The 288358-nt window shown below is 36.2% G+C and overlaps 2 protein-coding genes, 2 long non-coding RNA genes and 1 pseudogene across 7 annotated transcripts in view; 3 read left to right on the forward strand and 2 right to left on the reverse strand.

Moving 5' to 3' along the window:
• Positions 1-5014: 5014 nt before the first annotated feature.
• Positions 5015-175033, reverse strand: LOC102524652 (sodium channel protein type 1 subunit alpha). Its single transcript, XM_072961100.1, has 29 exons — positions 174873-175033; positions 155748-155903; positions 144046-144162; positions 80670-80979; positions 68178-68296; positions 66005-66094; positions 64350-64478; positions 62545-62636; positions 61388-61657; positions 58456-58519; positions 57761-57902; positions 57068-57274; positions 55184-55468; positions 53864-54211; positions 52457-52589; positions 50866-51104; positions 49383-49556; positions 47474-47830; positions 45821-46303; positions 33167-33287; positions 31339-31493; positions 29340-29513; positions 25940-26062; positions 18318-18599; positions 15826-15879; positions 14109-14246; positions 12192-12296; positions 10390-10660; positions 5015-8271 (listed from the first exon to the last, which is right to left on the reverse strand). The coding sequence occupies exons 4-29, from the start codon at positions 80928-80930 to the stop codon at positions 7094-7096; spliced, it is 5994 nt and encodes a 1997-aa protein (XP_072817201.1). The 5' UTR covers positions 80931-80979; positions 144046-144162; positions 155748-155903; positions 174873-175033; the 3' UTR covers positions 5015-7093.
• On the forward strand, positions 125309-126794 carry LOC140696609 (uncharacterized). Its single transcript, XR_012073111.1, has 3 exons — positions 125309-125414; positions 125687-125889; positions 126239-126794. It is a non-coding gene; the product is annotated as an uncharacterized lncRNA (long non-coding RNA).
• LOC140696386 (uncharacterized) lies at positions 131150-144221 on the forward strand. Of its 4 annotated transcripts, none has more exons than XR_012072643.1 (6): positions 131150-131592; positions 132627-132753; positions 133470-133563; positions 133845-133917; positions 140306-140545; positions 144145-144221. It is a non-coding gene; the product is annotated as an uncharacterized lncRNA (long non-coding RNA). The 4 variants fall into 4 exon arrangements; XR_012072640.1 differs by lacking the exon at positions 144145-144221 and adding an exon at positions 143230-143748; XR_012072642.1 differs by lacking the exon at positions 144145-144221 and adding an exon at positions 143230-143748 and having other exon boundaries at positions 140353-140545.
• A 12707-nt stretch (positions 175034-187740) lies between the features above and the next one.
• Positions 187741-288358, reverse strand: part of SCN9A (sodium voltage-gated channel alpha subunit 9) — a 121693-nt gene continuing 21075 nt past the window's right edge. The window contains exons 2-27 of the mRNA XM_072961101.1: positions 263819-264125; positions 261014-261132; positions 260575-260664; positions 259886-260014; positions 258362-258453; positions 257176-257385; positions 252702-252765; positions 251318-251459; positions 248925-249131; positions 247018-247305; positions 244740-245078; positions 241576-241705; positions 240131-240369; positions 237943-238116; positions 236822-237178; positions 233754-234227; positions 216864-216978; positions 209540-209694; positions 206001-206174; positions 203029-203151; positions 199180-199461; positions 198338-198391; positions 197296-197433; positions 194104-194208; positions 191979-192249; positions 187741-189812 (exon numbers count right to left, since the gene is read on the reverse strand). Coding sequence (XP_072817202.1) covers positions 188620-189812; positions 191979-192249; positions 194104-194208; positions 197296-197433; positions 198338-198391; positions 199180-199461; positions 203029-203151; positions 206001-206174; positions 209540-209694; positions 216864-216978; positions 233754-234227; positions 236822-237178; positions 237943-238116; positions 240131-240369; positions 241576-241705; positions 244740-245078; positions 247018-247305; positions 248925-249131; positions 251318-251459; positions 252702-252765; positions 257176-257385; positions 258362-258453; positions 259886-260014; positions 260575-260664; positions 261014-261132; positions 263819-264076 — 5922 coding nt within the window. The 5' untranslated portion in view covers positions 264077-264125 and the 3' untranslated portion in view covers positions 187741-188619. The remainder of the gene's footprint in view (positions 189813-191978; positions 192250-194103; positions 194209-197295; positions 197434-198337; positions 198392-199179; positions 199462-203028; positions 203152-206000; positions 206175-209539; positions 209695-216863; positions 216979-233753; positions 234228-236821; positions 237179-237942; positions 238117-240130; positions 240370-241575; positions 241706-244739; positions 245079-247017; positions 247306-248924; positions 249132-251317; positions 251460-252701; positions 252766-257175; positions 257386-258361; positions 258454-259885; positions 260015-260574; positions 260665-261013; positions 261133-263818; positions 264126-288358) is intronic.
• On the forward strand, positions 194318-194417 carry LOC116280748 (U6 spliceosomal RNA; annotated as a pseudogene).

Raw genomic sequence — 288358 nt, forward strand, 5'->3', positions numbered from 1 at the left:
TGCTTTAGAGTAGTGGTTCTCAAACTTGAGCCAACATCACATCATATGGAGGGCTTGTTAAAACAGACTACTGGACTGCCCTGTGCAGAGATTCTAGCTCAGTGAGGAGAGGGAGGCAAAAATACGAATTTCTAACACGTTCTCAAGTGATGTGATGCTCTTGTTCTGAAGACCATGCTTTGAAAAACCACTGCTTTGACAATCATTTTAAAATATGATATTAAGACTATTTATTGACTACACTTTCTTCATCATTAAGGTATTTAATGGACACAGAGAAAAATCTGGATGGTGTACTAATAGTTAGCCTTAGCCTAGCATAAAAAGGTTTTATGTGATTTTAGGGTGTCAATAGTCGGTAAGAACACTTTAGAAAGTCGTCGTTTCTATGTAGTTGAAGTTCGTCATTTTATATAGTGTGGTGCAAGGGGATCCGCAATGAAGTTTAAGACCAAAACACTAAAGGGATTCCGAGATGAACTTAGCTTAGGTCCAGGCAGAGCTTGGTCCTCAAACCATTGGTTTAGGAGATGCTGTCAAGATGAGTGCCTGATTATAAAAGGCTCTAAAATCCATTAACTTGTTTCCAAATTGTAATTCAGACAATATCAAGCCGACTGAACTTGTCAGGGTAAGCCAGAGCTAGGTTTTACTTCAGAGCTGCATTAGAGACTGGGACTTGGGCTCCCTGATGAAAGACAGCCTCTCAAAGCAGAAAGAAATTTATCTTCCCCAGATTGCTAAGAACCGGGTGACCTTCTGTAATGTGGACATCTTTTTCCCCCAGACAACTATTATACCAAAATCAGTGGGTAGACAGAAGCTATCCCTTCTTATGAGAAATCCTTTGCCTGTTGTCTTAAAAGCCTAGAAAACTAATGCGAGGTTTACTTGATTCACCTTGTTAATTATGATCGTTTGTTTTATGCTACCAGAAATTGGTTTTATTCTCAGAAAAATAATGTTTTGAAAGTAGAGTGAACCTTGAAACTTCATGCCTTCCAAACCTTTTATTTTATGAGTGAAAAACCTAATGTTCAGGAAAGTTAAATGATGAGCTTAAGGTGTTGCAGTTTTTAAACAACAGCATTTCTGATCTTCTGGAAGAGGGACTAGGAACCTGTAGCTTAGGAAGTTTGAACGGTTAAGTAAATGTTTTTATTTAATGTTACATGTAATAACACATGAAAAAATATACACCAAGTTTTAGCAACATTTGTCTTCGGGCTTCTTATTTCCTACTGTATAAATTTTGTGGCTTTGACTTTGGTGCGTAATCATGTTTTGCTACTGTCATAAAAAACTGAGATAATTTCTACCTTAGAAATGAATGTTGCATTCTTCAGTATTATAAAATAAGAACTTTATTGCTGAATGAGGTCACTTCTTTTAAGTATAATTGTTCATGGATGATTTAAATTACATTATTTATCATTCACAGGATATGTAGTAATTGAATATATTCCTGTTTATAGCCTACGAATGGGCTAATAGTATTTGCCATACCTTCTCATTTCCATTCTCAAGTAGGCATTTTTTTTTAATAATAATATTACATCCCATGTTTCAGATGGTCAGTCATGCAGCTCCCACCATCTGAAATACAACATTGTTGTGCATGCTGCTTTGTGCTAGGTTCACTGGGGAAAAAAAGTATTATTGGCTTTATGTACTTAGTCATAAATTTCAAGATATTATAAAGGATGGATTCAGTGTAGTTTGTAATATCTATTCAAGTTGGTAAGTTGTTCATTTATTCAACTTTTTAAAAAGTGCAATGCAGGCACTGTCTTATACCACATAAGAAGGGCATGGTTCCTGCCCTTAAGAGATGTTATAGTTGTAGAATTATTTGTTCTAGAAGATGCTGGGAGATGAAAAAATTAAAGAGCATCCTATGATGGCCCCTGCTTCGGAGAGAAGCACCTCACTTAATCCAACTGTCTATCATAAAAATGGAAAATGTGAATACCTTTGACCTAGAAAATCCAGTTTCAGGAACTTATCCAACAGAAATATTTATAGAGTTCACAAAAATACAGGAACAGAGATACTCATCACAGCCTTGCTAGCTATACAGCGAAATTGGAGACATGTAAACATCCATCAGTAAGTGACTTTAATTGAATTTATAGACTGGAATGCTATGCATCATTTACAGAGAATGAGGTAGATTTGTAAGTGTGAGGTAGAAATATACTGAGATGTATTAATTGTAAGGTCAAGTGTAAAACAACATAAAATATTATATTATTTATAGTAACAAATAAAGAATATGTTTGCATATATATAAAACATTGCCTGGGCAGTTAGTCAAGAAGCTGTTCTGGGAGGAGAGTAGGACAATAGTACTTTATACCTTTCTGTACTACGTTAGTTTTTTTTCCCTTAAGTAAGAGGCATGCATTATTTTTACAACCTAACCAAAAAACACCAGCAAACTTCTATAAAATTTGCAAAGACCAATGAGTACTTGTCCCATTCCCTATCGTAACTTTTTAATACTCATGTGACTCGTAAGATACCATTAGGGGGGTTAAAAGGGTTCTATAGCCTTAAAATATTAGAATGGTTACTGGCCTAGAAGTTAATCTTTACCTCCGTGATCTCTCCTGGTATTTGTTGTTTGTATGAATAAACGACCACCTGTTGTTCAGATTCTCTGCCCAAAGCAGAAGTCCATTTACCGAATCCTTTGTCCCAGCGCAGAGCTGTTTTCCCCAGAGAAGAAAGGGGGACTTCAATTTTTACAAAGGTCTGTATGAGCTAATTGTTTCCCTGATATTAGAACTCATTTTCTTTTAGTAACTCCCATCACGTAGGCTGAAGATAAGCTGTTTTATTCTCTTTATTCAGCCCATATTGCTGGGAAATCTTTGGGTTCATAACAGGATCATACTGAACCTAACGCTGTAACTCAGGGGGCCACCTGGTGACGTGCACATTCTGACATTTGAGTATTTTATTAAGGACTATACTCAACTATTGATGAGTTCCTGAAGGCCTTGCACCTTACCAGGCTACCAACCACTAAGACAGGCTTTTCAAGACTTGCTTATTGTAAGACTCTCCTGGGGAGCTTTGTATTGATTTCTTCTACCTCATTTTAACAGTTCAACTCACTAGACATTTTTAGGCTCTTTTCTGGTGAGTCTGATTTAAATTGAGGTGAGACTTGGAACTATATTTTAAACTATTGCCCTGGTTGGCTTTTAGAATTCTGTCAGTAGTTTTTGTTTTGTTTTGTTTTGTTTTTTTAATGCACTTAGATTGCTGAAAGGTAAAAGAGGTTTATATAATAGGCCCAGAGACTTGGAATCCACCATATTGAAGTTACCGTTGGATTGATTTGGATACTTAAGGCATAGTCTGAAGAGAATGCCATGGAAATGCTAGGATTGTGGTGTGGTGGGGCGGGGAGAGGAGAATCATAAAGTTCTAAGATGAACTACTATATATAAAATAGATAAACAACAAGGTCCCACTGTATAGCACAGGGAACTATATTCAATATCTTGTAGTAACCTATAAGGAAAAAGAGTATGAAAAGGAATAAATGTATATATATGTATATATATGACAGAGACATGCTGTACACCAGAAATTGACACAACATTGTAAACTGACTATACTTCAATTTAAAAAAAAATAAATGAAATTCTAAGACATACCTAGCTAGTTTCATACTAAATTTCATGCAGTTAACTGCTGAATGAGTTTTATTTTAGCAAATTATAACATATTACATATAGAACAACCTCTGCTGTGTTTGAATGAATTCCCTCCTCACTCTCCTTGTCCTTGAGAGAAATACGTCTACATAATTTAACCATTCTCCAGAAATCCTATCATCCACCTCCTTACATGTTTATAGGATCACAATCTTATAGTTTCTGTGATCTGCTCGAGTGCTGCCCCTATTTGAGGTTATCAGTCTGTATAAGTCAATAGATACTTCTCCTGGGTGGGGCAAATGGCTGCCCTTAGGGCTGAGGTGGATTAAAGGCACAATCTGTTCGCCTTTAGAAATCTGTTTTCTGAGACTGCAAGAAATACAGCTGAACAAGACATTTCTTCACCACCTTAGACGAATGACGGACATTAATAATGCAGGTAAGGATCAGGCCAAGTGATCCTGAAGAGAAAACAAAGTCCAGAAGCCCTAATTCCTTTTAGAGGAATACATTTAAATGGGAAGCTCAATAGTTCCATCATAGCAAAGAATGAGGTGAGTATTCAGTTCTAAAAAGTCAAAACTCAATTTCTGGACTCTCACACCTTGAAAATATTTATGCATATACACAACTATACATATACTCACACTTGTCTCTGTGTCTATTTCTTTGTAGATAACAGAGAGGTACTATACATGTGCTGATGGATGTGATGTATATCCATTTAAATATTTATTACATATATTCAATGTTACTACACTGTACCGAGGCCAATTTTCATTTGTAACTTTTGTGATATTTTATTATTTTATATATCTTTATAAAGACAGCCCTCTGATAAAGTGTGTTAAGTAAAGGGGAAAAGACCTTAGAGGGGTAAACAACTCTTTTTACAAATAGAACTATTTAGAGCAATGCTAAAAATTCATTAACTTGCTCATTTACTAAATACCTAGTGACTACCTTCTCTGTACAAAGTACTCTAATACAGAGTATTCTCTCTTTGTACCCCAAGTGGTCATCCACCATTGCTCCATTTCCCACATCTTTCTTTCCCCCCTGGGGTCCCGGGCTTAGGGTCTGGCACCAGTCCTTTCTCCTAACAGAGACCACACCCTACTGCTTGTAGCCCCTGGGCGGTCACTCCCCTCAGTCCCATTTCTACCCTAGGTTTTCTACCCCAGGTTTTCTTGCCGTCAGCTGGGTAGACCTATGTGTGCACGTGCGCACTTGAGTGTGTGTGTGTGTTTAGCTCCCCTTCTCCCACACTTTGGAGAAGAAAAATAGCCTCATTTTGTAATAAAACACTGTTAATTAACCAAAAGTAACTGGGCAAACAATAAAATAAAAAATGTAATCTTTATTAGTTTTGCACATTTTTAATGTTGGTTAGCATCATTTAGGGTAATAGTAGCATTTTCCAGCATGCAGTTCACGAATACAATTTATCTAAGTAGTTTTAAGAAAAAGGGTGCCTATGGTTTGCTTCTGTAAGAAACACAAAATATCCTGATGTAATTGACTACGTAAGTTCACTACTCTGTTCTTGTGGGAAAAAAATTGCAAAACTCACATATTTAGAGCAGTCTAGAGCAGCCTGACTCCAAAGAAATGAAAACATAAACAGAAGTTACGAAAAAAGGACAAAAATGAAAAAATAAGAACTACCTTCAATCAGTTAGTGTAGGCACTACCAAAAATATAATAAAAATTTGTACCTTTATCCAATTGCAAAGCATAATTTGGATGAAAGTTGTGAACCTATTTTTGCCCCTTAAAATTATGAAATAATCTAAAATTAGCAAATGTAATAAAAAAGCAGAAATGTACAACTACCCAGTCTTGTTTTCATTTCTTATTTAGCAAATTTCTTCCATGAAAAAGTACTATGGACAGAAAGTAAGAAAGTGATTGTGGTATCAATCTTAACATATTTCCTCTTCATATTTATGTACATAATGCTGAAAAATAAAATAAAATGACTTTTTTTTTTTACAGTATTTATATTTGCTTAGAAAATTCTAAACACATTTTAACAGGTTAAGCAGTGGTTTTGTTTTTTTTTAACATGTCTGTACAGTCGGGCTATACACCATATGTTATCCACTTAAAATTTAAAAACAACCGAAAAGCTGTTAAAGTGCTGCAAACTATTGCTTAATGAGTTAAAGAAATGAGATCTGTTGAACAATTTCCTTGACTTTACCATTGACATATGGTTTCTCATATGAGATTCTGAGCAGTGGGAGAAACCTGATACAGCAGCATGGTAATAGAAACATGCATTGATAGCATCCAAACTACCTATAATGGTACAGAATACATTATATTACCTGTGTAAAGCTTGCACTCTACATTTCTTGTGGTACATATTTGATGCAATAAATACTGTGCTTAGGTCATTATTTGTTTGCTCAAACGTGCACCACAGGGTAAAATGACTATTTACATAATAAATAGCATTTCATTAGCATATACGTTGTCAACCTTGCTGAGCTGAAGATGGCTAAACAAAGTGCAGGACTAAGCAGAAATTTATAAAGGGTTCTTTTGGTCATTTCCGTCTTTCAGGGGGGAGCAATGCTCATTCTTCAGTTTTTTAAATACAATAAACAGAAACATAACACTTACGACTCCAGACATTTGAGCAAAGTTTGCACCTGCTAAGATTTAATGGGCTACCCACCCAAAATGATGGACTTGGCCTAGGGGCTGGATTTGACAAAACAAGATCAGCAAAGCACCTCCAATCATCACCTAATTACCCTCCCAGAAACATGGATGGAATTTCAGAACTCATTTGTTTTCCTTGTGACTTTTTTTCATGCATGATCTCTAGTGTAGCATGCCCTCATGCAAACCATGTCTTTATGCAGATGGGAGGGCCGTGTGTTTGCCATAACCCCCGTGGCATACCTGTTAAAGAGGTCCTTTTGCCTATTTCCCAGCAGAAACCCCATTTACAAAAATAGTCACATACAATAGACAACATATGGACTAAAAAAAAGATGAATCCACTAACAGATTTTGTAAAAATGTGACAAATGTGGCAGTTGAAATGCAAAGAGTGGATACAATTACTACACTAAAGTGTTTCATGTTTGACAACCCCCAGATTCTAGGTTTGCACCCCTTTGAACTGGTCCCTACAATCTGAGTAGCCATTTTGTCTCTCGTCTTCAGCAGTGTCAGCTGGTAGTGAGAACAGTAACCTCCTGTCAAGGTCGTCTCCCCTTTACACAGAGTCACAGTTTTCCAACAAGGGGTCACTGTCTGATTGTAGGCACTGACCTTAAGTAGACATGTGTAAAAACAGTCAGTTTGGCATTGACCTCCTAAAGGAGTCCTGTTGACAAAAATACATCACCTTCACAGGCTGTAAACAATTTGTCACCTGGTGATTTTTATTTATTTATTGTTTATTTCCCTTTGGCTTTTTCATCTTTGCCTTCCTGCTCGTGTTTCTCCACGATTGGCTTTGTTACTCGATCATAGGAGGGTGGACAAGCTGCTGTGGACATGGTCAGATCAGTTTTTTCTGTAATAGAGTTTTCATTTATTCGGTCAATTATCATGTCTTCTTTTACAAGAAGATTAGCCCCACTTTTGATTTTATTTTTATTATATGTAAATGAAGCTTGTTTTACAGTTCGTTTTAAAAGGTGGCGCCTGTAAGCACGCTGAATAATAACAGCGGACACCTCCTCTTGTTTTCTTTTTAAAGTTGTAGTTATTGGCTGATAGGAGACCTTTGATGGGTTGGAAGCCATGAATCGATCTTCCATCTGTATTCGAAGAGCGTCCATCTCTCCACTCTCCCCCAGAACCCGCTTCGTAAAAGCAAATAAGATGTCAAGACAGTGGATTCGGTCACCACTTACCATGGGCAAATCCATGGCAATAAGCTGGAGTTTGTTCGGTTGTGGCAGATTGAGGGGAGGTTCAAGAGCAGCTGCAAACTGAGACAGTTTTTCAAATTCCATGAACTGGGTGGCATCCGGATCAAACTTCTCCCAAACCTCGTAGAACATCTCAAAGTCATCCTCACTCAGGGGCTCTGCACTTTCTTCAGTAGCAACACTGAAGTTCTCCAGGATGACAGCGATGTACATGTTCACCACAACCAGAAACGATATGATGATGTAACTGACAAAAAAGAAAATCCCTACAGAGGGGTTCCCACAGTCTCCCTTAACTGAGCTGCCAGGGTTAACTTTATTAGGGTCACAGTCGGGTGGTTTACTGTTGAGAATAGGTGCTAGCAACCCATCCCAGCCAGCAGAGGTCGTGATCTGGAACAGGCAGATCATGCTGTTGCCGAAGGTCTCAAAGTTGAACATATCATCAATTCCAACTTCCCTCTTAACATAGGCGAAGTTGGACATGCCAAAGATGGCATAGATGAACATGACCAGGAAGAGCAAGAGGCCGATGTTAAACAACGCAGGAAGGGACATCATCAAAGCAAAGAGCAGCGTGCGGATCCCCTTCGCCCCTTTGATCAGACGCAGGATTCGGCCAATCCTGGCGAGACGGATCACTCGGAACAGGGTAGGGGACACAAAATATTTCTCTATCAGCTCAGCCAGAAACATACCTATGGATAAAAAATGAGAGCATCAACCAGTGAAGAAGTTATCCATTAAAATAATACTCAAATTTATGTTAAAGCTCCAAGGTAAAGTTCAGAGTACTAAAATTGAGTTACCTAATCTAAAATGTGACAAACATATTACATATATATATATATATACATATATATATATATATATGTATATATATATATACACACACACACATATATATTACATTTTATAAATAAACCTTAATTTTGACATTCAGCATTAAATTTGACTCAGTATTTGCTATGGACTAAATTGTGTCTTCCCCCTAAGTTCATACGTTAAAGCCCTAACTCCTTAAGGTGGTGGTATTTGGAGATAGGGCTTTGGGAGATAATTAAATTTCGATGAGGTCATGAGGCTGGAGCTCTCGATAGGATTAGTGCTCTTAGGAGAGAAGACACTAGAGAGCTTGCTCTCTCTTTCTCCCTGGCCTGGAGGGCATAGTGAGAAGACAGCCATCTACCAGCTAGGAAGACGGCTCTCGTTGGAAACCAATCACACTGGCACCTTGACTTGGACTTCTGGCCTCCAGAACTGTGAGAAGATACGTTTCTCTTGTTTAAGTCACCCAGTCTGTGGTAATTTATTATGGCAATCTGAGGTGACTAAGACAATGTTCAATTCAATAAGGATTTTATAGTACCTTTTTAATTTGAGGGAATAGCTCTAGACTATTTTTAGCTTACACAAAATCCCAAGACTGAATCTAACAAAATAAGTAAAAAATTCTCACGTCTGTCTGAAGAGCAGTAGCCAACAGTATAAATACGTGTTTATATGAATATAATGAATATAATTTTTTTCTGAACCTGCTAAATCATATACCCTCTATTCAGTCCTTATGTATCTAAAAGTATCTGTAGCTTTTAATGCTATTGTCGTCTCTCCATGAACGTGATGCTTCCCTAAGCTTCGACTATAATATTCTTATATATTTTTATATGTGCTCTGGTGCATTTCTAAAAGGTTTTAAGCTGATGCTCCTTCTGGTTTCCTGTGTCTGGCATTGGTCTCTCAGTTATCTTCTTTAAAGCTTCTTTCTCCAGATGCCTTTTAAATAATGAAATAATAATTGAGATGAAGAGGAGCTCAAGAAACCAAGTATCTCTGAGTTACACTAACTCATTCTGTAAAAAGTGTGTGTACGTGTGTGGTGGGGAGGAGACAGTGAGAGAAACAGAGGTGAATGCAGCTAAGTATCCTATTCACGACTGATTACACCACAGATTAGTGTGGGAATTAATGACAACACATGAGTTGAATATAAGATTAACTTTTTGGAGGGGCAAATGGCATAAAAAGCTGCCCAACAGAGATGGCCCATATTAGATGGTAAAATATTGACCCACTCATATCATCTGGTTTAGGAAGAATGAATATCTTAGGCTCACAAGCAGACTTCTTTACTGGAGCTAGAGTTGTATCTTTAATGAGATGAGCTATATTGCTCATGTGACCTGTTTAACACTCCAGGCTTTGAAGGGAATAAATGCTAAAATGATGTTCCACGCCACATCACTTCTTCTCTGCATCATTATTACAAACCCATTTCAAGATAATTTAGAAAATCTCTGATATGCTGCATTAAAGAACCTACCACCTGCATTTGCTGACATTTTGTTCTGAGCCTTATTCTCTTTTCACTCTATCCTCTTCCTTATTTGCCACGAGCTTCCACTCCTTTCTGCATACTAATGACTCTATGTCTGATGCACTGCCTCTCTTGAGTACCAGATTAAATTCCTAGTCCTCTTTTCAAGAGAGCTGTCTGGATATTTTAGAGACTATTCCATCTCAACATGTCAAAAGCATTTTTATCTTAGTTCATAGCACATTTCTAGTTCAAATGAATGAGACTCTACTATATTGACAAATAATATATCTAGTCTAAAATGGGTAGAATAAGATACAATACTCTAGGTAGAGCAAGAGCCTCATTTTGTAAGAAAGACAGACACACTTGAGTGAAATACAACAAAAATTTTTACAGTGGTTTTCTCTGAGTGGTGGGATGACCTCTAATTTAAACTTAATTGTTCCAACTTTTACTTTTATTGAGTGGAACTTAAAAGATATGAAATACTTCTTACCTACAATGGAGAGAATGACAACCACAAAATCAAAAATATTCCAGCCTATGGTAAAATAATAATGTCGGAGGGAGATGAGCTTCAACACACACTCTCCAGTGAACAGCACAATGAACACCAGGTTGATGCGTGACAAAATGCTCGTCACATATTCACTCTGGTCATCAGTTTCCACCATCATTGTGACCATGTTGAGACAGATGAGAATCATGATGCTTATGTCAAAGACTTGTCTGGTTACAAAGTCAAAGACCATTCCTTGAAATTTGTTCTGTAGAGAAACAGAAATGCTTTTAGCAACACAGAAGTTTTCTTGTACATATTATCTTCTGCATAAGTACTTTTTGCACTGATTGTCTAGTATTGTACATAGGAACCACTGGCCCTGAGTTTTGTAAAAGATGACTTATAGTCCATTAATTTTAGTTATCTAAATTGTATTTACCAGTATGTAGTCCACAGAATAACAATCCTTTGTGAAAAGGGGATTTCTGATAAGAAACATTGTGTACTATATACTTCTCTGAGAGGCACAAAATGCTTATTAATGTATTAAAATTGCAAGAAGTTAAAAAACCTGCTCAATTTTGTTTTATCAAAATTTCCAATGATCAGTTGGACCATAAAGCAGTTTCAAAATAAAGTATCTATTAACATTCCATTTGCCTTCTTGTCAAAGAATTGTCATGACACACCTAGAACATTATGCATTTAAAGTCCATGTGTGCCAGTACTGATGTTCTTCCATCAAACAGTCTTTGCTGACATTGCCACATACAGAATGCTGAGTCTACACGGGGATAATCAGACCAGAATGACATCCCTTACACTTGGATGTCAAAAACGCATGTCCCTTGTCACTATCTGTGGTTTTGCCCATCCCAGTTCTGCCACCATCATTCACTGCAGGCCACTACCTGGCCCATTTCCCTTGGCCCCTCATAAACTTTGAGGATATCTTCTATCTTACATTTTTCCTATACACATTCCTACTTTCAATGTTAAGGATTAACAGAGCCTTAACATTCTCAAGAAGGCAACTTTTGGCTAGCACGATATGAGTATGAATGAACAGAGTGTTCATTAATATTTTATTCCTCAGTACACCCCAGAAATTATTTTAACCTCACAGATCATCATCATAAACATCAACACAGCGTGGGATAAGGCTTCTCCATTTCACAGTGGTTGTTTGGTTGGTTCCTCATGGAAACATGACGTTTGTTATTTATCATCATGAATTGTATTTATTAACTCTGACTTCTGTAGACATTTGTAATTTCTAACTTTGTAGTCATATATATGAATAGTAGAGACTGGAACACCTTCCTTTTCTGAAATACCCAATACCTCCAATGACAAATAAAATAGAACTAAGGTGTTATTTCACTCAATACTTCATCAACTTGTTAACCTAGCAGAAAAGTACATGTTTTTTTAACCCCATCCAAGATTTACCCTCCTCCCTAACATCATTCAACAACCACCCTTGAGTTATAAGATCAAATTTCTTGTGCATATCACACTGTCTATGTGAACTTCGCCATGCTGTTTGGATACCAGTTGTGACATTCTAAATGCCTTGAAGATAAGGGTGCATTTTCTGTTTCTTTGTTTTCTTTTTGGCCTCTCCCTTTTTAAAAAATTTTACCATTACCATAAGAGACATAAATTAATGATGCTCTAAAAGCGGAAGAAATCTTTGCTGCTGAAAATGTTAGCTGCTATCTCTTCTGTGAGAAAACCCATGCAAGTTTTTGTTTTTGTGTATTTTTCCCCCCACATCATTTGGTATTTCTTACTCCTGGTCGAGGTATAGGCTTTTGTGGCTTTTTTGATCCTAGTTTTTTCATTGCATTATAGTATTTCTTCTGTTCTTCTGTCATAAAGATGTCTTGACCTCCAAAGTATAGAAAAGAAAAATCAAAATTGATTAAAACTGTGTCCCTTTGCACATAGTTTTTCAATGTTAAACTTAAAATAGGAAAGGGACAGTTAAAAAAGGCAATGCAAAATTCAACCAATTAGTATAATTATGCCTGGAATTTTAAATTTGAAACATTAAAACCAGTTTTTAGGTACTATAACCTGATTCATTTCTCACAACCATCCAAAATTGACTTTCTTATTTTCATTATTATTTAACACAGGAAAAAAAAATCCCAGAAACTAGGGGTTAAGTATTTTAACCAAGTCCATACACTCAGTGAGTGGTAAAATTTGGTTCACTGAGACACTAAACACTTGGTTCCTTGCACTATACATACTGCCTTTCTGAAGTTAAAGACAACGATTCTCTTATTCATATATAGTAAAAAATCAGAGTAAGTATTGCATGACAGTTTTGAGTTACTCATAGAAATCCACTTTCACTCTGCCAAGAATTAGAGCAAAAGAATAGAATGGAAACTGGACAAGTTGGTAGATAAGTTAAAGGAAAAGTCAGATGTCATATGTACAGAAGGTATGTGATAGGCCAGTAGGTACAGAGGACTGGAACTCAGGTTCATAAGTGAAATGAAAGAGCTTGATAGTGACAACAGAATAATGTTGATAATAATAAAAGGGGATGGGGCAGAGATGTTCTCTAGAGAAAGCGTCCCCTACAACGCAAACATTCATTGTATAAGAAGAAAACATACTGAGCAAATGAGATGAAGGATCAGTACACAGAGGAAAAAAAGAAATGGCCAAAAAAGCCCTTGAAAATGTATTCAAACCTACTAGTAATAAAAGACATAAAAATTAAAATTAAATACAATTTTCATTTATCAAATATCAAGTATTAAAAAACAGAACGTTTAATGCTAGTGAAGCAGCAGTGACATGAGCACATCCACACATCATTATTGGGAGTATGAGTAGGCATGTTATTTTGGGAAAACAAAATATCTTCCTCTAGGAATTTATCTTAAGGAAATAATTAAAGGCTTAATTTTTTTTTTTGGCACAGACTTTTGACCAGGCACTGATAATGAATATATGAAGACTTAACAAAATAGGAAAATATTTAAGTAAAAAAGAATTCATAATTATAGGTAACATAATTCAATAATAAGGATATGTGTAGAAAAAGTCTGAACAGAAAAACATAAAATGCAAATAGTGGTTACTTCCAAGCAATGGTATTTCTTTACTGTCTGTGGTTTTGATCATGTGCATATATGATCAGGATGATAAAGTGGGTTTAATAATGATAATAATTAATAAAATAAAGAGCTATTCAATTCAACACTGGAACTGATCATTTATAATTACATATCATGGAGAAGTGTGAATAAATAAAAGAAACCAATAAGGGACAAAAATTATAAAAAGAAACACTAGAAGAAGCTCAGACATCCTGCCTGATTTATTGCAAAGATTCTAAGAGTTTTCACTAGAAAATACATTTTAAGGAGGGAAGTTGTAGGAATAAAATAACAAGTTGACTTTGGGAAAGAGGCATATGCCTGAGTTCTTTTCTAGTTCTTTTTTAATTATTCTCTTTCAAAAGAGAAAATGTGGTTCCGTGATTTTTTTGAAGAGGAAGAGGTTTGGAACCCATGCAAAGGAATACGGGACACAGTCATTCCTGGCTTTCTATCTCCTGAAAGAGATGGGTAGTGAATGGCAAAGGGGAAGGATAAAAAAATAGATTCTAAAATATTCACTTGGTAGAGAAAATGTTTCAAATCATTTACTATTTTAGTGGGAGAGAAAATATTAGAAATACTTATCTTCTTTTTTTGCTGGTTGAAATTATCTATGATGACACCAATAAACAGGTTCAGGGTGAAGAAGGACCCAAAGATGATGAAAATAACAAAGTAAAGATACATGTATAGACTTTCCTCATACTTCGGCTGGAGTTCCACCTACCAAAGGAAGATATTTTGTAAAATATTACAGTACATTTTGATGCTGGAAGTCATTGGTGCTTTTCCACGAGAATAAAAAAGAAAAACTTCTGGTAATACTTAAGCAGTACTTTTCCTTTTTTCCTCTCTAAATCAGCTACCTCTAAAAAAAAAGTCTCTGAAATTAGTCTTTAGGATGATTTTTCATATGAAAAATGGGGTATTTTCATGTGAAAAGTACAATTATTATGACTGAAATGTATTTTTTCTAACTATAAATACAACTAATATCTTGCCATTTAGACAGCAGTGTGCTAAATTTCACAATTTTTAAGGTACTACATTTTAATAGTTTAAAAATTACTAGTGAAAAAATTTTACATCAACAAATGTGTATAGATTATGTTTGGAAACAATCATTTGTACATGCATGAATTTATTTAAGCAAACAATAATTGAGTTACTTATTTAGGTGTTTAGCATCCTGCCTTCAACATTATAACACTGAATTTTTCAAATTGAGTAGATATAACTATACACTGCATCTTCTAAATCCTCAACTGATAATTTAATCTCTAGGTGGTACTTATGGTAAGTAAGCACACTTATTTACCACTGATTAAAGAGGTAAAGGAGTCATTATAGATAGTGAGTGCCTTAATAGATTCATGTCCTTCTAAAGACAGCAGAATTTAATATCAACCAAACACACAACTAAATAGTAAGTAACAAAGAGAAATAACTCAACTCTGGGGGACATTAGAAAGGAACCCAACATAAAACTAAAGCCATTTATGGGAAATGCACATTAAGAAAGAGAAAAGTGAGCTCTTTCAGGTCAATTTGAAGATGACAGGACAAAGGTCATTCCTTATAACGATAGACCAAACAGATGCGATTTCAGAATGAAAAGATAAAGAGAAAATACTAAATTTTACAAAGTTTTGAAGAGCAGAGTTGGAAGGAGCATGGATTTCAATTCTCATCTTTTGAAGCCTGAAAGAGGCTGTTGTAGGAGAGATCAAAAAAGTGGGTCTTAGGTGGTATAAACTTTAAGGAAACTGCTGATCATGGAAGTGATAATAGTATCAGTAAAGACTCCAGTAAATTTACGGATGGTTTAATCATACAAAAGAATGAATTTTAAAGTACAAAAGTATAAGGCTGTTAGAAAAATACAAGGCTGTCTAGACAAATTCTCTAACTTGTCAAATATGGAGGGTAAATATACATTCAACTACTGATGACAATCATGTATCTCTTCACATTTGCTCCAGCTTGCCAAAATAATTATTGATTATATAATTGGTGAATAAAAAGGAAACAAAATAGAAAAATATTTAATAGAAGGATATTTGTTAGTTATTAAATATATGCATGTGTTACTTTACTTAGACTTTCAACATAATTTATGTTTTGATATATCTTAGTAAGATCTTTCTGATAAATATTGCTCTATTGAATATTAATCTGAGTCATATTTTTACTTTAAAATAAATCATTGTAGAATCATTCCATTCAGTTGCTATGCTCTGTTAAATTAATTTTAACACCTAATCAACATTATGAAAAGACTTTGGATATAAAGAATACTTACATTTCGTGAATCAACAGCTGCGTACATTATATCCATCCATCCCTTAAAGGTGGCCTATTAAAAAGGACATGCATGTTTTACTTGGAGTAAAAATAATTCAGACTTGATGTTTAATAAATATCCATATTTCTTAAAAAGGAACATTTTGGAAAGATATCTTAAAACAAAGTTTACATGGATTTTGGACCAACACTATCTCAATAAATCTTTTCATTTCTAGATCATATAATGAGCGAAATCATCCTCTGGTATATCCTCCTGCTTGATAACCAATTCACAAGTACTTCTCAATTCTTCAGAGTTAAAGGAATCATGCAATGTAAAGTGCTATCAAAATTTGGTGGAATAGTTTTAGAAAGATTTACAAATGCCAACACACTCGGCAATGTTTGCAGCAGCAAAACAATTACAACTTAGACCTGATGATCATCCACTGAAATCTACCTGCAAGGTGATCAAAGTGACTGAAAGTGTAAGATTCCTCTTCATTGTAATACTGTAAGGATCATACAGGTATACAAAAAGTCAGAGTTGTAACTAACATTTTAAGAATTCTGAAGCGTAATACCAATAATCCTATGTTCCACTTTCTCCTCTGTAGTTTTTGATGAAAGTGAGTTCATTTGGGTAATAAAAGTAGAAAATAGCACAGTAAACATTTGGTATTCTCAAGTCTAATAACTTATAATAACTTGTTATTTGTTCTACGACACGAGTTTTGAGCCCTGTGGGCCTGTGAGGATTCATTGCTTAGTGAGCAAGTCTAGCAAAACTTTCAGCATCTGTATTTCAACACATCTTTGTTTCTATTACACTAGCTCTTGTGACGAGGAAGAAAGCCAAGTTAAGGGTGCTTGTGATGGCAGTGAAGAGAAAGTAATGATTCTTAGCTAGGAAACAGAACCTATTTGTATATCAAAGAGGGAAATGTTGAATGTGTCAGTGGCTGAGGTCAATGATAGAACAAGTTCATTACATACTAGGTACAGGAACAGAACAAAGTGATTCAAGGAACCATTTCAATGAATTGCTAATCAACAGAGACATGATTCTGTATAATACCAAGTATAAATCGGTACTTTAGAGTTTCTTTAAGTAGCAAGATTATTTAATGGCTTCGCACAGGATCTTTACCCTATCTTTTCAGAATTGTTTAGCCTTTTAAGAGGTTGCTTGAAATTTTCAATTTTTCTTTCCCAGTTTTATGGAGGAAGTGATATACATTAGTGATATTTACAACTGTGACTATTAGTTAAGGGTGAGGATAAGCGCCCAAGGAAATAATATCATGTATCTACTATATTTATATCATACTCGCCAGATTATTTTAAATCTCTATTTTAACTGCATGAGCATTCAGCATAAGTCAGAAACATCTATGAGAGAAATAAGAATTTCTAACAAGAAGGTGGAAAAACTTTAAAGGAATCACAGTACCGACATCTCCGATAGAGATGCAAGAGAGTTTTGACCAGTGCAAGTTTCTGTGCTGGCTTAGTCTCCTGGTTGAACAATGGAAAACGTAACCCCAGTGAAACGAAATCGATTTCTGCCCTAAAGACTCTATAGAACCACAGAAAAGAACTTATACAGCTTTTTCTTTTTAAAGCTGTGTTTTCAGTGGCCAAAATAGAACAGTATTCTTATAATGTTTTCTAAACGATCTGAACTCTTTTTATCCACTGCTTTGCTGTGATGCAGCTGCAGCCAGAAGCAACATCAAATGGAAATGTTTAAGAGGCCACCATCTTTGGCGTTTTTATAAACTGTAAACTATTTTCTTTTGCATAAATCAGTCTTAGAGACCCAGTAGTGAAAACATTAATATTTAGGGGAAAAAAAAGACTTTAAGTAATTATACTGCAAAGTCATTGGGGGTGAGACAAGTGCTTGGATTTCATTTCTGTGTCTCAGTGTCACCTGGTATTATTTCCATCTCACTATGAGGACTTAACCCTAAAACCTAAATAGCCTTCCCCAATCTTCAATCCAAATGACACAACTCACTAGCAGTTAATACTGCCAGTTAGTTGCAATCCAATCAGGTGTGTTAAGTGTGTGTGTGCATGTGTGTGTGTGTGTGTGTGTGTGTGTTTGGTGGGGGGTGATCCATCAGTGAAACAAGCTTTCCAATTGCAACAGGAAAAAATAATAGCAAATGTATTGATTTATTAATCTAGTTCATGTGGGAAGAGAGAGAAATATGAGAAGAAAGAGAAGAAGTTTGGAAAGAACTAAAATACCTGGCCACTATTAACTGTCTGCACTGCTTACATATACTGACATTTTTACCCACTGGGCTCATCAACTTGCACTAATGAATCAAAATTAGAAAAAAGGAAATAAATTATAAACTTTCTTCTAAGTAACTAAATAATAGCTGTATGTCATTACTTTTTGGGGGGGGGTATTGATAACATTTATTTTGCACTCATTACTTTGCTATTACTCCAAACAATAAACACAATTCAGAGAAAAGAGTGTTCACTTACAACTTGAAGCAAAGAGAGATACCCAAATCCTACATTATCAAAGTTTACTTTCACATTTTTCCATCGGGCAGTCTCATTTCTTTCTATCAGTATTAGGCAATCAGAATGATTATTCACTTCTTCGATGTCAAACATGTCACCAGTTGTGGTGTTAACACAGTGGTAGAATTTGCCAGCAAACAAATTTACGCCCATGATGCTGAAAATTAGCCAGAATATAAGACAAACCAGAAGCACATTCATGATGGATGGAATTGCTCCTAAAAGGGCATTCACAACCACCTAATACACAAATGGAAAAAAAGAAAAGTCAGAATTCTTATTGATTAAAATTAAAAAAAAAAATTCCCCTAGTAATCTTTAGCCTTTCTAATTTTTTTTTACTATCAAGACTATTGTAGGATATTTAAAAGCAAAATAAAAAAGTCTTAAGATGAAATACATTCTTTCTTAAGCAATACATTTACAGAAATAAATATAGACAATATAACAAAAAAAAGTTTTAAAACTGAGAAGAGGAAGTACGAAAAGTTTAAAGGAAAAGCAAAATCAGAGGAATTTGCTGCCAGATGAAGACAGAAAATTTGTTTATTAGAAAAGGAGAAGTAAGAAATCCTAACAGAGAAGATTAACTCATTAAAAAGGGCAATTTATTAAAGAATGAAACTAAAATATTGGCATAGGGGTTGATTTGACCAGTATATTTTAATAAACTAAAAATTTAGATGTATAAAGATAAAAATATAATTAAATACCTAATATAATTTTGTCCTTACTTATTCATGCATTGCTATGACTAATAATTTTTGCATAAGAAGCAAGACAATTTAGCATTATGTATTTCATTAGATCATCACATCGTTTATTTCAAGCTCCAGTCATATCAGTTGTTTCATTTACTGAGTTTAATTTGATAAACTTATTTTAAATGAAACATAATTGAAATCAGTTTCTTAGGAAAAGAAGAAAAGAAGAGATGTCATATTTGGGATGACAGTTCCCAAATCTGATGTGATTACATCAAGTTATGGGTCAAATAATTATCTACTCTTCTTCTTCTTTTTTTTTTTTTGTTTTAATGGAAGCATCCCCCCCCTTATCTTTATTTCTGGATCACAAATTAAAAATCTGAATTTTTCTATTTAGCAACCCTGTGGGGATGCCTGTCCTTGCCTCCACCTCTACAGTTCCCACTGGAGCTGCATATGAGTAGCTGAGAGAGAGATAAAGACAGGCCCTAAAATGCTGCTAAGTAGCAGAGGATGCCTAAGACTTGAACATTCATCACTAAGTTGAATTCTACCTATGAACTTCTATGATTCTTGTCAATGTGATCTCAAATAAACAACAGGCATCGAAGTATCTCCTCTCTGCCATTTGATACCGATGTATTTTTTTGGCACATAGTCGATTTACAATGTTGTGTTTATTTCTGGTATACACCATAGTGATTCAGTATTGATTCATAATCTTTTTTAATGGAGCTACTGGGGATTGAACCTAGACCTCATGCATGCTAAGCATGTGCTCTACCACTGAGATATACCCACCTGCCCCGCCATAACAATGAATTTTTAGAACAAATTTTTTGACTGCTTGTCTGAATAAAAGAATAGATGAAGCCATTCCTTATGCTTCTGAGCCCTTTTAAAATCTGTAAAGAACTCTAGGCCTCCTGGGGTTACAGTACAGTGTCGTAAGTGGGCCAAGGGAAATAATTAATCCATTAATGACAGAGGGGAATGATAATGAAAAAACCAAGCCAGCTGAATATTCTAGGCAGATCCTTGCAATATGGGTGATGCAGCCTACCAAGTGGACACATGGTTCCTCACTTTATCTCATTTGGCTGTCTGCATTCACACAACGGAATGAATAAATCTTTGTTTTTTACTTCACTTCAAATGTGTGGATACACTTAGATTTCCTTTGGATGCAAGATTTAAAAAAGTTATTATTTATTTTCCTCCTTTTCCAAATATTTTGCCTGCTATCCAGATTAAAAAGCTGTTTCTACTGTGTATACACAAAGTATACGTTAAAATGCATGTTTTTACCTGTAACAGCCAAGTTGGGGCATGAGCAGAACACTGGTAACCTATGCCTATTTCTTGAATTCTGGTTACTTCAATCTGTAGGTTTCACATTTGTTTCTTCAGAACCATTCTCACCTCTGTCACTTCTCCACTTTCACAGGTCATCATTCCAGTTTTGACCCCTATTAGTACATACTTGTACTATTTTCAGAGTCTAACTTTCTCCTTCCTTTAATTCATGTAAGATGAATTAATCTTCTTCAAGTCTCATTTAAAATTATTTAATGGCTTCCCACTGATTAGAAAGTATTTTTCTTACCTTGATGTTCAAATCACTCCTCAATCTACATTTCTAGTTTTAACTTCCTGAGCCACCAAGCCTTCATACCATCCAACTAATATAATTACCCCTGCTAATAACAGTACCAGAGAACTGAGAAGCCTTTTCCTTTGTAATTCATCATCCAATATCTCCCCTTCTGACACACTCATTCTTCTCACAAGCTGTAGACCAAGCAACACTTCTGTCATGGAGTCCCGTCCCATCCCTCAGGTTAGCCTCCAAATTAGAGATGTTTCCTCTTTTGAACTCTTTTGAATTTGAAGAATCAGAATTCCAGCACCGGACAGGACTATGGAGATAATTTACTATTGTGTTTTCATCTGAGGCTCAGGCGGGTTAAGTTCAGAACACAGACTAGTGGTGGCCTCTAGTTCCTTCTCCTCTTCCTCACTAATTCTCCTCAGAGTTGCTCCCATTTATCTGGTACCCCTATTGCTCTACGTTAGAGTTAACTGCATTCCCGTAATCTTGACAAATGGTAGGATCGTTCTTTTTTTAATTTAAGATGAAAAAATGTATTTGTGAATTTTCCAAGGCCTTGAAGGCCTTGAATATAGGAATGTAGCAGAGTGCTCTGAATGCAGGACAACAAAAATGGTGATGGAAGGAATGAATGAAGTCAAGATCAGCTTCGCATTTACTGATCAAAATGTAATTTTAAATGACATTTCTGGAAATGGGATGAGAATAAAGAGCTGGACACAACAAAAAAATTAGGGTTAGCTCATAAATCTGTGGTGTTTCCTTTGAAACTGGGGATTAGGCTGCACTAAAGTCAACTCTGTAATTCATGACATAAGCAAGCGCTCTGCTGCAGTGCCTTTCAAGATGCAGCTTACAAGGTCAGCATATATTTGGCCCAGGAAAAAACGTTTATTTTTACGAAGAGAAAAGAATTTACTATCTACAAAGGTCCATTCATATTTAAAATTACAATAAATTAGGCAATGAAGGATCAGAGGAAGGACTGTGTTTTCCCAAGAGCCTCAAGCCATTCCTTGGTTCAGCACAGAGGGAGGTGCATTAACTGTGTTCAGGCCCTAGGGAACTGCAGTAATTGCTTCCCCTGTGGTAAATGCACTAGGCAGAACTGGACTAAACAAATTGGGAAGAACAGATTGAGGTTTCAGGCTGCATGAAAGGAGATATCTACAAAAGAAATTATCTTATTGAATTAATACTAGAGGTTGCTTCTCACAATGTTTTGCAAAATGTCATCAAATAGAATTTCTGTATTTTAGCACAACTTGTTCTTAGAGAAACTCTTCCTGACTCCGGTCCATTTAATATGAAATGAGGGTTTGACAATTAAATATGCAAATTAATGTTGGGAATTTTGTAACACACAGAAATGTTCTCTTGTCTGAATGAATTGTCTTTGAACTTCAAATCAATACTACTCATAGATTCTAATGCTTCTCTAATTGAAATACTGAAAAAACTATGTGAATAAAACTCAAAAGTAGGCAAAGGATAAATCACACATTTTAAAGCATGAAGAAGGGTAATAAAATCTTTCTCAACCTAGTATCTCCATTTGTGTTGTGGGGATTTAATTAGGGTAATTATGTTTGAAAGATATGATACATCAATTATCGGAACACAAATTGCAACTTTTTCCTCCCCCTTAAAAATAAAAACTGCCCTCCTTGCACATTATTCCTAAGTTTCAAGAATAAACAAGATGTAGAATCATTTTTGTTTTCACTTTGATAACTTCTAAGATACCAAGAAGTTGGTTGTGAGTGATGTATTCTATGAGGTGAGTTTATGCATTAAATTCTATCTTAATACACACGATGAGATGTTTTGTTTTATTTCTAGGTGGGTTTCTAGTCTGTATAGTTCAAATAAGTGGACCCTTTCATATTTACTTTTTTCCATTTAAGACACAAATCACACATGCTTATTACTCAACTCTATCTAAATATATCTTTGTTACATTTTGAAAATAACCCCTATAAACTTAAAAATGAGAACAATCATACAGTCAATACCAGTCTTATGAAGCCTGGAATATTGCACCCTAGCATCTGCTCACACATATCGACAAGGCAAGGAAGCTACTGCTGGTTTCTCAAAGTCAATTTTAAGGACCCAGACCAGTGTAGAAAATAACAAGGTGGTTTTTGTTTGTTTGTTTGTTTGTTTTTAATGCCTCAAAGAGCATCATTAACTTGACAAGTTAAAAATTTCACCAACCGTTCTAAACCAGGGTCCCCCACCCTCACCAATGAGATGATATCCCCATACATGGATAACTCAGTATACAAACAACTAAATCATATTCAGTGAAACTTAATCAAGGTATCAGCAGTCGGGGTTCAAATCTACAGAAGGTAAATTCACAAAAGATATTTTGCTCAAAAGAAAATTTAAGACAATTGAAAACAGGGGATTAGAATGTAAATACTGTATTTCCCCTACCGTGGTGCAGTCGGACCCTTCCCGATCCCACCCTCATCCCACTACACAGTCACAGTGAAAGGATGAAAGGAAGCAAAAGGGGTAATACAGTACCCATAATAAAGGGCTGAGGGGCGGAACCAGCGCTCCACCCCATCCAAGTTGGAGCAAGATTATCCTATATAAAATAGAAATATATAGTTTGTTATTAGTTAGAAATCTGATATGACAGAACATTTGGTGTTACTTTTTGTATATGATGCTCTCTGTCTGTTTCCCTATCAATCAAGACTTGAGTTCTTTTGAAAACGAAGGTATTTAAGATTTCCCAGATTAGGAAATTAAAAATACAAATTTCATTTTACTCAAGTTATTCATGACATCAGTTCACTCAGTTCAATTTTACAGGTTGAAAAAATTTGGACTGGAAATTTGAAATACAATAAATGTTTAAAAGCTGTCAGCCAGAAATGTGCATAAAACATGCAAAACATAAAGTGCAAAGTGATGATAATTTATTTCTTACTTTCTAACTTCTTATCAAGCACTGTACAACATGCTTTCTCTGGTAATGTTGCATAAAAGCACATGCTTTGAAAAAGTGACAAAACAATACAAATAAAATGAGCCTGATTTATGCTTTAACATAGCTATTGTGATTTTATGCTGCTAGGGAAAAGAATAAAATGAGAGTTTCTGAATATATTCAAAGCTCACTTCCTGATTATAATCATCGTGATTATTTCCATCCTCCCCATTACCCATGATTATGTTTTGTACAAAGTCAACAATTCCCAACACCAGAAACAAATAAAAATAGAATCAATAATCAGATTATTTTGTCTCTACAATGCCAAATATCTTGTTGAGATAATCAGCCACTTCAGGGTTGTGTAGATGCTGTCATTATGAGGCAAGGACCACATTCATAAATCTGAGATTTGAATGGGTTCATCTCTTGTCAGCATCTATAAGGAGTTTATGTTTTTAAAACTCCAAATTTCAGCAGGGGAGGGTATAGTTCAGTGGTAGAGTGTGTGGTTAGCATGCATGAGGCCATGGGTTCAATTCCCAGTACCTCAGCTAAATAAAAAATAATAAATAAAAAAATAAACCTAATTACCCTCAAAACTCCAAGTTCCAAAAATCAGCCCCTTCTTATAAAATAAAAAGAATTATTGATCGAAATTACATATAAGGTTATTTCTGTAAAAATTAAAGATAGGCCTACAGGGCTAACACCATTATAGAAATGAGGTGTTAAATACGAACATATCTGGCTACTTGACTCATGGGTTTAATAAACTTCTGAAGGGTCAAATTTGAAATAATTATAACAAGTTCAAATGCTTAGCATTGTTCAGATTTCAGAAAAGTTTTCAAATTTATTACTTTGATTCAGAAGACATGTTTTCAAGTAGAATGTAGAAAAAATAACGTTTTTCTTCAAAACTGAAACTACCAGTCTAAAACAAAAGTGACATTTTAATTGGAAAATAAAAGTAATTTTCACATATCCTGGAGAGAATGGCCAATAACATTTTAGTAAAAATGTGAGCATCTCTGTGAGAAATAAGACTGTGCTATATAGTGTTAAATTGCTTCTAGGTAGGAAACATTTTTTATATATGTTAGGGAAATTGAAGAAGTCGTCAACTGAAGACTTCATTAAAAAGTCTTATGTTCTTAAAAAGTGACATCATTAAAAAGTCTTATGTTCTTAAAAAGTGACATTTATAATAAACTTTATTTTAGAAGAACTCATAAGGCTATGAACAACCTAGAACATGCAAATAAAAATCTACAATACAGTTTGGTTTCTTAAAACATAGCTAAACCTTAGGCAGCAAAAGAGCAATGCTTTTCCTGCTGAAATCATAGTTCAGAAGCTTTGTATTGGTAAAATTTGAAAATTTGAATTTAAAAAACCCTGATTTTTTTATGTTATACATCTTATATATTAATGCTTCATATTTCTAAAAAGGCTTAGAAAATAACAAGTCAGCAATGGCAAAATTTTTAACTTGTTATGAATGATTTAATACTTCCTTAAAAGGAGTAATATAAAATTTTATGTGACTCTGATAAATGACATTTAAATTATGATTACTTCATGAATCATCTAAGTAATGAGTGAAGATGATATTTTCTGTTCATTATGTTATAAAGGTTTTACTTCATTTTCATGAAAAATTGTGTAGATGTATATAATCTTTAAGTTAGTATTATCATTTATATAAATTAAGAAGGTTAATACAGCTACAAATTGAGGCTATAGTAACATAACTCTTTTTAAAAGTTTAAAATTCAGTTAATATTTAATGTCTACCCTTGAACACATTCAAATAATGCAAAATTTGGCATTGTACAGACAAAATTTCAGCATTAATTAAAGATTGTTTTCCCTTATGTTTATATTTAGGCCCAAGTATGATTCATATTAGTTTCAATAAAACTCATTAAGTACAGTTTAGATCACCACAAATGAGAAGCACATGATGGAGAATTCATTTAGTTGATTATCAGCGTTATCATTACACATAGTACTTCAATAGCACATCTGCTTTTTTGTGTACAGGTTTGTAAGGAAACTCCCAAAATGGGTTAGGAAATAAAGTCCTTTTAATGAGCATAGCAGATAAATGATATTCTATCATTTCAAAGGAGGCCTAAGTTCTCTTGCATATCACCTAGAAGTAAATATGCAACAGATAAAAGGATAAGGTAGCAATTTTGCAAGGATTTGCCATTCCTTTTGCATGCATGAGTTTTCCTTTTTTAAAATTTAATTTAATTTTGGCTATATGCACTACTTTAGGTTCTTTCATTTTCCTTACCCTCATCCCTTCAAATCGTGATAAGGCTCTCAGAGGTCTCAGAGCTCTTAGTGTCCTGAGAGATTTGATGGCACCAAGTTCTGAGTAACCCAAGGCATTTGCTGTTAAACTGACAAGTGAAACCTGCACATGCACAAAAATAAATAAATTAAATAAATACAGAGAATCAATGTCATCCAATTTGTAGTTACTGTATAATACAACAATTACAGTTTTTGTTTATAATTACTCAGAAGGTGAATGCTTACATATTTTCAGTAAACCTTTTCAAATTTTAAGGAAATATTTTTAGTTTGATGCAAAGAAAGTGGCTTTCATGATGTTAAAAGCTGGCGGAAAGAAAAACACTAAATGTCATGTGATTTATCAATTCCTCAATTAGTTAGAAAAACTAAATAAAAATTGATCTTAAAAAAGAAGAAATCCAACTGTAAGAAAATGTCATTGATTATCTTTATTTTATTAAGTCGCTGCTGAATTTAGGGCTTTGTCAATGGCTAGTAATAAAATGTAAAAACTGCTACTATACCAAATAAAGCAAGAAATCTCTATCTTGTGTTAGAATTTTCAACTAATTATAATTGATACTCTCAGAAATGAATGTGCTAAGTCACATTCATTTTTAAGGTGATTTTTTGTTTGTCTTGCTAATACTTTGCACTTTCACTTGTCTAGAGCTTATTCCTATGTAAATAATATAACTTAAAAGTAATTCCATCATGAAACTTACTCAAATTTTTTATACTAATTTAGAGCTTCTGTCATGGTACCTGGCCCAAATTGGACAGTCAATAAATATTTATGAAATAAATAAATAAATAAACTAACTTCTTTGGCATGAAATATGCAATAACTAAAAAAATAAAAATTTTAGATGTCTACTTCTCTAAATAAAGACCAAAACTTTATATCCAGAGTTAGAATTACTTTGGTTTGAGAATAGCTAGTATTGGACAGTTCCAAATACACTGGCTACTGTTTTTGCAAAATTTTCTATCCTTAAGTGTACTAAGTGGCTTGTATTTAGTATGCTTTTTATATTATTTGAGATTTGCTATCATTCCCTTTGTCTTGTTTTAGAGCAAAACACTGATCCTTATGAAATGATTAAAATAGAACCTTGAAAAATAAAAGTATTAGTATTACAAAACCACGAAATTCTCTATAGACTTATTCTCCTAAAATATTTCAGAAATGGCTATTAAAAACCAGCTTGTAATGATAAATAAAATCATCATTCTTCTACTAAAAAGTTCAGACATGTAACGAGCATAACAGAAAAGCAAAGCTCAGGAATTTTCTAAAGGGCCAAAGTATATTTAGGTTTAAGGCCTAGTGTGAAAAATTATAACGAACTGAAATATAACATCTAATGCTTGAAACCTCGACATTAACATTTTTTTTCTTTTTGTGATATGCTGAATTAATTATTCTTTTGAGGTTTCTTTCTTTTTTATTGAAATATAGTTGATTTACAATATTATATTAGTTTCAGGTGTACAACATAGTGGTTCAAGATTTGTATACAATATACTCCATTTAAGGTTATTATGAAACATTGGCTATATTCTCTGTGCTGTATAATATTGTAGCTTATTTATTTTATACATACTAGTTGTACCTCTTAATCCACTACCCCTCTTCCCTCTCCCTCCTCATAATCACTAGTTTGTTCTCTATATTTGTGAGTCTGTTTCTGTTTCATTATAGTCATTAGTTTGCTTTATTTTTTAGATTCCACATATAAGTGATAGCATATAGTATTTATCGTTTTCTGTCTGACTTATTTCACTAAGTATGCTACCCCCCCAAGCCCATCTGTGCTGTTGCATATGGCAAAATTTCATTTTTTAATGGCTGAATAGTATTCTATTGTATATATACTACATCTTCTTTATCCATTCACTTGTTGATGGACATTTAGGTTGCTCTGTATCTTGGTAATTGTAAATAATACTGTTACGAACATTGGGGTGCGTGTACCTTTTGGAATTAGTGTTTTCCTTTTCTTTGGATATGTACCCAGGAGTGGAACTGCTGGATCATATGGTAGTTCTATTTTTTTTGTTTTTTGAGGAATCTCCATACTATTTTCCCACAGTGGCTGCACCAATTTATATTCCCACAAACAGTATATAAGGATTCCCTTTTCTCCACATCCTTGCCAACATTTGTTATTTGTGGTGTTTTTGATGATAGCTATTCAGACAGTTGTGAGGTGACAGCTCACTGTGGTCTTGATTTGCATTTCTCTGATGATTAGCGATGCTGAACAAGTTTTCATGTGCCTGTTGGCCAACTACAACTTCTTTGGAAAAATGTCTATTCAGGTCTTCTGCCCATTTTTAAAGATGTTTTCTTTATACTGAGTTGTTTATATATTTTGGATATAAACCCCTTATCAGTCTTTCAATTTTTCTTCAGTTCACTCATTTCATAGTAACATTATTAAGCTTTTCAAATAGCTCTGGGTTTGCCCTTGTTCAGAATTAAGGAGATATAATGCATGCATGACTCTTAGATCTAGAAATAGTTCCCATAAGAAATCTGCATAGCTCTGCTGGATTATCACCATTTTTGGGGAATAAAACTGCTATCTATGAAGTTTGTGATATCTGGACAGACTTTTTAGAGCTGAATTTATGCCAAACTGATAACATAAAACATGATGTTTATCTTTAACAAATCTCAAAAGCAGGCACTTGTTTTACGTAGATGAAGTATTAATCATTGGGTATACAAATTTGGTGAAGGGCTGTTGGTACATTATGGGCATGCCACAAATCTAGTGTACATTCTAGGGGAACCCTTGTCACTGCATGTAGTAGAGTTTTTCACTACACTCTGTACAACTTACTTCCTATAATGGAATTATAATCCATATAATCTACTCTTGAAACATATTCTTTAAAAACCTTGAGAAGATCGAAGAGAGTTTTTAAAATTGAAAGCAGCTCCCACCATCATCACTGTTTATTGAGTGTCTTTAACCTTCTATGTACAAATACCATTATTTTACAGTCAGGAGTCAAATAACTTATTCAGTGGCACACAACCAGTCAGTGGTGGGGCTGGGATTCAAACTTGAGTCTGTCTGATTCACAAATAATGTAAGCAACGTACCCTATTTCACCACTCTCCCTACAAACTTTTGATATGTTCTTTTTTTCCCAGCTTTTTATCCCACAATCACAAATCCCATCCCCCCAGTGCTAAATCAGTACTAAGTTAGCTTATTTCTTACAAAAACTACACTATCATTCCATGAATTAGTTGAGTGTCTGTCAAGTAGCATATCCTGTCAACACAACATAGTGGCCAAAGATTCACTATTTCAGAATTAGTCTATAGATAAGACAAACTACCTTGGATGGAAGACAAAGATATGGACGATACTTACATCAACAATTAAGAAGTCCAGCCAACACCAGGCATTGGTGAAATACGTTTGATAGCCATATGCCACCCATTTTAGAAGCATTTCCAGAATGAAAATGTAAGTGAAAACCTTGTCAGCATATTCCAACATTGTCTTGATCGTCTTTCGTTGATCAATATAGATATCCTCAAATGCCTATAAAGAAAAGTTATCCATTTTAGCTTTCTGAAACTAGTATAGTATTACAACCATTATAAGCTATTTTTTCTGATCACATGTATCTATCTATTCATGTATGTGTATATATATATATATATATGACATTTCATTGGAATAGGAGGGCAGAGGAACAGTAACTACTGATGGTTTTTTTTTCCCTCTCAAAGATCTTTTAGTGAATCAGGAAAAAAACTTATATTCTCTGTTGATAGTATAGAAGGAAGGGGTAAAAGCATAACTTTAATGAATTAATTTGACTTGTTCAGGAAATAGTTCTTGATGTCACATTCTGCTGCTGCTACCCCAATTTGAAGTTATTTATTCCTTTTGTTTCATTTCTTTGGCTTCCTCTTGTTGGCTTTTTTTTTTAACCATAGAAAGGAGGTTGACAAAATAAAACCTGAAGGTTTATATTTTTCATAAAGCAGAAATTGTAATTGATCATCACATTGCCTAACCTTACTACACAGTTGTATTCATTTGTCCCTTTTTTGTTCCTTTCATTTTGTTGATAGTTTATATTTCTCAGCAGAGGCGTGACAAGGATGGCAAGATGAAATTACTTCTCATTTAGATCATAGTATGTATTCTACTTCTAATATGAACTTGACTTTTTATATCTAAGTATATAATATTCATTTAAATGATGAAAAACTATTTCTTGTCTGAAGTGGCATGTAGTGAAAATTTATTTCATCAGAGAAATATGCAGAAAAATATATATGTTTGAAATATAAACTTAAAGAAACCTACTGGGTTCATTCCCCAATACCTCCATTAAAATAAACAAACAAACAAACCTGATTACGTCCTTCCCAATTAAAAAAAGAAAAAGAAACCTAAGTAATTGTGTTTCAATCAGTAATTGTGTCTCTACCATCTTTTCATCCCGATCTGTCTGTCTACATCTACCTTATGGTTTAAGTAGTCTATTTGTTTCAGTGTTTTCCTACAATGCTATCTATATGCTATACTTTATATTTTTGTAAATGATTTTCACATAAATATAAATTGATTCTGATAAAATGAACACTCTCATATAAAGAGAAGCCAATCCTTAAATGATCACTTAGGCACGCTGCCCAATATTTATTGTTACCAATATTCATTGTTTTCTGAAGAGCACAGGAATAGTGTACACAATTCAAAAGGGTCACAGAAGTGGTCCCTAAGGACTTATTGACTGTCCAGAAAGAGATAATAATAATCTCTTTCCTAGACAAAATTCATGAGAACTTAGAAGCTGTATATTCCCAACCACAGGGCTTCCATTAACTGCACAGTGTTGCCATGCTTGCTTTCTTGTTAAAATATGAGTAATTAAATATTCATATTCTTCGGCTGTAATGAATAAGCTAGAGGGACAAATTTTCTAGGTTACTTAATAATAAACAAAAATTAATAAATAGTTGATTACAAATGTGTTCATACATGTTAAAAGTAAATCCAGAACTGCATAGTTATACACTAAGTCTGTATTCTATAAGGTATGAAGTAGGGTAATTAAAAATGCATTGAAGGTGGGTAGGATGGTGGGTGGGTATATGGGTGGATGGATGGATGCACGGATGGATACAGCGATGTATTCATGTTTAAGGAAGAAGTCATAATTAGAGAGAACAGTTTGGTGGCTATCAAACAGAGGTGATAGCTGATGCCATGGAAATGGATGTAGAATGAGGGTTCAGGAAAAGTGATGCACTGGATAGTAAAGGGATGCAGCAGAAAGGATTAGTAAGTCATCAGCATTAGGTGATTATAAAACCTAGTTTTATAGCAATTTTGCTTAATATTCACTCACCAGAGCACCACTACTAAGGAGAATCATGAAAACAATGAAGGTCTCAAACCAGTTATGCTCAACTATTCGGAAACACGTTCTTCTCAGGTTCCACCATTGTTTTCCTCTCCCTTCTTCCACACTGATTTGACAACACTTGAATCTTTGTACACAGCCTGCAAGTATAATGTTCAAACAGGAGCAGGTAAAAAACTTCTGCTGCTTCAATAATACCCTTTGGCGAGTCTGGGATTCACCTTCCTATTACTGTTGCCATCTGTCTTGCTAGGGTAACTCTCTAAGCCCGGGATAGAAAGAGCACATCCATTTGCTGTGTAAAGTTGTGACCATTATTTGGCCTCTGTAAACAGTTCCCTGGCTAACACCTGATTTTTTTCTGCATCAGCTGTTACTGTCCAAGAAAGAACATTGCAAAGTACAAATAAATGTAAAGTAGCCTTGCTTTGTACTGTGCCATCCTGCCACACTCTGCTGAAGTCACTCTAGAAAAGGACTTTAAAATGAAAATTAATAATAAACAGAAAACTTGCCTTTTCAAGAGGAAGCAGAGTAACAACATAGCCCTTTCCCAACAATGCTGAGTTAACTACTGTTTAGGTTCTCTTGTGGTGCTCCTAGGAGAGCTTATGTGATTTCCAAGATGAATTTAGTCCACTAGAATGTGCTTTGCATGGCTCTGCTTTGATTTGACATTGCCTTCCTTATGCTGCTTTCACGCACTCTAACATAAGAATTAAATCAACAGATACCTGTGTGTACCGTTATAATCACCACAGACAATACAAAAAAAAAAAAGAAAAAAAGAGAGAGAAAAAAGGTAAAAAGGTACAGAACATGGACTTGCCCCTGAGAACCTTACATTCTGGTTTTTAAGAAAAGACAGAAATACAGGAACCCTGCCTCCAGGCAAAAAAAAAAAAAAAAAAAAAAGTCAAGTATGCTGTAAGAACAGGGAGAAAGGAGAGGGAAGGGAAGGGAAGGAAAGAAGGAAAGGAGGAAGGGGGGAAGAAAGCCAGTAAGGATGCATGGATACATAAACAGTTCAACAGAGCAAGAGAAAAGCTCTCTTAAGATGATACATGATCAGTCATCAGGTACATTAAGTGAATACATTTATGTATAGCTGTTCAGAAGAATAAGTTCTTTTCCACCATCGTCGGAGGAAGGTAGTTTTGAGCAGTTTGAGTGACGTGTACAATTTATACAAGAAAAGAGGGAGAACAAGATATCAGACCCGTGAGGAAGAAATCACAAAATTTCAGAGAATATGCAAATATATTCATATCTGAAAAACTCAAATTTCCAAGAAAATAATGGGAAATACTAATTAGGGAGAAAACAGAGTTTTTAGACTTATTAAACAGGCTCAACTAGATACTGTTCAGGGATCATGTATCAGGCAGTGTTTATTTTCTACCCAATGAACATTGGAAAATGATGATTTCATTAAAAAATACATTTCAGCATTTGTAACTAATTGGATTTTAATAGGGAGAAAATTATTTTTCCAGTAAATTTTGTGTATAAGAATTTTGACTAGTGTTTAAGATGCCAACTTATAAAATCACCACTTTATTTGAAAAAGTTATAAATTAGTCATTAATTTTAATTACATTAAAGCATCTCTTTTCCATGCCCTATCGTCCTTTATGCGTAATGGACAGATATAACCAAAACATAACAGGTAATTCTAAATCTGTTACCATATTAAAGGTAATTGAAATAGACTGACTACAAATTTCTATTCTGAGTGGTCCATTTTGGATCGACAGCCAAAAAATACTGCACTCTATAAATGGAAGGTTAACATGAAGGGCATTTTCTTTACCTTCAGTGAAACAGGCTTCAGGTTCAAGGGTTTCCTCAGGTTCCACCACAGGCTGTTCCTCTGCAGGCGCTCCAATGTCCACGGTGCTGCCTTCAGAGGAGCTACTGCTTTCATTAAGTTTCTGAGCATGAGACAGACATAAAAGGTAAATCGCTTTAATTTTGGTAAACAATAAATAGCCTAGCAAGAAAGGATTAGTACTATGAACTGATTTTGGATTCTCCTTGAAATTAAGAGATCTGAAGTTTAGAGCAAAAGAACGATTGAATAAGAGGCGGAAACAAGGAAATCATCTACATTAACTCCCTTACCATAATTTTCAATGTAAACATGAAATCAGATTGCTATGCTGCAAAGTTATAAATGGCCATCAGAAACAGGTGCTAGGGAAATCACTGTACTAGGCATTAGAGAAGCCGCAGAGGGAGGGGCTGGGGAGGAGAAGTTAGTACAATTATTATCATTTTACAGAAAAGGAAATTAAGGTTCAGACAGGTTAAGGCACTTGTCTAACGTCATATAACCAGTAAGCGAGAAAGCCAAGATTTGAGAGAATTGAATTCCCCTTGTCTTCTGTATAACCACACTGTTTCTGGGAATAAAAAGAAACAGTGTATTCACATGCTTATAATTCTTCCATCACTTTTAAAGAGATAATCATCCACAGAAAAAATATCAAGATGAGTCTAAAAGATGAAGAGAATCAACAATTCAATCTTAAAGTGAGAAACAAAAACAGAGACAGCTGTTCAAAACATAAACTGATATGGAAATTTAATCCAAGTGTTCAGTATCTTCCTGGAAATTATTTCATCAGTGCAACAAACTAACTTTTGGGTAGCTGTAGACATGAGTTCTATTCAATTTTTGTTTACATTAATTCTGCCAAACTAATTAGAAACTTGTTATAAAGCAAATGTCATAAGAATAACTTAAGCACAAGCAATAACAACTCACAGGGAAATTTTTCTAAAGTACTACTTAAAAAGTCCTTAACATTTTTGGACAAATCCAGCTTTTGCTTATCTCAGTCCTATGTTCCTAAGTATATTTTCTTTTTAAGGCAAACAGTTGGGAATCAATCTATATTTTAGAAAAATTTTAAATGACATAAATGATGATTAAACATCCAATATTAGTACTCAAATGGAAGATCTGCACTTGGAAAGTTCCCAGGTATAGACAAGTGTCCTCTAGATGTTTACAAATTCATTTCCAAACACAACTTAAGCAATATAATTATATCCCACTCTGTCTGAACTCTTGTAGGGAAGCAGAAGTGTCCCTAATGTCACTTAAATTCAACATGCTCTCAATTAAAGTCATGACTTTTCTTTCTATCCTAAATCAACTTTTGAAACCAAGTTCCTGATTCTGATTGTTTGCAATATCATTCTTTTAGCACCTAGACTCAAAATCTCCTTGTTTACTCTTATTTCAAATATTGACAGTAAAGTCAGATATAATTCTACCTATGAAATAATTCTTCTCTCAGTCTTATCTTCCAAATTCCTATGAACTTTTCTGCTCACTCTTGTCACCTCCTTTTTGGACAGCTGTAAATAATAAGTTCACCCTTATTCTAGCCTCACCTAATTCTAGATCTTAGTGGACCACAAAGCCTGACTTTTGTTAGATGCCCAAAAAATATTTGGTGAAAAAGAATTCCTCTATTTTGGATATTACTACCAAATGAAGCTTTTGTCTCCAACTTAGCCTTCCAACCAAATTCCCCAAATCCATCTTTCACAGAAGCCGTGCTTTAGTCAAGGTGAATTTCTTAATGTTCTCTGGCTTTTGCCTGTAGTGGTTTTTATCCATCACTGTGGAAGAAGAAGAATTAATCTCTCATCTAAACCTCCTCACCACTTTTTCTGCACAACTCTTTGGGTACATATTGCTTTTTATCTAACCTACCTCCATTCTAATTGACTTACCAAATTAACAATGCTTGGAATTTTCTCAGTAAAACACAATGACTGATGCTGGTGGCATGCTGAAATTGCTCAGGTGGTTGGTTACACTCTAGTACACCTGTGCATTCCTGCTCCCACCAGGAGACTTGTAAGCTTATCAAGAATAAGCTATGTTTGTTTCCAAATCAATTATATTATTTTAGATTAATGTAATTATGCAATTTATTCTTGCATAATTTGATAAAATGAGTTTAAAAAGAAAATTAGTTGCTGAATCCATAAAAACTAAGTTGAAGCATGACATAAAACTTAATAAAGGCAAACCACTCACACATCATACAAGCAAAAAACTTTTTGTAGAATTAGGTGTGAACATTATTTTTAAAAAGGCAGATTTGGGATGTAAATTTCTGGAAGGATGCCAAATTCGTGCTGCTTTATAAGTTTCTTTAAAATCTTTGTCCTCTTTGAAAAACCCTAGACTGGAATCATAAAGGATGAATTACAGGTGTGACTCATGCTAAAGCAAGGAAAGAGAACTAAAGAGACATTTTAATTTAAGTATGTATCATTGTTCAACATGAAGCAGTATAATGTTTGGGATCCAGAAAGAGTCTGTATACTTTCCAGGAATAGGATATGATTATAATTTAAGGTTCTTAAATTTGGTATTCATATCTAGTTTAAATAACTTACTAAACCAACATTTTGTAAAGGAAGCTTAGTAAGCCACAACCTGGCTGACCCCTTTGATAGACCCCAATTCTCATACTAGTGAGAGGAACTTGTCCAACATTAAGTCATACTGACATCAGATAAAGTGACAGGTGAAAGTCAGAAAGACCAAACCACAGGCAAGTGGGCTCAGGCTAGTTAATCAACCCTAGACAAATAAAGTTAATCAGAAAGAAACTTGACTGCTAAGTTCACACATAATATAAATAAGTGAGCATTAGTGTGGAAAAGAAAAGAGAAACAAACACAATAAAACAGGTACAGAAGTGACTGGTCTGAAATGTGCCTAGACAGTACATGTGAGGCAACAAGAGTTTTGACTGACAAGCTAAATGAAGAGCATTAATAAGTAAATTTCAAATTAATTAAATACTAAATGTATTAAATCAAAATAGATTAAAATACATGAAAATATTAATAAATTGAACCCTAGCTTATTGAGTGATTGGGGTCATCTTAGGATTCTGACGACCACACTAAAGTTTGTGTGTTTTATTAATTTTTTTCCTAAGGACCACTTGTTATGCTAATATCACCTGCTACATCGATTCATTACTTTTTCTTTATGCTCCCTTTGTTTTGTTGTCCTTTTTCTGATTTCTCAAACTAAGTTAGTTGTCATGTTCTTTCATCTTTTCTTGATCATCCCTGTTTTTTAAGACATTCAATGACTGGTTCAATTTCATAGATTTCGAAAGAAAAAGTTCTTATTTTCTAAACAGCTACTTATATATTTTATTTTTTGCTTAACCCAGTATTTTTTTGGAAGAAAACTTTTAAATGCTCAAGTAGTTATAATTTTTGCTATTATTTCATTATTAATTTATTTTTTAGCTGCATTGTGATTAGATAATAACCCTATATGATGTCTTCTATCTTGAATTTATTGGGACAATAACCTATACAATGTCTGCTTGTTTTGAATGTATTGAGATTTACTGTGAGATCCAGCAGTTTATGTAAGTATACCAAAAGCAGTTGAAAATAAGCATTTTTCTGTACATACAATTTTTTGAGATAACATACATTCATATTTACTTTTATTATTTATATTATTTAAATTATCAATGTCTTTATTCACTTTTTCTTTCTTTCATCACAGACTAAAAAAACATGGTATTTAAATTCTCACAACCAGTATACGCCTATCAATATATTCTTACACTTCTCACTGTTGAAATCAAAGATGATGTGGCTGTGAGTTCTTTATCTGGTTGGAGGAATAACACTATTACTCAAAAAAGGAAGGAAAAGATTTTTTGATGTGTGGAAAGAATCCATCTCTACATTAGCACATGAGATATGAATTCAGATAAACTACTGAAGAAATTGGATAACAGCAAAACTAAAACATTCTCAAAAAAGTACTTGTATTGATTTGAAAACCAATAAGGCAATTAATTTCTTCTCTTTTGTTCTTACATTGAAATTTAATTTTATTTTGAGATACACCATTCAAATAATAAAGCAATTTGTTCTCAGAGTCTTTGAGATTAATAGATTACTTAAAATATCCATTTTAATTTTTAGTAAGTCATTAACCAACTCTTAATTTACTAATATCCAAATAAGCCAGTTCATTTTAAAATATGTATATTTTTACACATGATTCTCAGTGGCTTGATTCTATACTGACTTATACTGTCCGTGTATTTTTGGCAGGCTGACTTCATAAGCGAGCCGAGAGAATGCAGGAACCACATCGTATCTGAAAGCAGTCACTTTGCCTTGTACACCAGGGCATTCAATAACCACTTAATACCTACAGCCCTGATGGTAAGAGCATTTTTCCTCTTCAACGGATTTATGCAACTTTTCTTGCTTTTTAAAAATGTTCTCTACTGTAGCAAATGATTTCGACCTTGAGGGTGAAGCAAAACAAAGCAAAGCACATAATATGGTCCAAAATATTTCTTTGAGTAGGTGATTAAATGTTTTTTGTTGTTGTTCTTGGACTTAATCTTAGGATGTTTATGCTTTTATTTTAGTCTTAGTTTGTTACAGGGAGCTTATTTATAGGGTTTAATAGAAGTTCAATCTATAATAAGTGATAAAAATACATTAAAAATAAGTCTGGAATGTAAGGGTCAAAATGATACAGAATATGTGTGTGTATATTTAAAATACTTAATTTAAAAGCTAGGCATATACTATTTTAAAGGTGGGAATTTTACTGTTGTTATACATATAAACGTATATATATACAAGATGTTTATCTTAAATCATACATAGATGATGCTCAACAACCTCAAAAATATTACTATTAATATTTAATTGTGTACATTGTGCATTAGTAAATATTTCTCATGTACACTAAGCATATTAAAAATTAAAATAACTTCTATTAAAAACTCACAGCAGAGCAACAATATAATATCAAAATAACAGACACTACTGAGGCTTAGCATTTCCAAGAGCAACTAGAAAAGTCCAATATTAACTCATTAATTCTCATGTCACCCATAAAACTCAGGTGATTTCTTCATCATGCTTTAAGTTGGAAGGACAATCTTCAGTGGATTATTCATATTTAATAAATATTAAATTTTTCTTATTAATTGTGGAATCTACTGATAGTCCAACAATTCCTAAGGTAGGGGTGAAGGCAAAAGAATACGGCTCTAGTATACTCTGAATTCTGCTTTAAAGTATGTCAAACATGAATTTTTGTGTACATGATTAGCTATAAAGGAACAAAGGAAACAAATCTCATCACATATCAAGTCAAGAGAAAATTATTGTGATGCAAATAAATGAGAAACAAACAAAAAATTGTCAAATTGCATTTATAATTCCCAAGCTAGAAACCAAAATTGACCAAATAAACAATTACCATTGTTAAATTTATTTTACCCAATTGAGCACTGTCTCTCTAATATTTTGGTATTAAATTTTAGTGTTAAGTGATGACATATTTAACAAATAATCTTACAGTGTCTACTGCTTAGGGGACTATAACTATAGTGAAAGAGCGAAGAGTTCTATTTTGAGTCAGACAAGCTTGGGTTTAAATCACAATTACTGGTTTTATGAACTTTGGGCAATTATCTTGACCTCCATAAGCTATAGCTTCTAATTTGTAAAATGACCCCCGCTTTGCAAAGTTGTTATAAGGATTGAACAAGATAACACATGGAATATGTTTGGCATTTGCTTACTGGATAGGTGGTAACAATTTTAATAACAGTTTAATAACAGTTATAGTTTGTAATATGTGTAATTGCTAATATTTGGTCTTTTCACTCAAAGTATTAGTATAGGCTAAATATCAAAGTTAGGACCTGAAAAATGAGTGAATATAATAGACTTTGTACCTGCCCTCAGGGGTTCAACATAAGAGAGGATAAGCAACAACTGGCATACACGATGGGGTTAGTGTTGGTAATTCTGAGAGCACCACCTAACCCAGTGTAAGAGTAGGGTAGGAAAAAGTGACATGAGGGTCCAAAAGGATAAGCTGGCTGGGGGTGAGTCAGGTGAAACAGTATAGGGTAAAAAAAGTATTAGAGGCAGAGAGAAGGTGCAGCCACTGTGGAAAACAGTATGGAGATTCCTCAAAAGACTAGGAATAGATTTACCATATGACCCAGGAATCCCGCTCCTGGGCATATATCCCAAAGGAACCCTACTTCAAAATGACACCTGCACCCCAATGTTCTTAACAGCACTATTTACAATACCCAAGACATGGAAACAGCCTAAATGTCCATCAACAGGTGACTGGATAAAGAAGATGTGGTATATTTATACAATGGAATACTATTCAGCCATAAAAACAGACAACGTAACGCCATTTGCAGCAACATGGATGTTACTGGAGAACCTCATTCTAAGTGAAGTAAGCCAGAATGAGAAAGAAAAATACCATGTGAGATTGCTCATATGCGGAATCTTAAAAAAAAAAGCATAAATACAAAACAGAAACAGACTCATAGACATAGAATACAAACTTGTGGTTGCTAGGGGGGCGGGGGGTGGGAAGGGACTGGGATTTTAAAATGTAGAATAAACAAGATTGTACTGTGTAGCACAGGGAAATATATACAGGATCTTGTGGTGGCTCACAGCAAAAGAGAATGTGACAATGAATGTACGTATGTTCACATTTAACTGAAAAATTGTGCTCTACACTGGCATTTGACACAACATTGTAAAATGACCATAACTCAATTTAAAAATGTTAAAAAAAAAAAGATCAGAACCTAGTAAAGCATAGGGGGTTTCAGGAAACCAAAGATCAGTGTAGTTGGCTGGGGAGAGGTGGGAAGTTCTCTTACATGAGGCTGGAAAGCTCAGGAACGGCCACTTTTTGCAGGGACTTGTAAGCCATATTAAGAAGTATAGACTGGGAGCAATGGGCATCTCCTGAAAGGTTAGAAAGTGGAGAGAGCTATGACCAGATTTGCATTTTACAAAGACCACTTATCATTATGGGGGAACTAAATTAAGGAGAAGAATATTATTGGAGGGGGCCTGTTTGGAGGCTGCAACAGTAAAACTGAGAGATGACAGAGTTCTGACAACGGGTGGAGGTAGTGGGGATGCAGAGAAGTAGACAAAGATTGGCAGAGTTGATGAAATCCAGTAATCAATTAGGTGTAATAAGGGAGAGGGAGTTTGGGTATCCACTGGCCGGATGGTAGTACTCTTCATGGAGAGTAGCTGCCATTGCATAGGGATCACGGCCCTGAGGGATACATAGCTCAGGACAAGGAAACAGGCAAAAGCTGGAAGGACACTCCCAGTCAGTGCCCAGATGGGACTCCACAAAGTGTTCCCTAAGCATCTGTCTGGTATGATACAAAAATTCTGAGTGTTTTCTCTTCCATCTTCTTTCCTCCCTGCCCTCTCCCCAGAGAGAGAAGCTGCATCCAAGAGCAAACTGCTTACTTAATTTGTCTTTGGAATAATCTTGCTTAGCTTATTCTGTCAGAGAATATAACTGATTAAAATGTAGGTATTTATGAAAGGCATGATTAACTTACATGATGCCAATCAACATGGATCAAGCACCTTATTGATATCAGGTATGTTGGGAACACTATGAGTAATAATAATAATTTATTAAATACTTAAAATTTGCCACACACTGTATTAAGTACTTTACATTTATTATCTCATTTAATAATACTCCCCTCAAAGTATGAAGTAGGTGATTTTATCCCCATTTTTGAGATGAGGAAATTGACAACTGGATGGCCAGGTAAGGTCACACAGTATGTGGCTGAAATTGAATTAAATAACCCAGTATTTGGCTTCAGAGAATAATCTATTAACCAAAATCATTATCATTGTGGCCTCACATGTCTAAAAACAAATGCTTCAAAAAAGTGTAATAAATGATGAGCACTGATAATTTCCCAAGGCATTAATATAATTTCAACAGTGACTGGTTGTACATAAGACTTATTATTGAAATTCAGGAATGGAAGCATTAACATATTCAAATGGATTAGGTCTAATAGAGCTCATGAAAGGTAACATTTTGAGTCAAAAAGTTATGTCCTAGCATGGAAATTCATATTTAAAGGTTGAAAGTCATCCTTCTAAAATGCAAATGATGTATGTGTGTATGTATATATATATATACACAAATATATATATGTATATTTGCATATATATGTATATATTTATAAAAAAGAGTCATCTTTCTAAAAATGCATATATATTTATATATAAGTAGAATCATGGCTCATTTGTGTCTTCCATTATCTAATACACTCCTTAGCATACGGTAACTGTGGAATACTTGGAGGTAGGTAGGCAAAAGAATAAAGTCTAAAACTGAAAGAACCAAGATGGTAAGGTTACTTTAATATATTTTAGGCTGCATTCCTAATATCAAATAAAGAATCATCCTCTTTGGGGGTATCTGTTTTCAATTTAATTCCACTAAAGGCAGAGTATCTCATGAATTGTGCCTTGCTTTGATGAAGAAAGTACAATATAAGACTAGGGAAGCAATGGAGAGAAACAATTTTGTATGGCTTTATTTCTGACCCAGAAGGAAGACATGGTGAAGAAAAGTACCAAGAAATGTGGGACAATATGGTAACCTATAAAAGAATATTTGCAGAAAGCCAGGTTTAAAAATGAATAAAAGAAATTGAAATGTAATGGGGATGAATAGAAGGTTTTAATGTTTAATATAATAATATCAATTGGATGAGAAACAACTGCATTTCAACAGAAATTCCTGGGGAAAAGATAAGGGATTGTTACTTTCTTAGAAGCCCAATAAAAACTGACAGGTGAAACGTCTACCAGAGATAAAAAAATAGCAAGAGAAAAATGGAGTCTGGATCATGGGAAATGAAAGTATATTTTCAAGTATGCTCTCATCAGAGCAAGTGTAATGAATACCATATTTATCCAGTTCTATTAAACTGGTTCTTTGAACTGGTGCTATTAAAAAGAGTTAAATGAGCTGGAAAATTTTGATCTGAGTTTCTACTTTTTACCAAATATGTACAAATACACACGTCACAACATAAAATGAGAGAAAAGCACACATATAAGTAGTTACTATAAAATATTATGACACTTTGTAAGATGTATCATGAATTGTTTATTATCCAAACCCTGTGCCTGGGAAACTGGAAGAAGCCATCCTTTCTGCCTAAGGTCAGGAAGGCTCCATGATCACTGCCTTCAAAGAGCTAAAGTGGTGTTTCTCTCACTTGAGAACGCCTGAACTTCAGGCACTGCTCCTGTGGACCTAGTGGCTGCACTCTAATTAAAAAAGCAATGCCTTAGGAGCAAAAAACAGGCAGCAAAAGCTTCATTCACCAGTACTCCCTCAACCTGCAATGTGCTCTGATATCCTCTATTCTACTTAATTAAAAAATTAAATTACAGGTACAATAAATTGGTTTATCAACTCCTACTGGCTCATGACTCATAATTTGAGAATTATTGCACTAATTATCTCTAAAGTTTCTACTAACCCAACATTTGAATTTTCAATTAATGCAGTGTTCCGAGATACAAAATGACAGAGAGTATGAAGAAACAGAACTGCCTCCAGTGTTCCAGTGGGTGGTCACTTGTTTATAAAGAAGTCAGAGTTCCTGTCAGTCCAGACCGATACAAACAAAAACGGTGTGAGTATACATCAGGTACAATTTTTACAGAAAAACATTTACTATGAATGATCTTCATAATAAAATAGTTTTCTTTTAAATACATAGTATTTACATAGATAGTATGTAGTAGCTATCAGTCTTCATTCAATATTAAATAAAGGCCTGAAGAGTCAAGACAAAGAAAATCAGATTGGGAAGAATATAGGCAGAAAGAATACAAACCGAGGTTTACATGAAGAGACAAAAGACCTAGAATAGCTAACACAATATTGAAGGAAAAGAACAAAGTCAGGATTGCCACCACCTCAGTAAACAAGACAGTGAGGTACTGGTGAAAGAATAGACAAATAGATAATAGGACAGAAAGCACAGAAATAGACCCACATGAATACAGTCAACTTATCTTTGATAAAGGAGCGAAGGCAGTATTATGAAGTAAAGACAGTCTTTTCCAACAAATGATCCTGGAGCAAGTGAACAATTATATGTAATAAATGAATCTAAAAACAGACCTTACACCATTCACAAAAAATAACCTAAAATGGATCATAGACCTAAATGTAAAATGCAAAACTATAAAACTCCTAGAATATAACGGAAGAAAATGTAGATGATCTTGGGCAAGGTGATGACTTTTTAGATACAATACCAAAAGCCCAATTCATGAAAGAGAGAATTGATCAACTGGACTTCATTAAAATTGAAGATTCCTGCTCTGTGAAAAACATTGTAAAGAGAGTCAGAGATGGAGAAGACTGGGAGACTAGGAGCAAATATTTGCAAAAGCAAAGCTGGTAAAGGACTATTACACAAAATATACAAAGAATTCCTAAGACTCAACAGTAAGAAAACAAACATCTTGATCAAAAAAACAGAGCAAAGCCCTTAACAGACACCTCACCAAAGACATACAAGTGACAAAGAAGCATATGAAAAGATGCTCCACATCATATGGCATCAGGAAAATGCAAATTAAAAAACAATATGATACCACTGCACACCTATTAGAACGGCCCAAATCCAGAACACTGACAGTACCAAATGTTGTGAAGTAACAGGAGCTCTTACTTATTGCTGGTGAGAATGCAAACTGTGTAACGACTTTGGAGATGGTTTGGCAAAGTCTTACAAAATAAAACTTACACTTTGCATACTATCCAACAATTGCCCTCCTTGGTATTTACTCAAATGAGTTGAAAACTTATATTTACATAGAAACCTATACATGGATGATTATAGCAGCTTTATTCATAACTGCCAAAACTTGGAAGCAATCAAGATGTCCTTCAGCAGGTGAATGGATAAATCAACTGTAGAACATCCAGACAAAGAAATATTATTTAGTACTAAAAATAAACTATCAAGCCATGAAAAGACATGGAAGAAACTTAAGTGCATATTACTAAGTAAAAGAAGCCAGTCTGAAAAGGCTACATACTATATGACTCCAACTATATGACATTCTGGAAAAGGCAAAACTATAGAGATGGTTAAAGATCAGTGGTTGCCAGGGGTTAATGGAGAGGGAAGGATGAACAGGCAGAGCACAGAGGATTTTTAGGGCCATGAAACTGCTCTGAGTGATACCATGATGGTGGATACATGTCTTAACACATCTGTCCAAACCCATAAAATGTGCAATACCAAGAAAGAACCCTAATGTAAACTATGGACTTTGGGTGATAACGATGCATCAAGTAGATTCAGCAACTGCCACAAATGCCACTCTGGTGGGTGATAACAGGGGCAGGGGGGGTGGATCATGCATGTGTAGGGGCAGAGGATATGTAGGAAATTTCTCTGCCTTCCTGTCAGTTTTCCCATGAAACTAAAACTTTTCTAAAAAAATAAAGTCTTTAAATAAATTTTTTAAAAAATTAGATTATTAACTTAAGGCACCTGACCATTTCTTAGACTTTCACACAGTAAGTAGGAAGTGAAGGTATCTTTTCTAGAAATCTTTGGAATTATATTTTATATCCATTAGAATTTTAGCTTAATATTTCTAAATCAGTTGCTACAGACTGAATTGTGTTACCCTCAAATTAATATGTTGAAGCTCTAAGTCCCAATGTGACTGTATTTGGAGATAGGGTAGTGATAAAGGTTAAATGAGGTCATAAGGGTGTGGCCCAAATCCAACAGGGTTGGTGCACTTACATGAAGAGTAGGAGAGGCCAGAGCTCTCTCTCTCTCCACACACACATTGAGTAAAGGCTATGTGAGGACACAATAAGAAGGCAGCTATTTGCAACCCAAAGGAGAGAGATCTCACCAGACACTGACCCACCTAGAAACTTGATCTTGGACTTTGCAGTCTCCAGAAATGTGAGAAAATAAATTTTGGTTGTTTGAGCCCCCCAGTGTGTGATATATTCGTATGGCAGCCTGGAAGAGTAACACGCAGGTCAACGTGATTTTAATTGGAAGAAATACACAGAGTATTTCTTGTTGTTAAATTCTCTTCCATGTAAGTGAGCCGGTGTGATGCAATGTAAGATGTACAGAATTTATAAACAAAGACTGTAAGTGCAGTTCTCAGCTATACTCCTTTATTAGTTATATGACCTTAAGATTCTTAAGCTAGTTTTCTTATCTGAAAAGTTAGACTAATAACACATCCTTTTGACATTATTAAAAGGATTAAGTCAGATGATGCACTTTCATATCTTGGATCATTCATTCATTCATCATCTAACAAATATCCAACCTGGGATGAGAAAACTTACATATACAATATATTATTCTTCAATTTACTAATCATCTCTCTGGATTTAAATTTTTGGTTCCTCAATGAACTTACATTATATATGATGGCAAAAATATTCTACATGGAGAATATACAATCATAAATACAGGCAATATAATACATGTATATACATATATCTTTATACCCACTCGCATCTATAAAATCTTACCTCTTTGCTTTCTTCCAGATCTGATTCACTACTGAAGTCCTCTGTGTTTAAATTTTCAAAGTCAGACTCTCCTACAGCAATTGGTACAGTCACTGTAAGACTGGGATTGTTTATGAACGACATGTAGTCACTTTCATCAATGATGTATTTTTCAACACTGCTGCCAGTTCCTATTCCACTTGTGGTACCATTTACATCTTTAAGATAGTCAAGATCTTTCCCAATTTCTGTTGTATGATTGGACATACAACTGTCTTTCTTGTTGTTTAGATCATCAAGTGGCTTAATTTCATCTAAAATCTTTTGTTTTCTAACGAAGGACTGCTGAATAAATTCATATATCTTTCTCTTCACAAAAGCTATTCCCTTGTGCATCCTATCCACGGCAATTTGGAGATTGTTCATTTCATTATCATCATCAGTGGCTGCAAGGTTGTCTGCACTAAATGAGCTCAGAAGCAAGGCCAAAAAGAGGTTCAGGACCTTAAAAAATAACACAAACAGGATTACAATTTCACCTCAGTGTAAAGAAGAGCTGATTTGAGATCACTTATTCCTCAAAGCATAGAAGAAACTGTAAGTTCCAACAACTAGATGAGAAAGAAACACCACAGCATAGTGATTAGAAGTTGGGTGATCTGAATTTGTTGTCTACCTCAATAGATACTTCACGATTCATCCATGGGCAAGACATGATTTCTGCTGGTCTCAAGTTCTCCTACTTATAAAATGAAGATACTGAATGAACTGACCTAAGATTTAACTAAGATAAAAATTGTATGATTGTAAGAAGCAAGATTCATACATGGACAAATTCATTAGTGTTTAAAATTATGCATTGACATGGATTTCATAGTTTCTTTTTTGATAAACAGAGATATTAAATTGAATATTAATTGAAAAATAACCATTATAACCCGGGATGAGAATTATGGGCTTACCACAGGCATCAACACTTGTTTTCTTGATCTACTGTACTTCTCATACCCTACTGTTGACTAATTAGCACAACTATTTATAAACAATTGCTAATATTTCCATTAGACTGGCACATTAATGCCTTTGAAATATATATTTCTATCCTATAAACAGTCATATTCCAGACTTAGAGAAGGATTGATTAGTTATTCTAGTTGGGACATATCAGGCATCATTAGCTAACTTTTGTTTTGATGTAGAGTCACTAGAAAATTGACTAACCTAGGTTGGCTCATGCATCTGCCATATGACATAGAGTGACTGAATGCAAATGTACAAGGAAATAGGGTAAAAACTAGGAACATTTAAAGGCACCACTTTTTTGTCCTATACTGTCAAGTAAGATTGGGCTTTTTCTGAATTTCTTTTCTGGATGTCTCTCTTCCTTGAATTTGAACTTGTAAAATGTTCCCAGTGTATCCTAGGCCTGATTTCAATATGATATTCTTTTGGAATTCACATAATAAATAAGATAAAATGACTGGCAAGATGGAGGTGAGTATGAAAACTGTAGTCACTATTACATCGCTGTGTTGTCAAAGTGAGACTATAAGCATAGCCAAGGTAAGAGACTTTTAAAATTAATAATCGTAGTCTTTGTTTTGGACAAAATGGTTATCATTTCATTATGCTCTTAACTCATTTCTGAAATACATATCTTAAATGGGTACATACCACTAGGTTTCCAATCACCATGACCATCATGAAGACAGTGAGGCACATGGCTTGACCAGCAACCTCCATGCAGTCCCACATGGTCTCTATCCACTCTCCACACAGAACCCGGAACACAATCAGGAAGGAGTGGAAGAAGTCATGCATGTGCCAGCGTGGGAGTGTACACTCGCTGTTGATCTTGCAGACACAATCTTTGTAGCTTTTACCAAAAAGCTGCATGCCAACCACGGCGAAAATGAAGACGATGATGGCCAACACCAAGGTTAGATTTCCCAGAGCTCCCACCGAATTGCCAATGATCTTTATTAGCATATTTAATGTTGGCCAAGATTTTGCCAACTTGAAAACTCGAAGCTGGAAAATAAAACAAAAATATATATTATTATGATCCATCTTTAAAAGCATTACATATATCGAGGTTTACCAAGAAATGATGATTAAAATTGAATCTCTTACAACATCTGCTCTGCAGATGTTACAGCTATGTATGGTGATGGATACTAACTGGACTTATTATGGTGATTATTTTGCAGTATATACAATATGAATTATTATGTTATATGCCAGAAACTAATATAATGTTATATCAATTATACCTCAACAAGAAAAATATATATAACAAAAGACACTTAATAAAACAAAAAGCTAGTGAATATCCTGGACCACTACTGACTGCAGAATTTATATTCTACCAATCTTGGTTGGGGAAATATGCTAAAAAAGTCAACTTCTATTCTTGTACTTTGTCTTCCAGACTTTTAAATCCCTCTTTCTCTGGACCTTCACTAATTAGAAATGACTTGGGGCCATCGCTTGGTCATAGCACACACTCCTAAGCAAAAGGCACAGAAAGCAGGCTGTCTGGATGTCTTTGGGTCAGTGCTTGGCTCTTCTCCAAGATACAATTCCTGATTTATTTATCAGAGGCAGAGAGCTATGAGCAAATGCTGCACTTCACCAAACAAGAAGTAAAGGTCTTCCCTTCAGGAGTGTCTGATCTAAAAAACCTTTCTTCTTTCTTTCTTTCTTTTTTTTTTAAAAGAGAATCTCTTACATCTGCTCTGCCCTTGAACACTTTCAGGGTCATGGCTCATTTTTGCACCCCCAGGAAGAATCTGATTCTTCCATATTTTAACCATGTAGATCAATGTCCCTGAGAGTGAATTTTAATGATATACTTGGGGACCAACTGTCCTTAATTTGTTTTGTGACAGAGGTTCTAATGCATACCAGGGTTGATACTAATATTAACATCTGAATCTCAAAGATCTCTGCTCAAAGATATTAATTTGTCAACAGCATGCAAAGCAACATCATATTGAGCCCTGCTCTAAGTAGAGAAAAGTGTCTGCTATTCATAGTGCTCCTCTGGAGCACTGGCATAGCTAGATGCATCTACAGTTATTTAAAAATGTGGAATACTTCCCATGACTTTGTAATATTCCCTGATTTGCAAGGACATATATGTGAATCAATGGAGATGTTAAGTAACCCTAAAGATTTCTCTCCTCTGATGTTGGGAAGGAGAATGTTTTACAGAGCTATAATTAGAGTTTCTACATGCATGTCTTGTATCTGATTGTCATTCACTGCTATAAAGGGGTGTTTATAATTTCAAGTTACCATTAAAATGTGACACATTTCCATTAAAAATATTTTCTTAGGATCAGAAATATTTACTGTAGTCATCTGTAGAACAAGAATTAGAATGGCACCTGAGTAATATATTAAACTTTACTTGCCTATGCTCTTTGCAATAGTTTTTTCTAAATAAGTTTTTGACAATGCAAATGCTACACAAAAACTTAAAATGTTGATGGATGTGTGGTAAAACCTCTGATACAAGAACCCTGAGTATTGGATAGGTTTGTGTCTTTGCTGCTGTTTTGTTTTGTTTTTTTTTTACCAATCGGAATGAACGGAGAACAGATAATCCTTCCACGTTGGCCAGACCAAGTTCTACCAGGCTAAGCGTTACAATAAAACCATCAAAGATATTCCAGCCTTCTTGGAAATAATAGTAAGGATCCATGGCAATAATTTTCAGAAACATTTCTGCTGTAAAGATCCCAGTGAAAACCTAAGATCAAAACAAAATTATTCTAATTCCATCAGATAACGATAAAGGAGAATGACGTAATATTTGCTCTTAGAACAAAATATACTAGTAATGATTCTATTACTGGCTTACATTTGCATAGTAATTTATAGTTGATGAAAAACTTTCACATACATTGTTTCATTTTATCCTCACAGAAATTCTACTAAGCACATAATGCAGGTATTATAACTATTACTTTACTGATGAGGAACTTGGTCTCCAGATAGGTGCAATGGCTTGCCTGATGTCACACAACTAGAAAATGGCAAAACTAGGATTTGAGAGTGAATCTATTTTTACCCAGTGTTCTTTCCATTACATCAAACTGTATTTTCCTCCAGACTTTACACCGCACAGGTACTAACAAGATTTGCCCATAAACAGTTTTATTCACCTATAAGCGTACTCACATTTCCTTCAAATCAAATAGTTATCACTACACATGTGTATCTATTATTATAATATGTGCATTACTATTATCATTATTTGTTAAACACATGTAAAAATAATTTACTCCCATAGCACAAATACTAGAAATACTATAATTCAGGGTGTTTTACATGTTTTGCTTTCCATCATCAAAAACCTTAAACCTCAAAACAAGTATTATGGAAAATGCATACATGCCTTTAGAGTCCTCTTTCTTTCTGAAAATAAAAGCTAATATTCCTAAGTTGCGTCAACAAACACTTTAATAACTTATGTTTTTTAGGCACAGCAGAGAAAACGAATTAAGTAGCAACCTGCACCAAAAAATGCCCTTGCTAATCGTATAACACACAAAATGTACTAAAGATTTTCAATATTTTATGGTTTGATACAGAATAGATGGACTAAACAATACATGTCCTACCTAGATCCTGGAAGTGGAAAAGCTGGAGACATTTTTGAGTTGTTAAATTATTGCTTATAATGATGATGACTAAGCAAGATAAAAAGATCTATAATTTTATTTTAGCCTTCTACAGGTGGAGAAATGTGATAACATCATTTTAAAAAGTGTGTCCTTAAACTATGAACTGCTTCTGCATCTTGAAATAGTTACAAATATCAATAATGACTTTTCAAGTAGTACTGCAGGCCTGTGCCTAGTGCTCTTTTTTCCTGTTTTTGCTTTACTATTATTTTTGGCAAAAAGTAGGGTATAGCCAGCTGGATGTAATTTCCATTTTGGGGGAGCCAGTGGGTAGAAAGAGTGGTGGAAAGATTGCTATCAGCTGCTAAATGTAAACAGTTTGTCAAACAGAAAACTTGAAGACTGAACACATTTACCTTCCAATATGCTTACCAAGTTTCCTACTGTAAGCACATTATTAAAATGGTCCGTCATGGGATAGTGCTCCATGGCCATGAAGAGGGTATTTAAGACAATGCAGATGGTGATGGCCAGGTCAACAAATGGGTCCATCACGACCAGGTTGACAATATGTTTCACTTTTAACCAATATGGTGAACAGTCCCAGATTAAGAATATGTTGGAAAACTTATACCAACAGGGTGGGCATTTCTGCCTGGATTCTTCAAGCTCTAGATTAAAAAAAAATCATCAAAAGATATTTTTCCCCATGTATATTTCTTACAGATCCACTAGCCTTCTTTTCAGTAATCAATCCATTTCCATTTGCTATAGTCAACCTCTTTTGAACTTGATTTAAAAAACACTATAGAATTTAATCTTTAGACCCCCCCCCCAAATATATCTTCAGACATAAATACAGAACAGAGATAGCAAAGAATGGTTTGTTTCTCTTATACATTGATACTGTGGTTCCACACTTGGCCTTAAGTTAAGGGAATGGTCCTTTTAAGGAAGTCTCAATAGGAACATGGGTTGGGGTAGTGTAGATACTGTGTGTAATCCTATGTTGATGTTTGGGGTGCTGTCATCCTCAGGCTATAAGACATAGGGCAGAGATCGATGTGAGCCAAGAATCTTCTTTTTCATTCATTTTTATTTTGTGAGAATGACCCACTTCTCCCCTCCAATCTTGAGAGTATTTAGGAAGATAGAGGTCCTAAGCTGTGGTATATATAAACACAGCCATAAAAAAGAATGAAATCTTGCCATTGGGGACAATGTGGATTGCCAAGTAAAATAAGTCAGAGAAAGACAAATACCATATGATTTCACTTATATGTGGAATCCAATAAATAAAATAAACAAACAAAGCAAAATTCATACATACAGAGAACAGCTTGGTGGTTGCCAGAGGGAAGTGGTGTTGGGAAGTGGGCAAAATGGGTGGAGGAGATCAAGAGATACAAATTTCTAGTTATAAAATAAAGTCATGGAGATAGAATGTACAGCATAGGGACTATTGTCAGTAATGTTGTATTGCAGATTTGAAAGTTATTAAGGAAGTAAATCTTAAAAGTTGTCATCACACACACACAAATTGTAATTCCATATGGTGACAGATGATAACCAGACTGACTGTGGTAATCATTTTGCAAAGTATACAAATGTTGATGAATCATTATGTTGTATACCTGAAATTAATACTGTGTTGTGTATCAATTATACTTCAATAAAAAAAATTTGTTTCCCTAAAATAAAGAGAAATCCTAATCTAAGTGGAACAGAAGAGAGGGGCACTATGAATAATGGGATTCGAAACCCCTAACAAAACAATTTATTCTGCATTTCCAAGGAACTCTGCCACACAAAGGATGCATTCTTTAGCATTCCAGTATTTCAGAGTTGAAGTAACTTTTTTAAAGCTTCTAGACTATAGGGGTAGGTATAACAAGTAACTCTAAAAAACCTATCATATTCTCTTTACAATATACTCCTTCTAACCCACAGAGACATTTGTTTCAAATGAGACAATGTAAGTTCAGTGAAAATAACTGAGATGGACAAGAAATTTGTTACAAACCTTCTACTGTATTTGTTAAAATGCTGGCTATACTCATTGCTCTTTGCCTTTGGGAAGGATCTTCTAGAAAGTCCATGGAAACATGAAACGAACTTGACCTTCTCTTTCTCATTTCAGTTTCGGTGGTTGTTCCCTATAAAGAAAATGCTAATATATTAAAGGATTAACTTGAGCAGTATGATAAGCAAACAACCAATGTGACACAATGAATTTCATGAGACGCATGCATCATGCACGTTCATATTTAATTTGTGATGGCAGATATTTTTGCTGACTTATTGTATCATTAACCTGGAATGTCCAAACTGTTAACCATTTACTCATACAGCAAAAACTGAGGGATATTTTTCACTGAATACTTAATTTTCTGAGACATAATATAATTTGGATATAGTTGATAAATCTCTTGAGAGACATATTTTAACAATTATACACTAATAGTAAAAATGAATAACTTGAAAAGTCATCTAAGTGACCAAGGCATTTTATTTTGAGAAGGTAGCCCTTTATTTAAAAAATTATACAAATAATTATAACACATGTAGCTGCCATCTCATTTTCTGGACACAAGACATAGATGGTCACTGACAACACAGACTGTATGTTACAAAAAGACAACACATGCTGCATGGACAACAGTTTCATCCAGGGTACCAAAGCAATAAGTCATCTAATTCTGACTTAGTCATGCCTCATCATGCTGATATATTTCCAAGTCTCATCAGAGGCAGCATGTGTTTAAGAAATTCCTCATCTAGGTATACATTCACAAACACATAACATACCTTTGCACACAGGCAATTCTTTTATCTGTCTGTATTAATAATTGATTTGTGTATCTTCATTTAGATTAGTTTTGATAAGACCTATATCAGCATTTTTTGTAATAAGACAGATATGAGTACTAGAAATTTTAAGATAATAAAGAAGCTATCTATATAGGCACAGTGTTCTTGAAAATCTTCTAAACTAAAGCAGAGCTATATTGAAGAATCTGTTGGAAAGATTTATTATACACCCTTTACACTTAAACATAGGAAGCACTCATTTACTCTTATATCAGGGCTTTGGAGAATGTCCTGTATCTTAGTTCAGCATGGGTATATAGCAAATCCTCCAACTGGAGGCAGCCACTTATTATTGTCTCTAATTTATCCTTAGCATGTTTAATAAGTAAAGGCATTCAGGTGATATGCAAGAGAGTGTTGAGGCGTTGTTTTAGTTGGTTAGTCTATTAAAGATATTACAAGATGCAGGTGCATTCACAGCCTGACCAACCAGGAGTCATTCTCAAGGGGTTCCATTCTGTAGAAACACTGGCTGGTTGCAACAATAATGGGCCAGCCATGCCTGAACTATTTAAAACTTCCTTACATTGTCATCAGTAGCTGGCTTATCTATTATCACCTCTGGCAGAAGCTGTCCAACAGGCGACGTAGGCACTGAAGGTCCACCAACCAAGGAAACCACACCGTTGCAGTCCACAGTGCTGTGCATCTTCCCATTCGCTGGAAGCACGGCCAGCATCCGGGACGACCTACTGGTCTGGCTTAGGTTGCTGTTGCGTCGCTCTCCGTGTCGTCTGGGCACAAACAAGGAGTCTCTGCGGCTCTCGTTGTCCTCAAAGGTGCTGTGCTCATCATCGGCAAAGTCATTCTCTGAGCCCACATCCTTTGCCCGCCCTCTGAAGCTGAATAGGCTTGTTCGGCTGTTTCGTCTTGGAGAAAATAAGGAGCCACGGATGCTCAACAAAGACTAAAAGTTTGAAACCAAAAACATAAAGAAATAAAATCCTATTAATATGGCCATTGGCAATGTGCTTTTATTTTTGCAAGACTAAGTTGAAGGAGATTTCGGCATTCAAAACAGAATGTGACTCACCCCTTTAAACATTCTCGTTTTATGTGCATCCAGATTAAATTAGACTAGTTTTAAAGGAGAAGGTTTCTAGCCCTTGAGATTAGTGACTGGGGAGATAGATTTCAACTTAAAGACGTTGAAAAACAAAACCCCGAACCACCATTTTTCAAGTTCAAAAGCTAACATCTTTAGTACCTTACTAGAGATATTGTAAACACTCGATAAACACCGGCAGCACGACCTTAACAAGCGCAGATTTCTGTCTGCTCTTTCCCTTCAAGAAATTTCAACACTTTTCACAAATTGTTTCAGTCCATCTTTCTAAAATCATTTTAAATTAATTATTATTCCTGTTTTATCTATAAGGCACCACGCTGTTGAAATTGAAGTTAAACCTGAAATTCAGAGTGATGTGCTTTTAGACAAAGGATACCACGACTAACATTTTTGGAAGCATGCATAATGGTTTATAAAGAAGTCAGGGGTAGAAAACATAAATAACATAAAATAACCCAAAAGATATTACTGATCAGTTAGCCCCATATCCATATATTTTTTTCTTGTTAAAAAGGCTGTGGACCAGAAAGATGAAACGTTGTTAGTTACAGTAAATACCAGCAGACAGTGTCAGGTGAGAATCCAGGTCTCCTGACTTGCAAACTAGTGTTATCTCAACTATACCAAGCTGTAGATTACATACATGTAGAGTAAAATGTTCTCATAACTATGGGCAGAAAGGATCAGTTTAAGTATCATAAACTTGGCAGTCAAGTCAGGTGATAAAAATTCACAAGTTGTGTTTAATTCTCTCCCTTTCTTCGTGTTCTAATTTTCATCCACGCATCATTCAACTCAGCAGCGCCATACCTGGTGTGGGGAGGAGTACCTCTTTTCATATGTCAACCGATTCCCTTCGATGGAGAAGCGAAACCCTTTCCTCCGGATGCTGTCTTCAGATTCAGATTTATGGAATTCATCATCATCCTTCTCTTCTCCACCCGACTGCTCCTTCTGTTTTCTTTTCTTTCTCCGATTTCGTCTTTCCTTAGCACTCTTGGAACTCAATTTGGAGGCTTCAGATGAGCTGTCTGAGAGCCCGCCTGCTGCGCTAGGTTCTCTGGAATGCTCTGAGGCAGTTACAACTGCTGCCTGCTACATGGGGGAGACATGGTTTTAGCATGGCACCAGAGAAGACTACCTTTAAAAAAAAGAAATAGCCAAAGTATTTGCACGGCATTTAACAAATACATTTAGCTGACTCCAGCCAATCTTACACAGAAGAAACTTTAAGTAGAAGAGGGATTTTTTTTTCCTTTCCACCTAATAAAGGCTTTTAGAGTTAATTTAGTTTTCTCTGTGCTAACATTTATTATGTTTGTATTATGCTTGGCAAACTGCATATTCAAAAGGATCAATCAGACATCAACAAGAGCATAGATTGATAGTACTTAGGAGGATTTGATTTACTCTAAAAATTGGTATTTAATTAGCATTGCCTTGTTTTTCATTGAAAAAGAAACTGGAGCATGAAAGAAAAACTGAGGAGTTACTTTGGGGTCGTATCCAAAGATAGGAGGACTGAGATAAAGAGCTAAGGGCCTCTTTCCAGTTATTGAAACTGGGTTGTCCAATACCTGCAAAATATCATCATTCAAATTTATGGAAGGTGATAAAATCTCTTCCTCAGCCCTCCACAATGCTCTCTCCAGAAGACTGGAAAAGGGAGGGTCAATAGTTTCCACTAAGCAAGACAAGACATTCAGTTCTCCAAATACCATCCCCCACTTCTTCAAGTCAACACTGGTTCCTCCTGGCCATGTGGTCATGGAATGAAAACAATGCTTTTTGATTGCAACTCATACTAGCACTAGGTTGGCACTTCTGGATTATTATCACTGTTCCAAGAGTACCCTCAATACACTTGCAAATAAATTAATATTCCCCAAACAACTTTCTTCTATAGTAAAGACAACGAGTTTTGACGCTAAATAGAACGAGTGAGAATTGTATGGTGAGTGTTAACACACTACAAGAACAAATAACTCTTAGGTTACCTGATCTCCATAAAACTGATGACTTTCATATACTGGATACTGCTATATCAGAGAACATTACACTATGTGATCACTTCCTTATGTATGTAAGAAAGGCAATTAAGCAACCACATTAAAAGGCAATATATTTTTGGTTAAAGGAAGTAATAGAATATGTAAACAAATATGTATGTATATGCATGACTGGCACATTGTGCTCTACACCAGAAATTGACACATTGTAACTGACTGTACGTCAATAAAAAATTTTTAAAAAGAAAGTAATAGACAATCTTCTATGAACCAGATGAACACCTTTCATATAATAACCAATACATTTTTCCTAAGAAAATATGATTTCTTGGGATTTTCTCCTAATGCCAGTATACTCCTTCAGGAAAAGCTTCTCACTAAGAAGATCCTAAAAATCACACTGTCCTTTATATTCTAAAAATTTTAAGATGATTAAAATAGCATAAGCAAGTTCTCTTGGGGTGAATATTGTAAAAATCAGAATAATTAAACTAAATGATCTATAGATGATCAAAATGTAGAAATCTTTACTAATCTCCCATGTTACCAGCTTTTCTTAAGTACAATTATCTCTCACTTTCTCTCCAGTATTTTAGTAACCACCTAAACAATATAAAAGGCTCATACCGCGAAACAGAACGTATTTGATTTTGTGAATTTATCTGAGCTGATTTGGTGAATTTACCTGAGCTGCCTCCTGTTGCTTTTTCAGCTGTTCGAGCATCTGCTGAAATTCAGCCTCTTTCTGTTCTGCCTCTTCCAAGGTGGCCTGATTCTGTTCCTCATAGGCCATGGCCACCACAGCCAGGATCAAATTTATTAGATAGAATGAGCCCAAGAAAATGACCAGCACAAAAAATATCATGTATGTTTTCCCAGCAGCACGTAATGTCTGAAAACAAGAACATCAGAATTTTTTTTCCAATATTATTTCACTAACTGGTGGCTTCAACTGTCACCTTACTGTGTATCTTATAGGACTCTGATGTAAATAATAATTATGATAGTCACATCCCCTTCTACCTCGTTGACTGTCTTTCTTTAACCTCATCCTCTTCCTTCTCCCCTAACTCATGCATTCACATTCTGATCTGTAGGAGGGAATTCTTGGATTTACCAGGAATAGAACAGAGTCAAATAAAATACCATGGAGATCTCCATCAACTTGCTGAGCCTTTGAATAAAGTCAAGGAAGAGACCAAAATCATCGTTTTACATCTGCTTTATTCATTTTTATCACCTGTCACCTGAATGCTAATACTTGAGGGAGTAAATGGAGTTGAGGGGAAGACATGCCTTCTGTTTGAAAGTATATAAGAAAGTTAGTTTTCTTATATACTTCCAATTAAACGCAATATGTGTCTCTTCAGGTTCTCACCAATTGGTAAAGATTTTCCCAGAAGTCCTGAGTCATGAGTCGAAACAGAGACAAAAAAGCCCAACTGAAGGTATCGAAGCTTGTGTAGCCATAATTGGGATTTCTACCAGCTTTCACACACATGTAGCCTTCTGGACATTGGCTGTAAATGGGGCAAAAGGAAGTATTACAAGAAGTTCTGCTGTCTATTTATTCTGGTAGCATGCTATAGTTATAATATTATCTAGCTAGGAAGATTCACTATTTCAAAGGATAGAAGTATAATCAATAATTGATACATTTCCCAACTTTTGATTTAATATAATTTTACTAGCCACTTGATGTCATCATTAAAATATTACATAACATTTCTAATATTTTACAAAACTATTTTCTTTGATAATTAGTGTGTGAACATATCTCTAGTTCATTTTCCCTACTAGGGACACTCCAGAGTTGACCCATAGCTCCTATGTACCCATCTAAGGGAAACGACATTAGGGCTTCTTGTTTTATGAAAAGAGAAAGCTTGTCTAATATTTAAATAATCCATCACCTTATAAATAACCTTAATTATAGAAAATTAGTATGAACACAGTTAGTTGGCTGTTATCGGTCAGTTTCTACAAAAAAGAGAGAAAATACATGTGCGTGTGTTTATAAACACACACACACATGCACACAAACACATACAAATTATTGGATCAGACGCTTACCCTGCATCAGAGCTATTTCCACATAGAAGTGCATCTGAAAAACCCTCCAGAAAATAATGATATCCTGTTTAGGAAAAAAAAAGGTCATATGACAAACATCTACATTATATTGCAAAATGAGAATAAGATCAGGCCCTGGTTTTAGGGTTCAGTGAATAATTTTAAATACATTATATAATTCATGCAAAGACACAGGTATTTGCCCCTTCTCTTTCCAAATCCCTAGCTATTATATTAAAAGATTTGGATACTTACTTAATAGTTCAATGCATTTGTTCTTTATGATTGTAAAATTAATGATAATCACAGGTACTAACATAATATTTTAAAAGGTATCAATGTTTTTCCACCACCCTCATGAAAAATAAAAATTGCATTCTGTAAAAATAGATAAGAACGACAGGGATTTTTTCTTTGGTTTCTCAAAGCAGCCACATGTTTCAAAATAAAGGGATTTTATCTTTTTTGAACAGTCTTCTGTATTTTGTAACACTTTGTAAGTGATTAATAATTAATTATAATTTACATCCTACCAACTTATAGGATATATCATAGGCAGCTTATAGTAAAGGATGCATAAATCATGTCAACTACTAAAATAAATGAAATAAAAAATGATCTTAAATACTAAAACTAAAATAATTACTATAGGCAAAGATTACACTATCTCAAAGTTTTCTGTCTCTGGCAAATTCCTTAGATTCTTTCAAGATCCTGTTAAAGTGCTACTTCTTCCATGAATCAGTCTTTGATATTTTCTTCTTTCTTCCCACTAAAGACTGGCCTAATTAAGAAGTCTTCTTACTGTGCTACCAGTAACATGTATATACTTCCATTATTATTATATTCACCGTCTTATAATTATTTGTTTACAAATACTGTTCCTCCTTGAAAAAAAGTTTAAATATTAATTATTTCCATATTCTAGTGTTTGGAACCTAGTAACCTTTCAATAAAGTTTACTGAATAAATAAGTAAAAAGGATGACAAAAAGAGAAACACATGAATTAAAGAATCATTAAAAAGGACAATTTTGGATTTTGTAAGAAGAAATATTTTCTAGATGCTAAATTTTCTGAGAAATTTATTCTATGCATACATAGTTCTGTAAGAGATACAAAAATATCTGATGGTAAATATCATTTTAATTTTCAATGTCTTTATTTCTTTGAACACAGGAAGACTAAGATACGATTTCTTAAGTTTTTTTTTAACATTTTTTATTGATTTTAAATCACTTGATTTCTTAAGTTTTAATTAAAATTAAACAATGTGAAAGGAATGTGATAATTTCTGGATAAATTTTTGATACAAACTATTGCTAAGTAAAGTTTTGTCCATTAAATCCAGTCATCTAGAAGTTTAATCTGAAGAAAATGTAACTTTCTGTCATAATGTTTATCTTTAATTTTAATCATTTTAATTTTCTATTACTTTCAAAGATGAACCATTTTATTTATATATTTGCATTTAGTTGAAAATAATCTTTTTTAAACAAATGGAATATTGTTAGGGAAAATGCTAACAGATTTTTAGAGCTGAAAATAGCCTCAGATATTCTTGATTTCTTTTACTTTGGAGTCCAATAAATTTTCCCTAGAGTGAAGAAATCCTATGACATCCTCATAATAGTTTCTTGATCTTAGATACAAAATAAATAAACAGATTTCAGGGAGTTGGCGACAGCAGTGACTTACAGGCATCATATGAAGTGAATAAAGGACATTATATGTATTTCTCTGACATGTATTTTTCTTAATAAGGCATTTTTCTTAATCTAGCAATTAACTATTTGCAAATTATGTGTTGGTATGCCACTAACATCATGGAAGAGTTCATCTGTATCAACCAAGGTACAACTATAAAAAGACACTGAGTAGTTCTTTTATGATTCTATCATTACTTTAAGAATTATCAAACCATCAGTAACCTTAATGACTAATTCTACTTGTTCCACATAACCAGTCACTAAGGTTTTCTCTCTCCTTTGACTTTTTCCTGAGTATTACTCATCCCCTCGAAATAATATATAGCTATATTTAAGCACATCTAGAGTCTGTCTTACATATTTAACATTTTTCTTTAAAAGGACGTTCCCTTTCCCCTTGAATCATGTTCTAACTCTCTCTCTGCTTTCCGAATATTGCTACTAGCAAATACTAAAATTATATAATAGAGAGAGAAATTTTTACTTACTTTTATTGTCACTTTAAAAAAAGAAGAGGTATTAGGCCAATTATTTTTTCATTCTTCTAGAATAGACTACTTAAACGTCTGATTGATTTCATCTAAACTCTTGTAAAGATAAAGTGATTCTCATAACTTCACAGATCTATAACATTTTTTATTTCTCTTTCCTAAAGCTTAAGTGACTCTAATTTCCTTCTCTTGATGTAATACTACTTTCAATTCTTATTCCACAAATAGAAGAATAATGTTTATCTTTGGGTCTCACTTAATTTCCATAAAAAACAATCAACATAACCTATTAAACTATAAGCACCTGAAACTGTGTGCCATGACCATTAGTTTCCTAGCATCCTGTGCAGTTTCTGGTACATAAAACACATTCTGCAACTAGTGTTTAATGGGTTACATTTGCATAATACTTTATAAAGTACTTTCAAATATTTTATGTCATTTGATTGTCTCAATCACCATGAAAAGAATTTACAGAAACTCAATATCCTAAGAAAATTTCTTTCTAGCTGAATTTTTCAGCCTCCCGTATGATGATGCAACAGAAAATGGCATTTAAGAATCGTAATTAGAATAGTTATAGATAAAATAATTAAGTGTATATGCAAACCATTACAGGTGATGAAGAGATCACCACTTGTTATTAAATCATTAAAAAAATTTTTTTCCATACCTAGATGGTAAGCAGATCCACAATGAAACAAATAAATCTATATTAACAGTAAATTCTTACTTGAATCTTGAATGTATGACTTCCAGTCAAACTCAATGAACGTTTCGTTTACAAGCGTGCCATTGTAATTCATAGTTACATTCTTCTCTACACTATGTTCCTCCAGGGAAGCATTGGTGGGAGGCCACTGTACACACTTATTCCGCAGGTTGCCCATGAAGAGCTGCAGCCCTATCAGAGCAAACACGCTCAGACAGAACACAGTCAGGATCATGACATCCGAGAGCTTCTTCACTGACTGGATCAGGGCCCCCACGATGGTCTTCAGGCCTGAAAGAAAGAAGGTTATTACTCTGGAGACACAGAACATCTGAAACAACAAGAGCATTACACAAATATCTTGAAAACACAGGGTCCATGCATATGCCTTAAAATGACTGCACTGCTAGTGGGAGAGCAACACTTCATGGAAGGCTAAGTGCTTACGGAAGTAAACCATGGAAATGTTATGATCCAAACAATGAAGTGAAGATCTTTATCCCATCAGGTTGGGAGAAAATAGCTGGAAGGTCATGGCCTTCACAAAGCCTGTATTAAGGAACAGGTCTCATATTTCTCCTTCTTGCTAATGAAACTTGCCCCACACTTTCATTACGGTCAGTTGTCACTTTTATAACAAATCACTTGAATGAAAATATTTAAAAATTCCTACTTATAAGTATGAAGGATTTTGGTATAAAATTAGTGTTGGTTTGGAGTACATTGTACTTTAAGATAATAAACGCTCCATGCAGACCCTTGCTACTCCTTATTATCTTTTCCCTGTCTTTTTAACCAATATTAAAATTTGCATTGTATATACATACTCATCAATGCCTAAAATGAACAAAAAATTACAATAGGGAACAAATCCTTAGTACAAATGATAAGGAACAAAAAACCCAGGACATCTCTTAAGTGCAAAGCACACAGACTGTATTACAGAGTCTCACGCAGGAAATCGTTAAACTCCAAGGCTGATGAAAAATGTGAAAACATAAAAATTTATGTTCAGATAATAAGAGTCATTTTCTGAATAACACCCAATTTTAATGATTATGATGGTGATGATTTTAATGATTATGATCCCCGATTTTCTGTGATGCTGAGTGTCAAGCAAAGAGACTGCTGCTGAAAAAACATGATGGATGAGCCTCAGTGTTTAACCTGGCTCTCACCTGGAATGACTGAAATGGTTTTCAGTGCTCGGAGAACTCTGAATGTTCTCAATGCAGAGACATTGCCCAGGTCCACAAACTCTGTCACATATCTGTAATGGGGAGTTCACACACAAACACAATAACAGGATACAAAGAAAGAGCTGCAGGCACAAGGAGCCTATGCTTTACACTGATCACATCTTACCTGGAATTACAGAAATAGTTTTCAAAGCTCTCAAGACTCTGAAAGTGCGAAGAGCTGAAAAACTGCCTAGGCTTACAAATTCTGTTACATACCTGTAGAATTAAATCAGAGTTATTCCAGATTTAAGCAGGATTTATATTACTTGCCTGGATCTTTTATCAAGACCTCCTTGGTGATTCTGAATGATAATATTGTAAGTGACAATTTAGAAATCAGGGTCTATCACTGTGGTTTTCTTTACTTACATAATTTAAGGCCATTCACTAGATGGAAACTTCATAAGGTATACAATCCTGTTGCCATTTCAGAAAGCAATACAATCAATATCGCATGTAATTTGGGAGAATTAAGTAAAATGAAAATAATTCTTGGTTATTGTTTCAGGGTTTCAATTTTTAAAAAATGCATGAAACCATCCAAGAGAAATTTAGACAGATTGCCTGATCGCCTATCTGTATGTGGTCAGGTTTTGCTAGTGTAACCATTAAGAGAAAGTTGGGCAAATTCAGAGCAATATTTTATGGGGGCCCAATGCTGGCTCCTGCTGTTACAGCTATTTTATTCTCAAGAAACAGCAGTCCCAGTATGCCTTCTTTTGAGCTGTGGCCAGAGGGAATGGTGAGGCATTGGCTTATCCTGACTAGATATGGAATTAAGACGAGACAGGCAGCATCATAGCCCTGAGAATATCCGTGCCATTTCTCCTCCACCCATCCACCTGCCTCCTGACACCTGTCAGAGGCCAAGAAGGTCAACTCCTACAGGATGAGGGTGATGCTACTGGTCCGCCTTCCTCCACACTCTAATTTCACCTACTCCTGGGCGGCCTTCTATTACTTTTCTGAGTCTCTTCTTCCTTAAGGAAGTCTATCACTAGAAAAAAAAGAAAAACCCCTGAACTGCAGAAATTGTGCATAGTACTGATTGTATCTGGATAGGAGGTAAGGATAAAAGGTTTATGTTGAGAGTAAAGAAAGAGATCAAGAATATCACAAAGGGAAAGAGGGAAAGAAAGGAAAAGAATCATCTGAGAAATAGGAAGAGGCAGAGAGAGTGTTTATAAGTCTTAAAAATCAATTTGCTGATGAAATAAGTTTAATACTAAATACATAACATACTAAGTACCTTATTTTTCCTATTAGTTTGATTTGTTACAATGTTTTGATGTTTATTTTCTATTATTCTACCAAAGAACCTGGGGAGAGTGCACAATATGTGTAAGGTCAACAGAAATTTGTAGGGCCAGCAGAATTGTTTGTGGCTGTAATTTTAAATAGCCATTTTCACAGATGTATTATGAATACATTTGTGCTTTCATATTGGGGGTGTGTGTGTGTGTGTGCATGTGCACGCGCACCCATTTGTTGAAAAAGCAGCATGTGAAATTTGCTGACAGATGTTTGCTACATGTGAAAATTGTAATTTCAATTACTGCAAAGCCTTAATGCCAAAGTGAAATGCCACTTTGACCTCTGTTACGCTAAATCAAAATCCGGAGCTTAAATATGTAAGTCACACCAAAATATCTATGGTTGAAGCAAGCTTATTCTTTAAAAGCACGGGCCCTTATAGAAGCCAAACTCTATTCTCTTTTGAAGCTTTCAAAAAAGGCACTTACGCAAATGTAATGACAGTGAAGTCGAGCCAGTTCCATGGGTCCCGAAGGAAAGTAAAATCTTCTAAACAGAAGCCCCTTGCAATAATTTTTATAAGTGATTCAAAAGTATATATTCCTGTGAAGGTGTACCTGGAGACAAGTGTCCAAAAAGAGTAGACATACTAATCATTTTCTTCAACAGCACATCAATTTCTTGTCACTCTGTTAGTGGAATGGACGAATATTTAACAAGGAATCTAAGCAGGTTAACACTATTTTCATGGAAGTGAAACATAGCCCTAAATTTAAATTCAACTCCCTAACACACAAAGAGTTGTTTTTAAAGTGTCCTAATAGCAGAGTGAGAAATACATACTACATCAAGTCTATCGAGCTACTGTCTGAAATGTCTTGCTATTGACATAAATGAATAGAGCCTCTGGAGAATTACCCAGGACATTTACACGATGGAGTAGCCAATCAATAATACTGCAGAAGCATAAAATGATTTTCCTTTAGAAAATTAAAAAACTCAACTTCAAGCCTGTGTTTTGAGTGAGGGAACACTGACAAATTAATCAGTCTTAAGTTTTTTTCTTTCTTCAAGATAAGATAGGTTAACTTGCTTGGAAAAAGACTTGTTACTATCAAAGTGGATGATTCTAGGGTCATAAGAGGTGAAAATTTAATTTAGAATAAAATATTGAGACTTAGATTGGAAACTGAGATGTTTCCAAAATTTAAATCTTCTACTCAGCTTACAGGAGTAGAAATTAAATATTTCCAAGTAGAAACTTTGATGTTTCCAAAGTTTTAATCTCCTTAGAGGATGAAATCACAGAAACGAGGGCGACTGAATACCCGTGGGTCTCACATGTTAGCTTTAATACTTTAGAAATCCTTTGTATATAAATTTTTTATTTCCTTCGGAATCTTTATCTCTTTTTTGATTGGCTCTGACCTAGAAGTGTCCAAGAAGGGAAAAAGCACTTGGGAATACCCCCGTGGTTGTTGTTTTAAGGCTCAGCAGCCACAGGGCAACAGTGATCACTGTGAACGGCCCCAGCAACACTTATCACAGGTCTGGCCTCTCTGCCCTCAAAGCTGTCCCAGAGCAACACCCATCAACACAAGGAGCAATGCATCTGGTTTCTGAAAATGGTATCCCAGCTTTCATTTCAGTTAGCTTAGTCCTCAGTCTATTGAATTTTCAAGTTTGAAAATCTCAAATTTGGGGATTTTTTCCCCGCATTGTTTGGTGACCACATTTGAAAATGATATAGGCCTGACATCGAGTGAATGTGCCTGATGGAAGTGAAAGCTCTGTGAGGCTCAACATTATCTTTGCACGGTGTGTGTGAGACTCACTGAATTCATCTGGGAATTATCTGGAACCAAGGTTTACCATATTGGCTCCTTTCTGCAATTACTTTGATCACATTTGCTTTGGCCACTGCAGATCCTAAAGGAAAAGTGATGAGTGTCCATGAATGATGGGCTTCTGGTAACCAGCAAGTACAGGTGAAGGAGAGATATTAAATCTTAACTACATATATTATATGTATAGATAGATACAAATATATATGTCTATATATCTAAACACACACACACACACACACACACACACACACAAATACATACTCACGTATGTGGTTTCAAACATAGGTTGAACTTACTCTACATTCTTTGTCCAGTCAGGAGGATTACTCATTGTCATAAACACACAGTTCGTCAAAATAGTGCACATAATTAGCATGCTGAATAATGTAGGTTATTGTTAAGGAACATACAAAAGAAAACCCAAATCCATGTATTATATAAAATCAACACTGAGAAGCTCAAACTGCAGATTAGTCAAGACTCAGTGACAAATACACTGTCAGCAAGTCTCTTTAAATTTCAGTTTTGTCATCTGTAAAGTGTGGGTAATAACATCACCCTCACAGAGCAGTTGTATAGATTAAGAGAGATAATGTATGAGAAAGCTTTCTGTAAGTATAAAGTGTGGCTTTTGCTACCATTATTAAATCAGTCTCTTTCCATCCCAGAGCATGTTAGTGGGGAAACTGTGGGTACTCTGTGAGTTGCAGTTTTTAAGCAGAGAGCACTGACATGAACTAATTCAGGTGATTAAAATAGTAAACTGTTGAGGAAGGCACATCCCTATAGCACTGTAATTTCTTAAATACATGCGATACAGTATTACTCAATACATCTTAAAAATTATGTAAATTACTGCATGGTGTTAGGTGCCAGGTTGCTCTATTTTAACTGAGTTTGTACATGTGTAGCAGCATTGGATAAGATTAAAAGTGAGTATTCTTCAAGGCCATGACTTAACGTGAGGTGAATGTAATTAAAATTCAACATAAGAGTGATCTTAGCAACATAAAAGTGCTTGGGCAAGTCACTCAGCCTCTGTGCCACTGAACATTCTCGTGTGTACACTGACTTTTATGAAGTGGAGCTAACAAGTGTAGAGCTCATCAGTTTGCAGTACTGATTAAATGGGTTAACACGTGTGAATTACTTGGAACGGTCTGCATGTTAGCAGATCTGATCTAAGTGTTTGCCTAAACAAATGACTGACATAACAAAATTATGGAGCTAAGAGGGAGCTTGAAAAACTAGTTTCATCCCTGTATTTTAGAAATCAGAAAAATAAGGCCTAAGATCTAGAGAAATTAGATAACCTGGCTGAGGACTAAAACACAGGTTTCCTGCTTTCACATCCAATATTCTTTCCACTACAGTTTACTGCCAAAGCAAAAATTTTCCATAGTGAAACAGAAAGTTTTCATCAAATGACCACATGATGGCACTAGGAACACAAACTCAGATAAGGAAAACTCCATAACGTAAAAATCCCAAATGTATGAGTTTTATGTCTCGAATCTTTGAACTTTAATAATAACATATTTATACCACTAGGGAATCTCTAGCTATCAGCTTAATAATAGAATGGCTTCTTAAGTTTTAGAATCTTTTTTTTAAAAATCAGATAGCATAGATTCATGATAATTCCAACAGTACTTCTCTATTTACTATTCCCAAAGCCATCAAATGAGACCCAATCAGAAGTGAATGTTTTGCCAGTGAAAATGAACAGATGAATTTAGCTGCAGAGTCCTTTTTTTTTTTTTAACACCAATAAGAATTACGAAGCCAAATCCCCAAAGACTATTCGGAAATACAATCTCAGCTTCTTTTATTAACTTCCAGAGTCTTTCCTAAGCCATCAGTTTTGCACGGCTGAGTCACAATTCAATGACTTAAATTTGAAATTCAGCCAATAGTCCAGTACTTCCTTCACAGACTTCATTAGGTAAGTTCAAAAACTAGCTAAATATTGGCCAGAGCCCCCTGACAGTCTCCTGTGGAAAATATGCTTGAAGGTTTATTCTAAGGTACACTAAAATGCTTTATATTATAGATATGTCTATACTTAGCTCTGGATATAGTTTTGTTTTTGTTATTATATCATTATTCACTGCAAATTCTAGATAATCACAAACTTTGTACAATATTATAAAAATAAATACAGCTATTTTACACTAGATTTTGTAGGACTTGATACATATAAGTATTTTTAGAAAGATATATAATGTTAAAGACTTTGATATATGAAAGATATATATATAGCATATATAATGTTAAAGACTGCAAGTTTCAATGACATCTACGTGACTAATAAATTTTAAGATGAAGGCTTATGTGACAAAAGAAAATACAACATGAGAGTGATAAAACCACAGAATACTGACATTTCCCAACTTAATGTTATATTTAGCTACAAAGCACTTATACATTATATACAAATAGTTAATGTTGATCACTTGAAAAGGATATGAATGTACCAAAATCTTAATAGCTATTTTCCTAAGAGGATTGAAGGGAGTTAAAATGTACAGGGCAGAGGTGGCACTGAACCGGAAGATGGCCTTCCCTTTATTCAATACTATAAAAGTCTGTAAGATAGGAACACAACATAGAAGTATAAAAGTATAAAGCATTTAGACTCTACTGCCCACCTTCTGTTATTTGTCACAATGAATTATTTCAATGTTACAACTTTTGATGTGCACCGTGAGGAGTTCACTGGATCTCTTCTCAACTGGAGAGAATACCCAATGGTATCACTTACCTTTGACCAGATACTTACCTATAATTTTACCATACGTAAGACAATTAGGCAAGAGAACTCCTTAATTTTCTTGATATTTTAAATATCTCAGTTAAATGAAAGTCTTAAATGGGTACACATTTCATTTTGTTCTACAAATCTTAGGACACCGTATTTTTTTCATAGCCATTTTAGCTTTCCCAAATATCTTGAAAATTAATGCTGTGGATTGCAAAATCATTCAATACAACAATACTATTTTTTAAATATTCTTTTATCATTTCTGCTTATAAAATGAACATTATCACTCTATTTGTAATAGGAAATAAAAACAGCCACCATCAAACAAACCCTTGTGTTAGATGGATATAATCCAATAATTGATTTCTGGAGGCCAACCTCCCTCAAGAGTATCCGTTGACCAGGAGTGCTAAATTCTGTATTGGGATTTCTGAGTTAGCTGACACACTGAATTCTAATCCTAATTGACTGCCTATTTTATGTAGTGTTTTCTTAGCACAGAGGCAAAGCTCAAAGCCTCTGCAGCATCTAGGATCCATGAATGTGAATAGAATTAGCATTCCAAAAATTAGACATACTTGAGCACAATTAGCAGTGTGTAGACAAAAACAACAATAAAAATAACAACCACACTTACCACCACCAAAAAAACAAACCAGCCACATACAATCCTGTATCAAGGATTTTGACTCTCTTCTTCCTAGGACTTTTATATATATTCAGATAGCCAGGAGGTAGGGAGAGGAAGCCTATTTCTCTATGAAGAACATATCCTGGAAAGGGAACTTCAAATCTTTTACATTTAAATTCACCCATTCTTCAAAAATTCTATTCTTTCTGCCTTAGGATGAATATCTCTATAGGTCACATTAGGACATAGCAAGCATTAACCACATGTTTAACTTTCTACGAAGACTCTTTGACAAGGATTTATTCTCTCTATTTAGTCTTCAGATCATTCACAGATTTCTCATTTCTTTTCCCCTCTACCTTCAGGGTTTTCTAAATGTTTCTCCAAAACATTTACTGAGATGCTGTTTGAAAACAGCGCTTCCTGGCTGGTATGTGCAGAAGTGCCCCAAATCAGGGCTGTGAAAATGCTCTTCCAGCCAGTGCTGGTCTCCAGTTTGTTCCTTGTCTGTGACAAGACATTGAGAGCAAGTGTTTAGAACCTTGTAAGACAATTTGGCAAACTAATTTTAAATCTGTTGAATGTGTTAATTAAAAAAAAAAAAGGAGAGTGTACTTTGTGGGTCTGTTTTTCATTTCAATTTTCTGGAAATTAGTTTCATTGTAAAGGGACCTCACTTTCACAACAGAGAGTCTGAGAAGCATTGCTCTGCATTTAACTTTGATTCTGTATTTTCCCCCTTCATCTCTTAAGGACTGTGGTCCGGAATACAGAGAGAACTGTATCACCAGGTTTATCTGTAGGAGGGCAGAGTTTCACCTATGCTTATTGGAGGAGCCATCAATCACCTGTGTCTATAATACTTGGTGCCCTTCTTTGATTCATTCAGTGCTCCTGTCCCTAAATGACACTGTGAGATCATCATAAAATGTGAACAGACTTGTGCAATGGAAATGCCTTTGCCCCAGAGAGTACACACATGCAAGGACACCAAAAGACCGGAGTGAGCTCATTCAGGACTGAATATGGTCCACTTTGCAAACCTACTGCATATTCCCCAAAATTATGCTGAGTGAAGCCTGACAGAAATACTGTGGGCTAGGAGTAGGAAAGCCAGTGAAAACATAATGGAGAATATATATTTTAAAAATTAGAATTCCCTTACTTCAAATAATATTACAAACCTAATTTTGGAATAGAAGAAGGAGTTACAAGTTATAGTCCATATGGGACTTAAATCATGGGCTTGAGGGAGAGGAATGAAGATGGTACTGGTTGTAGCTCAGTGGATAAGAATAATAATCCAGCAATTCCTGAGGAGATGGGACCACATGCAGAAGAGGTCACCTGTGACTCTGGCTGGGTGGCCACCCTCTAGCCCAAACCAGGAGCAGACGTAATAAAGGAAGAATAAAGTAGAAAAGATGGAAGAAGGGGGTGATGAAGCAAAAGGCAAAGCTGCAGAGGCCAAAAGAAAGTATGGAAGAGAGAAGGAAATTCTGTCCTGAGGACCACTAGGAAAAAGAAACAAGACTCAAACTGTAAGAAGCCAGACATTTAGTTTATAAAAGTTAAGGATTAATGAAAGGACACTTGCCCCTGAAGACTCAAATACAAGTTTCCCCCAGATAATGGTATTGGTGGTACTGAAGGATGAAGAGAGTCAGAAGGGAACAGTTTACTTAAAAGTTGTCAAGTAACTCCAGAAGTTTCAAACATACAGATATTTGCCCTCCTCACTTCCCAGATAAGAAAGTAGTCAAAATGGAGAGACTTAAAAGACTAGGCAAGATGTCGCTGAACTTCAAACTGTATAAATAAATATTATGCAGCTTTAAGCAAATCAAGATTTAAGAGCTGTTCAACTGAGTGCCATTTTTTACCTTTTCCCCCCAGTTTGGGTTTTTTTTTTGTGGTTAAATATATGTAAAACTTACCATCTTGGCCATTCTAATTGTACAAGTTCAGTGTTGACTTTTTAAAAGAATGTACTGGATGGCTTATTAAAGTATCTTATCATCCTTTATTAGTTCAATAAAAATTTCATTAACGTAACTACTCAGGATAATTTTTATTGCATTGAGTCACTTCAATAGAGAAGAAAAAGTTCAAAATTGGTGGTGGAAGAGAAAAGGCAGATACAGCAGTTATCTAGCTTGAAACAGTCTTCTTTTTTATAGCTCAAGGCTATAGGAAATTCATGAAATCATTTTAACATGTGAATAATATTGTGCCTCAGAGCAAATTTTAAACAGCGTTTTGACTGAATTAGAAATGAGATTCTATATGTAAAATATCACTTTAAAGATACAGCTGCAGGACTGTTAACTCTTTATATACTAGATATTGATCAGACTTGTCACTTACCTCTTCACATATAGTTACCAAACTCAAGTAGCATCTATTGAGTCCTTAAATGCTAAACTGTTAATGTGTATGAGTGTTGCAGACATCTGGAAAGCAGCCTGGACCTAGTTCTCAGCCCAATTGTTAACTCAGTTGATTTCAATGCAAAAGATGTGTGCTAACTGTTTAGTACAATATTTCCAAAGCTCTGTGCTAAAATTTATAGGAAAAGCAAAGATGTGTAAGTTAAGACCCCAAGAAGCTTGAAAATTAGTAAATGTTTAACTATCTACACTAATAGAAGAAAATCCAGAAGGGTAAGTGAAAGTTTCTTAGATTGGAAGTAGAATAGAAATATTATGTGAACTACAAATCTGAGCCACATATGTGATTTTAGATATTTGAAAAAAGAAAAAGAAGCAGATGAAATTAATTTTAATAATATTTTATTTAACCCAATATACCCAGTATATCATCACTGGGGGATGAAATCAGTGTTAAAAATGATTGAGATAGTTTACATACTCTTTTCATACCAATTCTAAGTCTTCAAAGTCTGACCTCGCCGTATTTCAAGTACATTTCAAGTACAGCAGCCGCACATGACTAATGTCTACCGTAATACTGGACGGCACGGACCTCCGCGTAAACCATTCACTGTTCTGCCAGGTCACAATCTCGCCAGCAAGCCTTGCCGGCTAAAAATCACTTCTGGCTCCAAAGAAAACAGCAGCAACAACAACAACAAAACCCAAACAGGCAAACATGCCTGGGAATCAAAGCTCAATCACCTAGAAAGCAACATCAGGAAAACACAAGTAGGATTTGTTTTAACTTCTGTAGTTAAGAGTGCACACTCTGGAGTTGGATGCCTGGCTCAAAACCTGGCTGTGCTGCCTTCCAGCAGTGAGATCCCGGGCAAGTTACTAACTTGCCTGTGACTCATTTGCCTCTTTTGAAAAATGGGAATAAATACACTGAGCTCACAGAGGTATTGTGATTCCAATCCAGTAGGTCAGATTCTGATGCCTAGTATCCTGTACTTTCAACAAGTAACTCAGTGAGTCTGTAATAGGAGGGCTGAGGATCTGTTTTCATTCTCAATGCTCATGTTGTACGCCTGGATTAAAACCCTTTCCCTTTATCCGGGTGCACAGTCAATAAGGAAACAATTACAATAGTGTGCCAGGATTGCCTTTTATGAATCTGTACTTGTTACTATTTAGTAATCTTCTCTTGTCTCTGGGTTTTTAGAAAGTGATGTGTTTATTTGTATTCCTCAGGATGGACACTGACTTTAACAAGCTACAGTTTTCCAGCTCCCTTTTAAAAATATGTCCGTTATCTCAACTTTTCTTTCAGTCTGGGGGTCTTGCTCCTTTAAATAATTGTTTAAACCTAAGGCCCAGCTTTGTGTTTATCTAAAAATTATTGAAAAATCGCCAAATAACAGGACTGACTCCAAAGGTACTATATTTGCCTGCTCTTAAAGTAAATGTACTGGCAAGAAATAACAGAGGAAGGTAAGCAATGATCATGAACAATAGAAAAATGCAGAATATGCTATTGGTGGATTATATTTATGCCATAGCCTCAAAATTTAAACAGGCAATTTTCAACTTGTACTTACACTGTGATCCATAAATGTGTTTGAAGGTGAATTGTTTGGAACTTTGAACATCTTTTCCCAAAGAAAGGATATAACCATACATACATATATATATATGTATATATATGTATGAATATTTTTGTTTCTAACTGAACATTTTTTTAATTTTATTTTTTATTGAAGTGTAGTTAATTTACAATATTAGTTTTGTGTGTACAAAAAAGAAATTCAGTTATGTATATAAATATATACATACATACATAAATGTATTCATATATAGGTTTTTTCATATATATGAATTTTTTAACACACAGATTCAAAAGCCTATGTAATTTCTAATGAAATAGAATTCTGTATAATGACACTGTGGAACTTTATCACTGTGTATAAGAAAGTGTGACTCTGAAAACGAGAACAGACTTCTAAGTCTGGCTGCAGGGTACACCTCTCTCTCTTTGATACTGCCCTGGCATTCAAACTAGGGAAATCCCTTGGCTCTATCTTCTGCCAGAAGTGGGGTCAACTTTTTTCTAGCTCTAAGCTGCTGGCTCTTAAGAAAAGGTTCCAGAAGGAAGGGGCAGAATGAGAGTGCGGGGCAGGAGCAGAGATGCTTCAGAGGTTTGGGTATAAAAACTGCATAGAAAGTGAAGAGATTCCTATTAGTACCCATCTCTGGGGACATTTTTCATTCTGGGCCAATTCCATGGCATCTAATTTTATTTTATTTTTTTCCTTTGAGCTCTCTAAATGGCCTCACTACTTCCCTGCCTATTTTGTACAACCTGTGGATTCAGGCCAAGATTCCCCTCCTTTTCTGGCCCCCTGGGATGGAAAGCTTCCTTACAGGTTCTTTATCTGACTCTGAAGTAAGCATGCAATATTTAAAAAAAAAATGTTTTCTCTGCCAGTCTCTGTTTTATTTTCCCCCTTAGATGAGGGATAATCAGCCTGAAGAACAACCCGTGAACGCGTGCCTGCCCGTGGTCCACCGCACTTTAATATCCAGCCCTTATCGAATTGCACAGTGATCTTGACACCAGGGAATCACAAACCAAAACACTCACAGAGGCTAGGCAGTGCGAGGTTCCTGTCAATTTGGGGTATGCAAATCAGTGACGCCAGATCTGATATTGTATGAGAAATCCTAAATATGCATGATTATATATGTGCGTGTGCAATCTTCTGATTTATACATGTCAGAAACTAATTCAAAATTTTAAACAAGATTGTATGAGTCAAACGAAATGTGTCTGTAGGCTCAATGTCTCACAGTCAGGATTTTTTATCTTTGCTTTAAGCTCATGCAAAAGAGAAGGATTTATACCCGGAGAAGAGTCTGTGAGATTGCTTGTCCCTAGGCTTTAGCTGGGTGAATAGTTGCAGTGCGGCCAGGGTAGGAGATGACCCCATCACAGGTGCCCAGCTGGGCTCCCATCAGCCAGGGTTACAGATGCCTCTGCCTCTATCACAGACAGAGAGGAAAGATTATATAGGTGAAATGATAAAATCTGGGGGGGGGGTGTCAAATATTTCTCAACCCTGTATCTCCAGCCCATGTCATGTGTGTGGGATGCTATTATAAGATCAGTTAGTTTTTCATCAACTGGAAAGGACCAGTTGGACGCCTAGTTTTAGGCAAATTATTCTGGGTCGATTTCCACATCCAAATGGAAAAGATGATTATAGCAATACTAACCTCAGGGCTGTTTTAAGGATGAAATGAAATGAAACATGTGAATTCCCTTAATGAATTCCAAAGTGCCATATAAGCACAATTAAAAGATTAAAAATGTGTATCTCTCTGGTCCTCAAATACATACACAAACACTTATGTATTTCAAAGCGGTACCAAATTTCACAAGGGAACTTTGCCGCTTAAAATCTTCCCTCTCAGATTTTATATTCAGACAACAAGGCCATCCACTTGCTCCCATCTGATACCTAAACATCACACTCCAAAACAGATTCTGATCCCACCCATCATTCTTTGTCTTCATTGTCAAAAATCTAGACCAAGCCTCCATAAAGACTCTCAACTAGATCTTTTAAAATGTAAAGTGGACATTATCACTTCTCTACCCAAAGCCTTCAGGGAATTCATTTTGCCTTTAAACTTCAAACTCTTCACAATGTACTAAAAGGTGCCTTTATCTGGCCCCAGGCTCACTTTTCCAACCACATCTAATTCTCCTACTTACCACAGTCCCACTATATTATATCTTCTTGTCGTCTGTTCCCTCTCCCTTTTTCTACCCTTGAGATCTCAACTTGAATGCCATTTCTCTACAGAGGCACACAATTTAAATTTTCTGAATCTGTCCTCTTTGGAAAAAAAAAGGTGCTTATCATTCTATTAGAATCTTATGGGAAATGTAATTTTCTAATGATTTTAGAAACTGACCCAGACCCACTGAGTCTCAAAGATTTTAGTTTTTAACAAAGGCAGAGGATGTCCCTGATTGAGCAAAAGCAGTGAAGCAACCCGTCAGGTTTGGGAAATAATGCCAGCCTAGGAGATGAGGAGTATAGCTAGCAAAGTGGCATGAGTAGAGGGGCAGGAAGAGCAGCGACAGGCTTACTTAGATCCTACCGCTGACTTCTCTTTTCCACCAGTAACATTGGTGGGATGAGAGCAAACCCAAAGTAGCACAGCACTGAGCCATGGATGCTGACAGATCTGGTTTTAAATCTAGTCTCTATTACTTAAGAGCTTTGTGATCTTACGCAAATTACTTCACCTCAGTTTCATCATTTTAAGTAAAGATAAGAATTACCTTGGAAGGACATGTGAGTTAAATGAGAACTGTAAATTTCCTGACACATAATGCATAGGACAGAGCTATTGTTTTTGCTTGCCTAGCATCTCTCCTTCGACAGTCTCCATCTCTTCCTTCTAGAGAAAACCTCTGGCTCTCGTCTGGCCATATGGCTTGCGTGAAGCTGATCCACCCCTAGTCAACACTGGTCAACATGTGACACCGATCTGGCCAACGAGATTATCACAAACCCTTGGCTACAGTGATTGGTTCCAAAGAGGCCATGTGACCTAATTAGAACAAATTCCAGGACTTTTGTTAGAACTTTTGAAGAAAAAGTGAGCCCTTTTTCTTGGAGTTCCTAGTCTGTAGGATATTACTTTAGTGCTACTGATGGCTATTTCTGTCATCTTGTGGTAAGAGCCAGTCTGCAAATGCAGTCAGCACAGATGAAAGGAGAACCAAAAATAGAAGAGGACTGTGTCCTGACGATGTTGTTTTAGGTACTGGATCCTTCGCTATTAAGACCAGATTTACCCCACACATACAGTTATTTGTTTTCAGAAACTAGCTTCTGTTGCCTTTTGGTCACTTTCATTTGAAGGGAATCTTGCTAATATGGCAGGTCCTTAATAAACGCTAACCATTATTTTACTACCATCCTCATCATTTTGGGATTATTTCTGAGGCAGAGACTGTGAGGTGACAAAGAAGGAAGGGACATGAGGATGAAATAACTGGTGGGTAGGAGAAAGATTTGGAAATGAACTATGGCGCCTTGGATGTAAGGGAGAGCCTGAGTGACTGGTAATTCTAGAGGAGCTAATAATATGCAAAGAAATATTGTAAATTGGGGACTCCATATGCACTTCATAGAATCGTGAGCTTTTTCATCTATTTTTCTGATTTTTCTCTTAAGTTACTTTTGCAAGAAAAACTCCCTAATCCCAACTGAAAACAAAAGAAATGACTCTCCTTCCCCAATATAATAATTAAAAACTCCTGTGACAATGATACCCAGGCATGAATTTAAAATCACAAGTTCATATGTGATTCTTCACACAGCCTGAATAAGGAAGGAGTATGCATTTCTTAGAAGAGCTGATAAAAAGGGAGAATAAATTGTTTTTAAATGGTCGACGAGACAACCAAGGAAAGAGTACATCTTTAAAAGGATACATATCTACATTTCTTAATTAATGAACATCCATTTTCACCACAGATCTAAAATACTTCATTCTATTTCCAGTATGCTATTACACTGTGAAAAGCACATTTCCTTCCATAGTACTACTGAGTCATCTGTAATTTTAAGAAGAACATGAGAAAGAAGAAGTTTTCTGTAATAAGAGTGGGTGAAGAATTTGAATGTATAGCCAAATGGTGCAAAATCAACCAAACCTATGAAAGGAAACTATGAAAAAAGAAGAAAAAATGAGGAAATAAAGGTGGGTTCACAAGCTAAAATCTTCCTCACCACACAGCTTAAGTAAATAAACAAACAAAAGGAACCCAACCTGGGATCATGTTCTGAAGACCACGGGACCAGAGCTAACATGGTATGTAAAATTCTGTGACTCTATTCTGCAGCCCTGTTATTTTATTCCTTAGTGCTTACCTTGGACTTCTGAAGGCTTACAAAAATCTGAAGGTCTGGAAAGGCTTCCATGCATCACAAGTGTTCATGAGATGGTTGCTACTATTTCTCCAGTTACTACTACAATATCACTGACTGTGGATTAAACTACTTCAACAAAATTTGAACATTATATAACTTGAACATTTTAAACTGGGACAAAGAAGATAAAAATATGTGGGCATATGCCATCTGAAAATACACCATCAGCAGTGACATTTCCACAAGCTCACTGACACCTTTGTAGAAGATCACAGAGGATTTCACTGTGGTTTGTGCTCTTTCTATTCCTTACACATAAATCTCTTATATGTATGTATGACTGTACTTTAATCTAAAACATAACACAGATTCTGCAACCATGTTCATAATAGGCTTGCTTTGTTTATTCTCTATACTTTAAAGAAAGAAATTAGAGACTTGATATATAGATACAGATGATACATTAAGTATTGTATTTGAGTTAAACCTTAGGGAGTCACCAGCCTGAATGATATTCGTATATTCCAACTCACTCAGGCAATAAAACCCACATGCCCAGTAACAGTAATGGTGGGAAATCTCATTCTAAGAAGCATTTTCACCAGAGACATTTCCACCATTAGACCCTTTACCCATGCCAGGAGCCCTGTGCATGTGTACTGCATTGCTTCATGAAGATCACCTTGCCAATCTTAGATACTCAAGTCACTAAAATGAAATTGGTCATTAAATATCAAAAGAAATATTTATGATTTTTAAAAGGTTATTATTTTCTAAGCATTCCAACTTCAATCAGAGGAAATGAGTTCAGAATTTAAGACGATTCCTCAATACCAAAATAATCCAATTATGAAAGAAAATTTAAAACTAGAAAAGAGTGGACAGGCAACTACAAAAAGGTTTAAAACATGAGGTTGCAAAAAAAGGAAATTTCAAACACAAAGCTCACTCATGTGTCCTAAGTCTGCCATGTTAGTTTTTAAGGATTTCAGTCCTACAAAAAGTTTCATTTGTATTTCTGATGAATGACTTACATTTGGAGGCTTGCTTGATGTCAGCTCAATGTGAAAGCAACAGCTGCTCCTTACCTTGGGGAAAACTCCTTCCTGATAACAATATTTCTCTTATCAGGTTGTGCTATGTGCACACTGCAATTTGTTCCAAAATGCCAAAATGTTTTTCCTTCCCGCACAATGTGCATTTGAAGATAAGGATAGAAGATGTTAAAGGCAAGTTTGAATGTGGACCTCAAAAAGTTCACAAGGGTTACTTCAGCACAAGAATCTGGCCATTCCTCCTGAGCTGGTCTTTCACCCTTAGTTTTAAGACCTTTCTTTTAACTATTTGGAAGGGTTTGCATAATTTTGTTTTCCATCTGCCTTTATATCCTTTGTTCTGTCTCATTCATTATAAACCAATTGTGAACTGTTTTGTTTGGGGACATCCCCTCAAGACAACATCTTTTATCAGTCTGCAAACTCTTTAATCTAAAGGAAAAGATTGATTGGATGATCTGATTTCTGCAGAAAGAATAGCTACCCTTGTCAACAGGCATTAGTTCAATCTTTCTCAATGTATTCATTTATTGTTTTACAAATATGGACACAGCATGAGCTGGATGCTAGATTTCAGCCTTGTTTGGTAAAGAGGTAGACTCAGGCTGGCTTTTTATCATTTTTAGATGGTGATTACTACCAGAGCGGTGAGGGCTGGATGTCTAGGGGTAGCAAAATGCCTGCTGAGATACAGCTCAGCATCCCATGGTAAGAAGAGCTCTGAACAGACTGATTATGTCCAATGGTTATAAATAAAGTAACATACTCTAGTGTTAATGAATTTCTGTCTAGAACACATCAGAGTCATTACTTCAAATAATAATTTTAAATAAGTTAAATGTTTGAATAATTGGATTACCCACATTTTTACTTTTTATACAAATAAACCCCTCATAGTCTTCTTAATTTGGGTTTGAGCTTTTCAGATGCCATATTAAATTAATTTCCAAGGGACTGATTTGATGATAAAATGCAATTTTTTTGGAATTTAAATGGCAGTTATGAAACAGATAATCACTTACCTACTAAGATTTCATAACACTATGTTAAAAAGCAAAGCTAAATAAAAGATAATTAATCTATGGAAAGTGATTAATCTCTTCCTTTACTGTAAAATGGGCAAATCCGTTTGTAAAAGGGAGAAGTGTGTTCCACTTAAACCGGCTATATCCTGAAAAGTTAAAAAAAAAATCTGAACATAATGAAGTTTTTACCTCTGAAAGCTGTAGTAGTCAATAAGTGATTCATAAAAGTGTCTCAAATCCACATACTTATGCACTCCATAAGGACTAACTTGACACAGAACTGTGTCAGCACCCAGGAGCATCCCTAAAACTTTCGGGGGTATTTTTCAGGCCCATGTCCAACTACAAAATTTCATTTGCTTCATTACAATCTTTGTGCCTACCCTCCCACCAAGATTTCACAAATATATTGTGTTAGGCGAAAAAAGATAAGATTAAAAATTAACTAGTTATAAATTTATAGTTATAAATTTAATCTAAAATCAATATAATAATTTTTTTATTGTACCTTTTTCTATAGTTTTCTTCTTGGTTTGGTGAAATCACAGTCATAATGAAAGGTTGGGTGCTTAATATAAAGTATTCACTTCAAGCATGGATATTCAAATATCATAATAGCTTCTTCAGAATACTACATTTTTGTTCATTCTTACCAATATCAATATTTTTCTACCAAAATATTAAATAATTTTTTAACTGTAGTTTGTATAGGAATGTTTCTTTCCAAGTGAAAAAAACTTTCTTCAGAAGGTGAGTTGATGTATAATATATAATATGATACAGAAATTGAAAATCCTGTGGCATCAAATTTTGTTCCATGAGAAATTAATACTACTATTTTTGGAGCCTTTAAAACTTGTGATAATTTCAGGATTTTCAAGTACAGAAAACTGATAAACAGTAAATACGATCTCTGGGAAGATTTTTTAATTTGTTAAATTAGCTGCCTACAACTTAACATTTATTTTTAGGTATCTGTGGTGGTACATTTGGAGTAGCTCCATCTGTTATGATATAATCAATTTACTTCTCATGTATATGCATAAAGCAGAAGGGTACTTAGACTTTGTGCTAATTTAGCATGTGCTGGTGCTATAACAGTCCAAGGTATATTGCGGCAGTTAGCGGCAAAATATGCCTGATTAAAAAACACTCACTTTCTTATTGACATAGTACGGGTCCAGGTCCTCCAGCGGCTCTGACACCATCTCTGGAGGGATGTCTCCATAAATAAATGGAAGGTTCTTTCCGGCTTCCAAGTCACTGTTTGGCTTTGGGCCATTCTCATCATCATTCTTGTCTGGTTTGGGGTTCTTAGCCTTTTCTTCTGCAATGCGTCTTTCAATAGCCGCAAGAGATTCTCTGGTGAAGAAGTTGAAGCTGTCAGGTCCTGGTGGTACAAGCACTGTTTGCTCCATCTTGTCATCCTGCACATTTTAATCACCATTTACTCTGCATATGAAAGTCCTTAAAAAAAGAATGCAGATATTTTAAGATTAAGAGATCTTAGTATCAACAAACTCCTGTCTTGAAATATGAAGTAGATGATTGAAATGTCCGTTTCCAATGAAACCAAAATGGAATTACTAAATATAAGTTCTTCTTTTTTTGTAGTAAGAACATTTAACTTGACATCTTTAACATGACCCTTTTAACAAATTTTTATGTATTCAAGACAGTACTGTTAACTGTAGGCGCGAAGTCGTACAGCAGCTCTCTAGAACGTATTGATCTTACGTAACTGACGCTTCCTGCCCAAGGATAGCAACTCCTCATTTCCTCCTCCTCCAGTTTCTGGAAACCACCATTCTACTTTCTGCTTCTGTGAGTTTGGCTTAACAGACATGTTTTCTATCTCAGGTTTTATTAAATGTCCCATGTTTATTAATTCTTGTGCTTTGCCGAGACAGGAACTGTGCCATAACTTAAGTAGTTCAAGTATAGCCTTAATTAGAGTACATTAGCTAAATGCCACCATGTCCCAAATGGGCTGTTCACTCTGCGAGCCACCCAGAAGATGAAGATGTATCCCCACAGAGATGATGGTTAGCTTATCAACAGGATGAAGTGGAAAGGGAGTTGTCTCGGGAGGATATAAAATCCAAATCTCTAATCCTGACAAGTGGCTACTGGCCAAGCTGGTCAGAACAGTTGGCTGCAGCCAAGCCTTAAGGACCAGTCAAACAGCCACTACTGTCCGGATTGAACCTTCATCTCTTCTGAGACAGAGACACTGCATCTGTGACCTCTCATGTCATCAGCCATGCTAGGGTCGGCTTACTCAACACATACTGAAAGAGATCGTCCAAGGTCATGACAGTTGTATAAGCACGAATGAGAGAAAGACTAGGCTGGAAAGAAATAACTAGATCAGGCTGTGGGTGGGAAAAGAGAGCATTAGATTCAGGCGACACCAGGATTCTCTTATTTCAGGAAGAAAATGAAGAAGAAGGCAGTACCACAAGCTCAGTAGGAACTGAGGTGTTTTTCTTCACTAAAGTAATAATGATATTCTGCTGATTCCATAGTCCTGCAGTGCGAGACATATCCTGAGGATCCGAGGCAAAACTCTTGATTCTGTGTTGCTGTCAGACCTGATCTGATGCCAGAGGCCAAATCCCAAATGTATTGCTTTAAGGAATATTTAATATCAGCTCAAATTTCACAGATATGACTGAGCCAAAACTTCCCAGAGCCTAAACTACTGTCTGGCTACCAGTTTTATGTGGACATTGCATTAACTCATTAAGGTCAGCAAGCTATGACACAGTTAATTGCAGCTTTGGTGTAAATGAACTGCAATAATAAAATTGCAGCCCTAACTATCTTTTGAGAGGTAATACAGGAACCTCACATTTCACTGAAGGAGGTTCCCACTGCTATGAGGTTTGTGATCATATTTTTTAGGGGGGACCAGAAACAAGGGAGGGGGATGTAAGTCTAAATTTGCACTCTGTCCATTAAGTGAACCAATGAAACTTTCTGAGGTTCTTACAATCTAGCTGCAATCAGCTTAGGGCCTAGAAAAATAGAAACATTGAATCAGTAAATTTAAATCAAGGGAAAATGAATGTTTTGCCTTAAAACTCTACTTCTCCCATAAGGCAACAGGAAAATACTGGCATTTATTTATCTGGAAATAAAGGTTTAGAGATAACAAGTATGGTGCATTTTCTAAGGGAAGTATTGTAACACGTATGTATGGTTTTATTTTTAACTAATTGGCTTTTTGATTAAAAAACATGTAAATGATATAAATTCAAAACATTTAAAAAATACAGTGCAAATTGTCCCTTCCATCTTGTTCTCCAACAATTAGTTTCTGTTCCCAAAGGTAATCACTGTTATGTGTTTACATGTATTTTTCAGATACGTCCTAGGTAAACTCTAATCACAAGGGTGTATGTATACTAACACATTTTCTGTTTAAAAACACATACACACAGTATCTGCTATACAAACTGTTCTGCACCCTGCATTTTTCACTTAAAAATATATATTAGAGTTCATTCCTTATCTGCTTTATAGATTCAACTTTTTTTTATCAACTACATAGTTTTCCATTGTTTGTACATACCATAATTTCTTGAATCAATTCCCTAGTTATGGGTATCCAAGTTGTTTTCAATCTTTTGTTATTATAAAGTTGCAATTAATCTATTTTACACACATACTTTCACATACCTGTGGATATATTTATAGTATCAATTTCTAAAATTGGACTTACTATGCAAAAAGTGAATCTTTAATTTTGTTATTATCACAAAATTACTCTCTATGAAGGCTGCACCAAATGATTCCTTTGATGACAATGTAACAAGATGCTTGCTCATCTACATCCTCACCACAGTGTGTTATTATATTTTCAATATGTTCAACCTGACTGGGGCAAAAATGGGGTCATATTACAGTTTAAATTTGCATTTGTCTTAACTACAAAAAAAGTTGAAGTTTTTCTTCATACGTTTAAGAGAGTATTTTCTTTTCTGGGACTGCTTATTTAAATAACAGTTCATGTTTTTATTTTCTTTTCCTTTTTAGTTTATAGCACCTTTTTAGATACAACATGAACCATTTAATTTTGGGATGTAAGGGCTTTTAGAAAAACATACAGTGTATGTGCTTTGACTTCATGATGTTTTTGTGCTAGAGACTAAAATAAATAAATTAAAAATTTTAAATGTTATATGATGATCAAACTATAACTCTACTTTGGTGTCTAGATTTTGTGTCATGCCCTGAAAAGTATCCATGTTCCTGGGGGTGTGGAGGGACATACCATATATCATGTTTTCTTCTTGCATTTTTAGCATTTTATGCTTTAATTTTATAAATTTATATCTTTGATCTGTTTGGAATTTGTTTTCTATATGGAGTGAGGTAGAGATCCACTTGTTTCCAGCTGTTCCAACATTAATTACTGACTAAGCTAACTCTTCTCCATCAGTGAAATATACATATATATATATATAAAACCCCAAAAGTCAGCAACAAACTTTACAAATCCTAGATGTATTTTCATTAAGGCCAAAACAAAAAGCAACACTATTATTTAACAATTTTCTGGAGGTACAAACCGATCCAATTAGGAAGTAAAATACAGTTATTTGCATAGTATAAGATTGCATGCCTAGAAAACTCAACAGAAACATCTGAAAAATTCCTGAGAGTGGTCAAAGAATTGAGGTGTCTGAGTTCAACTATAACATAAAAAATGTCAACAGATTTCCTTTATAAGAATAGCAAAAGATTAAAAATAGAAAGAAGAAACCAGAAGCTTTCCCACTAAGATTAGAAACAAGGCATGGATGTCTCCTCTCACCACATCTTTTCAGCATCAACATGGAAGTCCTAGCTGATGCAGTAAGACAGGAAAGGAAATAGAAGGTATACAGATTGAGAAGGAAGAAATAAAAATGTCCTTGTTTGCTAGAGACATGATTGTTTGTAATAAAATACCCAAAAAAATTAACAAAAGAACTCCTGGAACTAATAAACAGTTATAGTAAGTTTGTAGGCTACAAGGTTAATATACAAAAGTAAATTGCTTTCTTACATACCAGCAATGAACAAGTGAAATTTGAAATAAAAAACAAAAAATCATTTATATTAGCACCACCCTCAACACAAAAATACTTAGGTATCAATTTAACAGACTAGTGCAAGGTCTATATGGAGAAAATTATAAAATTGATCAAAGAAATCAAAGTACTAAATAAATGGAGGTATTCCCTGTTCGTGAATGGGAAGATTCAATATTATCAAGACATCAATTCTTCCCAAATTGATCTCTATCGATCTACTGATCCATGAAATCTTAATCAAATGATTTTGTGGATATTGAAAAACCAATTCTAAAATTTATATGGAGAAGAAAAACACCCAAAATAGAAAACAAGTATTGAAAGAGAGCAAAAAAGTTGGATAATTGACAGTACCTGAGTTCAAGACTTACTATAAAGCTACAGTCATCAGGACAGCATGGTATTGGCAAAAGAAATAGGCAAACAGATCAACAGAACAGAATGGAGAGCCTAAAATAGACTTACATAAATATAGTCAACTGATCTTTGATAAAGGAGCAAAGGCAATACAATGTAGCAAAGACAGTTATTTCCAACAAATGGTGCTCAAACTGGATATTCACATGCAAAAAAATGAATCTAGACACAGATTTTATACTTGTCACAAAAATTAACATAAATGAATCACAGACCTAAATGTAAAATGCAAAACTATAAAATGCGTAGAAAGTAATATAGGAGAGAATGTAGATGGTCTTGGGGAGGTGATGACTTTTTAAATAAACACAAAAAGCATGATCCATGAAAGAAGTAACTGTTAAGCTGGACTTCATTAAAATTAAAAACTTCTGCTTTGAGAAAGACAGTATCAAGAAAATGAATAGACAAGCTACAGACTAGGAGGAAATATTTGCAAAAGGCAAAAGCTGATAAAGGACTGTTATCCAAAATATACAAAGAATACCTAAAACTCAACAATAAGAAAACAAACAACTTAATTTTAAAAATGGGCCAAAGACCTTAACAAATATCTCACCAAAGAAGATAAATGGATGGCAAATAGGCACATGAAAAGATGATTCACATCCTATGTCATCAGGGAAGTGCAAGTTAAAACAACACTGAGATACCACTATATACCTATTAGAATGGCCAAAATCCAGAACACTGACAATACAAAATGCTGGCAAGGATGTGGAGCAACAGGAACTCTCATGCATTTCTATTTGGAATGCCAAATGGTATAGCCACTTTAGAATAAATTTTAGTAATTTCTGGCAAAACAAAATTTACTCTTAGCATATGATCCAGCAGTTGTTCTCCCTGGTATTTACCCAAATGAGTTAAAAATGTATGTCCACACAGAAGCTTGTACATGGATGTTTATGGCAGCTTTATTCATAAATGACAAAATTGGACATGAGCAAGATGTCCTTCAGTAGGTAAATGGATCAAAAAACTTTGGTGCATCTAGACAAACGAATATTATTTAGCACTGAAAAGAAATGAACTACTGAGCCATAAAAGTGCATGGAAGAAACTTAAATGCATGTATTAGTTACTAAGTGGAAAAGGCTAGTCTGAAAAGGCTATATACTGTATGATTCCAACTATATGACATTTTGGAAAACGCAAAACTGTGGAGACAATAAAAAGCTCAGTGGCTTCCAGGGGTTAGAGGGAAGGGAAAGATGAATAAGCAGAGCACAGAGGATTTTTAGGGCAGTGAAAACTGCTATGTATGATACTATACTGATGGATACATGTCATTATATATTTATCCAAACCCATAGAATGTTCAACACCCAGAGTGAACTATGGACATTGAGTGACAGTGGTGTGTCAGTGTAGGTTCATCAGCTGTAACAAAGGTACCACTCTGGCATGGAAGGTTGATGGTGGACAGTGCTTGTGTGAGAGCTGGGCATATACAGAAACTCTACTTCCTGCTTAGTTTTTCTATGAAGCTAAAAAATTCACCTATTTAAAATGGGGAAAATACAATTGATGAAAATTTCCTGAATACCATGTAAGAATTTTCTAAAAGCTTTGAATAAACCTAAAAAGAACTGTAAATGGATAGAAAAGCACATTGTATTCTTAGATAGGAATACTTTATAGATATGAAATTTCCCTAAATTAATTAATAAGTTAAACGCAACCCCCACAAAAATGAGAAAAATCTTAGAACTATTCAAGTTCTTTGAAAGTTTATACGGAAAAATAAACAAAAATAACCAGAAAATTCTTGAAGTGAACTTCAGTTTCAAATTCCTCTTTATTGTAAGAGCTGTGTAAGATAAAGTGTTTAAAATTTCCAAATGATCATTTTTCCACTAATTTATTTATGTGTAGCTTCATTACATTATAATCCATTAATATGGCTTATACTATTTCTATTTCTTGGAATTTACTGAGATTTCCTTTTTGCCCTAATAAAAGTTTTTTATTTCCAGTGTCAGTTTTTTCTTAAATTTTATTTTATTGAGTTATAGTCAGTTTACAATGTTGTGTCAACTTCCAGTGTAGAACACAATTTTTCAGTCATACATGAACATACGTATATTCACTGTTGCATACCCTTTCACCGTGAGCTACCACAAGATCTTGTATATATTTCCCTGTGCTATACAGTACAATCTTGTTCATCTATTCTACATATATCTGTCAGTATCTACAAATTTTGAACTCCCAGTCCATCAATAAAAGTTATTTTTAAATGACTTCATCAAGAACACAGAAAAGAAGCTTATTCTTTGTTTTAAAGCTATGGAGTTAAGTATATCTCAATTAAATTTACCTTTGTTCTTATTTATTTAGACTTTCTATATCTGTACATATTTTTGTTCTAGTTGATCCATTATGAATTGTGAAAGGTGAACTAATGTCTATTTTTAATGTATTTCTATTTTTGTTGTACTTCCTGTAAATTTGGTTCTATGAATTTTAATGCTGTACTATTTGATGTGTAGATATTGCTTATAATGAGATCTATGCAGTGGATTGAAGCCTTTATTACCTTAAGTAGCCCTCATCTTACTTTAATTTCTTTTCCTCTGAAGATATCTTTGTCTGATATTACGTAATGACTCCCACTTTCTTCTCATTTGCATTTATCTGGTATGTCTTTGCCCATCCATTTTGTTTCATCCTTTTTATTTCACTGCTTTAATGCTTTCCTTAATGTATATATCTAGATTTTGTCCATAGATTTTTTTTTGAAGTATAGTCAGTTACATTGTGCCAATTTCTGGTATACAGCATAATGTCCCAGTCATGTATGTATGTGTGTGTGTGTGTGTGTGTGTGTGTGTATATAAAATACATGTATATATACACATATATTTGTTTTCATATTTTTTCATTAAAGGTTATTACAAGATTCTTTTACAAGTGTTTCTCAGGTTGTAGCTTTTACGTTTTTCCTTACAGACAGGTATAGATATATAATCCTTAATATAAACATATTTTAATGTTGTGGAAGAGGTCATGTCATTAAAATTTATGAGACAGGCTTCCAGGCAGAGAAGACTTAGTTTGCCTCAATATCTGAACTTCTAAGAAGTTAAATAAGTTACTTTAAGAGAATCAGACAAATAAGTAAATCATAAAATTAAGAAATAGTAAATGATGAAAGAAAAATTAGAAATCATCTAATCCATCCTTCTCATTTAATAGAAAACAAACAAATCAAAACAAAATTGACATTTCTTTGTTTAGAATTTGTTTCCAAAATAAATATGTGATTTGTCCAGGGTCACAAGCTTATTAATGAACGGGAATCAGAACTTTATTTCCTGACTCCCAAACTAGTGCCTGCCCATTTCTGATAGTTATGAAATAACCTTCAAGTTCTTACATGATTTTAAACTTAAATAAAATGTATGCAAATATAACACAAGTGTCCAGGTTAAACTAGTATTCATTCAATGATTTACATTTCCTGGAAAAACTCAAAGCAAATCTAGTATTTTGGCAGAAATGGAAATTATCTTTAAAAACCTGAAAAACAGGAGACACCAAAAAGAAAAAAGAGATGATCATAATATTTAAATTTAGAAACTGTATTTTGCAGGTTTGAAATCTGATGATTTATCTTTTCACAGTCAATTTATATTTAACTTGTGTAACTGTTTTGTGTTTTGCTAAACCTGGTTATTTCTATTTGCCACTGCGTAGATCACTTTGTATAATTCATCAGCCCCACTCAATCTCCCTAAAGGTTTTCTAACCAAAGTTGTAATTATTACAACATTGATGTGTCTTGACCACCTTGTACTGTATAATTTGAAGTGGGGAAAATTCATATATCTGTAATTCTGTCTTTAAAATGGTGTGATTTTCAAACTAAGGAGAAACAAAACAGATTTCTGCCAAGATGACTGCCAGCCACTTGAGTGTCCCATTCCTACTCTGGGGAAAACCATCTGGGCATGGCAGTTGGTGAAGAAGTATTTCAGCTGATTTGTGGTGTTTCTGCTGCCCACTTTACAAAAGAATGTTACTGCCAACAATAATAAAAATAACTAGGCAAAATGTTACTCTTACAGTTCTGATCTCACATCATTTTTTTAATACCCAAGAAAGAAACTGCTTTTACATAATCTTTCACAAGTGTAGGAAATATTGTTTTATGAATTTTTCTAGAAATAATTGGATTTGATGTTTGCAATAAAAGCCTTTATTTCATGTGGTTATTAATAATACCTTTTTTTAGTATTATAATTGGGATTAGCAAAACAACATATTTCATCTATGTGTTTAAAACATTTACATTCTTTAAAAACTTTGTTACCCACCCCTAAATTTTCACACTACATGCAAATTACACTTAAAATAAGGTTACATATGTAATATATGTCTACATGTACATGGGTTCATTTCAAGAGTATTTTTCAGGACATCGTAATAATAAACTACCAACTACAAATCTCAGTCAATCCCCTAGTGCCTTTATTGATCCAACATTAATAAGCTTCTTTGTTCAAACTGACAACATCATTTATTACTCTGTTGAATAAATGGTCTATATTTACTTCAGATGCTAATGCAAAGCTAACATAAAGAATGCAATTAAAAAGTACTGTATGTTGAACTAAAATAAAACACTGCATTCTAGGAGTGTGTGGTTTCAAGAAATATACAACCATCACTTTATTATTAATAAAACTGTGCAATTATTGGGCATCTTTTGCCTCACTGTAATTATTGAATTAAATGTTGAGAAAAACAAAATATCAGTCCTAATGCTCCAATCATATCAATTGGAGTTGACTTTGAAGATAATCCCATTTGGCAATATATTTCCAAACATATTTGCTGAATTAAAAAAAATACACAGACTCATTAATATCAGTTCCCAAGATGTATTTGACCATGTAGCCCACAGTCTTGTACTCTTGCCCCACAGAGAACTCACCCACTCAAATATAGCTCTAGTAGAAATTTTCCGTCTTTAATCTTGTTTTTCTTTGTTCAATGGAAAATTTTATTTGGCAAAATAATTAATTGGGTCCAGTTTTATGGGCAATTGCTATTTCCAGACTATGCCTTTACACCATTAATTCGTTTACTAAACTCCAGAAACTACTTGACCACGACCTAGTATGAGACATAACTTGAACTTAGTGGATTCCTGAATTAAAAGATGCTATCACAGTGTAAATGCTGAAATGTATGTGTCCGACTTGGACTGAGAGCCTTAGCCATTAGAAAATTCATTCTGTGGTGGCACAGTTAAGTGAAATACAAGTTTGTGTGTTCTGTTTATATATTTTTCTTTCTCTATCATGTCAAGCAAATTGAATTGTGGGATCTTTATTACATCAGGCATTTTAGTAGAGCAGTAAATAGGAGCTGCTTGAAGTCCATGCTTTCTTCTCTCTCTTGGTAAAATCTGTTTTTTTGTTTGTTTGTTTGTTTGTTTCTTCTTTTAAAAATTTTTTAATGGGGGGAGGTAATTTTAGGTTTATTTACTTGTTTAAACAGAGGTTCTAGAAATTGAATCCAGGACCTTGTGCATTCTAGGCATGCACTCTGCCACTGAACTACACCCTCCCCCTTGGTAAAATCTTTAATACAGTGTAGACAAGAGGCTAGAGTCCCAGAACAGGGGACAGAGGGGAGAGGGTTGCATAGGTGAGTAGTGAGAGTCTCTAGGCAAGGAAGGGGATAGCGGTGCCCTAGGTATGTGATAAAAATCTCAGAGAGGACAGCTTGGAGGTTAGATCCTTGACAGAGAAGATCTTAGTCTTGCCAAAAACTCCTGTATATCAAGCATGGCACAGAGTAGCAGATCTTATGGACTTAAAGAGGTGAATTAGGCACCATGCTGGCATTGAAGTGGTAAGAGGATTATACATCTCCACCTACTGCCATGTTGACTTGCAGGCCCTCCCAGTAGGTGGGGTTCCTGGAATGTACTTCGTTGCCCCATTGTCCATTTGACCATGTGACTTGCTTGGGTTGATGGAATGTGAGACAGAAAGATAGCCTTCAATCAAACAGAAGCTTTCAAGGCAATGTTGTGGCCAAGCTAGACTCTTACTCTTTTCCCTCTTCCCTGAGACTGGTGTGCCTGATATAGGGGCTGTTCCCTTAGCCTGGGTCCTGGGATAGGAAGACACATGGAACAGAGCCGCCAGGGCCAAACAGCAGCCACTTACATACCTGTAAATCACTGAGACTTCGGGGTTGTTTAACAGAGCAAAGTTGACTTATCCTGTCTGGGAAAGCCATTCATCAGTGGCCAGATCGCTGAACTGATCAAACAAATAATAAGGAAACATATCTCTCAAACAACTTTTGACTGAGATTTGGTCCTGCTATAGTTTTTCAGGCCCTGCCTGTACTTCTGTCATGAAGAACCTAAGTATTGTTAGGATTTTTTTTTCCCTTAGAAGCCAGCTATAGAAAGTCAGATGGTGGAAAGTTCACATTATAAACCTTGTGAAATTCAGGTTCTTGATAGTCATACTTGGAGTAAAGTGAAGGAGGCTCTTGGCAACAGCTTTGATTCATTCATATTAAGAATACTGATGGCCAGGGTGGGGAGGGTGTAGCTCAGTAGCAGAGCACCTGCTTGGCATGTGTGAGGTCCTGGGTTCAATCCCCAGGACCCCCATTCACAGAGGTAAAATAAAATAATAAACTTAATTACCTCCCACCCTCCCCCAAAAAGTAAAATTAAAAAAAAAATACTAATGGCCTTAATTACAAACAAATTATTTAAGTTAAACTCTTAATTATAAATAAATCATTTACATTAAACTTAATTATAAACAAATTATAATCAAATTATTTAAGTTAAAATATTTTAGTAAAAGAAGACTTCCATGTTAGAAATAGTCTTATTTTGTGGGTGAGTCACAGAGATCTGGGAGGTAAGAGAGTAGAAGACTGCGCTCACGGCTGTGTCTGTGGCTACAGATCTGGAGAGACTGCGTATGCGGTGAAGGGCACTACAAGCTTCACGGGTGTGGGTCTCCGATGCCTGCTTAACCCGGCGGAGGGAGGCGCATCCAAGTCAAGGATACTGCACGCAGCAGTTTGAGCGCAGTGGATTAGCCGGACAGCAGAAGTGCAGAAGCCAGTCCTGCTCACCTTCCCTTCCTGGTTGTTCCACTTTTCTGTCCCAACTCTCCCTGATTCTCCATTTCCTCCCTTTCCTCGGCCTCCGTCTCACATCCGTGGCTCATCTTCCCCCCACTATCTGCTCCTTTGCAGGAATGTCAGTAGTCCATGTAATATATATATTTTTTGAAAACCACTGTCAAAAAGTAATTTCACATAAACCCCACAAAGATACAGGGAACGAATGCCGTTTTCTTGCTGCCCTCTCTCAGGCAATGCAAGTCGTTTGTGCCGAGGGCACTGGTCAAGGTGGGGCTTACGTAGCTATAAGCAGTAGCTGGGGAAATAGTGCTAGAGTCAGCATGTGTCCTTTTATTGCTGTGGGACAATAATGGGAGGGAAAAAGTCAGGCTTACTTGGTACAATTCCCATTGAAGAAAAACATAAGCCAGCATGGTAATTTTTCACATAAGATGTCAGGGCTGGAGGGGCTGGGGGGAGACGATAACATTTCCTCCTTGCAAATATCTATCTTGATAATCATTTCAGTGAAACAATGCAATATTTTCAATCAGGTGAGGGGCTTCTCTTTGGCATAAACAACTTGAAGTTACTTTCTGCTCAAAGAAATTTCTGTGACACCATCTCTTCACAAAGCAAAACTTCCCAGGGGAATATTACAGAGAAGCGAGGGGCAGCTGGGTAGAACTACAGGGGAAAGAAAGAGAGAAAGAGATGGAGGAGGAGGGGGGAGAGGAGTGCTGCACACAAATCACCCACCCTGGGGGAGGAGTAGCTGCTGTCCGACACTTTCACCTTTCAGACTGGCCTGAAGACAATGGGAACCTTCCTGAGTTACAAGGAACTGAGACCTGAAGTATCAGAGCTGCAGACATTCAGTTGAAAAATATGAACACTAAACAATTATAGGCAAAACAATAATATAGTTTTTTGCAATTAGTACTATAGACATTTGTTCAAAGAGAAACTGTACCTGCACTGGGTAAGCTGAAAGAACTTACAGAAAACAGATCTAGAAAGATTAAAGATGGAGATAATTTCCTGACAAAAATTCACTAGATTATGTTTTCTTTATATGTTATTTATCACCTATGACATACAATTATGATTAATTTGTTATATATGATTTACACTTATATTAGCTGCTTTATCTTTCAGCCTACAGTGTGAACCCAGTCATTCTCATTATATTCCTTTTCTGGTGTACTGGTCTGGGTTAAAGTGACCCTCTAGCTATCGCTATAGTTTTTTCTAGATTGAGTGCCCACCAGCTAATGATAATCACAGATTTGTTTGGAGCGGCCACGACCAGATGTCCAGCACATCTGTCACAGCAGACAGAGCCTTAGCCAGGACTATTCCTGTCTCTCTGTGCGGCACATGGTGTGTGCAATCAGTTTTGTTTGTTCTTCAAATGTTTGTGCAATATATACCATATACAAGGCTCTGGGCAGGGCTGTGAAGGATATAAGTTAGTAAGTGGAAAAGAGCAATATTGGGGATACCGGAAGGTAAGCAAATTCTTTTTATAACCTACTTTATAAAATAGACTTTAGGCCACTTGGACCTTGACTGGAGAATTAGGTATTTTCTGATCTTAATGGATTCATTATTTTTAGTCCCAGAGAGGAGGGAAGTGAATGTTGAACACTGAAACTGAAAACTGAGTATCTCCCTCAATCCCACAAGTCAAGAGAATGTTTGTGTGGTTGGGGCGGGGGGTGGGGGGTGGGCAGTGAGCTGCAACACTGTTCTGAATTATTACCAATAAACCAGGTTTTAATAATGGGCAACCACTGTGCCATCTGTATTCACAGTCTCACACAAAATTATCAGGCAACAGTGATTTTTCTCTAATCTAGATGCACATTTTAACACTCATCTCATTTAAAGATATTTTTAGTACATCAAACTGTATGTTAATGAATATGTGAGACAAGAAAACACAAAGTTCAAGGCATGTCCTGCATTCCTTCCACCTCACCATATTTGCGGTGCCAATGCCTTTTATTTTTCAGGTGTCAGTGAAGCACTGGAAAGAGAGAGTTAAAACAAAAACTCCAAATGAAAAAAAAAAAGCATGCTTTTTGGATCCATTTCTGTTCTTCCATCTCAATGTAGTTTCTAACATTTAAATGCTGAGAAAAGTTTCCCTTTTTGTTATCCTCCATAGCAGGTGGCAGCTGAAGTTGTTCAACTATATGCTTTGTTAAATTAAACCTTATAAATAATTTAAATACTATTATCACACTCAACTGATTTTTCCTTCTGCTTAAATTCCCCAGTAGTTTTCACCTACTACTTCATCCCTAACCCCCAATAAAGTCCCACAGCCCTTGAGCTAGGCAGGGTTTGATGGTTTTTAAAATGTAATGGAGTTGGTTTAGAAGAGTGCTTGACGTGTTGAGATGATTGCTGTTCTTTTCTGGGTGGCGTATCGGGTAGTGGAAACATCATGGTGTCCAAAGGCCAACTCATCAATGGGACTGGGCTGGTAGACTGGAATAGGAAGAGCCAGGCCCACCAGGGCCTTGAAGGATGCTAGTAGCCACCATGATGATTTAAGGAATCTGAATAGGGTTGCCAGAAAGAGTACATGACACGCAGTTAAATCTGAACCCCAGATAAAAAAACAGATTCTCTTTTTCAGTGTAATAAGCATATCCCATACAATACTGGGGTAGACTTATACTAAAGAACAAGTTTATCTGAAATTCAAATTTAACTGGGTAGCCTGTATTTTTATTTACTAAATCTGGCAACCCAAATCTGAGGAAAGGCTTCTCTGCTAAAAAAATTATTTTCGCATTGCCTAAGATTCAATTAATATTTGACATGAACATTTTTAGCTCGGTTAACCAGCATTCTCTTTTAAAAGACAAATATCTCTAGGAATTACATGTTGTTCCTATGCCAGTGTGAATTAATTTAAAGAGACTGCTTACTTCTCAATGTCTAGCTCATTTCTCAGAATCAAAGGGGTCAATCAGTCAGACTGAGGGCCCGGGAGCTCCTTCTTTTTGGCGGGAAGAGGACAAGTGTGTGGTTGGGCAGAAACTTAACTTCAGTGAGAGGATACTTACGGATGAACTAATCTTAATGGGGACTTTGTGACAGAATCATCAAATGCCAGGATGGAATGGAGCTAAGAGTATAAGGTAGTAGTGCCAGAGAAAATGTACTTATTCTAGAAATTTTCTTGAAGAGAGTGCTTAATTCATGAGGGGAATCAGGAGTGAGCTCTATTTTTCAGAAGTGGATAATGGTAAATGCTAACATCAGTAGCAAGGAGATTTTCACAAATGGTGGAGAGATGGCAATAAAAGTAAAATTTTAAGACAGATCAAGTTATCTAATTTCATGGCGCCTCAGTTATGTCTAAACAGCAGTGGTTATGTTCATCATACTGGCTTCCACTTCCAACGGACATCTCAAAGTGAAGGTTCTGAGAGTCCAGCTCTTGGCCTGGATGATACCTGCCTCCTCACATGCTATAAAGTCAGATCACTGAGGATGAAACTGGCAAAGCCGAACAGCCACAATCATGAGGAGAAAAATGTTGTCACGCATTTGTGTGAGTCACAAACTATTAACTTTTCAGAGATAAAGCAATTATATATTCCCTTCCATCTTAGATGTGAAAAGGACAAGTGAAAGCGAAAGGACAAGATCAATTTGGCGACATTACCTCCTCTTAAACATAGTCTAGGCCACTAGGCTTTCCCGTCACCAGAGGCCCCCAGTCTATGTTATCTTCACCACTCACTGGGCAGAAGACAGATACTTTCTTATAAAATGTAGCTAATATGTTATATATTTACCATAGTGACAAACCCCTTTTCACCTCCCATAACACCCAGAAGAGTAAATATGTACTTAACAGACCTCCAAAATTTTTGATTAATTAAACAATTGTTCTTTAAAATTCACATTTTAACACAAAAGCCCCCATACATAGTCTAAATTTCAAAATCTAATATTTAGTTATCTATTAATTTATTCATATTGCTGTTACTCTTAACCAAATAATCTGTTCAAAATTTCATTTTCCTAAGATTTGTGTTTTAAAAAATACAATTTACCAAAATTCATTCGGACTACAATTACATTCTATATCAATTACTAGCATGTTATTGCACCACAATCTGCATGAAACAGATGTCAGAACATAATGATCTAAGAGATACCCACTACTATACATAAAATAGATAAACGACAAGGACCTACTGTATAGCACAGGGAACTATATTCAATTTCGTGTAATAAGCTATATTGGAAAGGAATCTGAAACTATCCTGCACTGTATTTTAATTTTTTTACTCCTTTTAAACAATGACTTTTGTGGTAAGAAAACTAAACAGCTGTCTGACTGATGGGGGAAAGTTATACAAGCACAGCTTCGCAGCAATGTACTAATGCAGCACAGAGATGCTGCAGAGAGGCTGGAATTAAAATCATTTCTTTCCAGAGCAGCACTGCTTGCTCTAGGCTGAGATAAAAAAGCGATTTTCTTTTCCCTTCTTTCCTTTTTAAAATTCACATAACTAATCTAACATTAATTCCTAAACACTAGCTACAAGGAAAGAATACTGCTTAACAATTTTTAAAAACTAGAGACATAGCACTTTTAAATATTTCTATTTCTCTAGTAACCAGCAGAGGGTCTTTAGATGCTACTGATTTGAATAAAGGAAAACACTGATGAATGTATTGTATGTTTTATTTAGTTTAAGCTTCATTTTGAGCCTAGAAGCAGGGTTATAAAACATCAGGGGTTCAACAGCACTGGGAGAAGACATTAACCCAGCTGGAGGGGTGGGGCTGACAGGCCTGCTGCATGTGCGGGCATTACTCAGCACCCTGGGCATTTTTATAACCTGACAAATATTGCTGGCTAAACAGACAAGTCAAGAACCTTTACACTACCGCTCAATTGGTTTTTTGAGGTTTCTTTCCCCTACCAAAGAGGAAGACACAGACGATAACTTCAGCATTAAGGAAAAAGGCAAATTACACAAATATCGAACAAGAACTAAATCCACTAAATCTCTTGGATCCTATGTTCTCTCTCAACTCTCCTAGAAGTATACGCAAAATCATTCTGTCTGATACACTGGAGAACCAAAATGTGTGCTCTACACTGCGTTCAGTAAAAGTTTCCTTGAATGAATGAATAAATGAACAAATTTATATTCAGTGACACACCCCAGGCCATCTGCTCAGTGCACAGGTCGTAAGAAGGGCAACGCCTGTCATTCTCCCACATCTCATTCTCACATGCATGTTATCACCAAACTAAGGGGATTCAAACACAGAGCAATAATAACAATTTTCAGAGATTCATTCAGATGAAAATTCTTCTTTCTATGAAATCTAAGAATGTAATGTGAAATTTCAATTACGTGAAGAGTTTTTACTTTGCAGAGAACTAAAATAATATAGCACATTGCTTGTTTACCCATTTAATAGACACAGAACTTCAAAGGTATAAACCATTTTATTAACAAAAATCACTTGGGGAGCTTTTTGAAGACATAAATCCAAGGCTCACTCAAAGATTTTGTTTCAGAGGCCTAAAGCGGGGCCCGGAGTCTTTTTAGACTAGCTGTTCAGTTGATTAAGATGAAGGACTTGTACTTAATCAATGGGCAAGTGTTGAGAAACACTGGTACAGATGCATGGACCAGGTAAGGCATCCTTTACAAATACCAAAAGCAAGCATTTGATACCTAAGAAATGATTCATGCAAGTATTCATGCAAGTATCAGTTTACTGATTAGAGATGAATCCATCATTCAGTAACATAAATGATAGAAGGGTCAATTCTGACCTAGAGGTTTATTTTCTCAACAATGGAAGTTTTGTGGTGAGATCACTGGATTTCAAATGAGGATATCTTGGCTCGAATTTTAGTTCTAATCCTTAATAAAATTGTGACATTAAAAATAGTTTCCTGACCTTTCTCAGTTCAATTCCATCATTTATAAAATGTGAATAATTCCTGTAACAACACATTTGGGGTGCTTCCTAGTCCCACGTGTAACCCATGCTAAGAGATGGACCTAGACAACCACGCTTCTATCACCTGACTTCCCTATCCCTTTTCACAGCCATAGCCTGGTAGGTGAAATGAGGACACTTGATCACAGGGGAACCAATCCATAAGCTTAACTGAGCTGATAGGATTCTCTTTCTGGAGAACGATTAGACTGGAACAAGACTGAGTGAGTCAGAACGTTATGGGAGCCTGGACTGAGTGATCCAAAGTGGAGACTGGAAAGCAATACCTGGCCATGAGCAAGCAGAGGATAGCAGCCAAAGCAGCAAGAGCGAGAGCAGCAGAGACAAGAGGTAAGTGTGCAGACACTGAGACAGAGGGAGCTGCTGGATGTGGCTCCTGACTTCCCAGTTCCAGTTCAGTCTCTTCATGGCTTAGCTGTGTTTTGGTCTATGGGATTTCCAACAAATAACCCATTTTACTTACACTACCTTCAGTGTATTTTTATTCCTTGAAAACAAGCATTCCCTGGCCCCCTAAAATTGTAAAACCACTTGGCATGTAACAGATTCTTTAATTTTTATATTAACTGCCCACCTTATAGAGGAGAAAATGGAGGTTCAACAAAGTTATATATCACAGATAACAGAGTGACCAGCTCCAGTCAGATAGTTTGTAGGAAGTTTGGGATTCAAATCTGGGTCTACTGTTTCAGAGTTCAATGCTCTTGTTATAAAACCAGAAATTTAGGCAGCAGGGCTGATATCTTCTTAGAAATATTTATTGTCCCAGTATGTTTTCTCACTGAGAAATTGAACCATTCTAATTTTTCTTAACAGTAGACTAAAAGAAAACTTCCAGGCCAAATCTTCCTTGAAAAGTTGTCCAACAGTTTCAAGCACTTGGACAAATACCTATATACCTATTTGGGACATCTCTGTTAAAAAGAACAGATAAAAGTCTTGACCAGAAAAAAATAAATGGCAGTCATTATTACCATATCATAAACATTGAAAAAGAAAGAAAAGAATGAGTCTTGGAGAATGACTGATTTGAGGAGATTTGTATCCTGTTAGTTCTAGTAGAATGGGTTACCTGCAAATGGAATCTCTGGGCCACTTAATGAGTCGAGTGGTCCTTTTAAATGATCAATTTAGACCTTGCAGAACATCTGCCAGAAAGGATAAGTTTTAGTGCATGTGACGCAAAGTTCAGCCCAGTATATTAAACTGAGCCAAATTTATTTTCTATATAAAGTCACAGTTTTATATGTTATTATGTAATCTTTTGGCAGAAATAAGGACTAACATTCAGAATGTTGTGCTTTAAAATGCAAAGAATCCTAGCAGAAAAACATCTAGTGTTTTACATGTTTCAAAGTAGAGCCAAATGCAGAAAATAAGTTTGATATGATAAAAATACCAGGAATTTCTGTTTAGCTGGCATAGATGTACAATTGCTAGGCATAGAGTAGAATGGAATTCAACAAAAAAAGATAACAAAATACTGATTAATTAATGAATCACCAAAGAAACATTTAAACTATAGCCATGCTCATTACATGCTAGACAATGCAGGACCATTAGAGATTTCCAGTGTGCTCCCCTTCATTAACTTTCCCATGTAAACAATGGGGTCCATCTCGTTAACGCCTCGGGTCCCTTCACCCTTCCACTTTAGCTATTAGAAGCACAAAGCTAAATTCGGAACCAAGTAAAAATCATTATAACACTTCCAGGTTTGGCAACATCTAATTCACCACTCCTTTTAGCTTGTTTGGTCTTTACTGTTCTGATTTAAACTGTATTTGATTTTGCAAGTCAGATGAAGTCACTTTTGGAAGTAGAAAAGAAATAAACAAATGAAGCTCTCCCCTACTACAGTTTATGCCCATTTCCAGTGATTTATCTTTCTTCATAGATTTAAAGAATTCAATTACATACCCTCCTTGTGACAAACCTAAAGCCATTTGAAGACAGTTATCATGTCTCCCCTTAGTTTTCGCTTTTCCGAACTGAAAATTTTTCAATCTTCCAAGCCTCTATCGTGAGTACTATATATAATTATTTGCATTGTTCACTTGCTCCTTTCCAATTTCTGCCCAACTTCACTGATGTTCTTAGAGACTCTCATGGAATAATAGTAATAATAACAGCATGAAGATGATGCCTGACTTTTGCATACATTTTCCTTAATACAAATTTACTGGGTCAAGTGTTTCAGTAATAGGGTATCTTTATTCATTTAGCCTGCATCTTTGCACAAGTCAAGTTGACATTAAAAAAAAAGGGATTGGAACAATAAAATTGATCTTTACATATAAAAATGTCCTGTGACTGTCTTCCTACTATCAATCAGAAACAACAAACATTTACTGACTTCCTGTTAACCCAAGGGTCTTGACTGCAGCAACTTGTGACTAATTAGTTTTTCCACCCATTCTGCGATTTGTATAGTTTGTTCTTATTCAAAATATACTACACCTTGGTTGTACTTTACACTAGAGTCTGTCTTGTTTTAATGAAACAGTTTCTAAAAGTTTCAAGGTTATTATGTGTCCTAATCCTATATCCCTCAGAGCTATTAATATCATTTATTATACACCATGTAAATTTTTATTCTCAATTTCAACATCGAAGTCAGAGAAATGTTATTTAACAGTAATAGTCTGTGGATTGATTTCTCATGGAATCATTGTTAACCATCTTGAATTACTTGAACATTACCCTAACAGTGATATGATATAAGCCAATAATTGCAGGAAATCAGGTTCAGAGTTATTCTAAAAGGTTCTAAGAATCTATAATGCCCACTCTGGCCTTTGGTCATGCTGAATACATGCCTTGCAAACATTCATACCATAAGCTCTTTTAAAATGATATATATGGTAGTATTTAATAAAACACATACATTCTTTCATGGATGTCTTTTTTTGACAGTCCATGTGTATTGTTACCATCCACAGATACTGAAAGTTCAGATTCTTTCATGTGGTGGTTCTTCTTAATTCTGACATAAAAGTTGGGAATTAATGATGAAAGATCATGTACAGATATGCAGAAGCCTCCCTGAAGCACAGATAAGTGATATCTATTATTTCTGTCTTGATTAACATGACTTTTTACTTTGTCACAGAGAGAAATTAAATTGGTATGACACAATTTCTATTCACAGGGCATTAGTTGTTTTTATCTCTATTATTCTGGTTGACTATCCATTTCAATATATGTGTGATGCTTGTTGTTCTGTTTTCTTGTTTTTTAAAAAAATCTCTCAAGATACTAAGTTAAGATGAAGGTCCTAAAGTTCTTTAATCACTTTTCTCAAAGACCCTCAAATTTGCCTTTTCATGGAGTTTACAAAATACTCTATGTACTTACCACTAATGATAGAAATCTTCTAAAAATATTATATACTTTTTCTCTTTTTAATTTAAGAGTTTACAAATACACAGTAATCATACTTTGTTTCTACTTTTAAGATCTTCTCTCCCCGTCTTCCCTAGAAGAGAATGCCCAGTTCTGGACATCTCCATCTCTATGTTAGCCTCTAGTCCCTATTAATATGCTTTTTCCAAATGCTGGGGTTAAAAGAACTATTTTAAATAGGAATTAATTTAAAAAATTATATGTGGAGAAAAGGGAACCCTCCTACACTGGTGGTGGGAATATAGTTTAGTGCAGCTGTTATGGAAAATAGTATGGAGATTCTTCAAAATCTAAAAGTAGACTTACCATACAATCCTGCAATCCCACTCCTAGGCATATATCTGGAGGGAACTCTAATTTAAAAAGATACATGCACCCCAATGTTCACAGCAACATTATATACAATAGCCAAGACATGGAATCAACCTAAATGTCTATTGACAGATGACTAGATAAAGAAGTTGTGGTATATTTATACAATGGACTACTCAGCCATAAAAAAGAATAAAATAATGCCATTTGCAGCAACATGGATGGACCTAGAGATCATTTTTCTAAGTGAAGTAAGCCAGAAAGAGAAAGAAAAATGCCATATCACTCATATGTGGAATCTAAAAAAAAGAAGAAAAAGGATACTATGAACTCATCTGCAAAACAGAAACAGACTTGCAGACATAGTAAACAATCTTATGGTTACTGGGGAAAGGGTGTGGGAAAGGATAAATCTGGGAGTATGAGATTTATAAATGTTATCCACTACATATAAAAATAGATTTTAAAAAGTTCGTGCTGTATAGCACAGGGAACTATGTTCAATACCTTGTAATAACTTTTAATGAAAAATAATATGAAAACTAGTATGTGTATGTATATGCATGACTGGGACATTGTGCTGTACACCAGAAATTGACACACTGTAACTGACAGTACTTCAATTAAAAAAAATAAATTATATGTGAGGCCATCTAGACTTCAGTTTGAAGCAAAGATACGAAAAGATATTTGGGATGTTCAGAAGCCTTTGTATTCAATTCTTTTTTGTTGTTTTTTTGGGGGGTGGTAACTAGGTTTACTTATTAATTTTTTTTTAGAGGAGGTACTGGGGATTGAACCCAGGACCCTGTATATGCTAAGCATGCCTTCTACCACTTGAACTACATCCTCCCCCTTCAATTCTTGATTGGAGGTTGAGTTCTAGCAGTTTGAAGAACTAGAAAACTTACATCCAGATAAATGGAGTTAATTGTAGATACTTATGTGCAATCTGCATTGTTTAGATTGTTTTCTCAAATGCATAAACAACAATTCAGAAGAAATACATATACGTAGACATATATATCTGTGTGTATGTGTGTGTATACTGAGATTAATATTAAAGTAGAGAATTGTATCCTTTGAGTTAGTAATATGAATGTGAGTAAGGCTTTTACTCAATAAAGTTACATGAAGATAAATCTTATTTTACCTTCCTCATTTATAGCTACAAGAGCTAGTAAGTAAATTTATATGTTTGAATATTAAGACTGCTTGCCAACAAAACATCTTTTCCATTTCTGTATTTTAGAATACTGACATTTCAAAAGTTTTATATTGTCACAGTACATAAAATAATAAGAAAAACGTATTACATTAATATCAAAAAGGAGAACGACTACATGTCTAAACAGCACTCTGGCTGGTCAGTCCTTAACTCGGCATATCTATTCAAAGCTAAGAAAATACTGCCTAAGATCTAAAACAATGATATAAATAAGAAATACTTGAGTTTTTAAAAGTATAACAAATGACGAAATAATCTTATTGTATTTATCCAAATCAATGCTTTTGAAAAAAATAACCCCACTTTAAGACTGAAGAGTTACATTATACTTTTGCATATCTTTGTTAATTTAAAGACAAAGTTTGAACACTTTAATATGGTAGTTATCTCTAAGAAAAGATTGTAAAACACTTATTCAGACTGCAAAACACCTATATTAGCATTCAGAAGACATTGAAATAAAGATACAAATTTTGCTTGCTAAATATATGCAGAATTATTTAGACAATGTAATAATGATGAATGCGTTGTATCTCATTGTTATTCAGATAGATATTCAGGTATAGAGAAAATGTATTCAACAAATAAAGCTTTAGTAATTTTTGATGCTATTTTTATAAAGCAAGACTTTTGAACCTTAAGGTGTAGTTCAATTCTATTTAAGAGTAATTACTTCCTGAGTTGCCTAACAAGTTCCAACTCTGATTTCGAGTTTGGGAGACACTCACGAAAGCCATGGTTTCTGTTTGAGAGGAGCAGTCTACTAGGAGAGACACACTTGAATGCCAACAGATGACAATATTGTGTACGTGTAGTAGTACATTATCTATGGGACACAGAAGAAGCCATAATCAGCTCTTTCAGGATAGGGGTAGGAGTAAGAACATTGCTCAGACCAGTTCTCAAAGTAGGTGAGAGCTGAGATGGGTTTCTAAAGTAAGAGAAAATTCACCAGGAAGACAAAGGAAAGGGGCTAAGAACATGTAAGGCATTTAAAATTAACATGATCTTTTTGATCGCTTAGAAAAAAGCAAAAATAGATGTTAACAGTGATTAAAAGCGTCTACTCAATGCCAAGCACTGTGCTATGTACTTATTAAATGTGAACTTTACACTTCAGCCACACAATTTGCAAATATGTATTAATATCACTACTTTATACAAGAGAAAACAAAAATCAGAAAAATAAACCTTAACCATAGGTACACGGGGCACAGCTGGAGCTGGGACATGAATACTGATTTGTCTGCCTCCAGCCCCTCAGCTCCTTCCACTGCATCATATTTGCTGGAAATATCTCTCTGCTTGTGGCACAGTGCCTGGCACTATGCTTAGAAATATCTGCTGACTGAAGGGATGAGCGAATGATTTGATAACAAACTCAATTTAGTCAGTTAATTTGATCAGTGGTACTTATGGTTAGCAGAGGGAAGAAATGAGAACAGAGAGGAGAGACATGAATAGATTTGTTGTAACTTTCTAAGGAAAATGATGAAACTAGACATTAGTTTTTTTTTTTTAAAGAAGGAATGCTTGCATTCTTAAAACTCAACAGTTAATTTTTGCAGAAAGCAAAAAGAGTAATCCTCATTTTCTAGAAGAGAAGACTGGGGAAGAAGAGTGTAAGAGACAATGATGAATATCGTTTAATGTTACAGCATAATTTAGTAAGGTAAGAACAGAAAAGAGCGCACAGAATTATCCACATGGCTGTCCTTATGCACCTTAATAAACATGTAAAAGTTCTAGAGTGCTAGAAATATAAAAATGAACGTGGTGGTTTAAAAAGTAAATGTGCAATGAGAAATGGAGACACTTAAGTCTCTTTTCAAGAAGTCCAACTGTTAGTAGGACAAGATGTTACTGGAGCAAGAGGGAGAAGGTGCATTTTGATAAGAAGGGAAATACATGTCATACGCTAGAGGAAAAGGGCTAACTAGAGGATCAAGATCTTCGAGAACATGGGTGTGGAGAAGACAGAGGAACTGGGAAGTTTATATAGAAGACGGAGAAGCAGTTCACAGTTCAGCTCTTTATTTTGGTAAGCAGGGAAACATCACGCCATCTCCCCTCATCTCTTCTTCATCTGCCAAATGTGGGGTTGGACCTCGTTTCATAAAAGGAAGGGCTGGATTACATTATCTCTCAAGATTCTATTTAGCACCCAAATCCTTTTAACATTTTATATTTCTCCCCTCAGAATAATCCCTCTTAAAAGTAAATTGAGGTGCATTTTATATTTGGATCTTCAACTGGTATTTCTTGGTCAACAGCCCTTAAAGGAAGAGTTTCTTCATCTTTTAAATGTCTTGCCAGGCTGATCTTTATAAGAAAGCTCAGGGCTGCTTGTAAGAAAGGAGACAACTAATATCACAGTTCTGAGAAAGTACTTCCTCAGGGGTTAAAAATAACAGAAAATACTTGATCTTTGGGTGATCACTTCTAAAAGGAAATGAAACAACTTCTCAATATATTTCTGATAAGTTTCAAAGAACCTCAGTTAAGTCCTAAGCAGAGTAGCTTATATCTTCTATCTTATTTTTTAAGATTTTTGCTATAGAAGAAAGAATGTGAAAGTTTCTTAATTTAATGTTTTGTACATATTTGCTTGATGTACCTCGCCCCTAACCAGTGGGCATTCTCTAGAAAATGGTAAATACCTTTATTTTTAAAGATACCAGAGTTAATGAAATTGTAATCTAGCTATTATTGCTTTTGGTCTTTTTTGTTTCTTTGTTTTTATCTTTGAGCTAAAATTGTCACTTGTGAGTTAAAAGAAATCAATCATAAAAGTTTAAAGACTGTTTCATTCAGGGCTACCCTCTTTTGCCAAAGGACCATAAGGTTAAGAACGAGGGAGTGACTTTAATTATTAACATGGCTGACATCAGACCTGAATGTAAATCAAGGCTCTGGCAATTAACAAATGATTTTGTGAACTACAGACCTCATATATCTTAAAACTTCTACCTATATAGTTATGCACTATTGAAACCCTTTACATTAAAATAATCATTGTATATATGACCATATGAAAAGTTTAAATATATCTCATTTGGTTTACTTTGACCAAAACAATCAATTCCTACAAAATCTATTATATAGATAACTCAATATGAAACCAAGCATTTGAATTGGAAATAGAGTCAACAACACTTTATTTGGTCAACGAATGCCTAATATTTATTGACAAATAGGAATGCCACACCATATCCAATATTCACTAATGAAAAAGCCATCTTCCAGGAAGCCATGTGAGGAAATATGTCACACCTGCCTGATTCTTTTCCAGGGATAGTGATATGAAATTAAGCCTTTAACACTATAGACTGAGGAACTGGAAAATCAGTAATATTAACTGAGCATAAGAACTTACAGCAGCAGGGACCAGTCAGGGATCCAATCAAGAGACAGAAATCACATCTTAAGTTAAACAGGAAAAGTTTAATACAAAGGATTATTAAGTTATGATAGAGTAACTATAAAGACGTAGGAAGAGTATAAAGGAATAGAAGGAAAAAAAAGTTCTAGGGCTGAGGTAGAGCACCCAAAGGAAGATAAAGAGGGAAGGATTCTCCAAGTAAGGCTGTGGTTCAGACCTCATTGGAAAAGGTGTGGCTGAAGCCCCTCTCTGAATGGCAGCATAGTTTGCTGGGGTGTTCTGGTCAGAGCTGGGCTATGCCGTCAGGCAAGCAGGAAAAACCTTCTAGAACACAGGTTAGCCAAGGCTGGTGGATGGGACTTTAGGAGAAGTAGGGCACTGCTGTAAGTGTGAACCCAGGAGTAAGTGGCTTCCTTGTTGGGGGTGCTGTGGCAAAGAGGTCACTGAGCCCTTATCTGTGCTGTGAAGCCACCAGGGGCTGCCCCAACTGGGCTGTGGCTAGGGAGGAACATCACTACATGTCACCCTACCTGCACATCTCCAAGGGCCCATGTACCAGGAGCAAGTCAAGTCAAAATGGAGCATGGAGAGCAGCCCCTTGCTCCTGCAATGTCCCTTTAGTGCCCTCTACTGACAAAGCTTAACATCCTGCTCAAGGTGCAGGACATAAGGAGCCCAATGCACTATGGCGGGCTAGGTTCCTAAGGGTGAATTTGGAGCTGAGAGACAATAAATTGGTAACTGGCATGTCATGTACAAGGATGATTATTATTCATAATTACTTCTGTCACAAGCCATACTTCTTGATAGTTACGTATATTTTTTATATTCATCAGTCAGATACTTACTGCTTATTCTTTGTGATCTCAACTACTTATAAAGGCCAATGTAGAGCCAAATTCGCTGTCACATAGACAGGCGCTTCTCCAAAATAAACAGCAAGTCATCTCTAAGTTCCCATGAGCATTATTCTGCAATTCTCACATCACTTGCCAACTTCTACCTTCTATTATATTTACTTGTGAATTGTCTAATCTTCTGTTTTAATCTATAAACACCTTGAGAACAGCATCCATTTCTCACTCTTTACTATACCATGCCAAATGCCTTACTTGTGACAGGTACACAATAAATAGTTTCTGAATTAATCAATAAAGTAATTGGAAAAACAATGCCATTTCCCAAGACTGAGAAGCACAAAGCACAATAGGTAAACATTCAAAACCTATAACAAAAATCAAAACCTAAAATGACATTTGACGTATGTAAATAAGCAGCAATGATTTTTATTCTGATCCATTCTTGAATAAATGAGAAGAGAATACAACTTTGATAAGAATTTTGATCAATTCAGTTTTTGATTAGCAACTAATAGGACATCAGTCAACTGAGTTTTGAAAAAGACACCAAGGCAATTTGATTGGGAAAGAATAATGTTTCAACAATTGGTGTTGGAAAAACTAGATGTCCACATGCAAAAGGAAGAATTTGGAACTGTGTATAGCACCATATAAAAAGTAGTTCAAAATGAATCATAGAGATAGATGTTAGAGCTAAAACTATAAAATTATTTGAGAAATACAGGTAATTCTTCCTAACCTTAGATGAGGTAATGATTTCTTACATATAACACCAAAAGCACAAGCAATCAAGGAAAAAAACTGATAACTTGGACTACATAAAAAATAGTTCAAAAGACAACATCAAGAAAGTAAAGACAGCCCAAAGAATGGCAGAAATTATTTCAAATCATATATCTGATAAGGAATTATATATAGAATATACTCTTAAAAGCCTTTTACAAGTCAATAATAAAAAGACAAAAGCCCCAGTATAAAAATAGGCACAGGATTTGGATTGACATTTGTTCAAAGAAGATATATAAACCAGTAAGCACATCAAAAGATGCATCATTAGCCATAAGGTAAATGCAAATCAAAACCACAATGAGGTACCACATCACACCCACTAGAATGGCTATAATCAAAAAGACAGATAAGAACAAGTGTTGCTGAGGATGCAGAAACACTGGACCTCATATATTGGTGGTGGGAATGTAAAATGGTACAGCCATCTGGGAAACACTTTGGCAGTTTCTCACTGGGTGTTATATTATATGGCCCAGTAATTTTACCCCAAGGTATCTAACCAAGGGAAATGGAAACATATATGCATACAAAAACTTGTATGGAAATATTCACAGCAGCCTTAATTATCATAATAGCCCAAAAGTAGAAACTTCCCAAATGTCCATTAACTGGTGACTGTATAGACAAAATGTGGCATATATGCATACAATGAAATATTATTGGGCAATTAAAAATAACACAGTATTGATACACATGCTGCAACATGGATGAACCTCAAAGATAATATGTTAAGTAAAAGAAGCAAGACGTAAAAGGTGACATATTGTATTATCCCATTCACGTGAAATGTCTAAAAAAGGCAAAGGTACAGAGACAGAAGGTAAATGGTGGTTGTCTAGGACTAAGAATGGAAGTGGGGAGTGAATTCAAATGGGATGCATTTAGTTTCTTTACGCATTAAGTTTCTTTTCAGCTCAATGGAAATGTTTTAAAATTAAGTTGTAGTGGTGGTTGTACAACTCTGTAAATATACTAAAAACACTGAATTATAAAAGAAGCTTGTACCACAACAATAATCATGTAATAAGCAGTGATAATTATTAATTTCCTTTCTTTTTCGTTTATGGATCAGAATGTCCTGATCATTTCTCTATCCTTAACTCCTCTAAAGGAGGACAAGAAGAATTTTATAGACACATGAACTATAATATTTGAATGATTAATGTATTTCTTTAAACAATTTTCTTTTCGTCTAATGTCAAAAATGATAGTTCCTCATAGTGTCCATTAATTACCTTTGGTGTTATGTTGGGCATTACGAGAGAGAAAAATCTTTGTTCTAAATTCAAGTTGAAATTTTGAATCCCGTTATGACCATTCAAGGCACAATACTGAATTTGCATTAAAAGACTAGTATATGTAAATAAGAATATTGATTTTCCTAAGGTCAGTAATATTGAGGCTTAGAGACAGTAGGCTTAGACATTGAGACAATGAATTCTATTTTTTTAAATATTTTTTTATATATCCAGCTTATGTTTTTTTTTATTTAGAATCCAGTAGTTAAAAGATGGTATCATGCAATCTCATGTTATACATAGCAGGTTCTAAATACGTATTTGTTAAGTGAGTGAATAAATAATGAGAATGAATGATGGAGAAAATTATTTCTTGCTCTAACTTCCCAACTGTTCTACTCTAAAGCCCAAAAATTATGAATGCTAAAGCTAAGACAGTGTTATTGGTCGAAGTTTCCTCTCATTTGTCTATCAGACTGAACTAACCTGTCAGTTTATATGCTAATCATAAATGTAATATGGAATACATTTACTACAATTTTAAATAATTTCAGACAGTACTATATAACATTACATTTTATACGCAAACCAGTCCACTGTTCTATTGGTTAGGGAGTTTTTGGCTTCAAGATGCTTTATACTAAGGAAGCCTAGAAGAAGAGTAGGCTTCAGGGTTGGTTCATTCAATAATTTCACCACAGATCCAACCTCTGTTCAAGCCTCTATTCCACCATCCTCAGTAATGGCTGAGTAAGGAGGTCTGCAGCAGCTAAAGAGTGTCACATCTGAAGAGGGAACACCCAGAGGAAGAAGAAAGACCATCTTGTGGCTTTTTCATAGGTGAGAAATGAGTTTTCCCAGAAGCCCCACGGTAGCCAGCCCTCATATTTCATTAGTTAGTATGAGGTAATGAACCATTGCCCAACCTATCATTTGCAATGGGGGTCACCCCTAGGTCACTCAGCCCATCCCTCAAGTTGGGTGGAGAATTGGGAGAAATCAGTTTCCTCTCACCCTTAAAGGTTCTGGGGAGGATGGCACCTGCACAAAATTAGAGAGATGCTAAAAAGAAAGAAGGTGACTACTTGTCTATTAACACTACCAAATCCAAGAGAAGAAAATTTTTTCTCAGGTCTTTCTGAGTGACCCTAAAAAATAACAACTGTTCTCAGAGCTCTAATATGTGGATTATGCTCTGAGAGCTAGATACACACACTGAGGTTTATTACTAGAGAATATAAATTACTAGGCTTTAAGACAAAGTGATAAATGGAAGTGTTTTTAACACTGTAATGTTAGCCTAATTTGGGGACATAATGTGATTCTTCCGTATCATGGAGGATATTAATGATTCTTTTTTAACTTATAAGTTATAAGTTATAGTTATAAGCTTGATATTATATTTGAAAAATAAATGAGAACTATAAAGCTGTCACTGCTTCTTTACCTCCCTTCCAAATCTCATCATATTCAATATGCTCATTAAAGATAAATTTCAATAGACATTTTAAATCTCTTAAAACTGTATCTGAATGTCTAAGAAGAGTGTTATTTGCTACTGGAAAGGGGTAGAAAAATCAGAAACCAGTTGGACAATGCAGTGGGTTTTGGATAGTTGTTCAATGTTAATATTTAAATTATTTTGTCTCTATTTATAAAGGGAAGACAGACTTGAAAAAATTAACAAACTAACACAAAAGGATGTATTTTGAACGAATGGTGAGAGGAAGAGTGACTAATAGTAGTAAGCCAAGCCCTCGACTTGATCTCGACTCTTAGTGGGGACCAGGAAGAAGCAAAAGTGAAGCTAAGACCCCCACCGTAGGAAGCTACCCACCTGGTATTGTTTGTCCCAGATGTTACGGGACTATATCTTCTTGTGTGCACTACATGGACATTGTGGGAGTTCCGTGTTCTTATCAAGAAAAGCCTAAGTTTGAGGCTCTGTTTTATACAACCAAAGATCTTATGACTATTAGTAGAAATGTAAAATACTTGGTATTTTTAATGTGTTATTTAAGTTTACCTCAAAAGTAATTACCCAACTTGAAAGAAACTAAATTTTTACCACTATTGGAATAATTAAATAAATGTAAAACTATGCTGGAATATTATGGACCCATTAAAATTATCTTCTTAAATTATTTCCGACGACACAAAAAGATGTTTAAGATATAACACCTGATAGAGAAGAAATTGAAAACATCATAAGCATCCCTACAAATGATCCCCCAAATCTCCAAAGACAGCAAAAATAAAAATAATCTAGAGGAGAATATTAAAATATCAATAGCAATACCTTATTATTCTCAGGAAAAATCACACAAAAGATTATGAGATTGTCAATATTATATTCTTCTTTACACTTTTAAAAATATTCTAAGTTTTCTGTAATAACCATTAAATCATTTTTATAACTATAAAAAGATAATACCTGGATAGTTTTTAAAAAATTTGACTCAAGCAAAAACCAAAGCATGACTCCAGATAAGGGAAGTAACAGAATTTCTCAGAATTGAATCAAGTCATAAAAGCTAAAATAAAAAATAAGAAAAAAAACACATTCCAAAATGCTTTGAAAAGCAGTGTTAAATCATAGCATATATGGGCTTTATGACAGGACTTCGGAATTCATATAAAATATTAAAATTATTATACACTTCTTATGTATATTTTTACAAAAATGGTATTTGCAAAAACATTATTTAAAGTATAGAACTGTCAGGTATTGAAGGTTACCCTGAAATGTTTTTGTTTCATTTCCATTTAACAAACATCCATCGAGCACCTCTGTGCCCCCAAACTGAACAAGGCAGTGGTGATGATACTTCGTCACATCGGAAAATAGACTGCAGCATATTGCAGAGAAGGGATAGCGAAGGGAGGCTGAGAGACAAGCACAAGAAAGTGCAGGTGGTGCTCTGATGGAAGTCTGCCCCGGGCACAGCCATAGCTCGGAAGGAAATGAATCATTCTCGGGGGAAGAAGAGATCATGGCTTTTTCAAGGCAGAGAAAGAAGCAGTAGCAAAGGCTTGGAGACAGAGGCAGCTTCAGACATTCACAATGCAATGCAATGATTTCTGCAGGACTAGTGGTAGAGTAGATAAGCCATGGGGAAGAGAGAAACCTAGACAGCTCGCAGAAGCCAGCCATCCTGAAGAAACTGGGCGTTTACCCCTGGACATCACTGACTGTTTTACACAGTGGAGAGTTGATGTACCTACTAGAAAGGTCACTGTGACTGTGAGAGAGCAGATTCTAAGTAGGGAAAGGTGGGTGTTTGAAAACAGACAATAGAAAAATTTTACATTGTTTTAGCAGAGGGATGATGAAAATCCAAACAAGAGTATTAGACCATTTATCTTTCATAACCTCTGATTCACTTTGTAACACTTTTTACTCACTTTTAGAATTTACTGGATTAAACTGATGATATGTGCAGCTCATATTACAGCAATGGAAAACATACAGGTATAATGTGATAAATATTTTCCTTATTCAGCATAACTTCAAGGGACTCAGTTACCTGCATTATAATAATTTCAATGAAGACAATGTCTACAGTGTAACAGATAGATATAAATATACTATAGAATCAGATGAGTTATCAAATTTATCCATGTCAAACAAATTTTTGGTCTCAGGACTTCTTTAAATTGTTAATATTATTGAGGACCCCCAAAAGCTTTTGTTTATGCAGCTTACATTTATTAACATTTACTCTATCAGAAATTAAAATAAAGAAATCATGAAAATATTTATTAATTTATAAATAACAATAACAAACTAATAACATGCTAAAATAATATTTGAGGTGAAAAAATCATAGCCCTAAAAAATCTAGAGTGGCATTATTTCATATATTTTTAAATCTCTTTAATATTTGGCTTAATGTCTAGATTATTAAACTGCTTCTGCATTCAATCTGTTATAATTTACATTTGGATGAAGAAAAGCTGGCCTCTCATAGATACATAGTTAAAATTTTTTATAGCATTTTTAATATATGTTCAATATGTTGAATATATTTAATATAGATTTCAATATATATTCAATAATAGCCTTTTGAATAGTGTTCTTTGATAGCTTACCAAGACTAGACAAATGGGATCTCAGACCATATCACTGAACTTATATTTTGCTACAATAAAATCTGTTGCTTTATCTTATACTTTGAATGGATCTATTATGCATTTATAGTTTTGTATCATTATCCATTGCTCATTTCTAAGATATTGGTTGGCTGAGTTCTGCAGATCTTTGAAATGTTAACATCACCACTAATTGCATCAGAAAATCCTTGAACTTTTGAGAAGTTCTTGAGCTCACAGTGGCAGATTCAAGTTTTCCAAAATTCTGATTTTTCTCTTGAATTTTCAACTGTAGTCATTGGTAACAATAGTGTCAGCTATTTTTCTTGAAATGACAGGCTCACTTTACTTAATTTCAGAAAGTCATCTGCCAAATATCCAAGTCTGAATAATGACAATCTGTCTGTCAGTCATACTTTCAAGTCAAAATTGTGTCCATAGAAAAGCAGCTACTTCAGCTTGCAACTCAATGGCGTGAGTGCTGTTTTTCAATCAACCATCATCACAGTTTGGTTTGTGGCAGCTGTTCTTTATGTTTACATTCCATTTCAGCACACAGAATGTTAAAATATGTGTACCTTTGTGTCTAGATGAAATAGAATTAATACTTTTTACTGCTTCATCAAAAGTAATTTCTTTAGTAAAACTGGCTTTTAATTTTACTTACATATTTACTTACTGATTTTTCCTGGGGGTGAAAGATAGGGAAGAATACAGTGACTATGAGGACAGTTTGGTGCCACCATCTTGGTAAAGGTTACGGCCAAGAGTTTTAATTGCTCGTGCACCGTAAGTACAAATGCCAATACAGTGAAAAAGGCAAAAAAAAAGGTTTTTTTTATTATGAAAATATTTTTGCCCTGAGGGACTCCCTAAAAGTTTTCATGAGAACTTAAGGTCTGTGGACCACACTTTGAAGCTAACTACTGAAATCATGTTAATAATTTTTCTATTTTTTAAACTACATTCTATATTCATCAAAGGCTATGAATGTACTGAGGATATGACTATGGAAGTATTTTTACATAACTCACTGAGTGGAGGGAGGGTTAGAAATGAAATGCAAAAACAGAAGGTAAAACAAAATGCCTAATAATGAAAAAAAAAAAAAAAAAAAGAAGAGAGAGAGAGAGTAAAGGTAAGTAAGATAAGATTTGGCTCCAGAGACGAGAGAGCCCAGATTCCATCCTTTGTCATCTTATAGTTTTATGGAGATCACCTTCTTATTTTCTTTTCTTTGCTTACAGATGTCTATTTAACTCCTTAACTATGTTCAAACGTCTTTTTTGGAATTTCTTCATTCATCCAAGTTGATCGATAATCCTCTAAATGCTTTAAATATTGGTGTGCAAACTCCTAGACTTCTCAAATCACCCGAAACCTGAAACGCCAAGGCCCTGGCAGCACAGAAAGTATGGTATTCTACACCTGAAATCAGTCTGCTGCCTCTCTGGTTTTGTGCCAACACACTGACATACAAAGCCCCAAATACCTGGCCTTTATAAATGGCATATCACATTCCAGGGTAATATCAAAACTGCTGCCTGGTAGCATTTGTCAAGTCTCAAAGTAACTCCTTCTAGGATTTTCAAATCCACTGAATTTCTTACACTGAAACATTTTGTTACAGAATTCTCTTAGTTTTCCTTCCTCTTTGAATATAAACTTAGAAACACTGAACTCTTGTTTCTTTTCTTTATTCAATATTTCTCGTTAATTTTAAATGATTAATATTTGCTTTAAAATAATCTAGACATTGTTACCTAAGGCTTGAAATCAACCATCTGTTCCTCTTCACACAGATTCCTCCCATGACACCTTCGACACAAATAATTTCACATCTCCAAATGCAACACAGATTATAAACCCCCCTCAATGCTCCACCCCACCACCTCTGACTCAATGGTATAATCTGCTCATTTACTCTCGTCATCCTTTCATTTGGTAATTTTGATGATACTCTTACTGGAATTTTCCCAATTTGATGAGTATTTTTCTAAATAGTTTTTTTTAAGTATGTGCATACTTGTCAGTATTTATAGGGCTTTTTTGTTTGTTTTTTAGTTCTCAGTCTGAGGTCAATTTTTACTAAAAACATTCCATTGCAAACAGTAAATGCTCCATGAATATATAAGATAACTTTGCTCAAATTTTGCTGAATTCTAAAGGAAGGAGTTAGATTACCAGATTACACAGTTTTTAGGGCAATACCATTTTGACATTTCAAAAGTAACCTTCTATGAGATCCTTTCCCAAAGGTCATCTATTGTTACCAATTTTTAAAAGATATTATAATAATATTATAGAGGGGTGGGTTTGGGGCTGATAAAATATTCAAATATTTAATGTTTTCTCAGTAACTTTGAGTTTACTATGTTGATTAGAGATACAATAAATCTTTATACAAAATAGACTTACCTAATTCCATTTGAAAAATAATGTATGCTAACTTTTATGTTGATTTTTAAAACAATACATGCTTATTTTGGAGAATTTGTACAAAAAATATTTTGGTATGTAATGTAAATTATTAATTGCTAACTTTGCATATGTAGAATTATAGGTGTCATTATGTTTATTCTTCAATAGTTTCTTTTTTGCTTTATGTAATTAGCATATATTAATTTTGTTATTAGAAAAATAAAATGTAATACTCTATTTTTTAAAAAGTTGATTTATAAAAAAGAAAATTGAAATTGCAATCCCATAAATTAGAGATAATTATCACATTATTTCCAAGGTTTTTTTTCTTAAGCAAATACATTTTTTTTTTGTTTTCTGTTTTTCACTGAGATCATATGAGATAGCTATGCTTGTGTGGCACTTTTTAATGTATCATTATATCCTGAACAATTCTGCATAGAAGTAAATATTTCTGAAATACTACGTTTAATGGCTCTAGAGCATCTCATCATTTGCACAGACCATGATTTATTTAACCATTCTTCTAACATTGTGTATGTAGACAGTTTTCAATTTTGTTTGGTGGAATTACCCTTCCTAAATGGGGAATAGTTTTGTGGGACTGTGAGGCAAGGGGCCCAGTTCACCCTTAACTAAAGGGATCAGATTCACAATCCAAAGGTGACCAATCAGATGCTCACTTCCTGAATTTTAATCTTACACCTGAATGTCCAAAAAAAGCCTGAAAACAGTTGAACTGATTCATCCCAGGAGATAACAGCACATTGCAGAAACCACGAAAAAAGTCCAAAATCTGGGCTACCTGACTGTCACAGTTTTCCCTATTCTTGTCACTTCCAGTGACTAGATTTTAGCTGCCTCTCAAGTCTGTGAGCTGTGATAGCTTTCCAAGACATTTTTTGTATATTTAAATTAACCTCAGTCTCAGGTGCATATTTGTACTGAAACACTTTGAAATTCATTATTTTATTTATAAGTTTCTCATGAATACCCAATATTTTATATCCCTTTTAATCACTTTTCTCACTGAAACAAATAAGAGCCTTAGCTTCATAACCTTATCACAGATTATGAAATGAACATGACATCACAGGCATACAAGTGGGATCAAGGTCACTGCTATTTTGCTTCTGTGGACTTTTGTTATTCATCATGCCTCTTTAAATGCAAACCTAATTAAGTGTCTTTATTTGACTACTAACAAATACACAGACAACTCCTTATTAACCAGTGGGAAGAACGCACGAATGATGAAAGACTATTATTAATATAACAACAACAATCATCTCTGCTCATTATTTTAGCAGTTATAAATGTAGCCAACAACAACTGCTATGGGCTGAACTGTGACCCCTTCAGAATTCACATGTTGAAGCCCCAAACTCTGGAAACTCAGAATGTGACTGTCTTTGGAGACAGGCCCTTTAATGAGAGGACTAAATTAAAGTGAGGCCATTTGAGTGGCCTCTATTACAACCTGACTGGTGTCCTTATAAGAAATGTGAACACAAAAAGACACACCCACACACAAGAACACACACACACAATATGAAGACACAGTGAGAAGGCTGCCACCCACAAGTCAAGGAGAGAGGCTTCAGGAAAAGCACAAACCTGCAGAGACCCTGATCTTAACCTCCCAGCCACCAGAACTGTGAGAAATAAATATCTGTTGTTTAAGATATCAGGTCTGCGGTATTCCATTTGGAAGCTTCAGCAAACTAACACAACAACCAACACTTTTGAAAGGCACAACTTTATCTCGGCTTCAACATTTTCCCATCAGTGGTGTTTATGAAGCAAAAGCAGACTAGCAGTATGTATCCTACAGATAATGGCTGTGTAAGTTTGGGAGCATGTGCAATACAGTAGAGATGTTTCTTAGCAATAACAAGTAATCCTTCTCCAAAAATGTTAGCTCATTACTGAACCGTAGTCTCCTTAAATTTCCAGTAGAGTCACAAACAAGTATGCTTTCAATTATATAATAAAAACTTGACATGAAGTTAGGTCAAAACAGTGTTTAACAGCTGAGGGCATATGGGCCAATTTTCTTGTTCTTTAAAGTTGAGATTCTCCAGAAGGGGTGATCTTACTGCTTTTTTCTTAAAGAAAAAATTCACTCCTGGTACCCAGCGTATGAAATTATTGCTCACAGTATTATGCTAAAAATACAGATGCACTTAAACATGGCATGGCAACAAGATTAACAAGACAATTCAATAGGGAAAGAAGAGTCTTTTCAACAAATGATGCTGGGACAATTGGATGTCAACATACAAAAGAATGAAGTTGGACCCCCCCCCACTTCATATTATATCCAAAATATGACTCGAAATGGATCACAGTCCTAAATGTAAGGGATAAAACTAAAAAACTCAGAGAGAGAAAAGAGAAGTAACTTTTCAAGACCTTGGATGAGGCAATGGTTTCTTAGACATGATATCAAAACCACAAGTGACAGAAGAAAAAATTAAAGCCAAAGAGCACAAACCCTCAAAGCCAAGGTTGTAGATGGAGCATCAGAGGAGGAAGAGGGCACAAGAGAGGTCAAGGACTTTTTACCACTTAGAGGGATACACTAAGAAGCAAGGATTATTCTAAGCTAGAAGAGAAACACATTTGCTCAAGAGGAACTACAATGTTAGCAGTGACTGAGAGGGAGTGGGAGCAAATAATCAGAAAATATAAAAAGATAAACCATTAGGATGTGAATTTTGAAATGGAAAAATAACAACAAAAGGTTTAATACAGATACAAAGGAAAGTTGATCCTTATGTCTAATCATATTATTTAAAAATTACATTACTGTTAGTTCATTTGGAAAAAAATGATTTGTTCAAACACCTCTGAACACCGACTGTGTCCTAACCACTTTCCGGGATGTACACTCTGGTCTCCATCTTTGATGTCTGCTCCCAGCCCACAGCGCCTCCATTTGTTCATTTTGGGGGGAAAGTCCTTAAGTGCAAGCAAGACTGACTCATGATAGGGGATGCTTTTTATAGTTTATAGATTGCTGATAGTTTATAGCAATCTAACCAATAATCTCATTCAAACAGGTTTTTTTCCCCATCAATTCTCTTTTAAAGATTTCTGAGCCAATTTCACCACATAATGGATACTATCACATTTTTCATAGAACTTTACAAACTGTTAAAACTTTGTGTGTTTGTGAAAATGACTTGGTTTCATGTTTTTTTGTTTTAAACCTAGTAACTGGTTGCCATTACATACGGGACTTAAACTGACTCAGCACTATTCCTTGATTTGTTTTTCACAAAGGCCCGGGACAATGAGAGCCCTAAGCACACTTGCTGAGACTCCACAGATCATGCTGGTCACCTGTGGGGCCCCATTTCCTTCCATGTCTTCTGCTATCATGATTGCTCACCAGGCAGGTGCCACTCCTCAGACCTGCCAGGCGCTGTGCCCTGTGGGGCTTGTGTTTTCTCCCTTCCCTCTTCCCAGAATGCTCTTCTCTCACCTCACTCAGATAAAAATTACTCTCTGCACCTCCTGAACATCGTGTTCTCTCTGCATGCCCATCTCATCCTCACTATTGCTTTATGCTGCCTTCGTTTTCTTCAGAGAAGAAGAAACTGTGTTCAGTTATTTCCTTATACATTGATTTGTCTACTGTCCAACTTCATCTTCAGACTGAAAGCACCTTGCAGGCAGGAATTTTGTTTTATTTACCATATTCTGGCACCTGGAGGAGGGATTCTCCAATAATATAGAAAGGCACATTTTTTAAAAAATGAATAAATGAAGTAGATTTAGAGAATCATTCTAAATCAAAGTACTTTGAAATTTTGGCATGTAAGAAAGCAGACGAATTATAGCTACCATGTACAGCTTCTACCAGCCTGAGTCTTGACTATCCGGGCTAACGCAGAGTTCCACCATCACACAGGTGACAAGGAAGAGTCAAGAGCGCAGACTCTGCAGCCGGGCAGCCTGGGTTCAGGTTTGGGCTCTGCCGCCCACACACTGTCTAACTAAGGACAGGCTAACCTCCCTGTGCCTCCTTGGTCTCCTCAGCCATAAACTGGTGGTTAATAATCATACCCACCTCACAGAATTCAATGAGAAAATATTTGTGAGGTGCTACTTAGAATAACGGCTGGCCCCGAATAAATGCTATACATCTTTGTTAAATAAAATAATCACTGGGAACCTGGACGAAAGAAAAAGTTGGGAAAGCACAGTTTGGGGCAGTTTGGAGGACATCTGGCTTAATTTTTTTTCTGACCACAGTTGCTCTGAGAATGAATCTCTTCCCCACCCCTACCTTAAAGTGATATAATCTAAACTCCTTGTGACATGCTTGAGTAATCAGAATTTCAAAGGGAAGTGGCGACTTCACAGATCACAGCCCCACTGACCTTGAGGTTGAAGACTGCCAGAGCTCTCTCCCCACCTTCCCTAGAACTTCTTCCTCCTCCCCTCCCCCTTCCTCCTCCCCTCCTCCTCCAGCTATCACTTCTTCCAGGTAGCTGGGAGACTGGCCTTGTGCTCCTGGTATTTACAGGGGGGAAGTGATAGGTTCAGCCTCTCCAACTACCCAGGAGCAAACTAATACCTTGTGTGGGAGCCTCGGCTAAATTTCACAGGGATGCTCTGTGCCAAGCTCAGACCAGTATCAACCTGGGAGGACTGCGTGGTCTGTAACATACTTAGCTCTAAACAGAGCCCCAGCTTCTCCGTCCCTTATCTGCAATACCCAGAGAAGATGCTCTTCCGTTTTCCCCCTCTGAATCTCTGGGTTCCCTGACAGTGCCCTCTACACAATGAACCAGAATGTTTCTTGCTGGATTCCTCTGCGAGATTCCAGAGTTTTCATTCCCTGTGTTGGTGGCAGTAGTTTACTTCCGGGTCTGTAGCCTGTCCCTTTGCCCCTGGTATCTCTGGTTGGTAAAACAGAATCCTGGCTGTGAGCCCCAGTGCCTTCGTGGATACTGTATAATTAATTAGGCCTCAAACTGTGCCCTCTCCGCCCCTCCCATAGATGGAGAAAACCTCTCCACCATACCTTAAAGGGAAATTGCCCTAGTAAGTCTCCAGATACCAAATTTCCCAGCAAGAGGGGGCCATGTAAATGAAGACTACTAGAATTGGACAGCAAAATCCAACATGTTATTTTTGCCAATCTGAGCATTCTAGGTGTACTGGCTACCTAAAGAGATATTTGAAAAAACAGACCAACAATGTGAAGAGAAGGGGAAAAAAGACATACAAATGAGCTGCAATGAGTTTCATGTAAATTAATTCCCTTGCTGGGTTCATGTGATATAACCAGCCACTGGAGCTCTGCTCTGGTGGTTTGTGATGTTACCTCACCCTCTCCACGAAACTGTTTCCCGTAAATCTCTGTGGCCATCCATTCCTGTCTACATATTATGTTCCTAAAATAGACACCATCTAAAAATCTCTTCAAGGAGCTTTGAGGAGGAAGGCCTGCTTTGCAACACTGCCCCTGCAAGAGGGATGCAAGCGCTTGACAGCAGTTGCACAAGCAGCGACCACAAAGGAGAGGCTTCAAGGAGTCCCCCCGCGCCGTAGTTATTCGGCTTCCCAAATACACAGGTGAGGGGAAGGAAGAGTGTCAGACGCCGCCGGGGCAGGAGCTCCAGGTTGCATCACCCTGGCGTGCAGGTATTGCAGCAAATGGGCAAGATAAGCGACCAGCTGCTCTGGACGGGAGAAATAAAAGCAGTGATCACCAACCTCAGCATGGAATTTTCCTGTTTCAGTTTGGTATCAGCCTCTCGGGATGATTTAAAATGCTTAGTGGAGAAATATGTTCTGTTACTACACTGGCGCATCAGAAATACGTGAACTTGTAAATCCATAGAAAAAAGCAGCCACATTGTACAGGTGTGAGAGCAACAGCGTTTGGCAATTTGCAAGTTTGCTACTGCACCTCAGAAATATTTAGTCACACGCACAGACGGAGAGAATGTTACCCTGCTTCGGCTTTAATCATTTCATGGGACATGTGAAAAGCACCTACCTGCCACCCTCTTTGGACTGACTTGTTAAGGAGAAGTGACAACTGTCAGTGAGTAACTGAGGGAAACAAAAAGAAATTTGAGAAGTAAAGGTGGCGGCAGGGTTGGGGGGGTGTCTTTAAACACACACCTCAAACAGGTAGGAGAGGGGGAATCCAGGATAACAAAGACGTCTGAAAAAGCCTCATGTCCACCCAAAGACATTTTTTGCACTCTTTGGAAAAGGAAGCTAGTTCACACTGGGAACCAAACAGCAACTATCTGCAGTATCACTGCTGACAGTGACCTCTATCTAATTAAAAGTAACTCAACCTTTCCCAGTTGGCATTCCAGGAAGAAGGGAATCTTTCCCACTGCCCTCCAGCTCCTTTTTTAGCCTGCTCAGTCAGAATTACAGGGAATAAGTCATTGTCCCCTTCTTGCCCAAGGCATGAGGCATCTCTCCTCAAAAGCCCAGCCTTCCAAGGAGGCTCAAACCCCTGCAGTGCTGGGCTCCAGCCGTCCTGCTGCCGCCTTTCTTCCTGTGGGGCTAACGCTGAGCTCTAATTTTTGCTCCAATCTTAGGAACAATATGACCTCTATTCACAGCGAAGCTAGTCCAGTTCTAAAGCACCAGTGAAGCAGGGGGCTTCAAAAGGAGGCGAGCAAAGGCAAGAAGAACTGGCCAGGTTCCAAGCTATTTCAGGCCAAAGCAGCCCATCTTATATCAAAATGCTGGACTGCAAAACAAACCAGATTTCAGTTCGTGGAAGGTTGAGAGAGGAGGGGGGAGGGGGCGGGGAGGAGAAGGGGAGGAGAAGAGAGGGAGGAGGGGTACCCGTAGGTCCGAATTCACAGACAAAAACGGACTTCCTGCTCTGTCCAAACTGTATTTCCACAGGCTCTTTTTTTTTTCTTCCGAAAAGAATAACTAGAACGAATATGCCTAAGATCGCGACGAAACAACCAGATGGCTTACCTGATAAAAAGGAAAATTACCCATCTGCAATGAGGAACAGCATCTCCCAAAGACCAGATGATAACAACGTGGCTTCAGTTGCAATTGTTCAGATTCCTTCTTGCAAAAGGTGATCAAGTATTTACAAGGGCTGCAGTCTCACTGGGGCAGGACACACATACACAAGCACACACACACGCACACATACACACATGCACCAGAGACCTCTGCAGTATCCTCTCGGCTTCATCCTCGCCTCACTCTATGGTACCTAATACAAATCAGCAAATAGCTTGTTTTAAAAAAAAAAAAAAAAAAAAGTCGAGGTAGCACCTTACATTACATCGCCATCTAGTGGTCAAACATTAAATATCTTCTCATCGGCCAGATTTATGTGTTTCTCAACCTCTTTTCTCTCTTAGCCCCATTTCCCTCTTCCCTGTGTCTCTCTCACTATTGCGTCCTCAGTTTCCTCATCCTTTTTAGTTGCTCTATCATGTCAAACACCTAATGACTCAAAGATGAAAAAGTTTAAAACTAAATAAAGCTGTTTTCAAGTATAGCAAGTAACTTGAGCGTTGTTTTTGCATTTTAATTTTATTTAAAAGTGTTACTTTATTCCTACTATGAATCATCGTTATCTTTACAAATTATAGAATTTGCAAATAAAGCTTTGTCTTTTTTATTCCACCAAAAGTAAATTGGGTGTGCCTTTACTATAGATTGATGGCTTTACATTGGGGATCTACTTGAAATTTTTTTCTCATTTTTCATGTTGTATTTTAATAGTAGGTTCTGTATTACAATGAGCAGCTCAGAGTGAGAAGATTTGAGTTTTACGTCAGGTTCAACACTAATGAGCATTTGCCCTTGAGCAAGTCACTGAACTCTTCTATGAGAACTTACATTTCCCCATCTTCATCTGTGATTAGAGTTTAAACAAGATTATCTTCCCATTCTAAAAGTCTATGGTTTTGTTATCTTTTACTGCAATATATTTCCCCATTTTGTGGACATGATCTAAAGCTTAATTATAATAACATGTTTTAGTAAGCAAATACATATTTTGACTCAAATTAAATATTACCTACTGGTAGAATTATGAAAGTCATGTATATCAGGTTTTCCTGAGACAATGAAGAATTCATGCTAAACTATTTTTAACTCCAGGAACTGAGGGTGCAAATTTCTGTGTTATAAACTGTTAACATCTGGTCATGTGTAAGCTCACAATTAATCATGTGTGGATTAGTCATTTGCAGTAATTTGCAATAAATGTTTCATCCTGATTGTCTTTCATCTAACTCATTTATTATTGGTAACTAGCTGCATGGGCTTTATCGTTTATGAACATGACATCACCTTCAACACTTAATTGTTCTATTCCTTACTGCAGGACAATGTGATAAATACTATTAATATTATAATTATTGCCATTGTACAGCTGGGAATACTAAGGGCTTTCTATGCCTTACTGAGAACTATTCAAGGCCACATATAGCTTGAAAAGTAATAAAACTAAGGCTCTTGGTCCCAAAGTCCACTGATTCTTGGCAACATACTCAAAAATCCTCCCTTCTTTCCCTGTTCTAGATTCACAGGAATGTAATTTGTATTTCTGTGTTTCCAAAATACTTACTAATACTTCTTTATAAATTACTGGCCCATCTTCTCATCTATCAAAGAAAGAAACTGAGTGAGATCAGTCTCTGTTCCAACTCAAAAATCCTATACTTTCATGAAAGCCAGTCAAGGTAGCATGAACACATTAATTATAGTTATTCAGTGTCAGGGAAATGGTGTTCTTCAGTCCCTGGTCAAATCTGGGCAATGTGGAAAGGAGCTGGAGAGACAATGTTTGCTAAATAATTACCAGGATGCAATCGATAAAGAGGAAGCAGGAAATATGTGAACTAAGATGCAGTATTTAAAAAAAAATGTTAGACTAACCTGTTCCATATGAATGGTGCTTATAGTTTAGAGAAAATAAGAACACCCCTGGCCACAAACTTTAATGCCTTCCAATTGCTTGTTATAGAGGTCAATTTTTTGAGTGGCTGCTCCTAACATTCCTCTTAATAGCTCTCCATCCCTGGTCCCCAGAGGTGAGCCTGTGTTCCTGGCTTCAGAGGACCAGAGCAGGGGAGGGTGCGCCATGTGATTCCACCAGCTGTGGGGGCCAGCCTTCCCTTATGATACAGATTCAAGACCAAGGGGACCAGGGTGCTGAGAGCAAAGAATCCTGCAAGTGTAGAAGAAACAGTAACGAACGACAGAGCCAGAAAACTCCCAATGACTTCCTATTTCTGGCTCTAGTCTCTCCTCAAATCGAGATACTTTCCTGATTTGAGGTTCCATGAGAGTCACAAACTCCATTGTTACTGAGTGGAACATGGTTTCTGTTCCTCTCAGAAGTCCTTATGAGCCCACTCACTGCAGGAATCCAGATGCCCCAGCCCCGGGGAACTCTCAAGCACTGCTCATAGTCTGGGCATCTGACGCATCATTTATTCACTTCTTCAAGCCCCTGCTGTAAGCCAGGCACTTGTCCACATACAGCAGTTACATCAGTGAACAAACCAGGTCAGAATCCCCCCACTAGGGGGGTTCGCTTACTCTGACAGATCAGACAAACGGGAAGGCGCGCTGTTTTCCATGCACGTTTCACCCTCCCACCTCTGCACAGGTGTTCACGATCTTCACTTGACGGACCTTCCTTGCAGCTGTCCGTGGAGAATTCTACCAATGTGTTAGGTCACATAGTCTTTCTCCTCCAGTGCCTTTCTCGTTTTCTCAGTAGGGAGAATCTCTTTTCTTTTGTTAACTACAGAACAACTTCATGTTTTATTTTGCAGACTGCAGTTATTTGTTAAACTGAAGGCATTGGGGGTCAGAGAACAAATGGCTAGAACAGACTCTGGAAAAGAGAAAAGGCCAACACCGACCTCATTGCACAACCGGGATGCCTAACGAGTAGCCTGTCCTTCTGCACGCAAGACATTTCATCTGTCAGAGTTGAACCAGCTTAAGAAGACTGGTCACTTTGAATGTTCCTTAGGTGAGGCCTGGCCTAAAGGCAAAACATGAGATTCTTCTCAGTGTGGTGTACACTTAAACTCACATATTCATAAAAGTTGGCAAAAGATAATTTAAGAGGAATCTTTCTCCGTGTTACCTTATACGGAAAGGGACTTGCCCCTTTTGGCTTTGTGCTGAGAGTTTTACGGACATATCTTATTTGCCCTCCAGATTATAAACTCCCTGTGGAATCAGTTCTGCATTTTATTTTTTTTTGCATAGCAAGTTAATTTACGGAGATAGAATGTTTCTCTTTTCCACTGTTACGTTTCCAGTTTCAAAGAATGAGAAGGTAATTTCCCCCCTTTCCTTCCCACCCTGAATGTTAGTCATTCCAGGAGATCCTCTGTACCCTTGTCTCAGAAGGTGGGAAGACCGCACCGGCCACTTCCTTCCTCTGTGACGACACTTCTTCTAACTTTGAAGACACAGACTTATCAAACTGGCTGAGAGGCTCAGGCTGGGCCTATCCTGTGAGGGGGTTTCTAACAAGGCGAAGGGAATGAAAGCATAAGATGTCCTTTAGTCTTTGAAGACTTCTCTCTGTCCTGAGGATGGGACTGTTCTTTTGGCAGAGCTTTGTTGGGGGCTAGCGGCTGCAAGTCACTGCTCAGTGCCCAGCAGAGCAAGGGAAGAATGTAATGGGAACTCATCACCGTCAATAAATCTCTGGCATTAAAGAGGGAGAGAAGTCACTCGGACGGAAGATTCTGTGCCACATCCTTCTGCCTGTCAGTTCCAGGACAGCCTGGAGAACCTCCTGCTGCGATTAGAACTTTGAAAGGGTTCAAGGAGACAGCACAACATCAGGAGGCTGAAGAGCCAGTGCGATTAATAACTAAATATCACTTAATATTTTGTTGCATAGAAAATAAAGGGAATTGTTATCGAAACATTCTGCCTGATGTCCAGCTCTTGGAGTTTTTAAACCCTTTAGGTAGCTGTCTTATGAAAAAAGTTAATTAACTCTTAATTAACTGGGAGCTTGGCAGGGAGAAGGGGATCACCCTTGGTCTTTGGCCAAAAATTTCCCAAACTAATGGTAAAATCTTTATGTTTGAATCTTAGATTTCCTTGGTCAGGGTTATAAATGGCAATCGAGTTTAAAAGCAGAAAATGTTTCTAGATTCTCCTTTAATTTGGGAATCTAGGCTTAGAGAGCAGCGCCCTGACCTTGGGATGATGACCTGGAGGATATAATGATGATGCCACACAGGCCTTGGGTGTGACAGACCTTCTGATGGAGTGAGTGATTCCAAGATGGACAGAAAAATGCCAGAGTCAGAATATGAACCCAGACTTTATGATTCTAAATCCACAGGACCACTGTATCATTCATCACCTGGCTTCCAGTGTTGGCTTTGCCCCTTGTGACTGAAAAAATGGAACTCAGCTAAAGCACAGAACTGATGTGGTCTCAGGGTAAACATAATTTACCACTCCAGGCCTTTGTTTTTGTAGCTGTGAGTTTCCAGTCGTGTGTGTGTGTGTGTGTGTGTGTGTGTGTGAACATGCAGCATTCTGCAAATACTTACTACCAATTCCTTGCTCTCCCCAAGTGTTCAGGAACACAGTGCCTTTAGCAGCCACTATTTTTGAAATGGAAATCATTCCTCAGTAGAAAATAATGAACTCTTTTAACTTTAGCTTTCAGGTTAATTTATCCTTTTGAAAATGAGCCAGAAATGACTATTAGATAAATAAATAAACTGCAATTAAGAACTCTCTTTTAGGAGGATTTGAGCCAGCTAGCTTTTCAGCAAGGTTACAGTTACAATTTCTTAACAGCCCCAAATTGGCCTTTTGGTTTCATAATATTTTGTAGGCGCTAAAAGTAAACGTTTAAACTGCAGTGAAGTCCATACATCTCACCAGAAAGAAAATCGGCTGTTTTTTCAAACATAATACCAAAATACTTGAGGCTCCCCGACTTGAATTACTGAAATAAAGCTGTATAGACGTGATTTTTCCACCCAGAGACTGCCATTTTTTAAATCTCCTACAATGTATTGAGCTTATATAACTGGAATTGTGTCTATAGAATCAACACGTCTGCGGGGCACACAAAATTTTACTAAAGACTTCTTAAAAGTCATTAAAATTAATCCTGACTCTCCCTCTGGTAGTGGAGGAGAATGAACGGTAAGAGTTATGTTTTAAAATGAGAAAGAGACGGGGGAAGGCTGTGGGATCATGACAGAGATCATCAGATTCCCCCAGATCTCCACGCCTTCCCTGCCATTTCATCTGAAGCAATGAAAGCCAGAATTTCATTATAAATCCACAGACGATCATTCTGGTTTGCAGCTACTTCTTGTTGGAAGAGTCACTGCAATTTCCTCTCAATTACGCAGGTAGCCATTGGTGTTGGAGAAAGAAATCATGGTGTTTGTATACCAAATAAATAGGCTTTATGGGCAAGACATAGGAATGCACAAACCTGATTTCTCAAAGGGTAATTGAATGTATAAATGTAAAGCATGTGATGAGGTCAGCATTGTGAGACTGGTTCGAGATGGGTATTAAATTACCAAACTATTTTTCATCATTTCATATAAAAAAGGTATTATTCTTCTATTATCAACCATCCAAGAAACATTTTTAAAAATCACTCCATCATTTCACAGAGTCTATCCATATATCAAACAATTATGTTGTATACCTAAAACGAACACAGTGTTATATGTCTATTATATTTTAATTTAAAAATCACTTTAGTGTTCTGTATAAATTTCTATTTTAAAGCCTTTATTATTTGGGGGCGTGGTTTACTTTTGGTCTTTTCTCTTCAGCTGAAGTGGATAAGAATGCTATCAATATTTATTGAGGACGACCTCAATGTCATTTTTCATAACAACAAACTCTTTGCCTTTCCCTAAATAAACCAGGAGCCATCACACCTTCGAGACTTTGCTTCCTTTGTTTCATCTGCTTGAAGACCTCCCTCTTTTATCTGAGCATCTCTTCATTGTCTGACCCTACCCCATAATCTCTTTGACAGTGAGAACTATGTCTTATTTATTATTTTATTTCCCAAACATATCCCAGTGTCTGTGGTGGAATGAAGGTATTTTCTGAAGATGAACTGAAGGTATCTGCTGTGAACTGATAAATCAAAATTCCAGAATGAAATTCCACTACAGTTTACAGGCAGGATACAATACCACATTAAACCTCATAAACTGATATAAATCTTCACCACTGCTCTACAGAGATGATCATCATTGAGGAAGTGCAGTGCTGGAAAGTTCTCAGAGGTCACCCAGACAAGGATTTTTATTTTAGATATGAGGAATGATGTCAAGAGAAGTGGCATGACTTGTCCAAGATCACATAGCTAGTTTTTTACCCCAAATGTCCATTCAATTTTTCTCCACAGTCTAACTATGAAGGAAATTAATATTGAGTAGGTATATCAGCACATAAGAAGCTAAATGGAAGTGACTGAAGTATTTCTAGATACGCCAAGATTGATTTTCACTCATGTTTTGACAGAGAGATGAGTGCGATGGAGTGAGTGACCCACAGTTACTGTTTAAGAAGGTACTGGCCCAACCAGCACTGGTTTTAGCAATGTATAAAAAGTCACTGTCCTTCAGTCTAGCTCCACATACAGATCTTAAACACTAACCACAAAGTGTTCAAGCTCAAAGGCTTGAGTCTCAGGTACTCAGAGTGTTATGCTGACAGCTTTCAGAAATGCAGCCCCAAAAAGAGCCCCAGGAAATATCCAGGAAGCAGATGGTCTTGAAGTTGTATTTTTTTTTTGAAAGGCCAAAATGTAATCTAAAAATATATTGTCTGTTTCTTTAGGCTGATAAACCATATATATATGGTTGTTATATCTCATATAGGGAAACAAAATTTAATGTTCCACATGCCTGAGTTTATGCCTCTTTCTTGAGTTATATAAGGGCTTCATAAAGCTTTGGCTCTTGAAATAAGATCAAAGCATATCACAATAGTTAAAGCGTTATGCCCAGATCTACTGCCATAGGAGGATAAAGAGAGAAAAGAAACATCAATGTAAATAAAGCAAATGCATGGACAGTTATAAAAACAAAAATTAAGTTACTTTGCTGGGTCCTATTCTGTGCTCTTTCCCATCCTTTTAAGTCAATTATGCTTGGTTTTTGCCTGATCTATTCCGTGCAGTAATTTCCCCCTTTGCAAATATCAGTCAGTTAATGCTACTGCTAAGAAAAATATGCTTGATTACTTATTGGAACCAAAACACCAGTTTGCCATTTTAATGTATCTTTAAATCAACCACATCACTTGTCTATATATTGAAGAGGTTTAATTAGATTTTTTTTATGAAGAGGACTTTCTTTAAACTAAAGGAAATAGCTGAAATTTATAAAGATAACTCTTTATTTACAGAATAAAACTGAACTTTGCTATAACTTAGCATAAGCAAACATGTAGTTCCTGTTCCCCTAAAGGATTCTTATCAACATCTTTTTCCTTTCATGTTCAAAGGCAAAAAGCCACTGACTGTACCAAGAATATAAGAAAGCTATCCATAATGTATGCATGTCACTAGGACTAAATGCTGCCGTGTTTCTCTGGGAGAGTAACACCTTTCACATATTCCTAAGCAGTTCTAAGCTTCAGAAATCTATTCACTAACTCCCCCAAATCTCATACAGTTACATCTATCTTCTCCTCTCTCTCCTTGGGAAAAACAAGAATTCCTCTGTAGGCCAAATAATGCACAGAGGTCCTTCAGGGCCCACTTCAGGGCTTTAAACTCTTTAGAATAGACTGGTGAGTGATTAGGGGAGAAGGCACATGGAAGGTCAGATGATAATTACATTTAGCCTGATTCTCCCAGAATGCCTTGGAAATTTTGTGGCTTGTAAACTGAGTTACTACTTCTGGGATGGCTCTTATTCATTTTGGATAACAGAGTGCGGGGGTATAATACCACCCCGGGATCCTGTGGTCTGGGTGTGGGAGAGAGGTGCTGGACAACTGCATGCCCATGGCTACGTGCAGTCTCCTATACCTGGTTGTCTACAGACCGATGAAAGACAAGCACATTTGTGATGGAACCACTTGGTCTCAATGTTTTTCATGGCACTTGGTACGTCAGGAAGCTCAAAGACCGATACACTCGTTTCCATGTTACACTCAGTCTCCTTCAAAGTCTTTTACATTCTGGTTGTTATTATGACATCAGAATAACCTGTATTCCTCTTTTCTGTGGTGAAGACCAGGCTGAATAAACAGGAAAGGGCCCCCTTCTGTGTCAGCACCTCTGTAAGGATATCTATGGGATGTGACCATTTATATTTCTGCTCTCCTTACTCTTTGTGCAACTAAGCAAAGAGTGGATTTTTCCATGACTTCAGCAATGATGAAACTCAGAAATCATCGGCCCTACTTCACACAGGAGTTGCTGCCCCACAAGGCAGCGGTAACTTTATCCATATCTTCATCTGCCCAGAGCCTCCTCTCTTAGGCTTCACAACAGAGCCACCCTTCCATGAAACATCTATTGCTTAAAAATTTCACCTGATTTTGTCAGGATCCTGGCAGGAAATAGAAGCTACATACAAGATGGGTTGAATGAAAACAGTTTAATGGAGAAACTATTTGCTAAGTAGGTTCAGATGGTGGATGAAGCATGCAGGTACTAGCAATGGAGAGAGCCAGGGCCACCCCTGGGTCTTAAAAGGTAAGGAAGGAACAGAAGTCCCAGTTCCCATTGAAAACTCAGCTGGAGGTTTACTAGAGGAGAATGCAGCCACCTAGACCAGAAAGTACGACGTGGTGATGGAGATCCTCCAACTGGGCTAAACTCAAAAAACCCCAGAAGACAAGGGCTCCCAGATTATGTCAAACCACAGAAAGTGGCCTTTGGGGACTGAGTCTTTCCTGGGAATTGCCCCTTGTTCCACAGCTACCAGATGTTTCACCACTCTCCCACTTCCTCCTCTGGACAGAATGCAAGGTCCAGAAAAGGGAGTACAAAGAATGTGATATTTCAGAGAATATCACACTACCAGAATCCTGGGGGTGAGTCTCTGGGGCAAACAAGTGGACAATGACACAGCTGCTCCTCAGGGGGCTGGATTATGTCACATTAGGCTCACAGAGGACACAAGGGAGGAAAGGCAGTTGTACATGTGGTCAGCCCAGGCCAGCTTGCAGGTTTATGGTAGATCTACAGCCTAGACTCCTGCCAGACATCTTGGGGTGGGGCAGCTTATGGCAGATGACAGTTCTCCCTTCCTTCTTGTTTCAGAGTCTTCAGTCTTCCACAGAAGGCGAAAGAATGTCTCTACGTTCTCCCCAAGTCAACAAATAAACCAAACCCATAAGGAGTGGAGGGGAGAAGCTTGCCTCCACCTGGCAATGCTCTAGTTTCCAGGAGTCTACATTTGTCAAACATGGAGGGGCGAAAAAAGCAGATGAGCGGACTGTGAACCTTTGCCAGTTAGATCGCTTTGGCAAAAGCTCTGTGTGCCAAACGTCATGTCAACGAGCTGTTTTGTCTCAGCTCATTTTCTAAAAAGTGTTTTCTGGCTCTGCTTGATATTTGTGAAGGCGCAAGCCACACACATACACAACAGTCTCTTAAGTTTTAGGATCTTGCTTCTCAAAGTGGGGCGGTGAACCCGCTGCCTAGGTAACCCTTGGGAGCTTGTGGAAACGCAGAATTTCAGGCTCCCCGGCCCCCTGCTAAAGACAAATTTGTGTTTTAACAAGGTCCCCAGGTGATTCCTGGGCACATTCAAGTTGGAGAAGCAGTGCTGTAGAAAATTACTGTTGGTGATCTCCTCCACAGGCACCTTAGTGCCTTAAGCCTCCCCACTTCTCTCTGCAGCCAGAATAGGTAAATATACACCTTGCTCAATGTATGTAATTAATCTCACATCTTTTCCCCTGAGATTATGTAAAGAGGACTATTTTGGTATGCATGTAGATGGATATACCAAAATTTATTTAATCAGCCCTCAAATGATAAATACATTTATTTCCAGTTTTTGTTTTGTTGCTACTTCAGTGCTGGCGTAAACATCACTTTACAAACACTTTCCCTACTCGTACATGTTTTCCTGTAGCGTACGTTCCCAAAAAATGGAGAGCCATGAAGAGGAAGGGCATGTGCCTCTTAACTTTGGTAGATATCACTAGACTTCTATCCAAGGGTGTGGCACCATTTCATACTCCAGCCCACAGCAGAAGAGAGACCCACACCTTTGCCAGCACTAGGAATTCTCAAACTTCTTTGTTGACCAGGAAGTGAAATCTAGGCCGTATCTTGACTTTACCTGGGAGTTTCCTATGGGACTTTACTAGGAGAAATACAAAGACGTGTGGAGGAGGAAGAGAAGCTGTGTTCTAAGAAGAAGGGATACTGTGTATGGAGAGATGTTAGGTTGGGTCTGTGGGAATGGTTAGTGTTTGGACATGTGGGCAGATGCCTGGTCACACAGGGTCCAGTATACCTGCTACATAAGGAAAGATGGAGCCCTTGTTCACAAGGAAACCAGGGGAATATGATACTGAGAAGCTAAAACCAAGTATTTTGTTTTTTCTTCCCACCAGTTTGAGGGAGCCACCTACTTCCTGTCAGGGCACTGACAGCACCAGTAGTGTCCTTATAATGGGCTTATTTGCCCCTAAAACTACTCAAGTCAAGGTGGGTGTGGGTATGAGAGGGCTGGCTAATTGTTGGGAGGACAATGTTTAGTAAATCTGGAGACTAAAACATTTCTTTTCCTTCTGATGTCTTGATCGTGCTGACTAATACAAAGTTTTCTCTAGTGCTTTTCCTAGGAACTGCACATTTGAAACCAAAACACTCTTACTATTATTGCCACTTTCCCTTATCCCAGTGTTATATAATCACAATAATATTCTTTAGAAAATTTCGTACAGAAGATTAACACCTGTTCTATTTTCCTTCCATCCCCAAATGAGACAATCCCAGAGAAACATTTAACAGCTCTTTTAGATAATCCTGTTTCACCGCTGCAGTTGTTGGACATAAAAAGTAAGTATAATTATCAGAGAACTAAAATTTCATTTTAAAAAAACCCAAGAAGGATTAATTTTTCACGAATCAGCATATTTATCAATCAAATTCCAGATCATGGGACCTATATGATTAACCATGCACTGTAGGATAAGTGACTAAAATGGCAAAATCGAGTCACTTATGCTTCTTTAATTACCAATGGATACATGAAATGGGTCTATTAAATCTAATCATCTTGGTTTGGTTGAAGTTTGGATGATCATATTCCAGAGTCAAACTCATTGGCACAGAATATTAGAATTAAGAAAAAAAATTCAAGGAATGATTTAATTTAGGCTTTCAGTTGTCAGAGAATTTAATCTAGCTTGGTAGAAATTTATTTGGCTTTATCTTTAGGTCCAAATTGTTTCTCAAAATAAATTAATCAGTATAATTTTAAATTTATTTTTGAGTAATAGGTACTTTCTCCCCCAACAGATGTTTCTTCTACTCTGAAGAAAAATTTCTACATTTCCAAGGTTTTTCAAATCTCTCAAAGGATTATAATCCTGATAGTATAATTATATAATTATTATATAATTAAGTTATATGTAATTATATATAATGATTATAATATTGATCATAATGATCATAATCCTGATAATATAATTTGTAAAGAATAGGAGGTAACATTTTAGGAAAAACAAGTAAAAATACTAGACATATGGTTGGCTAGTTATCTCGGGATACTGCATTTTAAAATCTATTTCTAAGGAAGGGTGAGAGTCAGGTGATTGTCCGTCCTCGATTAGCCTTGTCCCACCTAATCTTCAGTTTCTGACTCTTCAATTCTTTGAACACTGGTCCTTGAATTCAGCATCTTTTGAGTCCCAGACCCTGATATTGACATATGTGTCCTAATTGCCCAGAAGATACTAGGAGGATTCCCTGAGACAGCCTGATATATTTAGGAGTATATTATTACAAACTATTATTTTTTGAACATGTTTAATATGTAGAAGACATTGTAATCAACCACTTGACATACTTTATCACGTTTACATTCTAACAAGGGGATGGTATCATTCTCACTTGGCAGCTGAAGAAACTGAGATTTTTCAGAGAGATTAAATAAATTGCCTGTGGTCACGGAGCTAACCAGTGGTAAGGAAAAGGGCTGACAATAAACTTGCACCCCTAACTCTGCTAGGGTAGGATGTAGATTGAGAAGTTCCACTCTCAACAGAAAACTCTAATATTGAACTGTAGTCACAGCTTCTGAAAAATGAACCCACATATAATACCAGCTCATTTGAAGTTCACTGTATTTAATATGTGTTTAAATTATCTTCCATTGTTGAATAATTTTTTTCCTGAATTAATAGTCTAAAAAGATCTTTTAAGTTCTTCTCAAGTATTTAAGATCAAATAAAATTGGAAGTGACTGTGTGATCCTGGTGTTGGAAAACTGGTAATTTAAAGGAAGAATTTCTATTTGATAGTGGGAATAATTTTTCATGTTGTAAGTCTGAGAAACTCCTATATCAAACTCAAGGTAAATATAGAACGTAGCATGAATAATTGAGAGTTGCAAAGAGTTTCAAATGTATTGCAGTCATAAATGAATTCACCACTTCCTTTTTTGGAATTTGATTTTTCCTTCTAGATCTTATTTGGAAGTTGCTATTTAATTGACTTGAGTGAATAGTGTGACATAAAGTCTAAAATACAAAGGGACTAGATAGTAATACTAATTATTCAATATACATTCAACAAACATTTCCTGAGACTTTGTATATGCTCAGTGCCATGCTGTGCACTGGAAAGTAGCAGTGAAAAGAGATGGTCTGTTGCTATGGCTTCCCTTTGTCCCACGAAGACAGAGCAGACAGCTGAGTGTGAGCAATAACTCTGCTAAAACTCAAGTTTAGGTTAAACTGAATTCAGTGTCATCACTTAAAGGTGCTCTTGGAGATTTTGAGAGCATTAAGTGACACAGTTCATGTGACTATGACTGGAATAATAAATGGTGTGTTGAAATCATTCCATAAGCACTTTAGTAATACATATGAAGAACAATAAATTAAGCATATTATACAAATCAATGTATGGTAAGTTGGGGAAAACGTATTACTCCTAGAAGTCAAAGCAAAGAATTGGTAACACATATCAGCCCTTATATTCTCTGAATGCCTTTGGAGCAGGAAGACTCTTGAAATAGGTCTTTATCAAAAAACACTTGGAAATTATACTCACCAGTACTATGGAGTCTTGCCTTGTAAAATAACAGAAAGAGAAACAGATTTGCCATTTGGAGATACTGAGCTTTTATTTTCTGATGTGTAAAATGGGACCTGTCTTATAGGGTTGCTGTGAGTCTCAGAAAAGGTCATGTCTACAAAATTACTTGGAAATATAGATATAATCATTTAAACATAAGCTATTATTATTTTTATGAATCAAAATATAGCTACCTACTACATTTTTTATACCTACATTTTAGATTAAGTCCCTTAATTCACAGATATCTTAGAATAACACAATTTGAATTTGTATAATGTTCTACTGAAAAGAATTTCTAACTCTTGGGGGAAAATGTGTGTGTGTGTGTGTGTGTGTGTGTGTGTGTATGTGTCTTATCTACTTTTATCATGTATATCAGCTCCAGAAAATAGCTGGACTAAACTGCTGAACTGTTTGAGGTAACAATTCACAGGCAGATATAAAATTCTGAAACTCTAGCATGCAAATGTGTAATTTTGTGGGCCAAGAACTATCATTCAGTATGACTTCTAAAGACATGTAAATGAATTTAAGTTCAATACCTATTCCAGCCCCATGACTTTATGATTTTATGATGATAGAATATGACCTCAACTGCCTTCCAGGAAGGCAAGATGGTCCTAAACTGAAGACCCTTGATCTTCTAAACTCTTTGATGAGCTTGGGCATTTATATCTGGATATAAGAGCAGTAGAAAGCTAGACTACCATGCCTACTAGAAAGAGAAGAATTTGGAGCTCTCAGAATATAATGCAGGGAGGGGTGAGAAGCAGAGATGGTAGAGAAAGGAAAGAGAATGAGGGGAAGAGCCCAAATACTTAGTGAAATTTATTAAACCCAAAAGATGACTGGTATGCATAAATCCCTGGTAGAAATGAGTGACAGATGGAATCTTGGTCACTTGTTCAGAGTGATGAGTTTACATGGAACCTGGACTCAGGACTTAAGAGGGTGATATAAGTTTTTAAGTCCCTAAGGAGTTGCAGAAGGTTCTGGACTTCTACAGACTATGAAATTGGTAAGTTTTTGTGCAAATTATGCGTAGATCTTCAAGAGGACAAAGAGGCCCTGGCTTATAACTGGTTTACCCAAGTAAGACACATATTTATTCATTTATTTATAATTTCCAAACTGCCTGCTTCCCAAAGGAGAAGTAACACATGTGTTGTATTATGTAGTATCATATAACTTTCTGTGGAGGGGTTAACAGTGGTTCTCAAACATGGGGAGGGGATGACTAGGCTGTGAGGAGGTAGGAGGGGAAATTTTGCCCTCAGGAGAGATATGCTCATGTCCAAAAATATTGTTGACTGTCAGAGCTGGGGGCTGCTCCTGGCACCTAGTGGTTGGGACCAGGGAAGCTGCTTCACATTATGTGATGTCCAGGACAGACCCCACAACAAAGGATATTTGACCCAAGATGTCAGTTGTGCAGAGCTGAGAAGCCTTGACTTGCTCCAACCTATCATTTTACAAGTAAAAAACTGAACGTCAGAGAGGGTCAGTGACATATGCCAAGTCACACAGTGAGCCAATAGAAGAGATAGATTCTAGTGTTTTTCCCATCACACTAGGTAACTTCTAAAAGCTAAAAATGGAACTGTTGGAAAATAAAGCTCCTTATGAACAAATTTAGGCTTAAGATGTACTAAATAACTGCATAAATCTTTAAAACATTGTACTGCTTAACGCTGGGAAATCTGGGCCACCAGGAAGATACAAAACGTCATTATGTAACATAGCTTTGAAATATATTCAATAATATAAAAAGGACCTATTTGAAATCTATTAGCGTAAAAACTATTTTTACGATACTTAACCAAAGTCCTGCCCAGCATAGTGGTTCTCAACCATTAGCTGCTTCACAATCACCTGGAGGGTTTGGTAAAAGACCAGCTGCCCCGCCCCAACCCTCCGAGGTCCTGACTCAGAAGTCTGGAGTGAGGCCTGAGGACCTGCATTCTGAACAAGTTCCCAGCTGATGCTCTGCTCAGGAGATAACACTTTGAAATAACACTAGCCTAGCATTTGGTAGGTACTCAATAAATGCCAGCCTAGTATTGTAGGTATTTAAAAAACACAATCTCATCAAAATATGTAAACTCACTTTAGCATAGATTAATTAATAATGCTAATTCACATTCAGAAGAATATGCTCTAGAGAGGGCAGAACCAAAACTAAGTTTAGACCTCATTTAACTCAAACCCCTTACTTTAGAAATGAAGAAATTAATATAGCCTTTAAGCTTCATTACCAGCAAGAAGAATCCCTTTTAACAATAGCCAATAGAAACAGTATTCACTGAAAATCATTTATAGACAATACTGGCAGATTTTTCCTAAAGATACGTAAACTCAAAGATTGTAAATCCAACTAAATATGTATACATTATTTGTAACATTATGTTTATGAGGAATATTCTATATGCATAACTGAATAAACCCTGTTCTGATGGGGCTCTTATGCCAAGCTAAGTCTATGGGGAAAATGCCTATTGAACATTAGTAATACAAAATCAGGCCCTGAGGGACCATAACTGTCTCTTTAAATTATTTGGGAAAACATGTACATGTTTAATCAATTAAATATATCATAAGAAGATAAGCAGTATATTCCCATCATAAACAATCAACGTGCTATTGTTAGTCATGATTAACAGAGGGAAAAGTACCCTCAAAGAAATTCATTTCAGTAACACTCATTTTCATTCCATTCATTTAGTAAAAAGAACGCAACAAATTTCAGATACCTAGAAAACTACCCGTGCACCTAGTGAGTGTGCTCCAATTAACCTGCCTCTTGCCAGTCCTCACTTAGAAACACCCAGTGGCTGAACAGTCAACGTCCTCTTTACCTCTTTAACACCATGAAGACAGTTTACACAGCCTTATTTTCCTAACTCGCGACATCTTGCCCAAGGTACCGAACTTTGCTTGCCAAGGGCACACGAGAAGCCAATTCCTCTCAAATGTGCTGCACCTATCTTCAACTTTTTAAATACCCACATATCCTTTAAATTAGATGCCATCTGTTGTATCACCATCTCTGGCTAAATCTTATTAAATTTTTTTTGCCATTATCACACTGCTGCTGCAATCTTACCAGGCTTTTCTGCAGCAGAAAAAAGAGACTCCTATTTTAACTAATGCCTGGACCAGGACACAGTGTGAGAGTCTAAAGCAGAATCAACGCTATATTGTTTCTACTTTTTTGCTCGTAGAGTAACTGTCAATGTTAAACCTGGGCTAATGCCTCCAAGCTCCCGGCAAACACAGTACAGTGTGAACCAATGCAGTTAACTCAACACCATTCAGTGCTTGCATCGAATGGTGCTTTTACTGCAGTATTCACCTTGGAATAAGTAGGCAGGATTTATTATTTGTTGAAGTCACATAACTGCCAAGTTATGCAGGCTCTGTTCTCATATTATCACAAACAATCACAAGGGAAGACAAATACAAGAAAACACATAGCTCATTTACAAGCGAAGCAAATCTGCAATCAGACAAGGGCAATGAAACAGCCAAGAACTGCAGTAAATCTCTTTCAGCTAATAGCCCCATCTAATAACGCTCTCCAACACCTCTGAGCAAATGGATTGCATTCAGTTTAAACAGTCAAATCAACATGCATTCCTCGATGGTTAGAAAGATGCTTGATAAGCAAACCCTAATTTATGATTCATTTACTCTTTAAGTGTCTTAAAGCTAGGATTGCTAGAAGACTTCCTCTGCTTATTCAAGCATGCTGACAGAACTGAAATCTCTTAGTAATTTCTCTCTGCACCTCTCAGCATGGCTGACAGGCATCTGCCAAGACTATAGCATATAAACCACTGATTCATGCAAAAGTATTTACCCCCAAAAGATGTTGTAAAAGCTCAGCTTCCTCCAGCTTCCATAGCCCCTGAAGTGTTAATCTGAAGGAGCAGTTCCATGAGTTTTCACAGGCCAGCAGTGTGTCTCCTACACTTGACCTAGACAGCCTTACATAACGAAGCATCGGGGCTGGGGAGCTTGCTGAATGTCATCACCAAGAGTGAGGAGCATTGGCAGCAGCAAGCGGGCGGGCGGGCGGGCTGGGAGTTTGCATGGAAATCATGAAGTCTTGTCTTTCTTTTTTCAAATGTTTGGGAAGCAGAGTTAAGAACAGCTCAGAAACTGGTCTCATTCTTTTTTTGTGGGAAGAATGACCAGACGCATAAAGGCTAAATCTTCCAGCAAGTGCGAGACACCTCTCTCGGTGTGTGCAGTAAACCTAACAGAATGAATGGCTGGCTGTAAAGGACTGTGCCACAACACCTAAAATGAAGGGAATGGGAAAGCCAAGTAACGACTCAAAGGCTGCCACGGAGCTTTTGTCTACCTTTAACTCATTGTGGTGAGTATAGGGGGATATGTGTGAATGTAATAGGGGAATACTTGCAGGTGTGAGTTTGTTTGCAGGAGGATAACTAAAGGATTTATCAAGAGTGTTCATGTCCCTTGAACATCTTGTTACAAGCAAGATGACAGCGTTTTTAATCTCGTGTATCAATTTCAGAATGTGGTGGGTTAAACTGGTTGTGCTTAATGTATTTCAGTTTCAGATATTTTCGTGAAAGTAATGAGAGAAGCAAATACCTCTCTGTGGTGGTTTGCAGATAACTGTCAGATGTGTTAATTAATTACTTCTATTGTCTATACTAAAAAGATCTGAATTTCAGCACTCAGATTTTGCATATAATGAATCTCTTTTTAGACTTTAAAAGCAATGTCTCAGGATGAGGCAACAGGATCACTGTGCTTTTAAATAAGCTTTGTTAGATTCACTCCTGGATATCTGGGGGCTACTTTTAAACAGCAAATATAAAACAATGTACTCTCCATCTAATTTTCATTCTATTATCTCAAATGTGTGCAATACAAGTTGGGTCCTTAAAAGCTGGAAATAATAAAGGCAGTCCTATACTCTGATCCTGAGTAGAGTGATATGGTGTTATTAATATATTATATTGTTTAATTATATGTAAAATTGTGGTTCATATGGGATATGGGTTAAGATGTATAATTCCCGAGGCAACAGAAACAGAGCAGAAGCCATGCATCATTTTAAAATAATCTTAATGTGCTGCTCTTAGTTGGGAAACTTGTCTACTAATGCATCACACTGAGAATAGAGCAGGGAAATAAGAGAATTTTAGGTCTATGAAACAACACAGTAATTTAATTCCACCCTATCATTTAACCCCTAAGGAAACAGAGGTAGAAAGAAGTTAAATGATGTTCTGAAGGTGACAGAGGAAGAGGTGAGTGGGAAGTGGTCTTCCTGTTACTCACTAGTATTTTGCTGACCATACCCCAGTTAACAATTGTCCTTTGATACTGGGGTACAGGCCTGATGTACAATGACTTTTTTTAATCATAGAATGACAGATAACAAAGTGGAATAGCACTAAATATCTGCTTTTAGCAGTATTCTGATTTTGGAAAAACGAGTTTTGTAGCAGACGGAATGAGAAACTTTCTTCAATTATTTCTCACAACTCTAATGAACATAGTGGTGTGACATTTAATTAAATTTTCAAATTATGAAACAGTGTTCTGAACATTTAGTGATGGATACCACATTGGTGGCTCAGATCCTTTTATTTTGTTAATGTGATTGTGGTACTAGGCTTATCTGTCTCTTGGAGAGCTAAGGTACATGAAACAAACAACCCATGGGAAGCAAAGAACTGGAAAACAGAATGTTTAAAAATGATTTTATTTTATCATTTTCAAGCAAACGGAACCTCTTATAGTCAGGCACTTGTTTTTCATTTTTGCATCCCTGTCCACAGCATAGTGCTTACCTGGCTCTCAGCAGATGTTTGCAGAATGAATAAATGGAGAGGGGAAATGTATTCATACTGACCCACGGATGGGAGTTGCATATGTTACTGCCATGTAGAGCTCCTTGGAGGAATTGTTTTAATAAATGTATAAAAATGATTTACGAATGTATCTGCTTAACAATTACCAAATTAAATGAACGCTTCTGAAATACTTGTTCAGAAACTGCTCTTATAATTATTTTTTTTTTTAGTATTTTCCTTGCCATCTAATTCGATCAACTTAGTATAAGTTTGGCAGCCCAGAAAAGATAATCCAACTTTCACTATGTTAACCAGAGGTTTTGTTTTACTCAAGTGACATTAAGGTCAAGTGACATTAAGTTAGGATTTCACAAATCTGGCAGACTGAAAGTCCTCAGGAATTTAAGCTCATTTTTCCTTCCTCTTGGCCATTCTTAGTATGTGGCTTTTATCCTTTGATTTGTTGCCTTGTGGTCTCAAAATGGCTGCCTTACCTCTAGCATCCTGACTACATTCCAGGCAGGAGGACAGAAAGTACAAAAAGCAAAAGGCAAGTGCCAGCTGAATCAGCTTTCTCCAAGAACTTTCCCAGAATATCACCTAGAGACTTTGACTTATGTCTTATGGGTTATAACTGTGAAAAATGCCACCCCACTGGGGTGTAGGGGAGTCTGGAAAAACTGTGTTTTTAGCTGAACCCATTGCCATTCCCAAAAAAGCTGAGGTTCTGTTTTTAAGGCCAATGGGGTTGCTTCCCCAATATCCATTCTCCTTTAGCATGCAGTTTTGGTGGTTCTGATAAAATCCTAATGTGTGATCATTTAATCTAAGCTGCTTTATCGTCCAAGAAACGGTTTCTCATTTTATATCTGGGTCTTCTATGGAAAAAAATTATCCTACTTTTGCAATACAGTGTTACTTGGGAAATAGGTTTATAATTACACCATAGTCGAATGGATGCAAAGAGAAAGCTGGAGATAAACTTTTCAGAATGAAAAGGGAAAATAATCCCATGTACCATTTCACCCCATAATCACTCCCAAAATAAGGTTATCTAAAGCCATTTCTTTCTGAAAAGATCCTGACTATGGAAGCATAAATGGACACTGAATTAAAGCTCTAACCCTTGAAATTTATGCAACTACTAAGTAACATAGTATAGTTATATATACATATAATAGTGCCTCACTAATTTAGAAAAGAGGCTTTACTTCAATTTTTTTTTCAGTTCTGTTGTCTTGCTGGAATCAGAGAGACTGAAAAGCATGTGGCTCCTCCCACTGGGCCACCTTTATCGGATATCCCAACAAGGTCACCAGAGCGCCTCTCTAAACCAGAAGCTAGTCTTCATATTGCAATTCGGAATTATATTGACATCTTTTGAAAGACCTGGAACAAGATGACCTCTCAAACCAAAAGTTTCACTTTAAACTTCTAGAGGGCTCCAAAGCTTAGTGAAATAGAAGCTGTTTAATTTTAGAAGAGAAAAATGACAGCATTTAATAGTTTCTACTAACTTAACTTTCAATGGAAGATAGTTGACTTCTGAACCCAAGTCACAATCACCTTGAAATAACCTCTTCAGGAAAAAATGAATATTGCAGTAGCTTCTACTTTACCATACCGCCACATGGAACACGGTATTCATTTCACTTTCCTACGAGAGATAAGGAAATCCTTTGCAGAACAGCAAGACTATATCCAGCCTAACTGGAAACAACTAAATTAAAATATGTTTAGTACCTGGCAGGTGTGAGTTTTGTAAGTCGCAAACTCAAGGGAGAACTAAATTGCAACTTTCTTCATTTTTCCATAAATTAATTTCTATTTTAATATCCCATTTTTGCCTAGTGGCAGAAAATGTAATTATTTCTGGGTCAACTCAATTGCTTTAATACTTTTTCAGTCATCTCAAGTTTAGCTCAGTAAAATGTGAGATTTTAATTTTTGCCCTTTATACTAATTAGAGTAACACTAGCTTCAGCAGCAAATGCATCCAAAAGTCTGGGTGACTGAGCACAATGAAACAGTATTTCTTACTCACGCAGAGATCTAGGTGGTTGTTCCTGGTTGGCAGATGGTCTTCCCTGTGATCATTAATGGGTCATTCATGGATACTTCTTGTGGCTTCTCTTCCTTCCAGCTGCCCAGAGTCAGCTAGCTGATGAAAAAAGAGATCATGAAGAATTACACCTACCTCTTCAGCCCAGGAGAGACACACATGACTGGCTTATATGTAAATGGTGAGCAACAGTCACACAGCTCCACCTAGATGCAGTGAAAGGCTGAGAAATGTCGTCCCTCACTGGGCAGCCACTTCTCAGAAGAAGCATACATTACTATAGTCACCAAGCTCTCCCTGCCTACCTTTCACTTTTGCATTTGAAGCACCTCTTGAAAATATATCATCTTTGGACAGTTACTGTCTTTTGAGATTAGAGAACTGAGAGGATTTAATGGGCAGGTTGAGGGAGTCTCCCCTTGGACTTGTGGCATGATTGATTATATTTTGTACCTGGATATGGGATTGCATCCTTTTCCTTCTACCAGAGATCATCAAAACTCTGTATAGATTTTCAAATGTTTACATTATAGTACCTGGAATTCAGGTCCATAATTTTACATTTTAAATAAAGTACCCCTAATTGGAGCAGTTTCACATGCTATGAAATACATGGCTTGTTTATATGAATTTGGAAAGAATGGTTTCTAAACCCATTCTGATTATAGCATCCAGCTAATGCTTGGATATCACTTTGGTATTTCAGGCAGGATTAAAACAAAACTGAAGGAGGAAGGGCTAGAGCCTAAACCAGGAAAGCAAACTTCTCTGCAGTCCTCAGCAGACTTCTTCATGTGTCCCATTGGCCAGAAGTGATATACGGCCGCTCATAGGAGCAAGAGAAGAAGCTGGAAAGATAACTTTCAAGTTGGATTAATAGATGTTTCAAACAAAATTTGGGTTCTCTTAATAAGGAAGCAGGGTAAAAAGAGTAACTATGTCTGCCTCAATGTAAATAGTCCAATTATTCAAACTTGTTTTACACTTTCCAGAGTGCTTAGTATCAGTGGTGTGGGGCAGGAGGCCAGGGGAAGAGAAGGAGAAGGGGAGGAGAGGAGAGGAATGAAAGGGACACAGAGAGACACATAGAGAAACACAGAACTAAGTGGAAGTGACTTGACAGTGAGAAAATTGGGGGTGGTAAAGACTAAGAATCAGCTCAAGAAGAAGAAAATTCTACAGAACTCTGAGATGAACCTGAAGTAGTTAAAATATGAAGGATATTCTGTAATAGTGCAGTAGGTTAGATATCCATAGGAACACAGAGAAGTGGTCTGAAAATGTATTACATACCTGGAGCAGGTATGTCTATAATTAGTGCCCTGAGTCTGTGTTGGAACTGACAAGGCTGAGGCTCCCTCAGTCCATGTGGTAATGGCCCAAGGAACCTGGCTATTTCAAGTGACCTCTTTCCTTAGGGAGCTTGGAGAAGCAACTATGCATCAGAGATGCCGCAACCCAAAGTCCGGTTTGTCCATCTAAACATGTGGTCAAAAAATAAAAAGATGAAAGCAGACGCTTTATCAAGCAGGCCAGCTACACCAACGAGGTTTCCTTAAGCTTATTGTTGGGGTTTTGTAGCTACTGCTGCTCTGCACTGTATCTGTTGCTCTGAATCAGAATTCCAGCAGGAGAACAGGAGGAAAGGAGGGAAGAAGGGAGGAGCCAGACAGAGACAGAGAGATTGGGCGGGAGGAAGAGAGAGAATGAATATGTTATTTGGTCCTGAGGGTGAACCTCGAGGCAACCCAGAGACTGCCTTTATTGATTAATTGATTGACTGATTGATTGAAGTATAGTTGATTTCCAACATTGTGTTAGTTACTGGTGTACAGCATAGTGATTCAGTTATACACATACATATCCTTTTTCATATTCTTTTTCATTATAGGTTACTATGATTCTGTAATCAGTGGCAAAGAACCTGGGTGTTTGTAGATTTCTAATTTTGCCTGTCTGTATTTTTTTTAGTCTTGCATTCTCTTTGGAAACTGCTAGAATATACTAAAAGTAGGTGTTCTACTTAGAGTAGAAAGAGGCACCCTTAAAAAAACTTTCTTTTCTCCCTCCCAGCTGCTAGTCTTCATTAAACACACACACACACACAGCCCCTCCAGAATATGTAAGCTGTTGATAGAAAGGAGAATCATCAAGTTGGGAGTAAGTGTGTGGAAGGGAGGATGTGTGCCTGGGAAGAAGGAAGGGACATGTTCAATTTTTGTCCTTCCTGGTGTTTTCTCTTTCCAAGTCGGTTTCCCAGGTGGCACCTCAGCATGTGCAGGCCCGGGTGCATCACCAATGTGTCAGGTCACCTCCCCTGTAGCCCTAAAGCGCTGGCATGATTGCACTGTCTTGGCTTTTCCAGAATCCCCATGTTATAACTCTCGTCAATCTCTGCATAGTGAGCTCTCCTCAGGAATTCCTTTTCAGATCTATGAGTAGTTCTTAAGATCAGATCGAAAGAAACACTTCATTCTCCTGCTCACTAATGTTGGCCAATGTTCCAGTCTCTCTGAATGGCTTGTAGATATGAGAAATCTTTATGCTATTTCATGACTATCAAATTGCTCAGCCTGTTCTCCCTGTTGGGGGTCACCCATCCCCCACTCCCAGCACCCCTGGCTTTGCCTTTCCTGCCATCTGTGAAACCTATTTGGTTTAAGGACAGCATTTCGGATCCCACTACCTCACCCAAGTGGGAGATATCACTGCTTGTTGGGATATTACTGTGACCTCTGAAGCCCTACTGTGCTTATGACACCTTATTAGATATATTTGCTTTCATACCACCCCCTTCAACTAACTGGTTAACTGCTTAAGAATCAATATTGGGTTTTATTTTTTAACTTCCTGGGTGGGACACACTATACATTTAGTAACTATTCCTGGCAATAAAATACTGTGATTAGTAATAAGAATAAAGATGAGCCCCATCTACTTTAAGAAGCCCAAACACATACACAGATTTATTAAATAGAAAATACTAGGAATAATGATGTATCCTATGAAAAGATGCTTTACTTGGTAAGAGATCACCAAATTTTCATTGAAAGTGTCATTTAATAGTTGTCTTCACATTCAGTTTTTCCAGAAAAAAAATGTATTTCTTAAAATAATATGTTTTAAAAATCCTATTGCAGGCAATGACTTGATTTAAAAAACGACAAATTTGAAAAATCTGGTTATAGTAGCAGCTCTACTTTGCCTGTTCTCTATGTTTTATTAAGTCCATGCATAAGAACTTGAGAACACTTCACACTTTTGAAAAGCTAGACATTGTTAGTCTGTTTGAAAATACTCTAAAATTATAAAAATGGTATCATAGTAATAGAGCTTAAATTTAATATTTTGGCCTAATGTTTTAGTGTCCCTAAACTCTCACATTTGGTTTACTATTTTATTCTTGTAATAACCCTGTGATAGGTGTTACACAGATTTCAGTACCCTACCCCACCTCTCCTCTTACTGGAAAAAGATGGAGAAAGCGCCCATGACCTCATTCAAGATGTCAGTTAGATTGCTGATCTTTCCTTCCAATTAATTAATTTACTTTTGGAATTTGTGTTTTCTTCGGATGAGCCTCAGTTCTATTCAATAAAAAATTTTAATGTGTCAGCAAATCAAGCAGTCAACCCACATTCTTGTGTGCCACCCTTTATTACTTCTGCAAAGTCCTCAGGCAATTTTAGTCAGAATTCCAAATTAAGGTATTGTATTTGGAACACATTTTTAGAAATGCTGTCTTCAAATAGCATGCCTTGGCTCTCTCTCATACATTTTGATGTGGAAATCTGTGACTACATGGAACTCTAAACCAGCAGAGCTCCCTTTGCTTAAGGCTAGGGTTCTCCTGGAGGTAGAAGTAACAGCTGTAGATGCTGACCTGAGTAACCCAGACCCATTTGTTTGTTCCTTTTGCTTCGTCTCCTTCACACTCTCCAACTTTTCAGTTGGAAAAAAGACTTGGAAAAATTTGATGACTCACCTGAGTCCCCACTGCTAGTTGTCCCTAGGGCTTGGCCAACATATAGGGTTTCTTGACTAAGGTCAAATAAATGAAAAATCAATTATTGAAATGAAAAATAAGTAGCCCAGTTTTTTTTGTAGATACAGCTGGATTATAAAAAATTTAAAATGTATTCCATTTAGCAAAACCTCTATGCATGTTCTTCATAGTGGGATGGTATATGCTGAGTCATCCTCCTCTTGCCCTTTTTTGTAACTAAATAAGTTGATGAGAATGTTGGGCTAATGACAGTTAGATGGTAATTGTAATTTATACTTGTATAAACACACCTAATACTTTACAAGGCATGTTCATGCATTTATTTCCTAGAGACCTGGATGCTTTCCAGATCCACATGAGGTCTGCGAGGCAGTCCCTCACCTGATTCCACGCCTGTGTTAAGATGGAGCCCAGATGCAGCCCAGCTCATAGAACTCTGTATGCAGTGCTCTCTGCAGCTCACCACACTGCAGGGTTCTACTACTCAAGGATGTGAGGTAGAAAGCGTAAATGAGGAATGTGCAATACTAACCCCAAATCTGCCACAGAGAATCTCTGGTATCAGGGTGTCTTCTTGGATTTTGGAACAGAAGTCAGGGTTTCAGAGATGGGCTGAGAAGACTTGTGAAATCCAGTGATGAACAGATCTCCAGAAATGTCAAAAGCTCTATTATTATCCTGAGTAACAGTCAGTCCCCAGATGATTTTTACTTGGGGGAAGACAATCTTAGAAGTGATTAGTCAACAGTCCACAGCTGCACATGTCTTCAGATTTGAAAACATCTCCCTCTTTGGAAAGCAAAGGCAGTAGGCTCCAAATGCAAGCACATCTCACGTATATAAGGAACTACTCTGTCAGCAAGCTTAATTGAGTAGAAAAAGTTTGCCTCTAATTCGAGTATTAAAGCACATTATAAATCAACCAATCATAGGATTTAGAGATTGGAGGAAACCCTAATTTTGCTACAGCACCACTTGGCTAGCTTGACAAATACAGAAGCAGATGAAATTTGACTTTGATTCCTGCTCTTTTTTCAAAATGAAAAAAGTATTTCTAGAACACATTTCAACCCACAATCTTTCTTTTACTAATATAACAATTTTTAAATGTAATATGTTAAGTTTGATATTTAAATTTTGAGCCCTAATGAATTATTAGTCTTTAATAAGCAATAAATTTGATATATATTAATTAGTGTTAAAACACTTCAGCTATTTTATTTCTTAACATAAATTTATTTCATAAAGCAGAGCAGAGGAAATATTGCCTACAAAAAATACCACATCTTAACCATATTCTCTCTGTAATCCTGGTTCCTGTTCATCCAGGGCAAGTTTCATAGAGGGGAAGTGGAAATAATAATGCATCTCTCATAGGACTGTTGTAAATTTTAGTGGGAAAATATATATTGGTCACTGGGCATGTGATGAATGGTCAATAGGTTTACTTCTATTCCTCTTGCTTCCTTCACATAAAGATGGGAATTTTGACCCTGGTCAGCCAGAGGAAGGCTATTTTTAACCAAGTAACCCTTCAGATTACATCAAATTGAACATCTTCTCTTTGAATTTCTTTTTAAAAACATTCCTTTTCATTCTTACTTTTCTCTAACAAGTAGGAAAAGGTGGGAGCACTGGAAGTGTCCCTTCTTCCTAGGGAAAGCTCACTGTCATCATGTGTGCTCACCAGTGATCCACTGAGTGATGGAATTTTTAGAGTATCCTAGCTTCTGATGTACCTCGATATTTTTGTTGTGTATCCACTCTATAGGCAAGGACTATTAACTCACTCCCTACCCCCACATCTACCTTCTGGAATATACAACTGAGTCCTTCTGGAATGATCCAGGTCTGGAGAATGCATGCTGATATTACACAGCATGATCAGTGTGGAGTGCTAGAATTATGAAGCACATTGGAATTCAAAGGAGAACACGATTGCTTCTTCCTTTGGTGGTTGAGGATATGTTCTTGGGGAAACCAAGATTTGGATAGAGAAGAGGAGGTAGACTGTCACAGGGAAGAATACGGAGAATGTGGAGTAGTTAATTTTCTTTCTTTTTTCCTTTTTGAAGAAAAAAGAGGAGAAGAATATTCGAGAAAGAAGGAATAGGCCTGTTTCGATGGAGCTGAGAGTTTGTATATTATAATCATTAATCATAGGAACGGTTGCCAAGCTTTCATCATAAAAATATTCTTGAGAATTCATCAAGCTCTATTGCCTATTAATTCCTGTTGATGCATTTTATTTTGCATCTTCAGTGACAAGGGACACTTTTTTTAAGAAATGAAGGCAATAATATGAAGTTCATTACAGGATTGATTTATGTGCAATATTTTAAAACTGAGTATATCATTGCCCCAAGCAAATTATGAGCCTTTAGTTTCAGCATCTTTTCAGTGTCCTTGAAATTTCTAAACATATAACTTGACATTTTTACTTAGTACGTATTAATTGATAGTGTTTTATCATCCTATATTTGTCAAGAAATTATGAAATAAGGCAGAGTTGTGCTATGGCATATGCTTTGATTTGGAATAAAAAAACTTGGTTTATAGTCCTATTTTACCATTAAATTTCCTTTTCTTGTGTGACCTTGAATATACTTCCCATCTGTACAATCATGTACAAAATAAATGTGACTAAACAAATTCACTTTAATCCCTTCAAGTTTTAAAATTTATATATATATATTTATATTTATTTATGTATTTATATATTTAAATATATATTTAAAAACCACAATCCTCTTTTATTTTTATCCTTTTTAAAAACCACATTCATGATGAATGGTATCTGCACAGTTCAAATGTTTTTCTTCTTAGATAGCAAGATAATTTTTTAAGGGCTACACGGCAGCTTTTAGCCCAGTTAAATCTTAATGTCAAAACCAACATCCTAAAGAAACTTAAAAGAGATAAAGGATGATTTTTAAAAAGAGATCTTTCTGCTTCTAACTGGGACTTGCAAGGAATCCTGAAATACGTATAATTTAACATTAATTACAGCACTTTATGAGGTTCTGTAATTTTAAACGGTATCCACCCATACAACTGCACTTGACCTAAGTAACCTTTTATGAAAGATAACAACGTATTCAATTCTCACCACTGGAATGGAGGAGGGGAGGCCACCCTTAGAAAAAGTATGTGCTGTTTTCATAGGGAGGGTGTGTCCACAGGAAGCCAAGAGCTGATGGATGGTTGTCCAACTTAAAAGTATAGCCAGAAGTCCCTCTGGTAACATTACTCTCTCTCTCAATTCCCCAGCAGACTGAGCTCCCACTCAGTGGGTTAGGCAGGACATCTGTAGGTATCAGCCAGCGAAGACCATTGGTTGAGCATTGCTGATGTACCTCTATCAAAGGAAGCCATGGGAGAGGGTTTCTCAGAGTCCCTGCAAGGAAGCCCGTGGCAAGCTTCTGCGTAGTTATAGTTTCTCACAGCCTTGAGAAACCCTTTCAGACATTTTCATAAGCCTGGGTCCTATATGGGCATGTAATTCTAGCTTACACATAAATAAATAACATCAGTAATACACTTTTTTTGTGAGATAAATTTGTCCCAAATGCCAATTGCTATACATTTCTAATTCCCTTCAGAATAAATAGAAGCTTTTCTTTACAAAGTGGTTAATGAGACAACGTCCTTTTCTTCTGTTTTTCTATTTGATGAGGACAAATTTATACATCTTCTTTAAGGTTTGAAAACATAGGAGACCCTATCTCTAGTCCCCAGAGCAGATTTGAATTTTCTAGTTTTACTTTTTAATGTTTAAATGTTAGTATATTATATAAACAAAAATAAGACTATAATTATGAAAACTCTAATTCACAATAAACTTGCGTTACATGATCATTTGAATTTAGCCTTAGTATAGTGTAAAATCACAGTAAAACACAGGCAGATTAGGATTGAGATTCTGAGGCCATTAATTAACAACATCGTGCTTAAGTTTTCCGAGCCTTTGCTCTCATCTGTTAAATGGGGATGAAAATCCAAAATCTTAGGGTTTTAAAATAAGATAGTGAGATAATGTGCTTGGCATAACAAAGGTGTTTAAAAAATACTACTCTTTTCTCCCTCTCTTTCTGAATCAAGTTGAAAGCAGAGGGTAAAAATAAATGCTTCACTGAGAAAGAAAACTCAAGACCTCATAATTCTATCCTAGGCCTTCTATTTTTCTCACTTTACACACCTTCCTGAGCCGTCTTGATCTCTTTGTTGCCCACAGTTACCACCCCCATGCAGACAGCCCCCATATTTCTGTTTCTGGTCCAAATCACTTTCCTGTGCTCCAGACACTTTTATCTATACACTTTTTAGTAATCTCACATACATGACCCTGTTCAACTCTACGTTTTCAAAACTGAGTTTAGCATCACCCTCCTACCATTAAAAAATGCAATAAATATCATACAAATGGATTCTCTTGCTTTGTTTCCAATCACAGGTAAAAATCTGGATTACAGCCTGGACTCTTCTCAAACTTTTCACACCCAATCAACAAGTCTATCAACAACTCTCCATTCTTACCGCCACTATCCTACTTTAGGCCACTGTCATCTGTTTCCTGAATTTTTGCAACCGACTTTCAACTAGTCTGTCTGCTTCTAGTCATGCTTCTCTCCAATCTGTTGCTCATACTGCAGCCAGAAAACCCTTTTTAAATATACATCACATTGTGTCTCCTCCCTGTGTAAAACCCATGCTTACCATTCTTCTAATGGTCTACACAATGCATTCTTACACACTTTATTTATTGCACTCCCTAGACCCCACTGAAAATGCAAGCATTCATTGTAGTGTTGCAGCTAACAGCTCTCAAATATGTCCCTCCCCGAGAGTTTTCCTTAGCTGAAGAGAATGTATGTGCACAAAGTCACACCCAGAGGTATAAACTTCCAGGCCCCTTAAATGAATCAGAGACCACTCTGAAGGTCCATCCCAAGTCAGAGCTCCCTATGGGATTGGCTGAAGACTTTGTGGTGACCAGGTTACAACTCAACTTCCTCTCTGCACAGAAAGAGAGAAGTTGAGTACGGGAATGCCTTCACTGCCCCCCAGGTGTTGATATTGGAAGCTCTCCCCAGTAAACTTCCTACATGAAGACCTTAGCCTCTAATCCTGTTTTCAGGAGAACCCAACATTTGGCATGGGACTCTCCTCTGAACTACTTAGCATTTCCAACTCATGTTGTGTGACTTCTTCCCTTTGCACTTTATCCTTTATCTAGTCTGACCTATTTTCAGTTCTTCAAACACATAGTGCTCTACTTTTGAGCCTTGACACTTGTCTTTTCCTCTGAGTTCTCTCCTCCTTCGTTCGTTTTGGTCTTTGCTTAAGGATTGCTCCTTTCAGGAGGCTTTTCTGATCCAGAGGCTAATTAAGCGCATTTCATTTGTGTGCTCCTGATATTTCCTTTTTATTCTTCCTTGGAGCACTCACCACTTCCATCATATATCGTTACAGCAAGTGACCGTGTCTAGTCCCTACTGTTAACCAGCTGTCGGCTCTATAAGGAAAGGAGATTATTTATTACTGTGTCCTAGCACATTTTATGGTGTTTGGCTTGTGTTAGTCTCTTAAAAACTACTTGCTGAATGACTGAAAGAACAAGTGAATGAATGAACTGTTATTTAAGACTGGATTTACAGTGGTTAGAATGAAGACATTCATGGAAGAAAAATTTATTTTATATATTTAAGAATGATCATATGCATTTTGAATGAGAACTTTGGTTTTTACTATCCATACTCTCATGTATGTGTTATTTCAGATACAAATAGTTGCTACCTCATCTGTCAATCTAATGCAAGGATTTTAAAAATGCCATTAATGCATAGCCCTCCATTGAATTGCTCAAAAAAGGTCAATTTGGCATCTGCTAAGAATTTATGTCTAACTATACTATTTTTAAAAAATCTCTTTCATAGAAAACCTGACTTGAAAAATTCTCAGAACTTATACTACTTTTCCCTCTCCATCATCTACTCTTTTCTCTCTGCTATTCCCAGCAATGGGCTGTGTGGGAAACGAAGGACCACAACTGATCAGATCCTACTAGGGTGGTTTTACTAAGTGACCCAAGAAATTAAATGGCCCAACAAAGGTATCTGAATTAGTAAATTCTTAGCTTTATGCCATAAAATGGAAAAGAAGGAGGAAATTTGATGTGACTGCCAACCATTCTCCCACAGGTTGGGTTCCCTCAAGGCAGGGCAGGCTGTTGTACGTCACAGCAGATGGACTTTGAGGCACCAGATGCTCCCCTAGGGAAGAGGGCGAAACTTCCTATGCATTTGCTGGAAAGAATGGTCACTCCTATTCTTCAGGAAAGAGGGAAGCTGTGAGCTATTTGATACCAACAATGACAACAACTGAGGGATCTGCATGTGGTCCAGGTAAAGGGGTCTGAGAGGTCAATTCCCCAACCTCTGTGGCCATGTCTTGAGATGGCTACAGCCTATCCACACTACTTGCTACTTGCTTCTTTATTTAGGCCTTAAGCTCTTCTTTGGAACAGATGTAAACCTGTGCCAGAAGTCCGTCCATTGCCAGAGGTAATCACTAATTTTCTTAGAATTTATAGATAGTCTCTATTTTGTTGACAGTCTCTTCTTTCTAAATTAAAAATAATTCTAGCTTAGAATTTAACAGTAATATCCAATTTACTATAATTGAGTCTCTCATATATGAGGAGAGAATATTGAAATCTAGCAAATTCTTACAAAGTATGCTGATAAAAACAGAAGTTATTTTCTAAAGTCCCAATATTATCCTTTTTTAAAAAAATACTTGGGGACATTACTGGTGTCAGTGGAAAATCTACACCTAATTATATGTTCATTCCCAACAAAGTGGAAAAGAGGTGAACTGGTAGTAAGACTTTCAGAGGGTTTTAGAGGGAGGGAAGCTGTACCACATGTCCGCCTCTCACGTAGGAGTTTTACTTAAGACACTGTATAGTTGTTTGTAAAGAGATGCCAGCCTTCCAATCTACAAATTTTATATGGATGGCGTAAGAATTTGCCCAATATCCAATATCCCAAATATTCATACTTCAGACTCTTCTCAGAAACTGTAACATCAAACTCTGTTTTTTGACTCATCAAAAGTTAGAGAAGTAGAGTTTATAAAGGGTATTTTGAGGGCATGCAGTTCAGTCCTTTCTGCAGTTTCCAGACTCCATTATTAAACAAGCAGACGGCTTTCTCTTGGGACCATATAGTTTTTTCCATCAAGTGTAGAAATAGGTAAAGCATATAATGGTTAAATTCTAGAGAGAGCCACTGCAGGTTTAATTTGATTATAATCCCATCATTTTCAATGACATAGAATCATGAGAGGCTACAACTGAAACCACCACCAGTGCTCATTAACAGTGTGAGCAAACAGTGGTAGTTTAAAACCAAAGATCATCTAAATATGTATCTTTTTGACAGAACAGAAGGAAAAAAAATCCAAAGGGAAAACTGCTTTAAATCAAGTGTAGAAAGGATTTTAAATGAGATCACGTAGGTGAAACTAAAAATGCACTCAAATCACTACTTGAATACCGACTATGAAACTTAGCACACAAATTGCTCAACTAGAAAGTAGTTGGACAATTCTTTACTCCCTGTGGAGTGTGAAAACCACCAGGCCCATCGCCAGTATAGGCTAGATGCCTGATTACCTGCACGTGAGCTGGACCCTTGCTGGCCTTCCCTATCATCTGGCTCTGCTTTAGCTCTGGCTGGTGGGATGTGGAGAAAAGAGAAGACCATGTGGCCAAGTTTGTCCATCCCAAAGGGCTTCTCCATCTTGGTCAAAGCAGGATGTATCCTTGTCTCTGGGAGAAAAGGGATAGTGTTTAAAGAATTATTTTTTAGGGGAAAAAAGCCTGCTTGCAGACTTAACAATATATGTACATGTATGTGTATATATTTATTTATTTAAATTTTAAAGCAATTTATTGCTTAGAGATTAAACCTTTTTTCTTAGTGTTTGCACAAAACATTCAAGTTTACTCAAAAAGAACACAAGGGATCTCTAGATTTTTTTTTTTAATCAAAAAAAGACAAAAGTCAGTTGGCTTTCAGGCTATCTTACAGGACCAGCTCATATTCACCTCACATCCCCTTGGCCACACATACCATGAAACCTCTGCCACTTTGTACCTACTCTGGACATGCTACTTCTGCTCGTTTAGGCCAATGGCAGCTGCAACTGACACAGGGTAGTCTCAGAACACTGAGACCACTGTAAAGAGTCTCCCTGTTCTCCACATCTGCTCTCCCATGAAGTACTGTGCTATAGGGTGAGCGCAGATCTCCAGGAGACAAATGTTGACGAGGGGCAGACAGGAGAGAGGAAGGAGCCAGCAGATCGGTTTTGTCTCCTTTTCCTCCTCTTATGGACAGTTCCACAGCATGGTGTCATTATATAGCCTGTCCAGAGACACCCCGCGTGGCTGAGTGACTAGCTGTGTCTCTTGGTGAAGCCAGCCCCACAACGTACCACTGGAGTTTACTCTCTTCTCCCCCAGCTCCCTGCGTCTCCCTCTCATTCACTCTTCTGTGATGGCCTTGGGCTGTTTTCTAGTCAGCCTTGGCGAAGACTAGAGCATAATGCCTTCACTACTGCTTGATAAAATAATTATGAAACACTGTAAATTCCAACAATATACCAACATTTCCTAACTCCAGCTTAATACTTCTTTTTAGGCTTTATTGTCATTAAGAAAATAGTAGCTATAAGCAAGAGAAAAATGAGGAAGGTTTAACTGAAAAATAGTAACAATGGTTTTCTTTGGTAAGTTTAGTGGAGGTTTCTAGTTTTTCTTTTATTTTTTGTATGTTTCTATTTTCATTTTTTTCTGAAGTGCAGGTATTTAAAGGAAAATTAAAAGAAAACAATGAAAATATTTTATTTTAAAATATTACAGCTATTTTTTATTTTTTAAAATCTACTTTTAAGTATTAGTCTACCAATTTTTCTTTCATTATTATATCTCAAGTACCAAAACAGAATCTAGCAGGTGCTCAACAAATGTTTGAATGAATAAGTGAATGTACTGGAGGAAGCTTATGAAATAGGTATGTCACTCATTTCCGAAAGACACTTTTGCCTCTCTACACGTCTACCACATGACATCTGCCCTTCTCCATTTTTACCACCCTAATCCAAAGTCTCCATTATCTCTTGCCTAGACTATTGCAAAAGCTTCTTAATTATAACTCCTGCTTCCATATCTGCCTCACTCCACACCCACTAGCAGCCAGAATGATCTTTAAAAAATGTAAATCAAAGTATGTCCTTCCACTGCTTCATGTATCTAGAAGAAAGCCCAAAGCCCTTATTAAGTCACACACAAGCCTCCGTGATCTGGCCCTGGCCTGTTTCTGGCTTTGTTTTCTACTGTGCACACCAACCTCCTTTTCCTCAAGCATCTTGCACTCATTCCCACCTTAGAGGATATGCCCCTACTGTTCCTTTTGTCTAGAATGCTCTGATTTTGGATTTTTAAATGACTTACTTTCTAGTCATTCCATTCTTACATTAGATACGACTTCCTCACTGAGGTGTTTCCCTAATGAGACAAACCAGTTTAGCCCTCTCCTGTCACCTCCCCCATAGTCATTGCCTCTTACATCACCCCAATATACTTTTATCCTAGAACTTGCCACTACCAGAAATTAGCTTGTTCATCTATTTGTTTAGCTTTTTGTTGTTGTTGTTCATTACCCTCCCTTACCCAACATGCATACACACTAGAATGTATGTTCAAAGTGAACAGGGGTTACTTCCATTTTGTTCAGTACCTGGTACATACCAGACACAGAATATTTATTGCCATTGTTTAAGTTGGGCATTAGTATTTCACAAGTTGCTTTTAAAGTTCTTTCATCTTAAAAAGGAATCCAAACATAACACTAAAGATTATTATCAAATCACAAGAAAACAGAAGAAAAAGAACAAAAGACCTTCAACAACAAATCCAAAGCAATTAACAAAATAGCAATAAGAATGTACGTATTAATAATTACTTTAAATATAAATGGACTAAATGCTCCAACCAAAAGACAAAGAATGTCTGAATGACAAAAACAAGACCCATATATATGCTGTCTATAAGAGACACACATCAGAGCTAGAGACACACATAGACTGAAAGTAAGAGAATGGAAAAAGATGTTGCAGGCAAATGGAAATCAAAAGAAAGCCAGATTTAGTAATACTTACATTAAAAAAAAGAGACTTTAAAATAAAGGCTGTTATAAGAGACAAAGAAGAAAACTACATAATCATCAAGGGCCAATCCAAGAAGATGTAACAATTACAAATATATATGCACCCAACATAGGAGCGTCTAAATAAACCTCTCCAAAAAGTGCATAGAGGGAACATATCTCAACATAAAAAAAGGCCACATATGACAAACCCACAGCTAATATATTGAATGGTGAAAAGCTGAAAGCATTTTCTATAAGACCAGGAACAAGACAAGGATGCCCACTCTTGCTACTTTTATTCAACATAGTTTTGGAGGTCCTAGCCACAGCAATCAGAGAAGAAAATGAAAGGAATCCAAATTGGAAAGGAAGAAGTAAAACTGTCACTGTCCGCAGATGACATAGAAACACAGAATATCCTCAAGACACCACCTAAAAACTACTAGAGCTCACCAGTGAATTTGGTAAAGTTGCAAGATACAAAATTAATATACAGAAATTTGTTGCATTTCTATACACTGACAATGAACTATCAGAAAGAGAAATTAAGGAAACAATCTCATTTACCATTGATCAAGAAAATAATAAAATACCTAGGAATAAACCTTCCTAAGGAGGCAAAAGACCTGAACAAGGAAAACTATAAGATATTGATGAGAAAAATTGAAGAAGATGCAAACAGATGGAAAGATATACTGTGTTCCTGGACTGGAAGAATCAATATTGTTAAAATGGCCATACTACCCAAAGCAATATACAGATTCAATGCAATCCTTATCAAAATACCAATGGCATTTTTCACAGAACTAGAATAAATAACTTAAAATTTTTTCTATAAGAAAACACAAAAGACCCCAAATAGCCAAAACAATTTTGAGAAAGAAAAACAGAGCTGGAGGAGTCAAGCTTCTTGGTTTCAGACTCTACTACAAAGCTACAGTAATCAAACAGTATGGTACAGGCATAAAAACAGACACATAAATCAATGGAACAGAATACAGGACCCAAAAATAAATCCATGCTCTTATGGTCAGTTAATCTATGACAAAGGAGGCAAGAATGTACAATGAAACAAAGACAGTCTCTTCAATAAATAGTTCTGGGAAAACTGGACAGCTACATGTGAAGGAATGAAATTAGAATATTTTCTAACACCATGTACAAAAATAAACTCAAAATGGATTAAAAACTGAAATGTAGGACCAGATACTATAAAACTCCTAGAGGAAAACAAAGGCAGAACACCCATAAATTGCAACAATTTTTTGGATCCATCTCCTAAAATAAATAAAGGCAAAAATAAATAAATGGGACCTAACTAAACTTAAAACCTGTTGCACAGCAAAGGAAACCATTGACAAAATGAAAAGACAACCTACAGAATGAGAGAAAAATTTGCAAATGATATACCCAACAAGGAGTTAATATCTAACATGAAACAGCTCATACAACTCACCAAAAAGCAAACAATCCAATTAAAAAATGGGCAAAAGAATGAATAGACATTTTTCCAAAGAGGAAATGCAGATGGTCAACAGGCACATGAAATGATGCTCAACATCACTAATCATCAGGGAAATGCAAATCGAAACTACAACAAGATATCACCTTATACCTGTCAGAATGACTCATTCAAAAGAACACAAATAACAAGTGTAGACAAGAGTGTGGAGAAAGAGGAACCCTCGTACACTGTTCATGGGACTGTAAATTGGTGCCACCATTGTGGGAAAATTATGGGAGTTTCTCAAAAAAACTAAAAACAGTACTACCATATGACCCAGCAATTCCCCTCCTGGGTATATAGCAAAAAAAAAAAGAAAAAAAAAAAAAGAAAAAGTAAAGAAAAACACTACTTTGAAAAGATACAGGCACCACTCCCACCATGTTCATGGCAGCATTATTCACAATTGACAAGATATGGAAGCAACTTTAGTGTCCATCAATAGATGAATGGATAAAGAAGATGGAGTATACATACATATACAATGGAATATTACTCAGCCATAAAAAAGAATGAAAATTTGACATTTGCAGCAACATGGATGGACTTGGAGAGCATTACACTAAATGAAATAAGTTGGACAGAGAAAGACAAATAATGTATGATATCATTTATATGTGGAATCTAAAAAATATAACAAACTAGTGAATATAACAAAAAAAAAACCCAGACTCACAGGTATACAGAAAAAACTAGTGGTTACCAGTGGGGAGATGAAAGGGGGGAGAGCAAACGAGTGGGGGAGTAAGTGGTACAGACTATTACGTATAAAATAAGCTACAAGGATGTACTGTACAACACGGGGAATATAGCCAATACTTTATAACTATAGATGGAGCATAACCTTTAAAAATTGTGAATAACTGTATTGTGCATCTGTAATTTATATAATTTTGTACAGCATCTATACTTCAGTTAAAAAATAAATCAAAACACAATAAAAATAATAGCATAGGTCTATTAAGTGACAAACACATGAATAATACCTAGACTTTGGTACCACAGTCCATGCTCAATAAATATTTGTTGGCTTAAGAAATAAATAAAAGAATGAATGAATTTTTGAAAAGTTATTTCATCTTAGGAATGTTATTCTGAAACTTCAGACAGCTTTAAGTTGAATCTGGTGAAGGAAAAACAAGCAAATGAAATACTTCTTTGATCAAGGTACTCTGCAAAGAACTTAACAATATTCAGTTACTTATCTTGAAAAACTGGGTAAGGGTTAGGACAATCCTTAGGAAGAACTAACTGTTCACTGCTTAAAACTTTCATATTGTGTTACCATTTTCTATCCTTTTAAAAAAGTATTTTATAATCTTTTTGGAATTTTAAAATACATTAGTGTTCCCACATTTTGGAGTTGACGTTTTCTATATCTAATAGAAGTACATAACTCTTCAAGCTGAGGTGATTCTAGTTTTGCTTTACTTGCAGGCAAATACTTGAGGTTATTTCCCTCCAGAATTTAAGACTGAGAGTCCCCAAAGCAATTTCTTCTAGTAATTGCTTCACTAAAAATTGCTTCACGATCTTTTTAGCTTGAGCTCCCACTGCTGTTATCAGAAACTTGACATCATCAGACAGTGAAGCAAGAGGTACTGACAACAGAGGCCGAGTGATGGCCTCAGCTTCGTCTTGGCATTTTTGTATGAAACAGGCTCTAACTATCAGCTGACAAATAAAGAAGTCGGCGAGATTGCTGCCACCAGAAAGCCCTTCCTGGAATTAAAATCTCAGGCCAGTATTCCCCAAGAGCTTTGGGGGCTACATTGAGATTTCAGTTTCAGGTACATTGAGATTTCAGTTTCTTCTACACTTATCTGTTCATCTGTCAACACACACATCTTTACGCACTCAAGAAAAGTAATATGAAGATATACATATATGTACGTGTATATGTTATAACACCCCCCCAACAATCCTAGTTCAGTGCCCTAGGGATATGGTATAAGAAAATTTTTTTTAGAAGAAAGGACTTTATATTGTAAAAGACATCCCCACAGAACTTCTTTGTTTTTATAATATGCTGTCTTTATTTCCTGAGGTAGAATGGGCTCTGTAGAAATCCAGTAAAACTGCTAGCTTCCACATTGGTGTGATGTCTGCAGATGGAATTAAAAACACTTTCATGTGCCCTTTAGCAAAATTACCACTTTCTAGCCATGTTTAAATCAGGCGTAAGTGCTTCAGTGTCTGCCAGTAACAATACCAATGTTAAACAGTGACTGTGAGGCACGTAAAATGTTTCATCAATGTTTTTTCTAAAGCCTCCCACGCTGTCTTTATAGAGGGGAACTAAGTATAAGATACTGGATATTTTCTGTGCACTTTGGATGAAATATTTCAATACAGTTGTTGGGAAGGTGTAACATTCAAATGGCTCAACTGCACTGTATTTTTCTCTTTTAGTTGTACATAACTAAAATGACCTTCACTTTTCAGTAGAACACATCTCTTATGCTTCCTTTTAGCCCATGGCTGATTGGTAGAATGGAAAGGGCAGATATGACTCCATCTCCATATCTAACCTGTAGAGCACCATACAAATGAAAACTTCTTAGTCCTTTTGACTCAAGAAGTAAAATAACTGTACACGTTAAATCACCCCTCACCGAGAGATTAAAAGGTATGAATATAATTTTTTAGAAATCAAGCTCTAAATATTTAATAATAGATTTAAACTGGTCTCGTCAGTTTAGTGATACCTATTCTCTAACTGAAGTACCATATTTGCTTATGAAAATTGGACTCATTTACTATCGTCTTGTTTCTTGTGTTTATAAAAAATATCAAGCAACCACTCACTGGTTCTTTACTCTGTTCTTCAGGCTAAGAAAATCAAATGTTGATTTTTTTTCTAGTCTCTATTTCATTATGTTCCAGTCATCCTCTTTTTCTGTCTAGGTTTAGGACACTCCCTAGTAAAATAAAGTATGTTGTAAGTTTTGAATAGCAGGTGCGACCATAATCATGCTTTAAAGTATGTTCATACTGAGGCTAGCTCTTTTTTACTCTAAATCAATCTTATTTTCACAATATTTTTGTTCGTTTGTTTTCAAGAAGACATAAGAGCTTTGGAGTCCACTGCTAAACACAATTAGAATCTTCTCATAAAGTAAGCTTTGTACTTACTATTCTTTAAAATAACAGAAGCAGTTAAAACTAATACAAATATGAGAAACACATGCTATAGATAAATTATTCTTTTTTAAAACTTGTGGTTTATCTAGTCTCAGATTTTAAGTGTTATTCTTTTTACAAGGTAAAATTAGTTGGTAAATGTTTTGAAAATTTGAGTCTATCAAAATACTAAAGAGAGAGAAGCAAGATGGCGGAGTAGAAGGACGCTTGTAGCTCACCCTCTCCCACAAATACAACAAAACTCACATCTATGGACCTATGCAGTCAACCAGAGCACCTGCCTAACTCTGACAGAACATCGCCCTCTTTGAAAGACAAAGACACCAAAAATCTGGTAGGAGAAAAGGGAAAAAGAAAGAAAAAACAAGCAAAACAGTGCGGGACCAATCCCACAGGGAGGGAGCAGCAAAGGAGGACTGGCGCTCGTTCGCTGGGTCTCCGCTCTCCAACGGAGAGGCCAGTGGGATAGAGGGGGAAACTCCGAGGCTCAGATCTGCCCCGAGAACCCCTTGACCAACAGAACTGAGTTAAATAGGCACAAAGGGTCCCCGTGACACCCAGCCCAAGACGCAAGCCAGCAGCTGGGAGCCGGGACAGGCCACCCGAGAGGCGTGGAGGACTGGGGCAACTGCACTGAGGCAGCCCCAGGGGACTGAAGGGGGCTGCACGCCATGCCTGGGAGGGAATGCAGAGCAGAACAACCTAGGTCCCCCATAAACTGCGAAAAAAGGAAAGCAACATGGCTGGTGTGCCTTGGGGGGGGAGGGGCACCATAGCCTTTGTCTCCTCAGACCTGCGCCACCCTTACTGGCGCTTCTGAAGAGAAGAGAGGCAGGGCACAGCCAGGGGCTCCGCAACCTCCTAGGCAGGACTGAGACTTGTTTACAACCCGAGGCAGATAGGATCTTTCTGCCCTGGTCCCTCAAAGAACTCATGCCACCAAGAGAAACAAGGAGCTGAGATTTGGCACAGAGCAGGGGCAGGGCTGTTCCACGGTCTTCCCCGAGCTGGCCTTTGGAGTGCCAACCCAAGGCGGAGCAGGCAGCTGCACAGAGCAGCAGAGCAACCGGTACCAGGAGAGGGTGGGTGGCCCCCCACCTTTCTGGCAGGAACGCAGCACCTGACCATGGTGTTGGGAGGGGGCGCGATCTACTCACCGACAGCCACTAGGAGCAGCACAGACAAGGGCGCCAACAGAGGGCCTCTGGAAACAGCAAGCTGAGTACGTGAAACAGGACGAAGACACAAAGACCTCTCAATAAAATCATTAAGAGCACACCGTCTCCAGGAGAATTAGATAACTGATACTTCTTAAGCCACAGAGCCAGAGAGATATGAGCAATATGAAGAAGCAGAGGAACCACTCCCAATTAAAATATCAAGAAAAATCCCCTGATAGCACGAGCAAGAAAATAGACATTGATGGCCTACTAGATCAAGACTTCAAAAAAGGAGTGATCAAAGTAGTGAACTAAAAGAAAGTGTTTAGAGATATAAAATATGTCAAAAATGAAATAGAAGCTATAAAGAAGAACCAAGTAGAATTAGTAAACTCATTTGCTGAGATGAGAGCTGACCTAAAGGCTGTACAAAGCAGGCTAGATAATACAGAGGAATGAATAAGTGACCTAGAATACAGGACAACAGAAAGCACCCAATCCGAACAGCTGAGAGAAAAACAAATAAAAAACAATGGAAATAATATAAGGGACCTATGAGATAATATAAAGTGTGCCAATCTACGCATAAAGGGGGTTCCAGAAGGGGAAGAAAGAACAAAGGGGACTGAAAAGGTATTGGAAGAAATTGTGACTGAAAACTTCCCAAACCTAAAGAAGGAATCAGATGTCCAAGTACAGGAGGCTCAGAGGGTCCCAAACAGGAAGAACCCAGACAGACCCACACGAAGACATATCATAATCAAGATGGCCAGAGTCAAGGATGAAGAAATGATCCTAAAGACAGCAAGAGAGAAAAACAAAGAGTGAGTTACAAGGGAACCCCCATAAGGCTCTCAGTTGATTTCTCTACACAAACACTACAGGCCAGAAGGGAACGGCAAGATATATTCAAAGTCCTGAATGAAAAAAAGATGCAGCCTAGGATACTCTATCCAGCAAGGCTATCCTTTAGAATAGAAGGAGAGATAAAGAACTTCACAGACAAGCAAAAACTAAAAGAGTTTAGCAACACTAAATCTATGCTAAAAGAAATATTCACAGGTCTACTCTAAACAGAAAAGAAGCAGGATGCTACAAAAATGAGAAACTCATAACTGGAAAGGAGATAACTGCCATGAATTACAAAAAGAATAAACACAAAATTGTAAAAGAAGACATCTAAATCATTAAGAGTGGGAGAGGGAAGCAAGGAAAGCCACTGTGGAAAACAGTATGGAGGTTCCTCAAAAGACTACCATATGACCAGGAATCCCACTCCTGGGCATATATCCAGAAGGAACCCTACTTCAAAAAGACACCTACACCATAGTGTTCATAGCAGCACTATTTACAATAGCCAAGACATGGAAACAGCCTAAATATCCATCAACAGATGACTGAATAAAGAAGAGGTGGTATATTTATATGATGGAATACTATTCAGCCACAAAAACCAACAACATAATGCCACTTGCAGCAACATGGATGTTCCTGGAGAATATCATTCTAAGTGAAGTAAGCCAGAAAGAGAAAGAAAAATACCATATGAGATTGCTCATATGAGGAATCTAAAAAAAAAAACAACCAGAAATACAAAACAGAAACAGACTCATAGACATAGAATACAAACTTGTGGTTGCCAAGGGAGTGGGGAGTGGGAAGGGACAGACTGGGATTTTAAAATGCAGAATAGACAAACAAGATTATACTGTATAGCACAGGGAAATACATGCAAGATCCTGTGGTAGCTCATAAATATATTCATTGTCACAAAAAAATGTGACAATGAATGTTCATGTGTAACTGAAAAATTGTGCTCTACACTAGAATTTGACATAACATTGTAAAATGACTATTACTCAATAAAAAATGTAAAATGAAAAAACACAAACAAAAAACAAAACAAAATACTAAAAAAAAAAAAAGGCAGCAGTTCTAATACCTTTGTGTTTGTTTAGAGCTGCCTGATGAATAACTGGGCGGCTTATCTCACCCACTGCCTGTGTCCTTGAATACAATTCTGTGTAACCTATATGCCACTTGGGCACTAGAAATCCGTGTCAGTTACAGCACTGCTATGTTTTGTTACATTCTGCCTTTCTCCCTTCACCGTGAAACAATTACCTTTCACACATGAAGCTCCCAATAAATGTGAACCAGTTGGAATGATTCCTAACATGACCTTAAAAGAGTATCCAAGTAGATAGTGAAGCTTGGATTCTGAAAGTATCCTCCCCTGGCAACCTGCCCACCATCTGCATTGACCTGGTTATGCTTCCTGCCCAAAACCTCATACTCATACTCTGGGGCCAAATCTGCCTCAAGGTTAAAGCCTCAGGATAGCAATCCAATTTTAGATAACCCCTTTGCCCCAAGCTCATTCCACCTGCTTTATGTCTAAACTGATTACAAAATTCACTCACTAGAATGAACCCTGACCTGTGAAACCTCACCATTATTATTCACTGGACTATAACGTACATCAGTTCTACCAGCCATTCTTTATTTGGAAGCTTAGTTTCCATTATTCTTCTTTGGGTAAGAATGCCAGGAGTCACTCTGGGCAAATAACCTCTCCTCATTTTGTGCAGTCAAGGTGTCTGGGTCTCTGCTGGTCAAGTGGAAGAGTGAATGACTCAGGCTGGGCCAACCGGGTTCCCTCTCTCTCAGGACTTGGAACCTGGAGCAGACTGAACACAGGCAGAAAAAGTGACCAGAGCCTGCTCATTTTGGGAGTCGTCCTCTGATGAGTTTGCTACCTTGGATCTTTAGATTCTTGTTCATAGCTTTTTTTTTTTTTCCCTGAGTCCTCTTCTTTAAATTTAAAATCCTTCCTGTTAATTTTGAACTACAAAATTTCCTTATAATACTTTATGTAGCCAGAGTTGATTTGGTTGCTTGTAACCAAAGAATTCTGGCCAAAATATATTGCTTTCTTGAGCATAGGTCTGAACTGCGTCTATATTCCTTATGGACTTAATCAACAATTATTTCTGAATGTGTACTTTTGGGAAAATTTTGACAGTTTTAGAAATGATTTCAAGGGGTGACATGATACCAGCTTATTTAATAAGCCTAGTTAAAGAGAAAGGTAAATTAAAATTTAAGATTCCTGGTCATGTAGTATTAATTTGGGTGCCTCTAAAGAGCATATTTCTATGTTGGATTAAGGGGGAGATAAAAAATAATATAAGATCCATGTCTCTATACTGAATGAAGATTTAATAGTTAAATGAGGTTATATTAGACACAACCACAGGAAGTTAAACAAAAATGTAAATCTTAAATAAAAATTAAAGCACAATACAAAAAACATCATAAGGCAATCATAGGATTCATTGCTAAGTGAGAGAGAGACCTAACATGCGCTGCAATGTCAGAGGAAGGTGAGACACCAGTGTGTTGAGTGATCTAAGAAAATTTCAGAGACCTGGAGGAGATTGGATTGAACTGGGCCAAGAAGGATGGGCTGTCCAGTAGAGAAGTGCTGTTCATTTAAGGGTATCCCTCAGCTCTGCGAAGGATGCCAAACCACAAGAGAGGACAGCAGTAGAGGACACATAATAATAATATTCCCAAACTGACCTCGGGCACACCCATACCTCACCACTTTTACATCCTCCGATTCACCTCTCACATTAGCTTTCTGACTTTCTGTTTGCTTAGATCATCTGACTTGGCAACTCTTTTGATTAGATCTCAGGGCTCTGGATCCCCCCACTTCACATGCAGGTTGGAGATTGCCTCCTTCCTCCAATATTGATTTTGGAGTGTCCCCTTGGTGATGCCCTTCTTCCAACTGGCTCCTCTCCTGACAGACAACCGCCCTTTTGAGTAGCACCTCCTGGGTACATGCCAAGCTTCTCTCCTTTACAGTTCCCACCAGCTGTACACAAATAACTGAGAGGAGCTGGAGAGACTGACAGAGACTCGAGTGATCAGCCCAGACAAACTAGCATGAGGCTAAGGGCAGATGCAGAAAAGTGTAGCTATAGTCAGGGGAGCAGTGGTGTCTCACTGGGGTGACAGGCCTGAACAGCTGAAGAGTGAAAGAAATTAAAATGATTGGGCAGGTTGATGGCACCAGGATAATCAGTGTGGATTTCATCCTGTCAGTAATGGGAGCACACTGATCGTTTTTAAGCGGTGTCATCTATATGAACATAGGCTAAAATTTAGAAAGATTAATTTGGAAAGGTTATGACTAGGAGATTGAAAACAAGATACTCTTTCAATAGCCTAGATATGAAGACAGGAGTCCTTGGCTAGATGGTGACAGCGTAAGTGACTGATGTCAGAGATATAACAGCATTCCTAAGACCCCAGATGGTTTTCATTGTGCTGGGTCTATGCAGAATAAACGATCAACAATTATTCTACAGATTTCAGAGTGAGCCATGAGAATAAGAAAAATAATTCTTCAAAGCTTTTCCATTTGAGATGTGCAGACATAGAATGATCAGTACTGTCACCAAAGTGGTGGCATGGGAGACCCCAGCCTCCATCCTCCCACAAAGATCAAAATGAGACAACTACCCATGAACAAAAACTGCTCTGGGAGAGCTCAGGAAGCCCACTGAGGAAGCTTGAGCAACACAGTGGAACAAAAAACCTGAGAACACAATAATGGAAGGAAAAACAGCTCTATTTTGCATGCATCATCCCAACCCCGTAGGCTGACACTGCTCACTCAGCACCAAGAAGCAACTCCCCAACTGGGAAGATTTTCCTTCCTCGGGAAAGGGAGGATGGGGTGAATGTCCAGCTTCCCCAGCCTTTGGGGCACTGCACAAAGGACCTGCTTCAGATGCACGGAAGAGACCAGCAAAGCTGAGATGTATGGAGGTGGCTAGAAACAAGGAAGAAGAGCAGGGCTACAATGTCAGACCTGTAATGGGAACAGCCACGGTGCGCAGCGATCTGCTCTGCAAAGCAGCCCTGCAGCTTTTGCTACTGAGGAAACCAAAGGCTAACATAGTTACCGTGGACCTCCTGCAAATTTCACTGGCTTTTTACCCCACGGATATTTGCATCCACGGGTACCAATGGCCTGAGTGCCTTCCTGTTTCCTCTTCTTGATGCTACCAGAGCCCAAGATTCTCAACAGCAGCCATTCCAGGCCTCTGCAGCTGCGCAAGTGCAAGATGCCAGCCTAGACCCCACAACTGACCGCCACCACCAAGCCTGCCCTCAAGGCTAGCCTCTCAGGCTGCGTTCCTGCACACGGCTGGCCTGACGCTTGTCACAGGCCTCCACTGCTGTGCCTGCAACTGTGGTGAAACCCTATAGTTAAGGTAGTGCACACCAACAGCCACGGCCCCCATATCTGTGTATAGGCTCGGATTCAGCCTCATCTCCTATCACTGGCCTGTACACAGGGCTCACCCGCAGCCTGCCTGTCCAGCCGTGCACCTGCATGGCCCTTCCGCATCTCCTGATATTGGCCTCCACTGCTGCACATGCACCATGGCAAGACCCCGCAGTCACAAGAGCACACATGGACAGCCAGGGCCTCCACGGCTATAAGTAAGCCAGGAGTTGACCTCATCCCTTGCAGGTACTCCTGCCCTTGCCACTGTGCATGTCTGCTACTGGCCCAGCTACTAACCAGGCACCTGCAGCTGGCCCCCACTGCTGAATGTGTACACACCACAGGTCCAGCCACCACCACTGTCTGCCATGGTCCTTGAGTTGCTGGACCTATAGGTGCTGCTGCCCCAACAGTCCTAGTGTACACTGCAGATTCCCACAGCGATCATCAAGGACCACACGGTTGTCGAAGCTTTGGAACCCAGCAGTGTGGGCTCATAAGACATCATGTCCTCCCATACTTGATGCCACATGCCCCAGGACCTGCTGCCCTATACCTCTAGGCCCAGCATCACAGCATGCTCTACCATGCCTCCATTTGCAGGTAAAGGTCTTTTCTTACTGAGTTTAAGTATTTCAAATGCACGGACACCTACACAATGCTATAGAGATCACAAAGAATCAAGGGAACATGACACCACCAAAGGAATACAGCAAACTTCCAGGGATTGACACCAAAGAAACAGAGGTACATGAATTTCCTGACAAAGATTTCAAAACAAACGTAAAGATGCTCAGGGAGCTACTAAAGAGCACAGATAAACAATTTAACAAATTAGGAAAATAATATGAGAACAAAATGAGAAATTCAATAAAGAGACAGAAAACATTAAAACAAAAAAGACCCCAGAAATTTTGGAACTGAATGATACAATGACTGTACTGAAGATTTCAGTAGAGAGCTTCAAGAGCAGACCGGATGTCACATAAGCAGACCAATGTCACAGAAGAAATAATCAATGAGTTCAAAGACAGATCATTTGAAATCATTCAGTCAGAGGAGCAAAAAGAAAAAATAAATTTTTAAAAAATTAAGACAGTCTATGACAGTTAAGGGACACCATCAAGACAAACAATCTTGCATCATTCAAGTTCCAGAAAAAGAAAAGTTGGGAAAAGGAGCAGAAAGCTTATTTAAAGAAATAGTGGCTAAGAACATCCCAAACCTGGGTAGAGATTTGAAAATCTGAATTTATGAAGCTGATAGGCTACCCCAACGTTTCAATCCCAAGCAATCTTCTCTAAGACAAATTATAATATAACTGTCTAAAATTAAAGAAAAAGAGAATTTTTAAAGCAGCAAAAGAAATGTCTCATATAATGAAACCTCCATAAGGTTAGAAATCTGTAGATTTCTCAGCAGAAACTTTGGAGTCCAGGAGAGATTGGGATGATATATTCAAAGTACTGAAAGAAAAAAAAAAACTGCACTACCATGTTTATTGTAGCACTCCCCACAATAGCCAAGACATGGAAACTACCTAAATGCCCATTGATGGATGAATGTATAAAGGAAACGCAAGACACACACACACACACACACACACACACACAGAGGAATATTATTCAGCCATAAAAAGAAGGATATCCTGCCATCTGCAACAACCTAGATGGACCTGGAAAGCATTATGCTAAGTGAAATAAGGCACAGAGAAAAAGACAAATACCATATGATTGCACTTAGATACGATCTGAAAACAATGGAACTCATAGAAACAGAGACTAGAACGGTGGTTGCCAAGGGCTGAGGGGTGGGGGAAATGGGGAGATGCTGGTCAAATGTTACAGACTTTGAGTTAAGGGACGAGTAAGTTCTGGGGATCTAATGTATAGTGGGGTGACTACAATTAGTGATGCTGTGTTCTACACTTGAAAGTTGCTATGAGAGTAGAGTTTTAATAGTCTCACCATAACCACAACAATAAAATGGTAATTATGTGAGGTGAAGGATGTATTTACTAAACTCATGTGGTAAACATTTCGAGATACATATATATATATATATATATATATATATACATGTATTAAATCATCATATTGTACACCAAGATTTATACATTGTTATATGTCATTATATTTTAATACAGCTGGAGGAAAAAGGAGAGTCAGCACTGTAATATTACAGTAACTCATAAAGTCTACTTGTTAAAGGTTTCTTCCAGACAGGAATATTTTCTCCGATTTTACTATAGTTTTAAGTGTTTTCTTCTAAGCCTTTGCCTCTGTAGAGGGCAGTTTGGTATTATTTTTTAATGGTTAAGAAAACCTAGTCTTCAAATATCTTCAGGAATTTGATTTGAAACAGGTAGGATGCTATTCACCTCGTCACACTGTGCTTTGGATTAAAGAGTTTCAATTGACTGGGGCAAGGAAAGCACGTAAGTCTCTGAAGTGAGCCTTGGAAAATAAGACATTATTTCTGATGCCATGTCATTTTCTGCGTATCATCTCAATTGTTCCCAAGCAGGCGGCACTTGGCAAATAAGCCCTGAACAACAGGGGGGCCTGGGATGCTCCTCCCTGTGCTGGCCTCACTGTCCTCCACTTCCTCTTGCTGGTGCTTAGACACAAACCTGGCCAGGGTAAGTGCTTTGCTGAACTTAATCAGCTAAGGCTTTCTGTTTTGTTTTATTCTAAAAGTAAACTAGAAAAAAAACTCTCTCTCTCTTTCTGCTGACAAAAGTAACTCATACTTTGTTATTTAAATTCAGATAAAAGATGAAATTCATAAAACATTCCCAAATACCACTACCCAGAGATATTAGAGTGTGATGTATATGCTTCCACATACTTTTATAAATTTATATACATATAAACTTGTAAGAGTTTTAAAGAGTTAAAAAATGGTTGAAATAAGTAGACATATTTTCAAACACACCCCCTTTCTTTGGCAAATATTTTCAAATACACATGTGTAAAACTATTTTAATTGTAATTATAGAACAGTCCATGAACAGTTATGTGAAGCTGCCTATGACAGAACTTTGAGTCCGGGCAGGCTCCCAGGACCAGAGGGCTGGTTTAGTACATATTTGTAATTGGGGGTTTCTAGACACAATTTTTTAAGTGTCTCCCTCAGTAGAATTAACATTTGGAAGCAAGCCTGCTTTATTATTCTGTCATAACTTCTGCTAAGAAGCAACACATAAAAATCCTGATTCATTCTCCTAACCACTATAGTCAAGTAAATTAAATAGCCCAGCCTCTATGCATGGGCGTGGGGGCTTTTTACCAGCATCAGTGCCTTCAGTGCGGGGGAGGGGAGGGGATGAGAGACAGACAGAGACACAGAGACACATCAGAGAAAGCTCTGTAAGATGAATCAAATATAGCACTGACCTTCCAGCTGACAGTTTTAAGAAGAAAATGCTCTTAGATTACTCTATAACACCATGACCCTATCCAGAATACATAAAAACACAAAAATCAACTTCACCTACACAGGAAAAAAATGACGGGGAAGACATGAATCAAAATGCAAAAATTGTTTATCTCAAGAGAATATATGACTTTTTTTTTTCTTTTGAGTTTTCGTGCTCTTCCAATTTCTGCAAGGAACACCATGTTACTATTGCAAATGGAGGAATTCATATTAGATTTCAAGGAAATAATAAATATAGGTTTTCCCCAATACATCAGGCAATGCAGACACCTTTGAAGTGATCAGCATGGTTTCCCCAGCCTGGTGAAATGCAGTTAAGAAGCCAACTTAGCTGGCCAGACTGCAGAGGGCTGGCCTGCGATCAGTGACTAGTGAATGTGTACTGAGATTTGGTTCACAGTTTCTCTCACTTTAGTTTATACTAAAGCAGCAACAAGTAATGCAAAGATTAAAAACCAGATACAGACACAAATGAGTAACTGGATACAGCTCCCCAGAACCCTCATCCCTTTCTGAGGAACCCCAGAGAGCTATGTCAATAGGACTTTTTTTTTTTCAATTGAAGTGCAGTCAATTTACAATGTTGTGTTAATTTCTGGTTTATACTTCAATATGCCGTGATATGAATAGTATCTTTATTGTAACCCAGAACATTCTAATGAATGCAAAAATAAATAATAATTTCCATAGATAAATATAAAAAGTAAAAATATAACTTCTATTTAAGTATGCCACTGCCTCCCTATTCAAAGAAAAGATTGTGTTCCTCTTAATAAAAAGCAAAGCAGCAGCTTTGACAATGGGCTCAGACTGGATTTCTAAAATACTAACCTAGCTGTCTATTAATATTCAGCTGCATTGAACCGGTAAGTTACTTTTGCTAAGGCGGGGACAGACATTGAAATACAATTTAAAACAGTCTACTATTTTACTCTAACGTATGAGCTGAAGTAGGAGTAAATTGTGTTGTGTTTGCCAAAGGAGTATCACATACAGTGGAACAGGGATAGCAAAACATTTCCATGAGACAGATCCAAACAGTAAGTGGGTTCACAGTCATTTTTTTTTCCAATCAAGTACACATCTTTTCTATTTATTTAAAATTAACTTCGCTTTTCAGGTCTTCAGTCCTACCAAGCTAAGCCCATAAGCTCCAAAAGATCTCGTAGTCTTACTGGATCTAGATCTACTATTGAAAGTTTTTCTTTCTGCTAGACATTCCATCTCTGGAAACCCACCTTTGTCCGTGGGTCAGTGCAGCTATCTGTGATTCTCATTGCTATTTTAGCGTACATTTCATACAATTTCTTCCAAATTGGAATGAAAAGCTGGGTACAGACCATGAAATATCAAGTCTGCCTGAAGTCTCAGGGGTAGTAGCACGCCTCTGAGTGCTAGGGGAAGAAACAGCAAGAAGGAAGGATGCGGAGCGATGATGAAGGAAATTAGAGGGAACAAGATAGACAAAGCACCATTCGCTTTTACATGACAGCGTCAGAGAGACTGGGCTCAATTTAAAAAATAAATTTCTCAAAGAAGAAATTAAGTCAAGTTTGTGGAACTTTTTGAATAAAAAGTCACCTTATTCTTTCCCTGACTCATATTAGTTTGGTTTATTTGTGGAGCATAAAACCTAACTGCATTTTGGGGCCTGAAAACTTAATTTCATTGACCAGAAGATGGAGCCATTATATAAAGAATTTTCAAAACTTGCAGGCCAAACTGGAACCACAGTTTCTCTTTTCACTGTATTATTATTTTAAAACATTTTATGGAATCTGAGTAGGCCGAAGGTCATTTTGAGTAATGGAAAGGAGGTAACATGTTTTAACCTCACATATGCAGAGAAATAATACATTATTATATTCTAAGGGTTTTTTTTTTTTAATACACTGCTAGTATCTATACCTACCCATAACAGGAGACAAAACAGAGAGTTAAATGTTACATTCAACTAAGTATGGTCACACACTCGGTAAGTAGCAAAGACTGAGTGAGACTCAAAAGAGATATATTCCTGACTCACAGCTCAGGCCTCGTCTCCTGGATCTCAGGGCCGGCACTTCAGTTTATTCCACTGTCAGCCAAGGGGGGCTGAAGAGGGATTCGAGGAGGTGAGCTGCCCAACCGGAAAAATGCGCTAACAGCCGACATGGAGCGAAACGGCGCTTCATTCTAACACAACAAGATGGCGCCTGCGGCGCGGCGCTTGCGGCCTGCTTTCAGCTGTTCTGCCCGCACATGCGCATTGTTCATTTCTTTGTTCACGAGGCTTACAGACCACCACTAACGCATGCGTACTTCCACTTTCTTTGTTCTGAGGCTTATATAACTGCTGCGTGCGTACATTTACTGTTCACCTCAAATACAGGCGACTTGTGACTTTGCCCTGGGTCCCACTGGCTACTCACTCAAGGCCCCTGACCATTCAACACACACTTGAAACAAACTAGGACACTGAAGGAATGAGTGCTTATCTTATGGATCAGTTTTAGGGACAAACACTGACAGTTGTGTGCAGAGAATATAGCATCTATGAATTAAAGTCCATAGCAACTTCTATTGGTTTTCAAACTGAGCTGCACTTAGAATCACCTGGGGAGTTTCTACCATTCCCACTACCCAGGCAGCACCCCAGACTGATTAAAGCAGAATCACTAGGGTGAGACCCAGGCCTCGCTTTTAAAGTCCCCAGGTGACTGTAACATGCAGCAAAGTTTCAGAAGCAAGGATCTTGACCAGTGCTTTTCCATGTGTAATGTGTACACCAGTCACTGGGCTCCAAGTGTCATCACTGGTCGAAAAGCCTCAGCATCACCTGGGAACTTGTCAGAAATGCAAATCTGGGCCCCCAGTCAATCAGAAACTGGTGGTGCAGCCCAGCAATACGCGGTGCTTCTGACACGTGCCAACGTCTTAGAATCACCGGCCTCGCATGGGACCAAACGCCGCCTCCTTTTATCCCTGGCAGGTGATGACTCTATTCCAAAGGCATGAAACCTTTTCACTACTTCATCAACAATCTTACCCTCGAAACAGATCCACTTTTTGGTTTCCACCAGAATTACTAAACAGACACATCCTGTTAGACACCGAGTCATCTTTTCCTTTCAATGCCTGCCCTCCTGACATCTAGGATGTTAGTGTTTAGATGGAAGGCGTCAAAAAAAGAGCTAGCAGACAAAGCAAGAGGAGTAGAGAGAGGCATTCTGAGATTCTGTTAGCTCACTGAACTCTGACTAATCATGCACTCTAAGGATTCTCAATCTATATAATTACACACTGTGCATATAATTGATGCTAGCAATAAGATTCACATCATCTGCAAGACATCCAGGATATCCAGAAGACAGCAATGATCTTAAGAAGCAGCTCAACATTTAACTGAACTCTTTGTTGCTGAGCTTTGGGGATGGCTTTTGTGACTATTGCTCCCTGAAACCCATGAGAGGTGTGGTGTCTGGAGTCAGAGAGATCTGGATTTGAACCCTAGTTTTACCCCTCTTATGAGATGTATCCTTGAGCAACTTCCCAAGTTTATGTTCTCATCTCTGACACGTGACTATTAATTTATGGGTTGCTGTAAGATAGAAGAGACAGAATATAAAAATCTTCATCTTGTTCTTGGTAGACAGCAGCGGTAAGCCGGAGCGAGCCTGGACGGGCTGGAGGGGCCCATCTCCTCCCGACTCCACCTTCCATGACTTCAGGTTGTTTGCTTGATATCATCTGTGGTGGCAGTTTTTATGCCACAGATACTGACAAAAACGTACGTACATATGAGAGCTTTCTACTCCAGGAGAGCCTGTTACTAAACATTTACCAGGACACTTCTGGTAGGCATCCATTTTGTGGTTAATTATCCCCTGCTGAAAGGCAGCTGGCTTTTCTCATAGGAAACAATGTAGCCCAGCTCTGTGACACATGTGGAAGGAGTTCAGGGAAGCCTTTGCTGCCACGCCTCTCCCACCTAGTCCCAGGATTTGTCTGTTAGATGCACAGACCCGTCAAACAGTGAACACTGAACGATGCACGGACACTGACCTTGTTGTGATATCAGTCCCTCAGAGCTTTTCCTTCTGAAGCTGAACTGATGGAGTTCAGGCCTCAGGAATAATCCATTTAAACAATACTTACCGAGCATCTGTTGGATGCCAGGCCTTCAAGGGACAGAGAGAGCTGAAATAAAGAAGGCCCTACCTCACACAGCTGTATTTATGGATTGAGAGGGGAAAGTAAACGAAGAGACAAAATCAGAGTAATTTTAGAGAACAATAAATGGCGAGATACAAATGAAACCTTAACAGGGTAGAGAGTGACTCGGGCAGTGGAGTGGCTTAAGTAGGCTGGTGAGGAAAGGTCTCTCTAAGGAGGAAATGTCTGAGCTGAAATCTAAGAGGATGCAGCTGTGTTTGGAACCAGAGGCGCAGTCCAGGCGCAGAAGGGCAGGAGGAAGGACCTCAGGCAAGAGCAGACTTCATGGGTCAAAGCAGAGGGAAAGTCAGCGCAGCTGGAGCTCTGAGTTTTAGAAGCGGGTGGCATGACATGGGGCCCTGCAGGTTAGCAGGAGTCAGCTCATATTGTTACCCAGTTTGAGCACATTCTGCTCGCTGCACGACAGGCCAGTGAATCAGGAGATGAGGTGTTGGGGCTAGGAGTAGTGGCTTTATTCAGAAAGCCGGCAGACAGAGAAGATGGCACACTAATGTCTTAGAGAACCATCTTACTCAAGTCAGAATTCAGGCTTCTTTTATACTAAAAAGGGGAAGGAGTGTGGTTGGTTGTTGCAAACTCCTTGGTGTAGGAATTCTTTGTTCTTGTAGCTGTCCATGGTGCCCCTGCAAAAACCTCTAACAAAACATATGTAATTTTCTATTCTGCAACTTGTCATCTTTATATAAGTGCAAAAGTGTTAATATCCTTAAAGGTCAGAGCCTTGAGAAAAGGCTCTCCTGTATATTTCAGGCTAACAGCAACATTCTTTTACAAAAGGTGCAGAGCTAGCAAGACTAAGCCTAGAAAACAGGGTACAGGGTTAAAGCCAAAGAAACAGATCTAATATAGAGTTAGGTTTGTTCTTTTGTGTTACAATATCAGGCCCTTTGCAAGGCTACGAAGTCTGCTTTTCTTGCTAAGTGTGAGAGGAAGCTCTGAAGAACAGTAAGAGGAATTGGGGCTGTAGGGAGGGTGGTTTGATCTAAATTAGGGTTTCAAAGGATCATGCTGGTGGCTCTGTGGAAAACAGACTGGAAGGAATCAAAAGTGAAGCCAAAAGACCAGTTAAGTGACTACTAGAACAGATCAGGCAAAAAATAATAGTGGTTTGGACCAGGGTGAAAATGAGAGAGATGAAGGGAAATGGGCAGATTTTAGGATATATGTTATAGACTGAACTAAGTGTACTTGGTGATGGATTGGATATCTACTTAAGTGAAGGAAATAAGAATGCTCTGAGATTTTTTTTTAATTTGAGGAACAGGGTACATAATTATGTCTATCAGCCAATTTCTACTCTGAGGTAGGTTTAAAAAGAATGAACAGTCTAAATAATGATGAAAAGAAAAACCTTTAGCCATTGCAGGTTGGAGAAGAGAAAGCTGTTCATGCTGCATCCTTTGTTTGCAGCCATTCCTCAGAAGATACATGATTAATGCATTTATGGTACATCCAAGTTCTCAGATAGCTTTGTGTTGTTAGTGAAATGCAATTACAGTGCAGTAGGAAAATGATGTTTCAATTAGATCACCAAATAATTGCTCTCAGATAAAACAATTAAGACATTATCTAACTTTACAAACTTAAGTCTCAGGCTTAATGAGTCTCCTTGAATAAATTTTTCCCTCCATTTTCATACTGCTTTTTAAAAGATGTTCCTAGGTTTGCTCTGGGAGGCTTTAGAAATGGAGAAAAAAATGATTTTGGGAGCCCAAGTTTTAATAGAATGACCTTAGTTTCTCTGACTCTCAGAAAAGGAGACTCCTAGACAGGAAATCATTTTGTGTCCATTTAGTGCCCAGCAATTAGATGACCAGATATCCTGAAAAAAAATCCTGATTAAAAAAAGTCTGTTGGGTAAAATTTAATAAATTGATTTTTGAATGCAAGGCAAAGCTTACAAGGAATTAAATTCCTAAGAACCCAAAGCAAAGAAGCAGCAGGAAACAGAGTAGTAAGATGACACTGCAGCAGAGCCACCATGGGGACAGTGGCTGATCTCTCACTCAGAGTCTTCTTTTGTCATTTTTGGTTATTACTTTATTGAGGTAATAAATACACAGTACAGCGAAAAATTATACAGCTTGAATATACATATTTATGCTCTTACGTAAATACCATTAGGTTAAGGTATAAAACATGTCTGGTACCCTAGAATTCTCCTTTATACCCCTCTAAGTCAGTAACTCCCAAAGGTTACCAGTCTTTTGACCTCTATGATCAGAAACAGTTTTGCCTATTACTAAACTTTATGTGTTAATTTATACAATATGTAATCTTCTGTCTAGCTTCCTTAGCTCATCGTTACATCGGTGAGATTTTCCATGATATTGGGCATGTCCATAGCTGTCCTTTCCTGTAGTGCACAGCATTTTGTCTGCCTGTACCGTGACAGCCTTTCTAATTCTGATGGATTTCTGCATCGTTTCATATTTGAAGTTATTAGAAATAGTGCATCTATGAATATTCATTAAAATGCCTTTTGATGATTATAAACATTCATTTCTGTGTATATATGGCTAACATAAAATTTCCAGTTATAGATTATATATATGTTTAGACTTAATACATACTGACAAACATATTTTCAAAGTAATTGTTCAAATTTGTACTTTCACTAGCAACATAAGAAAATTTTTTTTGCTCCACAGCTTTGACAAAACTTGTTATTTTCTGTCTTTTTCAAATGTAGTCATTCTAATGAGGGTCTAGTGATGTTTCATTGCTATTTTAATTTTCATTTCTCTGGTCAAACTCAAAAAAAAAAAAAGACTGAAATTCCAATGCATTGGTAAGGTAGCATTTCTGTTTGCCATTTTGTTACTTATTTCCTACATGTCTTAAGTCTTTTTTGTCTCCCTCTAGCCCTCCCTTAATTCCTTCTTTTGTTTTTATAAATAAATATTTTCTGGTTTTCTATTTTAATTCCCTTGTCATTTCTCTTATCATATTTTTCAAGTTATTTTCTTAGTGGTTGCCTTGGGAATTACAATGAACATTTTAATAACAATTCGGTTTGGGTTAATACCAATTTAGTTTCAATAGCATACAAAACATTTGCTCCTAAATATTCCCTTTCCTTCCCCATTCTTTGTTCTATTATGTCACACACATTATATCCTTACACATTATATGCCCATCAACACAGATTTAAAATTGTTTTATGCAGTTGTCTTTTAAATCATATAGACAAAAAGAGGAATTACAAACAAAAACTACATTTCATATTTACTGATTTGGTTACCTTTATTGGTGCTCTTTATTTCTTCATGTGGATTTGAGTTACTTTCTAGTGTTTTGTTTTGTTCTGTTTTTCATTTCAGCCTGAACAGTCTCTTTAGTATTTCTTGTAGAGCAAGTGTGCCTACAACAAATTCTTTCAGTTTTTGTTTATCTGAGGTTGTCTTAATTTCTCCTTCATTTTTGAAAGTTAGTTTTGCTGGTTATATAGTTCTTGCTTCACAGTCTCTCTTTTCCTTACCTTGAGTGTGTCATCCTATGGCCTCTGTCCTCCATGGTTTCTAGTAAGAAATTGTCTGTTAATCTTATTAAGGTTAGATTCTCCCCCTCCCCCTGGGTTTGTCACTGTTGCCTTTTGTGGTCATGGTGGGTGTTGCTGCTGCCGCCTGTTTGCTTAGTGACTTTCCTGGACTGAATCAGTAAAGTCTGTTCTTTCTTATGTGTGAACCCTGAAGTCTCCACTCAGTTAGCTATGAGGTTAGCTAAAGAACGCATAGAAATTTCTTTAGATGCCTCGGACCATTAAATCTTGTAGACTTTGCTGAGGGGCTCTGATCACTTGTTGGGCCATACCATTTACAACTCTGCCTTAACTGTCACTTCCTGCTCATGCAGAACCTCAAGGTCAGCCAGAGGTGCTTGCAACTCTACATGAATGTTGTTGGCCTTTAAAGTTCCTACCATGGATTTATGTATTTTGGGTCTGCTGAGTGCCAGTCTCGCAAAGATGAAGGAGCTGAAGCTCAGACACTGTAAGTGTCACGTTGTTGGTACATGAGAGAAAGATTTAAACTCATGATGTTATGTTATATGCTGCTGCTGGGTATCTATTTGTCTATTTACATTTTGGGTCAATTCCTAAGGGCATAAGATGGTATTGCTGCTCTGAAAAACAGAGCTTAGACTTCTTTAAGTACTTTCAGTGTCATGTCTTATTTTCTTTATTGATCTTGTAAAGAGGAAGAGATTAGTTTTGTTAGTTTTAGCTCTGAAGATGACAGACATAGAGGAGAAAATGAGTTCTCTCAGTCTTGGAGGAAATAACTGGACAGGAAGAAATGCCAGTGGGGTGGGGGTGGGGGGCGGAATGCCAGCAGCTGCCGTTTTAAGCTGCCAGAATGATTCTCTAGCTTTGTTCAGGTCAAAGAGCTTTGTTTTTCTACAGAAGCACTTTTTAGACCAAGCTAGTCATGTCCCTTCTAGATCTTAACATGAGAGATGAATACAGTTTTAATCTTATTTCAAAGGAAAAATTTAAAATTCACTTCTGTCTGCAGTCATTCTTCTGATTTCTGATATAGGCTGTGGCTTAGTGTCATGAAACTAAAGTAGATTGTTTCTCCTCTTCACCCTGGCTCCCTCCCAGACCCCTCTCCGCCCATAACCCAGCACTAAGTGCTGTTCTGGCTGAGGTTTGTAGGAGGCAGGCCCATTTACCACTCAAATAAATGGACAATGTGTGACTTTTTAGAGATAAACATACATTTTCTTTTAGTTGCAAGTTTCAGGGCCAAAACAGTTGACTCTGAACCAATTTTCAATCTTTGTTCTGAGTTTAGGGTTGAAATGAGATGGTTAGGGTAAGATGAGTATATAAAATATAAAAGGAAATAACTTAGAAGGGAAAATGAAGCGTGGAGGAATTCTTTTCCCACCTCTTTTTCCTCCCATTCCTCTCTTAACAGAGTTGATTCCATTGAAGGCATGAACTAGAACCAGTATATCCTGACAGGCTGAGTTGTTTACGGAGATTACAAGAAAATTCTATCTTTACTGTTTCCTTAATGGGAGTCAAAAGCAGATATTGATATTTAGAAGTTTCGTAGTTGTGAGTTTCACAGGATTTTTAAGAGAAAGATATTTTCTGTGGCGTTTTGATACCTATTTCTCACTCATAGTATTTTATTACAAAATTAGTTCTTAATTTCCAATATTGAGAAGAACATAAAGGACAATGATAATACCCTAGCCTCAAACAGAAAGATACCTTTTAACTATAAATTTTAATCTTTTCTCATTAAATTTTTGGTGTGAATTGCCAAAATCAAATAACTGTTTTGAGTTCTTTATTTTTAAATCACTTATTTGTAAGAGTGAGAAGAAAAATACCTACCTACTAGGAATGAAAAGTTAGCTCCAGCGTGATTTTCTCTGGCAAAACAGCTTATAAATTACTAGAATGAATGACTAGAGTATTTTCAGAGTTACAAAAATTTGCAGTAAAAGAATCTGCACAACCTCAAGCCATTATTTTTAAGTTATGACCCCAAATTATGAAGCTTTTGACAGTGGAACATCCTGATAGTGTCTTTCAAAGTAGCATAAAATAAAATAGTATTAACATAGGTAATAGAACAAATAGTAAAATGTAATTTAACATATATAATGTATATGTGATTTATAATGAATGATATAATCAGTATTTTATTCTCTGATATTTATAATCATTCAGATATCATCATGTTTGTATCCTCCTCAAAGGCTTCAACATGAGGGAAGGGACTTGTCTGTTTTACAGTGTCTGAAACAGGGACTGGCTGATTGAAGGTGCTCAGTAGACAGTCACTGAATGAATCAATGTCTAATTTGCATATGGTGTTCAGTTCTTTTTGAACATAAACTGGATTTTGCTATGTTTGACTTCTTTGGAATTTATCAGGAGTCTGAAAAGCTTTGAATCCATGGATTTGAGGTGGAAGTGAAGGTGGCAGCAGCTCTAAAACTCTGCAGAAAGACCAAAAGTAGATGGGATTTGGGTGACCTTTGGGGAAGGTTGAAAAAGGTCACTTTTCTGTAGTCTCAGTTTATTGGGAGTATTTCTCAGATGCCTTTGAACTGCATTCTTTCCCTCAATACACCACAGAGATTTTCTTTGGTAGTTCTCATTTTAGTCTTGCTAGGGGTCTAATGTAGTTAAATTAGATTTTAAATCCCCTAAGGTTATGATACCTCAATATGTTCTGCTTAAGTTGAAATATTCCCGTTGGTGCCACCTGCTAGTTTGTAGCGTATGTAGCCTTTTCCAACAGCTTCTTTTACTTAATGATACGATTTGTCTTTGCTTTTCATTATTTTAATTGGCTCATAAAGACATTCCAAGATGTTGCTAGTCACTTAGTGGAAGTTAACAGTATAGAAGGCATACTGTCTTGTATGAAATGCAATCAAAATGAGCACAGGCAAGCAAACATTACATCTGGAACAAGAATAATTTTTCCTCTGTTTTATTAGGTTTTCAAAATTGTTGATAAGCGCAAAATCTTTTCTATATACTTATTGTCCATTGTTTTATCAATTACTTTTTCCCATTTCAAGTGTTTATGAAACATATACTAAGTATTTGAGAGTCAAGATAAAGTACCTGATACAGACAAGATACATGCATCCTAAATCTTAAAATTAGCTTTTTTTTACAACATTGTAAAATGACTATAACTCAATAAAAAATGTTAAAAAAAAAAAGAAAGAAATAAAACCATACATATCAAAAAATTAGCTTTTTTCTGGGATAGATTAATTGTTAATGTAGGTATCTAATTACACAACTCCCAATAATAGAGATTGAAGTGTAGAATGTTTATCGGGGCCTTCGATAGCTCAGTTGGTAGAGTGGAGGACTGTAGTGAATAAAGTGTAGCATGTTTGCTCTATTGCTTGTTTATTGCGATCAATTATTCATGTTTCTTTTCCTGTACACATCAAATGCTACTGCAGCAAAGGTTCCCTCTGCTCTAACCAGTATGCAACATTTCCCTCCCTTGAGAGAGACTATTACCGTGTACTCTGCAGCTCATTTTTCCAGGATTACGGTATAGTGATATCCGGAACAGGAAAGAATTGAACTGTTCTGCCGTAGGAATTTCCTGTGATTGCCAATCAGGTTGAGATGATGTTACTGTTTAGTTATTATGCAGCATAACTATTATGTCTGCCAGTACAGAGATTCCCTAGGAATATTCTATACCTTTTCATCTGTCATTATAACAACACACAGGCTGAAATAATGGCCCAGCCTTGCAGCAATTATTTTGATTATATTTAAAGACCAATTACAGGACTGGATGCTCACAGCTAAAATAAAATAGAGGTTTGGATCGACTATTTAGCTAACAATAAGAACTACTACCTCCAAATTTTTCTTGGAAAAAGCTAAACCTTCGTAAATACAGTATGCATGTGTTCTCATGTTGTTTTAACTCATAAATCTAAAAAATCGTTGTTTGAATTCATGTTGTTTGAATTCATAAATCTAAAAATAATTCAATTTTGAACTATTTTGGTGGATATGTCACATCACTAAATGCTCACTACATACCAGTAGTAAGTACTATGTAGTATTTCGGATTCTATATTTCCACTTAGTCCATATAAAATAGAACTCTCATCATTTAACATTTATGGAGAATGCATTGTGCTCCTCTGTGGAGAGGGAACTTGAGTTCTTCTAATTTTAGGGCAAATTGGCTGCCACACTAGCTACTACTACTAATATAAATTCTTGACTCTGTGTTGTCAGGCACTGCTCTAATTGCTTCCTGTGAATTTTCTCATTCTACTCTTTTAACCATACTGCAAAGTAGCACTGTTATCTTCATTTTATGGATGAAAAAGCTGAGGCACACAGATTAAATAACGTATTAAGGAAACATGAGGAGTCCTGGCTTAGCAGGTATCCAAGTACAGTTCTGGATCTAGAACCCAAGCCCTTAGCCACTATGTATGCTAATCCTACGTCTCCATGCTATTACACACAAAAAATACATACTGCTATTGTGTAGCTAAATGTTTGTATATTTTCACTTCCTGCCTCAGTTTTCTTCTGCACAAACTCTAATGTGGATTTCAATGAATCTCTTTGGAACTCTATATTCTTTATCCCCAACTTTCTTATCCTGGAAGACTTCTTCTGGAAGACATTTGAAGCTGTCCATCTTTCAATTAAAAACAAAAAGCTATCAGTAGCTATATCTCATTTAGGGATGCACTGAATTTGTTTCCTTAAAGATTATTCTCACAAAAACAGAGAATACATGCAACATGGTTTTATTTTTTTTGATGACTTTTATTTTTAGATTCTATTACAATGTGTCTCAAGTCTAACTACAGTATAATTTATGACAAACTCAGACATTTTGAGCATTTCACAGATGTATGAAATTTGTAAAGAATTCTATGTGAACAGCATTATTATAGTCATGGCTATTCATTTATTTTTATGAAGCAATTCTTGATTATTTTCTCAAGAATATAACATAATAAGCCACAGATATTAAGAAAAACTGGTGGCCTCTGTATGTAGGTTCTAAACCCAAGCCAACTGCTTGACCGTTCTAATTTAGCTGGCCCACTTTCATCACTCCCAGTAACATTTCTCTGAAATCGCTATTTAGAACTGCTTTATTTACATATGCATTTTAACTCTTTTTAATAAAGCTATCAAAATTCTATAAAATCATGCTGAACATTTTGGGTTAAGGTTTTCAACAATCAGCATTTAGGAACAGCCTACAAGTCACTTATATCTTTTGCAAACTATGTAACAGTCACAAAGGTAAAATGAGATTCTCCCACTTTTGTCCAAATTGTATGAATGGATTTATGGTCAAATCTGTTCACTTCCATTTTATTGTAATTTAAATTTTACAGTGTAATTGCCATTCTGTCTCATTAAGTAAAATGAGCTCAGTGATTGTGTGACTGAAGTATAAGTATGATGGTGCTTTCTGAGGGCGATATCTCATAAGCAGTACCAAACAGTATGAAACAAGAAGTCTAATTTTCCTTCAAGCTTACACTGTATTAAATGAGCTCTTGGTTCTAAATATTGTTATTAATTGATAAAAAGTCACAACTAGACATTCCTGGGAAAACATATATATACAACACCTATTCATGTTATATTTTTAAAAAATTACAGTTCAGCATGAAATAGAAGAAAGTGTGACTTTGTGATTTTTTTTCTTTTTTTGAAATGCTAAGAAGAAACTGTGTTGAGGAACCAGTTGCCAATATTTTTTTTCACATAAAAATCAGGCAATGTAAAAACATTAATAGTAAACCACAAGGAAACCTGCCCACTATATATCTTTTCACACTATATTGTATATATGCAAAGTGCAGTTATATTTATATGGATTCAAAATAATCAGGGTAAACTGCATTCAAATTTAAAGTAATATTAATTTCTTAATTTAATGTTTTAAAAATCTTACAAATGTAATATATTTTATATGGTTTTCTAATTAAATTGTCAAAAACCTATTTTCAACAGACTTATCAGGGATGTGATGCAATGCTCTATGTAGCCTAAGAAAACACTGCATGATTATCTTATATATTAAATTAAGAAGAGGCTCAAATTATGTAAAATGAATGGTTGAACTTAAGCATAGAGAATCTTTGGCCCTAGATTTAATTTCACACATGCCTTAAGACAAACGTCGAAGTCATAATCTCTTTCATGGGTGATGCAAAATACATCACAATTTAAAAACGTTCTAGATAGGCAGTTCTGTGGAAATGTCTCTTTCTTTGTTTTCATCTCTTTCTCGTATCTGTTTCTTTGCCTCTCTCTCTCATTCTCTACCCATACTCCTCCATCTCTGAAGGTATGGTTAAATCTCTGTTATTTTTAACTAGCGAGAACAACAAAAAATAAGTTTTAAGTGCTGAATATTGAAGTCTAATTTATGTTCTTTTTTCATCTAAGAAAGCAAACGAATGAAATACTGTTCTATACATATGCTTTGACAACTCCCACAAAATCTAAATAAAATTACTTTCTACTTATGTAACTCAATTTTTGCCTGTGCACGAATAACTTGATAGAAGAAAGAGCTCATATTCCTGGAATAAACTCATAAAAATGCACGATGGTTACTTATTTTGAAGCCATTATTAACAAGGGTATTTTTTAAAACTAGATTTATAATCCTTGATAGAAGGACAACAGCTAAAGCAAAATGAATGTGTGCTTGGTAAATTATAAGCTCAGGGTACGTTATTGATTGATATATAATATACCCAGTAGTTACAGAATTTTAGGAGAAAGTGACATCCTCCTCATTTTGTAGATTAAAGAATAGAAGTTCAAGAGGATTACTAATACCAATTAGGAAAGCAAGTTGGCAAGCATCTCAGTTGAATGCTAGTTCATTCTCACTAAACACACGTCTGTATTGAAAGCCTGCCATGTATTATGACTTGAGAGCTTGCCATACATTTAGGATAGTGTGCAGGCGATACAGTAAATACAGTGCCCAAGTCATTATCTTCTCAGACATGGACCATGGAATCAAATATTTATCTGCATATCCAGAAGTACTCCATTGAAAAGAAATAACAGCTTTGCTTAGTGCTAAAGAATGACTAAATACTGCATGAGAAAGCAGAAAATTGTGACAAAAATGATTAAGAGTTGGGTCTTTATTGGTATTTTGGGGCAGCACAGTCCAGTATTACACTGTGTAAATAAAAGTGAACAAAGCTTTCTTCAGTGGCTTCTTTTCTCAGTTATGTTCATTTTTTTCTTTTGAAGGATGTACGTAAAATAGTTTTTCATGTTCCATGGTTATTGTATGAACAAAGAAGGATATAGAAAAAGGCAGTCTAGGAAGCACAGTACTCTGAAGGGAACTCTTACGCTAGTTGGTATGAGTCAAGATGAATAAAAAGTATTTGTTGAAATGAAGAGTCTACATATGTTTTTAATCCTGTGGCATTTAGTAGGCACATATAAATTGGTTTTGATGCAATATGGAGTAAATTTAAGCACCTGAAAATGTAGAATGACCTCTGTATACGGATAAAAGAGTCTTGCCCCCTAGTAACAGGATGTTTAAACATCCATTACTAATACCCATTCCTCCTATCAAGGCATTTCACTACAAAGCCAAGGCAAAATACTTTTGTAGATATCCAAATGATAGATATTTATATGTGTATGTGTGTGTGTGTGTGAATTTGCATGGGAAACATGAATGTTTACAATCCTGTGAAAAGATGACAAGGCAGATGTGAACATTTTCTATACGGTCCTCTGATTGATTAAAAGAAATTAAGTTAAATCACCTTTGTTGGCTGTAACCAATTATCCCTGTAGAGTTACTCTTAACAATTCTTATAGAATCATTTCCCGATGCAAAAATAAGTCATCTGCTAATGCTGCCCACCTATGTCAGACAATCAAAGCTAGGGGCTGTACTGACTTTGAGAATATGTGGATAAAAAGAGTTTTGGCATAGACCTCCTTAAAAGAGTCTTATTAACACAAATACATCACCTCCACAGGCTGTAAACAATGTATCAAAAATGAAGCTCTATTTTTTGCTTTCCTTGCCATCTTTCCCTTTGTCTTCCTTTTCTGTTTTGTCTTTTTCATATTTCTCTTTGTCTGGTTTTGTTACACTATCATATGAAGGTGGAGACGTGGTGGATGAAGTTGCATCTGTTTTTTCTGGACTCGAGTTCCCATTAACATTATCAAAGACCGTATCTTCCTTTTTGGGCAAATCATCATCTTTGCCTCCATCTTTTATGTATATACTTGATATATTTTTGACATTTTGCCGTAAACGGTAACGTCTGTAAGCACGCTGAATGACAGTAGCAGACACATCCTCTTGTTTTCGTTTTAGTGTAGTTGTGATGGGTTCATAGGACACTTTAGAAGGATTTGCAGACATGAATCTTTCTTCCATCTGTAAACGGAGAGAGTCCATCTCTCCACTTTCACCCAAAACACGCTTTGTAAAGGCAAATAAGATGTCAAGGCAGTGGATCCTGTCCCCACTGACCATGGGCAGATCCATGGCAATGAGCTGGACTTTGTTTGGTTTTGCTATGAGGAGTGGAGGATCCAGGGCAGCTGCAAAATCAGAGAGTTTGCTATATTCTATAAATTGGGTGGCATCTGGATCAAACTTTTCCCAAACCTCGTAGAACATCTCAAAGTCATCCTCACTCAGGGGCTCAGTACTTTCTTCAGTAGCAACACTGAAGTTCTCCAGGATGACAGCAATGTACATGTTCACCACAACCAGAAATGATATGATGATGTAACTGACAAAGTAGAATATCCCAACAGAGGGGTTCCCACAGTCTCCTTCCACTGAACTTCCAGGATGAACTTTTTTGGGGTCACAATCTGGAGGACCACTGTTGAGAATAGGTGCTAGCAACCCATCCCAGCCAGCAGAGGTGGTGATCTGGAACAGGCAGATCATGCTGTTGCCGAAGGTCTCAAAGTTAAACATGTCGTTGATTCCAGCTTCCTTTTTAACATAGGCGAAGTTGGACATGCCAAAGATGGCGTAGATGAACATGACCAGGAAGAGCAAGAGGCCGATGTTAAACAGTGCAGGAAGGGACATCATCAAAGCAAAGAGCAGCGTGCGGATCCCCTTCGCCCCTTTGATCAGACGCAGGATTCGGCCAATCCTGGCGAGACGGATCACTCGGAACAGGGTAGGGGACACAAAATATTTTTCTATCAAATCAGCTAGAAACATACCTGGTGCAGAGGGAAGGAGTAAAAAGAAAATATTTAAATATCTATGCTACAGACAATCATGACTCTTTTAAAGAGTTTTATCTGCTATCTTATCTCTTATGCTTTCAAGAACTGTCATTTTATACTGAAAGCAATTTCATAGCAATCAATGGATTGAACAATCCCACAGGAAAATGGTAAGAATTACCACCGTGATGTTTCTTCTCCTTTACTAAGTTTGTGAACCTTATTTTTTTTTCCTCCACAACAATATTTCAAATTGTAAGGGTAGAAAAATTAAATTTGAGCAATACAATAATATGCTCAAAAGGAAATATAAATCATCTTAAATATTAACTATTGTTATCATTAATTATTGTTAATATTCTGTCGAAGATTGCTCCACTTGTCTATGCTAGAACACACAGACATATACAAATGTAATCATGGCATACAAGCTTTTTTGTCTTCTATTTTAGTTGCTTCATCATATCATGGAGATATTTCCATGTAAATGACAGAAGAATAATTTCTTTTAGTTGTACAATGTTCTGCCAAAATAGCCATATATTGAAGAATTTTATGTTGTTTCCATTTGTTTTGGCTGAGAGGAATATCCAAGCAGATACATTTTTTTCTAGTTGCATGAGCATATTTTGATAATACACTACTAGAAATTAGGTCAAACACTGTTTTTAAAATTTTGTTATATATTGCAAATCTATCTTCAGAAAGTATGTACAAATGAACACTCTGACTAGTAGTATATGAAAGTGCTCATGCTCTGCATGCCTACAAGTGCTGTCATTCTTCTTAATAATTTAACCAGAATATCTTTATGATGTTTAAAACACCTCATTATTGTAATTTATTTGCATTTCTTTTGGGAAAACATAATCCACAATTTTTCTTGCTTATTGGACATTTTGTATGCTTGTTGGCTATTTTCAACTTTCTCTTTTTGGCTTAGTCTAGTCCTTTGCACATTTTTCTATTGGGTGATTTACTATTTTCTTATTGATTTATGAGGACCATTTTTCTATTACGAGTACTAATCCTCTGTTGACCTTAAATGTTACATTAACAATTTCCTTCTTTTTCATTTGTCTTTCAACTTTTTTTTCCCAATTTGGTGGTGGTAGTGAGTTTTCCTCCATAGAATATTTTGATTTTATGCAGTCATATCTATTATTTTTTCTTCATGGACTAAAGTTTGTGTCATGAATAGAAAAGACTATTCAAGTTCATATAAATATATTTCTATAAGAATCCACTTTTTTACATGGATTTTTCACATGGAATCAAAGATTCATGTTATCTTTTAACTGAATAATGTAGTAATTCTCTACATAACTGAAGTTTAACTTTGGATTATTTATTTGACTCCATTGAGTTTTTTAGTAAACACTGTTTTACTTTAACAATGTAACAATAATTGTAATACCCAGAAATGTAAGGCATTGCTTCATTACTCTAATTTTTCTTCCAGATAAATTTTAGAATTATTTAGGTTTATAGCACCAATTTGTTACCCCCACCACACAAAAACATACTGATATTCTCATTGGGATACACTAAATTTATAGATTAATTTATTAAAAATAGTCATGATTACAGGGAGAGCCTTCTTACCCAAGTACAAAAAAGTATAGTGATTCACAGACATGATTAAGTTAGTTGAGAAATGATTATAAAGTTGATAAGTATGAAGGCCTAAGAAATGAGGCTGGAATTTCTTTAGAGTTTAATTTCACTTGGAGTTCAGGAAGAATTTTCACAAAGAGTCAGCAATATTCTGACTATTAATATTATCATTAATCATGGGACAGTTCTTGTATGTGCAAAAGCTGGAGTGATTTCAGATTCTACATTGAACTTCTAAGACATACCTACATATAGATGTAGTTCCTACCTTGGTGAAGGGTAATCTTGGAAATTGAATATAAGGAGTATTATGTGCTTCCAACAAACAGAAAATGTGTGGCTTTGAGGCTTGTAGTGTGAACCCAAGAATTCTGACACAGAGGTTTTTGTTCGGTTTAGTTTTGTTTTTAACGTTCCTTTATCCTTTCAGTGTTAGTGACTTTCTCTAGAATAAGTTTACATTCAAGAATTCAGAAACTTCTCTAAGTATATGTGATGTTTAGTTTGACTACAAATTGAAATACAATTAATAAATGGTCTTACCTACAATGGAAAGAATCACAACTACAAAATCAAAAATGTTCCATCCTACAGTGAAGTAGTAGCATCTGAGGGAGATCAGTTTCAGCACAAATTCTCCAGTGAAGAGGATAATAAAAACCACATTGATCCAATATAAAACTTCAGTCATGTATTCACTTTGTCCCTCTTTTTCTACCATCATGGTTACCATGTTGAGGCAGATAAGAACCATGATGGTGATATCAAAAGCTTGGTTTGTAACTAGGTCAAATATGCATCCTTGGAATTTGTTCTGCAAAGAAACAAAAATAATAGGAGATGTAAATTTTGTAAGTATCCATAAATAATTACACTAGTAAAAACTTTTTTTGATTAAAAAATTATTTTTCTTTCAAAATATCCATTAATATTTTATAATTTAGTTTCTATAATAAATTTTAAAAGATGGTTATTAAGAAGACCACTCTCAGTTTCAAGACTCTCAAGGCCCCTTTTCTTCCCTGATTATCTTAGAGCTATCAAGCCTCACAGTAAATAATCAGTCTTGAAATTCTTGATGGCAAAGTTATAATCAGCAAACAAAGCTTTAAGTGTGACTATCCACTAGAGGAAAGAGTGGTATGGAAGGCAAGGAGTTACAGATCAAACAAGGAAAAGAAGGGACAATCAGGAAGAGCTCCACCTTAAGCCACACTCACAAGCATCCAGAGCTACCATTTTTGTTCTAGCTGCACATGAGCCAAAAACTGGTATGAATTTCCAGATCATACAGTCAGGGCAATGTGGAGGTCAAAAACCAAGGTAATGATTAAGACTTGGGTACTTAAGGAAGAAATGGTCATACTTCCAACCCTGGCTGCATAGGCAAGTTTTAGGCATTGTATCAAGATCAAGTAAGGCACTGAAAAAATTAAATACCAGAGCTTCAAATTCATAGATTATAATTTAGTTGGTCTGATACATAAACAGCTTATACAACTCAGTAACAAAAAAAAAAAATCCCAATCAAAAAATGGGCAGAAGACCTAAACAGACATTTCTCCAAAGAAGACATACAGATGGACAATAATGACATAAAAAGATGCTAAACATTGCTGATTATCAGAATAATGCAAATCAAAACTATAATGAGGTATCACCTCACACTGATCAGAATGGCCATCATCCAAAAGTCTACAAATAATAAATGCTGGAGGGGGTGTGTAGAAAAGGGAATCCTCCTACACTGTTGATGGGAATGTAAACTGGTGTAGCCACTATGAAAAACAGTATGGAGGTTCCTTTAAAAACTAATGATATAGTTACCATATGATCCAGCAATCCCACTCCTGGGCATATATCCAGAGAAAACTCTACTTCGAAGAGATACATGCATCCCAACATTCACAGCAGCACTACTTACAATAGCTAAGACGTGGAAGTAACGTAAACGTCCACTGACAGATGAATGGATAAAGAAGATGTAGTATATATATTTAATGGAATACTACTCAGCCATAAAAAATAAAATGCCATTTGCAGCAAGATGGAAGGACCTAGAGATTATCGTACTAAGTGAAGTAAGTCAGACAGAGAAAGAAATATCTTATGATATCACTTATATGTAGAATCTAAAAAATGATACAAATAAACTTACTTACAAAACAGAAACAGGCTCATACACATAGAAAACAAACTTACGGTAACTGAAGGAGGAGGGGGTGGAGGGATAAATTAGGAGTTTAGGATTAGCAGATACAAACTACTATATCTAAAACAGATAAACAACAAGGTCTTACTGTAAAGCACAGGGAATTATGTTCAATATCTTGTAATAAACTTTAATGGAAAAGAATGTGAAAAAAGAATAAATAAATTTCAAACAAATGTACATCTTATATTGATTCTCTACAGGCCATTTGTACTAATAGTTGTAAAGCTAATGAAGAGTTAAAAGCATATACAATTAGTTTTCATATTTATAGAAAAATAAAATATAAGGACTATTAAGAGCTATGATAATGTTCAAAATACAAATATTCAGTTTTATACGGACTTTTGTTCACAACATTAAAATATATGCATTCATATTTAAGAAGTAGTTGGACATTAAAGATGATTGAAAAGTAATTTAAAAATTTATATGCTAGATATAATATTTTTTTACCCCTGGCCGAGGTATTGGTTTTTGTGGTTTCTTGGATCCCAGCTTTTTCATTGCATTATAATATTTCTTCTGTTCTTCAGTCATAAAGATATCTTGACCTCCAAGGTAAAGAAATAAAAAATAAATCTAGTTAAAACCAGAACCATTGTCTAGATCCTTCCTCAGATCATTAAGACAGGTTAAAAATGTATTCATATAGAAAAGAAATGCATTCCTGCTTCAGTAGCACATACACAAAAATTGGAAGGATACAGAGATTAGCATGGCTCCTGATCTAGGATGACATACAAATTTGTGAAGCCGTCCATATTTTTGGTGACAGATGGTAACTAGGATTTTAAGGTAATCATTTTGCAGTGTACACAATCATCGAATCATTATGTTGTACACATAATGTTCCAAATTAGTTGGAAATAATATACTATTATATGCCAATTACACCTCAGTTTAAAAAAATGAAATGCATTTTATTATGTGCAAGGTGTCAATAAATAAAACTTGTCTTATAGGATTACCTACATGTAGGCACAGGACTCTCCATACATAATGTAATGTGCACAATATATAAAATACATGGGTTACATCCAATAATGATTGGCTCAATTTTCTTTTGATAGCCTAACCTGTGTTATTTTAAATTATGTGCTAGTATCTCATTTTATTTGCTACTTGTCTCACCAGGCATTTCATTGCTGAATAACAAATATATTAGAAAGGGTTATAAGAAATAAGAGTAGTGAATGATAATTTGGCTAATGTTTACTCATTAGCCATATTGACTCATTAAAAGTAGGGGCCAAAAGCAGTAGCTAAAATAGTATTATTTTAATATTCACTTGTATTCATTTTAATATTCCATATTCTTTTAGCATAAAAATGGATATATAACAATATATATAGAACATATCCATAAATAGTGTGTATATACACATATAGAGATACACATATATTTGGTACACATACAATAAAGTTTTTATTTATTTATGTATTTATTTATTTATTTAAAAAAACTCTGGCTACCTCTTTAATTCCAAATAAAGGAATTTCAACATAAACCCTTTACTGGGTGTAAACATTACACATAATACAGTTCTAGATGTTGAGAAAATTACCAATAATCCAGGGTTTCTGACTTGAAGAACTTTCTGCTTTATTTTTATTTTTTATTTTATTTATTTATTTTAATTGGAGTAGAGTCAGTTTAAATGCATCAGTTATTTCTGTTGTATAGCAGAATATTTCAGCCACACATATACATACATATACTTGTGGACTTTCTAATTGAATATACAACCTTTAAGATTCAACAGTAAAAAAACTAGTATCTAAATAAAGCTTTTGATCCTTTCTACACTGTTAACAGTCTAAATCTCACAAAGGAGGCCTAGAAGCTTAGCTTATTCTTTTAGATTCTGTCAATGTTTTAAAATTATCTGTAATTTATATAGATTCATGTATATGAATCTCATTGATCTGTAATAGAAACTTTTAATTTATGGCATAAATTAGTACAATCCATTAATCAGGAATTTATTTTGGGGAATTTATAGTTCTGAAATTCTTACTGCATTTTCTGATCTTTCAAATACCTAATGACAACCAGACTTCCCTTCTTGTTTTACCATGTTTTAACTTGCATCATCTCTAACTGACAGGCAGTATTTGTGGAATTTTGGTATTCTACTGATGCATGAGAGAGAACTTTCATGCCAATGTCAAGAGAAGCCGAGACCCTTTATTGCTCATTGATAGGGGCTGAACATTATAGCAGGTCAAGAACTTACAAGAAGCTAGGGAAACACTGGGAAGAGAATCCTGAATTAAAGGTAAACATAAAGGTGGCAAATTTTGTCTTCCCTTGATGATGCCCTGATAATAAAGAGTGGAATGAAACTAAGAGGAGATTACGAAATGCTCCAACAGAGAAACTTGTGCTGTTATTTTGTTTTACTGTTGCTTGTACAGACCCTACAAAATGCATCCCTTTAAAAAGTAGGTGGGAGACATCCTGTAAGTCAGGCTGGTCTTTTTAGCAACTTTTGCCTGACATTGCTGGTAATGGCGTCTACTCATGCCAACTTCCTTCAGTGGCAATTCTTGTTTTAAGAATAATATTTAAGAGCAAGGAGGTTAAAGCAATTAGAACTGTGGCTGTCCTGTAGTGGTCATACTGCTCTTTCTAGATACATGTATAATTTAACCTATGCAGGGACTGCCAGGGAACCATGTGTGTGCTTATATGTCACATATATAATGAGTAAAGTAGGAAAAATAACTAAGTTGAAAATCAGGATATACTTTGTAAAATTATTTTCAAGATTAATTTATTAATTATTCAGTATCTTCTGCCTAAAGGCATGAATATATGATAATGTAAGCTAAGTTTGACTGTCAGATATAAAATGTAAGAATGGTACATGGAATTAAAAAATTCTTTGAAAAATAAATACCTATATTTGGAAATGTAAACATAAACAACATTTAACATTTACTACATTTTCCTTCACTCGTGAATAGTCAATCATGGCTTCTAATGACATTTCATTGCAACGTACAACTGTCTTTTCTTAGATGCTAAACCAGTACCTAAAATCACTTCTTTTTGCAATTCTATCCCTCATCCTTCAAAGGTCTCTGTTCACGTGGGTGGCACTACAGTCACAGTAACTTTTAACTCTAAGAAAACTGAGCCTTTTTAAACATTTTATTCTCCTGCAAATCCAAACAATGCTGTAGACCCTACCCTTTAAAAGCTTTTAATCGAGTGTATCCCCTATTTTCTGTTGCTGCCAATGACTAGTTTGGAGAAGTAAGTGTGGTCTACGTGGTCTCCTTTAAGTGCCAGTCCCACACAGACCACACAGACCAGGGGCTCAGAATAGGATACAGTGACTACTTATACAATCATGTTTTGAATAAATGACTAATGCATCAATTTTTCTTAATCAATTCTCTGCAAGGAACACTGGAAAAAATTCAATAGCTAATATATTGCTTAAAAATAATTGTGACTCAAGAGATGATTATTTTCTGTGCAGAGATGAATGAGATTAAGCATATCTCACTTGAAAAGTAAGTGAAATTCTAATGAACTAATTACTAACTGATATCAGATTAAATTTCACATTATAATTTGGGGAAAATAATTGTTCATTTCTTTTCGGTGCAATGACAAAAACTTGAAATACTTATCTTCTTTTTCTGTTGGTTGAAATTATCTATGATGACACCAATGAACAAATTCAAAGTGAAGAACGACCCAAAGATGATAAAGATGACGAAATAAATATACATGTAGAGGTTGTATTCATATATGGGCTGCTTGTCTACCTATAAAATTAACAAAAGTTAGCAGTATGTTGACAACAGAATTCATCATTTTCTTTTCACACATTTTGACAGGGCAGTCCAAACAGTGCTATCCTAGGTAAATGTGGTTATTCAGAAACCATAATGTTGTTGAGATTCAACAAAAGCATTCTAAAAAATGTATTCCACACTAAATAAATATTTATTACATGCTTACTATGAATATAATCTTCAGATAACTACAAAGGGCTTATCCACTTATATTACTGGTTCTCTGATTGTAGGACTAATTTAGTAACTAAATGACCTGATGCATATGTTTTATTTCCAGAAAAAAATATAGTAATAGATTTCTTTACATAAATCATGCTCTTTTTTTCATTTGGTTATAGAAATGTCTTCACTGGCTTTTGGGACAACCTGAACTAGTCAGTAGTCTTCAAATTTTCTTAAGTGTGGGACTTATTTCGCACAAACTCTTCTAAGGCAGTTTAAAACATAAAAGCAGTGAAAACTACAAATAGAATATGTTATTTCATTTTTATTTGGATAAATAAATGTTTTCTGAGAATTTATTATTGCCATGCTGTGCTAAGTGTCCTGTTCACATTTTCTTGTGGGAGCCTCAGAACAGCCCCATGAGGTGGGCAGTGAATTACTTTCTTTTTACACACCAATAAACAGACTCAAAGAGGTAGGGTAATTTGCTTAAAGTCAGGTGCAAGCTTGTAAGATATGGTAGAGCCAGAATTTAAGTGAAGCTCTGTTTCCAAATGCTGACAGGTAACCACTAGACCACTACCAGGTCCAGGTTCTTCACTGTGTGTGCATATACCAAGGGCTCCTTGGAGCTGCTGTTTGAAAACAGCCTAAATAAACTAGGGAGCTTTAAAAATCATAGAGTTTAGTATATTACAATACTTACATTAACAGAATCAACTGCAGCATACATGATATCCATCCATCCCTTGAATGTTGCCTGTAAACATAACATTTGTAGAATGAATGCAAAACTCATACTCTAAAATAGCCATAAATAAGTTTAATTTGTTTAATGTTACAACATTTATTAACTATATTAAATTAGTGAGTTTTACTGTAGTGTCATCCCTTGGTATTTGCAGATCAGTATCAGCCCCCTCAAAACCCCCCAACCCCACAGCCCCCAAATACCAAAATCTGTCTACGCTCAAGTCCCTTGCATTACGTAGATGCCAAAGCCCATTGTATCAAAATTCCAATTTAACATAAAGATGCTATATCAAGGGGAAAGAAAGGAATACATTCTCAAGTCACATTCTAAATCTTAGTCCTAGTTAATTATTTCCTGGTTGTTAAAATTTGTTTGTGAGTTTTACACATGAATTTTTGTTTTTCCAGAAGGGGAGGAGAATTTTATGAATAAGGAAGGAAACAATTTTTCTCCATACCTTAAGGATTCTCCGTCCCAGCGGGAAGTCCCTCTCACTTTCCTGTGGTGTAAAAGTGGCAGTCTCCAAAAATGACTATTGATTTTTGGAGCAATATTCAGATGGCACAATGGTAGGGGAGTCAAAATGACTCCAAAAAGGTAATTATGGGTTAATAACTCTCAAATGCACCGGAACCCATGCTTCTTATGTTTACAAGCACATGTTCTAAGAAAGACCAACTCTGTTTTCAAAGTCACAAAGTACTTTGTCTTTAATTATATTAATAATTATATAATGACAGATCTTCATCCAATGTGCACTAAAATATCAAGCATTCACAAAAGAGGTTACTTACAACTTGAAGCAGAGACAGGTAACCAAGTCCAACATTGTCAAAGTTCACTTTCAAGTTTTTCCATCGCACATTTTGACTAACATTCATAAGCGCAAAACACTCAGAACGATTTTCAACTCGATTTGTATGAAACCGTGACCCATCCGTGGTGTTAATACACTCATAGAACTTGCCAGCAAACAAATTTACTCCCATGATACTAAATATTAGCCAGAATATAAGACACACAAGGAGCACATTCATGATGGAAGGAATTGCACCTATGAGCGCATTCACGACCACCTAGCATTCAAAAGAAAGAAAAGAACGATTAGGATTGGTAAGAATGTTACATGGGCAACATTAATGAAACACAATGCAGAATTAGATAAGTTAGAAAAGCCACCCTTAAATGTTTAAGGAATCAAACCAATCAACCAACATGTATTTACTGAATGCCCACCATATGCTCAGTAGTGTGCTAAGCAGGACAAAATGAGACAAGAGCCCCACAATCAGTGACTTTACAAAATACAGGAGGATCACACAGTGAAACTATTAGCAACAATACAAAACAAATAACTAAGATCATATAACAACTTAAAATGAAAAAATAAATAAAAATAATAAACCAAAAACCTGATATATGTAAGGTGAAGTCATAAAGTCTGCATGCTCTAGAAAAGAAAGAAATTTATAAATACAAATGATTAAAAATAAGTAAAATGTACATTTAAAGGTTCACAGTCCTAGAATTACCAGTGTTAAAATTGTCTCATATAGAGAAAAGACTAATGTGTATAAACTGGATTTAAGATTGGGAGTCTTGTCGTGGTTTGAACCCCTTAGACTGAATTGGTTCTGCCAGTTGTGTGATATGTAAATTTGGTTAAGACCTTGGGACCTCTGTTTTCTCATCTGCAAAATGGGAGCAATCTACAGATTAATTATTCTGACTCTAGAAATGCTTTATATATATAATCCCTTGGCTAAATACAGATAGTGCAGGCCTCAGTTAAAGCAAAAATGAAGTACAGTTTATCTTTCATACTTCCTGTATTTCTGCTTTTCAGCATTTCCACTATTATTGATCACCAGGGCCTCTTGCCATGCAGCGTTCCTGCATGGGGACTACTGCAGCATTTACCACTCTCCAGATTCTCTTAATTACCTCATCTTTCCAGACTTACTATCTTCTTACAGTTGAGCTATGGTCTGAATTTGAGTGCAAATTTGTTAAGGATGAACTTGTTAAGTAAAGAGCACGTGCTCCCTCTCTTTCGCAATATATCAAATGGGCTCTCCAGACGTTCCCAAAAGGAGAGACATTAAGGATCTCTTGACTATTTTTGAGATTGTCTAGTGCAGGGGCTGGAAAACATTTTCTTAAATATTTTTAGGCTCTGTGGGCTGTATGATCTCTGTGTCAATTGTAGCAATAGATCATACATAAACATGGGAGTGGCTGTGACTCAATAAAATTTCCTCTACAAAACAGGCAACCAGGTTGTGGGCTTTGGTTTTTGACCCCTGGGCCAGAGCAGCAGTGATGACCCTGGGGTCCATGGACCTGTAAAGGTTCCATAGGGGCAAGAAATTATATGAAAAACATTATGGCTATGATTTCTTTATGGAGAGATGACTTATACTTTCATGAGATTCCTAGAGTGTACATGATCCCAAAAGGGTTAGGAAGAACAAGATTAGAGAGCAGAGTTCAAAGTGGTCAGCTCTTATTCAAACCAACGTTGTCATCCTCATTTCCAGCTATTCTCCCACCATGCTTATCACCTAGACATGCTGATCCTTCCAGTCACTGTTCAAACACATCTTGCATAGTCAACTCTATCCTTCAGCAAATAGCATCTCAGCCTGGAATGTCTACCCGCCTGTGACTTGGGGCTCACTCTTTCAGTCCCCGCTCCAAGGTCACCTCCTCGTGAAGCCTCCACGGACCTCCCCAGGCAGCCACTTCCAGCACTATTCCAGTAGCACTGTGCGCTTACTCTTTTACAGCAGATGTCACAGAATAACTGCTATTCCCCTGTCTGTCTCTCCATGACCACTGTCCTTACTCACTCTTGGGGGTCTGGGGTCTATTTACCACTGTACTCTTTTTATAGCTGACACATAGGTGGTGTTGAAAATGTTTGCCAAAAGACTGTGAGCAATGCTGGGTCTCTGAGGGAGATGGGTACATAGCGCCCTGATGAGAAGCCATCTGGGAAGATCAATAAGTTTAAGAACCTCAAGCCTCAAAGGAAGCTAACTACAAAATGCCTCCAATCATGATTTCATTTATTCTCCAAAATGACCCTGCAGTGTGAAGAAACATCCCTGTTTTGCTTGCTTAATGAATGTAACTAAACAAATGTATGTTTGCCCCTCCAAATGTATTGTATCATTCTCCGGCATCCAATTCACCTATATTATAGATAAAGAACAAAGAACAAACAGGGTAAAATGATGGACTGGCTTAATCACAGAGGGAAGTATATTCTTTGATCACAGAAATGTGGTACACTCTGCTTGAGTTGAGGCATCAAGTCATAAATTCTGAATAGATTGTAACATTCTACTAATGCTCAAAAGATAAAGTTAAGGAAACTTATTTTTCAATTGTTACATGACAAAAAGTACTTGACTTTTACTTATGAAAAAGATTTTTGTACAATCATGATCTCTCTTATACACATGGGAGCCAATATACACTGGGTACACCCAGTAGAGGCTGCGGTCAGAATTAGGTTAGCAGGGATAATAATGAAGATCAGCTGGACTAAAACATGTCTAATATTCACCTGAGGCTTCAGACTTCTGGGCCCATCCTAGAGTTTATTATTCAGTAGATCTGGGGTGGAACCTGGGAATCTGCACTTCTAGTAAGTTTTCAGGTGATGCCAACCACACTTAGAGAAGCAGTGAGCCAGACTAACCTGCATGTTAAACTGCTCAGAGGCCACAGGTAGAGAGGCAGTCAGATAAATAAGTTAAGTAATACGAGGAGGATTTTATGTGTCTGAACATACAAGAAGGATACCCAGTTATGCCTGGTGGTGGACAGACAAGGCAAATTTAAATTGAGGCTTAAAGAAAGGGTAGGTGTTTGCTATGCTGATGAGTTAAGGTTGAGACAGGGCAGGGCGAGCATTCTTGGCTAAGAGAACAGAGACATGCGAAAGCAGGCATACACCTGGAGAAGAAGAAATTCGAGGAGAGCAGCAGCAAATGAGGATATAGACTTATTAGAGAAAAGAGGGTCATTGTCCTCTGTGTATTTTATGAAGAAGTTGCTACTAGATTGCTAGTAGTCATTACTTATCTCATCTCATTTGTTTCTGTAAAACGAATCTTTTTTCAGACACTATGCAGCCTAGTGCAAATGAAGTAAACTCTCAGAGCCTTAGTTTTCTCAAATATAATTTGGAGATAATTCCAGTGTCACTGAAACATATATTTTAAGAATGAACCTAGAAGCACTGGTCACCTGATGCTGTCGTCTTTCATGACTTGTATATGAGAAGTGTTGTTAGGACTAACAACATAATGTCCCCTTCACTTGAATTTCCTAACATGGTGAAGATTTTCATTTAAAGGAAAAGTCACTTACTTGGATCACTGCCTAACGGTATAGTATGAAAGAGACGTTACTGTATTTACTTTACTCTTTGTTAAACAATATGCTTTGAAATGCTGTGTGTGTATGCACATGTATACACTCTTAGACAAATTAACAGACAAGATATACATATGTGTGTATACACACATGTGTGTAAACATAAACAGTCCATAATTTCTAGACACATTTTTTCATATTTTATACTTCATTAAAATATGAATATTATATTAGGAAGTTTGGCAATTTCTTACCCTCATTCCTTCAAATCGAGATAAAGCTCTTAGAGGTCTTAAAGCTCTAAGTGTCCGAAGGGATCTGATGGGGCCAAGATCTGAGTAGCCAAAAGCAGCTGCAACTAAAGTAACCAAAGAAACCTGCAAAACAATAAAATTTTCATCAATCATTTCAATGAAACAATACAGCAAGAAGAGAAAAAGTCAGTTTCAAAGATCACTAAGAGCAGCTCAACAAGAACAATGTGATTTTATATATAATATGATTATATATAAATCAATCATGTACATTTGATTTTAGATATAAAGTTATCTAGTCACTGCCTAAAAAAAGGGTAATATGGATGCTTTTTTAAGGAAACAGATTTGAAGGAAAGTTAACTGAAATAAGCAGAAATAATAGAAGGGAAGTAAGTTATTTCTTACATCTGAATGAAAATCACACTTTGTAGCCAATGGTTTTGTACTTGCCTGTTAATTCTGAACATTTAAAGCACCTCTTAAAACTTCAATTGGAATAAAGCTCAGGGCATAACAAAGTGTGATTCTGAAGCTAAGTCATAAGAGTGAGGCATTCAATCAACCAGATCTAAGTTCTACTATAAACCTTATTCAAAAGCATTCTGAAGACTCATGATTTTGAGATGAGGCAAGTTCCCCACGAGATTATTCTGCCCTACAATTTCTCAGAATTAACATCAAAGATCTTCCTAGCAATGATTAACGGAAGAAAACCCTCAATTGTACTGAAGGTCAGGAGAGTAGGTGATCTCACTGGCTTCACAATCAACACAGATGTACAAGATCTTCATCATGTTAGAAAGACCCTCCACAATGACTGTAACCAGTATCCAAAAGAAATCTGTGTTCTTATAAATTATGTCAGAAGAAAGAACATGGACAGAAGTAAAATCAATACACATTTTGGTAACAGATCAATGAGCTCCTCCATGACCCTAGATCTGGATCTATAAATGCATTCTGTCTCTGAGTAAGTTCCAGTTAAAATATCCATCATTTCATACTGTCTGCAGCAGGAGGCAATGCCTAAGAACAATGTCTGGAATGCAGTTCTTCATTAGAAATTAAGTAATGACTGAAGATTCAAGTTTTCCAGGGAAGATATGGAACAACTTGAGAGTCAACTTCCTTATATTTAACTACTGGAGGAGTACAAGAACTTACTCCTCACGAGTTCATTGCTGGTGCTATCAGAGACATGCGAACTGATTTTTGTTTTGTTTTTTGTGGGGTAGTAATTTTATTTGGTTTATTTATTTATCGGAGGTACTGGGATTGAACCCAGGACCTCGTGCATGCTAAGCATACACTCTACCCCTGAGCTATACCCTTCCCCTGAACTGATTTTTGAATCAGGATGTGTTGAACTATTTTGTTCTCATGTAGTTACTTCTAAATGTCTCACTAAGTGTAAGATTACTGTCTCTTTTTAAGTCCTCATGATATCTACCCAGCGTTACTAATTAATCTTCATATCACTTTTAAATTCACCCAGGCTTTCAGGTCCATTATTTTCCACTTAAGTATGCTTAAAAAATTATATGTACTTTTTAATCAGAATAATCAGTGTTCCTTTTTAATCATAAAAAGATAAAGTTTTAAAATGTCTATTGTAATTTGAATAGCCCCTAAGAAAATGGTAAATCTGATTTCCAAATTACTGTTAAGTGAATGTTATGATATGAATATAATACATGCACATTATTGAGAAAACTAAAGTATAGTCTGTAACCGAGAACATATATATGTGTGTATATATGAATATATTTGTTTTTCTAGGTATGTATATATCTGCATATGCATGATATATACCTGTACTGATGAATAATGCTCAATCAAATAAATTTCAAATAATCAGAAAGTTCACAGAAAAGAAACAAGTCCATCTTCTAAATATAAAACCAGATTCATGGTTCTGAAACCTGAATATACACCACAATCATCTGGAGGGCTTGTTACAAATTTGCTGGGTCCCAACACCAGAGCTTCTGATTTAGTAGGTCTTGAGAAGGTCCTGAGAATTTGCATCTCTAACAAGTTCCCACCCACATGTGCCAATGCCTGTTGGTTCAAGGACTGTACTTTGAGAGCAATTATGCTAGATACATTTCTTAATTTTTGAGAAATTAAAAAAAACTCCCCCAAATCTGCATGCCTTGATTTACATCTCTGTCAACAAGAATACTGAGTGTAGTTTTGCTCTCTTTGCTGCATTATAAAAACATTATAATTTACACACATATATACATATATAATTTATTTAGCTTTTTTCAAAATATTAAATATTTCAAATTGAAGCTATATAACTTCCCTGAATTCTGCACATTACATTCTCCTAAATATTAAGAATCATCACTTTAGATTTTCAAATATAAAAAAAAATTTTCCATTATTAAAAAGCCACATCTCTTTCTCAACTAAAAATAAATTCAAGTCTACTTGTAAACTTTTTTCTTAATCTGAGGGATGAAAATAATTATGTTTGGGATAATTATTTTAAAAGGTTTTTGATTATCTTAAATACTTTATAATAATTCTTAAAAGACCCAATCATATTTACAGGTTAAAAGAGATAACCTATATTCCTTCTATAATTTCTTCTTATTTTGGTTAGCCTTTCTTTAAAACTATTATATTACAAAAGTATTCATCTTACCATTTATTTTTCTAGGCAGTACCTATATATAAAAGTAAATATATATAGTAACTATATATAAAAGTAACACATAATAAAAAAGGTAGATCAAAAAAATCAAATATGAAGTCATTAATATAAAGTATCAAAAATTAGATTTCTCATAGAAGAAGCCTGAGAGAACAAAGGAGATGTAACATATAGCTACACCTCGAAAAAAATTTTTGCACATTATCTATGTAAATAATATCAATATACAACAATAGTGAAGCTTTTTTAGAACACTTATTTATAAGAATAAATCCTCTTTTAAAATTTACTCAAAAGTACCTACATCGACAATTAAGAAATCCAGCCAACACCAGGCATTGGTGAAATAGGTTTTGTAACCATATGCTACCCATTTTAGAAGCATTTCCATAATGAAGATGTAAGTGAATATCTTGTCAGCATACTCCAGGATAGTCTTAATGGTCCTTTTCTTTTCAATATATATGTCTTCAAAAGCCTGTGAAAATAATATTCAAATTTCAATTCACATACAAGTTGAAGCTTATGATTCATGACAAAAACAGGAAATAAAATTCTGGTAATGAAATCACTGAAATATAATACTACTATGGGCCAGCTGACTTTCTTCTGGTTTACAGCTACTGTGTGGCACTGAGTTCTCACCTTCTCACTAGTGCAGGCAGCTGGTCACCAGAGGTCAAGAGAAAGAGCATGCAAAAGAATGAAATTACTTATAATCCTCTAAAGGAACCAGGATCTCTGACACTTTCAGGGATTTCCATTCATCTGGCTCCCCTTTTATCTTCCTTCAAATTAGATTAAGTCCTAATAATTTAAGATACAATTCCAGGGTCAGCCCCTCTTATATATTCCTCTCATCCCGTCCTCCTTGGACCCAGCAGCAGGAGTTAGAGCCTCTCCTTCAGCTCCTATATGCTGGTGCATTCCCAGTGCCTAGTGCTGGGTCAAAAACACAGAGGGAGGCAAGGAAAGGTTTGCTAAATTGATGAGTGCAGTAGCTTACTAAGGCTACAGAACATAGAGGATGGTTTCTTCCTTTGAATTTTGCACCAATATTTTATCATTCATTAAAAACTTTAGCTTTACAAATCACTGTGAAATTCATTCCATGAACAGGGCACCTTTTAACACTTCTCCAGGAACTTTTAGTAAGTGATAGACAGTGATACTGTGCTCACAGCCACAAGGTCCTTGGAAAAAATTTGGATGGACTTAACGAGTTGAACTCGACTGAAGCCTTTGAAAATGACTGCTGATCTAAACAGGTCTAAAGTATTAGATTTTCCTTTCAAGTTTAAACAAGATTCTCTTGTTGGAGAAAATAAAAGCAAAAGGACCTGTATCCTTGGTGGTTAATACTGGACCACCTGTCCATAGTCATGGCACGTGTCATTCTTATTCTTATTCCAAGTTCTAGCAATACGTAAAAGTGATTCTTAGCACTTTTTGCCAAATGTTGGTATCATTATTGAAGAAAACAGAGAACTTGGGATAGAGAGAATGGAGAGACCTACTAAGATGCTGAGAGAACGTTCTAGCAGCTGGCAGAGGTTCTCAAAGCAGCAGAGCTGAAATGTAAGAACTGAAGCCCAGAGCTCAGGATTTTCTTGCCTCCCTTCTCCAAGTTCTGGAGGAATCAGGCAAAAGCTACCTAAACAGAAATTCTGTCAACCCCTCAGTCCTTGAAATGCAGAGACAAGGAGGGGGCTTTGATCACAAAGAAGAAGAGCACACCCTGCTCCAGCTGGAGCCAGAGCCTGAAACAGGGTTCTGCCTGCAGGGCCCCCACCTTCAAGGACTAATCTTGTGGATGTGGGAGCAAGGAGACGAGGAGTTTACTGTGTGTGCTCTGCCTGATTTGGGGCATGGGCTTCTCTGTCACTCGTTTGGCCACCACTCATTTCTTTCTATCCAGTGTGTCCTCCGCTTTCAAAGGAGACACAACACAGTGCAAAGACATGGTGGCTTTGACTTTAGACTTCAGTTATGACTCTGTCATTTACTAGCTTTGGGACATTAAGCAACTTTTAAAACTCTGCCCCCAGTTTTCTCATGGGTAAAATGAGCAAACTACTGTAATCTTACTGGATGATTGAAAAATCAAAGACGATCTCTATAAAGATCTTGAAACACGGTAAGTGTGTACTAAATTGGAGCTATTACTCTTTATTTATGTTATTATTAATTAAGGTATCATTAATTAATTACTTCAAAAATCTCACTCTGTTAGCAAACTTCCTGAGTGAAAACACCAGTTTCTTGAAAGATCTCTCCCTTTTCTTCCTCATGTGATTTATTTGAATTTCAGTTTTGAGAGAACTCTTCCCCCAAAATGTCATCTTCCTTTTTAGACATTTTGAACAAGGGACTATTCTAAATTTTTAATTTTTTTGTCATCTCCTTTCTGAAAGTCTCAGTCACATATGTGACCCAGCATGACTCATCAACTTCTTTAGTTATGAAGAATACTAGACTACGAGGAAGGCAGTGTCTACCTTGTCAAGGTTCCTACTCCCATTCCACTAGAGAAGGAGAGCAGAATTTTTCTTATTACATCTTCTGTTTTTGAGAGAGGAAATTTGCTGGAAGAGACAATGCACTGTGGGCCCTGAGCATCTCTGCATGTTTTTTTTTGGGTATGCCAAGAATGCAAGGCCCTGACTGCTCTTTATCCAGGTCATTTCTCAGGGGTGTTTTTGCAATAAGCAACCTTGAGGGATAAGGCAGTATCTTCTTCTGGAACAAACAGCATGGTTGCTTACTGCTTGATATAAAAGGATGGTTTCTCTAAGCTCAGTGCTTCTCAACTGTGATGCAGACCCACTGGGTATGCAGTTTTCATTCCAGTCCCTATGATGCCCCTATCGGACTTGGGGACAAGGGGAACCAACACACACATGCTGAAGTTCATGCTCCTTTCTATGCCATGAGTAATAAAGTCCTTTGTCACTGACTCAGGAGTCTCCCATCTTCTACCAGCACCCATGAAACAGTAACAGGTTCACTTCTGTAAGTAAAAGCAAATCCTAGATCCATAAAGACTGTGAGGTAACTTATAAAGTTCTGGAGTATTCTCTTTTAAGTAAAAAGGAATTTCCAGGGGTATCTCTAGCTGGAACTGGGCTTCTAATGGCTCAGCAGGAAAAAACAAGAAAAGGCTCAGGGAGCTTGTAATTCTCCCAGATCCCTTCAAACCTCATCAAAGGTGCTTGGCGCATGTACAAGAATGAGAAACCCATCCTATTCTCACCCTAAAACTACAGTCTATTTTCCCTTCTGCAAGATGCTTCATAAGCTGACAACACCTGTCTTTGTCACAGTATTTCTAGTCACCACCACCCACCAACCCATATTTGCTCTTCCTCCCATGACACTGTCTGCTGTTTGTCAACTTTTAATTTCCTGAATGGCTCATGCTATTTTATGCTTCATTCCCCTCAGGCTACATTCCTGGCTAGAAAATTCCTATTCATTGTTCTAGATCTTGCAAAACATTGTCTACCTTTCTGAAATCCCAAGCAGACAACTCTTCTTACTCCAGAGCTTAATCATGCAATACTTCACTTACAAACACATTTCAGTTCTGTGTCACTTACTTGTGCCTCTCGCTTCCCTAATGCTCTCTGAGCTCCTTGAGAAAAGTACCTGGATCTCATCCATCTTTGCATTCAGGGCAGCAAGAATGATGCCTGGCCTGAGCTAAACTAACATTCTGTCCTTGGTACTAATCATAGGGATTAATTCTTAAGTAAAACAATTTGCTGTGATATTTTTGTCTTCCAACTCATTTATTAAAGACACTGACGATCAGTTTAATGCCTTAGGTGTCAGAACACTTACCAGAGCACCACTGCTGAGAAGGATCATGAGAACAATGAAGCTTTCAAACCAGCTGTGCTCAACTATCCTGTAGCAGGTTTTCCTGATGTTCCACCAGATTCTTCCCTTCCCTGATTCTATGTTAACTTGGCAGCATGGGAACCTCCGTACACAACCTGGCAAGGAAGACATGTATGTAAAATCTGGATATTTAGGATAAATAAAATAGTTAAAAAATATTTTTTAATGCAAAGCGTTCCCTGTGATAGTTTCCCAACCAAACCATTTTTAACACTTACCTCTAAAGCTTCGAATAGTTTCAACTTGGATGCTGCCTTCTCTCAGCTCCTAATTCTCCATGGTGTTTCCTTAATACTTGTACTTTCTAACTCAGGATGTATTCGTGTTTTCTGTACCTCCCTAGTTTCTCATCAGTCTCCTCTACAGTATTTAAACCACCTATTTTTTTTTATTGCAACCCTAATGCAGTCCTAATCCTGATATACAGTGAACACCAAATAATTACTGGTGAATGAATGAACTAAAATCTCAAGACAAAAATGTATTTCAGGGACTTCTTGACAGGAATTCAGTCTACAATCTGGTGCTGCTTCAACTCTATTAAAAACTCCTTGAGAAACAGCATTCTAAGTAATATTTTAAAAACTAGTGTTAGGTTCTCTAATTCAGTTCAAAAGAAACAAATCTTGATTAGAAGATGCAGATGAAACTGTTTCAAGTACTATAAGTCACAAACAAATCTGACTTTGTAATCCTAGATGTAAAACATACTGCTATAAAAAAACTGAGGAATATTTTATTTAAAATTGTTCAGGTTTATTCATTCATATCTCCATCAAACATTTACTGAGTAAGCTTTTTACTCAGCTGTGTACATAGTTTCTTCTGCTTGAGGAATCTATTTTTGGTATCTTACTAGGCAGCTAGATATGGAAATAAATGACTATAACTGTATAAGGCAACTAAAATGACAACAAGTATGTGGGAGTTATTTTGGTAGCATGGAAGAAGTTCACCTAATTGGCTTGCTCTTTGAGAAAGTGAGGTCAGAGGAGGTTTCCCGGAAAAGGTGGCGTCTCAGTTGAATCAAAGCGTTAGCCACGAAGAGTTTGGGTGGAATTCCAGGCCAAGAAGCAGCAAAATGTGTTGTGCAAAGGAGTTACAAGCAGTTCAGAATTGTGATGACAGCAGCGTACGCAAGAGGTGTAAATAAATAATGAAGCAGAGAAACTGGTCAGATTATGGAAAGCATTTTCCCCATCTTAAGGAGTTCGGTTTATATCCTATATCCTAATGAGGAGTAAGTAAAGAGTTGTAAGCAGAGAACGATATAGGAAGATTGTAATTTAAGTCAATGTCTCCAACAGCTGTGGAGGATAGGTGGCGTTAATGAGTTTGACATGCCAGTGAAACCTCTAAATATAGATATCCTATAGACATTTGGAGGTATGAATCCAAAGCTCAGGGGAAAAAGTCTAGTCTGGAAAAGAATGTGTAGAAATCATTAGCATATTGTGTTAGCTGAGATTAAGACAGTTGTTGACATCACACAAAAAGGTATTTAGAGTGAGGAAAGAAAGGGTCAAGTTTGGAACATTTCGGAATGTTACGGTAATATTAATTGCATATAAAATGCAATATTAAGGTACAGAATTCAGTGGTATGCTGGATCCAGTGCATACTGGCTCTTGCCAACTTACTGTTAAATTGTCAGGAAATTTCTCTAGACTGTTGTTAAATGCAGCTGTTATAAAGAATTAAATTGTAGGGGGAGGGTATAGCTCAGTGGTAGAGTACGTTCTTAGCATGCATGAGGTCCTGGGTTCAATCCCCGGTACCTTGATTAAAAAAATAATAAATTTAAAAATTAAAATTGTATAAACTTAAAAGTATAACTTATTTTTTAAAAGGTAATAAATACTAAAACATATTACTCTAACAATTTTACTACATTTTACTGTTACCTATGCTCTTGAGTATATTTATGTGTTCTCTCTGGCTGGTGGAAGTGTTACACTGTTGGGCTCCTGTGTCTCTCTTTCCAACTAACTCTGCATTTAGCAAAGTCACACCAATGGTTTGAAATCAGCCATGGTGGGAATCTACAAAAGTCATCAAATACTATAAATCAGGGCTTGTTGACTTTCTGAAGTAGACCTAAGAAGGTGATGGAGAAAATTTAATAAAACAGAAAAAGTATGTTTGTAGTCATTACACTGTGAATAGCACAAAAAATTGAGGAAAGAGTCTTTCATTATTTAATTCTACTATCCGATTCGGCAAAGATTTGTTCACATCACTGATAAATGAGTCAATTCTCACATGTAGCCTCTTTGTTTCACTCTCATCTTACTGATTAACATAAATGAAAATACCAACCAACCTTCAGGTGAAAGCTATACTTGTTCATCAATGCAATCGTTGTTTATAAGTACAAAATTTTGGCAAAATTCAGCAAAAGCATTTTGCGAGGACTACTCAGCTATATGGAATGCTCAATGAAGGATGTTGATTATATTATTATTTGTAAATTGTGTACCACATATCCTTTATATCAGTAAAATATATGGCAAACTGATGTATGTATACGTACTTTCTTTTTCCTGGAGAACTGGTTGGTAAACATTTACATGTACACCATGGGGGCAGGTGAAAGAAGGGAAAACCCTGAAGGAGGAGACAGAGCAGAAGTGGGAGAGACACAAGAGGCTGCGATAAAAGAAAAGTCAGGGAGGAAGACGTTTCATGAAGGACCGGTGAACAGAGCCATGACCAAGAGAGGCCCAGAGAGATGATAACTGAAAAATTTTTAAATTAAAGTTGATTAAAAAATAAACCACCAAAATTGCTTTAAAGAAAAGGAAGAATTTAAAAAGAGGAACTAAAGTTAATTTTTCTCTTAAAAATTTTAGGTGAAAAACCTCATTTGGAGGAAATGTAGAAGGTGAGAGGCAGGCAAGAGTGAGCAGCACTTTTTAGATACTTGTTTCAGAAGTTTACAAGTTAAGCACTTTAAAATTAATTTCCTTTTCTATAAATAATAGATTTCATTAAAAATATTAAGCCTATCAAGTAATAACTTCATGCAATCATGAACTGTATGTCCTGAAACAACAAAGCTAGAATTCTCTTGATGAAATACATTTTTTGGACAATCTCTTGTTATGGCTTCTTTTATAATTCTACAGTGAAATTAGTTCATTGATCATTAATATGAAGTATCTCATACACTTTAGTTTCCAGCTTTACAGAAATGTAGCAAGCTATGTTTTTTCCCAAAGTCTCTGGTAGTTTTGCTATCATGTGTATTTTATGTGTCCCTGTTCTTTCTCTCTGGAATCTTTAAGTTCCCAGGAGGCTAAACTATCTGTATGCCCTTTCTTTCTGCTCACAGTACTTACTACCATCCTCTACACAACTTCATATGCAGGGACAGTTGACTTAGAAAACATAATCCCCTCAAAAAGAGTTCTAAAATCATCTAAGCATTAGACATGATCTGAAGGGTCACATCTCTGTGAATTCTAGAATTTACACAAAGATTGTATGAGAAAGAAAAAACAGTAACAACAGAGTGAATTAAAAATACACACATGGCTTCATCTATCCAATGTTAATTACAGTTTACACAACCTCAGATCTGAAAGAATTTCTCTTCATTGTATTTAAAATAATTACTTCATATCTCAAAAACATTTAGTAAAGAATATTTTATAAAATGATATAAAAAGATAGTAAAAGAGTAAGGCCAAAAATTGACTCCCAGATAATCTCTTTCAGGGCAAAGAAAACACTAGATAAGGTGGAACAATTTAAGATGAATTTTTTTTTACATTAACTCAATGCTTAAGATTTTAGAATTTATCTCAAACTTTAAACAAAGATCGTATGCAGAACAGAATCTATCTGCCTTAAGTGTAATTACCAGAGGAGAAAGTTAGTTCTGTGGTCAAGAAGATTTTATTATTTAGGATTTATTTTTGTCAACCTTAACGTTGAAGAGAAATATTCTTCTTATGACTGAGGCACAGAAACGTACTATACATACTATACATTCGAATTAGAAAAGTAAGTAAATTTTTATGTGAGATAAAGGTTCATAAATATTGCCCTCAGGATTTATCACACTGCAGAGAGTTTCTCTCTAATTTTGAGGCAAGCTGCCTGTCTGGCTTTTATACCAAGGCATATCCCAAGAGATTTCCAACCTAGCTGGTTAGCAACGTTATCACACCTTCTTTTTTAAAAGGACTATTAATTAAATGTAAACATAACAATGAACCTCTCAAACATTTTAATGGGTCCCCATGGGTAAATGCTATTTCTTTTGGGTGGTTTCATTAATTTGCTCTCATGATATATTGCATAAAATCTCTACTGGGTTTCATCATGTTAAGCCGATGCTTTCAAATAAAAAAGAAACCTCAGACCTCTTCCAAGACAGTTTACCCATTAACAAAAATATAATAACATGATCAGTATAATTAAGGTAAAAATTGATTAGGAAAATGAGTCTTTTTTTAAAACACTTCTTAAAAATTTCTAAAAGCCTTTAAAACAAGTGTTTTGTCCACATTTTCTTTCTTTAAAAAAGACAAAAATAGGCACAAAGGAGTTGGTTATTATGTTATTAAAGTTAGGATTAGTTATTTTCTAGGAAGTTAAACTAAGAACGTTTTATTAGAAAATACATTATTTTAAGGAAAAGAGTCTGTCCTTCTTACAACCTAATCCTGATTTTGTGATTTACTAGTTGTATAATCCAAAAGCAGTGTAATATAAAATGAAGCAGAATCAAAGAGTCATGTCATGTTCCTAATTACACAGATTGCGAAGACATGTAGCACTAAGGAGAGAGCAGGACAGTGCCAGATCTGGGGTCCGAGCCTGAAGTCTTGAATTATAAAGCTGATGAAGCAGAACTAAGGAAAGACATGGCATATGAGGGTGGAGAAAAAGGTGAAGAGGAACAAGATAGATGCAAATTAGTCAAATGATAGTCATAAAGTTGAAAAGGATCAATATGGGTACAAGACAATGAACCACAAAATCATTTATGCATTTATTGTCACTGAAAACACAACTACTCTGATTTAACTCTCACACTTTCTTTGACTTTCCTGCTACCTTTCAGGTAACAAAAACCTCTGGAGGCCAAATACTGCTCTAAATTGGCATTGGTTCAAGCTCAACTCCTGTCAGCCAGTCATGAGTTGATTAGGGTCATCTCGCTACAAATAGACAAGTTCCTGCTTTCTCATCCTGACAAGCCCACTCATTTGTTTTGTTTAATTTAATTTATTTATTTATTTATTTTGAGAGTAATAAAATTTCACATACAAACAATGGATATACACTGATTGGGCTTACTCTAAAGATGAACTGAGTGTTCTTTCTAAATACTATGACTTTACTTTTTTTTTCATTTTGAAGTCTTCATGTATATTTCCAGTTTCTAAGGCCCCAAACTTGGAGTCATCTTTGACTTTGAAACACGTGATGAAACCCTTAAATGCCTTTACCATGAACACTTCTAAAGAAACTCCATATGTTTTGCTTATGGTACTACTTTGAGCAAACACAAATTTCTATTAATTGGGTGTCATACTTGTTTGTTTCACAAAAAAATGAGATTTGGCTTGTATTTAAAGAAAATTTATGCATCCCTTGTAGCTTGCTGATATCTTTATTTACAATTTTGTTTATTGCTTGAGTGTTACAGGAGACTGGTTGAGAAAATCTTGGAGAATGAAAGCAAGCCAGTGATTCCTACAAAAAACACTGGTGCTGAGAGTTTAAGCTCATGAGTAGATCATGAATCATTAGGATCAAGGCTTTCATAGCTTCTAGGTAAGATCGTTAACAAAATACTTTAAAAACAATAAGGAAAGCAGAAGGAATGGAAGACTGAGCTAACTAATTTATTAATGTTATCTCATTTAATCTCCCCAACATTCCTATGATATGGATATTGTTGTTAGACCCATTTTACAGATGGGGTGTCTGAGGTATAAGATTTTAAAATGTGCTCAAGGTCTCAATGGAGTAAACAGTAGGCCAATTAGAACTTACATTTTTCATGGTCCAAAGGTTGTGTTCTAAATGACTGCATTATATTGCAGCCCTACTCTAGGTTTGTGTTTTTACTTAGATGATACAACACTTGCTTAGAAAACGCTGCATACTTTCCTAGATCAAGTTCAAAGTTACTATTCTGAATAAACACCTTGAAAAATTCCAGGGGTAGTAAGAAGTTCAGTAAGGCAGAAAGTGAAAAGGAATGAAAAGAGGTACTGTTAGAAAATAACAGATTGAGGTCAAAAGTAAAAGGATTTTACATGTCAAGTTAAGGACTTCAGATCTTATCCTGCCAATGGTTCTGAAACTTCAGTGTGCATCACAATCCTCTAAAGGATCCTATCTCCAAAGTTTCTGATCAACTTATGGTTTTTTATGATCAACTTATGATCAACTGACTTAAAGTCTAACTTGAGAGTCAAGATAAATCATGACATTACTAAACTGATAAAGACTGGAGGAAGCTGGAGATTATATGGGGAAATCCCATGAAAGTTTGTTTTGAACTTATCAAACTTAAGATGTTTCAAGACAACAGGTGGAGATGAGTAATAAGGAGCTCTAGGCAGATCTGAAACTCGAACAAAGTCGGGGTAAAGATAAGGACTTAAGAGTCCACAACAGACAAGGATGCTCAATCCACAGACACGGATGGAACTGCACAGAGCTAGGAGAAGAAAAGGAGACAACCAAGCGTTGAAATGTGAGGGAACATTATTATTTAAGGTATGTGCATAAAAATAGTCACTGAAAGAAACAGAAGAAGAAACTCAGAAATCTCAGTGATGTAAATAAGAATGAAAATACAGTGTGGCCTCTGAAACCAAGGAAAGGAAGAATTTTGAGACGAACTGTGATCAACAGTATCAAATTTTTCCTGAGAGTTAGAGTAGCTTCAATTTTTGATAAAAAGGACAACAGTACCACCCAACCCATTACGTTGTATTCTACTAATGGAGCTGGGGACATAAATTAAGGATCTAAATGAGAATATGAACATCTTACAGAGTACTTTGCAGTATAACACAGTGTTGTTGTAAATTACTGTTAGTAGCTTGTGGAAAGTATGGAAACTGAAGTTAGAAAGCTCCAGTGATTTGCCCACAGCCACAGAGCCACGACTGAATCGGCATGGAGTGGAGTCTTCTGATCTTTTTCTCAATAATTCCCTGTAAGTATTATGTTGTAAGACCAAAGCCAAAACATAATAAATGGATGCTAACCGAGGTCTTGATTTTTCTCTTACCATCTGTAAAACAGGCTGCTGGCTCATCTGGATTGACAGGTTCAGCCTCTGCTTCTTTTTCTGGCAAAGCGTTATCCACTGTGCTGCACTCGGAGGAACTTGATCGGTTCAGCCTCTACAAAGAAATTCATCACCCCACCAGAGAGTTCATTTAGGGTTCATTCAAATCTTGTATTAAAACCATATTTGATAATCAGAGTCATGCAAAGTGTTATGAAAAAAGGTTAACAGTATGATGGCTATAAAAAAAAACATAAACACACATCGAGGTCAGGTCACCTTACAATGCATCTATGCTTGATCTTTCTATCTACACATCCTGTGAAAAACACATTTTATCATTTTTAGTATGCTGACAAGTAAATGTTAGGACAGAATTAGGCTTAAGGTAATATTTTAATGGAAACTATAATATTTCAAAGTATTTGCCACATTTTTATTTCATGTTTAATATAAATTGGTATAGATCAATAATTATTATTTTAGAACAACCAAGACTCTAATAGCAATAATAGACAAGTGCCAAATTGCCAATATCTGATAACTGAAAGGTCAGCTCTGACAATTGGCAGAAAAAGCTTGTTGATACTTAAAATTTTAAAAAGAATAAAATCAGTATAAACTGAAATCCAAACATATTATCTCTATTATCTCTTGGATTTAAGAATATGTATCAGGATGATATAGATAGAAGTCCTTTCATCCAAACCAAAAGAGTAGAGTACTGTATTGGAATCAAAATGCCAAAGACCATAGCAATTATCTCATCCAAGCACTACCCATTTGAGTCATGAAATTTCAGTATATAGTAACAAAAATCATAAAGTATTATTTATAATGTCAAGAGATAGTGGCTACTAAAGTGAGCACCACATGCAAACTCTGAAAAACAGATTCCATGAAATTCAACATGGTAGACCAACACATGAGAAGAATGAATTCATTGTCATTATGATCATACAACTGATCATAACACAAACAAGCTTTTCACGCCCAAACTTTTATGATCAAACATGATGTTTACAGACATACACATACAAAGAAAGTTTTGGAAAAAAATACATACAGCAATTGTAGCAAAACTGTCAAATTTTCCTAATACTGTTTTATAAGGGGTAGAGCAGCACATCAATGGAAGAGTTCAATTTTCATTCTCATTTGCTAAACGACATGTGAATATTGAAAACTACTAGTTATTATAGTACATGTTTCTCTTAAGATTACAGCTTTACTTGTTTTTCTAAATAATAGTTCAAACAAATACAAGTGCTAAAAATGAGGAAATACTCATTTCACTTAAATTGATTCTTCAATCTATTGACTTGTATTAAGACGATAGGCCCAACTCAAAATATTAACTTTCAGAGAATGGCTTGGAAGCTAAAAGTGTTCTTTATGGGTACCACATTAAAGTCTCAGTGCTCTTCTTATCAGATAGTATTCAACATTGATTAAAAGGCATTAATAAAGTATTGTACATAAGGAATGATGTAAGCAAAGTTATTTTTATAACTGAAGTAAAGAATTAACGAACACTCTATTAAATGAATACTTCTAATCTACATTGGCATAGAGGTATTGTTCCTTCCTGGTCAGAGAGTTTCAAAATATTACGAAAGAACAGTACCAATATGAAATTTCATTTAAAAAAGCAGGTTATTTAAATGGATTGAATTCATCCAAAATCACTTTAAATAAAGCAAATATAAATTACTTATAATTCTGAATATTTTATAAGACTTAAGGTTTTAAAATATACATTACTCCAGGAGACAATGGGGAAATTACAATTACTAATATGCCCTATTGTGCCAATTATCACAAAAAACAATTTTAAGTACCATATCTAAAAGACTACATTTATTTGATGTCCTCAGTTCTTGACCTCTCAGCTGCAAGTGAACTGTAAATGAGGGAGTTGAAAGACAAGGCACCAGGGATCTGTTGGAGAGGAGACCAAGTCCTTTCATCCTGAAAAAAAGTTACTGGCTTGGACTTTGAGGTAAAGTGGTAGGTGGAACATCTGACATAAAATAAAGCTATTAGCCAAAATATTGACAACTAGGAAATATTTTATAATGGTTTTCTCTCTTCTAGTAACAACTTTTAAATAAAATGATTCAAATTTGCAGACTTCTGACACAGACTATATTAATGAAAACATCTTCAAATTCAATATTTGGTTTTCTCACTCTTTAAAAGAGTTAATGAAGAAGACTTATGCCAAGTTAATTTATAAGTAAAAATTAAGATAATTTTATGAACTGTATCTTGTCATTGAAACCATTTTTTCCTACAGCTTTTATAGCAATTTTTTCTCAATTAAATTTAGAGTTTGGCTCAAATTTTATATCATGACAGTTATTCAAAATTATTCCTCACTGGAATGGAAATGATCAAAATATTTAGTATGAACTATAATTTATATCACAACCCATATTACTGTGGTTTTTAGAAATTCAACATTTAGAATGTTTTTAGGAATTTGATGTTTTCCTGGGAATGTATTAAGTATTCACACAGTAGCTGTATCAGTACTGCATATAATATTAAATATTTATGTGCATGTCCTAGCAATATAGACAGCTTAGTTCTAATCTATTAAGCCTTTTAAGTTTACTACTTACTAAAGCAGAAGGTTCTTTAACAAGGTCCAAAAAGGATGCCTTTAAATAGAAAGACTAACATCTATAACAACAGTTTTCTCCTGAAGGGAAGTTCATTTAAATCTCATAGCAGGCATTGCTGGATTTAACTGTTGAATCTTCTTTTATTCTTGTTTAGTGTACAGAGAAGATATCCATCATTTGTGTCATTTTAAATAATTACTCATATGATTATTCTCATGTCTATAAACTCAGTCATTTCCTATTTGGTTTTCTTTCTTCTAATTTTGGAAATGGAAGAATAGTTACACTATACTAAAAGCAGTGAAATAAATACTTCAGAATGAAAATTTCCCTTTTGGTTTTATAAATAGGGCCTTTTTTAATTTCACGTTGATTTTATTTTTAGTAAAATATGAAATTTACTTTTTGTCTATTATGTCTTTGCCAGTCTACATATTAACAGAAATAAGCATAAACATAGGACCATAGAGGGAGACTCACTAGTATTAGCAATAGGAAGTATGTCCTGCCTTTTCATTAAGTAACATGGTATTGACAACAGGTACTTCCTAAATTTTCTTTTTCTTTCCTTTAAATAAAATCTATATACTTGATTCAAAAATTTCAAATATACAACAGTATATGATGAAAAATAAAAGTCCCCTTCAGTTTCTCCCTGATTCTATTTCTTTTCGGTAGTTATTATACTATATATATGTATTATTTTGACGTATCTTCCTATATTCTTCAATGTGCATCCATAAAACACTGAAATAGTTATGAAACATCTTAATCTGGATTATAAACTTATGCAGCTATTTCACTATTAAAAATATGATCAAATTAAAAGCTTAATTATTCTTCATGGATCTCCTCTGGTTGCCCTGAAGGTGCGTTTTCTACAACACTGCATATAAGTAGAGACTCTGTTAAATATAGATGTCATAGGAGAAACTGCCCTAGGCTGGTCACTTACAAGTTTATTACTGAAATTTCCAAAGTAGACATTTGCATTTCGAAGCCTATTTCATTCTAGTATGGATGGTGGTTAATGCTAGTTGGTCATTTCTTATTTCAAGTGGTATGAAGTAGGATTGTCTAATAACTTGATAATCTGGCACTCAAAACAAAAAAAAGAAAAAAAGAGAGAAACTGTCAACATATAGCACTGTAGAAAACACAGAACTCAACAAAAGCCTTATTCAAGGAGGACGGTTGGTGTTGAAAACATCCCAAAGATGTCACATTTAAAGTATGTACTATAAGGCTGTTTGCTTCACACAACAAAAGAAAGATACTCTTTGAGTATCAGAGTCTAGAATAGTTATTTCACCTGAGCACCAAAATAAAGAAACACAGGATAGCAAGAAGGTTGAGAGAAACAAACCAAAAGGAAGGGATGGGCATACATGGACAGAATAATTATGGAAGTCATGAGTGGTAAGTTAAGCTCCATTGTATGTCAATAAGCAAGAAAGACTTTTATTTAAAGTTTGATTCAAATCAATGTCATCCATATTTTAATTTTATTGACTAATTTTACAATTGATCTCTATAATGAGGGTTCTGAATCTACAATGAGGAGTAGAATGGTAAAGTTTAGAAAAAAGGATCAAAGGACCTTTACAGAGGAATTCCACAGACAGCTACCATGCTTTGTGTGTTTAATAAGAGTCCAGTGTTTTCCAAGTTTGCCATTCTATGATGGGATAAAATGAAATTTGAAACCAAAACATGCTTTCTTCTCCCTTGCAATTGTTAGAACCCTTTTTTTTGCCTTCTGGAGAACTGCAAACACTACCTTCTTCTGCTTTTTAAAATTGGAAATTACCTATGATATTACTATTTGTGCTTTTTATCTTGAGATTAATAATATTTAGTTTCTTTACATGATTTAGCTTCTGAGCCCCTCAAAGTCCCTCTAGTCCTTTTCTGGTCTCCCTGCAATTCTGCTCTCTTTCAAGATTCTTTTTGAAAAGTAATGCCCTGAATTAATCGTCAGTGGAGAATTTAAGTTTTTCCTCTCTGTTAGCTAGATTTCCATTTTATTTCCATTTAAGTTAGCAGAAATAGTTTACTTACTAGTTACAATAAACTCCTTTTTCACATAATTATAGGCAACTAAAGCTCCAGCATTTTTTCAAATAAAGGGCAAGAAAACAGAGTTTTTCCTTTTTTAGAGTTTTGTTTACTGCTACAGGAGAAATTGTGTAGGCTTTTTGGGAACAGCTGCTCATTCAGCAGGAAATCCACTTAACAGTCAAATGGCTTATAGAATTAGATGTTGGAGAAATAATGAGGTCAAATCTCAGCCACCACAGGGGAAATTCAAAATAAAGCAAATAATTTCACTGAAAGTTCTTAGTTTTCACAGAATCTACTACTACCTATGGCACTTTCTATCCAATAACACAAAAATTTACATGACTAAAAGATAAGATTTGCATTAAAAAAAATACAACAAAGCTTGCCCACATAAGAAGGTTGGACTGGTTATAAATTTCTCAGCCAGATCCTACATCAACTTCTTTGTAATGGAGAGGCAAGTGGCATTCACCACTAAAGCGCAACCATGCCAACAGCAATGTAAAGCAACCGTCGTATTTAAAGACTTTGTGCACTAACAAAGAACCGCCATTTGCAGAGAATAGTTATTCAAATAGCTGGAATACAGTGGGTCAAATCAGAAAGAATATCTTAAAAAATTTTTAGGAACAAACAAACAGTTCTACCACTGAAGCCTGCTAGAAAATTGCAACAAGTGGGTAAATAAGGATTGGAATACAGGGAAACATGACAGCAAAATGTGGGGTAAAAGCATATACTCTAAGACTCAAGACCATTAAATATTATTTATAGTAAGAAAGAAATGACACACAAAAACAAAACTACCTGTACATCTTGATTAATAAATACCTGGATTTCTAATATTGCAAACACAATGTAAAATAAAATTTGGTACAGGTAAAATACATTTTTCCTAATCTTTTAGTAGACAGCTTGTGCCAAAGAAAAATATCGTATTTCAAATCATTCTTTTCAACTGATATCCAGTTTTTGTTTATCAGGAGAATGACCATTCCTTAATATGCATCTCATGTTTTCTAACAGTAGTTTGGTAAAAAAACAAAAATAGTAATAACTTAGGAATTAAATGTGCACAAACATATATTTCTGGAAACAGTTTTCTCAAAAATTGTGTTTTACCTATACATATATAGGGGAAGGAAATTTGTTACATTCTGTAATAAAATTGTTTTCTAAGAGAATATTGCCTCTAAGTCACCATCAATTTGAAATAGAAAAAGTCTTTTAACTAGCAGCACCTTTAAGATAACTTCAGGTAAACTAGAAAAATTTTTTTTTTTAAATTTGAAACTCTTAGCATTATTATTCCTAGAGTGTATCAATTTCAGGATAAAGTTTGGATTTCATCATTGGAAATGGAAAACAGTAATACAAACTTCCCAATAATGACAGAGAAATTCAAAATATGAACAGTATTATATTAAAAAAGGCAAGATTCTTATCATGGATTTTTTTTTCCTTCCAAGGAACTATTAGAGATCAGTCACTCAACAAGCTATACTAAAACTACAACAAGATATTATATCTGAGTAGTGTATTTTCTTTTATACTTGTTAGAGATACTAGAAATGGCAACCCATATTAATCTGTTTCTAATTTTATGTAAAGTGTTTCATGTTTTATTGACATATTTAGTGTTCACGTCATAATATGTTCCATTTAAACCTCTTATCTTCTGTATGTCTACCTCCTCATGAGATGCATGCAATCCTCCCTCGGTATCCTGGGGGGTTGGTACCAGGGCCCAGCAGATACCAGCATCTGCAAATGCTTGACAGAGTTCCTTATATAAAAGGTATAGGATTTGCATATAATTTATGCACACCCTCCCATCTTTCCATTTATTTTAAATCATCTCTAGATTACTTATAATATCAAATACAGTGTAAATGCTACATAAACAGTTGCTGGTGTGCAGCAAATTCATGTTTTGCTTTTTGGAACTTTCTATAAAATTTTTTCCCCATTTTTTATCTCTGGTGGATTGAATCTGCACATGTGTTGGAACCCATGGATACAGAGGGCCAACTTACATAATCATAAACTTATTCTCATCAGTATGTAATATTGCTTCTGGAATCAAATGAATCATTTCAGGCACTTATAATACATTCATTCAGTGGCAGGGTCTAGTAAATTCTTAATTGATGCATTTTATATATGATTAAATAAAAATCAAAGGTTAATTACTGAATTAATTAAAGAAATAAAGCTCTAGTTATCATACTTAAAATCATTTCAAAATACCCTCAAAATTTGGCCTAGAAGCTGGGTACTTTGGCTTTGTCCCCAACTTTCTAGATGTGTACTCAGAAATTGTAAGTCTCAATTTCCTTATCTGTGAATTCAAAACTAGCACTAAAATGGTCCTTTCTTGTTATGAGATTTTTATGTTTATGCCTGAAATATTTCTCTCACAAAAATTATTTGAGTTTTAATTTACTGAAATTGAATATGACAATTTTTATTTTTTCCCAGCTTTACTGAGATATAATTGATATAGAATGTTACGTAAGTCTGAGAACTACAATGTGATGATTAGATACATGTATATATTGTGAAATGTTTACCACAATAATGTTAACCACAATCTTCACCTCACATAATTACCATTGTTGTTTTTACGGTGAGAATATTAAAACTCTACTCTTATCACAATAAATGTGACAACTTAATATGACATGTATCTATATACAGTTGGCCCTTGAACATCATGGCAGCATGATCCTCTGTGAAATCTAAAATCTAGTTATAACTTATAGTCAGCCCTCCACATCTGCTGTTCCTCAGTATCCTCTGTTCCACATCCATGGATGCAACCAACCATGGATTGTATAGTCCTGTAATTTTTACTATTGAGAAAAATCCCCATTGAAGTGGACTGAATCAGTTCAAATTTCAAGGATCAACACTGTGTAGCTTAAATTAGGAGGGGAAGTTGATAGAGGTTTTATAATTAAATGCTGCTTCGTGGCTTCTGTTATATACTATATCTTACTTTTATAATCGGTCCAATAAAAATCTATAGATCATGCACTCAAAATCACCTAATAACATGGAGAGAGAAATTAAGGAAGTCATCAAAAGAATAACACAAAATGATGGCATTGCCCCAGTGACATGCTATAATGTCAAATCATCTATGGAACAACTGTGTATGTTTCTACTTTCTTGCAATGGGGCAATGGGTCAGGCAGAAAGATTTTGTAGCTGAACAGCATGCATGACACTGAAAAAAATATCATATACATATGTATGATTTTTTTTTTTTCAGGTAACCTGGGTAAAAGTGGTCACATATGTCTCTGCTTGGTTAAAAGCACAGAGCTGCATCCTTGATGGATCCAGTTTGTTTTTACCCCTGTGAGAAGTAAGAAGGTTAGGTACCGAAGTTGTAAATGCAGCACGATGGAACAGTTTAATCAACTAATTTAAAATGTTTAAAGTCACATACCTGTAAATAGAAATTAGTTATATTTGACAACACATGCTATAAGCTCAATGCAAAGCAATATATTTGAAACACAGTAATAAGATTAAATATCATTCAACAGATTTTAAAAAATGGACAAATAATTATAAAATTCTGTTATGTAAGAGATGAATTTAAATACTGTAATGTGCAAAGGCAATTGTTTTCATTCAGTCTGCTCAAACATTTTTAAATAAATTATTCTCAATACTGAAGTAGGGGAGGGTAAAAGTATGTAGTTTTTGAAGCATATTCTAAAATTAGCATTTCTTGATTTACTTTTAATTTTGACATATTAAACAGCATTACAGGAAAGGGATGTTTTCAATTTATCAAAATATAAAGACTAAGAAACATTGATTTAAAAAATGTGAGACCAAAATTTCATTGCTTTTAGACACATGAGAAAATCTAATAAAGACGAAAAAATTTCAAATAGTTTGGAACCAATATGCAAAAAGAAATGATCTAAGTAAAGTTCTATAGGGGTGCTTTGTTTTGGTTTTGTAAGAACCTATGCATAAAAGATATGATCGAATGTCAGCTTCTCCCAAAGGCATAGTTGTAACTAATCCCTAAATCTTGCCAAATCAAATGCATTTCTGGAAAAGATGATTATATTTTCTAAAATGCAATAATGAGAAGAAATCTAAACTGCCTTCAACTGCCTGTCCGTGGAAAAAAACTATAAAAGAAATCTAAGGAGAGACAGATCTGATAACAATGTAATTAAAACCACCACATAGTAAAAACATATAAAATATTTAACCTTGATAACTGAAAATATTTAAACAACTTTTTATCAAATCAATAAAAGGAATGCATTTTATAACAAGTAAGGACATTTAAATTTCTCCAAAGATGACGGCTTTCAAAAACTGAATACTGAATAGATGAATGGGTGGATAAATAAACTAATAAATGAATCAGATGAACAATATGAATGTTTGTTCCTCTGCCTGAGATTTCCTTCTCCACTACATTCACACAATGAAATGATCTCCATCCTTTATAGTCTAGCTTAGGGGCCACCTACTTTCATGTGCCTTCAACCTAATATCATCCCTCATATAATCCCTTGCTCAGTGCATCCTCAGTGGACTGCTTTATTATTCTGGAATGTGCGAATGTGCTTTGTTCTGCTCTCTGTTATACTACTGAGGTAGACTATAGCCTAATAAATTAGCATTAAGGAGGATTAGAAGCTGAACATGAATCAGCAAATGGACAATACTATTATAACAGAAAATCTCATCCTGAATTGCAACATTGCAGGGATAGAACAGAAAATAATTCTATTCCTACTCACTCTCTTTCCTTTCTGTGATATGTATTATGGTGGTTAAAGCTTAGAGTTCAAATTTTAAAAGACTCCCAGAAATATCAGGAACTAACTAGCATCATTTCTTAATCTTTTAGCATCTTAGTCACCTGTAAATATAGATTAATACTATCCACTTTCCCAAGTTGTTATAAGGAAGAAAATTATATGGTGTGTATGAAAGTGGCTAATGTATACATTTTTCCCTTGGTCTCTTTGGTGCCTTCTTCTTTTATGTCCACTTCTCAAGTGTTGAGTTGATCACTTGTCCTCTTACTTTCTATGGTCCCTGGAGTGCAGTGGATGCTGGGGTGCACTGCCTGCATCTCCCTTTCAGATAAGCCACTCATTCCTCCACCTACTAAGAGTCTTGGCAGCTAAAGACTCACAACTGAGGTCCTACCTGGACATTACAGTGCAGAAGAGAGCTGCCTTACCCAAGGTGACACCCTGATCCTGGAGGAGTGATAGGAGAGCCTGTATCTAATGACTGACTGGTGTGGAGTTCACAAAATCCTGCGCCCTTGCTTTAATTTGGAACTACTCCGAAGGGTCATTCCAGTGCCAGAGATGCCTGTAGGATCAGCTGAGGCCCCTGTTGCAGCTGCAGAGCATGCCAGCTTCTCCTTCTGCTCAATCATCTTGCTTCCTTCACTTCTCACCATGTTAGGTATTGTTTCTAGAACACTACCCAGAGTTGGTTCCCCAGGGAACCTGACCTCAGACTGGCTCCCTGAATAATCCCATGGTTAATATAACATACAAAATTCCAACCTGTCTACAACTGATTTATCTTCTTAAAACTCCCAACTACCCACTGTTCACCATCACTTAGCCATCCTACAAGTAGCTCACAATTAAGATGTCCCCAAATTAAGCTGTCTCTTCCCCCTAAGTTTTCTTCTCCCCGTGTGTATTTCTAATAGCATCAATATCTATCTAGTTTTCTACACCAAAACTTTTTATTATGAGTCAATCTGTATCTCTCCAAAAGATATGTTGAAGTCCTAATCCCTGGCACCCTTGAATATGACCTAAGGTGGAAACAGGATCTTTGCAGATGTGGTCAAGTTAAGATGAGGTCATTAGGGTGGGCTGTAATCCAATAGAGTTAGTGTCCTTATAAGAGGAAAAGACAGACAAATAGAGAGAACTCCATGTGACAAAAGAAGCAGAGATTGGAGTGATGCAGCTGCTAGACACAGAAGGCCAACGATGAAGGACCACCAGATGCTGGAAGAAAGCAAGGGAGGATCCTCCCTGGAGCCTGCAGAGAGCGCATGGCCTTGCCGACACCTCCATTCAGACTTCTAGCCTCTAGAACTGTCAGAGAATACAGTTCTGTTGCATAAAGCCCCAAGTTTGTGGCAGTCACAGGAAAAGAATATATTCTTTGAAACAGCTCACAACTCACATATCTAGACCCTGAGCCCTTCTATTTTAACTTGCAAGTGTCTTACCGTTATCCCACATGCCACCATCACTCCCTTAGCTTGTGGCCTCATCGACTCCCCTCTGAATGATTGCAACAGCCTTCCATCCTCTCACCTTCTTCCCCTGCTGGGCCTTATTACCCAACCAAGCTTTCTCTAAAAAGACAAGTTTGCTAACAACAAAGTATAACAGAACAAGACAAAGTTTCTCCTTTCTGTTAAATAAAAAGAAACCCATTTCAAACTCTTGTCGTGATAGATGAAGCCATTTGCTATCTGGCTCCAACCTACCGCTGTAACCTACTCCTTCCCAGCAGGCATCCTCACCTGTGCTTCCACACTTTCTGGGCGCTTCACCTCTACCCGAAAGCTGTCCCTCTCCCTCCCACCCTTCCTCCTCCTTTCCCGCCCTTCCCCCACCATGGATTCTCTTTTTACCATAAAATCCACTTCAAAGGCCATCACCAATTTCTTTTCAAGATGAGTCACACTATCCCTATTGTGCCTCAACATACTGTCTAAGTATCTGTTTTAATTCTTTTTGTATGTTTAATTATAATTTCTGGTTTCTATATGTGTTCCTCCTCAAAGGCAGGAAACTTGCTTTACTCTTACTCACTTAACACAATGCCAGAGACCAAGAAAACCGTGAGCCTGCAGCTGCTGTAGAAATGAGTACACTGATGATGACTTCCCGGTGTCCAGCCAGCAACAGCCAACGAGCAGGTACTTAGGAAATGAGAGTTGAAAAAAAACGAACAGCTACAGCTTACAGAAAATTCCTTTGTAATTTTTTTCTCCCATAATAAACAAAGCGAATGAGGGCTTTGTGTGGACTTTGCTTCCTTTAGGAACATAAATTTTGCATAATTGCGTTTGCAATGTTTTAAATGATACTCTCTTGGAGGTAGGGAGTGTGATTATGTGAAGAATGAAGGTTTCTTGATCTCCTTTCTCCAAGGACCTCTGCTAGCTTCATCACAACTTTGAGACAACATTTCAAAACACGAAGGAACTACTGAGTAAAGCTAAGTATCCCCATTTGGCTGGAGGAGGAATGAATGGGGGAACCTTTCTGTGAGGAAAATTCTACCCAGGATGTTTTCCACTCTGCTGAGTACACAAGATGAGGAAATTCACTTAAGCCAGGTTTGATCATCCATACACCTGTCAAAAGATCAGTAAAGAAGATCTGGGGTATTAGTTTCACAGCGAGCAGCTTCTCTGACAACTGTTAGAATTTACACTACTTCAAAATCACATGAGGCTGTTATGTTTTTAAATATCTGGAGAAGTAAACTGGATAAATTTAATGTTTTTCCTTGAAATTTAAAAACTTTCAAAATCAATGTTATAATTCTGTACATTGTCTCTATTTTTTCATCTTTACAGCAAAGAAGGAAATGATTTTAAACAACTGAAAACAAAGGGAATGTCTCTTTAACTCTCTGAGAGCTCTCCATTTAAAAGTTATTTATTTAGTTTTTTAGAGCTTTCAATTTTGAATTTGGCACGATTTAAAAAAAAAAAGGATTACACTTCTTAAGCATTTAGTGAAGTCAGATGCCAATCGCACTAAATTACTGCAGCTGGGTGAAAAAACTTCTTTTTCTGGAAACAATTGCTAGCACAGTGCCTGAGGCACAGTAGAGCTCAATAAATATTTATTGAATGAATGGATGCATTTCACGCTTCATTTGAGGCACATAATAATGAAGCGCTTCATTGCTAATGGTGAAGATCTGCAGTGTGTTAATGTTGGCCCAGTGCTTCAGGGCGGCACTGCGCCCCAGAAAGAGGCTGATTCTGAGAGGGGCCATCAGTTCAGAGTCTGCATCCTGAGAAGCAGTGTCGGGGGTCTTACGCTCATGCATCCCCTGGAGAGGACAGGGTATCATTCTCGATTCCGAGACAGACTCTATCTTCAGAGAAAGGCTGATTTTCTACTGCCCGTTATTGCCTCAAAACTGTTTAAGATATTTTACTCAACACCTTATCAAACTCATCTGTTTGGTCATTTTCTGGTAAAGTGTTTTATTACAAAATATTTTGACTTTATTCTGAAGTGTGTATTTAACTATCAGATCTAGAAACCTGCCTATCTGAGAGCTGACACTAGAAAGAGGACAGAAAGTCTCTATAAAATACAATGGGAACAAAAGACGCTAGGTCCTAAAGAGAGGGTGGGTTTTTTTTGTTTGTTTGGATGGCAAAGGTGTCAAAGGTCAAAGATGTTCTTTCTGCCTGTTCAAAATGCAGATTCTTAAACGGGCAAAAGGTGGAAATATCCCCAGGCCCTGAATAAAGAACATGACTTATCAGAAACCTGGATCAAAATGAGCCAGGGGTGGATTTAGGTTCACTTCCTATACCAAGTCAGTTCATTATAGTGGCCACTGGAACCTTGCTGGTAGGGATTCTGAGGTTGCATCCAAACTAAGGCAGAGAGATTCTGGAGGGTGTGGCCCAGAACAGGCATTTGTAACAAGCTCCCTAAGTGAGTCTTTACACACTAAAATTTAACCTGTAGCAAATAGTTACTTACTGTGTATACATGACCACTCAATTTCATACCTATGATAAATGTTAATGGGGCATTTACTTTCCAATAGGCACTTGTCTAATTATTTACCTAAATCATTTAATATTTATCATAATTCTATTTTGCACATAAGTAAACTATAAAAAAACAGATTTTTGTAACTTGCTCAAAATCATAGAGTTAGTAAATATCAAACTAGGAACTAAGGCAAGGATTCCATCTCCAGAGCTGCATTCTCTACTATAGTCCAAAGTAGTGCTTAAAACTTAAATAACTTACATGTGAATCAGGCATTACTTTCTACTGAGTAATCAAGATTGGCCTCTTTGGGCAAGGTTCGTCAAAAACATGCTAATAGTTATTTCAAAGATATCTCAGGCATGAAAATATAAGAAAGTTACAAAGGAGGCAACAAGCAGTTAAAAAATTGGGAATTCAAGAGGGAGCTAAAGATTAGGGGAATTAGAGCAGGGAGGTGAGCATGGAAGGGCAGTAGAAACACCTTAGATAAATAAAGAAAATCTGTACTTTTTAGTGGTCCAAATTGAAAAACAAAACCAACAAGTCATAACTAGGAACATTTAAATCTCAAGCCACTTGAGAAAAAGACTCCAGCTAGACACAAGGTTTCACAGCTGGCAACAGCCTAATACTATCTCTAAATTATCTAACAAATTTCCTATAGATCTTGAATTTTCATTACTTCTCAAGCCCAGTACATAGTCAAGTAGGTTTGGAAGTACTCAAGATGACACACTTTGAGATCTATCATGGAAAATGTCTTATAAAGAAGGACAAAATTTCAAAGTCCATAATTTTAAATATGAACTTTTAGAAGACAATAATGATGATGAATTCAATAAAAAACACAATACCTAACTTTTTTTAGGGCTTACCAACTCAAATACTGTGCTAAATGATGTAAACAGACTAGCTTATGTATTTTTTATTACAACCTATGAGTTAGCCTCAAGTTCCTGAATACTATACCATGTAAACCACAGAAAAAAGGGTATTTTTTTCCTTATGTAGTTATGGCTATAATGTCAGAAAAAAAAACCAGTGACAGTTAGGAATATTAGAATGTTACCATCAAATGGTCTTCAGGTAACAGTTTAAAGGCACAAAATTTCATGCTTTTTAGGAAGAGTTTATGGGGTAGGGGGCAGAGTAAATTTACATATGGATGTTTAAAATGGTCTTATTTCAGTAACCAAATAGCTTATAGACCACATTACTAATTATAAAGGACAGCCGGATACTGCAACATCATAAACCTTCTCTGGATACCACAGGGGATGTAAATTCTTCTGAAGCTGGCTCAGTACCCCAGGGGAGACAAACTGGGTATTAACCACAATAGAAATGTGTGTTTTATCACTAAAAGAGACAAAGGGGAAGGGAGGTAGACCTACGAATAACAAGACTGAGGCTCTTGTAGAGGTTCTGCCTTGACTAGCTTTATAACTGTGGGTAAAGTCACTTCTTCTTACTGGCTTTTTCAGTTAGAAAATGAGGTGGGCAGATCCGTAAGATTCCCTTTAAAATGTTATATATAATTCAACATCCTAAGAATATGACTTTTACAGCAACTAAGGAGATCCATGTATGGATAGCTACAGGCTTTGAGCAAAGAAAAATGACCAGGTGAGAAATGATTCCTCCCAAATATTAAGATGTAAGAGGTTTGGTAAACTCTGCCCAGCTACCAAAGTGCCTTGACACCTACAATCTCAAACTTACTCAGAAAGTCTGCCAGGTGATCAAGGTTTTACAACTCTAATTTTCACAGGCAGAGAAATGGGTAGTTGAATTAGTTTCCCTTTTCACATGAGACTAGATCCAGATTACTGCTCCGGAACAGGGTATGTGGAATCTAATTTTCTACCTCCAGGGCAAAACAATCACATCTTTTGAATTTTGGAGCTATTACTTCTTCCAAGTAAAGGTTTCAGAAATAAATAATAAAATATTTCAGTCCTTACTTTGTCATCTTGGAAATAATTTCTTTGTGTACTTAGAAATATATATTCATAATTTATTTAATCACCTATTCATTCATTAAATAAATACTGCATTTACTGTGCACTTAGTACTGGTCACATGGCCAGTGCATGGGTGCTACATGTGTGTGCACACATACACAGAGCCATGTATCTTTATTCCAAAATCCACTATAAATTTATAAATCCACTATAAAGAGGATAGGTCTTAATACAGGGTTAAGCAGATAAAAGATGTTTGGTAAATGCCTGTCAAATACTTTCAAATGTGACCTAAAGAAAGGAAAAATATTTTAAAGCGATTATCTTAAAACTGTAAAGAGATGCCATAAAAACGCTTTGTCATAAAACTCACTTATGATTATTATATTCCATATTAGTAAAAATACAGCTCAATAAAACTCTGAATATATGCAACCAGGTATGGGGAAGGAGGATACAAACGTTTTAATAAAAGGTTTGTTCTTAATGAGTTTGTAGTACCATTTGATGCACACAGTAATTTCTCAAAAAAAGTTCAAATGCCAGGCTAAATAACAAATTCAGGAAAAGGCATAAAATTGTGTGACGTTCAAACTGTGATCATATCTGGAGAAAAATTAGGAAAGATGCAGTAGTTATTACTTTTGAGTGCTCTGAGTACTGTTCTAAGCATTTTACATGTGTTAATTCATTTAATCCTCACCTAACTCTGTAATGTAAGAACTAATAATGTTACACATGAGGAAGAGAAATCTGAGGACTATGTTTTGAAGGACACGTACAGGATTTTGACTAAAGAAGGAAACCCCAAGCAAGATCATGCAGGGTGTGCCTGTGGCCCAGAAGAAAACTGGCCTGGTACAGGTGTAGGGGCTCCAGGTGACACAGCTGGTCAGCTGGTTGGGGCCATGATGGGAAGGCTTTCTCTACAGTCTGCAATTCAGGAGACTTCGGGGATCAAAGATTCAAACAAGTAACATCATAAGGACTGAACCTGAGTAAAACTAATCAAATAAGTGGATTAGAGTAAATGGAAAATGGAAACAGAGACACCAGTTGGGCCTCCACGTGGAATGGTTTAGGCAAGAAGTAGAGCATGCAAAGAGAAAGGGGATGAAGAGGTGCTGTGGATTCAACAGACTGAAGAAGGAGACTGTGTGTGACTTTACAACTGATAACAAGCAGGGTATGAAGAAGAAGACAAAGATACCTGGTGCCTTCAAATCTAGCTAAATGGGATTAAATCCATTATCAGGAACCAGTAAGTAAACCTTACCACATGAACCTTCAGGAAGCTGTTCTATAAATTCACACACGCACACACACACACACAATCCATTAGTATGCAATATTAGAAAAAAATTAATGACAACAAGAATCTGAAGTTTTAATTCATACTAATTAATAACACGAAACACAATGCATATAAAACAATCTTACCCCTTTGCTGTATTCACTATCTGAATCACTGCTAAGTTCCTCAGTGTTCATAATTTCCAAATCAGATTCCCCAGGTGCAATTGGCACTGTCACGGTGAGGCTGGGATTATGAATAAATGATTGACCATCACTTTCTTCCATCAAGTATTTGTCCACACTGTTTCCAAAACCACTGGTTTTATCTTTCTCTTTGTGGAAATGGTGATCCTTGCTCATTTCAGCGAGCGTGCGATTAGAGATGAAGTTCTCCTTCTTACAGTTTAGATCTGCTCGTCTTATCTCTTTGGAAACCTTTGGCTTTTTGGAAAATGCTTTTAAGATAAATTCACGTAAGGTTTGTTTCACATAATTTATTCCCTTCTTAATTCTGGCCACCGCAATCTGGAGGTTGTTTGCATCGGTGTCTTCTTCAATTGCTGTAAGATTGTCTGAACTAAATGAGCTCAATAATAAAGCAAGAAATAGGTTGAGGACCTACATCAGGGTGGGGAGAGGGTGTGGAGAAATAGGGAGACAGGAAATAAAAAAAAAAGTAAGTGCAGTCTTCTGAGGCACAGCCAAAACCCAAACCAACAATGAAGAGCCCATAGATAAGAAGGTGTCGTGGGGGCAGAGGAGAAGCTAGACTCCTCATCAGACTCGGTATCTGAGCTTCTGTGAAGTCTGGGGAGCAGAGGGCAGCCACACCCTTAAAGGGCCAGCATGAGGAGCAAAACGGATGTTCCCTCACCATTATCATGATGTCACTCCTAAGGTCATTTCTGCAGCAGAAATCCCTTGTCTAAATCCCTTTTATGGGCCTAAAAAGCCCTCCTAACATTTACCTTTAATTTTGTTACCTGAGAGAAAAAAGCAGAACAAGAAAACTGTGACTGGTGCTTACTGTGCTTCAGGTAACTTAAGCCAAGATCTGTGTTCACTTTTCCCAGGAGAGAAATGTCACTTACTGCAACAAATGGAACATATAGTACTTGCAGAGCTCTGTAATAAAATATTCTGTCCAAGAACTGTGCCAACTTGCAACTTAATGAGGCTTTCAAAGCGAAGAAAAAGAGCTGCCCATTGAACTCAACTGAAATGAGAAAATGGCACTATGATTGGGTGGCTTCATTGCCAATCATTTTGGCTCTAGAAGAGATTATAAAAGAGGTCAGGGCAACTCCTATTCTTGAAGCAAAACCCTATTTGTGTGCAAAACCGTTTCTGTTCTTCCTCTTGGTGCTAAGGGTCCAGGTGAACTGAATATTGTTTAAAAAAAAAAGAATTCTCACAGAGGGCTAAACATGTGTAAATTATATTTTAAAATCATTTTATATAGCAAACAAAAAGATAATAATTGAAATACCTTTTCATGTAAGTTTCTTCATGGCCAAAAACATCTATCTCATATTTAAACAAACAAAATTAGACCAAACTGAAAAAAAGGGATTCAACCCCAATTCTGGTCAGACCTAAAACAATTTTTCAGAGATGTAAGTAGAAAAGTACAGGTTAAAAATGTCTATGTTAATATATCTGATTTAAGAGAACAATCTGAGGGGGATGGGAAAGAAAATCACAGAAAACAATTTCATGAATCATTAAGGAATTCTGGAATTGTTTATTTTCATTTTGGTCTTTATTGTCAATGAAAATAATATTACACTATGAAATATATGTTTGTTTATGTGTATATTTTAATATGACTGTTGATGAGAAGCCAAGAGTTCATTTTACCGTTAGTCTCCCTAGTCAATGCAAGTGTTAATAAACTTTTTTTCTTTAATCTTGTAATTACATATTTTTTCCCCGCTTCATTAAGATAGAACTGTCATTTAATATTGTATAAGTATAAAGTATACAACATGATTTGATATGCTTATATATTGCACAATGATTACTACCATAACATGAGGGAACACCTCCATCATGTCTCATGATTACCATTATTTTTTTGTGGTGAGAACATTTAAGTCTACCCTCAGCGAATTTCAAGTTTGCATAGGGGCTACAAGGACGAAAAAAATTAGCAACTTATTTCCAAGCCAGTGGGAGGTGAAGGTACTAACCCTATGGCTGTTACCAAAGACAACTGCCTAGGGTAGTTGATGAGGAGTCTGATGCCAGGATGACTATACCAAGCCAACATGGTGGCTTTGAAAACTGAAGTGAGTCACTGAAGAGCATCTTATCTCAAATTTCTCCTGCTTGTAAGCTTGAAAATTCCTACCAACAGGAAGGTATAAGAAAGAAGGAAACAAACAAGAGAAGGCGTACAAGCCAAGAAAACACTAATGGAGAAGTAGATCACTTGTAAGAGATGTTATAGAGCAGTGCTAGGCAAACTTTTTCTGTAAAGGGCCAGATAATAATGATTTAGGCTTTGCAGAACACAGACTGTCTATGAAGACTACTCAGCCCTGCCCATGTAGAGTAAAACAGTCAAAGACAATATGTAAATTATTGAGCAAGTCTGTGTTCCAATAAATTCTGCTTATGGAAACTGAAATTTGAATTTTCATAGAATTTCCATGGGCCCCAAAATACTATTTTTCTTTAGATTTTTAAAGCTATTTAAAAATGTAAGAACAAAATTCAGTTTTGCAGGGCCCTACAAAAACAGGTGGCATGCTGGATTTGGCCCATGGGCCATGTAGTTTGGTGACACTTGTTACAGATGCTAATCTTATATGTGACAGTAATGCAGCAGGAATAGTCCTCTCACTTGCCTTGTTCCATTATAACTTCATTTTTGTTACTGTTAATTATATCTGATTTACTAGTATACTTCATATTTGAATCGATGTTTAACAAATATGAAAACCACAGATTTAATTCAGATGACATCATTATCAAAATGAGAGAATAAAGTACAAAATTTTCCATTAAAATAAATATTGTGAAAATATAAATCTGGGTTATCTGAAAATTAAGACAATATTTGCTTTTCTGTTTGTCACTGAATTAAGATGGCCACTATTCTATTATAGTTAATAGTTTTAAATCGAATTGACTCTATTATAAAAATAACTAATCATATAACAATTTTCTATGAAGAATTTTAAATGTATGAACATCTGATTACATACCACTAGGTTTCCAATCACCATGACCATCATGTAAACAATAAGGCACATGGCTTGACCGGCGACCTCCATGCAGTCCCACATGGTCTCTATCCACTCTCCACACAGAACCCGGAACACAATCAGGAAGGAGTGGAAGAAGTCATTCATGTGCCAGCGTGGGAGTGTACATTCTTCACTGATCTTGCAGACACACTCTTTGTAGCTCTTACCAAAGAGTTGCATGCCAACCACAGCAAAGATGAAGACGATGATGGCCAACACCAAGGTGAGGTTACCTAGAGCTCCCACTGAGTTACCAATGATCTTTATCAGCATGTTCAGTGTTGGCCAAGATTTTGCTAACTTGAAAACTCGGAGCTAAAAGTAAACACAAAGCTTGATATTAATTGTTATGAAAAAGTTCTCAATATTTCCAATCTTAAATTTTGTTTCAGAATTTAGTTCTAAAATATTGTCATGATTACCTGGCTGAAATTGATTATTTCTATTTTTCATTTTCATCTATTCTCAGTACTCCTGTTATTCTATTATTGCCACTATATAATTACCACACATATTTTGAAGGAACTGTAATTTCAGTTCAGCATTGCTATAGAAGCCTCTAATTATGGTATTATATCCTTTAGAATTGGTAATTTATCTTTAATTCTATTTTCTGATACTTTGATAATTTTTTTCATGCAGACACAGGGAGAAAGCCCAACATGTTAGAGGAAAATGCATTGAAAAGTCTTTACTTTTTAATATTTTTTGGTATCAGACAACAATTTTGAGGGGACAACAATTTGATCTTTTATTATCAAATCCACAAAGTAATGAATACATTATAATGGTTGAAATTCTATAAACCATAAGCTTCTTATTATGAAATAAATTATTGCCCTACCATTATACTAGCATATACAACTGAACAGGTCTTCGAGATCCTAAAATTAAAATATTCATGTGATTTTGAGCTCTTTAAGTGCTTTTGTTATTGAATGAACTTTATTTTACTAGATATCAAGACCTAATCTTGTCTTTTGATTCAAACCTCCAAAAGTTTTAAAGAATAATAATGCAAAACCAAAGAAATACCCCTTTATATATAGAATATAATGGTAAGGTTGGTCTATATTTACCAGTCTGAATGATCGTAGAACTGACAATCCTTCCACATCTGCTAGAAAAAGCTCCACTAAGCTTAAAGTCACAATAAGGCTGTCAAAAATATTCCATCCTACTTGGAAATACTCATATGGATCCATGGCAATCAGTTTTAAAACCATTTCAGCTGCAAAGATGCCAGTAAAGACCTACGTAAGAAATAACAATGTTTTTCTAGTATTATTAGAGGGTATGGAATCAGCCTGATGATGATAATGACTATCTGTTTAGCATTTACTGTATTTCAGACAGTGTGCTAGATACTTTATAAATGTATATTACTATCTAATTTAATCCTATAAACTAAGTGTCATCATTCCTATAGCTCTAACACCAGCACTTAAGGGTTAACAAGCTCTAACTCTCTTGTCAGCTCTCATCACCTTTAGATAGCACTTCAGAAGAGTATATTACAATTCCAGATAAATAAAACCTTTGAAAATTAATATAGTTACTCTTTGCAAAATATTTCTGCGGGTCAACAAGTTATTTTGGAAGAAAATAAAAAGGAAACAGATTGATACTGAAATTTTGAGCCAGTCTCCCCCCCCCCCCCGGGTTGACTACTTTTAGAGTAAAGGAACATGTTGACTCACAATTTATCAGTGGAAGACGAAAAGGTATTTAATTGACACAGTGGCAGCTAAAGTAAGACTTCCAAAGCTTTGACACAGAAGTGCATCACAAAACATCATTAATTTATGACATGCCTTCAGAGGACTCACTTAAAAAGGCGACAGTGAAAGACTTATGAATCATTTGGGTACAATTTGATTCAAAGAAACTGACCAAAGAAGGTTCAGGAGGAAATGTTTAGCTCTATAACTGTGTGAGTCATTTTTTAAATAATGCAGCATTAAGAACACTAGCGGGGAACACCCAGACTTGGGATTGTAGTGATAGATAAGAAACATGGTGAATCTTTATTGGATTCATGGTGATGCAGTCAACTCAGTGAGAAGGTACTGATTTTCATGATCTGGAAATCCACCAACAATAAGAAACTAGAAAGTCCTGCCTTTTTCCAATGAGGAATAGAAAGAAAGAAAAATGCTGACTCAGAGCGCATGAGTTTCAAACATCCTGACTGGGAATATTCATAAGAAATTTGGGAGAGAAGATCGACTTAGAAACACTCTTTGACTTCAAAGATCAACTGGTTTGGGGCCACGGCAAAAATTAAAATTACTTTATACAGGCATTCACAAAGACATCCAGAGTTATTCATGACCTATGCAGAGTCATAAGCTGGGAACTTTCTGCGATGAAATAGAACTTCTGCCTGCTTTATGCAGATTGTCGGCAACTAGCACTCTCTGTTTGCCATAGGCATTAATTTAAGCTAGAGTCTGACACTGCATGTTTAAGAGATCACTCTGGCGTTAACTTTCCTAACAGAATCCTTTACCTTCATGAAGCCTACAGATCCCTTCTATCTGCCCCTATATTTTCTATGTCTAGTTTAATCATTTTGGTTTCTCAATATTCTTGTTCTTAAGGGTTGTTTCTGCTGATTCACTGAAAGCATGATGATAATGATTGATGATGATGGTGATGACAATAGGTTTAATTTGTTGAGTACTTACTATATGCTAAGCTAATAAGTAGAACGTGTTTATTCCTCTCAATAATATGATAAATAAATATTATTATCATTATATTATAAATAATAAGTATCATTTTATAAAGTGTTAGTATTATATAAATGAGAAAATTAAAGACTATCGACATTAAAACATTCTTTCAAGGTCATATAATCAGTAAGAGGCAAAACCAGGATTCAACCTCAGGACTTTGCTCTATGGTAGAGCACATGCTTAGCATGCACAAGGTCTTGGGTTCAATCCCTAGTATCTCCTCTAACAAAAAAGTGTCGCTGGTAAGAGACATGCTGGCAGGAAAACACACTATCAGCTCCCAAGATGGTGACCCATTATGGAAACAGTATTGTTATTTATAGACCTCAATACTACTGCAAAATAATTTTAAAATACTATCTATTACCAGGAACTTGACTCTGCACAAAATGATTCATACTGTAAATTCTGGATATGCATAATTACCTAGCTATATATCCATCTGACTTTAAAAAAAAAAAGAAATGACAGCCATGATAACCGAAGAGAGAAGCTCTGGATACATAAAACACGTTAAGAGACTTACTAAATTTCCCACAGTGAGCACGTTTTTGAATTCATCAGTCATTGGGTGATGTTCCATAGCCATGAACAAGGTGTTTAAAACAATGCAAATGGTAATAGCAAGATCTACAAAAGGATCCATTACAATAAAGTAGATAACTTTTTTGAATTTTATCCAATATGGAGAGCAATTCCAGATCAAGAATGTGTGTGCAAATCTGTACCACCAAGGTGGACATTTCTGTCTGGACTCTTCAAGTTCTGGGAGGAAAAAACAACATAGACAACATGAAGTCAATCATTTGTCTATTGCATATTTTATTCCTAACCAGATACAGATCAGTAGTACACTAACATTGAAACAAGTCTCCTGGTTTAGACTTTGCAAATTTAACAGTTACCGTTTCTATGAAAGCATCACGTGTAACATAAAAATCTTACATCTCATGTCCATTTATTGGATCAAGCATAAGGAGAAGGCAATGAAATTAATGAATGAAAGCAGATATGAGTATCTCTGAGAGAAACACGCATTTCACACCTGACGGTAAACAAGAGAACTGATGTTTTCTTAATGGAGATACATATTTTTTTAAGATAAATGTACATATACCAACATACATACTTTCCTCTGTGTCTTTAATCCCATTACAATAATAACACATTTCCACTCCATCCACCAAAAAGCTTTTGCTAGTTCATAGGTGAAAACAATCCCCAAATGAAGAACCTAGAAATAATTTATGGAGTGACTCATGCAGTAGGTATTACGTACCATTAGCATATTTACTTCTCATCATAAATTTAGGAGGTGGGTAAAAATTTTGTCTGGGCCCATTGTGGGTGTGTAGGGGGATGAGGTGGTAGCCCATGGACAAGGTGGGACCTGGGACAAGTTGTGGGGAGAGAGGGTGGGAGCCAACACATTCTTTAGATTGCCACCCTTTGACTCTCAATGTATCTTGGGATCTGACCACTACTATTGACAACATATTCTCTAAAAATGCCTTTGCATCATTATCTTTACAGATATCAAGTCACATTTTACAATTTCATAGATTGTACTAAAAGGGAGCAATTTATAGACATCTGCAGGTTTGTATTATTTTCTTGCATACTAGAAAGATGATCAATTTGGAGAGACCAGGTGAAATTTCTAAGAATATATAGTGAGAGAACCACATAGCCCAGGATTAACCTCACTTTTTTCATTTAGTACCATAAAGCTGTTTATCTTTGAAAGGTCATATCGCCCAAAGCCTGTCTTTAATCAAAAATAACTTTATCCACTTTTTAAGCAGATAAAGACAATTCCCCCAGCATCCATTGGTTATCCTTACCATTGCTTATAGTCATTTTATATTCTTTGAGATCTTCCTAAGAACTTGCTGTATCTATTTAAGGCTGACCAGGACTTACCTGACTTTTGTTAAAAATCTACATGGTAATGAGAATATCACTCCATACCTTCCACAGTGTTTGTTAATATGCTGGCCCTGCTCATTGCCCTTTTTCTGAGATTGGGATCATTCAACATATCTTCAGAAAGAAGATAAGAACTGGGACGTCTTTTCTTGTGTATTTGATTAGTTGCACCCTGAAAAAAAAAGATAATTAATTATAGTTCTAAGAATGGAATTCTAACAAATTGCAGGCATAAAATAAAATCTTGCTGATGTAGTTGGAATGTGTAATTAAAAGCAAAGAGTAGACTGTTGGTTTGAATCATGGCTCTGCTACTGACTGGCTGCATATGGTAGGAGAGTTACTTAACCTCTGTCTCCACTCCATCATTGGTAAAATGGGGACAGTCACAGTACTTGCCTCACAGTCTTGCTATGAGGATTAAATGAATCAATACTTAGGAAATAAAAAATAAAATCAGCTGCTTTCATTGTTATTATCACTGTCATTATCTCTCTATCTTTCTGGACAGTTTTACCATCTGAGAGTCCTATGTGAGAACAGTTAAGCAAGTGTTGTAATGGTATGTGCAGAGGGTTAGAACCTTTACATTTTCTGATAAATTTCTGTAATTACTCTTTGTGGAGGTAAAAGCCCATAAGAAGGCCAGAATGATTGCTTTTTACTGCCAAGGAATATCTCATCAACTGCTCTGAGTACATGAGGACTCAGTTTGAAAAGGACCATTAATACAGGGGAACTGTCACAAAATGGAGAATGTAAGCTCCATCTAACAGAGGTGACCACTCTCCAGCTCTAAAGGATTGCTGCCATGCAGGAACACGAGCTCAGTCTTACCAGGCACACCCATTTTTAGGTGAAGATGTCTCATTTCTATATCTTGGCAACTAATTCAAAGTTAAAATACTATGCCAGTTCTGGGCAGGCCAATAATACACACACATGTGTGATCACACACATATATACATACATACAGCCATACAACTCTACATTTATCATCTATCTACTTGTGTATAGTATGTACATAGGTATGTATACACAAACACACACCATTTTATAAACATATATATAGATACACAGATCAAGAGTTGCAAAGTTGTTTAAATATAATCATATAGTCATATGATTAAAAGACAAATGGATGTAAATGTGCTCATGTGTGTACATACATATGTGTGTATGTACATGTGCAGAGACACACACACACACATATCTGTCTGTGGCTTTTACAGAGATCTCTCTATAACCTTGCTTTCTCTGACACACTCTCTAATTCACTGACTTTCCCAAAACAGAGATTTCTTTTCCCACAAGTCAAACAATCAACTATGTTGATTAAATAAATTCTTCTCCATGCAGACATATCTCAGGTGTCAGAGTTATATTATTTGTCATGCAGATTTTTCATCTAAACTGTACATTATTCCACACTATTATGTTTTGCATTTCTACTGAATCTTGAAGTATTTACTCATTTCTCCAGTTCTGTAGTTTAAGTGATACTGATTTTTCTGTGGTAAAAATAAGGCTTTTTTAAAGTTATTATCCTCAATCTTATTTTTTAAATAAAAATAAAATATTAAATAGTATTTCATTTAAAAATAGGAAATAATCTCCAAATCTGATATGCATTATACAGTTTTTTACAGATAATATAAATTGTTGAAAAGCAAAACACAACAAAGTTCTGATTCCATGGAAAATTAACATGCTCATTTGATAAGGAAGCTCATTTGACAGAGGGCTGAACTGACGTCATGCAAGCATAGAGGTTACACGTTACCTAAAAGCACATGCATTTATTCCAAAGGAAACATGTCTGTGGCCATGGCTTTGATGAAACTTTATTCTCACTTGAACTACTATGTGGTCTGCAAGTGTGAATATATGAATGAGTAGCATGAGTTCAGAGCTTGTTAGGTTAGGCTGAGCCTTGCTGATACTGAGTAATGCATGTAATACAGAGAGTGGCCTTAAGACGTAACCTAGAAACTCCAGAAACCAGAAAGAGCTCACTTTCCAGCCTAACCAGACCCTCTTCTCTAACCACTCAAGGACTCCTAAACTCTTGAAATTGTAGTTTTGGAAGTGTTTTGTTTTTGTCTTTATGTGAATGTTTGCATTACTGTATGTGTTTTGGATATTATTATATTTTTATTCATTGATTCCAGACAAAAGAGTTTTGATTTTTTTAATGAAAATAGGTTTCATTTATGTGTGGGAAAAAACACACTTATTCTAAATTATTTCCAAGTTAAGAAGTCTACCACACACTGGACAGAAAGTGTGATGGTTAAAGGTACAAGCTCTGAAATAGAGGGTCTCTGTTTGAACTTTAGGACTACCATTTATTAGCTGAGTGGCCGTTACACCAATGGCTTCATTTCCCTGTGCCTCCGTTTTCTGATTTGTAAAACAGGGATAATAATGTATCACCTAACTGCCCTGCTGTAAATACTAACATGTTTGCTATTATTATTAACTCAAACAAGATCCCTTGCCATGAGGTATATATTAAGTAGTGACTTGAAAAAAATAGCAGGAGGTGACAAATAATCCAAATTCCCTTACAGACATCGGACTGAATGATCAACTAATAAGATCAGCATGTATCCATGCTTTTCTGTGCTCATATATACATCTTTTTTTTCAATTTTTATTTTTTGAGTTTTTGTTTGTTTGTTTGTTTTGGGGGGAGGTAGGTAGGTTTGCTTATTTATTTTGGTGGAGGTAGTGGGGAATGAACCCAGGACCTTGTGCATGCTCGGCATGTGCTCCACCACTGAGCTATACCCTCCCCCCAATATACACATCTTTTATAAACTGTTTTCTAAGGGATGATTTATAATCTTGAGGTATAATATCAATAGACAAGTATCTTTTCTCAAAAATGGGGTTTTAAATATCTTTGAATGCAACACCTACAGCACATACTATGAGTATTAATCGGTTAAAGGTGTGTTTCTCACATAAAAAATAATTAGTTTTTTTTTGGTTTGTTTGTGTGTTTGTTTGTTTTCTAGTATTTTTAAGTATCATAAGTAGTTCTAAAATGAAAAGTACTGCAAAATGCAGAGCCATTCACAGGACCAGGGAGAAGGCCCCTCCCGCAGAGACCGACTGATGCAAGAGTAAGGGCGGAGCCATGCCTGAGCTATTTAAAACGTCCTTACGCTGTCATCAGAAGTTGCCTTATCTATTATCACCTCTGGCAGAAGCTGTCCATTAGGGAGCATGAGGGCTGCAGGTCCGTCAACCAAGGAGACCACGCCGTTGCAGTCGACGGCGCTGTGCATCTTCCCGTTCACCGGCAGCACCGGGGGGGACCTACTGGCCTGACTGATGCTGCTGCTGCGCCGCTCCCGCGGTCTGTGGGGCACGAACAGAGAGCCCCTCCTGCTCTCACTGTCTCCGAAAATGCTGTGCTCATCGTCGGCAAATTCAGTCTCAGATCCAATATCTTTTCCTCGACCTTTGAAACTAAAAAGGCTTGTTCTGCTGCTGCGCCTCGCGGAAAACAAGGAGCCGCGGATGCTGAGCGGTGACTGCAGGAAAAAACAAAACACGGCATATCTCTGCTAAAGCACCTGAAAACAGGTGTGCATTTCACACAGCCACCACTGGGACCACCGGCCTGAGGGCAGGCGGCTCTGTACTGGTTTAAGAGATACAAACTGAAAAACAAAGAAATTCCGTAAGAAGACAAATTCTTCCAAGTAAGGAATGAAAACACTTGGGTTCACCCTTTCAGGACCAGGCACCTTATTTGTGGCGGTACAGCTCTCTACAGTTTTGGCCTAGAGTCATCCCTCCATTCTTTCTGTACCATTCATTTTGCTGTAAAGAACATATCACTTTAAAAAGAATTTGATATTGATACCTGTTATTACGCTTTTCATGTATCAATCCTTATGTTCCATAAGTACTGAAATTTTCAGGCCAAAGATCACACTGCATGCATCTTTGCATGCCACTGCCTGCAACTCTGCCCTGCACACTGAGGGCTCAGTTAAGGTGTGTTAAGAAAGAAGATCTTTTAACACTAGTGAATGTACCAAGTCATAAAATATTAGAACTTGGAAAAGAAGTTGCCCAATACCAAAGCGGGGGGGGGGATCACATTCATATGACTCAGGTCCAAGATAAACTGTGTCCATTAACCGAACAGCATAATCTTTGGAAGTATCTAACTGCATAAACGTTAGTGCTTCCTATGTAAAGGACAAAGCAGAAGGCGTTGTGAACAAGGGAAAATGTGTATGACAATGCCTTTACCTTAGAATTAGCTGGGACCACTCCTGTCATATTTCTTTTAATTGGTATCATATGTACTCAAGTTCTGTCTCCCCAACCAGATCATGAAATCTTTGAAGGCAGAGACTCCTTTATTTTTGTGTATGTCTGGTGGGGTCTTACAGACTTAAGTAGCTAGAAATTTTAAAAGAAGACATAGATGACAAGGACAGTAATTCTGAGTGGGAGACTGAGGAGCAGACTGAGAGGAGTGGAGAGAACACAGGCAACTTTGTGGCTGGGTGGCACCTGAGCTAATGGGTGAAGAACCAGTGGTAATACACTAGGGGGAAAACAAGGAAGGAAAGTCATCCCACTTAGAGAAATGCATGTGTACCGAGCAGTAAAGGGATGAAGATAAAGGGCACGGAGGTGAGAGTGACAATCGTGGGGTCTGAGGGAAGCTGAAGGTCCAGAAAAGTGGCAATGAGGCTGAAGCCAGTCCATGGCATTGACACGATGGGGTCTTGTTCCGTAGGCAGTGGCGATTCAACGGAGTTGTTGTTGGTATTTCTTTGTTTTTAAAGTTGACGAGAACAACTTTGTTTTAGAAAAGTGATTTGAAGGGATTATGCAATGGAAAACAGGGAAGTGTAAAGGAGGACAGAAGTAATGGTTCATTTTGGAGGTTTGTAGGCAGGGAGACCTCAATTAGGGAGGTGTCAGTGGAAAAAGGAAAAAAAAAATTCCACACGAGTCGAAATAACAGATCATGGGACTAGCTGGTACATTTCGGGGTGGAGGCTGTCAAGCGTGGGTGACTGATATTCTGGTGATACCTACAGTTGGTGATTACCTACAGCGTAAAGAAAAGGAAAAAAAACTAGTCTAAGGTTAGTTTTTAACCAATGAGGCTTTGCAAAATACAGACTAAATAAAAAAAAAAGGTAATTTATAGTGTAAACAATCTCTTCATTTCAACAATGGTTCTTATGAATATTTGTCTTGAATACTTATATTGGAGGAGATATGATAATTCCAAAACTATAAGCTCTTTCAAAAATGGTCAAACTCAAATGGAAAACTATGTACATCTACGTTCTCTCCATAAATGCCCAGGAATCAGCAGGCTTTTACCTAAAAACATACTAATGAAGTCCCTCACTCCTCTCCTGAGGTCCTTCCCTCAGACAGAACATTTTGCTCCATACTCCTACCTCCATGATACACACATGATCATTTCCGTGGTACCTGATTAGGCGTGGACAATCTCTTTTCATGTGCTCGCCGAGGACCTTCAACACCGAGGCGGAAACTTTTTCTCCTGATGTTCTCCTCTGATTCTGATTTGGACAATTTCTCATCATCTCCCTTTTCCTCTCCACTGGAGAGCTTCTTTTGATTCCTTTTCTTTCTTCTGTTTCTTCTCTCTTTAGCACTTTTAGAGCTCAGTCTGGATGTTTCAGAAGAACTCTCGGAGAGGCCCATTATCCTGCTTCTCCCAATGCTTGTGTATTCAGCGGCCGCCAGTGCTATTGCCTGTTAGACCAAGAGGGCACACCCATGGTGAGTCACTCCAGAGTCTGGGAAGCCCTATCATGGGGCCCCTTTTACCATAACTTTAATTATACTGTGCATATGATCATGTCCCTTATATAGGAAGTAATGTTTTCTTTGCACTATGACTAGAGAGCTTACAAAATACGTATTTATTGCTGCTTCTGCAGTGTACCCCACATTGTGCTTTGGAATTAAACTATTCCATACAATTACACTATAGTAAAGCAAGTTTAAATAGCATCCGTGAACTTCTAAATAATATATGTGAAAGTATTTATTTTAGGTAATTCAGGGACACAATATGCACATAAACCATTAGATGAGATAATCCATTTGTATACCTTGTTCAGGTAGTGAACTCAACATTATCAAGAGAATCAAGCACTTCTATAGTTTAATGAAGAATGAATTATTTGAAAATATTAAGTTATTACAGAACATCTCAAGAAAATGAAAGAGACTTTTAGGGGTTCTCTATAAAATTCCTGGGATAGCCCAGTGTTACCTCTTTTATGAAAAATTAAGGTTTTATTATCAAAATAAAACAATCCTTGTAAAAATTTGGAAAACGAAGATATTGTGAATAAAACCCCCAAATTGCTGATAACCTTACATCTCAGAAACAACTGGTGTTAACATTTCCTCTAGTCTTTATATACATAATTTTTAAATTGCATCTTATACTCAGTTTTGTATTTTACAACTTAATCACTGTTACATTAATATCTTTTCCTGTCATAATAGTCTTAAAACACATCATTTTATGGCTGAATAATACTCCAAGACACAGAAATATCATAATCCTCTTAACCATTTCCTGATTTTTTAGAAATTTAAATGATTTTTAATATTATTAAAATACCGCACCAAACATCTTTATCAAAATCTCTCTGCATTACAGACTACTACCCTCCCATCAATAGGTTATATTCCTTGAAGAGATTTAACTAGGTCAAACCATCCAACATGTTTTAAGAGTCTTACCAAATATTTGAAATTTTGGTTCTCTTAACACAAACCTTTTCAAACTTTTCCACTCAAGTACCTTTTTGGAGGGAGAAGTAAGGAGAAATCCTCAAGAATTTGTGACTTAAGGTGGCCACAACCACAAGTACAATTTTCCTTAACATCTCACATTTTCCCTTAAAAATCCTTGCAACATTAACCAAAACTGATGCACATTTTACTTTCTACTTCACAGAGTACCTGTTAAGTTTAACATCAAAATAATGTTTCCTAAACATTTGTGTACAATCATTACTCTGGGGAAATCCATCATATATGTTCAGGACTTTGCATAATACCATACATTTTGCTTACACTGAGGGATGGTGAGTAACAGATTTAGGAGGAGAAGCTTAAAACATGCTCTCTGCTGGAGTGAGCTGATTACGGGGGAAAGTGGGATGGGACAGATGTGAATTCTAACTCAATCCAGAATTGCTTCCCTCAACCAAACCAGAATGAAGATTCAGTTTATATAAAAGAATCCAGGAAGGAAAATCTCCCTGAGGAAGGTCGAGCACAGACCACAAGGCTTCTTTTGTTCCCCTCTGCATTTCTACTTCTAGGGAGATTTTTAAACCAAATAACAATACCTCGGCTTCTTCTTGCTCTTTCTTAAGGTGATCTAACATCTGTTGAAATTCTATCTCTTTCTGCCGAGCTTCTTCGATGTTTGCCTGGTTCTGTTCTTCATAGGCCATGGCAACCACCGCCAGGATCAAGTTGATCAGGTAGAAGGAGCCCAGGAAAATCACCACCACAAAGAAGATCATGTAGGTTTTCCCAGCAGCACGCAGTGTCTAGGGAAGAATGGAAATCGTTATTTTAATAACACAAAGGTTTTTTTTTTTAAGTCACTTCAACTTGAATGGCATGTTAGGCATAGTAAATCAGACAGTTCTATATAACCTCATGTTATCAAAAATATAAAGGAATAAAATTGTATCTTCATGGAAAACGATCAGTATTAAAATAAACACTTTCAGTACAAAGGATACAGCAATCAATTAAACCTGTACTGAGTATGACTCTTGACTATTAAGCATAATAACCCTGAATTACTCCCCCCCAGTCTAAAAATTACTCAAAAACAAGCTGCTTTACTCAATTTCAAATTATAGGACCAGATAATTTCTATAGTATCTTTTACTGATAAAATTCTATCTATAACAAGAAGTATTAATGCTGATCTATTATGTTAATACATGATAAACAGCTTTATTGTATGAACTGAGGTATTTATCTTATATTTAACATTTACTAAAAATTTTTAAGTGTAATACATGGTAAAAAATTCAAATAGTACAAACATAGTAAATGAAAATTAAGTCTCTTTATCCTATCTCTGATGCCTAGGAACTCAATCTCCTTTCCTATTAGTTTCTGTTGTTACCAATGTCTTCTTTTAAATTCTTAACAGTGGAATTGTTAGGTCAACAGGTGTATTCACTTCAATTTTCAAAGAAATTCCTGTGTTACCATCTCCAGTGGTTCCCAGCAATGTGTGAGAAAGTCTGCCTCCCTGAATTTCAGACAGTGTCTCTCTTTTGATCTACTTTTTGGTCTTCGTCATTCTGACAGGAGAAAAATTGTATGTACCCCTCATTTCAATTTTCAGTAAAGGTATCTTTTTGCATAACTATAATGTCATGTGTATTTCTCTTTTTCCTGTGAAGTAGATTTTTATATAATTTCTGTATCCATTTATAATACTCTCAGAAATTAAACAAAAAATAGGTATAAAGAAGAATCTGTGGCAATTTGAGAAAAATGATTTATTAGTTTTTATAATACAGAATAATCATTTTTGGTCTCCTTCTTCTTGGAGTTGGGCACTGAGAATATATAGGTGAAAAGACAGAGCTCACAGTCTCAAGAGGACCACATTCAAGTTAGAGGAGATGGCTACGTGAATGGGGAGTTACCGTCCAAGAGACAGATGCCATAAACTGAAGAATCTTAAAAAGGACAGGGAAGTGTAGAGGAAGGAGCAACTGAGTTGGGAGAGATAAATTAAGAGAAACGAATTGAGTTTTCAATTCTTATACTAGTTTGCTCAGGCTGCCAAACAAAATGCTATAAATCGAGTAGCTTAAACAACAGAAGTTCATTTTCCCACAGCCCTAGAGGAAGGAAGTACAAGATCAAAATGCTGGCTTCTCCTGAGGCCCCTCCCTTGGCTTGGGCACAGCCGCCTTCTCACTGAGTCCTCACTTGGCCTTTTGCGTGTGTACCTCTGATGTCTCTCTCACTCCTGTCCTAATGTTTCCTCCTTAAAAGGACGTCAGGTCGGATGAGCACCCACTCTAACGGCCCCATTTAACCTCTTTAAAGGCCCTCACTCCAAATACAGTCATTCTAAGGCACTGGGAGCTAAAGACTTCAACATACAAATTTGGGGGGATATAATTCAGTCCAGAACAACCGTACGTGGGAGTTCACAAAATAAAGCCTGGTGAGCATGGGAGATCCTGGTGTCTGGGGCACTGCATGCAGGGAGGCATGTGTGGAAAGCACAGCACGTGTAGGAGTGATGCACGAGAACATCACAGTACATTTCTTGCTATTACCTAGGACCCCATGGGATGCTATATTCAGAAGTGGGGAGAGAGATCTCGAGTCAAAAAGCCCAGAAAAGATAAGAAAGCCATTTATGATTTAAGAACTGTCCACTCTATAGTGCTGGAAGTAAAATATGTCTGATTTTAGCACTGAGACTACAGAGTTTTCTCCATTCTAAACTGAATAAACCATATCATATACAAAGCTGGTAAGGAACACACATCAGATTTGTTTTGTTTTATTTTGTTTTACTTTTTGGGTAGGAGAGGTCAGTAGGTAGGTTTGTTTATCTATTTATTTATTTTTAATGCAGGCACTGGGGATTGAACTCATGACCTTGTGCATGCTAAGCAGGCACTCTACCCTCCCCTCCACATAAGATATTTATGCAATGAATGCAACAGATTTTTCTCCTGGCACTCACCTGTTGGTAAAGGTTTTCCCAGTAATCCTGGGTCATGAGCCGAAACAAGGCTAAGAAGGCCCAACTGAAGGTGTCGAAGCTCGTGTAGCCATAGTCAGGGTTCCTGCCAATCTTCATGCAGGTGTACCCTTCTGGACATTGACTACATGAGGAAAAGGACATCACAAGTCAGAGTGTCTTCAGGATGAAAGCTAAAGAGTGCTACAGAGAAATGAGAAGCTCCACATTCCCCTCCCTAGAGGAACAATATTGAACAATGATTAAGAACACATTATTTGGAGTCAGGAAGAACTGGGTTTGAATCCCACCCCTATTTTTTTTTTACTAGGTGTTGACTTTGTCAAATTACTTAAATTCTCCAAGGCCCAGTTCCTTCTTTCTGTGAGGTAAGATAATAATACCTACCACAAAAGGTTAAGATTGTTAAGTTTAAAGAAGATAATGTATGCAAATTACCTAGCCTAGTTCCTGCACATAGAAAGCATTCAATATATGGCAGCTGCTGTTAGTATCATCATCACCAACGAAACTTGGCAACTTTCACCAGATGTCATACAACAGTTCTTGTACCCATAAAGATTGCTATATAGGCCTCGAATAAAACTGTGCCTCCCCAAATTATTCTTGGAGTAAATTAGAATTGAGAACAGCCAATATACAGCAATTGTGTAAGTTCATAAAGATTTATAAAGATTTTTTTCCTTTTCAAAATTGGTGGATTGGTATCCATGATACCAAATAAAAATGGTGTTTTAGGTGTCTTTGGGAGCAGCGACCTTATCTTGTTTATTTTTACATTCCCAGCATACACAGAGCCTGGTCAGGAGAGGTCTGGGCAGGGGGAGTGCAGGAAGCCCTGTGGCAGAAATAAAGTTGGTATATGGAAGAAACAGCAAAATGGGTACTTAAATAAATATGACATTCTTAAAATAGCTTTACCCAAGTCCATGGGATCCTTTTATTTAGAGCGAACAAAATGTCACTGCATTCAGTTACCTATGAACCATACTTGATTGGTGAATGAGTCAAATTGGAGGATGAAAAGAAAAGTTGATTTTGTCTTTCTCCTTTCTGGAAGAAAGGCTGCAAACTAACCCATCAACTTTCGGTAGGGTTTTTAGGAAGTAAGTTTTTTCTGCTTCCTTAAGATGTATATGATTTGTATCTTATTTTAATTCAAGCACTATCTCAAAGTCTTGCTTTCAAATGTATGCATTAACCATGAACGTTTTAAAGTCTGGACTCACTGTGGGACAGAATAAGTTAAATAATGCCAAGAAATAAATGAAAATAATACAGAATCAAAGATTCTTATTAGCAAATTGATTGAGTATGTTTTTCTTTTTTCAGTCATTAAACTAAAATCAAAACAAATATTACATACCCTGAGTCTGTGCTGAAACCACAAAGGAGAGCATCTTTGGATCCCTCCAAGTAATAAAAATATTCTGTTCAGGAAGAAAGTCGACAATATAACATTATGGAGAGAAGCTTTAAGAATGATACAGCAGGTAAGTTAATTAATACAGACATCTCACACACATTCGGGCCTGGCTCCAGGCAACAGACATTCATTTATTGTATTCTCATATATTCTCCCTCAAACATTACTGACAACCTCTGATGGGCCAAGCAGTGACTATAATGACAAACATGATGAACAAGATAATTAGTTTTATTGCACGTTCTTTGTGTTTAGGTAAGGGTAGAGGCTGGGGATAGAGAAAGACACTTAACAAGTAAATAAGTAAATATACGAGTTATTTTCACATAGTGATAAATGTCCTAAAGAAAATAAATTAAGACAATGTGATAAAATGTGGTCAAAGTCTTCCTAGAGAGATGACATTTGAACTGGAACCTAAATGCTACAAAGAAGCCAGCCATTCAAAGACCCTGGTGAAGAGACATCTTGGCAGGGTGAAGAGCAAGAACAGAAGCCCTGAGGTAGAAATGAAGTTGGTGTGTGGAAGAAACAGCAAAATGGCCAGCCCAGCCACAGCGCGGTGAGTGGGGCAGACTGTGGCGGCAGAGGTCAGCAGGGGCCGTCAGTGAGGCTTTGCACGCCATGGAAAGGAGTCTGGTATGATAAGAAGTAACAGAAGTAGGAAGTAGAGAGATGAGACAATTTTTTTAAATGTTGCTGTGGCTGCTTTGTGGACTATGGACTGCAGGAGGGCAAGCGTGGAAGCAGGGGTTGGGTTAAGTGACGACAGTGAGGTGATGTGGCTACAGTTCAGGGAGGAGCCCTGGACACGTAGAGAAAGGGATGAAATAAAGGGGGCAGGACTGGCTGGATGGAGTGCGTGGGGGTGGTGGAAGAGAGGGGACATGAGGGTAGATCAGCTGGTCAGAGAGTACTGCCAGTTACTGACATGAGGGACACTGGGGCAAGATATGGCCTGAAGGAAAACCAGGAGCTCTGTGTTAGCTGCGTTTAGTGTGAGGTGATTATTAGGTATTAAACTCTTATTTGTGGAGTAAATGATTGGGTGGCTATGAGTCCTGAGGTCAGTGAAGGTATCAAGGATGCAGATATAGAGATGGGAGTCGTCATCAAGCCACGGGACCTGTCGAGTTGAGCCAGAGAGGAAGTGTGGCTGGGGAAGGAGAGGGTGGGAGAAAAAGAGAAGGAAAAGAGCCCCAGCTAAGCCCCAAGTTCTCCAGAAGAGGTGGAGTCAGCAAGACAACACTACAAATGAAGGACATTAATTTCCTGGAATTCCCTCACTGTTTATTCACCAGTCAATATCTACTTAGGGCTTACTAAGTTCTGGATGTTGAGGATATGGAACTGAAATAAAATGCACATTTCCCCTTTCATGGTACCCTCTGTGCCCATTTTCAGGTGTAAAAAAACTCATAATCTCTTCCTTTGTTCACTATAATGGCATATTCTTAATACAAGGGACTGATCAAAATGTGCAGAGTAATGGTATACAGGACTAAAAATTTTTTTTAAAAAATAGGGGCCCAACTTCCTAACTGGCTAAGGTCAAAAAAAATAAAGATGTGATTCTTAGGAGGCTCCTAGAGTAACAGCAGAACAGAAACTCTGACATCAGATGTGCTTAGATTTAAATATTGTTTCTACCCCTTCCTATGTAGGTGCATTATTTTACCACTTTGAGACTTAGCTACTGCATCTGTAAAATGTGGATAAGAACACCTATTCTTAGAGTAGAGTTGTTGAATGGTATTAATATGATATTGTATATAAAACACTTACCAAAGTGACCCCCACTTTCTACACAGCTGCTCAAAGAGCAGCACCTATTATTAAACATTTTCAGGTAAGACTAACTGACTTACATGTCACTGTTGGTGTTACGTAGAAGACTTAGAAGACACATTGCCATCTATCCAGTTACTGTGGCCAGAAGCCTAGAAGATATCCTCTCTAAGTCATCAACAAGTTCTATAGGTGTCATCTTGAACTCACCCTTTCCTCTTCACTTTCTGCCACCACTCCAGGTCTTCTCTTGTTTGGATGACAGAAACAACACCCTAACTGGCCTTCCTTATTCCAATCTACCAGCCAGTCTTGCCCAATCAGCTCTCCATATTGCAGACAAAGTGATCAACACCACTGCATTTAAAATAAAATCCAAACTCCTTTCCATGGGCTAAAGCATCCTTGTTAATACGACCCCTGCCTTTTTCTCTTACTTTCTCTGTTGCCATTCTGCCTCTTCTCTGCTGAAGTCTAACCCCAAATGCTGTTTTCCCACTTTTGAAACACGTAATACTCTTGTTTCAGGGCTTTTCCACAGGCTCTTTCTTCTAACTCAAGTGGGAGCCCCACATACATACTCTCACTCCCTCTGTTTTCTCTTTTCTTATTATCCTTTAGATCTCTGCTCCATTGCCACTCTGTCAGAGAGGTCTTCTCATTTAGTTGTTATCTTAGCCCCTGAGATTTATTTTCTCTGCAGAGCACTATTATAATTCGAAATATTTTTAATTTGTCTGTTTCCCTCCGTTTGCTCCGTCCTTCCTCCTAGAAGACAAGCTCTGTGGAAACAGGGGCTGAGGCTGTCATATGCATCGCTGCAGCTCCAGAAACCTGCACAATGCTTAGCTTGGGAAGCACTCAACAAACACCCACGATAAATGAATGCCTGAATAAATACTGCGGTGAGACCGGGCTTCTATGACACAGAAAATTGGTAAGAAACTAAATTCAGATTGGACACAAACATCTTTGCTGTAAAACTATATTTCAGAAGAAAATCAAAAATAATGTACAGAATTGAGGGAAAGCATGGTGGTATAAAATTTCATCATTAGCTAATCTGTCATTCACCTGTGTAAACACAATATAAAAGATATGTTGCAAAATTCAAGGGCTTTTTCTACTCCTTTCGAAAAAATTTCTTGAAGTAATTCCCAGAAGGTTAAAAACAATCATTCAGATCATGAACTCAAGAATGGGATCAAGAATCAGAATAAAAGGGCTGGGAGTGATCCTAGTTTTAAAAAACCAAGTTTAAGCATTGTAGTCTGATTCATAAATGTCAACAATTACTTATAAGATATACTACTTTTATGGCATATGAATTAAGAAATAAAATCCTTTGGAAATTGGAAATAAAACTTAAGGTCATATTAGTAAAAATCAGAAACTGAAAAAAATAAAGAAAAAAAGGAAATGAAAATACGCTAAATTCCTTATCAAATGCTGGGAGTGAAAAATGTACATTAAATATTTTACTTGAAAACCTTCAGTTTTGTTTTAAACTTCTATTTTTCTCAGTTCTTTTTTATTTATAGTCTTTTACTATATTAGCTAGTTTTTATTTGCCTTTACCTTCCCCAATGAGTAGGGAAAAAACACAGAAAGTAAAAAAAAAAATGATATACACAATTCTTTGTTATTTAGGGAGAATCCTGACCCTTACTCCCTGATCTCCTTCCATCAAAGGCACTTACATGTCCACCCCAGCTCTGGAGCTAACTATCTATAAAGGTTTACAGGTTCATGTGGGCAACATCATACAGACACTGCAGGTGTCAGACAGAAACAACAGTCTTGCTTGATCTCATTCTCACCCAAACTCATCAGCTTTGGTGAGGGAAACTGTGTTAGTGGATAATTGTTTAGGAAACTTGCAGTTTATGCTTTCTGTAAGATATTCCAAAATCTACTTGTGAATTAAGTAGACTTCAGAGACTGAGTGTACAGACCATCTTAAATGGTACCTACAGGACTAGTTCTGATGAATTAAACTTTCATGGTCATTAACTCTATGGAGGGAAGCCATTAGAAATCACTGTAAAACTCTTCATTGGTTATAATGTAAGGATAGTGCAGATAAAGCAGAGTAAACTGTTCTGCTATACAAATCTTCAGAAATACTGAGACAGACATTTTCATATGTGATAATTAATATTATCGTTATATTATGATTAACACAACTTTACAAAATTACAGTTATAATACAAGTATAAAAATATACTACTATATAATAATTTATACTATAAAATAAATAAGTATAAATTATGCAATAAAACCATAGTATATCATAAATATGTATCTTATGATAAAATCTAATGGTTAGTATCATTCGTGCATAGCTAAATTTATTTCTCTGGAGCAAATTTATTCTTTTTTATCTTACAAAAATTGAGAATTATGGAATTATTCCATGTTTTCATTACCAGAACTGCTAGAAAGTTTAGATCCAAGGAAACATATGATCCAATAAAATATAACATGATCCAAATTTACACTGTAGAAACTTTCTGTATATTTGAGTAACTTTGAAATAATTAAAATGAAAGCAACATTTCATTGCCAAAAGAGAACAATACTCTTAGCCACTTCACACTATTGACAACTACAGAGGCATTCTTACTGCTACGGTCTTCTTCGTCGAGGGAATCCAACATGCTTTCTATTGTTTCGTTATTTTCAAATGGAGTCCACACACACTTATGCTTCAGGTTGCCCATGAAGAGCTGCAGCCCAATCAGAGCAAACACGCTCAGACAGAACACAGTCAGGATCATGACATCCGAGAGCTTCTTCACTGATTGGATCAGGGCTCCCACGATGGTCTTCAGGCCTGAAGACAGGGGGGAAAAGATATTCGAAATGAAATAAAGACTCTGAATGAGAAATGAAAACAAAACACAGACTTTCCGAGAAATGCATGCATTTTATCAAATCAATGATAACCTAGTTCAAAAACAGCCTACCAGCTCAAAAGGGTGGATTTGCTCATCTATTTTGTTTCTTTGTATATTACAGCAAATGACTGAACACTGTAAAATATTTCCAAAGAACAACCAACCTGTCAAAATGAACAGTTAGCTCAAACCATGCCCACACTCACTTGTAAAAATAATTTTTTAGAAGTGCCAATTCAGTGAATGGTTGTCAAACAAACCATCTCTTTATAGAATGACACCAAAACAGAAAAGAGGCTGACTTGGAGCAGATAGTGACAACTTACTAATTTTCAGTTAAGAAATGGTTTGTTGAGGAAAGAAAAAACATAACGTCATGCAATCCCCCCATGCTGATATTCTGTAGCTTTTTTCTCAATTATATAGAAAGCAATTCAAACAAATTGAAATTTTCATTCCTGGATAAGCAAAATGGAAAATGAACTGTTAGACAGGAGGGAAAATTTCAAGTTGAGATGTGAACCAATGTCCATCTTCATCCTCTTAAACCCATGCAATTGATTAAACTCAAAGGCTGACTTTTAATAATTATTGTGAAAAACACAAGGGATCAAATTTAATTAAGATTGCATAAAAGAAAGTTTTTCTTGTCTTTCCTCCAAGACATCAAAGTCAGCCCCGGTGTTTAACCCCACTCTCACCTGGAATGACTGAAATTGTTTTCAAAGCTCGGAGAACTCTGAACGTTCTCAACGCTGAGACATTGCCCAGGTCCACAAACTCTGTCACATATCTGTAATAGGGGGGTTTATACACAAACACGGTGACAACACACACACAAACGAACAAAGAACAACTCCCAGATAGTTGGAGTTATGAGTGGCCTAATGCTTCACACCAATTACTTCTTACCTGGGATTACAGAAATAGTTTTCAAAGCTCTCAACACTCTGAAAGTTCGAAGAGCTGAAACATTGCCTAGGTTTACAAATTCTGTTAAATACCTGTAGAATTAAATCAGAGTTATTCAGAATTTAGACAGAGTCTATGATACTTACCTGTGCCTTTAGTCAAGGTATTTCCTATGTTTGGAACTTCTTATTCAAATTTATAGTTCTGCAAGTCTTTTGTTTCTATCATTACTAATTTAATTTGATTTGATTTGAGTCATTTGATGTGAGCAAAATACAATATTATGAAAATGGTTTCATACATTTAAATGCCTAAATAATTAAGCGCTTTAATTCCTAGACTTCAACATTATGTAATGTAGATATTTGATATTCCATAAAACATCAGCAGCAAACCTTGAAAACTGTATGCTAATTAAAAGAAGCCAGACACAAAAGGCCACATTTTATATGATTCCATCCATATGAAATGTCTAGAATAGGCAAATCCATACAGACCGGACATAGAGTGGTTCCCAGGGACTTAGGGGAGAAGGGAGTGGAAGTGACTGATTTCTGGGGTGATGAAAATATTCTAGCATTAGAAAGTGGTGATGATTGCACGATTTTGTGAACATACTAAAAAACATTCGATTTCATACTTTAAAAAAGTAAATTTTATGGTATGTAAATTATACTCAATAAAAAAGGAGACCCCTGAGAAGATGCAGCCTTCTTTGACTCAGTGTTTCTTATCAGCAGGTGGTGGGTGGAACTACAGCGGTTCTAGGTGACCACAAAGAGAGCCAGCCTGATTGACAAGGAGCTGGGGCAGGGTATGCAGGAACTGGAGACTAGAGGTCCTAAGACCCTCCTATATTGTCTAAATTCCTCCAATGAACATGTATTACTTTTACAATTCAAAATGAGAGAGGGAAAAGTATTGTATCCAGGTTTGAGATTTAAAACATAAGGAAATGTTTCTGACAACATACTTAGGAAAAAGTAGCAATGTGAATAAATTAAATTACACCTTAATGTGGTATTTTTCACTTGAAAATAAACTGTAGAGGCATATGTAATACATGCATAATGCATTAATGTTAGGTTTAGTATGAGGTGGCAGCCCTCATAAAAAGATTTACTTACATATTTTAATATACTTATTAGCTAATAATTCAGTTAATAAAAAGAGTACCACACTTATAATAAGGCCTGAGTTTTTCTGTGTTTCTTACAGGTTTTATCAGTTTTTGCATAAGAACCTGGAAAAAGGGTGAACCTAACTGGTATCGCATATACTATCCATTCAACTGCTGAGCATGGAGGAAGATCATCTATTTTAATGATCTCATAGACTTTTGAGTGGGAAATGCTCTTTCTGAAAAAAAATCAGTATTTTTTGATGACTAGCTTTCATACAGTATGCTTTAAATGTAACCATTATATTCAGGAAAAGTCAGGCCCCAAAGGTTTGTCCTTCCTGAATACTGTGCAGTCTGAGATTTTCATGAGTTTGGCATTTCAAAAAACTGAAAGTACTTACGCAAAAACAATGACGACAAAATCAAGCCAGTTCCACGGGTCACGAAGGAAAGTGAATTCTCCTACACAGAAGCCTCTTGCAAGGATTTTTACAAGTGATTCAAAAGTATATATTCCAGTAAAAGTGTACCTAGACACAAGAATCCATTGGGATATTAAGTGTGAAAAGAATATAGTAGCATGTGAACCTTTATAATCATTTTTCTTTTGTTCAACCAAAGGAAGGCACCTATTGGAGTGTGGCTGTTGGTTTCTGGACCCATTCTAACTATTAGAATAAACTACAGTAAAGGCCTTTCCAGAAAAATCGTAAAATGTATGTATATCAGAAACACTCCCAGAAGGTAGAGGTATTTAAAAATTACTAAGAATACAGGTATTAGATCTGCCTAGAAAATTCTTACATTGTTCTTAGCAAAAATACACCCAAGGACAAGAGATAGGTGACTTGTTTAAGAACAAGGTAGGTTATCTGATAAGGTCATTTTTCTAGAAGTATGTATTATTCTATTCTAGGCTTAACAGGTTAATATTGTAGAGAAGAAAAAAATAATTGAAAGAAAAGCAACTACATAACATGGGAAGATAAACACTATAATTTTTATAGATGCAATTACGTCCTGGTATGAAAAGGAAAGGATAGAAATGACCATGCTAAGACTATATTAAAATGTACTGATCCCGACTTACTCTACATTCTTGGTCCAATCTGGAGGGCTACTCAAGGTCATAAATATGCAGTTCGTCAGAATAGTGCACATGATTAGCATGCTGAATAAGGTAGCTCAGAATCAAGGAATATGATAAAAGACCACAGTGGGGACTTTAAATATTCGATAAAGACATGTGTTGAAATGTTAACAATTTTTCCTTAGAAAATGATCCTACATAAGTCTATTGGCTTTAAAAAAAAATCTCTTTGAACAAGCAAGTGATAGATAAAAGTAATTTATCTTAAAATGCTAAAATTGCCATTCTCCCAATCTACTCAGAGATCTACACCAAATTATATTGAAATTGACAAACTAGAGTCTTTTCAGGTATGAAAGGACTAAAATCTATATTTAAATAAAATAGCAAAAACTACATTTTAAAGAACCATTACAAGTAAGCATTTTAAAAAGGATATGAGTGTACTAAAATCTTAATTGATATTCTTCTCAGAGGATTGAAAGGAGAGAGCAGGTACAAAGCAGGTGCAGCATTGAAACGGAAGATTGCTTTCCCCTTGTTCAATACTATGAAAGTCTGAGGAGCAAAGAGAAAACAATATGAAACTGAGGATCGGAAAGTTCAGTCTGGTACATGAACATCTGCAGTTCACCCCTCCATGTGCTAGTGTCACAGTAAAGAAACACTGCCATCAGACTCCAGCAACATGGTTCCAGGGCACTGTTGCACTAAATACATCCTGTTGGCCAATGAACTCCAGGTCCACTGTCCATTTCTTCCCAGTAAAGTAAGAAGTTAGCCATTTATGAACATGTATTGTTCACAGCTTTCAAAATACAGTGTCTTCCCTTTTTCATATCCCGTCAGCACCCAAATCAGTAACAATAACTTGCAGCCATTGAAATTAGTTCAAAATACAACTTCTTTTGTTCATGACATGGCATTTTATACAAACCAAATAGAAACTATCCCTGATTTTTATCATATCACTTTGAGAATTTTAATACCTGTTGATTATTGTCATGGTTAGTAGCAACTGTTACAAAATATGAGTTCTTTCAAAAAATATTTTCATAAACCTAAGGAACATTAGAGTTGAAAGAGTCCCACTACTCAGTTTGATTTTCTGGGTCAGGAAGTCTCCCTGAGTATTCTGACAGGAAAATCGAACTGAGATAACATGAGAATCATATTACCACCTCAACTTGGTGAGACCAAGTTACCATGTACTTGAAATTTCTAAAAAAGAATTTTTTGATATTTTTAAATTTAAATTTCCAATTTTCGTTTGCATTAAAAAAATTTTTTTAGAGAAAAAAGATGTTAACAGTGGCAGAAACTGGGTAAAGAGTATATGAGGGTTCTCTGTGCTATCTTTGAAAATTGTACATCTAAAAGTATTTCAAAGTTTTAAGGGGAGAGTGTACAGCTCAGTAGTAGAGTGTGTGCTTAGCATGGACGAAGTCCTGGGTTCAATCCCCAGTACCTGTATTAAAAATAAATAAGTAAATAAATAAAAGTATTCCAAAAATTTTTTTAAACTCATTAAAAAATCTTTTTTAGGAATGTCTGGGTCTATACATACCCAGGAGAGTTAATTATAAGGTAGGAAAAATTGGTATGGCTATGAAATTCTATGTATCAGAATGAGTCTCTTTTGCAAATTCTAAAATCCTACTAGCAAATGCATACATGTCAAGGTCTGAATAAATTATTTCAAAATTGCTCACTTATTTAATAATTTATTGAACATAAAATTAGAGAATTATGGTACTTAGAGTATACAAGCTTTGGAGTTGACAGATATGATTCTAAATATCAGATCTACTATTTCACAACTTGAGAGCGCTGGTACATTGTAAATTCTTTATAAATGATGGGAGCAGCTGCTGATATTATAGGTAACATAAAAGGTACCAAGGATATGAAGATAAAAAACAATGTACCCATCCTCTTATTACTAGAGGATGACTGGTAATTTATTTTTTCTTAAAGACATAAACTTTCACTTGTAATAAAGGCACTGAATAAAACTATTCAAAAGCACATATATATTCATCACATAAAAATGAAGGCCTAATTTCTCAGAAATGACTGTAACCCCCCCTCTCATTTTCTCAGTAGAATAACCTTTACCGTAGTTGTTTCAAACTTTCTCCCATTTTCTTAATGCAGTCAACACTTTCTCAGATCTGCTGCTCTCAAGACTGACGCCCAAAAGACAATTTTCACTCTTGTAGTATGGAAAGTATTGACACCATTTAACATGTATTTCCTCAGATGTGTCTACATTTACTTCAACAAATCAGGACTCAAATTCATCCTCCTATTTTCCCCTAAGTCTCACACAGTAAAGGCTTCTCCCCACATTTCTAATGTAAATACAATCTAACCTGTAGCTTATACCTTGTCTGTTAACATCAGCAACTAGCTACATTACTCAGCCGTCTGTATTTTTCTGAGATTGAGAAACATGTTTCTCCACTTTCCAATGTGCTAATTATACCCTACGTTTGAAGAGTTTTTAATTTATTTGTTGCCTCAAGTGGCCATCTTTCCGGTGGAAATTTCATAAATTTCTCAGCATGCGTGGACTGCCACCGCTTGCTCTTTTTATCTACTATCCACCACTATCTTGCTTTCATTTCCATCACCTAACACAAACCGCTTGCAAAAAGTCACCAACCCATCCTCCTTATTCATTCTTATAGCCTTTCTGTAGCCTCAACTTCCCGGGTAATTTTATGAGATACTTTCTTCCCCCTTTTTTTTGAATAACAGGAAATTTTCTGATTTATGTCCCACGTCTCTGACCATCTCAGACTCTTCGTACTCTCCAACACCCTAAATGAAGTGGCTCTCTAAACCCATTATTGGTTGAGTGATTTCATATAATCCCATGGATTCAGCTGTCACCTCCAAGGCAAAAGCATTCTGGACATATCCCCAGGTCTCATTTCTCAAACTGACCATTATTTTCTTCCCACCAGTATGCATTTTTATGTCATCTCCAAAAAGGCAGAACACTATACTGAACACTATTAAATTAAGAAAATCAGACTAGAATGCCAGTGACAGAACCAGCTTTGAAGAAAAATGAGAAAAAAAATACACCTTTTGAAATATCCTACATAGGTATTTAACTAAACATTTCTGTCATGATGTGGTTTTTCACTGACTTCCACTTAGTCTCAATTTACGGTGTCTTTCTCTACATAAGAGGCAAACACAGAGCGAACCATTGTAGGCACAATAAACTCACTTTCTTGTCTGCGTAGTAGGGGTCCAGGTCCTCCAGGGGCTCCGACACCATGCCCGGAGGGATGTCCCCGTAGATGAAGGGCAGCTGTTTGCCGGCTTCCAAGTCACTGCTTGGCTTTGGACCTTCTTCATCGTCGTCTTTCTTTTCTTCTTTGGGTTCCTTTGTTTTTCCTTCAGCAATACGTTGTTCAATGAGGGCAAGAGATTGTTTTGTGAAGTAGACAAAGCTCTGAGGTCCTGGGGGAGGCAACATTGCCATCTTTTCATCCTGTATATTTTCTTTCCCCCTTCAGCTCCTTACATGAGGCCTAAGTAGAAACAAAGCCTTAAGTGCTTGCCAGCCAGGGATGGCACTTTCATAACAATAATAATAAAACAGATTTTAGTTTCAACTACAGGAGTTAATGTGTTCACAGAATTATCATCATGTTGAGTGAACACTTATTAAACAACTATTATGCACACAATTTATTTTCCATGCTCTCTAACCATCCTTATTTAAAAATTGGAATTTAACACATCACAGCTTATAAAGTAAAACAGTGACAACTTATTGAAAACTAGTTTAAAATTCTCTTTGCTTTTCACGTGTATTCATTTTTAGTGCAATTCAATTCCACTTTCCTTGTTTAAGAATCTTTATGACTGTGCTTCCCACAGAACCTCTCCCTGGTTCTCCTCTCGCCTCTCTGGTCACCTGATCCTCTTCTGTCTTACACCTCATGACGTACTCACACCCTCTGCTTCCCTCTCAGGGAAACTCATTTCTGTAAAGTGAGGTGGTGGAAGATTGTTTTACTCTATTTTATACATTCAGATTTTCTTACAATAAATAGATATTCCTTTTCAAGCCACAAAAAATATATTTCTATTATGTATTAAAAACAATTTAGGAAAATGTTTTGGGAAGAAGAAAGAAGAGAAAAGAAATTTGGGGAATATTTGGGATAGATTCAATTTGAAAAGTAGGAAAAAAACCACTACAATATGCATTCAAATTATGACTCCCCTAATTAACTGACATGTGTATGTGAAACGTTGCAAACTACAGGAAAGAAAAATACAACATAAAAAAATCTGAGTTTCTACAAATTATTATTTTGGAATGTTCTAAATAAAAGAGCATGAAAAATAATGGTTCTTATTTTAAAATTAACAGACTCATTATTTCAATGAGTCAAGGTAACTTCATAACTCCTCCATTAGGAAATAAAAAGTGAGTCTTTCTGCATTAGGATTGCCTGAGAGTTAGGACACACCAACTTCCAGAATGTCAACCCACTGTGAACAGCTTGAAAGGCTGTATATTAAGTGATATCATCATACACACAGGGAGGGTGAACTAAGAGAAGCCATGGTCTTGTCTTTTCTTTTCCAATGCTACATATAAAAATTAAGCAAATCACAATAGTGACAACACAGGTTATATGGATTCAGAAAAAAGGGTTGGGAGAAGCTGAAACTAATTATTCTTTTCCAGGTTTCTCCTATTCACATGTCCAACAAAATTAACTTCAATTATGTTTAGGGCAAAATGAATGACTTTTCACCCCAGTGATTTGGACACTGTAAAAATAGCCCTTACCAGAAATTTAGGTATTTTTTAAAGGTGGAAAACCAATTAAAAGACAGTAGAAAAATTATCATTTTGCAATTGTGAATTTATATAAAAATTTATAAAGCAAATTTAGCTTTTTGAAAAATGCTCCTTTTATGATATCACACAATCCAGTCTGGTTTTTGCCATGGTATGCTATCATCACATTTATTGTTCAACCTACTAACCCATCTTCATTTTAAATGTTTTTAGCAAATACTTAACCTGTGCACGTTACTATATTAGATCTTCAGACCTGTGAGGGGAAGTAGAAAACGAAGTTTTTGTCTTTAAGGAACTTCCATTCAAAAAAGAAAAAACAATCATACCAAATCACATAGCAAAAGACAAACCCGGTTTCACTGTAGTAAAGGAGAATACAATCAGCTTAAATAACTCACATTTTTTTTTACACACTGATGTAGAAACAGAGATAGAGATGTAGGCAGGTGTCAGGAAAGAGAGTATCACAGGTATAAGAAAGTGGTGAGTTCCTCTGATTTAAGTACAAAGTTTTAAACATTTCAGATATGAATTTTAGAATTCCTTTAGCAATCTCTACAATGGTGGAGAATAAAAAGCCTCTTACAAGTAATAGATATATAGCAACATTTCATGGGAGAGAATGTGTTGAAAGCCAGGCAAATGGCATATTTGCAGATAAGATCACATTCCTACATATGGATTCAGAGTAAACCGAAGTGTATACCTATGAGAAAGAAGAACAAACATCAGCCTACTCTGCTGGACACAGGCAGCGAATAGTATTGCTTTTAAACAGAATTTACTATGTGTGTGCTGGTTTGTCTTGGGTTTAAAGTATTGTACTAAGATTATTTACTACATGATTTCTATAAATTCAACACTAGTCAAAAGAGACATATATTTTGATGCAAACTAAAGTTGAGATAATTTGTTTTAAAGAATGTAGTGAAAGATGTGGTACATAATAGAATACTACTCAGCCATGAAAAAGAATGAAGTAATGCCATTTGCAGCAACATAGGTGGACCTAGAGATTACCATACTAAGTGAAGTAAGTCAGAAAGAGAAAAACAAATACCATATGGTATCACTTATATGTGGAATCTAAAAAAATGACACAAGTGAAATTACTTACAAAACAGAAACAGACTCACAGACATAGAAAACAAACTTATGACTATCAGGTGGGAAAGAGAGGGGTGGAGGGATAAACTGGGAGTTTGGGATTTGCAGATACTAACTACTATATATAAAACAGATAAACAGCAATGTCCTACTGTATACCATAGGGAACTATATTCAATACTTTGTACTAGCCTATAATGAAAAAGAGTAAGAGAAGGATATATTTATTATATATATAGTATAACAGAATCACTATGCTGTACACCAGAAATTCACACACTGCATACCAACTATACTTAAAAAAAAATCCCCATAAAAACCTGCACATCAATGTTCACAGCCTCATTATTCATAACAGCCAAAAAGTGAAAACAACCCAAATGTCCATCAACTGATAAATGGATAAACAAAATGTGCTATAGCCATACAATGGAGTATTACTTGACAATTAAAAGAAAGAAAGTACAGATACATCTTACAACATGGATGACGCCTGAAAACCTTGTGAAAGACTGACCCAAAAGATCACATCTTATATGATTCCATTTGTCTGACATGTCCAGAATAGGTATACCCCCAGAGACAAAAAGTAGATTATTGTTGCCAGAGGCTGGGGGCAGTAATGAGGAGTGATTGCGAATGGTTATGGGGTTACTGGTTAATGAGAATGGAGTTTCTTTGGGGGGGGTAATTAAAATGCTCTAAAATTAGATAATGTTAATGGTTGCACAACTCTGTGAATATACTAAAAACCACTAAATGCACATTTTAAAAGGGTGTCATTTTTATGGTATGTAAGTTATACCTCAATAAAACTATTATAAAAACATGCTAAAAAACTGAGACATGTGAAAATTGTCCTGAGATGAGAAAAGAAATTTAGTAAAATGAAAAACAAGCTCACATACTCAACACCAATCACTGTATTAGTCCCTCCAGGTTCAGTATAAACATGGGATTGCTTTTGGTCTAAGATTAATTCAGGAGAAGCTCAGGTTTAGTTCTAGCCCTTAAAGGGCATACAGATTAGAAAACCATGGTCACAAACCAGATGACCTGATTCCAGAAGTTAGTCGCCTTTTGGTAACTGCACGACATCAATCTGAGAAACAAGGCAGTGAGTGCAGTTGCCACCTGGGCTTAGGAGAGTCCTCAACACATTTGGAAATTACAAAGGTGAGGAAGGGTCACTTACTTCAATTGACTTTCTGTGTACACATGCCTGGTCTCTTGAGAAATCCTACCTAACAGCCAATCTTCCTTTTTAACTGGGGTGAACAGGCATCTCCCCTTGAGAGTAGTGGTGATGGAAGTCGAGCCCTACCTCTTACTGTGGAAATCCCAGGAGAACTAGCCTTTCTTGCTGCTCATTAGTATGGCGAGGCCACATCTCCTAAACTTATCCAAATAGATTAACTTTCCCTTTACTCTGACCCTGGAATGAGTGAAGCCAAGATGAAGGAAGGTCTGCTTGGAATTCCTTTGTGCAACCATGGGAGAGTCCAACTGTGGCAGAACCGTCCAGCAGTCCTGGCCAGGTGAGTCTGCCAAACCACCTCCAGCCCTCCCTTTGTTCTGCTCATTTCTCCAACCAGCTCTTCCAGCTTCCCAAAGCCCTCCAGTGACTGCGCGAGGACTCAGGACCTTCCAATAAATCTCTCTTTGGCTTGAGAGAGCCAACATTTATTTCTCCTGCTTTCAACCAATATTCTTGTTTAATAAGGGAAAATTACTTCTGACTCACTGTGTGGAAACTAGGTTAGGACAAGAACAAGCTAATTTTAGACAGGGCAGTTTTGCTAAGTGATTAAAATATTTCAAAATCAAATTTTCTTTTAAAATTACATTGTTAATACATTTCAAAATAAAATCACAGTTTTTCATCCTCAGGAAAGTCTGGAACATATAGGAATATTGTGATTATGAGAAATATAAAGATTAATAATAAAATGATTAAAATAATAATCATAAGAATGCTCTATTATTTGATCTTGGCCTAAACCAGTGGTTCTCTCAACAGGGCAGTTCTCCCCTACCCACCTCTCAGGTTGCCAGAGTTATTAGCAAATAAAAAATTACAACATTCAGTGAAATTTAAATTATTTCTAATTGCCTATGTACCTTTTGAGATAAATGAAACACATACACAGAGCATATTTATTCTAAAAACGCATTCACTGTTTATCTGAAATAAATTATCAGTATCTAAATTATACACATCTTTCCTGAAAATGTCCTTGAAGATTTGGCTTTCATTAACAGCTTCTTGTTTTGCAGAATTTTCTTCTAAAATTCCTTGCAGTTAAGAGTCTATGTTCCATTTACATTGTAACAGATCTGCCTTAGTGGTCAAATCAACTTAATTCTTTTGTTCACTGAACATTCACTAATGAGAAAACATGCTCAACGTTAGCCTTACATGCTGGGATACTGAACACTCACTGACATAACGTTAGCACCTCTGAGCCTTACTTGCTATTTCTTTGAAGCACATAATACAATCTTTCATGACACAACTTGCTTTTGTATTTTTTAGGATTAAGTTGTAGTTCTTGATCTACGGCTTTTTAAAATGCTGTTCACTGATAAGTAAGAGCATTGTCGTGAATTTTATTTTCTCTTCTTTGTGCAAGATTCCAGTTATTCCCTTCTGGAAGAGTATTTAGCAATATTCATAAACAAGAGTCAAATTCTTCAAGAGATAAAATCCATTTATAAATAAAATGACAACTGTTGTAACAACTATCCACTTCAAGATGGATTTTCTCCCCTGCTTGTTCCTAAGTAATCTTGTCCCTTTTAAAAACAGCCTTGGCATTTGAGAAATAACATTTTCATTTTTTTTCTTTACTGCATTCAACAAGTTCTTTTAAGCAACAGAGTACTTCAATAATACTCTCTACTCTTTCAAACAGTATAATCCTATGTCTAAAGAGATATTAAAAAACATGAACAGGAAATAAGCAGACTTCACTCACTTGATGGGTTATTTAAAAACTCAGCAAGAATCTGTGAGGCCTTTTCAGAATTAAAGCATGACTTCAGTGCTTCAAAGAGCTGAGGATTCTCTCCACTGCATTTGTTAGAGAGCCACTAACTCTTAGAATGCAAGAGAACTGAAGAATAATGAATGCAAACAAAATTACAAAAACCCTTTCATCGTTCAGTTTGAACAGAATTCTAAAATAAGAAACAATTTCATGACAATTACTTTACTGTCGACATAAAGGACACAAGATGTTCATCAAATACAATATGGCAGAAGAGCCAACACCATCCGGAGACTCATGTTTTGCTTCAACTTTGAATAAACAATGCACCTTTAGGCAAACATCCGCCAAATTATACTTGCATTATCTCCACCAGAAGAAGTATGGTTTTCATCATGATTAACTCCTAATTCAATAAAAGGGAGGAGAGCTTGTTTTCTGATAGAAAGGAAGAGTCTAGGGAGGCTGCCAATCAATCACCCTACAGGAATGCCTTTCATAATAAAGAATTACACGGCCCAAAATGTCAGTCTTGCTGAGTTGAGAAACCTGGGCTTAGACCACAATTTCATCTGCAAGCCTCTCTGATTTAGTACGGGCCAGGGTTCCTAGGAACTTACTTGCTAATATGGCTCTAGTTGATTTTTATATTATCTACTTGCTGTTTACACTGTAAACACCCTGAGGGGATAATTCAGTTTTCAGTTCTCTGTCTTCTAAAGGGTATCATAGGCAGTGAATAAATCCACAGAAGCTGGTCACCGTTTCAGCTACAATCTTTGCATTGTCACTAGCATGGGTCTGAGCTTTGGTGCTCCTATTACAGTGCTCTCTACAAAGAATATCTGTGCCGAGCTACAGACCCAAGACGTGGACACTAATTCACTTGGGAAATATTCACTGATTATTTTCATTATTTTTTAGGAACCATGTCAAGGCAGTTGGAGAAGAAGGTAGACACAGTGACTGAATTGATTTATGCAGGAAAATGATCAAATCTGCATTTTGGAAAGCTCATGTCTCCCACAGCACAGAGGGTGAATTTAGGACAGAGAGATCAGCTAGCAAATGAAAGTGAAACTAGCGTATCAAGGTGTAGAGGTGTGGTCATATTTGAGAGATAAAAGTTAGACTTGACATCCAAATGTGGGACCTTAGGAATGAGATGAGAATCAAGGATTACTTTCAGGTATCTGACTTAGTCAACCAAATCAATGCTCTCATAATATTGTATGGTAGGAAAACTAGGCAGATGAGGCTTAACCAAGGGAGAAAAATGATGAGTTAAGTTTTGGATACAATGTATTTCAGATGCCTGGAGACAAAAAAATCTACAGGGGCAATAAATAGTTAGCTACATTGTTCTGGAACTCAAAACATTAGCCTAGGTTGGAAATAGGAACTTTGGAGTCATCAGCATAAAGAACTATTTGGCATGGGCAGGAAAATTTCTACCCTTAAAAAGTTAATAGTCTGTAAGAAAGACTTCTGTACAAATTACCATAATATGAGGGATGATATAATTGCTCAAATGGAAGTATTTTAAAAGTATTTTGGAAACACAGGGAAGTAGAAGTGGGTTTGAGCTGGTACAGGAAAGACAAGTCAGAATTCTACAGAAGTACACGCCTGAACGCAGATTTCTAAAACCTGGACTGTATGAGCCAGGGTAACTTCTTTTTAATTCTGACTTCAAGACTAAGAAGCTATGTCACTGTGGTCAAATTACTTAATTGGTCATCTCAGTTTACTCATCTGTAAAATGAGTATGAAAAGGATGATGGAGAATGAAACGAGTTAACAAATACAAACTCTTCAGAACCGTATCTGAAACAGTAAGACCTTAAAAAACACCTATGATGATTGTTGCTATCATTATTAATTGGGCAGAGGGAACACAATGATCCAAGACACTAATGCATTAAACACACAGAGCAAGTTAAGGAAATGACGAGAGGCGTACGGAGTACCTGGTAGCCCTAAACCCAAGAACAGATGACACAAATCAGAACTTGCTAGCAGAGTAGTAGTGACAGGCATTTCCCTTCTATAGGAGTCTCCTGGGAAATTTTTACAGCAATCAGTGCAGCACTGCACATCAGTACAAGTGCTGGGAGATGAGCTTCTACTGAGCAAGTGTAGGAGTTGCGTCCCTTAAAAGCCACATGTTTCACATGGGCCAGCAACAGTTTTAACATGAGTCATCATGTTAAAAGTGGCTCAAGCTGGTCAACCCCATCAGGCATTTATAGTTCTCCCAGTTCAGATATTCAGATGGGCTCTCCAATCAGGGATCATTTTTCCCCTTTTGTTTCAGTATTCCTTATATTTAACTCATATTAGAGGTTTCTATTACAACCTGTCTAACGTACGTGCGTACAACAGCATGAAACTTATACCGTATGTTTTCTCTTCCTTCCTGTGCAACTTTCACTTATTACTTCATAAAATTTTTTTGAACTAATTTGAGACTTACAAAAAGGGAGCAAAAGTAGTACAGAAAAATCCCCTTTATGCCTCACCCCACTTCTGATAATGTTAACACTTAAATAACCATAGTTATAATTATCAAGGACAGAAAATCAACATCAGTACAACATTATTCCCTAAACAGCATACCTTACTTGAATTCCATCCATTTTTTCATTGCACTTAGTTATTCTATCTCCTTAGTCTATTTCTGTCTGTAACAGTTTCTCAGTCTTGTCTTTTTGTTCATGATCTTGACACTTTTGAAGAATATTAACCTGTTATTTTATAGAATGCCCCCCAATTTGGGTTTGTACCATGATTTTTGATGCTTAGAGTATGTTATGCATTTTTAAACAAGATTACTGCAAAAAAAAAAAGATATGTCCTTCCTAGTGCATTATATCAAGTGGTTTACAATGTCCATATGTCTTATTATTAGAGATGTTTACCTTAATCACTAATTCAGCTGAGTTTCTCCATTATCAAGTTACTGCTTCGCCTTTATTGTTAATTATCTTGGGGAAGATAGTTTAGACTATGGAAATTCAGTTTCTCTTCAAACATCTGCCCACTAATTTTAGCATCTACCAGTGGACCTTTTCTGCAATATTTATTGCTCTGGTGTCTGCCAACTGGTGATCCTCTGCATCTCGGGAGTCTCTATTAACATAAGCCATGTGACTTAGTAATATCATTCACACATTTACCTGTTTCCAAGGAAACAGAGCTAGTAAGCTAGCTGAAGATCGAAGTGTCATGGAGAATGGGAAATGGTCAAGTCCACCTTTTGCCCACCGGGGCTAGAAGCTTCTTAGGCTACAGAGCACTTTGTGATGCACAAATACACGTACAGGACGAAGAGAAAAAATGAAAGACAATGAAGTTTCTAAGCTGGATGCCAGGGGATAGCTGAGAGGGATTCACTCAATGTATTTTTCTGGGGAAAAAAAAATCCTTTTATGCCTCTAGTTCCTCTCTTTATAGAAATCAGTATCAATTCTCAGAGTCAAGTGGGGATTGGAGAATAGGGATGTTTACCTTTTGGACTTTTTGTTTCCTCGTGTCTGCCCTCCCAACACTGGATTTATTCCTGTCACCTCCAGCTGAAGTGTTTCCTTAGGACCTTGTTCTTTTCAGTGAAAGCACTTATCACACTTTGACTTATTTGCTTTATGTCTATCCTCTTGGCCACGTGGTAACTCTGGGTGGGTAGTGACGTCTGTTTTGTTCTCAGTATAAAGCACAGTGCCACCTGGAACACGATGTTGATGTACATTAAATACGTATTAAACAAACAAAATGAATGTTTAAGTTTCATAGTATTATGTGTATACACAATACATGAAGTGTTAATGGGCTTCTCTGAGCCAGGTGTGGAAATACTACATACTCCTTACAGGAAAATGTATTCTGAATTCGTAATAAATATCTTATAAATAAACTTCTGTAATGCAACCCAATGGCATGTTTCTGACAAGACTTTTCCTTCCTATGAATAAAGCTTAAAAATAGAAAAAGTGTCCCTATGTAAACTGCCCTTTTGATCTGATTTATATAGATGCTAAAATATTTATATTCTAATGTCTTCTTAAAAAAGGCAAAGTGCAAAACACAGCATCATTTAGTCAATAAAGACCATCATAATATAGTAGGAAGAGTACTAGCACAGACCTTGAGAAACCTATATTCACGTCCTGGCTCTTACTCTTGTCACCTCTGAGATCCTGAGTGGTTCACTCAGCTTCCCTAGTGCCAGTTACCTGACTTGGAAGATGCAGAATTTAGATGATTATCTTTAAGCTCTTCTCTGGTCTGAAAAGTTCTTTTAAATAGCTCTTCTGAATTTGTAATACTACCAGAATATGTTTAACTTATTTTGAATAAAAAGCACAGTGTCTCTAAATGATTATTTAATAAATCCTTCAGTATTAGTTGGTAATGAGATAGCTTTTTGAAAAAATAAAAAACCGAAAGAGGGCCCATTATTTGGAACAAAAGAGGAAAGGTATGTGCTCTAATACTCATTCTCACTTTTTTCCTTTACACAAGAATCCTGGATCATCTGTACAACTGAAAAACTGTACCACTCCGTTTTCCTCACAGGTCAGTGTGTGACTAGTTCTGACTAACTAAATGTAGGAAGTGCTGATGGAACGTCCTTGCAGGTGCCAGAAAAGGGAGAGGCTGAGACCTCCCTCCTTTCTGTTGCCTTGATTTCAGATATTAGCACTTCTCCCACCATCTTGGATGACAATATGACCTTCTGGCTGGAGGTCAGAAGTAACAGAGCAGGAACACAGAAGGTCTGGGCACCCAGTGATTTTGTGCAGCTCCTGTACCAGTCTCGAGTGTCTACCTTGGCCTTCTATTAAGCGAAAGCATAAAACTTGGGAGTTTAAGCTACTGTGTCCAGGTCACTATTATTAGGAGTTGAATCTAATTCCAAATGACACTAAAGCAATACTGAATAACTATCAAACTAAGCGAGATTAATTAGACTCATATTAAATGGATGAAGTCTCAATAAAATGGGTCTTAATAACAACATATACAACACTGAGACACATTTTACATGCTTCTGTTCTTTTACATTTACCAAACTTTCATTTTTCATCATTATTCCTAATTTTAAAGACTTATCTTATTCAGTGTTTGATATGTTACCACACAGGTTGGTTTTCTCAAGAAGCACAGTCATTGTGAACTGCAGAGGGCTATAAGAACAACCCCATAAGTGAACAACCTTAATACCATAATTAATATTATTTTTCCAAAGAGAAGAATAAAGCATAGGGCAACTACATCCTAGGTGCCATTCCAGAGGAAGTTTAAGGCACAGAAAAGTATCAGTTTTACCTGAAAGAGAACCCCATGGAAAATACCCATGAATCCAGAGGTAATATTTTTAATAAGACTCCAACAACTACAGTGCATACAGACCTTGGTCCAAATGGTCTGTACATAAACGGCTATATTAAAACAATTATTCCTAATTGAAGTTTTCCAAAACCAATAGTACTAAAATCTATTTTATAGTCTAGAAATAAAAAGACAACTTAAATACTTGAAGAAGACTACATTAATTACTATCTACTGAGCTCAATAATAATTAATCACCTTGATTTAATATGCAAATCTCAGATGGCAATTATCAGACTCCTTGTTCTAAAAGGAGCAGGGTGCTGCAAAACCAACATTAAAATTTAATCACTAATTGGACTTTTAGGATGCAGCAAATACTTAAAAATGTACCTAACCCTAAAGGGCAAAATACTATTTAGCGCCTTAAATACATTCTGCTTTTTCCATGACTATGTTTAAGACTGCTAATCAAAAAACCCTATATCATACAAATTCCAGACATGAATTATCCTGGTTTGTGTTGGCTTTATTTGGGGATTTATTGTTTGGGGGCATGGCATTTTTAAGGCTGTGACCATTCAAATTCTGTAATAGGAATAGATGTTAGTTAAGCTTTCATTTGCAAACCAACTATTATAAACAGAGTAGGAAAGATGGCTAAGATTCTAGAGAAGTTCTTCTCAAGTTTTGACCATGATCCAGGGTGCAAGCTATATTTTACGCTGTGGCTCAGTATACATGTTCACTTATATCTGAAACGAAGTTTCACAAACAATATTTATTCTTACTACAAGTAATTCTCACGGGTGTTCTCTCTTCTAGTCTACCCTCATTCCGTTCGTTGTGTTGTACTATAAGCTATAACTCACTAATCCCATTTCAAAATACTACTCTAGGGTGATTGGAGCTTAGAGGAAATCTAAGTCAGACCACTTTATTCACAAATATGGAAAGTGAAGTGTCACGTAGAGGGTTACTTTGTCCAAAATGACACAGCTACGTATAGCAGAGTCAGGACTAGGACGAAGGTCTGCTGATCTCCAGTCTCACATAGGAAAAAAGATAACATTAGGTGAGGGATGAGTGTGTTTTTAAAAGTTCAAAATGCAGATGTATACGGTTTAGAATGTGTGACTGTCACAAAGGTCTTGGCATCTGAATCACTGAAGTTTTTAATTGATGACTCATTTGGCTTTATTCAGCAGGTCTGAGTTTAGAAATTCAATCAGCGAGTACTTTATCTAGTAAACTGCTTTTGTAATTAAATAAAACAATCCCCAGAAACTTAATTGAGGAATGCCTACCATCAGTGACACCTAGAAGCTACACTTTGTTGGTGTGTTTATGTCACATTTCTGTCACACTGCTCTCTGAGAATCAAATTTGAAATGACAGGCAGGGTGTGCGTAGGCATGGACAACTAACTGCAAACTCTCTGTTATCTAAGGTATCACAGAAAAGACTCATTTTGTAGGCAGTAATCTTTCATCGACAGCCACATAATTTGAGAATTTCTAAATCTGTAATTTAGACTTACTGTATTTAAAGACTAATAAATATGCAAAAATAAGTGAGGTCAAGGGAATATTACAGAAGTACCTTGAGAAGAAAATGCATTTTCTTGTATTTTACTAAAGTACAACAAATCTATAGACCCTTGTATTTTTATAGGCCCCTACCCTTAAGTGTAATGAATTTATGAAGATAGAAGAGAAACTTCTAAGTCTGTTAACTTTCATCCCAATATTTGATACCAAATACCTACATTTAAACTAAAAAGAAATATATTAACAACAAAACTGAATCCCTTACATCTAAGTGTCTGCTCAGTATTTGTTAATTAACTGCAAATTCATCACTGTAAAGAAAGTTGAAGGTAGTATACAAAAAAATCACCTTCACAAGATGAACCAGCTCTTTTATTTAAATAATCTCTATATAATAATATGATAAAAATCAAAATAAATGAGAATCTTAGTGTAGAATATAAGAACACACAAGGTTCCTTATGATATTTCTCTTTGAAACTAAAGTCCACTGTCTAGAGAGGCAGCATTTCACAGCTGGAAAATCCTAAGCTCCGTTTTCACAAAAGCACAGGTCCAAATGTTAGATTCACCACTGCTGTATAAAGAGCAAGTGATTTATTCTCTCAGACACTCGGGAACTGGACATCCCATTCCAGTGGTGAGGAACTAACCTGGCTAATCCGCTGGGAAGAGGGCATGAGATAAGGTTGTGGACAAACTAATTACTTTTATTCTATAGCATTACAGTTAAAAGAAAGGAGGAAGGGGAAAGAAAGAAAGCAAGAAAGCAAGGAACTAAGTGGGAACCCTGTCTCCTTAATGAAAATGAGTGAAAACAAAATTCCCAAATAATACAAATTGAAAAGAATGTACTTAAAGAAATGTTATAATTTATATTGACTGCATTTGACATGGGATTTCTTCCAAGCTATGCAATTTTAACACTGATACAAATTTAAAGGCAAAAACACTTGTGCATTTTACCAAACATTGTTTCCACATCAATTCCACCACAATGTCTCACTTAGTTTTATTTTTCTCTCTTTCAACCAGAACTACTGACTCTTGGTTTTCTAATTTTTATTTTATCAGGTTTATAATGTCTTAGATTCAATCCTCTCATCACATCATGAAGTTTATTTTTTGATGTACAAATGTATGCCAAGAATATTGTATTGTGTATTTGCTTTATATTTTATTTTTAAATCTTTATTTCTTTATATTTTTTTACAGATATTAATACGCCAATGTATTTTCTAAAGAATTGATTTCTTTTGGAAACACTTCTTAGTTGATCGCATGTTTTTATGAGAAAAAATTCAAAATATATTTCCATTTCAAGAATAAGACAGACATATACATATATAAAGACATGATGGGTTAAATGGTTTTATAATATTTGCAGCACTTTCACATACAGCAATGCTCTGAAATACAAAATGCAAATATATTTTTCTTTTTTTTTTTTAAAATAGTGACTTTGAGGCTTATAGGTTAGCATTTGCCAAGTCATTTTTAAGGAAATATTGGAGCTACGACTAGAAGCCAAGTTTTGAACTTGGAGTTCGATACCTTCCATCACTTCATTCTGCATAAAACAGGTCATTTTGAAAGCAGATGATGAAAGAATTGGCAACAATAAACCTAAAGATATTTGCTCTTTTAAAAAAAAAGGCACCAGTTTAGCCAATATGTCTAAGTATGTACCTAGGTCTCTTTTTTTTAAGGCTCTCAGAAAGAGACATTGATAAGAGTTCATGGGAATGAACCAGGTCTATTGGAATCAATTCTTTGTTTACAGTTGCTGTGGGAAAAATGAGAGAGCCAATTACAAAGTCTGAGAGGTTTCCTATAATTAGTGGCTATTATATTACTTTTGCTTCTGACACAATACAGAGGAAACGAAAAATAGGAGAGGAATTGCTGTTTCATTTCTTTATTATTTTCCTAATTGCTCTTTTTATTTTTTACCAACAGCTTACGTTTCAAGGAAGCCAACCCATCATCATTTTATCAATAACATTAACCTATCATTTCATTCAGGAAATATAAGGCAAGTTTTGGTTTTAACTTTAAGAACAGCAGGAGATTCTGGTCTCTCTTTTGTCTTACAGCACACTTGTAGAATAATGAGGTCAATACACAGAAAAGGTCTCAGACTTATTTCTGTGTGTATGGTAAATAGCTATCAAAATAATAATTAATCAAGAGATGACTGTGTATGCTTTCCAAAACTCTTGTCCTTGACATTTGGGGAATTATGATGTCTTACAAATAAAAAAAGAAAAGCAAATAAACATAAATGAACACACATGTATGGACTACATAATACTAATAATACATTACATATACTTCAAAAAGAATTCGGAAATTACTGGGTTATTTCAGGTTTGTGCAGGAAACACAAAGGATTTAAGTCAGTGGTAGGACCAATCTATTCAGTCAATGGCATATGGAGATGTCTTGTCTGGTCGCTTTCTGATACACTAGGCCAATTATGACCCAACATGCCAACAGTCAATTCCTGCAGCTGGTTTCCATGCCTTTCCTTAAGATGGTGATAATTTATAGTACTGCAACAGAAAATGAACCAGACTCACTTTTACTAGCAAAATAAGAATAAGAATAAAAAAACTGAGCATCACCCAATACATGAATTTATACTATTGCTAAATTTTAAAATATTCTACACATTAAAAAATATGTATATATAAAGTTGAAAACTTAAAGATTAAAAAAAAAAGTCTTACAGCATCCTTCTCAGATGTGCACATTCCACTTGGAGACCACAGATTATGCCTTCCTCATGTCCAAATCGTAATTTATTTGACCAGCTCAGTTCAGGTCTCACATCTATCACCAAAGTTTCCCTGGAGAACTCGGGCAAACATGTCCCCATTTATTCCTACCTTCATACTGAAAAAATACTTTCAGTGTGCAGAGTACTTCTGGCTTTAAAACTAGCACTCTTTCAACATCAAGATTAACTATAACATCTTCTATATAACGTATTTCTAGGGGTTGTGAAATAAACTACATAACAGTGCAGGTGAAAAGTCATATTGATATGAAATAATTTTAAGACCAGTTTTTCTCAGTGTGGTGAAAAAAAAAAGAGCACATAAAATTTTTTATCATAGGCTTTGCTAGTTTTACAGGAGAAAATCACATATTTGGGATCACCCATTTAGAATTATGACTGATGTTTTATTTTGAAGAGAAAACAAGAAGTCTTTATATATGGAAACCCCAAGCTTTTAGGAGACGTTACACATGTCAACATTTTATACGACTGGAAATGCTTGTGTTTCAGAAAAGAAATCTCAGTTGATGCAAAATACTTACTAGATACATTTTCTGGGAAAGGAAAAAAAAATAATATCTTGCTTTTTTTCCCCAAGAATTATTCTATATACTGCAAAGTCAGCCAAGAGAGAGCCTTTGGCTTGAAGAACAGCACTGTATTAGGAACCATGAGTCAGACAAACCGGAGTTTGTAGTCTAGTTCTATCATTTTCCGATTGTATGTAATGGACTAGGGTCTTGACTTCTCTAAGAGCACGTTCGCTCATCTAAGAAGTGGAGATGACAATAGTGTCTTTCCTCATTATGTCACTGTGTGCATTATAATGCATATAAAGCCATTTATTTACATAGGTACTTGATAACATAAAATGCTGAGAGATGTACTGAACACAAGAACCACTCAATAAATATTAAATCTCAAAATGCTGAAGTTGAATTCTGCACTTATGTGGATAACTGGGTAGGGTCAAGGAGGACTGCCTGAAAGTATAAGATGTCTTCACACAGAGAAATAAATGCTAAGTGTGGGGCCAATCCATTGCATTAGCTTTACTGGTATCATATTTCAATCAACCAAACAAAATTTGCACAAATACTTAACTGAAAAATAATTAACCACATCATATTATTTAGAATAAATGAAGCATCATTAAAACCATGTTTTGATATATTTTAACTTTTTAAAGCTTTCTATTATCTATTATTTCATTTGAACCAAACATCACACTGCTAAAAAGATACCATTAACTACCACCTAGCAGTTAACAGAAGTGTAACACATGAGAAACCACAAAGTAAAGCCTTTTGGTGAGAAGGTATCTTATGAAACTAAGGATTTGTAATTCTTTACACTGGCTTAGACAGGGGTCCTCCTAGTCATCAGGCATCAGAATCATCCAACCTTACCAGAGTACTGAGCTTAGTCAAAAGATATCAGAGAACGAATCTGAAGAAGATCTCTATATATAAGTAATCATCACACTAGCAATTCATCAATATGAGATCCATCTTGCGTCAAAGACAAAACAAAACTTCCTGATGCCTGGACTGTTTCCTCCACTGCCAGTAAGAGCAAATTCATTCTGAAAGTCCTTTTAGTGATCCCTTTCATGTGTGTTCTATGGAAAGCCACCTAAAATCCTTGGTGCAAGCAGGAAAAATTCATCAAGAGAACAAACCCAGAGATGGAAATTTCCACTGCTGATGTCACAGCTGTGCCTTTAGATGAGGAAAATCCAAAAGATGTGAGAGGAGAAGGTCACCAAACAAAATTCTCTGCCTCTGATGTGAGGCAGGAGTGCAGTCAGAAAGCAGCTGAGTCATGCCCTTTGTTATTGTGGCAAGCAGCTTCTCCTCAAGGCACCGACAGGGAGCTCTGACCATGCTTCAGACCTCATAAAACTGATAAATTAGATTTGAGCTGATTGTATTGCAAATATGCCCCCAATTACTGCAGGAGTTAAAATATCACAGCTGCCATGTAAGACGGGCATCGGGTGGCCTAAATAAAGGCCTCAGCTCTCATCTGTACAGAAGAGAGAGCAAACTGCTGCTTGATAACACTTACCTTGATTTAGAAGAACCCAAAGTTCTTTCATGGATTCTCTATTCTGTGGCTATCTGTAGATCATTTAATGACAAAATGGGCACTGAGTTGTGGTGAGCATAGCTTAGAAAACTGGCCCATGATAAAGGGGCTTTCTTCAAAGCTGTAAATGCCATCAGGAGAGAATATGATTTTTAGGAGTAGGTGGAGTCTAGTTGTGCGATAGGAAAAAAAACTAATAAATATGTAAAAAGCAGCTACTCTGTGTTAAGTACTGTATTAGAAATCTAATCTTTTCAAAAGCACTATGAATGTGTTATTATCCTCACTTCAATTCATGGAGATTTAGAGAAGTTCCTTTTGGGGCAGAGGCAGGCTCAACTCACTTCTCCCTGTTTTGGAAGTTTTCACCATGTTGAGGTCAGTAGGGTCTTAAAGAGGTGGGGGGGAAACTTAGGAAAAAGGGAACTGTTGACTGACATAAAGGTGTGAGTTATAAGAAAACAAAGACTACAAATAGTTATTTCTAATCAATAAAGGAATTTAAAAAAAATAAAAGAAAAATAACCAAAGAGACCAGACCCCTCCAAAACCAAACCAAACCAAAACAGTTTGCCAGAAGGTCCTGTTAAAGGTGCAAGTATTCGTTGCTTTCCTTCCTCCTGAGCTCCCAGAGTTCCATGTCGCCATAGTTAGGAATGAGGGGGATACCCTTGGCTATGTTTCCCTACTACCACCAGCCCCCAAAGAAAGCCAATGGTGCCTTTCCTAAATTTTTTAATTCTCACCCCAAGAGATCATCTTCTAATGATAGAAGTTATAACCTGTTAGCAATAAACGACAGTTTAAACCCAAGCATTATGGATTATATTTTCCAATATTACTGAAAAACAACTAAACCAAGCGTCCTCCCTGAATCTTGGGAGTATTTTGCACTTAAAACAGCCACCAGGAATGTGTGATGAAGATCTATGTCATAAGGTCTGCCACGTGGGATTTACGTGCTGCAGAGCTTCTGTCATCTGCCTTGAAACCACCAAGAGGGAGAATTCTGCACTGAAATATCAATAAGGAGTGTCTCACCCTTCTGCTCCTTTGAGCCTCTTGATTAACCGGTGCTGCTGTGGAAGGTAATCTGTCTCATCACTTGTAAACAAACAAGGGGAGAAAGATCAGTGATGCCTTAATACTTGCCCCAGCTTTCCTGCCTTAGTCAACTTCTCAAAAAGGATGTGGGGCTTGATTAGGGGATATAAAAATGGAAAAGGTCCTCAGAAAACCTCCTGATTTAGGCCTATTCTTAATTCCAAAATTTAATATCAGAGATCATGAATCTTTTGCACAAAACTTTTCTTTCCCAAATGAATCTACCATGACTTGGCATTTCTCATAGATCTTTTCAATCTTGCCTCGGGCAAACTGAACACCTTTTAGTCATCTTAACAAAGCAAGAGGATTTACTAAGGTACTTAATGTTTTAAAACAATTCAATACTGTACAATAGAAAATACTGTACATATTAGACATTTTAAAGTACACAATGCTTGACCCATGTCCACGACATAAAGATGGACCTCTAGGGGCATTTCTCTTAATGAACGGGAGGTGCTCTGTCCAAGTTGGAAAAAAATTTATCACCTGTTTGTGAAAGATACAGTTCAGTTGCTACCTTGACAACAAAACTGAGCACATTAGTGACCTGAGGGACTGTGGAGGTACCTGCTATTGTTTGACACCAAAAGGAACTGGAAACTTACTAAACATGAAACAGGTGCAGAGAAACGTACCATTGTTCTCTCTAAAGCACAGATTCAGGTGGGAATCAAGCTCAGTGAAAAGGGTATATAATATATAAATGTACATGATAAAGTATATGCCTTCTAATAGTAGGTGGAAAAAGGAGAGGAAAAACTCAGAAAGTCAACAAAAATAGAGAAAAAGAGACACCTGCACAATCATTTTGAGATAATCATTCAAATCATTTGAGCCTCAGGCTGGACAGAACTCAATTTGCTTGAAAAGCTGGATATTTCACAGGAAGATTGGGATAGGGAATTGGGACTGGGGCTGAGCCATCCACATGCCTGCCACCTTTCTCCACATCAACTTGCTGATACCTGCCTGGTCTACTTTTCAAAAAACATCTTTATGTATTATGACAACCCAGAATTAATAGGAACAGTATTTAGAGAAGACAAACAAGAAGCATTAGTATTGCAAGTTTGTCTAAAATATTTAGGCACTAGTCTACCACTCTCTCCATCTTCCTAGCCCACTGCCCTCTCCCACTTCTTAATCTCCTCTGGGATCTTATATCTTTGGAGTATTCTGTCATTCCCACTTACACCTATAACTCCTGAATCAAGACATAAAATATTTGATTCATATCAAGTAACTATTTAAGAATGTAAATGAAAACTATTTAACAATATTGTCCTAAAAATTGAGGAGGTTCATGAATCACTGCTCTTAGAAAGCCTTTGACGCCCAGGGATATATTTTCATGCAAGCAGTCACACTGGGAGGTCAGCCTTCCTAGTAGGTAATATACCTCATGGACAAGTTGTTTGTTCTTGACTTAGTAAAGTGCTATTTAAGCGGGCCCCCAATTGAGGTGAAAAGCCTTGAGTTCTGTGCTATTTAGAATCCCTCTCAACTAAGTGTCTCATAATTAACTAATTAATGCTCAAAAAACACACCTGGGGCACTGTTAGTACTATTCCATCATTTTTTCCTGAGTTATAAATACTTTATGTAAAGTAATCAATAAATGACAACAGTGAAAATAAATCCAGGAATCAGTGTCTTAAGTACCTGGAACTGACTGGTAGACTATCCTCCCGGACCCCATCCTTCACATGCATCTGTAATTCATGTCCCAGAATTTAAGGAGTCTAGTACATTCTGATCTAGAGCTTATATAATGAAGTCATGAGGAGACAAAAAAGGACAAACTTTGAAAAAAAATACATAGGATAGGGTTGCCAGATAAAATATGTGGTGCCCAGCTGAATTTGTATTTCAGATAAACCAAGGACCTACCTAAGAAATTGGCAACTTTTCATGACCCTGTTCCAGAAGGTCTAAGCCTTTTCCCCACAGTAAGGTGGTGAGATCAAATCAGGTGCACATTCAGGGGGAACACACAGGAGGGATATCCCCCACTTCCCAGCTGACAAGCTTTGGCTCTTAGAGAGGATGCCAGGCAACAGTCAACTCATGAGCCAGTGGAGATGAGCTAAGATGCCACCTTTGCACATGTACAATTTTTTGTTGATTATCATACAGATTGTTTTTACAAACTAAGAATGGAAAGGCTTTCCACTGTAAAAACATGAAAAACAGCTATTTTTCAGCCTAGATACATCCTTTGGGTTCAGCAAACTTGTATCCATTTTTCATATACCTTTATCTTACCCTGCACATTTAAATGACACTACTAATCAGTAGCCAGCGCTGGAAGTGACAATATCACTCACTATCTGGGGATTCAAAACAGACTCTTGACATCTCATCAAGTCCTACTAATGATTTTTTTTAAAAAATCATCCCTAAATTCATTCCCTATTACATCCCCACAGCTTTTCTCTTTATCTCTTTATATCTTACCTGCCTTATCATGATAATCTGCTAATTCTAGGTTTCCAGTCTCTTTTAGTCTAATCCATAGACTACATATTGCTATCAGAGCGGTAAATAAAAAATAATCACATCACGTGTCTACTTAAAATTTATCAATGGCTCCCCCAGCGTTTATGAGATTAACTTACAAGGGCCTTTCCTAAGGGATCCCAGCCTCATTTCCTGGAATTCAGGCCCACCCGTCTATCCAGGACTCTGGACAGGTGGCTATGGTCCAGTGGAGCATTCCTACTCATCCTTCAGGTGCCAGCCCAAGGATTATTTCACCCATGACCTCTTTCCTTACATCTCCAAAGTAGTTACTCATCATGATTTGACATCTTATTTATCTTTCTACTTCCAATGTTCAGCCCAATGAGGCACAAAGTAGGCAGACAATAAACATTGATACAATGGTTATACACTTTTTTCTCTATTTCTTGCTCTGGAAAAGGTTAGAAAAAGCTTAAAATTTAAGGCCCCAAGAAAAGAAAAAGAAAAATGTCACGAAGTTATGTAATGAGTTCTCCTCTTCTCTCTCGTATTTATTATGATTTTCTATACAACTCACCTCATCGATTTCAATTTCTGCACTGAATCACATACTTTACTTACCCACTGAGTACTTTCTCCTCATCTCCCAGTTTAGGAATATTAAAGGAAACATTCTCAATGGACAGAGAATATTAAAATACTGTCAATTCTGCAAATTATAATGTCTCCACCACACTTTAAATTAAGGCATAATTTTACTAAACACTCTAAGTACATACTCAGGGCAGTACACTACAGGAGCCTAGTCATCATGTATATAAAAAGGTTTCATAGTAACATGCTCGGTCTGCTATATTTTCACCTGAAAGCCTTTCTACCAATGAATGGTTCATATCTGACTCTTACTTGCTATGCTACAGCTACACTGTCTCCGGCACCAAGAACACTTAAACAAAATGGGTAGTTTTGACGACTACATCTATCTGTAAGGTTCCTTTCTGTATGAAAATTCTGATTCCATTTTCCCTGCATGTATAATTTCCAGGTTCTTAGAGTATTTTGCATAACCACAGACACTATCAATCAGACTAGTGAAGCTGCCTTTCCTGGCACTTGGTATTCATTTTTGCCTGGCTTTGTTTGTGTATGTAATATCCCTGCCATTTGGTCTCCTGAAAACAGGCATCCTTCTATGTGCCTCAGCAGCACAAAATCCAATAAAATCAGAGCTTCATTTCTTTATCTCTGCTGACTTTAAGGATTTAGAGATTTAAGAATATGAAGAGAGATCTTGATTTGGGGAAGCGGGATTAGTGTGTATAAAGGTGCGCTCAGGAATTTACTAATGAAACTTTAAAAATGACAATTACTTTCGATCATTTCTCTAACTGTGCTTCCTATTATGCTAGACACAAAAAGTTGAGCTCTCAGGGATTTGTCTGTAAAATGAGAAGTAGATTACAATTTTTGAGGGTACTTTCAACTTAGTTATCTATGATTACATGATTGTAAAGACATCCTCTGTTAGTCATCTTGCAGTTGTCTGCTGATGGTCACCAGGGAAAAAGTGAAAAGAGTATTCAAAGCTTAAAAAGGGCATTCTAAATGCATGCATTGCCCTGAGTAGGTTAGTGGACAGCATATTATTAATCAAAAGATGGTTATAACTAAGAGTAAAAACAGGAATCTCTAGGACTATAAGTGTTGTCAAGGTCAATGCTAATTGATGGTGACATTTCTTGATAGCTAAATTGTCTAAAATTTATTTATTATTTCTTAAAGTTTATCTGTTAAAATAAACATTATTTTAACAAAACAAGCTTATTTGGAAAGCTAAGAGAAATCTTCATGAACACAAATACATGTTTTTTTCTAATTAGATATTTAAGCTGTGTATATATAAGTAAAAACATCTAATTTGGGAACACAAAGACTTCCATGGAAGAATTTTTTTAAACAATTTGAAATACGAAATGCCTAAAACATAAATAACAATAATATAAAACAAAAACAATGTGGGGGGATAAGCAAGTCAGAAATACTCCTTTATAATGTTTTATCAGCCACACAACTACTTTACAGTTTCCAGAAAATCAGAACTGCATAAACTTCATCATGAAAAAATGTCTCCCTGCAACTGAGCTGAGGAATTTAGAGATGCTACATGTCAAAGGTAAAAACATGTTTCTTTTTTCCAGCAGGAGAGAAGGGTCATATGATGATGTTCCACTGCAGCATCTTCATGGCTCCCTTGCCAGAGGACTGATGTATATTTAATCACTTGATCTAATGGATGTGATTTCCCAAGTCACAGTTACCCATTAGGAAAGCTCTTGCTCTGGTTCAGCTGAGCACTCTGATTACATTTCCTGACTTTGTGGTTTCAGAGAGGCAGAGCTAAGGGAGAATTCCCTGGCTGGTCCATCTGTCTTTGCTATGGACAAGCAAATACAACACAATACAACCCAAGTCATTAGGCTTGGGGGCTGGGTAGAAAAACCACATGGGTTCACAATGTTCAAACCTTTTGAGCCAGGTTTGTATACGGCTAACTTAAATTCTCAGAGACAAATCTTCCCCCCCACCCCCGCCCCACCAAATGCCTTATCCTTCTTGAACAGAATGGGAACAAATCTCATTCTAGAGTTTTAAATAATTACCATGAAGTACAGTGCATCATCAGCACACCTGATGCCACATAAGAATATGTTTATATGCAAAGTAATATAGTAACACTTAAAAAGTCTTTTATTCCAGTATAGTGTGCTGTTTTTCACTATTGTAAGACACAGTTTAAAAAAAGTGTGTGTGTGTGTGTGTGTGTGTGTGTGTATATGCACACACACATACATACACTAGTGGAGGCTAGACTATATCACAATCTTTTCCACTGTCCTCCTTCTGCTGTATATTCTAAAGGAACATGTACAACGTTGAAACTTAACAGGACTAGAAAATAAACCTTATATCTATAAGATGGGAAAAAAAAACTGCTAACTTGGAATATCGGTAAATTTCCTATTGTAATTTAACAGAGTATCTGTTTTATGCAGTCCTATTTTAGATAGCTTGATCGAAAATTTAAAATAGACAAACCCTTACTGATCTAATGATGCACTTTTAAAGACTGTTTCATTAACAAATATTTACTTGGTTGACATATGTATTCCTTTGCTCTGGGATAAGAAATAAAGCATATAAAATATGATCTAAACAAGTCAAGTTCAAAAAGTGAAACACCATGACAAATTAATGATGGTGAAAAATTTTTTTAAAAACCTACCATGAGTGCAGAGTGCAGCCAAGACTGAAACTAAGAAACCAAGTGATGCATTAGCAAGGACCTTATATCCTATACTGAAGTAAGAGTAGTTAAGAAAGCAATTCTCAATTACAAGTATTAATCATTAACTAAAATATATGTGTTGCTGTTATTAAACACATCTTCATTAGAACTTTAATGAATTCATTAGAAATATTGTTTCAATTTGTTCATTTTTCTTTTCACTTACAA

The sequence above is a fragment of the Vicugna pacos genome, chromosome 5, assembly GCF_048564905.1.
Source record: "Vicugna pacos chromosome 5, VicPac4, whole genome shotgun sequence".
NCBI classification, from domain to species: Eukaryota; Metazoa; Chordata; class Mammalia; order Artiodactyla; family Camelidae; genus Vicugna; species Vicugna pacos.

What these genes read in the sequence shown, in the direction of transcription:
- LOC102524652 (XM_072961100.1), bottom strand. Translation starts at nt 80,930, where the DNA reads ATGGAGCAAACAGTGCTTGTACCACCAGGACCTGACAGCTTCAACTTC. An exon ending in ATTAAGATTTTGGTACATTC is followed by an intron (nt 66,095 to 68,177) that starts ATATCCTTTTCA and finishes ACAATAACCTAC; the next exon opens with ATTATTCAGCATGCTAATTA. An exon ending in TTCTCCGTTCATTCCGATTG is followed by an intron (nt 47,831 to 49,382) that starts GTAAAAAAAAAA and finishes TTTATTTTCCAG; the next exon opens with CTTCGAGTTTTCAAGTTGGC.